This window comes from Monodelphis domestica, chromosome 1 (genome assembly GCF_027887165.1).
Source record: "Monodelphis domestica isolate mMonDom1 chromosome 1, mMonDom1.pri, whole genome shotgun sequence".
Taxonomy (NCBI): domain Eukaryota; kingdom Metazoa; phylum Chordata; class Mammalia; order Didelphimorphia; family Didelphidae; genus Monodelphis; species Monodelphis domestica.
Genome location: NC_077227.1, coordinates 737,868,241 through 738,132,403, shown reverse-complemented (window position 1 = coordinate 738,132,403; position 264,163 = coordinate 737,868,241). Strand labels below are relative to the sequence as shown.

At 52.0% G+C, this 264,163-nt stretch overlaps 2 protein-coding genes across 9 annotated transcripts; both read left to right on the top strand.

Moving 5' to 3' along the window:
- The first annotated feature begins 53,505 nt into the window (after positions 1–53,505).
- On the top strand, positions 53,506–71,134 carry RAB11FIP5 (RAB11 family interacting protein 5). Of its 4 annotated transcripts, XM_056814075.1 has the most exons (5): positions 53,506–54,113; positions 59,129–59,556; positions 60,273–60,864; positions 69,523–69,709; positions 69,799–71,134. In XM_056814075.1, the coding sequence occupies exons 1-5, from the start codon at positions 53,701–53,703 to the stop codon at positions 70,012–70,014; spliced, it is 1,836 nt and encodes a 611-aa protein (XP_056670053.1). In that variant the 5' UTR covers positions 53,506–53,700; the 3' UTR covers positions 70,015–71,134. The 4 variants fall into 4 exon arrangements, with proteins under 4 accessions (XP_056670053.1, XP_056670051.1, XP_056670050.1 ...); XM_056814073.1 differs by lacking the exons at positions 69,523–69,709; positions 69,799–71,134 and adding an exon at positions 66,539–67,455; XM_056814072.1 differs by lacking the exons at positions 69,523–69,709; positions 69,799–71,134 and adding an exon at positions 66,284–67,455.
- Positions 71,135–72,100: 966 nt separating this feature from the next.
- SFXN5 (sideroflexin 5) lies at positions 72,101–261,590 on the top strand. 5 transcript variants are annotated; one of them, XM_056814079.1, is made up of 17 exons: positions 72,108–72,258; positions 86,179–86,247; positions 117,945–118,022; positions 148,768–148,794; positions 149,288–149,342; positions 150,414–150,439; positions 162,629–162,682; positions 165,788–165,844; positions 166,362–166,427; positions 180,902–180,992; positions 193,235–193,350; positions 204,855–204,940; positions 216,394–216,511; positions 250,223–250,296; positions 255,460–255,531; positions 255,891–255,952; positions 260,591–260,689. In XM_056814079.1, the coding sequence occupies exons 1-16, from the start codon at positions 72,169–72,171 to the stop codon at positions 255,940–255,942; spliced, it is 1,131 nt and encodes a 376-aa protein (XP_056670057.1). In that variant the 5' UTR covers positions 72,108–72,168; the 3' UTR covers positions 255,943–255,952; positions 260,591–260,689. The 5 variants fall into 5 exon arrangements, with proteins under 5 accessions (XP_056670054.1, XP_056670057.1, XP_056670055.1 ...); XM_056814076.1 differs by lacking the exon at positions 255,891–255,952 and having other exon boundaries at positions 72,101–72,258; positions 260,591–261,590; XM_056814077.1 differs by lacking the exon at positions 260,591–260,689 and having other exon boundaries at positions 255,891–256,085.
- The last annotated feature ends 2,573 nt before the right edge of the window (positions 261,591–264,163 follow it).

Below are 264,163 nucleotides of genomic sequence, written 5' to 3'. Positions count from 1 at the left end.
CTATTGTAAATAAATCACCATAAAATTCCATTCTGACTTGAGTGATTCATTGGGATTTAAAAATTAAATCCCTGTCTTGACCAACTAATTTTATATTTAGTCTCAACCCAAAATTTAACCTTTACAGTCTGGCTAATCCAGGAAGGCACTTGTCAGTGCCCTCAAAATTCCCTGAATTTTCTTTCCTCTTTCTCTATTTCTTCCTCAAGTCAGTCTTTTAAACAACTAACTCAGCTTCAAAACACAGCTGCTAGAGCAGGTGAGTATAAAACATTTTTTTCCTCTCTTTTCTCCTTAAATTGAATTGAAAGCAGCCGTTTTTCTTTTTAACCTTAAGCGGCAGGGCCCAGGGGTCTTAGATGGGGAAGCTGTTTCTAAATAGGGAACAAACAACCCAATTAACTGACCCTTACTGATTAACAGTGAGGGAACCCTGGAAAAAGGAGCCCTTGCTTTGATCTCTCACAACAAAAACAGCTAGACCACCAGAGTAGTGAGTCAGCTTAAAGCCCATTTTCCTGATTTTCAGCCTCTAGTTTTTAAAATTTAAGTGGGCTTTGCTTAAAGAGGATAACACATGGTCCTAACAGTTTAGCCTGAGGGATAAGGGAAGACAGCTTGTGACCTCTCCCAAACCTAGTTTTAAAAGGAGCCCGGTCTCAGGCAAAAGGCTTTGATTTTGTCTGCCTTTTCACCAGAAGAATTGAGTGGATTAGGGCTCTACATAGAAACACCCAAAGGCCTAGCCAAAAGAAAAGAACATTTACAACAAAATAAGATCCTAGGCAGTAGAGCCATCTACTGACAAAAGGCAAAATTACAGGCAACTTAGTGATTGACTTTAGGAATATGTGGTTACAGCCCTTTCATGACTTACTTAACAACTGGCTTGTCAGCTCCATGACCAAATTTGGAAATGTATTATTCCTTGTCTCTCTGAAATGGCTCATCCCAGAGAACTTATGGCAAAGTCTGATCGCCACACTACTCCTTGGGATTTTAATTGTTGGAGCTGTAATATTGTATCTAGTTTTCTCTAAAAGAGCCCTGGAAAATACCATGCATAAGGTAGAGAATCAAATAGGAGAATTATGTCAGTCTCCCCTTGGAAAACATATTTCCCAGCCAAACCAACCAATTGTTCCTTCTACTATTCAACAATATGTGGAACACAATACCCGGCTTGAGTTTATGGAGGAAAGTTTGGGGGAGATCATAGCTTCTATAAAAAGGATTAAAAGAGAGTTAAGAACATGCCAGAATAGGAGTGATTTATCTCTCCATACTCCATCATTATCAGAATCCCTGTCCCACCCTGCTCTACACAATTTGGCCCCTAGTTCTCAAACCGCCCCCTCCCATAACGAACCCACTCCTCCCCCTGCCCATTCTTCCTGCCCTTCCCCCTCAGCTCTAGCCCCCCCACTCCTAACCAACCCACTCCTCCCCCTGCCCATGCCCCCTGCCCTGCCCCCTCAGTCCTAGGCCCTCCCCCTACCCATGCCTCCTGCCCTGCCCCCTCAGCCCTAGACCCTCCCCCATCCATGCCTCCTGCCCCACCCCCCTCAGCCCTAGCTCCCACCCCCCCATGATGCTTTTGTCCCCAATCCCTTGCCCTGGCTACCTCACCCACCCATGCTACCTGCCTTAACCACCCCCCTACTCTTAACTATCCCACCCCTTCCACTTCTCTTACTTACCCCATTGAAAAAGGAGCAAGAAGCCTAGAAACAGGAACACCAGATAATTCAGATAGTTTATTTCCGTCATGGGAAGTACCCACTTTTAATAAAAATAGGAACTTGATATCTATAAGACACCATATACCTTTTAACCCTGAAGATTTAAATAAATTCAAGGGAGACCTTGCCTCATTTGAGGAAGAACCAATATTAATTATTTTAAAATTGGAGAACATATTCAAAACTTTTGACCCCACTTGGATGGATGTTGAAAGTTTATTAGAAAAATTTCTAACAAACAGAGAGAAAAATAATGTCATCTCTCTGGCTAATCAGAAATGAAGTAGAGGAGCAAATTATTGGCCAACTGAAGATCCACACTGGAACCCCAATGCTGAACCAGATTACACAAAACTAAGCCAGGCCAGAGAAGCATTATTGACAGCCATGAGAGCTTGCTCTGATAGACCTGAAAAATGGTCAAAATTTGAAAGAACCCAACAAGAAATTGATGAGACTCCCTACCAGTTTATGGACACACTTATTGATGTAGGAAATACATATATGGACCTTGATTTGTTCAGAGAAAGGGACATTAGACAAATACATAGGCAATTCGTTGAGAACTGTTGTTCAGTGGTAAAATACTACTTTAAAACTAGCTGTCCTAATTGGGATTCTATGGACCTTGAAGAATTGAGGAGAGTAGCAGCCTATGTTTATAAGGGTCATGCAAAAAAACATGAGGAACACAATATGTCAGTAGAAGACTTAAAGAAAGAAATTGAAATGTTAAAAGGACAACTGAAAAATAAGGGAGAGACTATAACCCCTTTGCAGGAATCCACAGATAAATCATTAACATGCCTTTACTGTAGAAAGAGAGGCCATGCAATGATGGTCTGTAGGAGCTGGCTATGGGAAAAAAGAAATATTAACAGCTTTAGAAAAAAAATCTGGCCTCAGACACTTCCCAGCTGTGTGACCCTGGGCAAGTCACTTGACCCCCATTGCCTAGCCCTTACCACTCTTCTGCCTTGGAGCCAATACACAGTATTGACTCCAAGATGGAAGGTAAGGGTTTAAAAAAAAAAGGAAGAAAGAATAACTATAGGAATCGTAATGCCAATCAAAATGACAGTGCTCCAAATGAGGAAAATGATAATACTCAACACAATGCCCAACAACAATATATAAAAAATGGAGCTCGTCCATGCTATTCTCTGGGTGAGAATCCCTGTCAGCATGGGGGATCCCAGAAAACTGCCCAAGCACCTTTATGAAAGTGTGAAGGGGGGGTGAGGGCCTTGGAATCAAAGAGTAAAACCTTTGATTTTCCAGACCCTGATATTTTAACGTCAGTAATCCCTATACATTCCCCTCCCACACACATAGTAACCCTCATGTCACCTTAAAGGTGGGAAATTCATGCTATGATTGTATTTTGGACACTGGGGCATCTAGGTCAGTTTTGGTAAGCAAACCAGATGCAAAATGTGACTCTATTGGCTCTCTAAATGTAGTAGGTGTATCAGGAACACCTTTAAAGGTCCCAAAACTTTCTCCTCGCATGGTATGCATGAGACCCCTGACTGTTGAGCATTCTTTTCTTTTAATGCCTGTATCCCCCACAAACTTGCTGGGGAGGGATTTACTATGCAAATTACAGGCCACAATAATTTGCACCCCAGATGGCTCTATGTCCTTGGAAGTGCCCGAGGAATCTTTAAATTTGCTCCCTGTACTTCTCAGAGAGCCAGGAGGCAAAAGAGCCTCCCACCTTTGAAAATACCTATAGATATACTGGAGTCTCTTTGGGCCACATCTTCTTCCAATGTAGGCCTACTAAAATCAGCTGTTCCTGTGCAGATTAAAACTAAATCTAGCCCACCTCCTTCCATTACTCAGTATCCTCCCTCAAAGGAGGCAATAGAGGGCATTACCCCAGTAATAAACTCATTAATCAACAAAGGCATCATAATTTCCTGTAAATCTCAATACAATACACCCATCCTTCCCCTTAAAAAGCCAAAAAGGGGGCCCGATGGCAAGCACCTCTATAGATTTGCACAGGATTTGGGGGCTGTGAACAACCACATTATAGAGACACTCTGTAGTTTCCAACATATATCTGATTACTTCTTCTATTCCTAGCATAGCTACATACATTACAGCAGTGGACTTGAGCTCAGCCTTCTTTTCCATACCCATACATGACAAATACAGGCATATCTTTGCTTTCACCTGGAAGGGCTCTCATTTTACATGGAGTCATCTGCCACAAGGGTTATGTGGAAAGCCTGAGTTTATTTGCACAAATTTTGAGCCAAGACACAGATAATATAAAATTTAAAAACAGCAAATTAATCAAATATATAGATGATCTACTCTTGGCTTCAACAGATGCAGAAGCATGTCAGGAAGATAGTAAACACCTTCTTTTGGAATTGCACGAAAGAGGGGATAAGATCTTGAAGGATAAGGTTCAGTGGTATCTCCTCAAAGTAGAATATTTGGGGTTCATTCTGACTGCTGGTGTCCGTTCTATTTCTCCCAAGCAAATTGTAAGTATTCAAAAATTGAGTGCTCCTACCACTAAAAACAGTTAAGAGCAATTTTAGGAGCAACAGGGTTTTGTAGACAATGGAACCCTTGCTATGGGGAAATTACCAAGTTCCTTATAGCACTAACAGGAGATTCAGTCCCTGAACCACTTAGAGCCAGAACACCTGTCAATCAGATCTAAAACAGGCTATCCTGTCTGCCCCTGCTCTAGGCATCCCAGATTACAACAAGCCATTTACTTTGTATGTACATGAGCGAAGAGGGTAGCTTCAGGTGTTTTAACTCAAACTTTGGGACCTTCTCAGTGCCCAGTTGCTTATTATTCAGTCCAGCTAGACCCAGTAGCTTCATGAGCACCACCATGTCTTAGAGGCGTAGCTGCTACAGCTTTACTAGTGACAAAAACTGTTGATCCAATATTGGGATGCACATTAACAATTATGTGCCCACATGAGGTAAAAGCATTGTTACTAAGGCATAGAACACAGGCATTTTCTGATCAGCGAATTACAAGGTATGAAATAACCTTGTTAAACAATGAAAATATCATTTAAAAACACCGTACAACCTTTAACCCTGCTACCTTGCTTCCAGATTTACCAACTTCAGGAAAAGCATTACAGAGTTATGAAACACTAGTGTCCATGGCAGAAAAGCCTCGAGATAATCTCTTGGACAACTTCACTGCCCTCTAATATTAGCACTCAAGATGCAGAACTTGTAGCTCTGAAAAATGCCTATATGATTGCCAAGGATAAAAGGCAACAATTTATTTCTAGATATGCTTTTGGCATTTGTCACTCATTTGGGATGCTATGGCTCCAGAGAGGATTTTTAACCTCGGCTGGAAAATCTATAACTAATGCAGAAATTATTAATGAAGTTCTTTCTGCTCTCCAGCTGCCTGAGGCCCTAGCTGTAGTTCATTGCTCTGCCCATACAGGTGGCACTGACCCTGTCTCTAGAGGAAATGACTGGGCAGATATTGCTGCAAAGCTAGCAGCCATAGAAGGGCCTGAATTAATTTTAATATTAACAACCACTGATGACTTAAATTTATCACTTTCCTATAATGAAAAGGAAGTGGAAAATGGAAACAAAAATTCAAAGCAAAACAGATTAATGGAGTATGGGTGTCATCTGAAGGAAAGCCCCTGCTCCCTAGAAGTTTCTATCACTAAATTTGCCAATCTGTTCATACAAATGGTCACTTTGGTACTCAGAGCATCGTGGACTCTGTTAAGAGAGTATGGATAGCCCCTGGTATAACTACCATAGCCTCTAAAGTGTGTTCAGCCTGCTCTACCTGCCAGGCATATAACCAACATGCCTTTCGTGGCAAAGCTTTCGGTGGGCATCCTCTGGCTTACACACCTTTTGAGCACCTAGATTTCATAACAATGCCAAAGGCTGGACAATATAAATTTTGTCTAGTGATAGTAGACCAACTGACCAGAGGGCCAGAAGCATTTCCTACGGCCCAAACCACAGGGGCTTTTGTTGCTAAGGTGTTTTTAAAATAAATTATTCCTTGCTTTGGTCTGCCAGCACATATTGATTCAGATAGAGGAAGTCATTTTACTGATTCTGTTCTAAATTAGATATATTCTTGCTTGGGGATAACTCCCAAATTCCATGTTCTGTATCATCCCCAGAGCTCAGGCCAAGTTGAAAGAATGAACAGAGAACAGAGAACTATGATTGGTAAATTATGCACTGAGACACATCTAAAATGGCCTGAAATTCTCCCCCTGGCCCTATTTTATCTCAGAAGCAAGCCCAGGGGAGACCTATACATCTCACCATTTGAGATGCTTTTTGGATATCCACCTATACAGGCTAAGCCTTTCTCCCCTGCATATACATCACTATTAGGTGAGAGATACTTCTATTGCTTCCTATATACAGGAGCTACAGCACAAACTGCGTGAACTCCATGAATCCGGAGCTGCATTACAAGCCAGACCACTAGACTTTTCACTTCATGACCTGAACCCAGGAGACAAGGTGTATATTAAGAATTTCCAGCATACTGGAGCAACTCAGCCTTCCTGGGAAGGGCCATTCCAAATATTATTAACTACTCCCACATCTATAAAGATTGGAGAGAAGGACTCTTGGATTCATTGCTCACAAGTGAAGAGAGCATCTTCTGTTGAAACTGATTGACTGTATCCTATCATATGCATTGGAGGTAATAATCTGCTGACAATTGGATGCTATTTTATGAGGACACATTGAGTTACTGTTTTTTCCCTTATTTTTATTATTGCTTTTCTTTTCTTTTGTTTAGAATATTTGATTTTTCCCTTTTATCATTTCTTACTTAAGGTACATATAATCAATATTAATTTTATTCTCCAATAATACAAGTTTAAATATATATATATATATATATATATATATATATATATACTTGCTATAATATTAATACATATCCAAACAGCTTTAGACTATGGGAACCTGCCATTTATTGATAATTGTTATGGGACTGTGATTAATGTTTGTGTCTGATTCTAGGAAACATGATCAAAAAGTAGCACAGGCTTAACCTGAGTAGTGCCAAAAAGAGTACACAGGTCAAAAAGAGAAAGAAACCAATCCAGGTAGAATTGATGCACTTCTAAGTCAATACAAAAGACTTGAACCTAATGTGAGAGTCGAGGTTGTGACACTTGACATATGTTAAGATGTAGGACTTTCTTGTATCCATATTCTTGGTCAAAATACTTACAGACAAGTACCAAAGTTTGGCTATCATCCTGGCTCCTCCTATCCCTGATTATGAAGGTAAAATCAGACCAGGGAATGACACTTCCTATCAAAATAAAAATCTGGTCCTTTTTTCTCTCCTATAGTATGGCAACTTCCTGTAGCCTTGGCTGCAAATGGGTAAGTGAAATATTACTGCATTATGTCCTACAGACTTGTGGGATTAGAAATTACTTTAATTGGACCCTAATACAAGGGCCTATTATGAATTTATTCTTGGTTACTCAAAGTTTTGTATACATAAATTTTTGATATTTTGTTTCTGATTTTGAATTCTTCCTTCTTAGGAAAAAAAGTTTAATTTTTCTCCCATTATTTTTTTTCATTTTTTCATTTTTGTATTTTTTTGTTTATTCTTTTGATAATTGACTCACACACCCCATAACTCAACCTTGAATCCTGAGCTGAACTGGGTGTTTCTCAACACCCTCTTCAGGGGGGATTGTATTTTCATAAAATCCAAGGTTAAAATTTTTTTTTTGTTCAAGAAAAATCTTCAGAGAAGAAGTTTCCTAACTCCTAAAATCCAGAGAATGAACTGGTTGCAGAAAGATACCTAAAACCTTATACTACATCAGGAAGATCCAGAATGAACCTTGGGGTGCAGTTGATTGAATATTTATTTTGAATGTACACTCTTATGTCAAAAGGGGGCTTCCCCCTGATTGGGTTTTGTCAATGCACCCAGAAAAACATTGGTTTTGCTGTCTCTCTCTCTCTCCTATTTCCCTCTTATCTCTATTTTAGTTTTTCTCTTAGAAGGAAAATTTTTATATGCACCTGCAGTTAGAAAATTTAGTGGTGCAGGATGATTATGTTTAATGATCAATTGGGGAGACTAGTCCCCCAATCATCATCAGGGGGGATTGTGAATTTTAGATTTTCTCCATTTTGCTTAGTCTAGCACCCAGGAATGTATACACCCACACCACACTGGCATGTGCTAGTAAGTGACAAATCAGAAACAACTGACTGTCTCCTGGGCTGTCCTAAGCCAAGCTTGAGCCACCATTGGCACATGTGAGACACAGGAAGTGATGTAGAGAACTGCCTTTGGAGTTCATGTCACTTCCTGTGGGGACTGCCTGGGCGCCAGTTGACCCCGGAACTTGAGACTGGAGGAACTCCCTCAGACAGCTTCCTTGAGATGGTCATGTAGTGAGTGATAAAACTGACTCCCCTTTCCCTTGGCCTTCTGGGGAGGCTGCCTTGGCCAAGGTCTTGAACTCCTGCCTGGCTCAGCCTGAGCTGGAGCAGTTTAAAATTCCTTCGTCTCTCCCTATTTCTTAATTTCTTCCTCCTATTGTAAATAAATCACCATAAAATTCCATTCTGACTTGAGTGCTTCATTGGGATTTAAAAATTAAATCCCTGGCTTGACCAACTAATTTTATGTTCAGTTTCAACCCAAAATTTAACCTTTACAGCAGAGATACGGGGGTAGTTTGCCATTTCCTTCTCCAACTTATTTTATAGAGGAGGAAACTGAGGCCAACAGCAAGGTTCAGTGACTTGCCCAGAGTCAAAAATCTGGGAAGCGTCTGAGGCCAGATTTGAATTCAGAAAAACACATCTTCTTGACTCCAGGCCTGCCACCTCACTGCCCTGGGACAATATAACTTATTCTCTGTGTAACATCAGATAAGAAAATCTAAGAACCACGAGGAGGAAGTATAGTGGAGACCATTGAGGTGAAGAGCAATGAGGGATTAAAATAGAAGTGACAATGTCAACAGAATACAGGACAGACCATCTGGCCAGAAAGAGGAACTAGAGGATGGGTTCAGAAAAGGCATGACACGGACCACTATGAGGGACTTCAAATTCCCAGAATTAGCTGTTGCATTCTCTGCAGAAAAAGCTAATACTTTCTAACTTTGTCTTTAAAAAACAACAACCCCAACGGGGCAGCTGGGTGACTTAGTGGATTGAGAGCCCGGCTTAGAGACAGGAGGTCCTGGGTCCAAATATGGCCTCAGATACTTCCCAGCTGTGTGACCCTGGATAAGTCACTTCACCCACATCTAGCTTTACCGCTCTTCTGCCTTGGAACCCATACACAGTATTGTTGCCAAGACAGAAAGCAAAACCACCTCACCTATTTTAGAATAAATGCTAAGCATTGGTTCCAAAGCAAAAGAGTGGTAAGGACAAGGCAATGGGAGTAAGTGACTTGCCCAGGGTCACACCACTGGGAAGTGTCTGAGGCCAGATTTGGACCCAAGACCTCCTGTCTCTGGGCCTGGCTCCCAATCCACTGAGCTGCCTAGTTGTCTCTCTAACTTTGTCTTAATGATAATTTTGTTCTTCAAAAAGTGGAGGAACCAAAGAGAAGTAATTTTATTCTGGATCTGATTTTTAACTAATAGGTTAGAGCTGATTGCAGGGAAAATGATGGGCTATGTGTGATTATAGTGGAAAATGTGTTGGACTTGGGGTCAGGAGATAAATGGATCAGACTGATGACCTCTGGAGCTCATTCTAGTTCTAAATCTGAGGTCATAAGCTCTCATTGTCTTAAAGTGGGAATTCTTAACATTTTTGGTGGTATGGATCCCTTCCAAGGTGAAACCCATGGACTCCTTTTCAAAACAGTGTGGTTGTTTTTTAATGGAAGGGAATGCTAAACTTCAGTTAGAGGCTAATAAAAATAAGTGTATATATGTATTTAAGTGTGTATATATATATATATATATATATATATATATATATATCTTTTCCTCTAAATTCAGAGACTTATTAGTGGTACATGGACCTCAGTTTAAGAATCCTTGCCTTAAAAATGTTATACATGATTGCACATATAAAATCTATTCCAGATTGCTTACCATCTCAGGGAGAGAGGAAGGGAGGGAAGAAAGGAGGGAGAAAATTTGAACCTCAAAATAAAAAAAAAGAAATGTTAAAAATTGTTTTAAAATATAATTGGGGGGAAATTAAAAAAAAAAAAAAGAATCCTTGCCTTAGAGTTTGTCATAGGTAAAGAGAAGATAATTCCTGGTGTAGTGGATTAAATGTCGGGCTTAGAATCAGGAAGACCTGAGTTCAAATCTTATACCAGATATTTACTAACTCTGTGACCCTGGGAAGACAACTTAGCTGGGTTTCTCCATTGATAAAGTTGGTATAATAATCACAGCTACCTTCAAGAAGGATTGTGAGGATCAGATGAGATAACACGTGTAAAGCACTATATAAGTGTTAGCTATTATTGTTTTATTGACTCATGTATGTTGGGGAATGAAAGATGGGACTGGCCTGCTGCTTACTGGTCAGAGTATCAAGGATAAGGAGAAGAAATTACTGAGAGAGACAGAGAGATGGAGAGAGAGAGGGAGAGGGAGAGAGAGAGAGAGGGAGAGAGAAAAGAGGAGGAAAGAGAAGAGAGGAGAGAGAGAGAGGGAGAGACAGGGAGAGGGAGAAAGAGAGAGAGACAGAGAGGGAGAGAGAGAGAGAGAGAGAGAGAGAGAGAGAGAGAGAGAGAGAGAGAGAGAGAGAGAGAGAGAGAGAGAGAGGGAGAGGGAGGGAGAGAGAAAAGAGGAGGAAAGAGAAGAGAGGAGAGAGAGAGACAGGGAGAGGGAGAAAGAGAGAGAGAGAGAGACAGAGAGAGAGAGGGAGAGAGAGAGGGAGAGGGAGAGAGAAAAGAGGAGGAAAGAGAGGAGAGAGAGAGAGAGGGAGAGACAGGGAGAGGGAGAAAGAGAGAGAGAGAGACAGAGAGAGAGAGAGGGAGAGAGAGAGAGGGAGAGGGAGAGGGAGAGAGAAAAGAGGAGGAAAGAGAAGAGAGGAGAGAGAGACTGAATTCCTATTTTACTTCTGTTTTTGTTGCCAAGTAAAATGATCTTTGGACTTAAAGGGACAGAACAAATATGGCTGCTGGAAAATTGCTACCTAAGACAAGTAAGAGATAATGAGGGAGGAGCATCTCAAAAGTCTTCCTTGATAACAAGCTACAATCTTGAGTACAGAAAGAATTCCCTGATGTCAGCACAATCTTGGAATGAGCAGGAAGAATGGAGAAGTGCCTCCAGGACTGGAGGAGGGCAAATGTCCCAGTGGTTGAAGACCAGAAAAGAGTTTTGTCTGCAGACTAGTGGCCAGTGACCTCACCTTCTTTTCCTGGCAAGATTCTAGGGAAATGGTGAATGGACATTTAGGAAAGGAAGTGGGGCCCCCAAAGGGCAAGGTTGGCTTCTCCAAGACTTCGTTGTGCAAGAACCACCTCATCTCCTGCCTTGACAGGGTTGCCTCACTGACAGACCAGGGAGTTTATTTGGGTTTATAGCAAGCATTTGACAAGCCTCTCATGTTTTTCTTGTGGAAAAGATGGAGAAATGTGAGCTTGATGATGGGTTCTGAACTGACTGAGTGTGCTTGGAAGGTCTTTCTCCAGTGGAGTGCCCTAGGGATTAGTGCGTGGATCTGGGCTATATGACTTTGTGATATAGATGATATAGATTAAAACAAAACAAAACAGTTCTTCAGTCATTTCAGTTATTTCAGATGCTTCCTGACCCCATTTGGGGTTTTCTTGGCCAGCGTCCCGGAATTTTTGTCATTTTGTTCCTCAACTCATTTTGTGGCTGAGGAAACCGAGGCAAACAAGATTAAGAAACTGCCTAACTGCCTAGGGTCACACAAATAGTAATTGTCCAGGCCAGATTTGAATTCCAGAAGATGAGTCTTCAGGAGCGCATGCCCAGCACTCCATAGATGATGAGATTATAAAATGTGTGGATGACACAAAACGTGGATGGAAAACAGGCAGCTACCACACAGAATGTTAGGCAAAACCCAAAAAGCTCTTAATAGGCGAGAGCATTACAGGAAGAGAATATAAGAAAATGAAATGTAACAGGGGAGAAAATCTGCCTCAGGTTCAAAAACTTAATTTCACGAGTACAAGCTAGGAAGGGGCATAGGTAGGAATCACTGGGGCCAAAAAAGATCCTGGGATTTTAGCGGACTTCAAGCTCAAGATGGTTTATCAATGCAATAGCAGCCAAGAAAGCTGATTGGGATTCATTGAGAGAATTCCAGTAAGAGGGGAATCACAAAGTTTTATTCTACTTTATTCAGACTATAACTAGCATGCCATTGTGTGTTTTGTATTGTACATATTGTATATAATAAAATGTATATTTTAGGAAGAGCTAGAGATTATTTATTTTCAAGATGGAGATAATTTTGGAGAGGAGAGTAAGTGGAATGGGAATGACCTTGAGTCCATCCATTCATCCATCCATCCATTCATCCATTCATCCACCCATCCATCCATCCATCCATTTATTCATCCACCCTTCCATCCATCCATCCATCCATCCATCCATCCATCCATCCATGCATCCATGCATCCAATCATTCACCCATCCATTCACCCATCGTCCATCCATCCATCCATTCATCCATCCTTCCATCCATCCATCCATTCATTCATTCATCCATCCATCCATTTATTCATCCACCCTTCCATCCATCCATCCATCCATCCATCCATCCATCCATCCATCCATCCATCCATCCATTCATCCATCCATTCACCCATCCATTCGTCCATCCATCCATCCATTCATCCATCCATTCACCCATCCATTCACCCATCCATTCATCCATCCATCCATCCATCCATCCATCCATCCATCCATCTAGTATTTATTGTGTACCTATGTGGTCAATATGTGCCAAGCACCCCCTTAGGTGCAAGGGATACAAGTACAAAAATGGAAATATTCTTCTACTTACTAGACAGTCACCAATTAGAATAGAAACTCTATGTAAGTGTGTATGAAGATTGGTAGAAGGAACTGAAGGTGTTTAGCCTGGGGAAGAGAAACCTTAGGGGGACCCTCCCCAGGGCTGTGCTCAAGTGTTCATTAGAAAGGCTGTCACGTGGGAAAGGGCTCAGGCTTGTTTACTTGGCCTCAAGAGGGTAGAACTGGGAGTCATGGGTGGAAACTGCCCCGAGGCAGATTTAGGCTTGGCATCAGGAAGGACTTTGTAACCCTTAGAGCTCTCCTAAGGCAGAGCAGCCTGAGAAGACTGTGGGTCCCCCACCCCACCTGGAAGTCTTCAGGCAGAAGCTGGACTGCCACTTGGTGGGGAAGCTTTGGGGGATTCATGGTCCAGGATAGCTTGGCCTTGGTGGCTGCTGGGAGCCCTTCCATCCCTTCCGTTCGGGCAGCACCTGGCCAGGAGGGACAGGTCCGCCGGACAGGGCCCCTGGCCTGAGGCTGGGTGGTCATTCCTTCCACAGCAGCAGGAAGGGAGAAGGGAGGGAGTGCAGGCTGAGTCAGCAGGCTGGGGCCCCTGTCAGAAGGGGTGAGTCAAATTGACGTCTCCTGGCAGGAAGAGAGATTAAGCAAGCTGATGTCAGTGGCCCAGGACCCAGCTGTAGATGACTTTGCCCACGTACAAAGTGTTGTCTTCACAGCAATATCCCGTGTCAGCTTTAGGATTTTTGAAAGCTAGCACTTGTGGTTCAACCCCTTCATTCCATTTTAAATTGATTTGTCCTCATCTGTGTTTTTTAAAGTTTTATTGTGTTTTCATTTATTTATTTAAAACTCTGGCTTTTTGCCTTAGAATCAATATCTTGTATTGATTCCAAGGCAGAAGAGTGGGGCAATGGGGGTCAAGTGACTTGTCCAGGGTCACACAGCTGGGAAGTGTCTGAGGCCACCCAGGACCTCCTTTCTCCAGCCTGGCTCTCAATCCATTGTGCTTTATTTTTGCATCCGGGACCTTTTCTGGATACATCCTCACCCTCAGTGGGGTTTTAGAGCCAGCTTGGCTTAGAAAATGTTAATAAAGCAGATTAAATTTGAAAGCATGCCATGCAAATATTTTTGGAAGGGGCAGGTGGTTGTTAAACATCTGCCAGCAGGTCCTTGTGCCCAGGGGCCATGGGGCCATGGATAGATTTCTAGGGCATCTGGGACCTTAAATGAGAAAAAAAAATTACATTTTGATTTCAGTGGAATTGGTTTTCCGTGGTTATCCTCTGCTTTTCATTTTTGAGTTTAAAAACTTTCTTCTGAGAAAGGGGTCCATCGTCTTGACCAGGCTGCTGAAGGAGTCCACAGCACAAAAAAGGTTAAGAATCCCTCATTGAATCCAACTTCTTCACTATACTGAGGGAGAAACTGAGGCCTGGGGGAGAGGATGGAGACATTATCTGGAGGACACAGAACCAGGCTTTAAACCCAGCTTCTTGGTCTCAAGTCTGGGGCTGATTCTACCAGACCACATTGACCCTGAAGGGATCTCTGGGGGAAACTGATTGGTTCCAGCCTAATAAGGTGGACTTTGAGAGGAGTCAAAGCCAAGCTTTACTAGCCCCTGGGTTCCAGGGCTTGACTTTGCAAGGTTCAAGATGTAGATTTTTAGAAAAAGATCTGAGGGTACAAGTGAACTGCAAGCAGTCCCATAAACTAGACTGATCTTGGACTGTTGGTCCAACAATAAGGAGGCATCCCTTTCTCTGGCATCCATGCTGTTCAGCCCACTTCTGTGGGCTGTTCTGTTCCAGGCATCACAGTTGAGAAAAGTCAATCACTGAAGCCCAGTGGTTTGGGCTTGGCATTGGAAAGAATCGAGATGCTTATAGATCCTGGTAACAGGGGTTTACTCAATCAGGGCAGGAAAGTATTTAGTGGGGATTTAGCACTGAAACTCCACCAAGAACCCAAGCTCTGGTCTGCTGAGATGCTGACGTCTCCAGGACGGTTTCCATATCTCTTGAGAGTGTCATGAAGCTATAATAAGCAGCAAATCAGATAATTTTTAAAAAGCACTTTGCAGATCTTAAAGCTCGGTATAAACATTAGCTACTATTGCTGGGATGTCATCGGGAAGGGGCTACGCCAGAGGGTCCCTCGAGGTCCCCTCCAGCTCTGGCACTCTGCTGTACTCCATCTCCCCTTTTTTTATATTATTGTTCAGTCATGTCTGACTCTTCTGACCCCATTTAGGGTTTTCTTGGCAGAGACAATGGCGTGGTTTGCTATTTCCTTTTTCAGCTCATTTTACGGATGAAGAAACTAAGACAAAAAGGGTGAAGTGACTTGCCCAGGGTCATACAGCTAGGTAGCATCTGAGGTTAGATTTTGTGACCCCATTTGGGGTTTTCTTGGCAAAAATACTAGAGTGGTTGACCATTTCCTTCTCTAATTCATTTTACAGATGAGCAAACTAAGGCAAACAGGGTGAAGGGACTTGTTCAGGGTCACATTATTAGAAAGTGTCCAAGGCCAGATTCGAACTCAGGAAGAGGAGACTGATCAGGAGTTCCTGATCTCAAGCCCAGGGCTCTCTCTTTACTGTGCCATCTCGATGCCCACCATCCCTTCTCTTCCCCACCTGCCAGACCAAAGGATTACAAAGTCTCCCCTATCTTCAGCATGCTGTCTGGCCCAGCTACTTCTCTTGCTGGGAGGAGAAAGACCCATTTAGGATATACAAAGACCTCAGACTGAATGTAGGTCAGGGGAAGTAACCTAGAAAATTTCAAAGAAAAAAACCATTTTCCTCCTCACAAAGACATTTTGAGTTTTTCCAAAAACAATCAGCCAAGATGCTTCTCTTCTCTCCCTCCACAATTTCTGTTTTTCCCCCCAGGGCTTCACATCTCTAAATATACCAAATATAATTTTATGACCAATCTGAGCTCTCCATAATACATTCCTAACTTACCAAACGACTGCAGCTCTGTAAAGGGCTTTAAACATCAGGCAGCGCATCTATTTCAGTTGCACAAAGTTTCCAGGCCCCCCTCGCCTCCCTCCTCCATCCCTGTCAGGGCCTCTACACATCCTGTTTCATTTTCTGGACCAGTTGGGAGTCCTTGGCCCTCTGGAGGCTTAGAAGACAGACCGAGATGTCTGTTATGACGCCCATCCCCAGCTCTTCTGGACTCAGGGGAGCTGAATGTCCTCCTTCCTTGTAGGTGCTTTGAGATCATGAGAGGGGGCAGTGAGTGGAGGGGCAGGAAGGGGAAGCTGAGGTGGATAGTGCAGCAGGAGATAGTGGATTTATTGGGAATGAAGGACCAGGGGAAGGAAAGCACTTCATGTGACAGGGGGGGAATAAGTGTGTACAAATAAACCTTGGGAGCTGGAAGCTAGGTGGCACTGTGGATAGAGTGCCAAGCTTGGAGTCAGAAAGACTATCATCCTGAGTTCAAATCTGTGCTCAGACACTTGCTAGCTGTGTGATCCTGGGCAAATCAGTTTACTCTGTTTGCCTCAGTTTCTGCATTTGTAAAATGAAATGAAGAAGGAAACAGCAAATCACTGCAGTATCCTCACCAAGAAAACCCCAAATGGGGTCACAAATAAATCACTTTTTTAAGTCTCAGTTTCCTCATTTGTAAAATGAAATGAAGAAGGAATTGCCAAACCACTCCAGTATCCTCACCAAGAAAACCTCAAATGGGGTCACAAATAAATCATTTCTCTTTAAGCCTCAGTTTCCTCATTTGTAAAATGAAATGAAGAAGGAAATGCCAAACCAATCCAGTATCCTCACCAAGAAAACCCCAAATGGGGTCACAAATAAATCATTTCTCTTTAAGCCTCAGTTTCCTCATTTGTAAAATGAAATGAAGAAGGAAATGCCAAACCACTCCAGTATCTTCAGCAAGAAAATCTCAAATGGGATCACAAAGAAATTTCTCTTTAAGCCTCAGTTTCCTCATTTGTAAAATGGAGTTGGGACTAGATGAGCTCTAAAAGTCCCATTCCAGCTTCAACACCATGTTTAAAACCCCCTTCTAGCTCTTAGCCTACACGTCTTAACGTCTCTCCCTTCCCACAGTTCTTTAGTGCTCAGCTCAGCCCTGGAGAACGCTGGAAGTCACCTTGCAGTGTGGGAATCTGCTTTGCTCCAGATACCTCTTATTGGAATCAGGAAGACCTAAATTCAAATCTGGTCTCAGACACTTTCTAGCTGGGTGATCCTGGACAAATCTCTTAACTTCTCCCTGCCTCAGTTTCCTCAATTGTAAAATAGGGATAATGATAATAGCACCCACCTCCCAGGGCTCTTGTAAGGTTCAAATGAGATAATATTTGTAGAGCACTTAGGAGAGTGCCTGGCACACAGCAGGTGCTTAATAAATGCTTGCTCCTTTCCCTTCTCTCTCTTCCCCTCCTCCTAACTAACACTTGTTTGGGGGGTTAGAATTATGAGCAAAAGGGCTTTGCCACAGGAGGGGGAGAGGTGTTGGTCAGCCCCCAGGAAGTCAGCTGCTCTCTCTGACAGTAAGAGCTTGTGGACTTAATGATCGCTGGCCCTTTAAGGTTTGCCCACCAAGCACGTATCCAGAGATCTATACCGCTAACATCTCGGCATCATTGGGTAAATTATAAATTAATAGAATAAACAAAAAATGTCGGATTTTTTTTCAGCCTTTGCATTGTCTTAGTGACAGCTCTAAGACAGAAGGGCAAGGATAGGCGACCGAGGTTAAGTGACTTGCCCAGGGTCACCCAGCTAGGAAGCGTCTGAGGTCACATTGGAACCCAGGACCTCCCTCCTCTAGGTCTGGCTCAGTCCGCTGAACCGAGGCTCCGAGGTTTTCTGCTCCCCGGACCCCAGAACTGGCAAGGAGACTCGGGCGGACGCAAAAGCCTGAGCATTCCAGATCTTTAGAGGTCATAGAGGAAACGTCCAGTGAGAGGGAAGGAGGAGGAGGAGGAGGAGGAGGGGAGAAAGAAGGGAGGAGGCGAGGAGGAGGAGGAGGAGGGAGCCCCTCCAGCCCCTCTCCGTAAAACAAAAAAGCATTATTTCTCCTATTTCCTTTTCCCGAGATTAATGATAAACGGTCCATCCCCCCCCCCCCCCCCCAAGAAACTGATAAAGGCTCTAATTTAACTGGGAGGCTTAGAAATGCCATTTCTACGCAAAACAGGGCGCCAATAATCAGAATGCAGCCCGGCGCGCGGCTTGATGGAAAACCGCCGCGGCTCGAGCCCCCACTCGGAGCGAGCGAGCGAGCGGCCGGCCGGCCCGCATGCCCGACAGCTAAGAGCCCGGCTCGGCGCGGCGCAATCATATTTTAGTCAAAACAGGCCCAGAGCGCTCGCAGCCAACTGTAAATTAGCATCCGAGGGCAAATATGCAGCCAATTTGAGATAATGAGGCCTGATTATGCCATCCAATGAATGTTAACGAGGCGGCCCAGGCGGCGGCGCCTTATCTCGGCCGCCTTCCATTTATTTTTTTAATCGCCTCGCTTTTGAACTCTCTATTTGTTTTTGCTGCGGCTCCCCCCCCCCCCCCCCCCGCCACCCTCCCCCTCTGCGACTCCCTAGGCTGCAGGACCTGACTGACTCCCAAGCCCCGGCCTGCCTTCCACCTGGGTCCTGGACCCAGGGCGGAGGAGAGACGGGGGACCCACCCAGAGGCTAGGGAAGGGTGGCGGCAGATCGGGGAGTCGGGGGGCTGGCTCAGTCCGCCTGCCTTCTGCCGGTCCACAGGCTCGCCGGACCCTGGAGCGGGCTTCAGCAGGGGCACGCAGGGCCAGGGGGCAGCTTTGCCCCCCCTCAGGGATCCCCATTGGTCCTGGCCCCTCTCTCCTCTACTTCTGGCCGAGGGAGACCCCCTCCCTGCTCTGGTCAGGGAAGGGAGCCCCTGCCCTCCTGCTTTTCTCCTGCCCCGGGAAAGGGTCACCTGGCCTGGGACTAGGAATCGGGAGGGCTGGCGGGGCTCCTGATTGGATGGAAAATCCATGGGCCATGCCCGGAGGGCGCGTGATAGGGGTCCCGCCTTCCCCTCCTTCCAACTCTAACGGGGAGACCCTCTTGCGGTCTTCAGGGACCTCCGAGTTGGTGTTACGGGGCCAGGCACGGCCGCTGCTCTCCCTGCTTCTAGACGGAGGGAGACCTGGCTCCCGTGCCCAGGTGAGAGCCGAGAGCCGCAGCCTCCTCAGAACCCCTGGGCTATTGAAGGACACCCCTCGCCCCGCTCCCCTCCGAGGCAGCCTCACGGAGGAGACGGACATCCAGGTCTCCAAACAACTTGGAAACAATTGCAAAGCAGAGAGCAGAAACACGGGAAATGCCCTTGGTCAGAAACCAGCACCTGGGGGGGGGGGGGGCGGGGGGGGTTTTGGGAACCCGGGGAGCTGTATTCGAATCCCAGCTCTTTCTCGGGGACCTTGGACAGATCATCAACTCTCCAAGCCTCCTGGAGGCTGGTCTGTAGCAGCCCAGGGAACTAGAAACAAAGCCAGTGATTCTACTTTCCGTATAATCCGTAGCCTTGGTAATGGGCACGCGTTCTGGGAAGGGACCGTGGCCTCGGGGAACAAAGCCGGGATTAGATGATCTCCGGGGTCTCGCGTCCATCCCCCGATCTCTAATCCCTCGGCCGTGGCCACAGGGCAGGGGAGCCCCGCCACTCCCGGTGATGAAGGACTCCTAAGAAATCCGTCCTTCCGGCGTTTGGCAGAAGCCCCTCGTGGGCTGTGGCCCGTTCCAGGGCACTTGGAGCCCAGGCGGGACCTCCTGGAGACTTGAACTTCTGCGCAGGAGCTTTCTGGAAGCCCCCTTTGGGACCCTCCTCGGGTGGTCTGTCAGCCGAGTACCCAGACTGCTCGGAGAGGGTCTTCCTCATGGGGGGATGAGAGTGCTTCCTGGGCATCTCTCTGTCCTTTCTAGAGCCGGTGCTGCCGGGGGAGCCCTGAGAGACAGAAGGGCAGGGATGGAAGCATGGCAGGGAGGAACCCTGGGTCACCCCCGGATCCCGCCGCCTCATAGCTGCCTTTCAGGCCAGAAAAGAGGAGGAGGAGAAGCCGGCTCAACCCTCTCCCAGACAAGAGACCTGGGAGTCAGAGAAGGCAAGGGAGCTTTCCAAGGATGCAGGAGCAATAAGCATGGCAGCTGGGATTGGAACCCAAGACTTTGACTCCAGATCCAAGGCTTTTTCCGAAGCTTCTGGTCTAGGAAGGACCTTTCCCAGTGGGGAGGGAGTGTGAGGGAATCAGGGAAGGCATTTTTGTCCTGAGCCCAAAAGAAAGGCAGGATGGAGAAGATACCAAAGGGAGCAACAGAGTGGACAGGATTCCAGGCAGGAGGAATCCCTGAGGCATGGCCAGAGGATCCCAGGAGTCCAGGTTGGCTTCTACTTGAGGATACTCTCTGAGCTGTCCTCTTCCTAGACTCTGAGTAACAGACAAAGGACTGATCATTTCCTCAGGGAATGCCTCTAGGAGCGAGGTTATGACCAGTCTCTAATTTAATAGCCAGGAGCAGCTAGGTGGCTCACTGGATAGAGAGCCAGGACTGGAGTCAGAAGGACCTGGGTTCAAATTTGACTTCAGATTCTTCCTAGCTGTGTGACCCTGGGCAAGTCATTTACCCAGTCACATAGCCCTTACCTCTCTTCTGCCTTGCATCAAATACTTGAGAAGGTAAGAACTTAAAAAATATATTTCCTTGACGAGGCATCTAGGTAGCACAGTGGATAGACCACCAGACCTGGAGTCGGAAGGACTCGGGTTCAAATGTGAACTCAGATAACTACCTAGCTGTATGACCCTGGACAAGTCATTTCACCCCAATTGCCTAGCCTGTCACTCTTCTGTCTTAGAATTGATACTAAGAAAGAATATAAGGGTTTAAAAATAATTTCATAACTAGCTCATGGTCTTAAACATTTAGAATTTGAATAAATCTGAAAGGTAGGCTATTTAGATTTAGCCCCTCATTCTGTAGGTGAAGAAACTGAGGTCTAGACTAGTCTGATGACTTGCTCTAGACTATAGTAGGAACAGAACTAAGATTTGAACACAGGTCCCCTGATCTCAGGTGCAACATTTTTTCCACTATTCCTGAAAAGTCTTAGGGATTTGCCTGAGGCACATCAAGGTTAAATGACTTTTCCAGGGTCTCGAAGCTGGTGTCAGAGGCAAGCTTAGAATCCTGGTCTTCTTAACTCTTCTATCTCCGATGCCTGGATCCCTCAGACAATGAATAAATGAACAAACAAAACAAAAACCCACCACATTTTAGAGGAAGGACTCCAGCAATTCAGGGTGCCCCCCTTCCTGTGTGAACTTGCAGGAGCAAGAACATGGTCACAGTTGTCCCAGACAAGAGAATGTGGAAGCACTGTGATGGCTGGAGATGACACCTGCATGAATGAGATTGCATATCTAATATTTCAATGATAAACACACTTTTAAGTGACTATTTCTATAGTGCTTTAAAGTTTGCAAAGCACTTGACACCTCATTTGATCCTCACAATCCAGGGAGGAAGATGCTATTATTAGTCTCAGTTTGCAGATGAGAAAACTGGTTAATAGCTAGTAAATATAAGAGGTAGGATTTGAACACAGATCCTCCTAACTTCAAAGTCAGGCTCTATTCACTGCATAGCACTGCTTCCAATAATAACAATAACAGTACTAAACATAATCGTTGACATTTCTTTTTAATGTTTGTAAAGCACTTTACACACATGACATTTGATTCTCATAACTCTGGGAAGTCTGCTTTTATTGTTCTCATTTTACAGATAAGGAAACAAAGCTGAAGGAGATTAGATGACTAGTCCAGGGTCATACACCCTGTCTCAAAAGCAAAATCTGAACCCAAGTCTCTCAACATCATTTGAATACCCCCAAATGTATTCCCTGGCCCCCCTCTCTCAGGTGGGACCAGATAGTATTTCAATGCCTCCCTCATCCTGTATTCCTACTCTCCTTTGGTCCTTTTGGGAAGCTCAGGGGTAGGAGTCAGAGACTGATTGGCAGCTCTCTTTCTCCATTTTCCCATTTATTCCTTACTCTTTTTATTTTTTCTTTCCTTTCCCTGTCTTCCTCCCACCATCAATTTTCTCTTTTCTTCCCTTCCCTTCTCTCTCTCTTGCTTTATTTCATTTATCTCATTCTCCTCTCTCCATCTCCTTTCTTCTCTTTCCCTTCCCCCACCTTTTCTCTCCTTTCTCCCTCTCCCCCTCTCTTTCCCTTCCTCCCTTACTCCCTTCTTCCTTCCCCTCTCTCTTCCCATCCTTCTCTCCTTCTCTCTCCCTCCCTTCATTTCATCTCATCCTCTTCTCTCTCTTCCTCCCTCCCCCCTCCCTCTTTCTTTCCCCTCTCTCCCTCCCTTCATTTCATCTCATCCTCCTCCCTCTCTCTCTTCCTCTCTCTCCCCATCCCTCTTTCCCTCCATTTCATCTGATCTTCCTCCCTCTCTCCCTCTCTCCTCATCCTTCTCTCCCTCTCTCTCTCCCTTCATTTCATCTCTTCTTCTCTCCCCATCCCTCTCTCCCTTCCTCTCTCTTCCTCTCTTCATTCCTCCCCTTCTCTCTCCCTCTTTCTCCCTTCATTTCATCTCATCCTCCTCTCCCCATACTTCTCTCTCTTCCTCTCTTTCTCTTCCTCCCCCCTCTCCTTCTTTCTCCCTCCTCTCTCCCTCTCTTCATTTCATTTCATCCTCCTCTCCCCATTCCTCTCTCCCTCCCTCCCTCTCTCTTCTTCCCTCCCTGCCTCTCTCTCCCTCTTTCTCCCTCCTCTCTCCCTCTCTTCATTTCATCTCATCCTCCTTTTTCCATCCCTCTCTCCCTCCCTCTTTCTCTCTGGCTTTCCTTAGATCATCTCCTTCACTCTCATAGACATGTTTACTCACACGCTGTCTGGGAAGTGAGAATCTTCCCTAATGGATGCTTTACCCAATTAAATAATTATCAGGCACACTGGCAGGAGCATCCTCAGCTCTGGCTGGGTTGTCTCCCCATCCCTGGGCTCTCTGACCAAGTGTCTCTCCTCACAGAGAGCCCCACAGTCCTTCCTTGGGCTTGGAACTGGGTCTCATTCATAAAAGGAGAGTAAGAGGCAGAGCTGGAAGAACTCTTCTAGACCACTGAGCAGTTCTTAACTGGGGTCTGGGAAACTGTCCTTAAGAGCAAGAATCATTCTGATGACTGTATTTCCATATAACTGGTTTCTTTTACAGCCCCATGTATGTTGTTTTAGGCATCAAACATTCTTCTGAGAAGGAGTCCAGGGGCTTCACCAGGCTGCCTAAAATGGGCAGGACAAATGCAAAATGTGAAGAGCTTATGGTCTACCAGCCCCTAAGCAGTTCAGATAAAGAGCCAGGCTTGGAGATGAGAGGTCCTGGGTTCAAATGTGGCCTCAGGCACTTCCTGGGTGTGTGACCCTGGGCAAGTCACTTAACCTCAGTTGCCTAACCCTGACAGTAGTTCTTCTGCTTTGGGACCAATATTAAGTATTGATTCTAAGACAGAAGGTAAGAGTTAAAAAAAAAAAAAGAACTTCTGATCTAGGCCAACCCTTGGGAAAATGGCTAGACTTTGGATAGGAGAGAGGATAAGGGAGAGCATCCCATTCTAGGGGGTGGGGAAGCAGGGATGCCCAGATGGGGGTAAAGTTCAGAATTCTGCATCATAACCAGGTAGAAAGTGCCCTGAAGATGGGTTCAAATCCCACCTCTGTCATTTATTGGTTGAACGATCTTGGACAAGTAACTTCCTTGGTAAAACAAAGGGAGGGTCTAAGCTTTCTTCCAGTTCTTTATCTAGAATTGAGTCCTTGTGGAGGCCCAGGAGACTGATTAGAGAGAGGTAAGAGCCTCCTGGGGAATTGCTGGAGTTTTCAGAGCCCTTTTGAGTTTGCAAAGCCCTTTACATATATTCTCTCCTTTGACCTATGGACAACCCTGAGCGGGTGGCACTACTATTAGCCACCCAAATTACAACCAAGGAGATTGGGGCTAGGAGAGATTCAGTGACTTGTCCAGGGTTACATAGGTGGGAAACTTATGAGACAGGATTCGAACTTAGGTCTTCCTCATTCCAAGTTAGCAGTGAGGCTTGAAAGCTGAACATGGCTTCCCTGCCCATGTGACCATAGACAAGTCTCTTGATTTCTCTGATAGCCCCAATTTCTCATCCATCAATCTGGGGTAACAACTGCCGAGGAATGGACTTCAGACGAAGGATGAGAAGGAGCTGGGCAGAGCTGCTGGGGACCACGAGGTGGCAGTGCTGCCCTCATTCTTGGTTAGTCCTGGGGAAATTTTGTAGCTATTCTCAGGGAGTGGACACACCCAGAAAGCTCCCTCTTTTCTTCCTCTTCCCCCAACTACGAGGCAGAGAGCTAGCAGATATTTTCAGGGAGGGGTCTCTGGACTCAAAGACCTCACAGAGATGCCTTTCCTCCTCCTTCTTCTCCATCCAGGGCAAGAGAGGGAGGGAGAGAGAAGCCCAGAGGAGGGCAGGAGAAGGGAGAGAGGAAGAGAAGACAGGAGGAGCGGAGAGGGGAAAGAAGACAAGAAGAAGAAAGGAGAAGAGAGAGAAGAGAAGCCCAGAGGAGGGCAGGAGAGGGGAGAGGGAGAGTGGACAAAAGAAGACAAGAAGAGGAAAGGAGAGGAGAGAAGAAGAGAAGCCCAGAGGAGGGCAGGAAAGGGGAGAGAGGAAGAGAAGACAGGAGGAGAGGAGAGGGGAAAGAAGACAAGAAGAAGAAAGGAGAGGAGAGAGAAGAGAAGCCCAGAGGAGGGCAGGAAAGGGAAGAGAGGAAGAGAAGACAGGAGAAGAGAGGGGAAAGAAGACAAGAAGAAGAAAGGAGAGGAGAGAGAAGAGAAGCCCAGAGGAGGGCAGGAGAGGGGAGAGAGGAAGAGAAGTCCAGAGGAGGGCAGGAGAGGGAAAGAAGACAGCATATGTCAATTGAGCCAAACTGCCACCAACACCATCATCATCTTAGCCACTGTCTATCCTCGGACACCGATGGAGACAGCCCAGGACACTGAGTCCAAGAGCCCTGGGAGGGGCAACACCCCACCAGACAACATCTGGTTTCTAGGCTGGAACCTGGAGCATCATCCCAACCACTGCAGCAGCCTCAGCTGTGAAGGCTCAAGACAGGAGAGTTCTCTCCATCAGAGCCTTTGGCAATGTGACGCGGTTTAACATCAGAAACTCATTGGATTTTAGCAGCAGAAAAGACTTAAAAGGACAGGCATGACCAGCGCCCCGCTGCTGCACCCTAAGGACCTTTGCACCTTTCCATCTGACTTGTAGCTGAGACCTTCCCTACATGTGGCCTCCCCCGTTGGAAATGGGAGCGCCTGAAGAATGAGGGAGTTGGGCTTGCTTTTCTCTTTTATCTCTAGTGCTTAGCACAGGGCTGTGAACCGAAGGAAGCCCTTAATATCTGCCCATTCATTCATTCATTCATTCACTCCTTCATTCGTCCATTCACTCGTTCTTCTGGGTGCCCATTAAGGGGGAGCGGGGTCCAGAAAAGGGGTCGATGGCCTCCCAGGCCCCCTTAGAGAAGCCTCTTCTCCTTGCACAGTGAACCAACCATAGGGTCTGTAATGAGGGGTCCTAGGAGCTTGAGCCCCTTAAGCTCTCCAGGTCTCAGTTTTCTCATCCATAAACTGGGAGGAAAGGTTGGACAGCCTGAGCTCCTTTCTTGATCAGGGTCCACGAGCCCAGCACCCTTCATGCACCCACCCAGTTAGAGAGGATCTGGGGCTTTTGATCCCAGCAGGACCCTGATTCCCTCCCCCCCTGGGGGCCCTGGAGGGGAGAGGTAGGAGGTGCTCTGAATAGCTCCCCCCTCTTTCCTCTCTCAGGCTGGTGCCCCCACCTGTCCTCCCCCCGGGCACTGGGGCAACAGGCCGGAACAAATGGTGGGCTGGGGCTGGGGGAGTGTAAGTGGCCGATAGGACTGATAAAGCATGCTTCCTCCCCATTCCGGCCCCCTTTATCTCCTCCATCTCTCGGCCAGGGTGGGAGTGGGGGGAGTGAGGGCGGGATCAGAGCCTGGGAACGTTTCGGTCCTCTAATTAATAACCAGAACTGGAAGGAGGAATGTGTCCATCTTGGGCAAAATCCAAACGACTGTGCTGCCTGGCGGAGGCCTGGAGCCTTCTGGGCCTCCAGGTTGGTGGAGAAGAGAACTGTGGGCCATTGGAGAAAGCCAGAATAATGCCTGTTCTCTGGTCCTCATTCTGGGCCCTGCCAGTCGGAGGCGTTCCTCACCTCTCCCTATGCACTGTCTCCGCTTCTTTCTTTCTTCTTCTATTTGTAATCCTCACATTTGGGCTTAGAATCAATACTGTTTATTGGTTCTAAGGCACAAGAGCTTAGAGCTAGGCAATGGGGATGAAGTGACTTGACCAGGGTCACATAGGAACTATGAGGTTGGATTTGAACCCAGAAGCTTCCATATCCAGGTCTGGCTCGATGTCTACTGAGCCACCCCACCTAGCTGCCCCCAGTATGTCTCAACAGTGCCCCCACCCCATCCTTCTGCTCTCTACCTCTTCACTGTTGTCCTGGACTACTTGCTACCTTGTAGAGAAGATGGAGTCCACCTAGCCTCAACTCCCTCTACTGGCCTCCTCTCCAAGTCAACATTTTTCTGCATCTCCAGAGACAGAGTTCCATTTGTATCTGGGTAAGGAGCCCCTCTACCATACTGCAGATCAGGAATCCTCCAGCCTTGAATACCTCAAGGAACAGGAAACTCACTACCTCCTGAGGAGCCCATTCCACTTTGGCATCACTCTTCATTATTAGGAAGAATGGTTCTATTTGGTATCAGTCTTACATTTTCCAGCCTCCATCCGTGGCTTTTGATGTTTTGCTCTTTAAAGGGGGCCAAGTAGACCGAGTCTTCTGCCTCTTCCACCTACTGTCTCAGGGAATGAGCTGTCCTTGTCCCTTGGCACAGCAAGCAATTCCCTCCATGGCTTTGATTCCATCCCCTCCTGCCTCCTGCCAATTGTTCCTTCTCAGTCACTTGCTTCTCTTTGGCATCTTCTACTTCTCCCTCTCCTGGGGCTCTGTTTGACCTTGGACAAGGCATTGAACCTCCACAGACTCATCTATAAGAGGACTCAGGCTAAACGGCCTTTGCAGTTCTTTCCGGCCCTGGGTCTGCTGGAAAAGGAAGAGAAATGGGCCAGTTGGGGAAGGCTTTCCCTTTCCTGGGGCTCGTTTCCTTGCCTAGAGAGATCCACAAAGCTCCTTCTTGACCCAGGCCCTCATTGCTCCATTTCTCTTTGTGTTCCATGCTTCTGATTCACAGGAAAACACTGAGAGTCTGGAAGGAAGGAAGGAAGGAAGGAAGGAAGGAAGGAAGGAAGGAAGGAAGGAAGGAAGGAAGGAAGGAAGGGAGAGAGGGAGGGAGGGAGGGAAGAATGAAGGGAGGAAGGAAGGGAGGAAAGAAGGAAGGAAGGAAGGAAGGAAGGAAGGAGGGAAGAATGAAGGGAGGAAGGAAGGGAGGAAAGAAGGAAGGAAGGAAAGAAGGAAGGAAGGAAGGAAGGAAGGAAGGAAGGAAGGAAGGAAGGAAGGAAGGAAGGAAGGAAGGAAGGGAGGGAGGGAGGGAGGAAGGAAGGAAGGAAGGAAGGGAGGGAGGAAGGAAGGAAGGAAGGAAGGAAGGAAGGAAGGGAGGGAGGGAGGGAGGGAGGGAGGGAGAAAGGAAGGAAAGGGGGAGGGAGGGAGGAGGGATGAAGAAAGGAAGGAAGGAGGGAGGAAGGAAGGAAAGAAGGGAGGGAGGGAGGGAGGAAGGAAGAGTCAAAGGTCATTTAATCTGAGCCCCTTAAAGATGGTGCTCATAATAATAGAATTGATACAGCACTTTTCAGTCTTCAAAGTGCTTTACAAATATTTGATCTTCAAAACATAGTGAGTTGCTCTTATTATCCCCATTTTACAGGGAAGGAAACAGAGGCTGAGGGAAATGGAGTGTCCTGCCCAGGGTCACACAGCTGTCTAAGCAGGAATTGAACTCAAGCGAGTCCACCCCTCTGTCCATTGCACAATCCAGTTAGGTAGTGTGGGGAGACCTTTGTGAAACAGCCTGTCCTGGAAAGATCTTTGATTTGGAAGTCGAAGAGCTGGGATGCCCCATCCCTGGCTTTGCTTACTTTGCAGCCTCAGAGGCTTTGGGCGGGTCACTTCCTCCGTGGGAGCCACCCTTTCCTCATTGGCAAAATGAAGATGATGTCTGCCTGCCCCCTTCCAGGGCTGTGAACTTCAGAGATCTAAAGATTCACTTCCTCCCGATGTGGGGCTGCTCGAGGCACGTGGACGTGGGTCTGTGTCCCACAGAGTAGACAGCTCCTGCCATGCCAGGACAGGGAAGGGCACAGAGCCATGCAGTGCCTCTGGGGATCAGCCATGCTCGAGGGCAGTTTCAGGGAGGAGATAAAGGATGGCTCCTGGCTTCCAGGTGGGACGGGACCCTTAGAGGTCACCAAGACCAACCTTCTCCTTAAAGGAGAGGATGGAACTTGATGGGAAATAACCTGGGAAAAAGAGGGCAGCCACGTGGCCAGTTTCCCCTCCTTCCAACCCCTCTGGGCTGCATGTGAGATCTAAGAAGAAGGAGGAGAAGAGGGTTGAGGGGGGAAGGGCCCACTATGGTGTGAGGCAGAAGGCCAAGGGGGAGGAGAGAGAGGCAAGGATCAATACTGAAGATATGAGAAGGAGGAGAGGATGGATAGGGATGGGAGAAGGAAGGCCGGAGAGAGTCCTGAGCAAGGCTGGGAGCTGGTAAGGATGGAGGGAGTAGGAAATTCTGGGAAGTGGGAGGGACAGATGCTGACCTCAGAAGGGGGCTGTGACTGGTACAGAGAGGGAGGAGGGAAGCATCATGAGACAATGGAAAATGTACTGGAGTCAGGGCTCCTGTCACTGAGACCTCTGTGATCCTGGAAAAGTCCCTTTCTATCCTAAAGTCTCAGTTGTTCCCTTATCTGTAAAATAAGGGGATTAGGCTAGATGAATCTAGCTCTAAATTCTATTCCTTCCTTCCTTCCTCCCTTCCTCCCTTCCTTCCTCCCTCCTTTCCTCCCTCCCTCCCTCCCTCCTTTCCTCCCTCCCTCCCTCCCTCCTTTTCTTCCTTCCTCCCTTCCTCCCTTCCTCCCTCCCTCCCTCCCTCCCTTCCTCCCTCCCTTCCTTCCTTCCTTCCTTCCTTCCTTCCTTCCTTCCTTCCTTCCTTCCTTCCTTCCTTCCTTCCTTCCTTCCTTCCTTCCTTCCTTCCTTCCTTCCTTCCTTCCTTCCTTCCTTCCTTCCTTCCTTCCTTCCTTCCTTCCTTCCTTCCTTCCTTCCTTCCTTCCTCTCTTCTTTTCTTCTTTCTTCCCTAAATAGAAGAGGCTCATAAGAAACGCTGTTCCCCTAACTGCCAGCAGAGGGTACCCTCCAACCAGCTCTAGGAAGAGTTAGCCATTAAAAGTTGAAGAAGGTTGGACAGAGGGAGAAGGACCTCGGAGTGCCGCCTTGAGTAGTAAGTCGGGCTGGGATAGAGGAAAGGTTGTGGGGAGTGGAGAGGGGCAGATCCCTGGGGCTGAACGTTGGCTAGGCCTTAGGGCAACTCGTCCATTCTTCCCCCCCCCCCGCCGCCCCCAGGCTCATTCCAAGGGGGATTCCCGGCCCCCCTCCAGACCTTTCTTCTGAAATCAACAAATATGTAAGGAGCCCCTCAAATGGATGCCGGTTCAACATGCATTTACCGAGCCTTTACCAGGCATTTCAGATTTCAGAAATCTGAAGCTTCTCTCCCAAGGAGCAGCTCACAATTCCTCCCTGCGGACGGAAGGACTCTGAGCCACCGTTTGTCCCCTACAGAGTCCACCTAGTCTCGGGAGACTTTGCTTGATCTCTCCGGAGGGCAAAGATTGTCCGAGAGCGAGTCGGCGCCCGGATCCCGTGACTCGCCGGGGTTTCCCCACTCCTGTAATGCTGTGCTAACATCTTTATCATCGCTCTCCTCCTTCCTCGTCTGTGGCGCTCCGCCCCGTCTCGTCCCTTGCCTCTCCTTCTGGCTGCTCCTCAGTTTGATCCTTCAGGATCCCACGGCTTGTAGGCGCTGCACGCAGCGCTGACAGCCCTGACGGCTGACGTCTGGGTGGTGGACAGGTTTGCGCGGGGCTTTTCCAAGCGTTCTCAGGAGACGGATGCTGCGTGCAAGCGGGACCGTGTGGATTGTGTCTTCAGCTCTCCTGCACTTGGCACGGAGATACTTGTTGGCTGCCTCTCTTTAGCCTCCCACAACCCTAAGAAATCCGTTCTAGGAGTGTGATTATCTCTGTGGTGCAGAGCGGCTCACTGAGGCTAACCAGTCTTTGCCCTCAAGGAGTTTACATCCCCGTAAAGGAGAGATAGCACACATAAGGGGGGGCAATTAGATGACTGGATGGATAGAGCACAGGGGGACCTGAATTCAAATCCTGCCTAGTTGTGGGACTCTAGGCAGGTCATTTAACCCCGTCTGTCTCAGTTTTCTCCTCTGTAAAATGAACTGGAGAAGGAAATGGCCAACGGCTCTAGTCATTCTGCCAAGAAAACCCCAGATGGGACCAAGGAGAGTCCGACTGGACTGAGGGAGTGGTGACCAGGGAATGAAAGGCTGTTCTCTGGTCCTGGAAGCCACAGAGCTGGCACGTAGAAAAGAACCCAGTGGATTAACGTGTCCTTGGCGGAGGTGAGTGGAATTAGCTTGATTGTTGTTCCCAGAGCCAGAGGTAGGAGTCTGAGAGCCCGAGAACCTGCCAAGGGTCAGGAGGAGAAGATGGCCAGAGAGCCTCAGCAGGAGCCGTGTGGGTCTAGGTCAGGCTAGAGAGGGGAAAGCCTCGCCAGGAAGAAGCTGAGGCTCCAGGGCAGCACCTGGGCGCCCAAGATGGGACGGCCCATGCTTACTGAGCAGTGTGGGGAGGTGAATGCTATACAGTCTCTACACAGCCTCCTCGAGGATCTGGGCTAGGTACTAGGAGAAAACAGCAGGAGGAATAGCTGACCACCCTCTTGGATGGGATTACCATCTAGGGAAGAGAGAAGGCAGCCCCATCAGTAACGCTAATGCCAGGGAGAAGATGGCCATGGCATAGAGGAGATAGGAACAAAATCCCAGAAGGAGGGCTCTTAAAAGTCACTTTCTGACAGAGGTTCAAGGAAGGCTTCACTGGGGCAAAATGTTGGAGCTTCCACTTGGAGGCTGGCTAGAATTTTCACAGCTAGTGATAGTGTGGATAAAGACACGGAGGCAGCCAGAAAGAAGAGGATGTAATGAGGAGATGGAAAGAAATCCCCCTTGTCTGGACGGCATATACATGAGGGGAGTAATGGTGGGTAGGGGCAGTTAAGTGGTGCAATGGATAGAGCACCCGGCTTAAAGTCAAGAAGACTTAGTTCAAATTTGGTTGAAGACACATAATAGTTGTGTGACCCTGGGCAAGTCACTTCCCCCTGTTTGCCTCTGTTTCCTTATCTGTATAATGAGATAGAAAAGGAAATGGCAAGCCAGTCCAGTATCTGCCAAGAAAACCCCAAATATAGATATGAATGAAGATGACCAAACAACAAAAAAGTAGATAATAAGGCTGAAAAGTGAAGGGTGAGCCAGATTGTAGAAGGTCTTGAATTTGGACTTCTATAATAGATCACATGTATATAGTGCTCTAAGGCTGGCAAAGGTTTTTAACCCATGTTATCTCAGCTGATCTTCATATTGACCATATTATTCCCATTTTACAGTTGGAGAAACTGAGGTTAAGTGACCTGCCCAGAGTCACAGAACTAGTAAGTTTGTGAGGCAGAATTTGAGTTCTGTTCTATGGGACTCCTGTTCCAAGGCTCCATCCACTTTATTTTTTTTAATTTTGAAGCCCTTACCTTCTGTCTTAGTATCAGTTCTAAGGCAGAAGAGCAGTAAGGGCTAGGCAAATGGGGTTAAGTGACTTGCCCAGGGTCACATAACTAGGAAGTGTTTGAGATCTGATTTGAACAGAGAATCTCCTATCTCTGGGTCTGAGAATGGCAACTTCTTGAGGACAGAACCACTTTGTTTCTGTATTCCTGGTGTCTAGTACAGTGCCTGGCATGCAGTAGGGGCTTAATAAATGCTTGTTTTGAATTGCTTTGAAATGCTGGCTTTGTTTTACTTCATAGTGAATCAGTTCATGAGAATCTTCTCAAGTTTCTTGGAATTCTTCATCTTCACCACGGTTCCCCACAGCCACAATATTTTATGACCTTCCTGTGCCCTGGCCACACGCCCATCCTTAAACAGTCTTTTGTTTCTATGTTTTTGCCACCACAAAAGGGGCCTCAGCCAATTTCTCTTCTTTCTGGGCATCCAGGTTTGGAAACTCTACTGTGGCTTTAATGAACTGCCATCTGATTCCTGTACCAGGTGGGTGAGTTTGCTCCATCCTTTCACCTGGACAGCATCTGTGAACAGCTTGCTGGAACAGAAGGATCTCCAGGAGACCCGAGTTCTGGTCTCTCTCCATCCCCTCCCTAGAAATTTTATTAAACCTCACAGCTCCACAGCTGGGGGTGGTGAGGTGGTACAATGGACAGGCACTGAGCCTGGAGTCAGGAGGGCTGAGTTTAAATCCAGCCTTAGACACTTCCTAGCTGTGTGACCCTGATTCAGTCATTTCAGTCATGTCCAATACTTCATGACCCCATTTGGGGTTTTCTTGGAAAAGATTCTGGAGTGATTTTCCATTTCTTTCTCCAACTCATTTTACAGATGAGGAAACTGAGACAAACTGGGTAAATGACTTGTCCAAGGTCACACTGCTAAGATACTTGGAGGGGTTTGCTATTTCCCTTTCTAACTCATAAGGAAATTAAGACAAACTGGGTAAAGTGACTTGCCATGGGTCATACAGCTAAGATACTTGGAGGGGTTTGCCATTTCTTTTTCCAACTCATTTTACAGATGAGAAAACTGAGATAAACTGGGTTAAATGACTTGTCCAAGGTTATACTGCTAAGATACATGGAGAGGTTTGCTATTTCCCTTTCTAACTCATAAGGAAATTAAGACAAACTGGGTAAAGTGACTTGCCATGGGTCATACAGCTAAGATACTTGGAGGGGTTTGCCATTTCCTTTTCTAACTCATTTTACAGATGAGAAAACTGAGATAAACTGGGTTAAATGATTTGTCCAAGGTCACACTGCTAAGATACTTGGAGAGACTTGCCATTTCCTTCCCAATTCATTTTATAGATGAGAAATTGAGGCAAATTGGGTTAAGTGACTTGCCCAGGGTCACACAACTACTAAGTGTCTGAGGCTAGATTTGAGCTCAGAAAGATGAGTCTTCTTGATTCCAAGCCCAGCATTCTATCCACAGTGCCATCTGGCTACCTGTATTGCCTCAAGCAAGTGATTTCATCCTATTTGTCGCAATTCCTCATCTGTAAAATGAAGATGATAATAATAGCACTTCCATCTCGGAGCTTATTATAAGGATCAAATGAGATAATAATTGTAAAGCATTTAATACAGTGCCTGACACATAGTAAGTACTATATACTTTTTAGCTATTATTATTTCTGTGCAAAAGGTTCCCAGGCAATTCTCTCCAGCCTTGACCCGGCTCTCTCTTTCTAAGCTCCAGATTCACATCTCCAATTGCCTCTAGAACATTTCCACCTACAGGACCCACCCAATCTGAAACTCACCAAATACCAAATTCAACTCCTAAATCTTCTCCTCTGTTGATTTCACGACGTTTGTCCATTCACTGCATTACTCGTGTTCCAGACCTTGGGATTCTCTTGGACTCTTTCTTTTCCTTCACTTCTTCCTAACCTATCTCAGAGAAGACCTGGCATAAATTCAAGAATAAATCCACCCATAGTTATTAGGCAACTGCTCAATGCCAAGCCTTGGACTATAAAACAAAAAACACATCAGCCTCTGTCTTCACAATCTCCTTTTTTTCAAACCCTTACCTTCTGCCTTGGAATCGATTGCTTTTAAGGCAGACGAGAGGTCAGGGCTAGGCAATGGGGGTGAAGTGACCAGGGTCACACAGCTGGGAAGCTCTGAGGCCAGATTTGAACCTAGGACCTCCTCTCTCCAGACCTGGCTCTCCATCCACTGAGCCACTGAGTTGCCTCCTTAAAATCTCATTTGAATGACAACCTTATGAAGTAGGTTTGGTAAGTACCATCATGCCCATTTTGTAGACGATTGAAACAGGCTCGGGACTTTGGGCCTCAATTTCTTCCTCTGTAGAAAGACAGAATTGGATCGGACGGTTCTTATCATTGCTAAATCTATGACTTGCCCAAGGTCACACGTCTAGTAGGTATCAAAGGTGGAATTTGAATTCAAGCCTTTTCGGTCTTCTCCTCCAGGGCCCATCACTAGGCAGAATTCCTTTTGCAATAAGACCTCCTCCTGTTCTTCAACATCACCTCCCTCTGCCTAGCCAGTGAAGTCTCCCTCAGGCTTTAAGCCTTTGCTTGGGCTTCCAGTCTCCTGGTTTTTCTGTGGGGTTTTGAACAAGTCTCATATGTCCTGGTTTACTGGCCTGTGGAATGGGCTCGTGAACCTACAGGGCTCTCCTGCTACCATCTGCCTTTAGCCTTGGCTGCTTTGGGTCCTCTTTCTGGGGGTCTGCAGGAACCAGGTCCTCAAGGGCTGCGCTCTTGACCCCAGGCTGTGTCCCCAGAGGGTGGCTGGAGAGCCCCCTCAGCCTCCTAGGGATGACTCAGACCTCTGTCCCCCCTGGGAAGGTCTCCACTGATTATGGTTCGGAGTGAATGAGCTGTTCCAAGCAGTGATGGCTAAGCAAGGCCTGTGGTGACAGAAACGCAAGGCAGACCTTGACCTGGCCCAGGGGCCATGGGGCGGGGGATCCAGACTAGAGAAATCCCACGGCCAAAGGGCAAACAAACTCCCATCGCCTGGCTTCTCCCTCATGCAGTTCCCCTTTGGGCTCTTCTCTTCTGGGCTCCAAGGGTCAGTGTCCTGCAGACAAAGACAGAGACAGACAGACCAGGCAGAGAGAGGGAAAGGAGAGAGAGACACACAGAGAAAATGAGGGAGAGAGACAGAGAGAGAGAATGGGGGAGACAGGCAGAAAAGAGAGAGGTATGAGAGAGACAGAGAGGAGAGACACACAGAGAAAATGAGGGAGAGAGACAGAGAGAGAGAGAATGGGGGAGACAGGCAGAAAAGAGAGAGGTATGAGAGAGACAGAGAGGAGAGACACACAGAGAAAATGAGGGAGAGAGACAGAGAGAGAGAATGGGGGAGACAGGCAGAAAAGAGAGAGGTATGAGAGAGACAGAGAGGAGAGACACACAGAGAAAATGAGGGAGAGAGACAGAGAGAGAGAGAATGGGGGAGACAGGCAGAAAAGAGAGAGGTATGAGAGAGACAGAGAGGAGAGACACACAGAGAAAATGAGGGAGAGAGACAGAGAGAGAGAATGGGGGAGACAGGCAGAAAAGAGAGAGGTATGAGAGAGACAGAGAGGAGAGAGACAAAATGATGGAGAGAGACAGAGAGAGAGAATGGGGGAGACAGGCAGAAAAGAGAGAGGTATGAGAGAGACAGAGAGGAGAGACACAGAGAGAAAATGAGGGAGAGAGACAGAGAGAGAGAGAATGGGGGAGACAGGCAGAAAAGAGAGAGGTATGAGAGAGACAGAGAGGAGAGAGACAAAATGATGGAGAGAGACAGAGAGAGAGAGTGGGGGAGACAGGCAGAAAAGAGAGAGGTATGAGAGAGACAGAGAGGAGAGAGACAAAATGATGGAGAGAGACAGAGAGAGAGAGAATGGGGGAGACAGGCAGAAAAGAGAGAGGTATGAGAGAGACAGAGAGGAGAGAGACAAAATGATGGAGAGAGACAGAGAGAGAGAGAATGGGGGAGACAGGCAGAAAAGAGAGAGGTATGAAAGAGACAGAGAGAGAGAGACAAAATGATGGAGAGAGACAGAGAGAGAGAGAATGGGGGAGACAGGCAGAAAAGAGAGAGGTATGAAAGAGACAGAGAGGAGAGAGACAAAATGATGGAGAGAGACAGAGAGAGAGAGAATGGGGGAGACAGGCAGAAAAGAGAGAGGTATGAAAGAGACAGAGAGAGAGAGACAAAATGATGGAGAGAGACAGAGAGAGAGAGAATGGGGGAGACAGGCAGAAAAGAGAGAGGTATGAAAGAGACAGAGAGGAGAGACACACAGAGAGAAATGAGGGAGAGAGAGAGACAAAGAGAGAGAGAATAGGGGAGACAGAGACAGAAAGGAGAGAAGTATGAGAGAGACAGAGAGAAAATGAGGGAGAGAGACAGAGAGAACACTGGATCTAGAGTCAAAAGATCCAAAGACCTGGATTCAAACCCTCCTATCTGTCTGACTTTGGGGGAGAGTCCCTTAAACCTCTTTGGTCTCAGTTTCCTCATCTACAAAATGGGGAGGTTGAACTAGGCCAACTCTTTGACGCCTCACTAGGACCCCTGCCAGAGAGGCAGTGTAGCCTAGTGAATAGAGAGACGGCTTTGGTTTCAGGACTCGTGATCGGCCTTGGGAAGTCCCTGAAGCTCTTGGAGCCTTGAACAACTCTTAGACCATAGAGTGCAGAGGGGGTGTCAGTCTTCATTGTGGAGAAAGTTCCCTCACCAGGCGCTCCCTCTATGGATGAAACCCTAAATGATGGGTGCTGAAAAAGGAGGTCAGTGAGTAATAATAGCCCACATCTGGTGTTTGGGTTTGCTCGGCCCTTGTCAGCTTTGTGTCCTTTGATCCTGTTGACGAGGGGCTTCCAGACGAGAACCCCGGAGATCTGCCAGGGGTCCCTCTGCCAGCAAGTCTCTGCTATTTGATTTGAACTCAAGCACGTTTGACTTCCAGCCTGGATGGTCCTGCAATATAGTCACTGCTTCTCCTATACATTGGACTGCGGAGAAATAGGGAAGGGAAACTTGGCTATTCGGCCTTCCGGTGGAGGAAGTGGAAGCTTGGAGAGCGCCTCTTGCTCCAGGCTGGGATGGCTTCAGAGAGGAGGAGCCCAGTGCCCTGGCCTCTCCTAAATCAGTGGTTCTCCAGTCAGGAGAGAGGAGAGGAGGAAATGTCCCGTCAGGCAGCTGGCTGCCTCTTCCCTTGGGTTCTCGGGGCCTTTTCTAGTATTCAAGTCAGTTCTGAGCATTTTCTATTTTTAAGCCCCCATCGGTGTGTTCTGCCCAATTTATATCAGTCAGCAAGACTCAATTCGCTTTTAGAAAGAGGTATTTACTCATGTAGAATAATACAACCAGTTGCTACACAGCATAAGTACATTCAGAATTCAGGGAAAAGTAGGCTCAAGTTTAGGGCACTCTACAAAAAGGGGGAACACAGTCCTTTTGCTGTAAGTCCTTTTCTCAGCCCTTTGTGGGGTTTTTGTGAAATTCCTCATGGATGTGGGGAAGCTGCCCCTCCCCCAACCCCACCCCACCCCACCCCCAGGCTTCATGTACTGTCCAGAAGTTGCCATTCTTCAGGGTGCTGAATTAACTTCTGATGAAGATGCTACAGTCAGTCTCTGCTGTTCTAGTAATATTGGGCTGAATCCTATGACCTATAAGAGGATCATGACTTTAGACTTTAGAGAGAATCTTGTCCCTCCCTCTCATTTGTACATGGGAAGACTGAGTCCCAGAGAAGCTACGATCCACAGATCACATGATTAAAACACATTGGTTCTGACTCCAAATACAGGAGTGACTTTATTGCACTGAGCTGACTTTATGTTCAGTGTGGCAGTGCTGGTGAATGAGGGTTGAGCAGGGGGCAGAGAGGGGTCTCTGGGCTCTTCCCTGTCATTTGAAGCAGAAAGGATGACATGTCCCCCTGTGGACCAGCTGGGCAAAGTTCCTGGGCTCTGATGAGTCAGGATGCTGCAGGTGCCATCCTTCCTCTAATGGTCTAGCTCAGTGATGGTGAACCTTTTGGAGATCAAGTGCCCAAACTGTAACCCTCCCACCACCTGTGAGCCCCACACCTTACCCCAGGCAGGGGAGGGAGGAAACGCTGGTGGAGGGGCAGGTGATGAGAGAAACATCCTCAGACTTGGTGAGAACGGGAGGAGAGCAGCCCCCTCTGGCACGCATGCCATAGGTTCACTAACACGGAGAGGATGTAGTCTTCCTTTCTGGCCAGGGGATGAAAGCAACAGCTGGACCAAGAGTTTTAGAGTCAGGACAGGAGCAGACAGGATTTCCTTCCCTTTCCCTCCCTTCCCCCCATCCACTAATCTCCTGCTCAGGTGTTTCCTCTCTGGGCAATGATTAATGAGAGAATTTGTCCTTCAAGAAAAGCCATTTGTCCTTTGTGCCCGACTCCCATGGAAAGAGACTCAAATAAGCGAAGGGATCCAGGGGCAACACAGTCCTGTGCTCAGGAGCTCCTGGCCAGTCGAGGAAGACAGACTACTCTGATAATGTTTACACAGAAACACATATAAAATACGAATTGCCTACACACTCCGTACATGCTGGATTAATGAATCCTGAAGAGGCTTGAAACAAGGAAAAGAATCACTGTAGGGAGAGGCAGCTGGGTAGTTCAGTGGGTGGAGAGCCAGGCCCAGAGATGGAAGGTCCTGGGTTCAAGTCTGACCTCAGACACTTCCTGGCTAGATGATCCTGGGCAAGTCCTTCAACCCCTATTGCCTAGTCTTTACTACTCTGCCTTGGAAAGATGGAAGGTAAGATTCTTTCCTGTAGGGAAGAGCTAATCTGGGAAGACTTCCTGGAAATGGAGCAGGAGATTGTTGGGAAGCAAACGATGGGGAGAGATTCAAGGAGAGAAGGGAAGGAGCATGCCATTGAGAACAGGAGTTGGGAACGAGCCCGGATCGCAGGCCAGGGAGGTGAGTCAGGCTGTTTGGGGAGGAGAGGGAGGGATGCTGCTCCCTCTCCGAGGTCACTGGGGGCTAGGACTGAGCTCATAGCAAGCTGGGGCCAGAGAGCATGAGTTGCCCAGGCGGGCCTGGCTGGCTCTGTGCTGGGGATGCTGAGTCACAGGGCAGTGCCAGCTTGGGGGCAGCGAGCTCACCCTGTATTTATCCACAGGGGAGGAGGGTGTTGAAGCCAGGGACGGCCCAGGCCAGACCTCCTCTGGGATCCGGGATGCCTGGCTTCCCTTGGAGTGTGCAGGACGTGGTCTCCCTCCCCCCTCCTCCCAATCCTCTGGGGCCTGATTTCCTTTGGCCGCTGCCTGGCTCCACAATGGAGCCTTTGGGCCTCTTCAAAGGGGCCACACCGCTGCACGTTCCGTCCCCTTTGTGCCTCAGCAGACAACTTGCTGGCCGGCCCCTCCAGGCCAGCCCTGCGGACACACGATGCCGTCTCTGAGGACAACCGGCCCATGTATTGGCAGGCCTGGCCTTGGAGCCTCTGCACTGTGATTGGGCAGGCAGAGGCTCGGACGCCGGGGTCCCTGCCCTGAGAGGCCCCCCATCCTGCCTTGGCAGAGGCTCGGACGCCGGGGTCCCTTGGCAGAGGCTCGGACGCTGGGGTCCCCGCCCCGAGAGGCCCCCCATCCTGCCTTGGCAGAGGCTCGGACGCCGGGGTCCCTTGGCAGAGGCTCGGACGCTGGGGTCCCCGCCCCGAGAGGCCCCCCGGCCTGCCTTGGCAGAGGCTCGGACGCCGGGGTCCCCGCCCTGAGAGGCCCCCCGGCCTGCCTTGGCAGAGGCTCGGACGCCGGGGTCCCCGCCCTGAGAGGCTCCGGAGCTGGGCTTCAGGAGAGCTCCCCGAAGAGTGGCCGTCAACATGCCACCCCGCCACGGGCCTCCGAGGAGATTTACGGAGGAGGAAAGAGAAGCGGCTTCTCCAAGGGGTGCAGCCAGGGCAGGCCGGGGTACGGCTAGAACCAGGCTGCCGGGCTCTGACCTTTCCTAAACCTGCCTCCAGGCTCGCTGGCCTCTTTCCAGGAACTGCTCCCCACACCCGTCCGCGCTGGGCAAGGATTTACTGAGGGCCAGCCGGGGCCCCAACTCACTGCTAGGCACCGGCCGAAGGCACAATCAGAGGGAGCCCTTCGACCTCTCTCCGTGGCCTCCTCCGCCCTCGGGGATGCCCCGTGGGGAGGGCCGGGGCAGACCCACGGGCTGTCGCTTCACCCTGTTTGCCTCGGTTTCCCCGCCTATTAGAGGGGCTGGAGGAGACGGCAGGCCATTCCTGAAAGAATCCCCAGTGGGGTCCCCCAAGCGGGACGACTGAAACGCCCGAACCAGCACCAGGGGAGCTGGAGGACGAGTCCTTTCTGTTTGCGCCATCTTGAACGTGAGACGTCTCTGCAGCGTCCGATAGGTCTTCGGAGAGGAAGGACCAGCGTGAGGAGAGATCGGCCGGAAGCATCCATGTGGACAGCCGGGGAAGGCCGGGGAGCCCAGTGACAGACTAGAGGCGGGGAGGAAGCGGGTCCAGCGCAGAGGGACTAGAGCCCGAGCCTCCACCGGAGGCCGAGGCCGGAGCCCTCCCTGCGCCCTGGGAAAGTCCAGCTTCTCCACCCAGCCCGGAGTCTAACAAAGGAGCCCTCTCCTGGATCGGGGTGCCCCATCGGGACGGCCAGCCGGGGCTCGCCAGCCTTACTCCATCCGCCGAGCATCCCCAGGAGGCAGCCACGATGCCGGGAGGTCTGGACTTCGTGGGGCGCCAGGCGGAGACGTTTAGCCTGGAGAGGGGCTGGGTTCCTCCTTCTTTGGGGTGGGCTTGAAGCAGAAGCTTGAGCCCAGTGAGGTGTTTTAATGGTCAGAGAGACCCGAGTTCAAATTTGGCCTCAAGCATTTACTAGCTATTTGGTGCAATAACATTCCATTAAATTCTTATAACATACTTTGCCTCCATTTCCACATCTGTTCAATGGATAGCATCATATATTACTATTATATATATTATGTGATAGCATTAAATAGCATCCACTGCCCAGGGTTATTGGGAGGATCAAATAAAATAATATTTGCAAAGTGCTTGGCCTGACATAAAGGAGGCACTAAATAAGTGTGAATTATTATTACTAAGAGCATCTAGATACCACTTGTCAAGTATGGGTGTGTATTGGGGGGCGGGGTTCATCAACACTCTATTTTTGGGGAATTTTTAATTAATTATTTTAGAATATTTTTCCTTGGTTATATGAATCATGTTCTTTCCTTCCCCTTCACCACCCCCTCCCTTAGCTGACATGAAATTCCTCTGCATTTTACATGCAATACTTTATTTTTATTTTTTTTAAACCTTCACCTTCCACCTTGGAATCAATGCTGTGTATTGGTTCCAAGGAAGAAGAGTGGTAAGGGCTAGGCAATGGGGGTGAAGTGATTTGCCCAGGGTCACACAGCTGAGAAGTATCTGTGGCCAGATTTGAACCCAGGACCTCCAGTCTCTAGGCCTGACTCTCAATCCACTGAGCTACCCAACTGCCCCCTCTGATGATTTCACTTGGAATCAGTTCATGTCTTGCCGAGTTTCTCTGAACTTATAATTTTTACAGTACAATAATATTCCATTCCATTCATGCCATTGGCCAGGTGGATGATAACATCAAGCCGTGCAGGGCCAACCAGAAATCCGTGGCTCTTTCCACCGGAGACCCCTATCCAAGCTGACATTAGACCTTTGAGTCTAGCCATTCAACCACTTCCAAATCCATGTAATTCTTATAATCTATTCCACATTCCTTCATCTTTTCTACAGGAACAACATGAGATCTTTTTTTTTTAAATCAAATTCCTGGTTTAAAATTCAGATAAATATTCTCTATAGCATTTCCAGACCTATCAGTTAAATAACCCTGCCCAAAAAGCCAATAAGGTTAGTAAGGCATGCTGGCACTCTGGAGTCGCTGTTTCCCTTTCTAAAGGTTCCCACTCATTCCTTCTAGAACTCTGCCAGGAATAGAGCCAAGTCCACTGACCCATGATCTGCAGACACCACTCCCTTCACCTTTTTGAAAGCTGGGGTGACATTTTGCCCTTCTCTAGTGCTGTAGAATGTCTGCTGTTCTCCAGGATTCTTCAGATATCACCAAAGATGACTGATCCTATCCACAAGTTCTTCCAGGATAGAATTCATTTGGGCCAGCTGATTTGAACCTCTCAAGGACTTCTGGATACTTTCCTACTTTTTTCTGTGGGGGGCTTCTGTGGGGTCTTCTCAGACCCTAGGGGATCCCCCCTGTTGGTCCCCCCTTCTCCCTGACCCTGGCAGGACTTCCCAGGCAGATGGTATCCCTTCCCTTTTCTGCCTGTTCCTTTCCTCCCCCACCCAGCTGTGGTATTTGCCTCCAAACCCAGGATCACTAATTATAGCTTAGCCCTGCACTCACTCAGTTTCCCTCTCTCTGTTTGGTTCCTTTCTGTCTTTTACAAGGACTCCTCCAGGTCCAGCCTACTCTAATTGCAGGCACCCCTGAGGCTTTCTCCCTGTGCTATTTCTTCTGTTCCCAAGGTTTCCTTTCTCACCTCCAGGAAGAGGGTTCCCATGTTTAACCGCCTTACCCGCATCTCTTGGTCAAGCTCCAATGTAGCATTTCCAGCCCCCAGTGAGACCTCCCCACCTCCATGTTAAAAGGTCGCCCCACATTCAAAATGCCCCTCATCCCCCCCTCCAAGCTCCTCACTCATTCTCCCCTTCCCTTCTCTCTGCCTCTCCATCTCCCCCTCTTCTCTCTCTCTGGCTTTGTAAACATGCCCCTCTTCTGTCCCGTCTCTGTCTGTCTGTCTTCCTCAGAAGGATCTATGACTTCCTCATTGTAGGGGATTCCTGGTAAGGAGATTCCCTTTAGCACAGAGCTACAGCGTGCAGCATCAGAGTTGAGAATGGAGAGGTTAGTGGATAGCATCATCAGCCCTGGAAGGCAGGTTCTGTGATTCTTTCCAAAGGCTGCAGAGAGTTCAAGAAGGATGAAGAAGGAGAAAGGCACTCTCTTGCCTTGGCTCTGGATGACGAGGGCTGGGGGGTCCTCGACAATGGCGGCCCCAATCCCCGGCTCCCCCAGCGGCTTCTTAGCGCATCTCTCTTCTGGCCCTCTGGTCGTCCCCGTTTTCTCTTTTGATCATTGTGGCCGATCTCTTCTGGAACCCTAGACGTGGTTTAACTTGCATTTCTTCTTCTTAGTGGAGTAGCAGGGTGGCACCCCATGATGTACGTGTGGAGATGGACCTACGGGGGGGGGGGCATCTTTCCTAGGGAGTGAACCCCTCTGAAGGCCTTGTTGCTTTGGGATGGTGCAGAAGACCCGGTGAGCCTTCAGTTCTTCAAGGACAGCCAGAGCAGGAGACAGATGGGTTTGGCCTCTAAGACCAGTAAGAAAAAGGAGCCCCTTAAAACCTTCCCAAGAGGCCACTGATTTTTGTCTCTCTCTCTCTTCAACACTCCAGGTGGCATCACATAATTCTGGCATTTCCTGTGAGGCTGTGAAAGACCCTCCCTAACCTGGGAACATGGTGATCGCTCTCCCGGCCTTTTCTTTTGTGCTTTTCTTTTTTCTCTTTTAAACCCAACCTTCTGCCTTACTAACAACTAAAGACAGAAGAGTAAGGGCTAGACAAACAGGGTCAAGTGACTTGACCAGGGTCACACAACTAGGATTTGTTTTGAACAGGTCCCCCTGACTCCAAGCTGGGCACTCTATCCACTGTCCACCTAGCTGCCCCATCCCATTATCATTTCTTTATTATTACTTTAAACCCTCACCTTCCATCTTGGAATCAATACTGTGTATTGGCTCCAAGGCAGAAGAGTGGTAAGGGCTAGGCAGTGGGGGTCAAGTGACTTGCCCAGGGTCACCCAGCTGGGAAGTGTCTGAGGTGTAAGTATTAAAATGGTTGTCTGCCATAAACTGTAATAATTAAAATAGTAAAATGGCTTAAACTGTGGCAGATAAAAGAGTTAATGCCATAAACTGTAAGAGTTAAAATGGTTGATGTTGTAAACTGTGGTGAGTTAAAATGGTGGAAGATATAAATTGTGATAGATATAAGAGAGAGTGAGTAAATTTGACCATAGAAAATATGTTTCACTACAGTGTCTTGGTTTTTAAATCAAATATAAGGTGGTTGCCAGGGAAATATTCCTAATTATTCAATATACCCAAGTCAACTGGGTTTTGTAGAGATTTTAATTAATAATACAATGAGTAATTAAAGGAAAGAGAGAAAAAGGAAATAAGTATGAAGGGCCTTAAGCCAACATGACCTAGACCTGAGTCTTAAGAGAGAGAGATCAGTTAGTCAGTCTTTTATCACTCACCACAAGATTTGTCTTAAGCAAGGATGTCTGGGGAACAGCGTCTCCCCAGAGGGAGTTCCAGCCAGAGTCAGCCTCCCAAGGGACTTCTTCTCAAGAGATCTTCAAAGGGCCTCCTCTAAAAGGATCTATCTCCAAGGATCTCCCAGCCTCCTCTTGCTCAAGAGATACCTTTTCTTATATAGTGGGTTTTTTCCTATGTCACCTCCCCTAAGTTCTTCCATCTACCAATCACCGTAGATGTTTCCTAAAGGACAGCCCATCTGAATTCCTGCTAAATTGACTAATCTCAGTAAGTCTGAACCAGAGAAAATGCTGCTGTGTCGACTAATCCCCTCAGTAAATCTGAACCAGAGAAAACACAGCTGAGTTGACTAATCTCATTAAGAGAAAACTTGCCCAACCCTTTTAGGTACCTAGCATCTCATTGTATCAATTCTAAAAAACAGGCATGGCTCAAAGAACTCCTTGCCTTATTATAAGCATGGGTCCAAGTACTTTCATTGTTTAGCAAGGAGTTTTCTCCCCTAAAGCAGTCTTAAGTACGGGTGGAGTAGAGGTCCTCCCATTTTTGATCCTGGCGAGTTCTCACATCAAAATGGGGAATGTTTCCCAGTAGGGAATTTGTTCCAATGGAGGATTCCTCAATGTGGAAATTTTTAACATTCACAAGTCTGAGAAATTTCAAGATTTACAGAGGCCAGATTTGAACTTAGGACCTCCTGTCTCTAGGCCTTGCTCTCCATCCCATTGAGCTACCCAGCTACCCTCCCCTGACTATTTCTAATGTTGGAGGATCTGTTGTGAATTGGAGAAGTCCTTTGATCCCAGGTTTTCGGTTGCTTTAGATTATACTCTCTGATTCTTACTTAAGGGAGGTGTTCCTGGATTAGGCTTTCTTGGCCTCTATTGTTTTAGACTTATCCAAAGGGAATTGTTTTAGCTCCCATTCCATCTCCCATTCTATCCTCTTTGGGCCTTCAGTCTGCCTCCTCAGCATGACTTTCCTGATTTGCTCCCATGGCCCACAATTGAGAAGATGTTCCTGGGACGGCTGAAGCTGGGTCCTCCTTTACAGAGTTCCTATGATCCTCCATTGCTGCTGCTCCTTGGCCAAGACCAGTGATGTGTGGCCATTGGTGGTGCTGAAGAATGAAAGTCAAGAACGTGTGTGGCTGTTGGACCTTGACTGAAGGAGCTCAGATGGACTGGGCTACGGGGCCAGGGTTCCAGCTGCCCCGGCGGACCATGTGGGGATGGTGGTGCTCTCAAGCCTTTGCCCATAGCAAAGGCAGGCCACAGCTCTCAGGCTTGGTTTGATCTAGGGGAATCCATAAGATTCCTTTGGCTGAGCAAGACCAAGAAACTCCTAAATTCATCTGCATTTTACTAGTTTTCTTAGGGAAACGGATGACTTCCAGGGCCTGATACAAGAAGGAATCAGAGACATGAACTGCCTGGCAGTGTTGGTTTTCCATTTCTCTCCAGTATGCCCCTTTCTCTCCTCTGACAAAGCTTCCTCCCTGGTGCAGGTCCCATCACCTCAGGGCTTGGACAGTTGCTGAAGTTGCTGGGGGTCTTCCTGCCTCAAGTCCTCACCCCCCCCCCTCAGCTGTTAAAAAGATCTTTCTCCTATTTGATAGACTCTAGTGGCTCTCAATGACCTCAAGGATCAAATATAAAACCCTATTTATCTTTTAAAACCTTTCTTAATCTGGCTCCTTCCTTCCTTCCTTCCTTCCTTCCTTCCTTCCTTCCTTCCTTCCTTCCTTCCTTCCTTCCTTCCTTCCTTCCTTCCTTCCTTCCTTCCCTCCTTCTCTGTTTTGTTTCTTCCTTCCCTCCTTCCCTCTTTTGTTCGTTCGTTCGTTCATTCGTTCATTCCTTCCTTCCTTCCTCCTAGCCTTCTTACAACTCAACCCTCCTTCCACCCTCTCCTACCCCCTCACTAACTGTGATCCAGTGATCCTGACATTCTTGCTGTCCCTCAACAAAGCCTTCCTCTCTCAACTCTGGACATTAAAAAAAAAAAATCTTTACCTTCTCTCATAGTAATAACTCTAAGACAGAAGGACAAGGGCTAAGCAAACAGAGTTAAATGACTTGCCCAAGGTCACACAGCTAGGAAGCATCTGAGGCCAGATTTGAACCCAGGTCCTCCTGACTCCAGGCTTGGCGCTCTACCTACTGTGCCACCTAGCGGGCCCAACTCTGGGCATTTTTATTGACTGTCCCCAAGGCCTGGAATGTTCTACTAGCTCATCTTTAGTTTCCTGATCAGACCCTCCACCGGGGGCCTTTCTCCATTCCTCTTGGTACTAGTGCTGTTCTTTTGAGACGTCCCCAGTTTTTCCCAACTATATTTTGTTAGGACACAGTTGTTTGCATGTTGTTGCTCCCATTAGCCGGAGCTCCTTGAAAGAAGGGCTCTTTTATTTTTCTTTATATCCCCAGCACTTAGCACATAGTAGGTGCTGTACAATTGAAAATCTGTTACCCTAAAAAAGAACTATGTTTCCCAGGAGCCCACTGACTTCCTGTCATTATGTACTTCCTGTAGACAGGGGATATTAGGCGGGGACGTGGAAAGTCCCACCTCTTTACTTCAGTCCAGATCTTGGTGGTGGTAAGGTGGGTGTTTGAACTGGCTGATCAGCCATGGGCACGTGGTCTCTATTTTGTGTCTTCTTTATGCCTTGATTTCTAATGATCCTTAAATAAACCTCATAAAATATAATATTTTTATTGAGATTTAATTTTAAATTTTACAGTGCTCAACAAACACCTAGTGAGTGGCTGACTGTACACCACTGACATCTTCTTGAAGCTTTTACCCCAAGAGGCACAATAACTCTTTCAGTCTCTTTGAAGTTTAAGGGGCAGCCAATGCTCAGCAGAGGGGAAGCACTGACCCAGAGACTTGGCCGAGTCCCCAGAACCTTCTACAGCTGAGTGCTTCTAGTCACAAATTGGTCAAGATCTCTGCTTCTTGGAATGTCTACGTGATAGAGGAGATTGCGGGGAAGCAGCCGTTCCCTTCAGATGTCCAAAGTCACAGGGAGGCTTTCAGAGACCCAGGCAATGGCTTTCCTTCCAGCCACCCCAAAGTCCTTGGACAGAACCAGGCCGGGCCTTCATCTGGCACCCCAGGATCATGGGGGTCTGCCAGGGATCGCGAGCCAGACAGACCCTGCAGTCCAACCCTCATCATTCGTCCAGGCCCGAGAGGTGACACATTTTGCCCAAGGTTGGCGGAGCCAGAATTCAAATTTAGATCTTCTGACTCCAGAGCCAATGTTTTTTGGTTTGTTTTTACTGCTCTAAATTTCCCATATTGTTCCATTTCTACAGTGTTTTTGTAATTGGGTGGGGCAGGAATTGGACCCAAGACCTTTGAGGTCCTCCCCTCCTGCTCTCGGAGTCCATGCCCCTGGGAGGCTCCTCGCCCTCCCCTTCTAGGCAGGAACTCCACAGAGCTCAGGGGCTCCCCAGAAGGGCCCCACCTAGTCCTCTCTCTGCAGCAGCCAGCGAGGAGGAAATGCAATCTTGCCAAATCAGGAGGGTGAAGGGCCACGGGCGAAGGAGGTTTTGTCAGGACGGGGCTGCCCCTTCTTCCTGCCCGGGTCACTGCCAACATCCAGCCCGAATGCTTTCCACACACTCGAAGGCCACCCAGGGAACCAACACCCCCAAACTCCCTCCACAGGCAGACCTCATTTTGGGTAGCCACCCAGCCGTGCCATCAGGCTCAGTCCTTGCAGCTGATCTTCCATGGGGCGGCAGCCCTGGCAGGGAGGTGGGTGGGAGACCTTTGCCCTTAGCCCACTTCTGACACGCTCAGTCTTCCCCTCTGTAAAATGGGGATGACAGCACTGCTCAGGGTGGTTGTGAGGTGAAGATGAGAGCATGTTTGTAAAGCACTCTAAGCAGTTATTACTACTGTAGAAAACCTGACACTTCTAAAAGCCACTATTGTTGTTGTAGATGAAGCAGAATCCTTGTTCTGTGGCTAGCCCCATTTTACAGATTGGTCTCTAAAGTCTAGAGAAGACAAAGGGCTTGAACTGGGTCATTCCACTCCATTCTGTGGGCTTCATTCAAAGCCCCTGTGGGTGCTGGGTTCAAATCAATTCCATTTGCATTTGTTGACTTCTAATGGCTATACCACATCCAAGATTTTCCAGCACCCTCAAGCAGATGCCCAGTACACAGTAGGAGCTTAATAAATGGTTACTGATTGACTGGGGAGAGAAGTCTGATTTCTGGCCCTTGGGGGCTCTCTAAAGACTATGATATCAGTCCAAATTGGATCACTGATGCCATCATGGAGATCACTTATACCTTTCAGAATCTTTCTCTTCCTAGGCAGCTGGGGGATGACAAGGTGTATGTTGTTCTGTGCCTGGGGTCAGGAAGCCTTGAGTTCAAATCCAACCTCAGAATTATCTGTGTAATTACATAATACATACACACACACATACACAGTGAGTCTCTGAGAATAGTGCTATAACTGTATGAACCATACAAGGCTAGAAAAGATTGTAGACATTCAACTTCAAAGAGATTTATATTATTCCCCCCCATGTCAAGAACTTGTTCTAAAATTAAAAAAATAAAATTGAGCTGTGTGACCCTGGGCAAGTCACTTACCCTCTGTGTGATTCCATTTCCCCGACTGTAAAATGGGAATAACAACAGCATCTCCCCAGGGTTGTTGTGAGGACCTAATGAGTTAACATGTATAAAGTGCTTTGCAAACTTTAAGGTGCCATATACATGTTAGCTATTATTATGTATGTATTATGTATTATCTATGTAAATGTGTCCCCATCAAGGTAGGGAGTAGGAGGCAACTTAAATCCAATTCTACAGCAAGTCAAGACATCACTCTATGATGTCATTGGTCATCTTGGAAAATGTAGGACCACCACCAGCTTGTGTCCATGTAAAAAACAAAGCAAAAGACAAGCAACTCAACAACTTTGAGTTCTTAGACCAGTGTCTTGCACATAGCAGATGCTGAATAAGCATTTGTTGATATGAATTGTGCCCAGTCCACTGCTAGGCTCAATGGGGGGAGACAAAAGAAGAGGACCTCCTAGTACCTGACCTCAAGGTTAAGTTGGATGGGTAAAGACAATGACAAGTCTACCTTTTCCAACTTCCCTCCTCCCTCCCTTCCTTTCTTCCCTCCTTCCCTCCTCTTCTTCCTTCCTCCCTTCCTTTTCTTCCTTCTTTCTCTCTTTCCTCTTTTTCTTCTTCCTTCCTTCCTTCCTTCCTTCCTTCCTTCCTTCCTTCCTTCCTTCCTTCCTTCCTTCCTTCCTTCCTTCCTTCCTTCCTTCCTTCCTTCCTTCCTTCCTTCCTTCCTTCCTTCCTTCCTCCCTCTTTTCCTTCCTTCCTTCCTTCCTTCCTTCCTTCCTTCCTTCCTTCCTTCCTTCCTTCCTTCCTTCCTTCCTTCCTTCTTCTCTTTCCCCTTTCAGCCATGCCCCCTCCCCCAAGTGAGAAAAACAATGACCAAAGCCAAAGCAAAGTCCTTGTATCAAGTATGCCCAGCCAAGCAAAACAAGTCCTCCCATCATCCACTTCCAAAAACATGTGTCTCGCTCTGCCTCATGAGTCCATCCCCTCTCTTGGAGGAGGCGGGCAACATACTTCCTTGTCAGGCTGCTGTTTAGTACAGTGTCTGGTACATAGTAATTCATTAATTAATGTTTATTGAATCGAATTGAATCATGGTTGGTTATTGCATTGATTAGGGTTCTTGACTCTTTCCAAGTTGCTGTTTTTCACAATGCTGTTACTGAATAAATTGTTCTTCTGGTTCTGCTCCTCAGTATGCATCCATCCCCAGATTTTATTGCCTCTCTTATCATCTTGTATAGTACAATACTATATTCACATACAATAATTGGTTAGTCCTTTGCACAGACAGCCGATGGCTCCTTTCTTAGCTCCCAGTTCTTTACTATAAAAGTTTTCAGGGGGTAGCTGGGTAGCTCAGTGGATTGAGAGCCAGGCCCAGAGATGGGAGATCCTGGCTTCAAATCTGGCCTCAGATACTTCCCAGCTGGGTGACCCTGGGCAAGTCACTTGACCCCCATTGCCTAGCCCTTACCGCTCTTGGAGCCAAGGTGGAAGGTGAGGGTTTAAAAAAAAAATTAAACAAGTAAATAAAAGTTTTTGTCCATGTGGGTCCTTTTCTTCTTTCTGTGACCTCTTCGAGATATAGGGCAGCAGTGGCGTTGCTGGATTGAAGGCTATATAGTTTAGAAACTTTGGGGGATCTCATTCCAAATTGCTTTCCAGAATGGCTGGACAGATTGACAGTTCCATCAACAGTGCATTAATGTGCCCGTTTGCCTCAGCTCTTTCAGGAATTGCCATTTCCCTGTTTTGTCCTCTTTATCAGTCTCATGGGTGTAAGTAGAACCTTGGAAGCCATTTTTTCCCCTCTCTAATTATGAGTGATTTCACATACTTTTTCGTAAGGTTGTTAATATCTTTGACATCTTCCTGTTCATATCATTTACCTAACGGGGAATGGCTCTTCATTTTCATTTGAATCAGCCTCATTTCTTAGAAATGAGACTCTTATCAGAGAAACTTGGCACACCATTTCTTATGGAATCCTGTTTTTTAGGACTAATTATTTGTTACAAGGGGAGCACGGTAGAGAGTTGGTGGGACGTTGAAGGGATGCTTAAAAAAAAAGGAAGAAAGAAAAGGCCTTCAATGATCCTTCAAAAAAACCCAACAAACAAACTTGTGGAATAGAACCGAAGGAATTTCAGAAGGGGATGCAGACGAGCAGGGCAATGTTGGACCTACCTTGTTCAATATAAGATTGATCAGAAGACCCAACACAGCCTGCCTGGTAGGGAAATTAGGTCACTTAAAATTCTCTTTTTCTGTTCTTAACAGGATATGGAAATGTTCCTGGTAGTCAACAGTCACCGAGTTCTTAACAGTAAAAAGAAAAGTGTAAAAAATGTTCAATTATAGGCTGCCCGTGTAGTTAGTCTCTCATTGTTGGCATGTAAGTGGTTCACCTTCTTTTCCCGTCACAGTTCCTGGATGCCCCAGCCTGAGGAAAGGCTGCTGTCCATCCACAGACAAATGCTTCAGTTTATGCCCTTTGGGTCTCCTGAACCTCCTTTGGAGATTGAGGTGGTCTGTGGTTGACAATCCTTCGGCCTTCCGGGGTGAAAACTGGGGTTAAGCCTGTTGGGAGGGTCTCCCTGGGCTGGTCGAGTGGATGCTGAGGCAGACTCACAGGGCCCCCCTTCGTCCGTCCTGACAGGGCTTCAGTCCTGGAGCTTTGGGAAGGGACGCTGCCCAGGGGAGCCAATCTCCCTCGGAGCGGAGCCAGGAAAGCTGCAATTCTCCTTTCCACAACTTGCTCCTATTGTTCTTGGTTCTGCCCAATCCCTGCGCCCCGTTCCATGCCTTGGAAGGGTTAAGGCCAGCTGCCATGCACTGCCGAGACTTCGCTTCAGTTCCAGGCTTCTCTTCAGTGGACCGTCGCAGGTGGTGTGGCCCTTCGCCGTCCTGGTGGTCATCCTCTTTGGCCTTTCCAGCTGATCCATGTCCTCCGCTCCGAATGGAAGCCTGAGGCCAGGGCCGACCAGGGCAGGGGCCCCTGGACTCTGTCCTCCCTGGTTCTGCCCCTGCTCAAGGCCACACCAGCTGCCAGGCACCGAACCCGGGCCTTCTGCCTCCAAACGCAGCCTTGCTTTCCATGGTGCTTCACTGCTGTGCCCCAGAGGATGTTTGCAAAGTGCCTCCCCAGGGATCTCCATGGGCCCTCACAACAATGCCCGCGGCGGTCGCTGCTCCTAAACCGAGGCTCAGAGAGTTTAAGTGACGTGTTCGGGGCAGAATCTGAACCCAGGTTTTCCTGACTCCCAGTTCAATATTGTCTCTTAGCTCTCGATGCCTTAGTGTCTCCTTCTAGGCCTAGATGGCCCCCAAGGCCCATCCTAGCTCTGAACAGGCCTTTGGCACAAGAACGGCCTTGGAGGCCCGGGAGGAATGTGTGAGGGCCCATGAGGGGGCAGGATGACACCAGGGAGCCTCCTTGCAAGGCGCAGGGAAACGGAGGAAGGCTGCCAACATGGCGGGGATAGCCCCACCCCACGGTCAGCTGGGGGCTCGCCGCTCCTCGGCATCCGGAGAAGGTGGTTCCAGGGAGCAGCCCCGGATTACGGTGTTAAGCCAAGCTGGAGAAGGGCCCTCCTGGGGAGGCCCAGGGCAGGCAGGTGGCTCATTCCCCTGCGCTCCCTCCCAGGATGCCAGGCTCCTGCACGTCTTCCGTAACTCATGAGCGGCTCAGCGGCTGCCTCCATCCCTGAGCTGCTGGACCAGGCCGCCCCGGGATGTGGGCATCACAGAAAAGCAGGACACGGAGGCCGAGGCACACAGTCCGGGGCGGGACATCCTCCTGAAGCCTGGCCCCAGGCCGGCTCTATGGGAAGGTTTCTGGGCCAGACCCAGCAGAATGACCCAGAAAGTCACCTCTCTCCAAAATGGGCAGATCAGAACCGTCCAACCCCCACTAGGAGGGGAAGGTCCTTCCTTGGGATTCTGCACAGGAGGCCAAGGCAGGGGGGGCGCCCTGGCTTTGGGGGTCCTCTGTGGCTCCCCCTTAGCGGGTGGGGGGAATCTGGGCCATCACCTCACCTCTAAAGGGGGGCTTGGCTAGCCCTGTCAGCCCCTCTGGCGGGCCTCAGTGTTCCCCCCCCCCCCCCAAAGGGACCCCCCTGCCCATAGATGGTGGTACAGGCCAAATGGGCAGCCAAAGACCCTGAGTGTGGCCGGTAGTTCAGGCCACGTTCGGTGTGCCAACTGCAGCGAGCCAGGCCGGCCCTGGGCTCACTTGGGCCGCCAGGAGCTCCAGGGGAGCTCGGCGCCGCCCCCGCAGCCCACCTCCTCGTTGGACGTTGGAGGAAACTGAGGCCAAGGAGTTTAGCAGCCCCAGAAGGGGAGGGGGCCAAGGAACGACTGTGGACAGCCGGAAGGGCTCCCCGTGAAGCCTGGGGGCGGGGCAGGCTCTAGGAAGCCCCCAAGGGCAGGGCCAAAGCCCCGGAGGGAAGGGGGGGGAGGGGGCGGAGAGGAGGAGAGATGGGGAGGCGATGGGGAAGGGAGAGAAGGGGAGGAGGGGAGGGGAGCCTCAGGGCAGGAATGGGGAAGGGAAGAAGAGGCGGGGAGGAGGGAGGGGAGGGGAAGGGCAGGTGAGGGAAGCCCAGCGGGTGGGGGCGGGGCAAGCCGGGCCGAAGACGCGGAGGAGGTGCTCGTCCCTGACCCCGCCCTCCCTGCTCCGCACTGCAGCGCTCCGCAGTCAGTCCCGGCCCCGTCAGACCCCGCCCCCGGACTCGCCGTCCCCGCCCCCGCCCGGGCCGACGGGCTCTGCAGCCGCCCAGCGAACGGCGGGCGCGTGGCCGGGGGCGGGGCCGTAGCCGCAGGGGGCGGGGCCGGCGGTGACGTCAGCTCGGGCTCGCGGCCGGCCGGCGCGCCCCTCAGGAGCGGAGAGCCGAAGGGGGGAGCGGAGGGTGACTAGGTCGGGCCCGGACGCTTTTGCTGCCGCCGCCGCCGCCGCCGCCGCCGGGGCCCCGCCACAGGGGCCGCGCCTGCCGAGGCCCGGGCCGGCTCGCTTGCTCGGGTGGGCGGCCATGGAGCCCCCCGGGGGTGGCCCGGCGCGCTGGCTGCCCACGCACGTCCAGGTGACCGTCCTCCAGGCCCGCGGGCTGCGGGGCAAAGGCACGGGGGGCAGCAGCACGAGCGACGCGTACACCGTGATCCAGGTGGGGCGCGAGAAGTACAGCACCTCGGTGGTGGAGAAGAGCACGGGCTGCCCCGAGTGGCGCGAGGAGTGCGTCTTCGAGCTGGCCCCCGGGGCGCTGGACGGGCTGCTGAGGGCGCAGGACGCCGAGGCCCCCGACGTGCCGGGCCCGGGGCCCGAGCCCGCCTGCCTGCTCGTGCTCACCGCCATGCACCGCTCGCTCATCGGCATCGACAAGTTCTTGGGCCAGGCCACCGTGCCCCTGGACCAGGTCTTCCGCCAGGGCCGCGCCCAGCACACGCAGTGAGTGCCGGGCGGGGGGCCGCGCCGCGGGGGGCCGGGCCGCCACCCCCTTGGAGGAGGGGCCGAGAGCGCGCTTTGCGATCGCGACTCTTACATGATTAGTGTTACTGTGTCTGTGACTGAGGTCCCCGGGGGCCCGACGGAGAGCTGGGGGCGGGGCGGAGGCGGATGGAGGCTGACTCCCTTCTTGTTCGAGTTCGGCCAGCTCCATAACTTGCTGGTGTTTCCGCAGCCAGAGATAGCATATAGACTTTGTAGGGGCAGAACGAGACAGGATTGGAACCCAGGACTTCTGGACTCCCTCTTCACTAGGCCTCTTGATCTCTTCTCCCTGGGCCCGGGTGGGGAGTGGCCCAAGTACTAACAACCCAGATTAGGTCACTGAGACCCTGAGGCTGGGACTCCGCCCTTTAGAATGCCACCTCCTCCAGGAAGTCTGCCTTGATCCCCCCCCCCCCCAACCGCTCTGCACCTCTCTTAGCTGCCTTCTTTCCTCGGAATGTAGCCTCGGGCAGGCCTCGGTGTGCCCTGGCCGGGAACCTTGCTCCACCCCGGCTGCGAAGCCAATGTTTTTGTTGGCTCGGATGGACTGGCCCGGGGCAGGATTCGAACCCAGGGTCCATGGGGATGGGTGAGAGAATTGCAGAGGTGATTTCTCTGGGCTGGAATGAAAGGGTCCAGAGCGGCCATGGGGATGCTGTCCGATTAAAGGCTCTGGTGGGCCCGGGCGGAGGACGGTGGGAGCCCCGCAGCCACCGAGCGTGTAGGGGGAGCGGCTCTCTGGGAAGGTGGGAAGGGGCCTGGCCTACAGGCGGGGCGGGGGAGGGGCCGCCACACTGCCCCGCCCCCTCCTGGACTAGAGCTCATGTGACCTTGTGTTGCCCAGCTGGGTTGCGCCGCGGCCCCCCCCTTCTGCTCCGGGATGGGTTGGGGCTGGAACGCCCCCAGAATCTGGGGGGGGGACAGGATTCCCCCCCACCTTCCTACCCCCCAAGTCCTCATCCGCTGTTCGGTTCTGGCCTGGGGTAAGGGAGCTGGGAATCGGGGGTCTCCTGGGCCCTCGGGCTCCTTCTCCCTCCCCCAGCCCAGGTCCTCCTTGTGGGGGGCCGCAGGATCCCCCTCGGGGGTAATGAGGCCGGCAGGCATGTCCTTCGGAAGGGCTGTACCAGCGCGCGTGCCAGGGAAGGTGCCCTCATTGTTCCCATTCTTCTGATGGGGCGGCTGGAGCTGGGCCAGGAAGAGGCCCGGGCCTTCTCCCTCCCATCCCCTCCCGGGCCTGCAGGAAGCCCCGCCTTCGGGGCGCCTTCGGGGCGCCTCCTGGGCTCTGGGGGGGTCTCCAGGGGGGCTGGGAAGGCGGGGCCTCTCGACTCCCCGCCCTCGATTGGGTGTGTGAAGTGACTGGCCCAGGGTCACCCGGCCTGAAGGACGCCCCGCCCCCAGCCCCGCCCCCCGCTGCCCCATTTACGTGTGCTTTAACGGTGGCCCCACAGCGCCTCCCCTGGCGAGACAGAAGTTAGAGTAAAGCCCTGGAAAGCCGGTGCGGCCCCATGGGGGCAAGCAGGGGGGACCCTTGGGGCGCAGGGCCACAGCGCCCCTCTTCCTCCTGGGGTGCTGCGCTCCAGCCTGGCCTGGAAGGCAGCCCCCCCCCCCCCCATCCCCTCCACCCGGGCTCTCCTGGCTGGCAGCAGCGGAGGACTGAGGAACCCGGGGGAGGGGGAGGGGCCGAGGGGGGGGGAGAGGAGGGGAGTGAGCCTCCAGGCGGGTCGGAGGAAGGGAGGAGATGGGGGGGGCCCCCGGACCCCTAAGCCAGGCTGAGGCCCCCCTCCTGGGAGCCACTTCACTAGAAACCCCGCATCCTGCCCCGGGTGCCCGGCGGCTCCCGTGGGGGGATGGGGGACCCTGCGGGGACCCTGCCTCGGGATGGGGTGGTGCAGCCCCGCCCCCCACTTCCCAGCTGTGGCCCGTGACCTCGAGGCTCCCCTCCGGCTGCCCTCCAGATGTTTCCCCACTCTGTGCCCCTTCTATCCCCCCTGCTCTGTGTCCCCTCCATGCCCCCCACTCTGTGCCTCTTCTATCCCCCCCGCTCCGTGCCCCTTCTATCCCCCCGTTCTGTGTGTCCCCTCCATGCCCCCCGCTCTGTGCCCCTTCTATCCCCCCCGCTCTGGGTGCCCCCTCCATGCCCCCCGCTCTGTGCCCCCTCCATGCCTCCTATTCTGTGTGCCCCTCTCCATGTCCCCCACTCTGTGCCCCTTCTATCCCCCCCGCTCTGGGTGCCCCTCTCCATGTCCCCCACTCTGTGCCCCTTCTATCCCCCCCCCCCCCGCTCTGGGTGCCTCCTCCATGCCCCCCACTCTGTGCCCCTTCTATCCCCCCCGCTCTGGGTGCCCCCTCCATGCCCCCCACTCTGTGCCCCTTCTATCCCCCCCGCTCTGGGTGCCCCCTCCATGCCCCCCGCTCTGTGCCCCTTCTATCCCCCCCGCTCTGGGTGCCCCCTCCATGCCCCCCGCTCTGTGCCCCTTCTATCCCCCCCGCTCTGGGTGCCCCCTCCATGCCCCCCACTCTGTGCCCCTTCTATCCCCCCCGCTCTGGGTGCCCCCTCCATGCCCCCCGCTCTGTGCCCCTTCTATCCCCCCCCCGCTCTGTGCCCCCTCCATGCCTCCTTCATGCCTCCCATTCTGTGTGCCCCTCTCTGTGCCCCCTGCTCTGTGTGCCCCCTCCATGCCCCCCACTCTGTGCCCCTTCTATCTCCCCACTCTGTGCCCCTTCTATCCCCCCCGCTCTGTGCCCCCTCCATGCCTCCTTCATGCCTCCCATTCTGTGTGCCCCTCTCTGTGCCCCCTGCTCTGTGTGCCCCCTCCATGCCCCCCACTCTGTGCCCCTTCTATCTCCCCACTCTGTGCCCCTTCTATCCCCCCCCGCTCTGTGCCCCCTCCATGCCTCCCATTCTGTGTGCCCCTCTCTGTGCCCCCTGCTCTGTGTGCCCCCTCCATGCCCCCCACTCTGTGCCCCTTCTATCTCCCCACTCTGTGCCCCTTCTATCCCCCCCGCTCTGTGCCCCCTCCATGCCTCCCATTCTGTGTGCCCCTCTCTGTGCCCCCTGCTCTGTGTGCCCCCGCTGGCATGGTCTGCCTGTTCCAGGGGACACTGGCCAGGGCGAGGCCTGGTGGGGGTAATGGGGGGCCCTTTCTGACTCCCAGAAGAGGGGCACCACAGGGCTGTCAGATGGAGGGGCACTGCACAGGGTCTTCCACAGGCTTCCCCAGCAATGCCATGCCTCAGTTTCCCCTTGTGTAAAATGGGGAGTCAGGGAGCAGGTGCACCCTGGGTGGGTCCCTTAGCCTCAGTTTCTTCCTCTGTAGGGGGAATGGGGTGGTCGTGAGGGGAAGGGGGCTCCTCTCTGTGCCAGCCTGGCACGGGTTGGGCTCCTCCAAGGCACTCGGGTGCCAGGCCTGCCCTCGGGCCGAGGGAATCATTTCCGAGGCATCTGGGCTGAGCCCTTCCCCCGGGCCGGAGCTGCTCTCCCTGGGCGGGGGTGGGGCCGCGGCCGTTGGTGGCAGTTGGGCGGCTGTTGCTGGGACGAGGCAGGCCTGTCCCAGCCGGGGCTCAGTGGCTTTGGGGTCCCCCCGGATCCCCCAGGCTCTCGAGGGTCCCCTGCCCGCCCCCACCTGGCACCAGCCTTCTGAGCGGCCGTTGGGTGGCCGTCGGGGCATGGCCAGCCCCTTCCCCACGCCAGGCCGGGACGTGTCGGGGCCACTGAGGCACAGAGGGGGGAGCGGCGTCTCGCCGAAGCGGCCATGGAGGAGCGAGTTCGAAACCCAGAGCGGTAGGCCGGGGTGGTGTGGGGCGGCCCGAGGGGCGTCGAGCACGTGGCCGCTGGTCACTCTCGGCCTCTCTGAAAACGCCCTGGGCACACCTGGGGGAGGGTGGAGGCAGGCGCCGGGGAGGGCCTGAGGAGACAAGATGGCGGCCGGGGGTGGGCGAGGAGGCCGACAGAGGCTGGCCGGACCCGGACCCCTGCCCAGGCTGGGGGCTCTCTCCTCCCCCGCCTCTCCCCACGGCCCGGGGCCAGGCCCGAGCTTCTGTTTTCTGGCCTGCAAAGTGGGGGGCTGGAGGTTCCTGGGGGGCCCTTCTAGCTGTCGCAGCTCCGTCTCCTCATCTGTACGATGGCCTTCCCGGCTCCCAGGCCACAGCTGACCGTCTGTGGCCGGAGGAGACCCTGGCGTGGGCTCTGGCCACCCCTTGGGGGCTCGAGGGGAGCCGGGGGGTTGGGGGGGGCCAGGAGCTCCCTGTTCTCTCGCCTTAGAAACAAGGGCTTCTGGGATAGAGGATTGGATGTGGGGAGCCACAGGGCTTGTGGGCCCCCAGCGGAGCAGGAAGGAGGGGGGACAGCAAGGGGGGCGGATCCCCCCCGACTGGCCGGCTCTGTGCCTTTCGTCACCTCTCTGGGTGTCTCTTCTTTCCCCCCCTCCTCTCTGGCCCATGTGACCCCGTCTCTTCTCTCTCCTGCCCTGAGGCTCCCCCGTCCCGGGCAGAGATGGTTAGAGCTGGAGACAGGCGGGCACAGCAGGGGCAGGATGGGGGGCACGGCGGGGGGCACGACCAGCCTGGATGGGGGCACAGTGGGGGCAGGACCTAGGGGGCACAGCGGGGGTACGGCAGGGGCAGGATGGGGGGCACAGCGGGGGTACAGCAGGGGCAGGATGGGGGGCCCAGCAGGGGCAGGATGGGGGGCACAGTGGGGGCACAGCAGGGGCAGGATGGGGGGCACAGCGGGGGTACAGCAGGGGCAGGATGGGAGGCACGGCGGGGGTACGGCAGGGGCAGGATGGGGGGCCCAGCGGGGGCAGGTTGAGGGGGCACAGTGGGGGCACGGCAGGGGCAGGATGGGGGGCACAGCGGGGGTACGGCAGGGGCAGGATGGGGGGCACAGCGGGGGCAGGTTGAGGGGGCATGGTGGGGGGCACGGCCGGGCAGGACTCGGGGGCCCCTCACTGAGCCCCCCGGCCCCCCTGCAGGTGGTACAAGCTGCACTCGAAGGCGGGCAAGAAGGAGAAGGAGCGCGGCGAGATCCAGGTGGGCGTCCAGTTCACGCGCAACCCGCTGAGCGCGAGCATGTTCGACCTCTCGGCCAAGGACAAGGCGCGCTCGCCCTTCGGCAAGCTCAAGGACAAGGTGAAGGGCAAGAAGCGCTTCGAGCTCGAGTCGGCGTCGGCCATCGTGCCCGGCTGCGCCGCCCTGGACGAGGCCGAGCTGCCCGGCAAGAAGGCCAAAGCCAAGACGTTCTTCCTGCGCAACAAGCTGCGCAAGTCGTCACTGACGCAGTCTAACACGTCGCTGGGCTCCGACAGCACCTTGTCCTCCGCCAGCGGCAGCCTCGCCTGGCCCGGCCCCGACTACCTGACGCGCTCCCCGAGCCGCCACAGCCGCCTCTCCACTGATGGCGGTGAGTGTGGGGGCCCCAGGAGAGGAGGGGGGCAGGGGGGCCCCGGGGGGAGAGAGGAGGGGGCCCCAGGAGAGGAGAGGGGCAGGGGGGCCACAGGGGGGAGAGAGGCAGGGGGCCCCAGGAGAGGAGAGGGGCAGGGGGGCCCCAGGAGAGGAGGGGGGCAGGGGGGCCGCAGGGGGGAGAGAGGCAGGGGGCCCCAGGAGAGGAGAGGGGGCAGGGGGGCCCCAGGAGAGGAGAGGGGGCAGGGGGGCCCCAGGAGAGGAGGGGGGCAGGGGGGCCACAGGGGGGAGAGAGGCAGGGGGCCCCAGGAGAGGAGAGGGGGCAGGGGGGCCCCAGGAGAGGAGAGGGGGCAGGGGGGCCCCAGGAGAGGAGGGGGGCAGGGGGGCCACAGGGGGGAGAGAGGCAGGGGGCCCCAGGAGAGGAGAGGGGGCAGGGGGGCCCCAGGAGAGGAGAGGGGCAGGGGGGCCCCGGGGGGAGAGAGGTGGGGGGGATGCTCTGTCACATAGCCTCCAGACTCAGGGACACGGCCTGCATAGCCCTGGCCCTTGCCCAGGCTCCAATAGGGGAGTTTGGGGGGGCCCCAGTCTGAAATGGGGGGATGCTATCCTTGCCCCTGTGGGCACCCAGGTCGGATCAAGGCATGGGGGGGCTATCCAGGGGGCCAGGAGGCTCCTCCCCCCGATGTGCCCCCCAGCACAGGGTCTCTCCTCTTCCAGGCAGGGACTCCGCGCCATCCCCCAAACTGCTGACCCACAAACGGGCCTACAGTGACGAGGTCAGCCAGGTGCAGGCCGGTCAGCCGCGGGCTGGTCACGATGCCGTGTCCGGGTCCTCCCTCTGCATCAACGGGAGCCACGTGTACGGCGATGAGCCGCCCGCCCCGGCCGCCCACCGGGCCTCCATCTCGGGCCCCCTCCACGGGCTCTCGCTCCGCCGGGCCGAGGAGGGGACGGGGCCCCCGGACACGGGCCCTTGGGCCAGGGGAGGCCACGGCGGCAGCGCCGAGAAGCTGGCCGCGCCGAGTGTCCGCCGAGAGGAGGCCGGAGTGGAGGCTGATGCCGGGCGGGCCGAAGGGAAGCCGGTCCAGGTGGCCGCCCCCATGGTGGTGGCCTCAGCCGAGAAGGAAGAACCAAGAAAGGAGGAGCGCAAGGCGCGCGGCGTGGGCCTCTTCCACCACCACCACCACGTGGGCCGCCGTGGCTCCTTCGGGGAGAAGATGGGCCCCAGCCTGGGCGCCTCCCCCGACGACAGAGGCCGCAGTGGCTGGTTCGGCTCCCGGGAAGCTAAGGAGCACCCACAGAAGCCCAGGTGAGGGAGGCCAGACCAGAGGCTCAGGGAGCTCCCATGGTCCCCCTGGGGCAGCTCCATGCCGCAGAGGCTCGGGCAGGGGAGGCTCAGCGGGGGAGGCTCAGGCAGGGAAGACTCGGGCAGGGGAGGCTCAGCGGGGGAGGCTCAGGCAGGAGGCAGCCGTGTCTCCTGGAGCCAGACAGCTGCCCCTGATGTTCAGATTTGGGCCTTGTGGTCTGGGCGGTGGCTGGCCCTGTTGCTCCTGCCTGGTGATGGCGGGCACGTGGCTGCCCTTCCCTGGCAGGCCTCGGAGTGCTTCTGTGAATTGGGGGCGACTCTAGCTGGTGCCCGGCAGGGAGGCTTCTGGGATGTGCCTGGGGCTCCGCTAGCTGGGGGCCGCCGTGACCCCTGTGCCGTCCACTCCCGGCCTGGGCCGCCCTGTGTCCTCACTCCTGGCCTGGGATCCAGCCTGGGTCTCGGGTGCGAGGTGGTCCCAGCCTCTGCTTCTCTGCTCTGGGCACGCCCTTCCCACCCCGGCTGCTTGGCCTGGCTCCCGGCACCATGTGTGCGTGTGCGTGTGTGTGTGTGTGTGTGAGAGCATGTTGGGGAGGCAGCTCAGAGGCCAGCCCGGAGGAGAAGGCGGGGAGGAGGGTCATCAGGGGTTGGACAAAGGGTTTGTGCTGGTCTTGAGGCCGCTGCGGGGGGATGCAGGGGAGGCTCGGGGTACCCTCCCGGGGGGCGCCCGTTCCTCGGGCAGCCTCTGGGCACGCAGAGACCCCTCTGTGCTGGGCGCCAAGTACGCCAGGGTTTCTGAGGCCAGGAGGGGACGTTTCGGGCCGAGGGCCATCTGGGGTGCAGAGGCGGGTATTGGGGGAATTGTGGGGTGCCATGGACTGGGGCCAGGCGCCAAAGGGAGTTCTGACTGCCGGACTTAGGGGGAGCCAAGGGGCAGGATTCAGCCGGCACAGCCTTTGGGGAGGCCTGCGGGGGGACTTGCCCGGCCTCCTCCCCAATCCAGCCTCCAGACCAGCCGGCCGCCCATCTCCCGGCAATAGGAGGCAGGGGGATGGCCAGGATGACCTCACTGGGGCGCCCCACCTCAGCCTGCAGCTACCTCCTTGGGGAGCCCTCCAGGGGCTCTTTGTGTGCCTGCGCTCTGCCTGCCCTCCTCACCCCCATCCTGACCGGGTGCCCCGCAGAGCTTGGGGGGCTGGCAAAGTGGAACAAAAGTTGTGGAGGAGCCCTCCCGTTCCCCTCCCCCTCCCCTTCCCTCCCTTCCCTCTCCCCTCCTCTTCTTCCCTCCTTTCCCCTCCCCCTCCCTTTCCTTTTCTCCTCCCCTCCCCCAGAAGCCTCAGGGAGAGGGAGGGAGGCCGCCAGGGCCCAGCAGTGGGCTGTTCTTCAGGGTGGGCAGACAGGGACTGGAAGGCGGGCAGAGGTGAGCACTGAGCCTCCGCAGGGCCGCTTCTGAACAGAACTTCCCAGAGCTGCAAGGCTAGGAAGCCCTAAATCTGGATTTGAACTCGGGTCTCCCGTCGGTCTCCTAGTCCTGTGCTCTTTCCGGTCTCCCCTGCTTGGCCCCCGGCCGGGGAGCCAGAAGAAAGTGGGAGGAGAGAAGCATCCTGGAGCCCCCCCAGGCTCTGTGTGGGACCCGGGAAGGGAGGCGGCGGAGGAAGAAGCGGCCTCACACAGGATGATGTGGGCCAGGGAAGAGGCCCCGACCCCGCCGGGCCTCCCTCGTCTTCCCTCCCACCCCACCCCCCCCCGGAGATCTGTGAGCACGTGACCCGAGAGGAGGCCGCGGGGCCCAGACAGGTTGCTCAGCCTCTGCCAGAGCGAAAGTTGTGGCGGCCTCCAAGGGCAGCAGAGAAGGGAGGCTCTCACCCCAGGGCCACCTGCTTGGGGCTCCATCCTGGGCCTTGAGCTGGGCGGAGGGGCGCCCACCTCACAGGAGGGACAGCCCGAGATCTTAAGTCTGGAAGTCCCAGTTTGAGTCCTGCCTTTGCATCTCCCCAATGCCTTCACAGGCTTCCCTTCGGCTCTCTGAACCCCCAGTGCCCACCCCGGTAAAAGGCTGAGCCTGGCGCCGGTCAGTGTGCTGGCCGTCCAGCTGACTGGATTCAGGCAGCCACGCGCCACCTCTGGGGGCTCCTCGGGGATGGCGGGGGCTGAGGAAATCACCGAAGGCGGCTTCTTAGCTAGGCAGAGGGGTGGCCCTTCGGGAGTGGAACCTGGGGCTGCCTCGCCGCTCTGCCCCCTGGTCACAGCCACCCTCTGGCCCCGCCACAGGCCCCTCCCCAACCAAAGCCACCCCCCCACCGCGGCCAGGGGGTGCTCGGCCCGGATGAAGCCAGACGTCCTGACTCCGTGACACCTACCCGGCTTTCAGCCCTTGGCAGAGACGGCCTCGAGTGCCCCTCTGATGCCCGTCCCGAGTGGAGGGACTGTCCCTGGCCCTCCCGGCCCGGTTTACTGGTCCATTCTGTGCCTGGGCTCTGACCCTGCCCTGCCCAGCTTTGAGAACCCCTGGGCCAGCCGGGGTACTGCTTTGGGGGCCAAGACGGTCTCTGCGGGGGACAGAGGGTCTGTCTGTGTGTGTGCGCGGGTGTCTGTGAAGGTGTCTGCATGTCTGTGTGTCTGTGTGCGGGTGTCTGTGTGTGTGCGCAGGTGTCTGTGCAGGTGTCTACGAGTATGTGTGTGTCTCTGTGTGCAGGTGTCTGTGTGTGTGCGGGTGTCTGTGTGTGCCTGTGTCTCTGTGCAGGTGTCTGTGTGTGTGTGTGTGTGTGTGCGGATGTCGTGTGTGTGTGTGTGTGCGGGTGTCTGTGTCTACAGGTGTCTTATGTGTCTCTGTGTATGTCTGTGCAGGTGTCTGTGTGTGTCTGTGTGTCTGTGTGTGTCCGTGCAGGTGTCTGGGTCTGTGTGTCTGCGTGGGTGTCTTGTGTGTGTGTGTGTCTGTGCAGGTGTCTGTGTGTGTGTGTGTGTGTCTGTGGGTGTCTGTGAGGGTGTCTTATGTGTCTGTGTGTGTCTGTGCGGGTGTCTGTGTATGTCTCTGTGTGTGTCTGTGCGGGTGTGTGTCTGTGGGTGTCTGCGGGTGTCTGTGCAGGTGTCTGTGTCTGTGTGTGTCTGTGTCTATGCAGGTGTCTGTGTGTGTCTGCGGGTGTCTGTGTGTGTCTGTCTGCAGGTGTCTGTGTGTGTCTGTGTCTGTGCAGGTGTCTGTGTGTCTGTGTCTGTCTGCAGGTGTCTGTGTGGGTGTCTTATATGCATCTGTGTGTGCGGGTGTCTGTGTCTGCGCAGGTGTCTGTGTGTGTCTGTGCAGGTGTCTTATGTGTCTCTGTGTGTGTCTGTGCAGGAGTGTGTGTCTGCAGGTGTGTGTGTCTGTGTGTGTCTGTGCAGGTGTCTGTGGGTGTCTGTGCGGGTGTCTTGTGTGTCTGTGTGTCTGTGTAGGTGTCTGTGTGTGTCTGCGGGTGTCTTATGTGTCTCTGTGTGTGTCTGTGCAGGTGTCTGTGTCTGTGTGGGTGTCTTATGTGTGTGTTTGTGTCTGTGGGTGTCTGCGGGTTTCTGATGTGTCTCTGTGTGTGTCTGTGCAGGTGTCTGTGTCTGTGCGGGTGTCTGTGTGTGTCTGCGGGTGTCTGAGTCTGTGTGTGTCTGTGTATGTCTCTGTGGGTGTCTGTGTGGGTGTCTGTGTGTGTCTGTGCAGGTGTCTGTGTCTGTGCAGGTGTCTGTGTGTGTCTGCGGGTGTCTGAGTCTGTGTGTGTCTGTGCGGGTGTCTGTGTATGTCTCTGTGTGTGTCTGTGCAGGTGTCGGTGTGTGTCTGTGCAGGTGTCTGTGTGTCTGTGTGGGTGTCTTATGTGTCTGTGCAGGTGTCTGTGTGTGTGTCTGTGTGTGTCTGTGAGGGTGTCTTATGTGTCTCTGTGTCTGCAGGTGTCTGTCTGTGCAGGTGTCTGCGGGTGTCTGATGTGTCTCTGTGTGTGTCTGTGCAGGTGTCTGTGTGTGTGTGCGGGTGTCTGTGTGTGCAGGTGTTGGTGTCTGTGGGTGTCTGTGTCTGTGCAGTTGTCTGTGTGTGTCTGCGGGTGTCTGCAGGTTTCTGTGTCTGCGGGTGTCTGTGTGCGGGTGTCTGTGTCTCTGTGCAGGTGTCTGTGTGTCTGTGGGTGTCTGTGGGGGTGTCTGTGGGTGTGTGTGCAAGTGTCTGTCTGCAGGTGTCTGTGCGGGTGTCTTATGTGTGTCTGTGTGTGGGTGTCTGCGCAGGTGTCTATGCAGGTGTCTTATGTGTCTCTGTGTGTCTGCAGGTGTCTGTGTCTGTGCAGGTGTCTGGGTGTCTTATGTGTCTCTGTGTGTCTGTGTAGGTGTGTGGGTGTCTGCAGGTGTCTTATGTGTCTCTGTGTGTCTGTGGGTGTCTGTGCAGGTGTCTGTGGGTATCTGTGCAGGTGTCTGTGTGGGTGTCATATGTGTCTGTGGGTGTCTGTGCAGGTGTCTGTGTGTGTGTGTCTGTGGATGTCTGTGAGGGTGTCTTATGTGTCTCTGTGTGTGTCTGCAGGTGTCTGTGTCTGTGCAGGTGTCTGTGGGTGTCTGATGTGTCTCTGTGGGTGTCTGTGCAGGTGTCTGTGTGTGTCTGTGCAGGTGTCTTATGTGTCTGTGCAGGTGTCTGTGTGTCTGTGTCTGTGTGTCTGTGCAGGTGTCTGTGTATGTCTCTGTGTGTGTCTGTGCGGGTGTCTGTCTGTGTGGGTGTCTGTCTGTGTGTGTCTGTGCAGTTGTCTGTGGGTGTCTGCGGGTGTTTGTGTATGCGGGTGTCGGTGTCTGCGTCTGTGTGGGTGTCTGCGGGTGTCTGTGTGTGTCTGTGTCTGTGCAGGTGTCTGTGTGTCTGCTGGTGTCTGTGTGTGCGGGTGTCGGTGTCTGTGGGTGTCTGTGCAGTTGTCTGTGGGTGTCTGCGGATGTCTGTGTATGCGGGTGTCGGTGTCTGTGTCTGTGGGTGTCTGTGTGGGTGTCTGCGGGTGTCTGTGTGTGTCGGTGTCTGTGCAGGTGTCTGTGTGTCTGCTGGTGTCTGTGTGTGCGGGTGTCGGTGTCTGTGCAGGTGTCTGTGCGGGTGTCTTATGTGTCTCTGTGTGTGTCTGTGCAGGTGTACGTGCGTGTGTGTCTGTCTGGGTGTCTGGGGATGTGGGTGTTTGTCTGGGTGTCTGTCTGTCTGTGTGCTATCTGTGTGTCTATGTGGATGCCTGTCTGTGTGTCTGTCTAGGGGTGGTGTGGGTGCTCTGTGCCGTGGGGGCTACCCCTCCCCCTTGGGGGCGCCGCCTCACTCCCAGGCTGGCACTCTGGGTTTCAGTGGGCTGCGTGTCCTAGAGGCGTGGGGGCACACGTGTGTGCTTGGGGGTCTGTGTGCTTGTGCACGTGTGTGTCCGCAGCGGGACCGGACTCTAACCAGGGGGCCCCCGGTTTTGTCTCCTTCCAGCCTGGACGTGTCTCCTCAGGTAGAACCGGGCCCAGCCGTGCCTGCGCCGCCGCCTCCTCCGGGCAGCCCCCCCTGCTCTCCCCCTGCTCCTCGCATGCTAAGCGCTAACCCGGCCCCCGCTGCTGCGCCCCCCGCTCCCCGCGGCCTGGGCGCCACCAACCCGTTCCTCCCCTCCCTGCAGAGCAACCCCTTCTTTGAGGAGCTGCTGGCCGACACGGCCCTCAAGCACACTTCACCTGCTCGCTCTCTCCCCAGCGGCTCGCTGGCGGCGGCCCTGCCGCCCTGGGACGACGCCTTCGACGCCTTGGCCGTGACTGCCGGCCGGCCGCCCCCCCATGCCGGGGGCTCGGCCTGGGCTGCGGAGCCGGCACCCTCGGGGGGCCCCCGGACGCCGGAGGGTCCGGAAGATCCCAGAGGAAGGGGTGGCGGCCCAGCGCCGGACCTCGAGGCGGCCGGAGCCCGGAGTCCCGACGGCGGCCGGAGTGGGGCTTTGGCCGGCCCGGCGTCCCCCGTGGCCCGAGGACCCGGCCCTTCCTCGTCAGCCAGCTGGCACTGCCCGAGCTGGGACCCCGAAGCGGGGGAGACCCTGTTGTGGGGTCCCGCCCCTCCCAGTCCCCCGAGAAGAGCAAGCCGCGGGCAGGGGGGGGTCGCCTGGTCCGGGCCCGTCCGAGGAGCCGGAAGGAGGGCCTGGGGGCGCGCGCGGCTGCTCTTCCACGCAGGCGGACGTCATCACCGACATCTGGTTGTCCGAGATGGTCAGTGGCGCCCCCGGGCCCGAGAGCCCCCCGCCCATCCCGAGGAGAAACTGGGAGCGAGAAGGGAGCCTTTGGGGGGCTCCAGAAGCCGCTCCCCCCCTCGAGCCGCCGGACTCCCTGGGGTCGGACCTTCCAGGAGGAGTGGCGCCGCTCCCCGAGGAGCTGCGGCCTGGGAGCCCCCCGCCCAAGCCTCCCCGCCTCTTCACACCCTCCAATTCTCAGAGTGAAGACCAAGAAGCGAGCCCGGGGGAGCCCCAAGCGCGCCCCGAAGATGCCTTCCTGAGCCTCCTGGACCTCGGCCGCTGGGAGGAGATGCTGACGCCGGGGACGGAGTCGGGCCTTGAAAAGCCGGACGTGCGTCCCTCCGAGGGCCGGCCGGACCAGTGTGCCGCCGAGGGGACCTCCGGCCCCCTGCTGGCCCCCCCAGATGAGCCGGGCACCCCCTCGGCCCCCCGTTTGGAGCAAGATCCTCTCCGGGCTCGGGACGAGGACGACGCGGGCAGCTTCTCCTCACCGCGCCAGAGTCCGGCCTCCACCTGCCTCCCTGCCCTGCTGGCCGCCGGGGAGGACGCGGCTCGGGAGCCAGCCAGCCCAGGCCGCGGGGCCCCCCCCCCACCCCTCCCTCGCTCCTCCCCTCCCCTCCTGCCCGGCCACTAACGGGAACGGGAAGGCCGGCCAAGAGGCCCCCTCTGTGCATGGAAGCCGGCCCCTCCCCCGCTCTACCCCAGACTCCCCCGAAACCCGGGAGCTCCCCTCGCCCATTGAGGGGGGGGCCGAGACCCCTCCCACCCCGCTTGCGCTTCTGCCCCTGGAGACACGACCAGCTGAGGAGCGTCCGAGCCAGCGTGGCGCCAGGTGAGGGCCCCGCACCCCTGGGGGGCACGGGGGGCAGCGCCGGCAGAGGCCAGGCTCTGGGGACGGCTGAGACCCCCCGACACTGGCTTTCTGGGGGGCTCCTCGGGCCCCGCCGGGGGGGAAATGGCTGGGGGTTTGGGGGTCTGTTTTAGACCCTTTGGAGGGTCCCCCTAACAGAGCCATGACGGGGCTGCATCCCTTCCTTCCCTTCTCTGGGCCCAGCCTCCCCCATACTTAAAAGGGGGGTGCTGTGAGAAGGAGCACCCCAGGGGCAGGACAGAGCAGCCAGGAAGGGTCTGTGGGCCTGACCACAGAAAGGAGGGGTGGGATGGAGGTGGGCTGCCCCGGCTGGTGACTCGTGCAGACCTGGAAGCAGGTGCTGGGCTTCCACCTGTCCTCCCCTCCCCCTCCCCCTGCCTGGAGGGGTTAGGTGACTTGTCCAGGGTCACGCAGCCGGGAGGGAACCCCCTGCCCTTAGACACTGACCTGGGGGGGAGGGGGGGCAGCCTGGCCCTCTGGTGATTGTCCGATCCCTCAGCTGGGCTGTTTGGGGGAGCGCACGGCCTCTGCCATTTTAGTTGGGCCATGGGGGAGGGGAGATGGCAGCAGGATCTGCCCTTCCAGTGCGGCGGGGCTCTTCCCCCTCTCCCGCCGGCCTCCCTGGGTGGGTGGGGGAACAGACAGGAAGCGGGGCTGATTTTTAGTTTTTATTCCCCCCCCCCCCCCGCGTCCGCCCCGAGTCAGGCCGTAGAGCGGCGAGGGCGGGGCACGGGGGTCCCCCAGCCCGGCGCCGATGGACAAGAGACTCGTCCAAGGCCTTCGGGCTCCCCAACGCCTTCTGCCTGCACGGCTGCCGTTCCGGCTTCGGCCACTGGGTGGCGCCTCTGGGCTGCGCGCTCTGCTCTCGCCTCGGCCGCCCTCTCTTGGGCTCTGTTTGCTCCTCTGTCCAATGGGGCTGAGGGGAACCAGCCGCCATCCCCTCCCCCACCCTGCGGGCCTCAGACCCCCTGCTGAGAAGGCAGGGATGAGGATGGCCGGGAGGGACAGCCTGGAGCTCTTCCTGCCGCCCCTCCTCCTCCTCGGAGGCTCCCTGGGCTGGGGGGGTCACTCCGGGGCATGGCCGGCCGATTGGGGGGGCCCAGGCTCAGCGCGGCCTGGCATTTGGGCCTCGGGGGTCCGCTCTTGGGTGCTCCTGCGCCTGGGGAGGGGCCGGGCTGGCCTTCCAGGGCCCAGGGGGGCTTCCTGGAGGAGGCGGGATTTCCGCTGGGCCTGCAGGGAGACCAGGAGGAAGTGACCCTGAGTCTGTCTGGCCATCATCCTGGAGGCCTTGAATGCCAAAAGGAAGATGGTGCTGTTGCTCCTGGAGGTCACTGGGGTGGGGGAGGGGGTCAGCCCCACACTTCAGGGGGTACTTTGCAGCCTAATGGCCGGAGGACCCCCCTAGAGCCCTGGCCTGGGCAGGTTGAGGGGGGCATATGTGTGTCCTGGGCCGGAGCCAGACTTGGGGTCCCCTCCTCCCCTTTTTCTTCTAACCCCCCCTTCTGCCTTCTTAGAATGGAGGCCGAGGAGGGTCCGAGGCCGGCTCCGGCCCGGCTCTCTGTCCGGCCTCTGACCCCCCCCTCTCCACAGCCCCCACCCCGTGAAGCCCCTCAGCACGGCCCCCCCCGAAGCAGCCGCAGACAAGAAGCCGCCACGCTCCGGCCTCAGCTCGGCCCTGACCAGCGGTCTGGAGAAACTCAAGACGGTCACGTCCGGCGGCGTCCAGCCCGCGGCCCCCCAGGCCGACCACCCGGCCGAGTCCAAGGGGAAGCTGAAGGTGAGCCGCCGGCCGGGGGGGGGGGAGGGGGTGGGGGGGCCCATCGGGCAGCCGCTCAGTGAGCGCCGCGCCTCGCTCTGCCCCGCCAGGACCCCTCGCAGCCCCCCGACCAGGCGGCCAAGTACTACCACCTGACCCACGACGAGCTGATCGCCCTCCTGACGCAGCGCGAGCGCGAGCTGAGCCGCCGCGACGAGCACGTGCACGAGCTGGAGAGCTACATCGACCAGCTGCTGGTGCGCATCATGGACACGTCGCCCACCCTGCTGCAGATCCCCGCCGGGCCCCGGGGGCGCCCCAAGTGAGCCGCCCCGCACGCGCGCACGCGCACACACGGCACACGCACAGACACATGCACACACGGCACACACGGCACACACGCAGACACATGCACACACGCACACACGCAGACACATGCACACACGCACACACGGCACACACGCACACGCAGACACGCACATACACATAGCACATGTATAGACACGCACACAGACACACACACACACAGCACATGTACAGACACGCACACGCAGACACATGCAGACACACATACACACAGCACATCACAGACACACAGACACATGCACACACACGCACATACACATAGCACATGTATAGACACACACACAGACACACGCAGACACATACACACACGCACATACACATAGCGCATGTACAGACACGCAGACACGCACACACAGACACGCATATACACACAGCACATGTACACACACGCAGACACATGCACACGCGCACACGCACATCCATGCACACGTGCCCCCCTCGGCTCTCCGGCCCCACCCCAGATGGGCGCCCCAGCGCGTGTCGGGGTGCAGGGTGGGGTTCGGGGTCCCTGCGTCCGCCCGGCCCGGCTTCCTGCCCCGGACCTGTTTGGGTTTCGCCGTTTCGAAGCTTCTCTGTCTCTGCTTTGCCGTTCACATGCCCAAACCGCGGCCGGCGCCTCCTTAGGAGAAATCATCAGGCCGGACCACGTGCCTTGGGGGGCCGCCTGTCCCGCCTCCCCCTCCACGATGGGCTTTCCCCCCCCGCCCTCCCCCGGAGGGAAGAGGGGGCGCCCCTGGCCGGGGCGGGGGGCTTTGGCTTGGGGGCCCAGGAGCCCGGAAGGAGGGTCGGGGCGCCCCCTCCCCGGCCGGCCTCCCTCGGCTCTCCTGGCCACACGGGGCCGCTGCCCTTCGGGGCGCCCCGGCCGCTGCCTTAGCTCCCGGCTGCTGCACTTTCAAAGGAAGCCTTGGTCCGGCCCGGGGGGGGGGGGGGGATGGAGACCTGGGACGCCCCCCGGCCCCTGCAGGCGCAGCGCGAGGGACCCCCAGCTTTGCTCCCCGTTTGTCCTCCTCGTCCTTCTGTTCCGAAGCTTGTTCTTTGCGTTGGAAGCACTTTACAGAGAATAAAGATTGGATTCCTCTAGGCGGGGCTCCGCGCCATTCCTGGGCTGGGGGGGCCCAGGCCTCCCTGTGGGGGGCCCCTCGGGTCCTTGACAGTCGGGGGGGTTGGGGTCCCCATTTTACGGAGGAGGAGACTGAGGCTCCCGGCTGTGGCCTTGGCCCCGGCTCCCTTTCAGGCCACACCTCTTCCCCAGTGACCCTGGGCAAGTCCTGTGTGTCCGAGGAGCAGGAAACTGGCAGATGCCCCTGAAAGCCTGCTGGGAGACCCCCCAGACGATGGCTGTAGGCGGCGCTGCTGAGCCCCAGAAATGGGAGGACCGAGCTGCCCCTGGGGCTCTCCAGGCCCCACAAAGGGCACCGCAGAGCCAGGACCGAGTGTTGGCCTTGGGCACCATCCTAGGCACAAAGGGAGGGAGGCAGCCACAAGAATGCCTGCCCTGGCCCAAAGGCACAGCCTGCCCTCTTCCCCTCGGCTCGGGCCCCCATTTGTGTCTGGGTGAGGCAGGATTTGAACGTGAGACCCTCAGCAGCTCTCCTGGGAATGTGTGGGGCGGCCTGGGTGGCCCAGAGGCTCACGGGCTCCCAGCCCTGGCTGAGGAATGCCTTTTGCCCCCCTCCCCCCCATTGGTCCCCTGAAGGCTTAGTGGCAATGGCAGGCTGCATTCATTGACCTTAGAGGGGGACATCAAAGGCGTTCATGGGGCAGCCTCTGCTTTTGCACACATAAAATGCCAGCCTGTGAGGCCCTGTCAGAGTCATTCGGCGCATTCCTCTATGCTATAGATAACGTTTGGCTCCCCACACCAAGATGGCCGCTGGCGCAATGCCTCAGCCCCTAAGCCCTGTGGGAGACGCTCTGGCCTCTCTTGGCTTCCCCACTCTATGGTCTCTGCCCAGGCGTACGGGAAGGGGCGCAGGGAAAAGAGACTACATCGCCCACAATTCCCTGCGCTGCCCTGACGCTGCGGCTGGCTGCAGCCAATGGGGAGGGGCGGCTGCGGCGGGGGCCGAGGAGGGACATTTTAAAAGGGCCGGGGATTGCGGGCATCAGTGGCCATGGCGGAGACTGCGGCGGCGGCAGCAACGGCGGAAGCCGCCTCGGCGGACACCCCTCCTTTCCAGCTGGGCAAGCCCCGCTTCCAGCAGGTGAGTCCCATGGCGGGACGGGTTAGTGGGCGAAAGAGGCCGGCGACACAGAGCGGGCGGGAATGGGACAGCGGCGAGCCACTGCTTCGGCCCCCCTCCCCCCAGCGCTGGGGTCTGCAGCCCGCGGTCACCGGCACTAGCAGCTGCAGCCTCGGGGACCGTGGCCACTGCCGCCTTTCTCCCATTGGACGGCACGGTGGGCGGCCACTCGTGCTCCGGTTTTCCATTGGCCGCTGGCTTTGTCGCTCTCTGGCGTTTGTCTCCGCCCACAGCCAAACTCCCGAGCCGCCCTGTAATTGGTTGGAGCGGGACCGGAGTGGAATATGATTGGAGAAAGGGGTTGGTGGTCCACGGGGCTTCGCCCTGGGCTGCGGGGCGCTGGACCCTAGGGTGACAAGTTCAAATCCCACGGGCGGATACGACTTTACTACAATGTAGCCATCTTTGAACTTTTTTTTTTCCCAGCAAAGGCTCGGCCGGGTCCGTTAGGGGTTGGCTGACACGCGGTCTGGGGTGTGTGTGGGGGTGCTGCAGCCTCAGGGTCCCTATGGCTAGCTTTAGCTGGCGCGAGACTCTCCATATCTCTGATTGCATTGACCTGGCCAGTGCCCTTCAGGTCCCCTGGGCATGGACTAGGTCCGAGCACTGTCACTCTCTCTGCCTTCGCTTCCCTTCCCTCGTTGGTCTAGTCCCCCCTCCCCCCTCAGGGCTCTCTCCGTGGAGAGTGGGGGCCTTTAGCTTGGCAAAGAGCTGCGATGTGAGATCGCAAATTTACCCCAAGAAGCCAAAAAAGCGGGGGGGGGGGGGAGGTTTGGGGGGGAGGGGATTGCTGGTGGAGAATGCTGAGTCATCATCTTGCACCAGCGCACGGGGCTTACAGCCGAGAGGAACCTCTCCTAAGTGGCCTCAGTGCTGGGGACAAAGGGCAGCCCCGGCAGAGCCGTCAGACCCCTGGCTGGCTGCCCCCTGCACCTCCCCGCCCCCCACTCCTGCCTGGCACCTGAGCCCCTCTCCATCCCGGCTCTTTGACGTCTAGTCCTCAGGGGGATGAGAGGGCCGGGGCTCTCCGAAGGGCACTCCGGGCCTCAGGAAGGAGCCCCACATTTGCCTTCCCCTCGCTGCCAGCTCCCCGCGGGTGAGCAGCCCAGACTGCCTCCAGGAGGGATCCCCTAAGAAAAAGCATTGGGCGGCAGTGCTTCCTCGGGGCCACAGGAAGAAGCAGGAGAAGCCAGGGAGCCCCGGACAATGGCCGGCACCCTCCCCCAATAAACAACTGGTTCACCTCATTTAGGGTGGTAAGAGGCTCCTCAGGTAGAGAGAGAGCCAGTCCTGGGTTCAAATGTGGCCTGAGACACTTCCAAGCTGTGTGACCTTGGGTGAGTCACTTAATCCCCATCGCCTAGCCCTTACCTCTCTTCTACCTCAAAATCAAAAGGGAAGGGTTTAAAAAGAAAGGAAGAAAATATCATCTAAAAGAGGTAACAAAATAAATAAAAATACAGCAGAAAAAAATACCGTGAATATGCAGTCCAGAGAAATCCTTACATAGGCCTGGTGGCCCCTGCTTCCCTCTGAGTTCAATTCCCTGCTGTAATGAATGCCAGTTCCTAAAAGTGAATCCTTCTGGATGACTGACTGATCACCCCACAACCACAGGAAGAGCTCGGAGCACTAGAAAAGACCCTTTCCAGTCCCTCAGTGGTGACAAGAGCCCCGAGTGGACTGAGGCATCTTCTTCTTGGGACCGGGCGGGGTTAGGAGAATGCTTGCTATGTGGGCAGTCTAGAGTGGCCCAGGTACCGTGGAGTTAAGTGACTTTCCCAGGGTCACCCAGCCAGTTTGTGTCAGAGGTGACACTTGGACCCACGGCTTCTTGTCTGAGGTTGGCTCTCCATCCATTATCTATATACACAGTTATGTTGGAGTGGAGGGAGAGCAGTGACCCCAGAGTGATCAGGAAAGGCTTCCTAGAGGAGGTGGCCCCAGAGATGAGACTGAACATAACCTTTGATGTCTAAGCAGCAGAGAGGAGGAGGGGGTGCATTCCAGACTTGGGGAGATCCTGCTCAGAGTCACAGAAGTAGGTTTGGGATAGGGCACAAGAAACAGCAAGTGGGACAGTTTGACTGGAATGTGGAGTGGGTGACCAGTGTGAGAAAGCTGTGAGGGACACTGTGGGGACGGCCCTGGGTTTGGACTTAGGAAGACTCCTATTCCTGAGTTCAAATCCAGCCTCAGACATCTGCTATCTGGGTGATCCTGGGCAAGTCTCTTAATCCTGTTTGCTTCAGTTTCCTCATCTGTCCAATGAGCTGTAGAAAGAAACAGTGGGCCAGTTTAGTATCTTTGCCAAGAAAACCCCAAATGGGGTCATGAAGAGTCAGACATGACCTAAAATGCCTGAACGAAAAAGTGAAGGGGCTTTAGGGGCCAAGCAGAAGAGTCCCTTTTATTTTAGAGATGAGAGTGAGTCTCTGGAGCATTTTGTGACATGGTTAGGACTGAGTTTTAGGACTTCAATTGGGCATTGATGGGAAAGATTGGAGGGAGGAGCCAGGAAAACCCACCAGGAGGTTATGACATGATCTACACAAGAAGGTCTGAACTAGGATGGCAACTGTACGAGGGGAACAAAGGCGACAGATAGGAGAAATATTGTGTTCAGTTGTACTGAGTGGTGGGGCTAGAAATAGCGAGATTTGACCACTGAGTGGTATGAAGAATCTAGGACAGTAATGGAGAACCATTTAGAAGGGTGGGTGATGGTGCCTGGGGAGAGGGCCTGGCCCCCACGCCTCTGGCTTTCTAGTAACGAACTCTATGCTGGGGTGATGGTGCATATGTCTACAGAAAGGGCTCTCAGTGCCTGTTCTGGCACTGTGCCATAGGTTCACCACCATGGGTCTAGGAGAATTGAAGAAGCAGCCTGGCTCTATGGAAGGGGCTTTGGAAGGATGCTATGATTCTCAGTATAGCGAACCGACCTGCGGTCCCTATATATTTTTATCTGTGGGTAATAACCTGAGAAGGAGAGAGGAGACTAAGGAAATAGGTGAATAATAAAGACTCAGAAACAACAAGTTGAAACACATGGGGAGTGGCGTGAACTCCTTAATGTTTCCCCTGGATAACTAATTAAAGGGAAACATGAAGCATAAGAAAACACGTGGGGAGTAACAACTCCTAATGCCTCCTATGGACTAGAGAGTCCAAGGATCAATAGGAAGCATGGGGGCGACAGTATCGCGAGGAAAGATAAAGATCAGCAGGAAAAGATAGGACAGAGAAGTCAGAAGATCCAGGAAAGTAAGAGAGAGATTGGTGCTTCTACCCCAGTATTTATTGGGGGGTTTTAGGAATGTGGATTGGGAGGTGATCAATGAATACATAACATGGCATAGGTCTTAACATTGGTTGAATTGACAATGAGGATATCAAAGAGGTGGAGATTAACCTGACATGCACCTTTCAAAGGAATGTGGCTTGACAAGGTGTGAGCTAGGACCCTTGTAGCAGCTCAGGAATTCTCTTGCCCTTTGGACTGTAGCTTCTATACAATGATCATTAACTGACCTGACCATGTATCTGGTAAATGAATATATGGTACAATATCAATACATAAACCATATTTCCCAGATGCTAACATACCTGGTGTGCTACACTCAGGGTCTACTTGGGTTTGTGGGGGATGAGAATGGGTGCTAGGAGGCAGTCGGTAATGGTGGATACAACTCAGAAGAGAGAGAGGGGGGCTGGATACATTGATTTGAGAATCGTCTGCATAGAGCTAGCAGTAGAAAGTGTGGGAATTGATAGGTTTGCAAAGAGAATAAAGAAGAGGGAGAGACTCAGGGTATATCCATTCAAAGAAGGAAGAACTTGGATGATGGTTCAGCCAAAGAGACAAAAAAAAAGAACAGAAGAGAGGAGTGTTCAGGAAAGAGCAAGGAGGAGTGAGATTGTCTTGGTGGTCAGTATCAACAGCTCATTGTATTTGTGGATGTCAGTCATGCTCAGGAAGCTTTTCTTTAGCTAATCACAGCTCCTGGGGTGTTGGGGTATGCAGGGAGGACAAGCACCTCTCATGGGAGGACTTCTTGAGCCCTTTTTAAGGCTGCTTGGCCACCTTTGGTGTCCTCTTGCTCTCATGTATGCCTTCAAGAAGCTGGTAGCACACTTTGGTAAAACTGTCTTAGCAGATGGGCTAAGCCAGATTGAGAGTAACCAGACTCTTTGGGATCTCAGAGAATGCCCACCTCAAGCACATGAAGGCTTCCCCTGGAAAAGAATGGCTGATGAGAGCATTTGTTCCAGTGCCAAAGGTGGCTGAAGCAGGTGCTGTGGAGCACTTAGAGCTTGGTCAGGCATCACAGATGCCAAGGTCGGTCACTGCATCCTGGGCGGACCTTTGTTTGCTCCTCTGGATGAGAGAGTGAGGCTGAGGACTTTGTACAAATCTGCCTCACTTCAATCTGATTCACAAGTCAAGACATCATCCCATGATGCAATTGGTCTCTGTCACTGATCTTTTTCAAAAAACAACTACCACTCCCAGCTCTTACTTCTGCCCCCCAGGCACAAAAAGAACAAGTCTTTCAGCCTTCAACTCTTCAAATACTTGACTGCCATCATTACCTTCTCCTCTAAGTCTTCTCTGGGGGAGGCAATCCTAACAGGCCTCATATGGCACAGGCTTCTCCCGTCCACTCATCCTCTTGCTTGGCCTCTTCTGGATGGCTTTGTTTTTCTAGATTTAATTAATGTCAAATTAATTACACTTCCAAAGACCAACGAAGAAGAAAAGAATCCAAAGACTAGTTTCCAAGGAGTCATAAGAGAAAATTTCCCAGAAATAATGAAAATGAAGTTCAAATCAGTAGAATTCCTGGGGTACCAGTGGGTAAATGGCCCATCACCTCCATTGATGACCTCACAGATCCACATTTTTACAAAAGAGAGCTAAATTGGAACATTGTTCTCACAGATACCATTGACAATGAGAGATCGTCAATGTTAAGCAACTATTATCCTGTCTTACTAACTAGTAAGCTACATAAAGTTTGATGAACTATTAACTATTTAGACTACTAACTATTTTTTAACTATTTAAAAAACCAAGTTCATAGATTCTTTGAAAACTATCCTTGAACTGACAGAGGGGTGCATGTGTGTGCTGTGGTCGCCACGTTAAGAACCTCTTGGATAAATCAAACAGAAAGTCAAACAAGAAGGACCAAATCTGATTTGGGGAGATTGCTGAAGAAACTAAACTCAGTAATCACATAGAGAGACTTGAATGGAAAAATCCAAGAAATAGTTCTTTTTTTCCTCAAATATACATTGAATAATCACAAAAGCTATGTTCTAAGGCACAAATGAAATCATAAATACATTTAGAAATGTAGAAATTATTTAAAACGATACTTCAGGATCACAATGTAGTTCTAGATGCCAAAATCTAAACCAATAACATAATCCTCTGTGAAGAATGAAACATAACTTGCTGAATAATTCTTGGGTGAAGGAGCAAATTATAGATCCCAAAACAAAATTCCATTAAAGATAATGACAATTAAGTATAGCATATCAGAATTGATGGGTTGTAGCCAAAGCCGTATGTGCAGGCAGATTCATGTCCCTGAATTCTTATGTTGATATAAAATAGGAAATTAATTGGTTATTTGTAGTCAAAGAAATGAGAGTAATGAACAAAGTAATAGTAACACAAAATGAGAGGCCACAAGAAATCTTCAGAATAAGAGAATGCCAATTACATTGAAGTAAAAGAACAATTCTACTAACAGCCACTACAACGACGGTGTATGAAAAAAGTCTCTTGAAATTTTATGCCTTTGGGAAATTTAATCCAAAAGAAGAAAGAGGAAAGCCCAATGACCAAAATCAAAAGTAAGACGGAGGAAACCACAAATGAGAACAGAAATCAGAGATGAGAATGTGCAGTTTTTTTGTACCCAAACTGAGGCTTATAAAAGACAATGTGGATGAATATTTATAAAAATTCTTGATTGGAGCTGTGGTATGGATGGCCACTCCCAAAGAGCACAACCTATCCCTGCCAGTGCACCCTGTAGACCTCTTGTTGGTCAGCCAGTAGATAGTTATTAAATGCCTGGCATTAAATGCTGAAGATACACAAAGAGACAAAAGCAAGGAACTTAGTCTAACAGGAAAGACAGGAAGCAAGCAAATATGTTTACACAAGCTATAACCAGTAAAACTTAGAAATAATTTACAAGAGGAAGGCAGCAGAGTTAAAAGGGGGTGGGGAAGCCTTCCTAGACAAGGTGAGATTTTAGTTGGGTCTTAAAGGAAGCCAGTAGGTAGAGTGGAAGAGGAAGACCTCATCCATATCTTTCCATGAGTTTACTCTAGAAAACCTGCCTATTGTCTTGCTTTCATTTGCTGTCTTGGAGTATTCCCAAAGAAGGGGATGGTTCAGGCACTTGCCATGTGTCCCACTCACCTTTTTGGCTCATATGTTTCCACAATGACACCTTTTCTTTTGCAGCTTCTCCTTCCTAATTCCATTTGTAATGGGCTGCAGCCAGCTCATGCCCATTAATGACTGCCCTTTGTCCTTTCGGTGGTCCTCAAGAATTCAAGAATACCGAAGCTGATAGAACTAGAAGTAGGTAGCCTCAATTAATCCATTTTCAAGGGAGAAATTAGCCAGGCCCTCTGCGCACCGCCGCCTGGACTCTGGGACTAGGCAGATGCTGTCAAACCTTCAAAGACAAACAATCCCCATCACATAGGAACCGGTTCAAAAATGGACAGAGATGGCATTCTTAGAGGTGCCTGGGGTTCTGATGGCTAGATTAAGCAAGAAAGCAAGCTATGTGGTCCAGTGCTTTGTACCCCATGGCACATGACCCTCAAAACTCATTGCCCCCAATGTGAGGCCATCTGCTCTGATTCCCCCCAAGTATTTGGGTTTCCTACCCCTATCCTGCCCGGTCAGCTGAAATGATTTTGTATTTACTTTGGCTGATGTTGCCTTTCCTGCTCTGAGTGCCTGCTGTGGTTTAGACATGTAGAAGAGAAGCTCCCAGAGTGGGGACTGTTCTGTTTTTGTCTTTGTTTCTCCAGGACCTAGCAAAGTTCCTTGTACACAGTAGGTATCTAATAAATGCCTTTTGGATTGAATCAGCCTGGGATTCATACTCCATCCACCTAGGATTGATTGATTGATTCTCTGAGCAATCTGTGTTGTACTGTCAGGCGTCATCTAGACAGATGGCCATCCAATGTGGCGTAGATGTGGGCACTTTCTCTTGGCCTTTCCATCTTGAGAGACTTTGGTCCTTGGCCTTTTAGGAAGCTTCCAGGATGTGCCCTAACATGCTCGGGACCTTCCTTTAGGTTCTTGCCATTCGTTGTATGAATGGAGACTTTGATGCTTCATCAATGGGGCACTGCAGCCCCATGGCCAGCCCCAGAGGATATTGGGGTTAGAATATTGATGTTTTTATGATAGGAAAAGAGAAAATTGGGGTCATTAAAACCTCTGGACATCCGCCCCCGAGCACTCTAGTGCTAATTAATCCATGTGAGGTCGGGTTCAGGGCTCTCAACAGGGTCTCCCAAGATGGCGGAACCAAAGTTCCTCACTATGCTTAGAGAATCCTTTGTCCATTTGGATTCTATATAAGAGGTTGATAGGTCCATTTCTTTTCTTTTCTTTCTTTAAACCCATCTTAGAACCAATACTAAGTATTGGTTCCAAGGCAGAAGAGCAGGAAGGGGTGGGCAGTTGGGGTTAAGTGCCTTACCCAGGATCACACAGCTAGGAAGTTTCTGAAATTAGATTTGAACCCAGGACCTCCTATCTCTAGCCCTTGGCTCTCAATCCACTAAGCCACTTCCCTATCCCTAGGCCCACTTATTTTTGTTTGGTCCTGTGATTTTCTGGATCAATGTGACCAAATTTAATCAAAATTAAATGTTGAAATGTTGTCAAGTAAAATAACTATCGCTATAAACACACATACATTTCTTATTCCAAACCTTTGGTTGTACACACATACGTGTGTGTGTGTGTGTGTGTGTGTGTGTGTGTAAATCCAGTATGATCAAGTAGGATTTTATGCCAGGAAGCCAAGGATGGCTCCGGATTAAGAGAATGCTCAGCCGAGGCACTCTTTAATCTAGTCTGTGATTTCACCTGGTTAGGGAACTTCCATTGGGGAATCCTGTCACAGCAGCACATCAGCAACTCCAAAGTTCTTGATAGTCATCCTCAGTAAATAAAGGTCCAAAGACATCAGAACAATCCTGATTGCATCCACAGTTGCAGAAGAAGGCCCTCCGAGTCATAAACTAGAACATTCTTGTAGGTTTTTAAAGACGTGTTGGGTTCAAAGGATTGTTCTTCAGTCTTTGGGAATCACATTCTTAAACCGAGGAGCAGGCACAGGTGTGTGTGTGAGTGTGTGTGAGTGAGTGTGTGTACACGTGGACGTGCCTACACATCTACGTAATGGAAGGGCAGTCGTTTTCCCACGAAGAATGGAGGCAAAGCAGGATTAGTCACTCTCGCTTTTCCTTTTAGTAATCATTTTAGAAATGCTCTCCGGTTGTCCAGCTGGACAAATGAAAGGAGCAGGCAGCAAAGGGTGTCGCTTTCTCTCCTTTCAGAGGATGCCCTGGCCTGTGTGCAAAGCCCGGAGCCTCCCCCCACACCGAGATAATGAATGGTTCTAGCCAGTGCGCAGACAATGCCTTTTGAGTTGCTATTCACTGGGAGCCGCCTGGGATTTGGCATCTGGGGAGAGGGTGGCTTCTCAGGAAGTGAGCTCACTTTGGGCAGCCCCAGAGCCAAGGTTTTCCCCCCAAGATCTACACAGAGACCAGGAAGTGGCATGGAGAAAAGGGGGCATCTTGATCTTTGCTCACCTCTAACAGAGGTAGCGTTTCCCACAGTGTTTAAGAAGCATCCTGGGGAGATGCCTGTGGGCCAGTCTTGGCTCTGCGGCCTCCCTTCTCCCTCTGTAAAAGTCGGCTTGGCCCACGTGGCCTCTGACTCCCTTTCCAGCTCCTGTTGTTGGAGGGCCGCAGCCCTGGACTGGGTGCTCAGGGAAACTGGGAAGAAACTTCCCAGAGCCCTTTCTGATGGCAGAAAGCATGGATTTCCCTTGGGAATTCTTCCCCTGTTTGTGACTGTGCCTCTCCACCACTCTCGGTATGGAAAGGACATTCGGCAGGACAGGTTCGCCACTCATTGTAAAGCAGTCAGAGAGTGGCTAAAAGGGGACGAGTCCTGCTGGCTGCGGGGGGCCAGAGGCAGGCCTTCAGCCCCTCCCCATGAATTACTTTGCTCCTGAGGACTGCATTGCCTGTCTACAGGAATGAGGCTGCTCCGAGGCTGGTCCTCAGGCCGCCTTACCTCCCTGGAGCTTCGGGGGCTCGTGCCAGCCTGCTGACAGTGGAGGGTGAGCACCGTCAGGCAGGGGCTCTTTGGGCTCTTTTCCCACCACTAGCCACGTGAGGGACTTGAGGGGATTCAGACGGTCTTGTGGAAATGGAGTAACTCACACGGACTCCATCTTGTGACTCGGGTCTAGAGCTTGCTTCAGCCCTTCCTGTTCTAGCCCGGATTCCATCCTGGGAGAAGTTGATTCAGCTGTGAGGACTGGGGGAAGCCCTTCGTGCCTTGTTGGAGCCGAGCCCCGTGCGGCTGGGAAACTAGACCCGCCGCTCAGACCCTTCCCCCAGGCCCCGGGCTGTGGAGGCGCACATCCTGAGCAGCCTGCCTGGTGCCTCTGAAGACTCCACATTTCCGGCTCCTTCTGTTGTTTCAGAAGCACATGTTCAGGGAACGGTCCCTGATCGCCACGAAGTGGCTGCTCTTCCATCCAGGTAGAAATCAGACAGCCTGCTGTTGCGTGGCTCCCTTTTGATAACTGCTTTTATTGGATTGAAAGTCTGGCTCCACAGGAGCAGCAGCAGCGTGTCCTCACCTTCTTCTCACCCGGCCCTGGCTGGCCAGAGATAAGCTTCGTTGGTGGGAAAAGAATAGACATGAAGGGGCAGCCTCGACGTGCCCCAGGCCTGCCAGCTCTGCTCCCTGAGAGCCTACCTCCAGGCCTTCCCCCAGAATCCACCCTCCTGCCTCCTCGCCGCCTCCAGCTCATCTCGCTCCCTCAGCCCCCCTCGTCAAACAGCTGCCACTCTAGACTGGCCTCTGCGCTGCTGCTGCTGCTGACAAGATGACCCTAAAACACAGGTCTGATGGCCGCTCCCCACACAGGAACCTTCCATGGCCCTTTCCCTTTCCTGGCCCCCCCCCACCTACCTTGGTGCAGATGTGCCAGGGTTTGTCATTTTAAAGGCCCTCCTGTGTGCTTGCACATGCCAGGGACCCGGCTAGAAAGTGGCCCGTCTGCGGCTTCAGGGGGCTCACATGCTGCTGAGCGCAGGTTTCTGTCCAGCCCCTGGGCCCCTGCCTGGCTAGATCTGGGCTTTCCTGGGGTCTTTCTGGTCCAGGGAATCAGCCTCCGAGGTCGCCAGCAATCCTGGTGCCCGATGAGTCAAGCTGAGATATCTCAGCCCTTCATTCCCCTGAGATCTCTGCAGTCAGGGCCTCTCGAGGTTATCTGTGAGTTCCATCTCCCTGGCCTTCTCTCTTTCCCTGCCATCTCACCACCGGGACTGGGGCCTCCCCGCTCGCTTAAAGGTTCTCAGAACCTGCACCCAGCCTTGAGGCCATTCTCCATCCCTGCCCGGCCTCTGCTTCTCCTCTCCACTGGCACCAAGCGAGCAAGAATCACGTCAACCCTTCGCCCCCCTCCGCGCCCCTCCCCCCCACGCTCCCCACTTCTTCGGTCAGCCTCTGTGCACTTCTGTGTGCTCTGTCTTCGGCCCGTTGTTCTCTGAGAGGTGACCGACGCGTCATTCCTCCATCGCTCGTCTGAGGGCCGTTCCCTGCTCCGGCAGGCTCTCCTCTCCTCCCTGGGATCGCTAAGCCAGTGGAACCTGCCTGGCCATCAGAGGCTGCCCCCGGGCTCGGACAAGAGCTGCGGCCCCCTCAGCTCGTGGGCCGGCAGGGCTCCAGGCAGGGCTCCAGGCTGGTTCTCCAGCCCGACACAGCCACCGTGGCCCTGGGGTCGCCCCCGCTGCTCTGGAGGCTCTTGTCTTTGGGGCTGCTGCGCCTGCCAGGCCTCTCCAGCCTCCCTCTCCGTGTCGTGAGGGACGGAGGGTGCTTCTGCTTGTTCCCGGGTGGCCGAGGGCTGGGCCCCATCCTGGCCTTGGGGAGCCGCTCGGCCAGGGTAGTCCGGAGTGAGAGCGGGTGGGCATGACTGTGGAGGGCCGCGGCCTGAGGACCAGGAGGAGGGCTCTGCCCCCCCCCCCCCCCCCCGCCCCAGGAGGGCCCCGGCCGCTCCCCTCTGCCACCTGCTCCGGAGCCCCTCCCCCCCAGCCCTTTAACAAGGGCTTGTTAGCTGCTCCTCCGACTTCCTTTCTTCCCCCTCCTTAAGGCTGCCGTTAGTGTTGCTCCTGTGAGTCGGGCTGGAGAAGGGCCGCGAAGCCTTTCCCAGGCTGGGCCCTTTGGCCCTCCTGCTTCTCCGGACCCCTCGCCTGGGCCAGATGGAGAGGAGGCTGCAGAGTCGGGGCTGGGCGAGGCCCCCCGCACCGACCTGTGTGGGGTCAGGGCCGGGGCTCTCCCTGCCTCACCCAAAGGGCGCGCTTTGGCCAGCCCGCATTGAGCCCCTGTTTAAGGCCCCGGGATGGGCCAGGCAGCAGCCACTGCCCAGAAGGCGGCATCCCGGCCGGCCCATCCTGGCGATCATGGAACCTCGGGGGGCCCTAAGCAAGCCCAAGAAGACACGCTCCGGAGAAGCCGCAACCCCCCCCCCCAGTCATCCACAGGACCCCCCAGCAGGACAGCCCCTCCAGGCCTGGACGGCTGTAGCCCCGGGCAGGCGCTGCGAGGCTCCACGTCCCGGGAGGACCTCTCGGAGGAGACTCCTCGGAAGGGGGCGATGCCTGCCGGGAGAGAAGGGAGGGTCGAGGGGCTCCGAGGCGGCCCTCGCCGGCCGAGGACCCCGGAAGCCCCCCGTGGGAGCCCCTCCTCCCCCCTGCTCCGTGGGACGCAGGGAGGGCGCGGCCACCAGCCTTCCTCGAAGGCCTTTGGGATCGTCGCTGCGCGTCGCCCAGGCAGGAGGCCGGGCGCCAGAGAAGGCACGGGCCGCCCCGTGGAGGACCTCCAGCCGGGAGGATTCCGGCCCGTCTGGCCGAGCCCATCCCCGCCTGGTTCCTCTCCTCTAGCCAAGCACCAGAAGCAGCCCTGGGCCCGGGGTGGGGAGTCGGCCTGAGCTGGGGGCCACGTGGGAGGGAGCCCCCCCCCGCCAAATCCAGTGAGGCAGGGGGAGGGCCCTGGGCCCAGGGTGGGGAGTTGGCCTGAGCTGGGGGCCACGTGGGAGGGAGCCCCCCCCCCCCCAAGCCAGCGAGGCAGGGGGAGGGCCCTGGGCCCAGGGTGGGGAGTCGGCCTGAGCTGGGGGCCACGTGGGAGGGAGCCCCCCCCCGCCAAATCCAGTGAGGCAGGGGGAGGGCCCTGGGCCCAGGGTGGGGAGTTGGCCTGAGCTGGGGGCCACGTAGGTGGGAGCCCCCCCCCGAAATCCAGCGAGGCAGGGGGAGGGCCCTGGGCTCAGGATGGGGAGTCGGCCTGAGCTGGGGGCCATGTGGGAGGGAGCCCCCCCCCCCGAAATCCAGCGAGGCAGGGGGAGGGCCCTGGGCTCAGGATGGGGAGTCGGCCTGAGCTGGGGGCCACGTGGGAGGGAGCCCCCCCCCAATCCAGTGAGGCAGGAGGAGGGCCCTGGGCTCGGGGGGCGGCAGGCCCTCGGAGGCTGCGGCTCTCCCCCCGCCTTCCCCTTTGGCCGGCCTCCCCCCTTTCTTCACACCCTCTTCCCCAACACAGGAACAGACAGACAGACAGACAGACACCGCGTCAGGCAGGCTCTGCCCAGGCCTCCTCCGTTGAGGGGTCGACACGCAGCTCCCCCTTGTGCTGTGCGGCCTCGCCGGCGCCCCGGCCTCTCCTAGTCCTCCCAGCCCCTCTTGGGGGCGTGGTGCCCCGGCTCTCCGGGAGCCCCTCGTCCTGGAGTCAAAGACGGGGGAAGGACGGAGGAGGAGAGGCCTTGCTGGGGTAAAGGAACCAGGACGGCCCCCAGCTCAGCCAGCTTGGGGGGAGCAGATGCCACCTGGTTGGTTGCCCTCCCTCAGGGGTCTCCCATTTGCGGTCGGGCCCCCGAATCCAGCCCGGGCCTTGGGCACTCGCCTGGCCCCTCCCTGCTGTTCCTGGCCTCGTGGCGCTTCCTTCTCTGCAGCTTCGATCATTTGCTACCCCCACGCCCAGGGCTGGGCCAGGGGCTGAAGGGACTCGCCCAGGGTCACCCGGCCGGGAAGCCAGGACCTCCCGTCTCCAGCCTGGCTCTCCGTCCGCTGAGCCACCCAGCTGCCCCCTCCTGGAGCCTCTCTTGCCTCGTCCAGAGCGCCGTCCCGTCTCCTCCTGCAGAGGCCCTCCAGCTGCCCGAAGGTTTCTTCTCGCCTCGCGTCCCCCCTTTAGCCAGCGAGCTCCCCGCGGGCAGGCCCAGGCCTCTCTGCCTTTCTCCGTACGGCCAGGGCAGAGCCTGGCACCGTCCGGGCTTCTGGGGTGGGCTGGGGAGCCCCGGTCGGCGGGTCGTCTCGGAGGCGGTTTCCCAGGCTCCCGGGAGCCGCCGCCACGTCCGGATGCTCCGCGTCTGCCTCAGAGCGGGCTCGGCAGGCTGCGGCTGAAGCCCCCGTCAGGGAGGGGGCAGGGAGGCGTCCTGGGGGCCGGCGTCCCGGCCTGAGGGGAAGCGGGAAGGCGCTGTGGCCCGGAGACGTCTTGTTAACCTCTTCCCTGTTCTCCTTCCCTCCCCGTAGACTTCTTTCTATGGCCGCTTCCGGCACTTCCTGGACATCATCGATCCCCGGACCCTCTTCGTCACTGAGGTAGGTGGCTGCTCGTTGTTCCGAGGAGCCCCGAGAACGCTCGGGCCGTGGGGCGGCCTCTCGGCCAGCCTGTTGCCGGCCCTTCCTTCTCCCTTGGGGGCCCGGGCGTCGGCGTTTCACCTCTGACTTTCTCGGCGCGAGATGGGATTGGGCCGGCGGGGGGCCGGCGGTGCGCTGAGGGGACGCGGCTCCGCCGGTGGCGCCTCGAGTGCCCATTGCCGGCGACTTCGTGTTAGGACGTAGAGAACCGCGTCCGGGTCATTGGATGAGTCTTTGATGGGACATTCGTGGGAGGACCTGGACAAGGGTCAGACGGCGCAATGACACATTGGTAGGACCCGTGCAGGGGCTTCATCAGGGCCGCTGCGGGCAGCAAGTGGACTCATGAGGGGTCTCCAGAGGAACTTGAAATAGAGACTCGACCGATGTCTCTTGCGCAGCCTCTTGCCACAGGGGAAACCCATCCTATTAGTCCAGTTATTCAAACGGGAGGAGGACGGAGTCTAATAACTATAGCCAAGTACACTTGGGGTGCAGTGGAAAGAGTACAGGACCGAGAGTCCGAGGGACAGGGTTCGAATGAGGCAAGTCCCTGGACCTGTCTGGACTTCCATCTCTTTTCATCTGTAAAGTGACTGGTCTGGGCTTGAGGATCTCTTGGGTCTCTTCTGACTGGATCTGAGCAGCCTCTGTGCCTGTGAAGTTTTCCCTGCATCATTTTAAAACCCAGTATTAAGGGAATGGCATACAAGCCCGTAGAAAAGACAATGCTAGGAGGCAGAGCCAAGATGATGGAGTAAAGGCAAGGACTCAACCTGAGCTCTCCCCAATTCTCTAAATAACTATAAAATAATGCCTCAAATTGAATTCTGGAACAGAAGAACCAGTGAAAAGTTGGGTGAAACAAATTTCTAGTTGAGCACAGTTTAGTTTAAAAAAAAGGCCTATCTTGGTGGATTGGAGTGGGCCTAGGAGCCCAGCACAAATCCCATGGCAAAAGCTACTCTGGGGCCTGGGAGGCAGCCAGCAGTTTCAGGAGGAAAATAAGAGATTCAGAAAACCAGCCAGAAGATGACGGAGGACCCTTTGCAGGCCCCAGGCTCAGGACCGTTGCATTGCCCACACACAGTTCCAAGGGACAGCCCCAGATCTCAGAGAGCGTTGGGAAACTCACACTTGCAGCCACAGGGGTGCAGGGACCCTGATCACGGTTCCAGGGTGAAAAGGCATGCTTGTGGTTGCTCAGAGACCAAAGCACAGTCCAGGAAAGCAGTGCCCACACACTTCTCCTTAGACCATACAATCCATGAGGAGCTGGAAACTTTCAGACCTCTAGAGCTAGCTCTGAAAGCAGCAGCAAGAAAGACCTAAAGTTTGGGACAATTCCCCCTCTACCCTGGGAACAGAGCCCAACTTTAACAGTTATAAGTCAAAGAAAAAGATGGAAAAATGAGCAGCAACAACAACAGAAAGAACCTGATCATAGAAAGTTACTATGGTGACAGAGAAGATCAAGGCACAAACTCAGAAGAAGACAATGAAGCCAATAGCCACAAATCAAAGCTTCAGAGAAAAATATGAATTGGTCTCAGGCCCAAAAATAATTCCTGAAAGATCTCAACAAGGATTTTAACAAATCAAATGAGAATAGAGAAAAAATTGGAAGAAATGAAAGTGATACAAGAAAATTATGAAAATAGAGTTCACAGTTGATAAAGGAGGCACAAAAATTGTTGAAGAAAAATAACATCTTGAAAAACAGAATTGGCCTAATAAAGATAAAAAAAAAATTCATTGAAAACCCAATGGATTTGCTTGTCAGCTCTGGGAGGGTGGGAGGGAAGAGGGGGTGAAAAATCATGAATCATGTAACCATGGAAAAATATTCTAAATTGATATATAAATTAAAAAAGAAAAATAATAATACCCTGGCCAGTCAGAGGTCAACACACGCACATACAAAAATTTAATTCATAGAAGAAAAGAATTCTTTAAAAAGCAGAATTAGCCATATGGAAAAGGAGGTATAAAAGCTCATTAAAGATAACAATTTCTTGAAAATAAGAAATGGGCAAGTAGAAGGTAATGATTCCATGTGTAAAAAATTAAATTAGTATCTCTACTAAAAGTATTATATTTTTAGAGGTTTATTAAAGATTATTAGAAATCAAGGATACAATAATAAGCCACGTGCTCAGGGCTGATAAGCCCATTCAATTTCACTTACTCTACATCTTGAGGGACACATGTGCTTAGAAGTGGAAGCAGAGAGACCCAAGTAGGTGGTACAGTCAGTTTAAATACAAATGCTGATCTCCACTCAGGTGAGGACTCAGTTGAGATTACAGGGAATTCTGGGAAGTACCAAGGACTTCTGGGGATTGAAGTCTGGGGTTCAAATCTCCATTTTTTTACATTCATTCCCCTTTGATCATTATTGGGAAAAGTTTTCCCAAAAAGGATCATGAAAACACAATCAATTTAAAGATTACGATAATTTGAGCATAAGAGGAAAAGAACAAAACCAACAATTGCTAGACACATTGACAAAAAACAAGTTAGGGGGCAGTCCCCTTTGGCATGAAAGTATACATACAAATAAATGCTCAATCAACCACACCCAAAGTTCATTCTTGATCTTCTTGTGCAGCTTGTGGTCTGGAGGCATCTTCATGGTGTCTTCTCCAAACAGTTCAGTTTCTGGATTTGGAGAGATAGCATGTTTCTTAACCTAAAATTCTTCTCAAAAGGAACTTAAACTTTGCAATTTAAAAATAATAATATTTTTACATTCCCCCCTTGAAAAGGGTGATTGAAAAACACAGGGATCATTTAGGGATGCATGGCTGAGTTATGAGGTATATGAATCAATTGGCAAGAGAAATTAAAAAGACATCAGAAAAAATCCCAATAAAAAAAGATAATTTCTGGATGAAAATATAGACTATCAAAGTCTTATGTGTAAAAATTCTAAGTAAAGGAAAAATAAATCTATAACAGGTCCTTGAATCAGGGCCCAATTAAAATGATATAAGCAAGTAAGCATTTACCCAATCAGTGTAACTCATTTATTTCTTGGGGAGTAAACGGTATATTGTGTCTTAAAGTCACCACATCCTCATTTCATCCTATTTCAGGTACTTCTCTTAGAGGAAATAGGTCTCAGGTTGAATTTTTTACCTGTGGGTCAGTTCAACTAGGATGAGTTTCTCTTGGAGGACGAGATCTCCTTTGGGCTGGAATTTGGTTTTGTGTAGGAGAAGGAACAGGGGAAACTGGGATTGCAGGGGAAGGGTTTTGGGGATTAAATTCAGCCAAGAGTTGCTGACCATGAGAGAGCCACTCTGTTAGCTGAGCTATAGGGAAGGTGTTTTCCATCTCTATTTCTGGGAAGGAAATTTCCTCATTCAAAGGTTCAGAAACAGGTCTGTTTCTGGTAGGGTGGATGTTTTCCAATTGATCCTGTAAGAAACATTTAAATTTTTCTAATTGGGTGTGCATGTTCTCTTGCATGTTTTTTATGTCCTCAGTTTTTTTAGTGTTTTTCTGAATTTCAGCCTCAATTAATTTTTTTATGTTAGGATCTCTAAACACAGTACTGAAGAGTACAAAAATGACATTACCTAATAATATAAAAAATTGGAAGTATGCTGTATTCCTCAATGTCCTTAATTCTTTGACCGCCATATAAATGTCAAAGAATGTAGTATTTATATATATGTGTATGTATATATATATATATTTATATATATATATATATATATATATATATATAGTAATTATTCTTTTTAGCGGGCTTCACAAAACACATGGGGAGCAGGGCAAAGCCAAAACTTTCCACAGTTTTCCCCCACTCTTAATCTAGGCAGTTGTTCCCTAAGGGGAAAGAGATTTATAAACAGCTCTCCCAGCTAGGACCTTAGGGCCCTGTTGCTAAGATTTAAAACAGCTGTGTTCTAATTTAAGGAGAGAGGGAGAAAAGAAAAAAAAATTAAATCCAAATTTACTTACCTCTATAGCTAATCAAAATAAGCTATTAAAAAAATTAGTCACAGTAGAAAAAAGGTTTAGGAAAGTTAAGAAGATTGAGGGTATTTTGTCACAACTGACGTGGTCAGCCAAACTGTAAAGAGTGAAATTATGGTTGAGACTGAAAAAAATCTAAATTTAAGTGGTCGCCAAGGGAAATTCCAAATAATAAAATAGCCAAGTCAGCTGCCAAATTTTATGGTGATTTAATTGATAGTGGAGAAGATTAAGAATAAGGAAGAAGAAGAAGGAGTAGGTTTTTTCTTTCCCTCTCCCCCTGCCTGATTAATATTGAGAGGGGAGATCAGGAGATAAGGGAGTAAGGGTTTGAACTATGAAGGAGGAAGTAATCAGCCTGACCTCCAAAGGGGCTCAGCTAAGATGCCCGAACCTGAAATCAGCTCCAAGGCAAAACTCATCACCCAACACTCCAAGATGTCGGAATGCTTAGCACGCTGCCAGCCAGAGTTGCTTCTCCAGGGAAAGAGGATGGGCCAGGAAGTGCCATGACTTATATGGACGTTTTTACATCATTTTTCTGCATCTCATATGTACCAATGAGAACTTAGCTTGACTTAGGACAGCCCAGAGGTCTGTCTTTTTTTTTTTTTTGCACATGTCTGTTGAAGGCCATCTCCTCAGATAATTAAATCTCGAGTTTGATGCAGACCATCAAAATCTTGTTAAACTGAGTAGGGTGAAGAATGTAGAGTTTCCAAGACCTGATTCTGTTACTCCAAGTATCCCCATTGTTACTGATCAGGAAATAGCTAAATCACATCTTCTAAAGAATGGTCTGATTAGGGTGGAATAGTTTTAAAATGCACACATGAGACATCTAGAAACAATAAAACAAAAGTCAAAAGACTAGAAGAAAATGTGAAATACCTTGTTGGAAAAACAATTGACCTGAAAAATAGATTAAGGAGAGATATTTAAGAATTATTGGACTACCTGAAAGGCATGATCAAAAAACCCTAGATTTCACATTTCAAGAAATTACCAAAAAAAAACAAAAAACCCTGCCCTGATATCCTAGAACCAGAGAGAGAAAGAAAAAAATAAATTCATGGTCTCACTCCCTGAGAAATCATAAAATCAAAACTCCCAGGAATATTATAGCCAAATTACAGAGCCCTCAGGTCAAGGAGAAAATGTTGCAATCAACCAGAAAGAAAGAGTTCAAATATCATGAAGCCACAGTCAGGATCTCACAGATTTAGCAGGTTCTACAGGAAAGGATCAGAGGGCTTGGAATGTGATATTCCAGAGGTCAGAGGAGCTAGGATTACAACCAAGAACAATTTACTAAGCAAACTGGAATTTAATCTTCAGGGTTAAAAAAAAAAAGAGTGGGGGGTGGGTGGATATTCAGTGAAATAAAGGATTTAGAAACATTCTTGATGAAAAAAGAGCTGAATATAAAATTTTATTTTGAAATATACTGCTCAAGAAAAGCATAAAAAGGTAAAAATGAAAAAGAAACATAAGAGATTCAAAAAGGCTATTTACATTTCTACATAGGAATATGATGATTCTCCTAAGAATTGTATCATTATTAGAACAGTTAGAAACAGCATATATATACATAGAGGGCATGGGTACAAGTTGATTGAAAAAATATTAAACAGTGAAAAGGAGGGAAGCACTGGGAGAAAGGGGAAGGGAGAGGTTGAATCAGGCAAATTCTTTCACATAAAAGAGGTGTGAAAGGAAGAACCTTTACAGTGGAGGGAAAGGGGTGGGGTGATGAGTAATGCTTGAATCTCAGAATTGGCTCAAAGAAGGAATAACACACTCATTTGGGTATAGAAATCTATCTTGTCCTACAGGCAAGTAGAAAGGGAGGTGGGGATAAAAGGGAAGTGATGAGGAAGGGCAGATTGGGGGAGACAGTGGTCAAAAGCAAAGCAGACTTTTGAAGAGGGACAGAGTCAAAGGAGAAAGCTATTGAAGGGCAAATAGGGAAAATTGGATGGAGGAAAATGCTCAGTAATCATTACTATGAATATGATTGGGATAAACTCAACAGGAAAGCAGATAGAGTGGATTAAAAAAACAGAATCTGACCACATGTTGTTTATCAGAAGCCCACTTGAAGTAGAGCCACACAGACTAAAGGTAAGGGGCTGAAGAAGAATCTATTATTTTTCAGTTGATTTAAAAATAAAAGCAGGGGTAGCAGTCATGATCTCAAACAAAGCAAAAGCAAAAATAGATCTAATTAAAAGAGATAAACAGAGAAACTGCATTTTGCTGAAAGGTATTGTAGACAATGAAGCAATATCAATATTAAGCATATATGCATCAAGTGATATAGCCTTCAAATTCTTAAAGGGAAAGTTAAATGGGTTACAGGAAGAAATAGACAATAAAACTATATAAATGGGAGACTTCAACTTTCCCCTTTCAGAGCTAGATAAATTTTACCAAAAAGAAAACAAGAACAAAGTTAAGGAGATGAATAGAATTTTAGAAAACCTAGAATTGATAGACCTTTGGAGAAAATTGAATGGGAATGGAAAGGAATATCTTTTTCTTAGTGGTACATGGCACCTTCACAAAAACTGTCTATGTATTAGAACATAAAAACTTCACCACCAAATACAGAAAAGCAGAGATAACAAATGTATTCTTTTCAGATCATAATTCAATAAAAATTATCTTCAGTAAAGGACCATGGAAACAAAGATTAAAAACCAATTGGAAACTAATCTAATCCTAAAGAATGACTGGGTAAAAAGAATAAGTTATGGAAACAAATCAACAGTTTTCTTAAAGAGAATGACAAGATCACATGCCATAATTTATGTAGCCAATGCAGTACTTAGGGGAAAATTTTTATCTCTAAATGTTTACAGCAATAAAACAGAGAAAGAACAGGTCAATGATTTGGGCATGCAACTAAAAAAATGACAAATTTAAAACCCTGAAGATCAAAGCAGAGATTTATCACTAAAACTAGGAGATGGTTTATAAAAAGAAATGCCAATAAATTAGATAAACCATTGGCTAATTCGATTTTTTTTAAAAGAAAGAAGAAAACCAAATTACCAGTATCAAAAAATGAAAAGAGTGAATTCACCACAAGTGAAGAGGAAATTTAAGCAATTTTTAGGAGCACTTTTGCCCAACTATATGTCAATAAATCTGACAATCTAAATGAAATGGATAAATATTTCCAAAAATAAAAATTGTCCAGATTAACAGAAAATAGAATACTAAAATAATCTTATCTTAGAAAAAGAAAATGAACACATCACAAATGAGTTCTCCATGAAAAAGTCCCCAAGACCAGATGGATACACAAGTGAATTCTACCAGACATTTTAAGAACAATTAATTCCAGTACTATATAAACTATCTAGGAAAATAGATAAAGAAGGGGTCCTATAAAATTCCCCTTTATGACACATACATGGTGCTGATACCTAAAGCAAGAAGAACAAGACAGAGAAAGAAAATTATGGACTAATTTCCCTAATGAATAATGATGAAAAAATTTTAAATAGAATACTGGCAAGGAAATGATAGCAATATATCACAGAGATCATAAACTGAGTGAGATTTATACCAGGAATGCAAGGTTGGTTCAATTATTAGGAAAACTATTGGCATAATTGGCCATATCAATAATAAATCCAACAAAACTCACATGACTGTCTCAATAGATTCAGAGAAAGCTTTTGACAAAATAGAATACCCACATTGTAGAATAGAAATAAATGGAGTTCTCCTTAAAATGATAAGTAGCATCCATCTAAAGCCATCAAGCCTAATCATAGTGAGTGTAAGAATTTAAATTTAGGTTTTATGCTAAATATGAGAATTCTAAAATAATATTGTGGTCGCCAATTTAAAAATATTACAGCTTAAGTCAAAATGACTTCTAGCAGCTTTTTCTACAAAGAGGTGGAAAGAGTGAAAGCAGAAAAATGTAGATAAGGAGACAGAAAGCACTGCCTAGCTCCCAGTACCCTGAGTTTAATCCTAATGTCTCCAGACCCCAGATGCGAGTCCAAAAGCAAATCTCACCAAGAATCCAACGTTCTAATTAGGAAGCTGAAATCCAAAGTCAGGAGCCACTGAAGAATCCAATAAGAACCTTCATTGCCCTGAGGCTGAGACCGCCAGGAATCTCCCTAGAACTCGCGCTGAAGGGAGGAAGCGCCACTGAGCAGAGAGGGTCTCCTCATCCCTTCACTCACCACCGCAGGATCCAGGGAAAGAGTCTCCTCCTCCAGTGGGGCTCACCAGCGCAGAGAGAGTGGCTGAATCCTCACCGTTTTCTCCACATCACTTCCTGTTGCCCCCCCTTTGGGGGGATCAGTGGCCTCTGCTCCCACTCTAGCAGGTGCCTTGTGCACTCTCCTACTTAGTGATTGGTGAGGTACAAAGTGGGGCTACTGAAGGTTTTGATTGATTCACTTAAAAGTTGCTGATTGATAGGAGTTTGAGTCACTCTTCACATGAGGATCAGTTAGAAGCCATCCCAGTAAGATGAGAGGTGAGTCAAGGATGCCCAAGATCACCAGATTCTTCGATATTATCCTAGAATGTTAGCCACAAGAGAAGAAAAACATGGAAAGAATCAGAATAGCAATGAGGAAACAAAACCAACACTCTTTGCAGATAGGACGCTATTTCTTGGTTAAGCTTAGTGAATCAACTAAAAAACTAGTTGAAATAATTAATGGGGGTGCAGCTGGGTGGAGCAGTGAGTGGATTGAGAGCCAGGCCTAGAGATGGGAGGTCCTAGGTTCAAATCTGGCCTCAGACACTTCCCAGCTGTGTGACCCTGTGCAAGTCACTTATAACCCCCATGGCCTAGCCCTTACCACTCTTCTGCCTTGGAACCAATACATAGTATTGATTCTAGGATGGAAGGTGAGGGTTTAAAAAGAAAGACATAATTAACAACTTCAGCAAAGTTGCAGGATAAAAAATAAACCCACATGAATCATCAGCATTTCTATATGTTACCAACAAAGTCCAGGAATAAGAGAAAGAAAGAGAAATTCCATTGAAAATAACTGTTAACAATAGAAAATACTTGGGAGTCTAATTGCCAAGTCAAACATAGGAACACAATTACAACATACTTTTCATACAAATAAAGACAGATCTAAACAACTGGGAAAATATTAATTGTGCACGAGTAGGCCAAGCCAACGTAATAAAAAAGACATTTCTCCCTAAGTTAATTTACTTCTTCAGAGCTTTATCAAACTACCAAAATGATTTTATTGAGCTATAAAAAATAATAACAAGGTTAATCTAGAAAAACAAAAAGGCAAAAATATCAAGGGAATCTGTGAAGGAAGATAGCCTAATAGTAATAGCTTTCAAACTGTTTTACAAAGTAGTGATCATAAAAACAATTTGGTACCACTTAAGAAATAGAGTAGCCCAGTAGAATAGATGAGGTACACAGTACATGGAAGTAAATGACCATAGTAATTTAGTATTTGATAAATACAAAGATCCAAGCTTTGGGGGCAAGAACATACTACTTGACAATAACTATTGGAAAAATTGCAAAGCACGTTGGTAGAAACTAGGTATAAACCAATATCTCATACTAAGATATGGTCTCAATAGATTCATGATTTAGACATAAAAGATGATATAAGCAGAGTAGAGGAGCATGGAATATCATACCTGTCAGATTTACGAATAAGGGAAGAATTTATGACAAAGCAAGAGATAGATTTAAGTAAAATGGATAATTTTGATTACATTACATTAAATTTAAAAGGTTTTGCACAAACAAAACTAATGCAGCCAAGATTAGAAGGAAAGCAAAAAACTGGGGGAAATTTTTTATAGTATGTTTCTCTGAAAAAGGTCTCATTTCTCAGTCAACAGGTATCTGAGTCATATTTAAAAGAATATAATTCATGTCCCAATTGATAGGTGGTTCTAGCATATATGAATAGGCAGTTTTCAGACAAAGACATCAAAGCTATCGACATCAGAAAAAATGTTTGAAATCATTCTTAGAGAAGATATGCAAATAAAACAATTCTGAGGTACCACTTCATGCTTATCAGATTGGCAAATATGACAGAAAAGGAAAATGACAAATGTTGGAAGGGATGTAAAAGAAAGAAAAGATTTGGACACAAATGCACTGTTGGTAGCATTGTGAATTAGTCCAGTGATTTCTGGAGAATAATTTGGAACAGTGCCCAAAGGGCTCTAACACTGGGCATATCCTTTCATCAGCAATACTAGGTCTGTATCCCAAAGAAGAAAGAGGAAGACCTATATGTAGAAAAATATTTATTGCAGCTCTTTTTGAGGTGGCAAAGAGTGAGAGAGTGAGGCGATGCCCGCCCATTGGGGAATGACTAAACCAGTTGTGGCATATGATTGTGATGGAATACTATTGTGCTATGAGAAAGGATGTGCAGGATGATTTCAGAAAAACCTGAAAAGTTTTCATAGGAATTGATGCAAAATGAAGAGCAGAACCTGGCGGAAACTGTGCAAGCCATATTGTACAATGGTCAATGGCCTGACTCAGCTGTTCTTAGTAGTACGGTGCTCCAGGACAATTTCAGAAGACTCAGAATGAAAAATGCCATCCAACTTCAGAGAAAGAACTAATGATGTCTAAATGCAGATCAAAGCATACTTTTAAGAAACTTTCTTTATTTTTCTTGCTTTTTTTGAGGAGGGAGTCTGTGTTTTCTTTTGCGACATGGCTAATATAGAAGTATGTTTTGCATGGCAGCACATGTATAATCTATATCAAATGGCTGGCCTTCTAGAGCAGGAGGGAGATCATTTGGAGCTCAAATTAAAAAAAAATGTTTAAAAGCTCTTTTTACTTGTATTTGGAAAAAATAAAACTTTAAAAAATGAAAATTGATGAAAAATGACTTTAATTTGCCAGGTGGGAAAAAAAGAAAACGCTTGTAAGGCTTCTTTAGGAACCCTCTGTCCTATAATAACTGATAGTGTCTGGAAGAGTCTAGTCAGGATGGTGGGCCCATTGGAGCCTGGAAAGTCTGAGGATTCTCAAAGGCCCTGAGAGAAAAGAAGCCTTGGAGAGGAGTGGAACACGCTATCTCGCTTGAAGACTTACCTCCCTCTACCTCACAGGGTTGAATTTATTTGTTTGTTTGTTTATTCATTTATTTTTTACTTTTGTCCATTTCGGATCTCTTTTTTTTTTTAATTTTTAAATTTAATTAGATTATTTAGAATACTTTTCCATGGTTACAAGACTCATGTTCTTTCCCACCCCTCCTTCCATCCCCCTCCCATATATGACACACTTCCATTGGGTTTAACATGTGTCATCAATCAAGATTCATTTTCTTATTATTAGTATTTGCACTAGGGTGGTCTTTTAGAGCTCACTTTCCCAGTCATAGCCCCACCGACCCATGTGGTCTAGCAGTTGTTTTTCTTCTGTGTTTCTGCTCCCACAGTTCTTTCTTTGGATATGGATAGCATCTTTCTCATAAGTCCCTAATATTGTCCTGAGTCATTGAATTGCTCCTAGTAGCAAAGTCAGTTACATTTGATCGTGCTACAGTGTATCAGTCTCTGTGTACAATGTTCTCCTGGTTCTGCTCCTTTCACTCTGCATCAATTCCTGGAGGTCTTTCCAGTTCACGTGGAATCCCTCCAGTTCATTATTTCTTTTAGCACAATAGTATTCCATCACCAACATATACCACAATGTGTTCAGCCATTCCCCAATCGAAGGGCATCCCCTCATTTTCCAATTTTTTGCCACCACAAAGAGCGCAGCTATGAATATTTTTGTACAAGTCTTTTTCCCCCATTATCTCTTTGGGGTACAAACCCAGCAGTGCTATGGCTGGATCAAAGGGCAGACAGTCTCTTAAAGCCCTTTGGGCATCATTCCAAATTGCCCTCCAGAATGGCTGGATCCATTCACAACTCCACCAACAATGCACTCATGACAGGCCTGCATTTCTGAGATCAACGGATACAAGTTGCAAAGAGGAAGATTTTAGGTTTTGTTTAATGAATAACTTCCTAAAGGTGAGCACAGCTCAGACATGGAGAGGTTGGCCTCCAGGGACTGAGGCTCTTCCTGAAGTCTTGAGTGCTCCAGCCATCTCCTCTTGTTGAGCTCCTTCCTGCTGGCCTAGAGGCCCTTCCATCTCTGGCCATTATGTGTGAATCGAGCTAGAGGCCAGGCTAGACCTTCCCTGGCACCTTGATGGCCTCCAGGCCCCTTTTCCTGGGCAGATGGCGAGGCTTCTCTCTGGAGTGCTCCAGAGAGTCCCCAGGAGGCCCCGAGTGTTTGGGGTTCAGCGCGATCGGAAGACAGCTTGTGGGGTACCCGCAGTGCTCGCTTGCCCCTCCCCGGCCCCACTCCCGAAGCCCCTGCCCTTCCTGTCCAGGCCTCTCGGTTTCCCCTCAGTAGTCATGGCTACTCCATGATGTCTGTAGAGATCCCGACTCCAGGCTCCAAGTTCAGGGATGGAGAAAAGGCCTGTTGGAGGGGCCCTGGGCCTTTGGCCTCCCTCTGGAGGCTCCTTTTTCATCATCTTCTCATCTTGTCCTGGGTCTTGGTCCCAGATCCATGGTCCAAGCAGTCAGGGCAGGCTTCTAGGAGGAGCAGGACCATTTGGTTTGATTAGCCCGGCAGAAGCAGGAGGCTGCTCCGGGAAGAGAGGAGGATGTGTACCAAGCAAGCCCTTCCCTTCAGGGGATCCTCGATGGTGGGAAACTAGGCACGGGAAGGTGGTTTGCTCGGGATGGTGACATGATGGAAGGGTTTGGCTCCCTTTGGCTGGTACTTTGGCCTGGCCGAGACACTCCCCAGATGGGTGGTGTGGAAGGACCCTTTGCCAAGAGGGAGGACTATGTGATGGTGTCTGCCCTCTGGGGATGGTGGAGGAGGGATGATGTAAGGAAAGCCAGTCAATTATTTTTAATCCGACCTTCCAGCTTCCAATCAGGGCTGTATGGACTGGGGCAGAAGAGCCCTCGGGGTCAGGGGTGACCAGGAAGTGGGGCTGAAGGGCCCTGCTGCTGGCTCTCCTAGGACTAAAGGCGAACCCCTGCAGCTCCCCGGGCGTTCTGGGCGCCTACCGAGAGCAGAACGGGGCTTCTGGGAGGCGTCTCGGTCTCCCACCCCCTCCTGGCTCCTGTGGCCAGGCTGGCCTGGGTTCTGTTTGAGGGTGCAGCTCCCTGCTGCTGTGTCCGTGGGTGCCCATGGCTGACCTTCCTGACAGGTGCGAGGTCCCAGCCTGGGCCATTAGATGGGTGGAGTGACAAGCCCCGGATAGGCTGTGAACGCACCTCTGCAGGGGTCCCTCGTTAGAGCCTGCTGCTGCCACACAGAGGACGGGGCCCAGCGCCAGGCGCTTGGAGATCAGAGGACAGGGAGCCCAACCTGAGCCAGAGGAGCTCCGAATCTGGGGGAGAGGGAGCCCCAACCTGAGTCAGGGGGAGGGGGAGCCCCAAACCTGAACCAAATATTTGTTCAGCAGGGAGGCCAGGTTGGTTGGGAGTCCCACCTGCTTCTGTTTGCTGTGCCCTCTTTCAGTCCTTCCTAACCATCAAGTGATGAAACCAAGAGGAAAAAGGGTGGCACAGAACTAACCAGCATATCCCCAAATGAGGTAAAAAATGAAATTCTTGGCCTCAAGGGCTCCCCCCCCTCTACCAGGGAGCCCCAGGATTGGGGCAGGAAGACTACTCCTCACTTTAAATCCAGCCTCAGAGCCTTACTAGCTATGTGACCCTGGACAAGTCACTGAACCTCTGGACCTCAAGTTCCTCATCTATAAAATGAGTTGGAGAAAGAGAGGGAGGGAGAGACAGTGGGCGGGGGGGGAGGGAGAAGTGAAAAAACAATCATGGAAACAAATGGGACCAAACACATCTTCTCATCTCTCTTAATTCAGCTCTTTGTAATTTTGCCTCTTTCAGGCTGGATCAGGTGTCACAGTGGCGGCTCCCCCACCCCCCATTTCATTGGGATGGTCACTGTGTCCCTCTGTGTGGACTTCTGTGGCCCTTCAGAGGCAGCTTCTCTGCATCTCCCCTCTTTTCTCTCCCCATGGAAACATCCCTTCTGTTCTGGGCCCAGTGGCCGCAGCTGTTCCATTTCTTGGTCTTTGCCGCTCTGACAAGTTCCAGCTTCACTTCCTCTTGCTTCCTGGAAGCCACATGGCTGCAGCCTTGTTTTTCTGCTTTGGCAGATGTTGAGTTGCTTGAAACAAAGAACAAAGAGAGAGGTAAAAAGCCACTGAGCCGCCCTCCTCTGCTGACCTTTCTCCGCTCTTTTCTGTCTCGCACACTCTGCTCCATCCCAACTGGCTTCTTCCCCGTCTCCAGGCGCTGCATTCCTCCCTTTGTGCCCAGGCTGTCCCTCACCCCTGAAACAGGCTCTCTGCCTTGTGGAGCCTCTAAACTCCCCTTAAAGGCTGTTAACTGGGAGCAAGCACAGAACTACTGAATAGTCAGACAAGCTGCTCTAATCAAGGAGAGAGTTCGGCACTCTCTGCAAGGCCTCCCCATCACACACCTTGGCTACTCTGCTCACTGACCCTGGGAGAGCTGGCCTCCAGAGGTGGACGACTGAGGAACAAAAGAATCTGGGGGGCCTCTATGCCATTTGGGAGATGGGGGAGGGGAATAACAGATAGCACCCCATCTACAAGGAAATGGGAGGGCTCAAAATACACTGACAGGATACCACCGAGCCTGGGAGAGAGGAATCCTAGGGAGAGGCTGGGATGTCGGGGAAGGGGCTGCTTACAGTGGACACTAAAGGGTGATCCCTGCCCTGGTGGGGGCTTTCCTGGGAAAGGGTCTCTGAAACAATGGGGGAGACCACCTAGGACTAGAAGAGGACTTCGCATCTGCTCAGGCCCACCTTGAGTGGATTGTCTTTACCTCAGGGTCCGTGATTCAGTTGGAAACTGCCAGCCTAGGATTCACGCGGGAACAGGGAAGCAGGACAAGCTTTGGGGTCTCCAACTTACCAGCCAGTCCTAAAACTTGGGGTTCATCAGCTCTTACTAGGCTACAAGTTTGGGTTTCTAGATTCCACATTGACATTCCCGCAAGAGGTTTCCCGTTTGCCCTAATTAGAGCAAACCTTCCAGTTTGTTTTGATACGACTCCAGACCTTTCCGGATTACCCTCACTGCAGGAGAGGGCTCTGGTAGCAGCTCTGTGCTTTAGACTCGCTTCTCTGGGCACCTGAATTTGACTCAGAAAAGATCCTTGACATTAGGTAATATTTTGTCCATCTCTGCAACGAGCAAATGTTGTTGTTTAGTTGTTATTCAGGCAGTCTGACTCTTGGTCCGTCATTTGCTATTCCCAGCTCATTTTACAGATGAGGAAATGAAGGCAATTGGGGTGAAGTGACTTGCCTACGGTCACCTAGCTAATAAGTGTCTAAGGATGGATTTAAATTCAGGGCTTCCCGACTCCTGGACTGGCACTCTATCACCTGTGCCACTAAATAGCAAGTGCTTAATGCAAAAACTAAATCAAGGAGAATAAGATCAGATAATCCTCATGGCCCCTTCTAGCTCCAACATTCTAAGATTGAGCTCTTCCACCTGATTTGGGGACTTCCTCTTCACTCTTGTTTCTTTTTGGCTTCTGCCTGTCCTAGGGAGTTGGCAGGTTTGGGTTTTTTTTGTTAGTGCTTTTGGTCTGTAAGTTAAATTCCTTCTCCCTTTCTCTCTCCCTTTCTCCTTCTCTCTCCCTCTTCCTCTCTGTCTCTCTGTCTCTCTCCCTCTCTTTCTGTCTCTCTGTCTCTCTGTCTCTCTCCCTCTCTTTCTGTCTCTCTGTCTCTCTGTCTCTCTCTGTCTCTGTCTGTCTCTCTCTCCCTCCCTCTCTCTCCCTCTCTCTCTCTCTCTCTCTCTCTCTCTCTCTCTCTCTCTCTCTCTCTCTCTCTCTCTCTCTGTCTCGCTCTGTCTCTGTCTCTCTGTCTCTGTCTCTCTCTGTCTCTCCCTCTCTCTCCCTCTTCCTCTCTGTCTCTCTCCTTCTCTCCCTCTCTCTGTCTCTCTCCCTCCCTCTCTCTCCCTATCTTTCTTTTCCTCTCTCCCTCTCCCCCCTCTCTTCTTTCCTCTCTTCCTTTCCCTCTCTCTCTCCTTCCTCTCTCCCTCTCTCTCCTGTAACAGTTAAAATTCAACTGTTATGATTAAAATTTAGGGGAAACTAAGGCAGGTAGAAATTAGTTTCTCTCTGCTAGAAGTATTATATTTTTATGAGGTTTATTAAAGATTAAGAGCTTAAGAAAATACAAGTAAGAAAAGCACGTGACGAGGAGGGCCGAGAGGCCCAATTCCATTTCACTTACATCATGAGAGACTGTCTGCTTGGAAGCAGAAACAGGAAAGCCCTCAGTAGGCGGAGAACTCCTTTAAAGAATAATTTGTGATCTTGCCCAGGTGAGAATTCAGTGCCATTACAAAGCATTCTGGGAAGTGAGCAAGGACTTCTGGGGACTGGAGCCCTGGGTTCAAGTCTCCATTTCTTACACTCCGTCTCTCCCTCTCTCTCTCCCCCTCCCTCTCCCTTGTGATTGAGGAAAACCTGCCTCCGCCTGGGCTTGCTCCTCTGCCTGGCACCTTCCACCTCTTCGGAGAGGGAGGAAGGGGTCTCGCTAGCTCCCGTGCAGACTCGCCGCTGGCTTTTCCTTTACTCAGAATGCGTCTTCGGCCTCAGAGTGGTCTCCTTGGCGCTGCCCTGGTGCCAGCCCCCCACGTGCTCCTTCTGCCCCGCCCCAGGCCAGTCTCCCCCGGCCGACGGGCCCTCGTGGGTTGTTCTTGGCCCCGACGAGGCTCCGCTCTGCAGTGTGACAGGACTGCCGCCCCCAGCCGGTCTCTCTGCTCGCTTTTCTCCTACCATTCCATGTTGAGATCGGGGATGGCTGGACCCAGGCGTTCTGGTGCCCTGCGTGCCCCGGAGGCTCTCCTGGCCCGAGGAGACTGGGGGCCTCCCATCCCCCTCCCACCCCCACCTCTCTCCAGGCTCTTTTGCAGTGTTGGGGGGGAGGAGGAGGGCGCCAAGTGAGCTGGCGTCGGGCCAGGGTTGTTACAGGAACTCTGGAGAAGCCTCCCGAGAAGGGGGATCCTGTGAACAGGCCCCGTTCATGCCCCCATTCAGCCGCCGAGGCCTTGGGGGGACCCGGATTCCCAGTCTTTCTCCTGCTCGGCTGCGTCGCGGCCCCCCGGCTCCTGGGGGGATCCTTCCTCTCCCCAGTGCTCCTCCACCCCGATTCCAGGCGGGTCGCCCTCTCTGAGCCTCAGTTTCCCCCGTAGAGGGAGGACCAAAGTGGCCTCGAGGCGAGGTAGAGAGGCTGCACGTGTCCATGCTGTCTTCTCCATCAAGCCGGCGAGCCCTGGCGGTGCAGCGGGTTGGGGGGCGCAGAGGCGGCCCGAGCCCAGGCCCAGCTCCAGGCAGGAGATCAGCTGGGAAGGACTTTAAATGCCCGGCGCAGGGCTTCTCCTGGACCCTGCAGGGGACGGGAAGCCTGACACGGCCAGTTCTGCCCCTGCCCTGAGCTTTGAGACCTGGGCAAGTCCCTCAGTCTTCCCCCAGCTTGTGGCAGAGCAGGCGCCAGCTTCAGGGAGCTTTGACCATCCGTCCCGGCCGCCTCCTGACCCCCGGGGCTGCTCTGCCCTCTGGGCCCAGCTCCTTGTTGAATGATAAGATCTGGTGCTGTCACTCCGCCGCTCCAGAATCTGCAGTGGCTCCCCATGGCCTCTTGGGTCACGTTTGGGTCCGCTTCACCAGGCCGGGGGCCCTCGAGGAGCCCTTCCCAGGGTAGCCCCCCAGTGCCAGTCACGGGGCTCCAGGCACAGCAGCTGCCTTAGCAGGGTGCAGACGGTGGATCTCAGACTGGTCCGGGAGCCCCTTTACCAGGCTTCCTTTCTCGCCTCTGCCCTGGCCTTGTAGCATCGGGAGCTGGGACGGAGGAGCCAACGGGGACCCAGACATACCGATAAAGTGCCAGGCCTGGAGTCAGGAGGGCCCGGGTTCAAATCTAGCCTCAGATCTGTTACTAGCTAGGTAACCCCTGGCCAAGTCCATTCACCCGTCTGCCTGTAAATGGGGGTCACAACAGCTCCTGCCTCCCAGGATGGTTGTGAAGATCCGGTCAGAGGGAGCTGCCGGACAAGCCCATCCTTGATAGAGGCTCTGCTGCTCCCGCCTGCCTCCTCCTCTCCTCCCGATCCCAAGGGCTTCGCCTGCCCCGAGCCCTCCCCCCCCATCTCACTGTCCGAGACCGTCTGTCTGTCTGTCCCTCCCACACCAGAGGCCTTGCGGCAGGTGTGCCAGTGGGCCGCAAGGGCACATCGAGCCCATGATGGGCGCTCATGTTGTTCCTGCGGGTGCCCAGACAGCAGCGGGCGGCCCTGGCCCTCCAGGCTGTTCTGATGTGGGAGAGGGCCACGGGGAGCCCTGAAGTGCCATCTGGGGGGGCCTCCAGGCAATCCCAGGCCTCTCGAAGCATGGAAAGAAGCCGCCTGCCTTGCTCCGGCAGCTTCCTGGAGACCCTCCACCCTTGTGGCCTGGAGCTCTTCCATGTGTGTCTCCCTCCGGTTCCTTCCTCTCTGCCTCTGATCCCTCTCCTCCTCTCCTCCTCTCCTCCTCGTCTCCTCTCCTCCTCGCCTCCTCCTTCTCTCTTCCTCTCCTCCTCACCTTCTCGCCTCCTCTCCTCCTCTCCTCCTCTCTTCCTCTCCTCCTCTCTTCCTTGCCTCCTCGCCTCCTCTCCTCCTCTCTTCCTCTCTTCCTCTCCTCCTCGCCTCCTCTCCTCCTCTCTTCCTCTCCTCCTCTCTTCCTCGCCTCCTCGCCTCCTCTCCTCCTCGCCTCCTCTCCTCCTCTCTTCCTCGCCTCCTCTCCTCCTCGCTTCCTCTCCTCCTCGCCTCCTCGCCTCCTCTCCTCCTCTCTTCCTCGCCTCCTCTCCTCCTCGCTTCCTCTCCTCCTTGCCTCCTCTCCTCCTCTCTTCCTCTCCTCCTCTCTTCCTCGCCTCCTCGCCTCCTCTCCTCCTCGCCTCCTCTCCTCCTCTCCTCCTCTATTCCTCTCCTCCTCTCTTCCTCTCCTCACCTCCTCTCCACCTCTCCTCCTCTCCTCCTCGCCTCCTCTCCTCCTCTCCTCCTCTCCTCCTCGCCTCCTCTCCTCCTCTATTCCTCTCCTCCTCTCTTCCTCTCCTCGCCTCCTCTCCTCCTCTCTTCCTCGCCTCCTCGCCTCCTCTCCTCCTCTCTTCCTCGCCTCTTCTCTTCCTCTCCTCCTCTCTTCCTCTCCTCATCTCCTCTCCTCCTCTCTTCCTCGCCTCCTCGCCTCCTCTCCTCCTCGCCTCCTCTCCTCCTCTCTTCCTCGCCTCCTCTCTTCCTGTCCTCTCCTCCTTGCTTCCTCACCTCCTCGCCTCCTTGGCCCTCCTCTGCAGGAAGAATAAGCCGAGGCTCTCCTGGTGCTGCTGCTTTTTTATCACACGCTTTTCTGGTGTCCCAGGCTTGGGGGCTCCTTGGCCTCCCCCTTTTCACAAATGGTCAAAGGAAGGGGGAGATACGGCTCAGCCCCTGCCTTTGCTCCTTCTGGGCCATAAGCAAGTCGCTGGTCAGTCAAGGCAAGCTAATTCTTGCAGTCAGTCAAACGGTCTGCAGTCCCCCCTGAGGAGGTCAGCCCGGAGCCGTCCCCTGGGCCCCAGTACCCGCTGCCTCTGTTGAGGAGCTCCCCCTCTCCCCGACCCTGTTTCCCTCTCCTCCTCTGGTGGGCCCTAAAGGGCCGAGGGCAGAGTGCACAGGCCCAGGGAAGCTTTGGCTTCTGAATTCTGAGCCCCGACCCGGAAAACAGTCCGTGTCTGGTACGAATGAGCCCTTCCTGCAAGGCAGGGAGGGAAGAAGAGCCTGCTCTCCCCTCTGTGCTTCCCACTCTTGTCTAAAGCTCCCAGCAGGTTAGGACCACCTTCTCTGATTGCCTGGAATTTGTCAGAACCTTTTAACTTCCATTTAAAAAGTGACTTGTAGAAGCCACTTTTAACCCTTGTTATCTGACTTTCAGCCATTCCGATCGTCTCCCTTCCCCCAGGCCCAAAATAACTAACGGGAGCTAGGCTGGACGCTAGGCTGGACGGGGCTTCCCCCTGGCGCTACAGAAGACCATCACAGATTAAATGCTAAAAACTCTGAAGGAAAGAGTGAAAGAGCCTGCTTTGATGGGCCCTCAGGCTCCAAGAGTCCCTTCTTGGCTTGGGGTGATCCTAGAGCCTTGCTTTGGGTAATAAGCAGCTCCGTCCTTCTGTCTCTGTCTGTTCTGCTCCTTCACTTTGCATCCGTTCAGAGGGGTCTTTCCAGGATTTTCTGAACTGACCTCATTCATCCTGTCTGATGGCCCCATGGCAGAGCCGCCGCACCCCACAGCTTGTTCAGCTGTTTGCCTTTGCCCCCACAAAAGAGCTGCTCCAAGTATTTTTGTACAGGCGGGGCCTTTCCCCATCCGTGATCTCTTTGGTATTGCTGGGCCAGAGGGTGTTGGGGGGGGGCTTTATGGCCCTTCAGGCTGGGCCAGAGGTTGTTGGGGGGGCTTTATGGCCCTTTGGGCTGGGCCAGAGGGTGTTGGGGGGGCTTTATGGCCCTTCAGACTGGGCCAGAGGGTGTTGGGGGGAGCTTTATGGCCCTTTGGGCTGGGCCAGAGGGTGTTGGGGGAGGGCTTTATGGCCCTTTGGGCTGGACCAGAGGGTGTTGGGGGGGCTTTATGGCCCTTTGGGCTGGACCAGAGGGTGTTGGGGGGGCTTTATGGCCCTTTGGGCTGGGCCAGAGGGTGTTGGGGGGGACTTTATGGCCCTTCGGGCTGGGCCAGAGGGTGTTGGGGGGGCTTTATGGCCCTTTGGGCTGGGCCAGAGGGTGTTGGGGCTTTATGGCCCTTCTGGCATGGCTCTGCTCTCTGCCTTGCTCTCCAGAATGGTTATCCACAGCTCCACCAGCGGGCCTTCGTGCCCCTTTTGGTCACGTTAGCCCCTCTGGCAGATGGGAGCATTTCCCTCGTCAATAGTGATTTAGAGCCTTGGAGAGTTTTGATTTCTTCATCTGAGAATTGTCCATCTACATTTTTTGGCCATTTTATCCGTTGGGGAATACTTTGTCTCCTTACAAATTCTGGTCAGCTCTCAATAGGTTTGAGAAATGAAGCCTTTGTCAGAGGCGCTTGCTGTACATTTTTTTCTCCCCAGTTTGTTGTTTCCCTTCTAATCTTGGTAGCGTTTTCTTGTTTGCACAAAACCCTTTAAATTTAATGTAATCAAAATGATCTGTTTCGCTTTCCATAATGTTCTCTGGGTCATAACTTCTTCCCTTATCCGTAAGTCTGACAGGTAAACTATTCCGTGTTCCCCAGATTTATTTATGGCGTCTCCCTTGATTTCTGTCTGACTTCGTCTTGGCATATGGTGTGAGATGCTGGTCTGTGCCTAGTTTCTGCCAGACTGTTTACCAGTTTTCCCAGCAGCCTTGTCCACTGGGCGGTCGTTCCCCAGGAACAGGAAGCTTTCTCTTTGCCCGACTCCACACGTAGACGTCCCACTAGCCGACTTGTCGCCCTGGGAAGGAGCGACCATCTTGGCATCCATCATCCTTGGGATGAGCTGCCTGGAGCATCGCATGCTGCAGGGGGAGGGGAGGGAAGAGCCCTTCTCAGCCGGCCTTGGCTAAGCCCCTGCAGGGCATCTTGCTAGTGTGGCCGAGACAGAGCGCCAGGCCGAAGGGTTGATGGATTAGCTCGCCTCGTCTGGCTGGGATTTCCGTTAGGTTTTGTCTCGGCCTTGAGGAGCCTGGGAGGAGGTCTGGCCCAGCCTTTCTCCTGGGCACTGGACGTTCTCCCCCCACCCATTCCCAACTGAAGGGACAGCCGAAGAGGACGTGGGAGCCTCTGTCAGACTTGCCTCCCAGCTCCTGGTGCCCGCAGGGGCTGCCGAGGCCCGAGCTCCCCAAACTCGAGGAGGGACGCCTTCCCCCTTTGCTCCCCTGTTCCCTTCCTGCCAGCCATTTCTCTGTTGCCCTCACTGACTCTGTGCACAGGAAAGCCGTGGTCCTTCCCCAAGTGACCCGGGTGCGAGTGGGACAGCTCGAGGGGGAGAGGAGACTTCCTGAGCCCAAAGCTGCAGGCCCTCGTCGCGGAGGAGTCAGAGCTGAGGCAGGGAACTGCTCGGCCCCCCGTCCTCTCTCCACCATCAGCTGCCTCTCCTCAAGCCTGCGCTCCGGGGCGTCTTCATTCCTCCTCTCCCCCTTCACCTTGACCCCTTCATTCCTCTGACGTCCAGCTCTGGGACTAGCCAGGGCAGAATGAAGCAGTCCCTGCCCTCACGGGTTCCCTTCTCTTCTCCCTTCCATAGCCCGGACTCTGAGGGCTGAGCCTGACATGGGGGGGGGGGGCGGTTGCCCTGGTGACCGGGGGATGCCTTCTCTAGAATCGTATCCGGGGTTTCCAGGCAGGGGCAGCAGCTATGATGGCTCCCATAAAAGAAAACTTTTTCCTTATTCCCCGGCCTGGCTGGCGAGCTGGGAGATGTTTTCTAAAGCTCTTTGTAATGGGAGCCCGCTGGCTGCCGGGAGATGGGGCAGAGCTGGGTGGAATTTTAATTGCCATCCAGGCTCCCCGCTCCGCGGTCGGTCTCCCCGCATCTCCCCTCTCCCTTGGGAGGATTCCCGTCCGCCCACCGGCCTCTTCCTCCTTCCTCTGTCCATGGCCTAGAAGCCCCTCCCTAAGCGGCTAGGACTGAGCTGGCTGCTGCTTTGGGGTCTGATTTGGTGGGGCTTAAGATTCTCCTCATCCCCGTCCAGATCTAATCGGAGACAAAAGCCTTTTATTTCATGCTTCAGGAGGTTAAGCATTCGAGTCTCCCCGGGTTGCATTAGGGGCCATAATGGCTCCTGTCTTGGGGATCAGATTTGGATAAGGTGGCTGGGGGTGGTGCAGGGCACCCATCAGAGACCTCCCAGGAAGGAAATGTTGTCGTCAGCCTGCACCGGCCCTTCTCTGCAGCTTCAAGTGGTCATTGGCTTGTCCAGGGTCTGGTAACGGAGGTGTATTTGGTGGTAAAGAACCAGAGAGGGAGAATGCAGGGCTCCCCCTCTAAACAAGGCAAAGACTGACCAGGAAGGAGAAGGGGGCTGAGTCTGCTCGTCTCCCCCGTCAGCCCCCCTCATTCTGGCCCCTCTCCTAGCCTGCCTGTTACTGCCCCTGTCCCTTGGGTGCTGTTCAGCAGCTCCTCTTCCTGCCCCTTACTCAGGCTAGAAGACCACCAATTTATTCTGATGTGCTAGAAAACAGGATGGAGTGGGGAGAGGCTGGCAAGTCGAGGCAAAAGGGAAGAGGAAGAAGGGGCCCCTGACTGTTGTGGGGAACTTGGGCTCAATAGCCTCAAGTCCCGGAAGGGGTTCAGTCTTGAACCCTGGCTTCAGCCCTGCCCAGCTGGTAGGGAGACTGGAGATTCTTCTTATGGCCTTTTCTTCTGTCTTTATCCACTTGGAGGGGGGGGGTTTGAGAGGATGGAAATCAGGCTTTCAGGAAAAGAAGGTTTTCTTGGGATCCGCCCAGCCAAGCCTGGACTTTGCCTCAGCTGTCTTGGAGCCCAAGTCCGAGTTCCAACTGCCTGCTCTCTGGGTTCCCAATCTCTCCAGCCCACCCCCCGACGCTGCTGGAACCTTTGCTCTTTTCCTTTCCACACAGTCACTGGGGTCTTGTCAATCTCGTCTCCTCCACAGTCTCCCACAGCTAGCATGTCCCCTGGGTCCACTCCTGTGTCCACTAAGGAATACCATCCCACGTCTGACTAGAAGATGATGCTATTCCTACAGCAAGAACGATACTGCCTGTGTGGTCTTCAGTGTCCTCCTTGGAGTGAAGGGATCAGGGGACAGCTGGGTGGCTCTGTGGATAGAGAGCCAGGCCTAGAGACAGGAGGTCCTGGATTCAAATGTGACCTCAGACCCTTCCTAGCTGTGTGATCCTGGGCCAGTCACTTAACCCCATTTGCCTGGCTCTTGCCCTTCTGTCTTAAGACAGAAAGTTTGGATTTTTTTAAAAAGTCAAAGATAAAAAGGAGGAAGAGAAAAGAGGGGAAATATATAGTTTTGCCTAGCTAGCGTATGAATGAAAGGTTTGGTCTTTCAGTATTGAGAGAGAAAAAGAGTGGAGACCTCCCTTCTCAAAGCGGGGTTCAGGGGAGACAGCAGATGTTGAGGGTTGGCTCAGAGAGAGGAGAGGGGGTTTGAAGATTTTCCCCCTCTGCCTTCCCTCCTTCGCTATGGCTGCTCTCCCAGATTTGCTCTTGTCCTCTTGTCCCCTCTCCACTACTTGATACCAAAGGGTTCCTTCTTAGGAAGATGTTTCTGTTCACTCACAGCTTGGGGGAAAAATAACTACCTTAATGTCAATTAAATCAGGGTAATACAAAGAAATAACAGTCAGGGAAAAAATGGGAGAGGAAAAGGGAAAAATGGGGTTCCTGTCTCTATCTAAAACCCTTTCCCCTCCCTCCTTGAGTTTGGAGGGAACGTGGGCCTTGGCGGCCTGAGCCCCCTGAGAGAGTCAGGTTGGCTGACCTGGGTTTGACCCCTTGGCCACAATTCAGACTCGGGGCAACAGGAACTGAGGTAAAGTCGGACAGAGATTCAAATGCCTTTTCTCAGGTTTCTCTTCAGTAGCCTTTTCCAACTGGGAAATGTTGAGGGGAAAGATTTCCAGTCACAAGCAGGAAAAAGTGGGTAACCCTCAGGAGAAAGTCTTATTCCACCTTCTCTCTTCAGCCTGCCCTTCCGAAGAGCACCTTCTCCTCCTCCAGATTCCCTCCTCCTGGGGCCCCTCCCCTCAGGAGGTGATCAGTTTCACACACTCTTCAGCCTGGCCCTTTTCTTACCTGCCGGTCCATTTCCTGCTGTTCTCGTGGTGCCACCCTGGCCCCTTCTCTGCCTCTTTTAACCTATCTGTTACTTATTGTTCCCATCTGTCCCCCCATAATACCTCCTCTCCTAGTCTGTCTGTGGCTCCCTAAGGTCCTGTCTTACGCGAAGGCGGAGCCGTGGGCAGAGGGTCAGGATGACGGGCCGCAAAGCGTTTCCCGTGTAGCCTGTAGAACATAATACAGCGTCGTTCCTGTTGCAATCCGCGTGGAGTGTGCGTCTCGAGGAACGCGAGCTGCCCTGTGCCTTGTGCCACGCTCATTCCGGGGTAACCCTCGCATTGTCGAGGTTCATCCCCTCCCTCTAGTCACCGCACCCCAACTCTCCTGTCTCTGGATCCGCTCTCGTGGGCTGCCTGCACGCAGACGCTAGTCAGCCTCTCCACAGGCCCCCCAGAGATGCGGGGCAGCGTCGGCAGCCATCGTGTTCAGCCTGGGCAGAAGTTCTGACCCTGAGGAGAAACCCCGGGGGAGGCACAGATCCCTCTCTGCGGAAGGGCCCCGCCCCCATCCCAGCCACGTGGGGTGCCATAGAAAGTGCGGTTCCAGCGGGCTCCCACTCGCTCTTCTTGAGAGAGTTCTGGCTGCGCTGAGCCGTGCTGGGCAGACGTGTGTGTGTTTCCATGCGTCCAGCCCGGCTTTTCTTGTTCTGCGGCCACTTCCTTTGTGCCCGGCTCTTCACGACCCCTTCCAGGGTTTTCCATTGCCTTCTCCGGCTCATTTTACAGATGGGAAAATGGAGGCCAACGTTGTTAAGCGACTTGCCAATGTCAGGCTACCTAAAGAGCACGTTCCCACCTCCCAGAGGCATCGCCAGGAAGGCCCTGGAGGCCTCAGGGCAGTGGCGCACAGTAGGTGCACAGAAGCGTCTTGGGGCGCTACATTCCGGACTTTGTGCTTTCTAGACAGAGAAAAATCATTTCAAGTAACTGCTTATTTGCTGACGATCTACAGCGGAAGTTTGGGAATTCGGGGCTTGTGAACTGCTAGAAATGGCTCCGGTGTCTTCTCTTCGACAAAGCCCCGCCGCCGCTATGGAAGGCTCTGTGCGATCCCTTCATTTGGCAGGGGGCTAATTTAGAAAATCACCGTCCCTCGTCCCGTGCGCTCGGCAGCTTTGCGGCCTTCGAGAGAGGCTGCTCTTCCCCATTGCCTTGGTGCCGCCTGGCCTCATCCCTAAGGCTGCCGGCCTGCCTCTCCTCAGCTAGAAGAGTGGAGCCTGGGGAGGCCCCCAGGAGGTGCTTCTCGCCTCCGACTGCCCCGTCCCCCGGGCCAGGGAGGGGCTCTCGTGTGCCTCAGTGGCGCCCTTTGTTCTTGCTGTTCTTGAGGCTCTTTGCTCAGTCTGTGCTGACACGCACGATAAGCTTCTAGGGTGACATGTGGCCACAGCCTTGGTCACAGATCTGCGACCCGCTCGCTTTACAGAGGAGGAAGCGGAGGCCCAGGGGAGGGAGCCCCAGCGAGGCCCGTTGGCTCCTCCGCACCCCGCACGCGTCAGCCGCCGCACGTGGCGCGTCTTCCTTCTTTTTTATTTTTATTTTTTAGTTTTATAGTATTTTATTTGGTCATTTCCATGCATTATTCATTAAAGACAAAGATCATTTTCTTTTCCTCCCTCCCCACCCCCCATAGCCGATGCGTGATTCCACTGGGTATCACATGTTTTCTTGATTCGAACCCATTGCCATGTTGTCAATATTTGCATTAGAGTGTTCATTTAGAGTCTCTCCTCTGTCATGTCCCCTCAACCTCTGTATTCAGGCAGTTGCTTTTCCTCGGTGTTTCCACTCCCATAGTTTATCCTTTGCTTATGGATAGTGTTTTTTCTCCTGGATCCCTGCAGATTGTTCAGGGACATTACACCGCCCCTAATGGAGAAGTCCATTACGTTCGATTGTACCACAATGTATCAGTCTCTGTGTACAATGTTCTCCTGGTTCTGCTCCTCTCGCTCTGCATCACTTCCTGGAGGTCGTTCCAGTCTCCATGGAATTCCTCCACTTTATTACTCCTTTGAGCACAATAGTATTCCATCACCAACATATACCACAGTTTGTTCAGCCATTCCCCAATTGATGGGCATCCCCTCGTTTTCCAGTTTTTGGCCACCACAAAGAGCGCAGCTATGAATATTCTTGTACAAGTCTTTGTGTCCATTATCTCTTTGGGGTACAGACCCAGCAGTGCTATGGCTGGGTCAAAGGGTAGACATTCTTTTATCGCCCTTTGGGCATAGTTCCAAATTGCCCTCCAGAATGGTTGGATCAGTTCACAACTCCACCAGCAATGAATTAATGTCCCTACTTTGCCACATCCCCTCCAGCATTCATTACTTTCCTTTGCTGTTATGTTAGCCAATCTGCTAGGTGTGAGGTGATACCTCAGAGTTGTTTTGATTTGCATCTCTTTGATTATAAGAGATTTAGAGCACTTCTTCATGTGCTTGTTAATAGTTTTGATTTCTTTATCTGAGAACTGCCTATCCATGTCCCTTGCCTATTTATCAATTGGAGAATGGCTTGATTTTTTGTACAGTTGATTTAGCTCATTATAAATATGAGTAATTAAACCTTTGTCAGAGGTTTCTATGAAGATTTTTTCCCAATTTGTTGTTTTCCTTCTGATTTTAGTTACATTGGTTTTGTTTGTACAAAAGCTTTTTAATTTGATGTAGTCAAAATTATTTATTTTACATTTTGTGATTCTTTCTATATCTTGCTTGGTTTTAAAGCCTTTCCCCTCCCAAAGGTCTGACATGTATACTATTCTGTTTACCCAATTTACTTATGGTTTCCTTCTTTATGTTTAAGTCATTCACCCATTTTGAGTTTATCTTGGTGTAGGGTGTGAGGTGTTGATCTATTCCTAGTCTCTCCCACATTGTCTTCCAATTTTCCCAGCAGTTTTTATCGAATAGTGGATTTTTGTCCCAAAAGCTGGGATCTTTGGGTTTCTCGTATACTGTCTTGCTGAGGTTGCTTGCCCCCAGTCTATTCCACTGATCCTCCTTTCTGTCTCTTAGCCAGTACCAAATTGTTTTGATGACCACTGCTTTATAATATAGTCTGAGATCTGGGACTGCAAGGCCCCCCTCATTTGTGTTTTTTTTTCATTATTTCCCTGGATATCCTTGATCTTTTGTTATTCCAAATGAACTTTGTTATGTTTTTTTTCTAAATCAGTAAAGAAATTTTTTGGGAGTTCCATGGGTATGGCACTAAATAGATAAGTAAATTTGGGTAGGATGGTCATTTTTATTATATTGGCTCGTCCTATCCATGAGCAGTTAATGTTTTTCCAATTGCTCAAGTCTAGTTTTAGTTGTGTGGTGAGTGTTTTGTAGTTATGTTCATATAGTTCCTGTGTTTGTCTCTGGAGATAGATTCCTAGGTATTTTATTTTGCCTAAGGTGATTTTGAATGGGATTTCTCTTTCTAGTTTTTGCTGCTGAGCTGTGTTGGAGATATATAGAAAAGCTGATGACTTATGTGGGTTTATTTTGTATCCTGCAACTTTGCTAAAGTTGTTGATTATTTCAATTAGCTTTTTGGTTGAATCTCTAGGATTCTTTAAGTAGACCATCATGTCATCTGCAAAGAGTGATAACTTGGTCTCCTCCTTGCCTATTTTGATGCCTTCCATTTCTTTTTCTTCTCTAATTGTTACTGCTAGTGTTTCTAGTACAATGTCAAATAATAGAGGTGATAATGGGCATCCTTGTTTCACTCCTGTTCTTATTGGGAATGCATCTAGTTTATCCCCATTGCAGATGATATTAGCTGATGGTTTTATATATATACTGTTTATTATTTTTAGGAACGACCCTTCTATTTCTATGCTTTCTAGTGTTTTTAATAGGAATGGGTGTTGTATTTTATCAAAGGCTTTTTCTGCATCTATTGAGATAATCATGTGGTTCTTGTTGGTTTGCTTGTTGATGTGGTCAATTATGTGGATGGTTTTCCTAATATTGAACCAGCCCTGCATCCCTGGTATAAATGCTACTTGATCATGGTGGATGACCCTTCTGATCACTTGCTGGAGTCTTTTTGCTAGTATCCTATTTAAGATTTTTGCATCTATATTCATTAGGGAGATTGGCCTATAGTTTTCTTTCTCTGTTTTTGACCTGCCTGGTTTTGGAATCAGTACCATGTTTGTGTCATAAAAGGAGTTTGGTAGAACTCCCTCTTTGCTTATTATGTCAAATAGTTTGTATAGTATTGGGATTAACTGTTCTCTGAATGTTTGATAGAATTCACTGGTGAACCCATCAGGCCCTGGGGAATTTTTCTTAGGAAGTTCTTTGATGGCCTGTTGGATTTCATTTTCTGATATGGGATTATTTAAGAATTCTATTTTTTCTTCTGTTAGTCTAGGCAGTTTGTATTTTTGTATATATTCATCCATATCACTTAAATTGGTGTATTTATTGCCATATAATTGGGCAAAGTAATTTTTAATGATTGCCTTAATTTCCTCTTCATCAGAGGTGATGTCCCCCTTTTCATCTTTGATGCTGTTAATTTGCTTTTCTTCCTTCCTTTTTTTTAATTAGATTGACCAGTACTTTGTCTATTTTGTTTGTTTTTTCAAAGTACCAGTTTCTTGTCTTATTTATTAAATCAATAGTTCTATCACTTTCGATTTTATTAATTTCTCCCTTAATTTTTAGGATTTCTAGTTTGGTTTTCTGCTGGGGGGTTTAATTTGGTCGCTTTCGAGTTTTTTTATTTGCATTTCCAATTGATTGATCTCTGCTCTCCCTAGTTTGTTGATATATGCACTCAGCGATATGAATTTACCTCTGATTACCACTTTGGCTGCATCCCAAAAGGTTTGGAAGGATGTCTCACCATTGTCATTTTCCTCAATGAAATTATTAATTGTTTCTATGATTTCTTCTCTAACTAAACGATTTGGGAGTATCATATTGTTTAGTTTCCAATTAGTTTTTGATTTGGTTTTCCATGTACCATTACTGATCGTTATTTTTATTGCCTTGCGGTCTGAAAAGGCTGCATTTATTATTTCTGCTTTTCTGCATTTGTGTGCCATGTTTCTGTGACCTAATGTATGGTCAATCTTTGTGAATGTGCCATGTGGTGCTGAGAAGAAGGTGTATTCCTTTTTATCCCTATTTATTTTTCTCCATATGTCTATTAATTCTAATTTTTCTAAGATTTCATTCACTTCTTTTACCTCTTTCTTATTTATTTTTTTATTTGTTTTATCTAAATTTGATAATGTTTGGTTTAAGTCTCCCACTAATATGGTTTTACTGTCTATTTCTTCCTTCAATTCTCCTAGTTTCTCCATTAGAAATTTGGGTGCTATATTATTTGGTGCATACATGTTGATTAGTGATATTTCCTCATTATCTAAAGTCCCTTTTAACAAAATATAATTACCTTCCCTATCCCTTTTGATCAGGTCTATTTTTGCTTTGGCTTTATCAGATATCATGATTGCCACTCCTGCCTTCTTTCTGTCAGTTGAGGCCCAGAAGGTCTTACTCCATCCTTTAATTCTGACCTTGTGGATGTCTACCCGCCTCATGTGTGTTTCTTGGAGACAACATATGGTAGGGTTTTGGATTCTAATCCATTCTGCTATTCGTCTATGTTTTATGGGTGAGTTCATCCCATTCACGTTCAAAGTTATGACTGTCACTTGTGGACTCCCTGGCATTTTGATATCCTTCCCTGGTTCTAACCTTTTCTTCTTCAGCTCTACCTTTTAGTCCAGTGATTTACTTTAAATCAGTCCCCATTGTACTTCCCTTTCTACCCCCCTCCCTTCTTATTCCCTCCCTTCTTTTCCCCTGTAGTCTTTTTAAAATTTCCTCCCTACCCTCTCCCTCCCTTGTACTGCTTCCCTCCCCACCAGTCTGTTTTTTACCCTTCTACTCCCCTATAGAGCACAAATCTATTCTCTTCCCCAATGGATTGGATTGTTCTTCCCTCTTTGGGTCAGTTTCAAAGTACGTAAGAGTTGAGTATTTCCTATCTCCAACCTCTTTACCCTTCCAGTGTATCGATGTTCTCCCCCCTCCCGCCATGAGCTTCTTTGTGACACATAAATTTACCCCCATTTGTTTCTTTTCCCATTTCTTTTGGTCATAACCTCTTTTCTTTTTTAGCTTTAGTCATGTGTATGTATTTATGCATGCATATATCTATATACCTATTTATGTCTTGTCCTTTCATCCTATACAGTTTGTCACTGTTCCCTCTGAGTGTAGTTCTTCTTGCTGCTCAGGTGATAGCAACAGTTTTTAAGAGTTGCCAATGACCTCTTTTCTTATAGGGATACATATCATTTTAACTTATTGAGTCTCTTAAAAATTTGTTGTTGTTGTTGTTGTTTTTCCCCTCTTTTTAAATTACCTTTTGATGGTTCTCTTGAGTTCTGTGGTTGGACTTCAAATTTTCTGTTCAGGTCTGGTCTTTTATTTATGAATGCTTGGAACTCTTCTGTTGTGTTAAATGACCATACTTTTCCCTGTAAGAACATAGTCAGATTTGATGGGTATTTTATTCTTGGCTGTAGGCCTAGTTCCCTTGCTTTCCGGAATATCGTATTCCATGCCTTTCGGTCCTTCAGTGTGGATGCAGCGTCTTCCTTCTTAAACGCTCCTGGCTGCCCCGGGAGCTCCAGGAAGGCCGGCCTTGCCTCAGGGCCCCCCTTTCACCTCAGCGGAGCCTCGTGAGCCTGACCGGCCTCTTCTCTTTCCCTCCTCCTGCAGAGTCGCCTCAAAGAAGCTGTGCAGCTGCTGGAGGACTACAAGCATGGCACGCTGCCCCCCGGGGTCACCAACGAGCAGGTAAGCCTGAGATGGGGGGGCGTGGCTTCCCAGCCTTCGGGGTGAGGCCTCTCGCTGCCCCTGCGGGGACGCCCCGTGTCTGCATCTGCTCCCGGTCCTCTGGCACACGGGGAGGCCTTGAAGGTGACCAGGAGAAAGAAAAGTGAGGCCCGAGGCCGCCGCTGGCCCTCTTCGTTCCCTGCTCAGGGAGCGCTTGTTGGGGATGACTGAGAGGGAGGGGCCGCAGAGGGAAGAGTGGGAAGGGGGAGGGGGAGAGGCCTGCCTGGAAAGGAGGCTCTGGTGCTGGCTTCTTCGGCGATGGCTCCCCTCCCCGCCCCCCCTGCTTCTACTGGGGGAGCCTCCATCCTCTTCCTGAACTCATGAACAAACCCCGGACTCTGGGAGGCCTCCTCGTCCTCGGGCTTCTCGGGGCTGGAGCTTCCTTAGCCAGGGCAGCCGGCCTTGGGTAGTGGGATTGTCACTACCACTGGCCTTTCCCCAGGGAGTCTCTGCTCCCCTGATTCTCCTTCCACAGAGAAGGAGGCTGAGCTGGTAAGTGACTCCCTCAGGGTCACCTGGCTAGTGAGCGTCAGAGCCCACATCCAGACCCAGGGCCTCCCGGGTGGAGAAGGCTAGTGCCGGAGCCTTGGGGTCAGCCACATACCAGCTAGTTAGTCAGGAAATACTTATTAAGGGAGGGAGGGCAGGGGAGACAGGAGGTCCTGGGTTCCAATCTGGCCTCAGCCCCTTCCCAGCTGGGTGACCCTGGGCAGGTCACTTGACCCCCATTGCCTGACCCTGACCAAGGCGGAAAGTGAGCACCCGGCACCGTGCTCGGCCCGGGAAGCCCTCAGGTGGCTCCCAGGCTAGCTGGCAGGTGCTGCCTTTGGGACCAAAGTGACTGTAGAAGGGCTGAGGCTAGAGGACCTCCCGGGTTCGGTTCTGCTCCTCCATTCTGGGATCCTGCTGCAGTGCTGCGGAGGCACATGGAAGCCTCCCCCCCCCCCCACCCCCATCCGTGGCCTTGTTTGGACTCTTCTGTGGAATGGGATGAAATCGGCTCTCGGTGGGCTCCACACGGGCTCGCGGTCCCTGAAGGGAGGTCACTTAGAGGCTGTTCTGTGAGGTCCAAAAGGGAAACAGCATGTTAGATGCCTGTCGTGCCGCCTCCCTGGCTTGGCCCTCCGTGGCTCCCGCTCCCCCCCAACCCCCCCACAGCATGACCCCGGGAACAAGGCTGTCACCATGTGGGCCTGCGAATACGTTTCAGGGTGCAGCATGGCCCACTCCCCTTTTGTCCATGTCACAGGGATGGATGGTTCTTCCCTCCATTCCCTGTCTTGACCCAAGCCTCGGCAGTGCCTCAGCCTGGAGAACCTCCAGCCACAGGAGGTCCGTCCCAGATTGCCTCCCTGGTAGGCCACAGACCCATGAAGGGTTCCTTCACCTCCAGCCTCCTAGGGGCCCTATTGGGGTGTATGGCGGGAAGGGGGAGCCCAGGAGGAGGAGGAGAAAAGGAACCTTTGGGGAGGGCTCTTGGGCAGGACTGCCGGGAAGGGGCGCCAAGGGGAGCTGCTGATCGCTCTAACCCCCTTCCTTTTGCAGATGAGGACGCCGAAACACCAGGGCACACGGCTAGGGAGATGCAGAGCAGACAGGTAGTACGAAGGGGCAGGCCAGGGCCAAGGTCTGGCCTTAGCCTGAGCCAGACCCTCCTCCGATGACATAGATGATGCCCCCTGACTGTGCCTCCCACCCCCTCTGGGAAGGGGCCCGATTCTCAGGCCGGCCTAGGGCTGGGGCCCTTCCCTCAGGCTGAGAAAAGGGACACAGCCTCCCCCCTCGCTCAACCTGGCCTCCCCCAGCCCCTGGGTTTTCTCCCACTCTTTAAGAGCTGCTGCTGAGGGGGACAAGGATCGGGATCTCCGCTAGACCCCTTCACGTGACACTTCAGGAAGTTGGTCCCAAGAGCCTGGGACCCCTGTCTGCTGGGGCCTCGATGCGCCCAGAAGCTGTACCTTTGGGGCCCCTGTTGGCGGCTTTAGGCTTGTGCTGGAGCCCCTGAGACTCCCTCCTCCAACACAGACCCTAATAGCAGCCTCCAAGAAAACTAAAGATAATTTTAGAGTTGTTACTTAAAATCTAGATTTAATTGGTCACCACGGGAAGTCCCAAATAAAATACCCAAGTCAGTCTGGAATTTTATGGTAATTTAATTAATATAGAGGGAAAGAATTTAAGGAGAAGGAAGGAAGGGGATATAGGATTTCTCCCGCCTGACCTGTGCCAGGGGGAGTTTAAAATTCCCATCTCTAGGTCTCTGAAGAAGATTAGAGGCTTCTAAGAGGATAAAGTTGGAAAGTAAAGGAGGAAAACTCAGCCAGAAACTCACCACCGAACCAGACAACCAGCTTGTAGCCACACTAAGATGCCAAAAGGCCCAGCACACTGCTACCAACCAACTCTCCGCCACCAAAAAGGTGCCAGAGATGGGAAGTAAGCCAAATATATAGATCTTTCACCCTTGTGTCTCCTTTAAAATTTCACATCTACCAATCACATCAAAGGCTTTTCTCCAGGACTGCCCATACTTTTAGTTCTCATCTTCTTTTAATTAGATTCTATCTTTAGAGTTACTTAACACTTCTTTGTATTAAAGATCTAAAAATAGACTTAGCTTAAATTTCTAGCTTCACTATAAGCTAAGAGCTAAGTACCTTCATTGTTCAATCAGGAGATTACAACTTTATCTTCCCCTAAAGTACAATTTAAGTAGGGTGGAGTAATTTAAAGTTCACAATCCCCCTGATGATCATTGGGAGACTAGTTTCCCCATTGATCATTTAACATAATCATCTTGTAGTCCTAAAGCACTTCTAACTACAGATATATACAATATTTAATTTCTAAGAGGAAATTACAATAGTTAGGGAGAAGTAGAAAAGAGAGAAAACAAAACTAATGTTTTGCTAGGCACATTGACTTCTGGCATAGGAATATATGCATTCAAATAAATGTTCAATCAAACTTCAGTTCAATCAACCATATCCAAAGTTTGTTCTGGATCTTCTTGATGTAGTGTAGGTTTTCTGGCATCTTTCTGCAACAGTTCATTCTCTGGATTTAGGAATTAGTAAGCTTCTTCCTTGAAGATCTTTTCTCGAACAAAATTAAAAATCTTGGATTTTTATTAAAATACAATCCCCCCTGAAGTGGGTATTAAGAAACATCCAGTTCAGCTCAGGACACAGTGTTGAGTTATGGGTGTGTATGAGTTAATTATCAAAAAAAGAGAAAAACAAAACAAAAAACAAAAAACCAAAAATATAAGGAAAAAATGGAAAAAAGTTAAACTTTTGGGAGAAAGAAAAAATTCAAAATCAGAATCAAAATCTATGTATATAAAATGTTGAGTAAGCAAGAATAAATTCATAATAGGCCCTTGTACAGGTCCAATTTAAAGTAATTTCTATTTCACAAGTCTGTAGGACAGAATGCAGTAATATATCACTTACCCATTTGTAGCCAAGACTATAGGAAGTTGCCATACTATAAGAAAGAAAAAAACCCTAGAATTTTATTTTTGATAGGGAAGTGTCATTTCCTGGTCTGATTTTTTGTCATTCTCAGGGATATGGGGAGCCAGGATGATAGTCAGACTTTGGTATTTGTCCGAGTACTTCACAAAGAGTGTAGATACAAGGAAGTCCTATGACAACATATGTCAAGCATTGTGACCTCAAGTCTCACACTAGTTTTTCAAGTCTTTTGTATTGCCTTAGAAATGCATCAATCTGTGCTTCTTGTTTTTATCTCATTTCCTAGAATCAGACACAAACATTAATCACAGTCCTATAACATTTTATCAATATATGGCAGGTTCCCATAGTTTAAAGCTTTTGGCTATGCATTGATATTATAGCAAGTGTGTGTATACACACACATACACACACACACACACACACATATATATATAAAAACTTATATTAATGCAGAAAAAATAGTATTAATTGTATGTACCTTTAGTATAAGAAATCAGAAAAAAAGGGGGGGAAAATAAAATATTCTAATCAAAAGAAAAGAAAAGCAATAATAAAATAAGGAGGAAAACAGGAAAAAAAACCACCAGGAATTCAACGTGTTCTTGAAAAACAGCATCCATTTGTCAATAGATTATTATCTCCAATGCATGTGATAGGATACAGTCAATCAGTCTCAACAGAAGATGCTCTCTCCACATGTGAGCAATGAATCCAAGAGTCCTTCTCTCCAATCTTTATAGATGTGGGAGTAGTTAACAATATTTGGAATGGCCCTTCCCAGGAAGGCTGAGGTGATCCAGTATGCTGGAAATTCTTAATATACATCTTGTCTCCTGGGTTCAGGTCATGAAGTGAAAAGTCTAGTGGTCTAGCTTGTACTGCAGCTCCGGATTCATGGAGTTCACGCAGTTTATGCTGTAATTCCTGTATATAGGAAGCAATAGTAGTATCTCCCCCTAATAGTGATATATATGCAGGGGAGAAAGGCTTAGCCTGTATAGGTGGTTGTCCAAAAAGCATCTCAAATGGTGAAATGTATAGGTCTCCTCTAGTCCTGCTTCTAAGATAAAATAGGGCCAGAGGGAGAATTTCCAGCCATTTTAAATGTGTCTCAGTGCATAATTTGCCAATCATAGTTTTAAGTTCTTTGTTCATTCTTTCAACTTGGCCTGAGCTCTGGGGATGATACAGAACATGGAATTTGGGAGTTATCCCCAAGCAAGAATATATCTGATTTAGGACAGAATCAGTAAAATGACTCCCTCTATCTGAATCAATACGTGCTGGCAGGCCAAAGAGAGGAATAATTTCCTTTAAAAGCACTTTAGCAACAAAAGCCGCTGTGGCTCGGGTCACAGGAAATGCTTCCGGCCATCTGGTCAGTTGATCTACTATGATTAGACAAAATTTATAATGTCCATCCTTTGGCATTGTTATGAAATCTATCTGTAGATGCTCAAAAGACGTGTAAGCCAAAGAATGTCCACCAAAGGCTTTGCCATGTGTGATATTGAAATCACCTTAAAAGACTGATATATATTAATTTAAGGTTGCCAAGGAATTCAGCTATGTAATTCCTAAATGAAACACTCAAGTCAGCTGCCAATTTTTTATGGTGTTTTAATTACAAACAGGAGGAAGAAAGTATTAGAGGGAGAGAGAGAGAGGGAGAGAGGAGAGAAGGAAAGAGGGCTTAAAATAACCACTCTGCTCAGGCTGAGCCAAAGCAGGCCCAAGGCCCTGGATAGCCAAGGCAAGGAATGAGATCAGTCCCTATCACTCACGTGACCAAACTGGAGAAAACAGTCCGTGGACTCCTCCAACTCCAAGCACCAGCCTCCAACTCCCTCTCTCCCTCCTCCAGGAAGTCACGAGAACTCCTGAGGCTGTCCTCTACCTCACTTCCTGTGTCTCACATGTGCCAATGGTGGCTCTAGCTTGACCTAGGACCTCCCAGAGGTCTGTCCTTTTTGCACATGCCTGGTGAAGGCCATAGTCTCAAATAATTAAATCTTGAGTTTTGCTGCAGCCCTTCCTAATCTTGTTACCCTGAGTAGTGTGGAGATTGTAGTTTCCAAGACCTGATTCTGTTATTCCAAGTATCTCTATTGTTATTGATCAGGAAATAGCTAAATCCCATCTTCTAAAGAATGGTCTGAATAGGGTTGAGTAGTTTTGAAATTCACACATGAAAGGCATGTTGGCTATATGCTTGGCAGGTAGAGCAGGCTGTACCCTTTAGAGGCTATAGTAATACCAGGGGCTATCCATACTCTCTTAACAGAGTCCACGATGCCCTGGGTGCCAAAATGACCATTTTTATGAATAGATTGGTGAATTTGGTTATAGAAACTTCTAGGGAGCAGGGGTTTTCCTTCAGATGACACCCATACTCCATTAATCTGTTTTGCTTTGAATTTTTGCTTCCATTTTTCCACTTCCTTTTCATTATAGGAAAGTGATAAATTTAAGTCATCAGTGCTTGTTAATGTTAAAATTAATTCAGGCCCTTCTATGGCTGCTAGCTTTGCAGAGGCATCTGCTCGATCATTTCCCCTAGAGACAAGGTCAGTGCTACCTGTATGAGCAGAACAATGAACTACAGCTAGGGTTTCAGGCAGCTGGAGAGCAGAAAGAACTTCATTAATAATTTCTGCATTAGTTATAGGTTTTCCAGCTGAGGTTAAAAATCCTCTCTGGAGCCATAGCATCCCGACTGAGTGACAAATGCCAAAAGCATTTGCTTTTGCTAGCATATCTAGAATCCTTATGAATTGTTGCCTTTTTAAGTCCTTGGCAATTATACAAGAGTGTTTCAGAGCTATGAGTTCTGCCCCTTGAGTACTAATATTAGAGGGCAGTGAAGCTGACCACTCAGTGGCAAATTCTGTAACTACAGCAGCTCCAGTGTAGCGTATGCCATCCCTCATAAAAGAGGAACCATCAGTAAATAAGACCAGATCTGGATTGTCTAAAGGAGTGTCCAAGAGATTATCTCAAGGCTTTTCTGCCATGGACACTAGTGTTTCACAATTGTGTAATGGTTCTCCTGAAGTTGGTAAATTTGGAAGCAAGGTGGCAGGATTAAGGATTGTACAGTATTTCAAGGTAATGTTTTCACTATTTAACAAGGTTATTTCTTTTTTTTTTTAATTAATTTATTTAGTCAATTTAGAACATTATTCCTTGGTTACAATAATCACATTATTTCTTTCCCTCCCCCCCACCTACCCTTCCCGCAGCCAATGAACAATTTCATTGGGTATTACATGTGTCCTTGATCAGAATCTATTTTCATGTTGTTGGTGTTTGCATTAGGATGTTCATTTAGAGTCTACCTCTCCAGTCATATCCCCTCGACCCATGTATTCAAGCAGTTGTTTTTCTTCTGTGTTTCTACTCCCGCAGTTTTTCCTCTGAATGTGAATAGTGGTTTTTCTCATAGATTTCTCCAAGTTGTTCAGGATCACTGCATTGCTGCTAATGGAGAAGTCTATTACATTCAATTGTACCACAGTGTATTAGTCTCTGTGTACAATGTTCTCCTGGTTCTGCACCTCTCACTCTGTATCAATTCCTGGAGGTTGTTCCAGTTCCCATGGAATTCGTCCACTTTATTATTCCTTTGAACACAATAGTATTCCATCACCAACATATACCACAATTTGTTCAGCCATTCCCCAATTTAAGGGCATCCCCTTGTTTTCCAGTTTTTTGCCACCACAAAGAGTGCAGCTATGAATATTTTTAACAAGGTTATTTCATACCTTGTAATTCGCTGATCTGAGAATGCCTGTGTTCTATGCCTTAGCAACAGTGCTTCTCCTCATGTGGGCACATAATTGTTAATGGGCATCCTAATACTAGATCAACAGTTTTTGTCACTAGTAAAGCTGTAGAAGCTACTCCTCTAAGACATGATGGTGCTTCTGATGCTACTGGGTCCAGTTGGGCAGAATAATAAGCAATTGGGCACTGAGAAGGCCCCAAAGTCTGAGTTAAAACACCTGAAGCTACCTCTCTTTGCTCATGTACATACAAAGTAAATGGCTTGTTGTAATCTGGGATGCCTAGAGCAGTGGCAGACAGGATAGCCTGTTTTAGATCTGATAGAGCTGACAAGTGGTCTGGCTCTAATTTGAGGGGTTCAGGGACTGAATCCCTTGTTAGTGCTATAAGGGGTTTAGTAATTTTCCCATAGCAAGGAATCCATTGTCTACAGAACCCTGTTGTTCCTAAAATTGCTCTCAAGTGTTTCTTAGTGCTAGGGGTGCTTAAATTTTGAATATTCTCAATTCATTTGGGAGAAATGGAGTGGGCACCTGCAGTCAGGATGAATCCCAAATATTCTACTTTAGGGAGACATAACTGAACTTTATCCTTCGAGATCTTATGTCCTCTTTTGTGCAATTCCAAAGGAAGGTGTTTACTATCTTCCTGACATGCTTCTGCATCTATTGAAGCCAAGAGCAGATCATCTATGTATTTGATTAATTTACTATTTTAAAATGTTATATTATCTGTGTCTTGGCTCAAAATTTGTGCAGATAAACTTGGGCTTTCCACATAACCCTGGGGCAGATGACTCCATGTAACATCGGAGCCCTTACAGGTGAAGGCAAAGATATGCCTGGAGTTCTCATGTATGGATATGGAAAAAAAGGCTGAGCACAAGTCCACTACTGTAAAGTATGTAGCTGTGCTAGGAATAGAAGAAATAATCGTATGTATGTTGGAAACTACAGAATGTCTCTTTATGATGTGGTTTTTCACAGACCTCAGATCCTGTACAAATCTATAGATGTGCTTGCCATCGGGCCCTTTTTTTGGTTTTTTAACGGGCAGGATGGGCATGTTGTATTCAGATTTACAAGAGATTATTATTCCCTGGTCAATTAATTAGTTTATTACTGGGGTAATACCCTCAATTTCCTCTTTTGAGTGGGGATACTGAGGAATGGAAGGATGTGGGCTAGATTTAGTTTTTATCTGCACAGAAACAGCTGACTTAAGTAAGCCTACATTGGAAGAAGATGTGGTCCAAAGAGACTCCAGTATATCTGAAGGTATTACAAAGGTGGGATGCTCTTTTCCCTCCTGACTCTCTGAGAGAATTACAGGGAGTAAATTTCAAGATTCCTCAGATATTTCCAATGATAAGGAACCATCTGGGGAGCAAGTTATTGTGGCTTTGAGTTTGCATAGAAGGTTCCTCCCCAGAAAATTTAAAGGTGACTCAGGCACCAAAAGGAAGGAATGTTGTACCTCTAGGCATCCTACAGACACCATTCTAGGGGAAAGTTTTTTTTAACTCTTTGGAATATTCATGATACTCCCATTACACTCTCTGAGCCAACAGAATAACAATGTAAATCAGGTGTACTCTTTAATACAGACCTGGAAGCTCCAGTGTCTAAAAGACAATCATAATAGGTGTTACCTACCTTTAAGGTAACATGGGGTTCATTAGTATAGGGGGGACAGTGGATAGGGACAACGGGAAGGACATCAGGGTCTGGAAAATCAAAGGTTGTATCCTCTGATTCCTGTGCCCCAGTCCCCCCCACACACACACCTTCATTGTATTTGGAAAGTTCCTTGGGTACCTCCCTGAGGGGCATTAGCACCTCAAGTATTTTTTGGACGAGCACCACTTAAGTTATATTGTTGTGTAGTCATTTGGTTTGAGTTATCATTTTCCCAATACCTAGTTATCATTCATAAAGTTGTGGTTTCCGTTATCATTATTATAGTTATTTCTATAATTATCACTTCTGTAGTGTGACAAGGAAATCACTTTAAAAGACTGATATATATTAATTTAAGGTCGCCAAAGAATTCAGGTATGTAATTCCTAAATGAAAATTCAAGTCAGCAGTCAACCTTTTATGGAGTTTAATTACAAACAGGAGAAAGAAAGGTATTAGAGATAGAGAGAGGGAGAGAGAGAGAGAAAGAAAGGGGAGAGAAGGGAATAGGGCTTAAATACCCCTTCTGTTTAGGCTGGGCCAAAAGGCCCAAGCCCTTAGATAGCTGAGGCAAAGAAAAGAGATCAGTCCCTATCACTCACGTGACCAAAATGGAGAAACAGTCTCAGGGGCCTCCACCTCCACCTTCCTTCAGAGCAAACTTCTCAAAGCACCACCTCTCAGAGCAAAAACCTCTCCAACCAACCACCCCTCAGTCCTCAGACCCCTCTATCTTTAAGGAAACCATCCAAGTTCCCTCCCCTCAGTTCTCACATCTACCAATAACTGTCCATGTCTTCCCTGTGCCAATGGTGGCTCTACATTAACCCAGGACCGCCCAGAGGTCTGTGGCTTTGCACATGTCTGTTGAAGGTAATATTCTCAAATAATTAAATCTTGATCCTTTGCTGCAGCCCTTCCTAAATCCTGTTAGGACTGAGTGGGGTGGAAATTGTATTTTCCAAGACCTGGTTCTGTCATTCCAAGTATCTCTATTGTATCAATTCTAAAATCAATCATGACTCAAAGAACTTCCTGTTTTATGCTTAAGCATAGGTCAAAGCCCTTTCCATTGTTCAGCAAAAGGTTTCTGTCCTAAAGTAATCTTAAGAAGGGAGGAGGAGGAACCTCCCATGCCAATGGGGTTCACATTCCAATAGAGTTCCCACTATCAATAGGAAATTTTTCAAGTATGAAATTTCCCAGTGGTGAAATTTCCAACATTTATAAGTCTAAGAAATTTTAAGGTTTACAGTAGTTGTTATTAAACTGCATATTCCTTCTGAGTGCCTTGAGTAAAGTTCTACACTCCACCATTCTGTGGCCCTTCTTCTCATAGAATTGGCAGGTTATGGATTGATAATTAGATTCCTGGAGAGGGGCAAGTGCCATTGGTTGAGTATCATGCCCACTTTCCATTTTAGCCATATTATCTTTTAAACATCTCAATTCTTTCTTTATTTCCTCAATGAGATCATTATTTTCTTCCTCCTTTTCTTTGTTCCCCTTTGAAACATAGAGATGTTTTCTGTAATTCTTCCAGGTCCATCTCTGGCCATCTTGGGCAATGTATTCTAAAATAATCCCTAATCACTTTGCAAGAGTTATTGACAAAGTGCCTTCTGAGTTGTCTTATGCAATTTTCTTTAGCTAGGTCAAAATTCAGGTATCTACCACAAAACTCAAATTATTCTGTCCATGAATCTGGAGAGTGTCTCTTCCTCATTTTGCTTAATTCTTTCAAGTTTTGTCCACTTATCTGTACTGTCTGCACACTCTCTCATTGCTATTAAGATGGCCTCTCTACAACGGTTTAGTTGTAAATAATCCTCAGAGTTGTTATAGTCCCATTCAGGATCCTGAGATGACCAGTGTGCTGCATTGTGCCCCCGGGTTTTGTTGACATAAGCAATTATTTTATTTTTCTCACATTCGGTTAAAAAAGCCTGTAGCAAGTTTTCAACATCCTTGTAAGGCAGATTATATTGAAAAAATGTGGCTGTCATCTTTTTTGTTACTAGAAAGAGATCTTTTTCATATGTGGGAATACTTTGTGTAAATTCTTTTATTTCTTGGGGAGTAAATGGTATATTGTACCTTAAAGTCATCACATCCCTGTTCCGTCCTATTTCAGGTACTTCTCTTAGAGGAAACAAGCCTCTGGTTGAATTTGGTACCTTTGGGTCAGTTTGACTAAGACGAGTTTCTTTAGAAGGATGAGATTTCCTTTAGACTGGAATTGGTTTTTGTGTAGGAGAAGGAACATGAGAAACTGGGATTTCAGGAGAAGGGTCTTGGGGATTAAGTTCAGCCTAGATATGCAGACCATGAGAGAACCAGTCTGTTAACTGAGCTATAAAGAAGGTGTTTTCCATCTGTATTTCGGGGAAGGAAATTTCCTCATTTAGAGGTTCAGAAACAGATCTGTCAGGTTCAGAACTGTGTTTGGTGGGGTGGATGTTTGCCAAATGATCCTGTAAGAAACATTTTAAATTATCCAATTGGGCTTGCATGTTCTGTTGCATTTTAGCCTCAAATTTTTTTATATTTTCCTGTGTTTTATCTTGCATGTTTTTTATGATTTCCTGTGTTTTATCTTCAGATTTTTGCATAATTTTCTGTATTTTAGCTTCCGATTCTTGCATAATTTCTTGTATTTTAGCTTCGGAATTTTGTGTGTTTTTCTGACTTTCAGCTTCAAATAATTTTTTCATGTTAGCATCTCTAAACATAGTACTGAGGAGTACAAAAATGACATTACCTAATAATATAAAAAATTGGAGGTATGCTGAATTCCTCAATGTCCCTAATTCTTCAACCACCTTATAAATGTCAAAGAATGTAGTATTCATTTATATATATATGTTTTGTAATTATTTTCCTAGCGGGCTTCACAAAACACATGGGGAGCAGGACAAGGCCAAAACTTTTTCCAGGTCTCCCTCACTCCTAATTAAGCGTAATCTAGGCAGTATTGTTAGTGAAGGTTGTCTAATTGGGTTGTTTGTTCCCTGAGGGAAAGAGGATTTGTAGCTGAACAGCTTCCCCAGTCCTGCTGCTTTTTGGTTTAAAGAACAAAACAAAACAGCTGTGTTCAATTCAAATTAAGGAGAAATGAGAGAAATAAAAATGTTTTATACTCACCTGCTCTCACAGCTGTTTCAAACTATTTAAAAGGCTGATTTGAGTAATAAAGAAAGAAAGAGATTTCACAGAAATGTGAGGGTCCTGGTCACAACCTTCGTGGATTATCCAGATAATTTTAGAGTTGTGACTTAAAATCTAGATTTAATTGGTCACCAGGGGAAATCCCAAATAAAATACCCAAGTCAGTCTGGAATTTTATGGTAATTTAACTAATATAGAGGGAAGGAATTTAAGGAGAAGGAAGGAAGGAGATATAGGATTTCTCCCGCCTGACCTGTGCCAGGGGAGTTTAAAATTCCCATCTTTAGGTCTCTGTAGAAGATTAGAGGCTTCTAAGAGGATAAAGTTGGAAAGTAAAGGAGGAAAACTCAGCCAGAAACTCACCACCGAACCGGACAATAGCTTGTAGCCACACTAAGATGCCGAAAGGCCCAGCATGCAGCTACCAGCCAACTCTCTGCCACCAAAAAGGTGCCAGAGATGGGAAGTGACCCAAATATATAGATCTTTCACCCTTGTGTCTCCTCCTCTAAATTTTCACATCTACCAGTCACATCAAAGGCTTTTCTCCAGGACTGCCCATACTTTTAGTTCTCATCTTCTTTTGATTAGATTCTATCTTTAGAGTTACTTAATACTTCTTTGTACTAAGATCTAAAAATAGACAGCTTAAAGTTCTAGCTTCACTATAAGCTAAGAGCTAAGTACCTTCATTGTTCAATCAGGAGATTACAACTTTATCTTCCCCTAAAGTACAGTTTAAGTAGGGTGGAGTAATTTACAGTTCACAAAACTGAGGAGCCTCCCTGATATTGGGATCTATTTAGGAGGTCACCTCTTCAGGGCGGGCCATGAGGTGTTCCCCAAAGTGCTCCCCCGTTCCTCTGGACTTTGGACTGTTTGGTGTTTTCTCTTCCCCAGACCTGCTCTGGATTAATTGGGGGGGGGGGGGAAGGTGGCGCCTTCCTCAGGCGTCTGTCTTGGGGCAGCTCAGTGCGCTCACACTTAGGGTTTTCGGCCTCGATGGCTTGGGCCACACTCACTGCCCACTGAGGGCTCCAATCCTTTCCAGGCCCTCCTCGGTAGCCGACCTCCCCCCAGCTTTGAAGTTAGTGTTTTGAACCCAAGTGGAGTCCTCAACATTATCCAGACGGCTTTTCTTCTTGGAGGTGGCTCATCTCGCCGGGCTGCCAACATCTTTTTTGGATCCAGACTTTACCTCTGGAGCTTTTGCTCCCTCCCAGCTTCAGGACATCTGCAGACCGGAGAAGCCTGCCACGTCTGCCTCCCTCCGGGCCATCGACCAGGGTCAGGGACAGTCTCCGGGACTCCGGAAGCCCCTCTGCAGGGCTCCCCTTGGGCCGGCTGGGCCTGAATCCTGCTGGAAGCATAACGTGGAGCTTCGTCCGGCCTTCCTCGTCCAGCCTTCTCCGGGAGGGAGCTCAGCCGTCTCTGAGGAGGCTCGTCCATCGGGCCCTCTTATGTGCCATGTCCTGGGGGCAGCCTTGAAGCGCGGGCCAGAGCAGTGGTGCCTCCTGGGGACTTTGGCTCCATCCTGGGAGGAGGTGTCCTCCTGGGGAGGAGGAAGGAGGCTTGGGCAGTGAGCGGATGCTGAAGGGCCCAGGGAGCAGCTGGGGGTACCGCTGGTTTGCTTATGGCCCCAGAAGGGAAAGTGGGGATGGAAGAAAGAGGCCGCAGGAGGAAGGCTGACCTGGCCAGCCATGCCAGATGCCCTCAGGACCTGGGAGAGCCCGGACGGGCCTCTGGGCCTAGAGGGTGAAGTCTTTGAGGCCCAGGTCCGAGAAGCAGGCAATTGATGAGAACACGGCCATGAGGTGCGCCCTGGTGCCCTGCCGTCCGCACCCTCGGCTCCCCCTTGCCCCCTTTCCTGCCAGTTGCCCCCCTGCGCCTGGATTATCCTCAGCTAATTGATGAACTCTACTGGGCCCTTCCACAGCACCGGACTGGCCTGCTGCCCCCCACCTTCATCTGCTGCTCAGCTGCCCTCTGCCCTCTTGGTCCGCACTGCCCAGGACCAGCCACCACGCCTGCCGTCAGCCCCTTCTTTGGACTCCCCAGAAGGCTCCGAGTCCACAAAGCCCCTCGTCCACCCCAGCTTTGGCTCAACTTCCCTCTGGTTAGTGGCTCTTGGGGGGCAGCCTCCCAGCGAGGCCAGCCGGGATCCCCCCAAGAGGGCAGGACAGAACCGGGCGGGACCCCCCAAGAGGGCAGGACAGAACCGGGCAGGACCCCCCAAGAGGGCAGGACAGAACCGGGTGGGACCCCCACGCCTTCCTAATGAGACTGCTCAAGGCTGGGCAGTGGGTTGGTGAGTTAAGGCTGACAGAGGACCGAAATATGCCCATCAGAGGGCCGAGGAGCCCCCTTCTCTGCCCCTCGGGGTGACGACTCCCCTGGAGGCCGTCTTCTGGAGTCCTTGGCCCAGGGCTCAGCCCATCTCCATTTCACAGATGAGGAAACTGAGCACCGGGAGTTCCAGCCCTCCCCCCTGCCTCAGCCTCGTGACCCATCTACTAAGGCCTGCTGGGACCAGCCTAAAGCTGTCTTGCTGTCCCCCCTCCCCAGGGCTCTCCATCACTTGACCCAGTCACTGCTTCAGAAACATTGACTGACTGACCGATGGTTGCCTTTCCCTGAGGAGCCCTCCAGGAGGCCCTCTGAGCCTCCCAGCAAGCCCACTTTCTGCAGGAGGAAGCTGAGCCCCAGAGGGTCCATCTTCGAACCCAGTTTGTCCAGGCTGTGCTGGCCGGGCTGCCTCTCATGGACGCCACGTTACCAGGCAAGTCAGCACTCAGGATCCATCTTCTGGGTGCAGCCCCGTCGCTGCCAGGGGGCTGGGAGGCCAGCCTCTGCTTGGATACTTCCTGTGACGGGGAGCTCACCACGGCCCAAGAGGAGTCCTCAGGGATCTGAAGGAGAGCAAAAGGGTCCGCGTGTTCAGAGGAAGCCGGGCACCGAAGAGCAACCGGCTTTCCCTGAGCTCATGCAGGCCGTCAGCAGCTGAGGGAGTTGGGGTTCGAGCCCCCCCTCCACACACCGTCTTTATTCCCTGCCTGGGCGCCCTTTGGAGGAAGCCAGTCCTCCTGGGGGTGCCGTGCTAGGATTTGGCCTCGAGCAGCCCGGAGCATCCCCGGCCAGGGTTCAGGCGCCAACCCTCGGCCTCTTCCCTGCCTCCTTCCTCCCGGCTGGCCCCCTCCCCTGGCCCTTCCAGTGTGACCGAGGGGCCATCTGGTGGCTGCTGGGGAGCCTGGGCGTGCGTGTGGCACGAGGCGGCCGCTCGTCCCTCTGCCCAGAGAACAGATGGCCTCCCCCCCCACCCAGAAGCCTCCCTTTCCCAGCTCCACTTAGCAGCACTAATTGGGCTCTGCGGCTGCTGTCGGTCAAACCAGATCCTCCCTCCCTCCTCGGGCCCTGACCAGCCGCATCGTCCTTCTGGTCCTCGACAGTCAGGAGAGGGAAGGAGCAGGCGACGAGATGGCCCAGCAGCTTCCAGACTCCTCGGAGGCCCGGCCTGGGGGCTCCCCTTTCCCCAGCCTGGTGGCCTTGTGCAGAAGCCGGGGGAGGGGGGCCAAGAACCTCCCCCAAGCCAGGTCCTCCTCCGGGGGAATCCCGGAATCCCTCTTGTGGCCGGAGCCTTCTGGGTACGGCCCTCCCCCATCCCTAAGCCCAGATCCGGGGGGGGCGCCGTTCCCTGTCCCGTGTCTCCCCCCAGCTCCGGGAAGAGGAAACGAGGCCAGGAACCTGTTTGGGCCTCACTGAAAATAGCAGAATGCTTTCGCTCTCCCCACACTGGAAGCCTTAAAAATACCTTCTAACCCAGAGGCTTCTGGGCTAGCCAGGAGGTCTGACAGAAGCTGGAGGGAGGGAGGGATGACTCATCCCCACCGAAGCTCGGGGCTCTTTTCCAAGGCAAGTGCGTCCCTCCCACCCCACACCCTTGCTCCGGCCTCCCCCAGAGCCTCTTGGCTCTCCCAGCCCCGTCGGCCTCCTCACCATGCCTCTTCCATGACGCTGTGGGGAGCCTTTCCTGCTCCAGCCCTTGGAACTTGGTCGTTACGGGACTCGTCCGTCCCTCCGTCCCCTGGAATGAATCGGGAGGCTCTTCGCTTCCCAGAGTGCCCAGGTGAGGGGCCCCCCAAGGCCCACCACGGAGCTCTCCTCCAGAATCTGTCCAGCCTGGCCGGACTGGCCAGGGGCCGGGGGACCCTGTTCTGCCGGGGAGAGCTCGGAGCTCCGTTTCCTGAAGGCTGGCCTGCGTGCCTCGGCCGGCCAGGCTCCGGTCTCTGGGGTGCAACGGAACGAGGCTGCTCCGTCCTCTGTGGGCTCTGGGCAGGCTCGTCCTCTTACGCGTTACTTCCTTGACCCAACAAAGCAGCTCTTGCTGTCCGTCCTTTGACCATAACTGCTCTAAGGCAGAGGGCTGCGGGCCGGGCCGTCGGAGGTCACCCAGCTAGGGCGTCTCTCCAGGCCAGATCCGAACTCGGGTCCTCCCAGCACCAGGCCCGGCACACTCTCCACTGCACCGCTGAGCCGCCTTGGAGACGTTCCTTCTGATGCTGCCCAGCCAGGCCTGCCTCTTCATGCCGGGGACTCGGGCCTGCGACGCTGTCCCGGGCACCGGCTCGCGCCTTCACCCTGCCGCCTCTTCCTCAGTTCCGAGCTGCCACAGGGAATCACGGCTGCCTGGCTGACGGCTTCCCAAGAGAACCTCCTAGTCCAGTTGTCCCCTCAGCCTCCCATCCTGCCAGAAACGGGCTGCCCGGCCGGCCTCCATGTAGTCAGGAGCGAGAGGGCACGAGCTAGTAACTTGCCGCTGATCAATAAGCCTTCATCGAATGCCTGCTAGGTGCCGAGCGCTCTGCCATCGAGATGTGAAAGGGAAACCGAGGCGTGGGAGCCCACGTCTGCGTGACTGACGGGCATGAGGAGCCTCTGGTGGCAGAGCAGTGGCGGCCCGTCTCAGTGGCTTCCCCAAATCTCAGCAAAATCTAGCATTGGCGAGGAACGGGGCACCTGTCTGGTAGCTCGCCCCAGAAGCTCTGAAGGTAAGGTGGACGGCCTGGGGAGAGGCGGCCGCCTCTGGAGGAAGCTCTGTCTCCTCGCTGGCCCGCGTCCTGTTCCCACAGAAGGTTGTCCTTCCCTTTCAGACCGAACGGAATACATTGATCTTCACCGAAAGCTCTCTTGTCCTCCCCAGACGGGTTTAGATCCCGGATTCCCCTCCTCCAGGTAACACATCCTTTAAGGGGGGCCTTCTGGAGACTCCATCCTGGAGGGAGCCTGTTCATTAGCGCTTAAAGGGGCTTCTGCCTCTCCACAGGGCCAGCAGTGCCGGAGAATCTTGCCGTGGCCCCGTTTATTCTACAGAGGAGTCAGGAGAGGTGGCAGGGCTCAGGCAGTGGTGATCTCTGGCCGTGCAGCGGAGCAGAGGCGATGTGACTAAAGCTGTCATCCACTTAGGGTCAGGCTTTTCCTGGGGCGTCCTCAGTAATAAGGGGGGAGGGGCGTATCCACCAGTCAGTAAATCCATTCTGGGCATTGTGCTAGGTGTTGCAAATACAAAGAAGGGTCAAGGCCAGTCCTCGCCTGCCCAGTCCAGTGGGGAGGCAGCCAATGAAGCACTGTGGAGAGGCAAGTTATAGACAGGATAAGGAGGACCACGATGAGCCCGGAAGGCACTGAAATGGAGGAGGCCTGGGGCTGGCTTCCTGTAGAAAGTAGGATTTCAGTTAGGACTTGAAGGAAACCAGAACAGCCAAAAGCAGGGAGAAAAAAATGCCTGGAGCTGAGAACGAGTCTTGTTCAGGGAGCAGCCATGGTCACTGGGAGGGAGTTGTGAGAAGCCTGCAAAGGTGGGAGAGGGCTAGTACAGGGGGCACCTTGTAGTTCATCCTAGTCATGATTGGGAATGTCTGGAGTTTGTTGGGCGCATGTATAGGCAAAGAGTCGATGGGAAAATTCCCATCATTGAGAAACAGAGTGTCTTGTCCAAGGAGAAGGAAGGAGATGAAGCTGTGGGTTTGGCCTTTGTGTCTAAGGTGTAAGCCGGCATGACTGGGGATGGGAACAGGGATAAAGGGCTCTGAATGCTAAACAGGACTGGCCATTTGGCCCTGTGGGTGATAGCGTTCACTGGGGCCAGGGTGGCCTGCTTAGATTTGTTTTAGGGAGATCCATTTGTGAGCCAAGGGCTGGTCTATCACCTCTCAGGAACCAGTAGTGTTAATGGCTAAGTAAGTGTGAAAGGCTGGACGCTCCCAAGTTCTTGAGTGATTTAAGTTAAAATAAAAAGTTTACATTCTTGTTCACAATCCCCCCTATGATTCTATTGGGAGACAAGCATGTTGAATCTCACAGATGTACAGGCTTAGTCTCCCCAGCGAATCATTCCACATAACCAGCTTATGCCTCTAAAGGTCTTCTAGCTAGAGGTGCATCCCATATTGCACTTTCTCTAGAGGGAATTATAATCGCTGGAGATATGAGGGAAATGAAAGAGAAAGAAGGCAAAAACAAGATTGATAGGCACATTGACAAAAAGGCAATTAGGGAGCACCCCCTTTGGCATAAGAGTTCACATTCAGAATAAATGTGTTCAACTCCCTTCGGTTCAGTTCATTATCTCCCAAAGTTCACTCAGGATCTTTTGGTGCAATATATGGTTTCTGCAGGCTTCTTTATGGCACCTTCTCCAAAAGTTCTGCTTTCTTGATTCAGGATGTTGGTGAGTTTCTTTTCCTGAAATTTCTCCAAAAGATTTCAAACTTTGGATTTGAGGAAAATTATGCAAAGTGTGAGGATTGAGGAAGTGAGTAGGCAAAAGGGGAGCCAGTTTGTTCATGGAAGAGCTTCCTGATTACCGTGATGGAAAGATTGGAAGGGGCAGTTTGTTCACGTCTGGAATGGGTTTGAAGAGACTTTCATCATCCACTGGGGTTGAGCTCAGGGTGAAGCATGTGGGCCATAGCAGCTCTGGTGAACTCCTACTGGGGACTGAAGAAACGGCTTTCTGCTCTTTCCTCAAGGCCTCTCTTTCCTTCCCTAGAGGGGAGGGAGGAGTCTGTTGCTGAAGAAGATGAGGGCAAGCGGGAGACCCAGCCAGATGGAATAATGTCTCTTTTCTCCCCTTGCCTCAAAGCCAGCAGAATAGCGTGGGATAGAGTGGCCTGTCTCTTCCATGAAAGGCTCAGAGAAAGGAAACTCAGATGGGCCTGAAGAGGGATCTTTGCTTTAGAAAATGATCTCTTCCAGCATTCTAAGAGGCTGCACGGTCTCACAGATAGAAGGCAGCCTTGGGAATAAGGAAGACCCAAGTTCAAGTCTCACCTCTGGCACATCCCAGATATGTGACTGTGGGCAATTCTTGGTCTTTTCTGAGACTCAGGGAGCTCTCAGACACATTGTCCTAATGGAGGGAGTTTCCTACCCAAGTTCAAACCAAAAAAGATCGTGTCTGTGACTTCAGTCCCTTCGTGGGTATTTCAAACTGACTCTGTTTTAGGTTCTTTGGCAGCAAAGGGACTGAGAAGGATCTAGAACCAATTTATTCCACAAGCATTTATTAAGCACATACTCTGTGACAGGCAAGAGGCACCATAGTCTAATGGTATCAGGAAGACCAGGCTTATGTGTTGCCTCTGAATATACTGACTGTGTGACCCTAGGCCAGACACTTGACCTCTTACTCCAAAGGACAAAATGCTTTACATTCTCAGAATCATTCTGTTCCAAGAGTTAAGTGACTTGCCCAGGACCACACAGCTAGGAAGTATCTGAAGTTGGATTTGAACCCAGAACCTCCCATCTCCAGGCCTGGCTCTCTGGACTGAGCCGCCTAGCTGCCCCTCAAGGCAACTTTTTCAAGCCATAAATTGCTAAGGTGGTGGCAGCGTTGGTCGGTGCAGCGTCCTCACCCAAGTATTCTTCAGTGAGGCCAGCATGAAGAGGAGAAGGGGCGCCCAGTAGCTTATGATGCTTTGCAGCTTTCGAGGAAGGGTCTTTGGTAGCCTCCTTCGAGCCTCCCTGGGAGATCATAGTTCCGAGGTGGTTCAGCTTCTTATGCCACTTGTACAGATGAAGAACAGGCCTGAGAAATGACTTGCCCAAGGTGAAGCTGCTCCTTCATTGCCTCAGTCCTGGGCTCTCTTCAGAGGACAGACGTTCTGGAGTCAGTGTTTGGGCCTCAGAGCCCTTCCAAGCTCCCACAAACCATGGAGGAGGGGCAGCTCCATGGAGGGAGCTCCTGGGTTCCAGGGCAACCTCGACCCTGCTCAAGTGCCTTCCCCCGCCACCCTGCTCGGCCCCTCCTGTGGCACGGAGGACTAGACAGAGGGGAAGGCTCAGAAGCGCTTGTTGTGCATTAGGGACTGGAGCAGCTCCCTAGCTGGGCTTCTGGGAACGCTGGGGGAGGGACGCTGGGGGGCGGGTCTGCACGGGCTGAAAGCCCAGCGAGGAGTGGGGGCATCCCGGGGAGACACTCAGAGGCCGGTCTGGGGGAAGTGGGAGAGATTTGTTCTACTTGTTCCCTGGAGGGGGGGGCCTGAAAGCTGCGGAGGCCATCTGGATCTGCCTCCCTTTCCCCCTCACCTTCCTCTCACGGTCTGTGCTGGGTCGGCTCCAGGGCAACAGAGCGTCAGGGCCAGGCTAGGGGGGACGAGGGACTCGCGGCCACATTGGAACCCGGGACCACCTTCTCTGGCTGGGCCCCCATTTGAGCCTTGAGGCTGGGAGAACCTTGTCCTCGAGTGGGCTCCCCCTCTCTGGGGCCTTCCGGTGAGGCAGGAGGAGCCCCCCCAGAGGCCTGAGCTGGCCCGGCCTTACCCGGGGACTCCCAGACCGTCTGTGCTTGCCCGCCTCCCGGGCAGGACCACGCGCTCTCCCCGCAAGGTGACGCCAAAAGGCAGCCCCAGTCGCGGCAGGAATCGACTCGGGGCTATTTTTAACTCTGGGGCCTCCCAGGGTGCTCCTTGCGCTGTCGGGGAGCCCCTGAGTCTTGGGGAGCCCTCGCTCGAGCCTCTCCCCCCTCCGCCTCACCAGCTGCCAGGCAGCACAGGAGAGGAAGTGCCAGGCCCCGCCTCTGGAGGGTCACGGCCACACGTGACCTGGGACACGTCACCTGACTCGCACCACGTGCACCATCCCCGCCGGGGGCCTGGGGGCCTCCCTCGGTTACCAGGGGCTGTTTGCAGGGGCTCCTGGGGGAAGCTTTGGCCTTCGACCGAAACTTGTGCTCCCAAGTGAGGGCTCCGTTTCTTGGTCTGTGCTGGGGGGCAAAGGGCAGCCGGACAGATCCAGGCCCTGCAGGCCTTTAGGCGTCCCGGGTGTGTCACCGTCACCGGAGGCCGGTGAAGCTGGGGGGCTCCAGGGCCCTCCCCCGCGAGCCTGGTTCCCTCCTTCCGCCCTGGCTCGGCCGCCCCCATCCTACCCTGCACTGGCCCGGCAGCGGCTACGTGGTTCTCCTCCCCAGAGCCGAGTCTTGGCTGGGGCCGGGGGGGGGGGGGGGGGGGGGGGGGGGGGCTCCCCCTGGCCCAGTGCAATGAGGCAGATTGATGCCCTGACAGCGCAGGCCCAGTAGGGAGGAGGCCGCCCCCCCCCCCCAGGAGGGAGGAGGAGGGAGGGGGCAGCCCTGGCTTGACAGCTAGGGGGGACCCTGCCCTGCCTCTGAGGCTGTCTAGGCCAACCCTGAGGCAGGGCCTGAGGCCAAGGGACACGCCCACCTCCAGAGCTGATGACCAGGTGTAGAGACATGGGGGGGGGGGCAGGCTTTGTGGGTAAGAGGCACGAGGAAGCAGGGCCTGTTCCAAGTCGCTGGTCTGGGAGGTCTGGGGGGCAGCACGCCAGTGTGTGAGGCCAGAAGGCAGTGGCCCGGCTGGGCACTGGGAGAGTCATGTGCACGGAGATGGTCAATGAATCCCCCAGAGCAATGGCACCCTGGAGAGGAGCTCTCTAGACAGGGGCTAGTTTGGGAGAAGAGCAGCAAAGGAGAGGGAAGAGGAGCCCCAAAGGGAGGCTGGGGAGGGGGGCCTGACCAGGAGAAGCAGGAGGGTCAGAGTGGTGCCCTGCAGAGGGCACTGGGGGGCTGAGGAGGTAGGGAAGTGTAGACGGCCTTTCAGAGGAAGTCGCAGGACTCTAGTTTAGGAGGGATGGGGGGGGGGCAGGTTTGAGGCCGGAGGTCAGGCACTGCTATAGGTGGTGGGGGAGGGGAAGGGCTGGTCGGGAAGAGCCTGGTCGTAAATGAGAGAAAGGAGCCGCTGGTGGCCTGGTGAAGGAGAGGCCTGTCTGGAAGGGGGAGGATCTGGGCTCAGATGTGGGCAGTGTGACCTTGGGCAGGTCCCTTGCCCTGCTTGCCCAACCCTGGCCCCTCTGTTCTGGAGTTGTTGCTGGGGCAGAAAGTGAGAGGTAAAAGGAGTGATGCAGGGAGGGTGGCCGCTGGGCTGCCTCTTGTAGACCAGGTAGAGTGGGATTGTCTGTGCCAGGGCTGGCCTTGGAGGGAAGAGGCCACCACAAAAGCACCAAGGAGGAGGCAGCGGCAGAAGGCATCTGTGGCGCCAGGCCCAGCCTTCACCACCTTGTTGGGTCTTTTCTGGGCAAAACCCCCGAAGTGCCATTTCCTTCTGCACTCTGTTCTCTGGTGGAGGAGGAAACGGAGGCAAACGGGGTCAAGTGACTTGTACAGGACCCCACAGCTGCCCTTTCTGAGGCCCCTCTGGGTGATGGGCAGGAGACAGCAGGAGAAGGATGGCTACAGCCAGTGGTCAGCTTTTTTGGTAAGACCCGAGGCAGAGAGAGCCAGGGAGGCTTGGAAGAGCCACTCTGGAGAGCTTGGCAGGGACTTAGTGAGGGAGATGGCGGAGGATTGCCAGGTAGCAGAGAGGGCCCAGCTAAGGGCGTGTGATGAGTCTCTGGGGGACTTGCTTAGAGCCACCATGCGGTTCTCCTTCAGCCAGCAGCACGCGTGTACGTGTTGAGAGCGGGAGCTCCAGGAGAGGCTAAATGAATCCGCTGAGGGCTCCATGGCCAAACCCAGACAAGAACCCCAATCTCCAGTCTTCTGGGCCAATTCCGTTTAGTGCAATGAGCACGTGTTAAGGCTTTGCGGTGTGCCAGCCATCACACCGGCTTCTGAGGACACTCTCCTGGGGGGACACCATTTAACAACAAAACATTGCAAAGCAAATACAGTGTTCTTAAGGAGGAAAGGAGTGCAGGGGGTGGAAATGGCTTCTGAGTGTACACTCTAGACAGGGACAGCCTGTGCAAAGGTGTGGCGGCTGGAGTTCCATCCATTTACTTCTGCTCCACCATGTGGTCTCCTCGTGGGGTTGAAGAGTGTTCTCAGGACCAATCTAGGCTGCTTCCCGGATTGAGAAGAAGGAAGCTGCAGCCCCTGAGCCTTGACTAAGGTCACACCGAGGGAGCCAGGATTTCAGAGGAGGTGCGGCTGTGGCCCAATCTGGAGGGAGAGAAGGGCAGGCCGTGGAAACGGCTCATCGCTTGCCTTCTGCCCGCGTGTGCGATGGAGGAAGATAAGACAGAAGCCACGGCCGGCAGGGCCACTTTGTGGCTTCTCCATTCTGGGCCGCTGCTTAACTTGCGTTTCCTCCTCTGTAGTAGAGCCAGAAAAGCTTGTTTTCCAGCGAAGTGGCCTGCCTGGGGCTGCGCAGCCTTGAGCAAAGAACGAGGGTCTTCTTGAAGTTGCCCCTTCCTGACCCTGCCAGGGCTGGGCCTGTGACAGTCGGACCAGGGTGCTGTCTACGTCCACCCCAACTGGAGGCCACTGAAGTGGGGCTGGAGAGTGCCGGGGTTTGGGAATTGAGGCAGGCCCTTGGAGGTGGGCTCTGTCCTCCCTCCTCAGCGTTTTCAGAGGTCGCCTTTCTCCCACCTCCCTGCTCCTGGCCTCTCCCCTCCCAGGGTCCAGGGGTACTGCCGGAAGAGCCTGGGCCGCCTCCCCCCCCCCCCCCCATCCCGATTCCCTGGGCTGGCCCTCCCTTTCCTCTCTGCAAGGAGGGTTGGGACCGAGTCTGCCACAATCTATCCAACATGAATTCAGAGCCTGCCGTGTGCCAGGCAAGGGACCACCAGACCCCTCCAATGAGGTTCCCACCCCACCCCCCGTGTCCTCAGCAGTGCCCCTGGGTGGCTCCGTGGACAGAGGACCAGGTCCACAGGCAGGAGGTCCTGGGTTCAGATCTGCCATGGGGGCTCTTCGGGGGGAGGGGTGGGGAGCTAAATGGCCCATTTGCAGGAAATCGTCTCCCTCCTCTCTTCCTTGTCCTTCAGCCCTTTCTTTTTCCTCCCTCATTTTTTCCCTTATTCCTGTTTTGTTCTCTGTTTCTCTCCATTCCCTCCCCACCTCATTCGCGTGGCCTTGTTGAGTTTGGGGTCTTGATGAATGATTATTGCCAGCATTTAGGTAGAACTTTACAAATATCAACTCATTTGGGGCTCACCATCACCCAGAGAGGCCGGGCTCAGCCTAGTGCTAGTATTAGCCCATTTTATAGATAATGAGGAAACGGAGGCTGGCAGAGGTTGAGTGACTTACCTAAGGACTTGGAAGTAGGATTTGAACCTGGCTCTACCCACTGCACCACCAACTCCTTAGTTTTCCTGGTTGGGTTTTCTCATTTCCCACCTCATGAAGTTTGGAAGTGGCAGGGCGTCTGGAAGCCAAAGAGAACAGCTAAATCCAATGCATGAGCACTTAGTGTTTACATAGGTTTTTCACCTCTTAAAATATAGTCACCTCTGGAAGCTGCCTTTTGGGACCTGCTCTGCTCAAGCATGTAAGATGTGACCTTCTCCAGGAAGTATCCTTGGATTTTACACCGCAGTTCTGGTCCTAGCACCAACTTGTTCTCATCTAACCTTTTGTGAGGCTTCAGTTTCCTCATTTGTAAAATGGAGATTATGAGACAGCTCGGTGGCATTGTAGACAGAGCCCTGAGCCTGGAGTCTAGGAGACTCATTTTCCTGACTTCAAATCCAGTCTCACACATTTACTAGCTCTGTCACCTTAGATGAGTCACTTAACAGTTTTTGCCTCAGTTTCCTCATCTGGAAAATGGGCTGGAGAAGGAAATGACAAAGCACTCTAGAATCTTTGGCAAGAAAACCCCAAATGGGGTCACAACGAGTCAAACCCAGCTGAAACGAATATCCAACCACAAATGGAGATTATACCTATAAAGACCCCCCTCCCCCATGGCATCCCTGCCTAAATCTCTCTTACCTCTGTCATTGAAAAAAGAAAAGGAATCCACAGAACTTGGAGACTCATTCTCAGCCCAGGCTATGGACTAGTCCCATGTTGGTGAACCTATGGCATGTGTGCCGGAGGGGACTGCTCCCTTCCCCCTTTCCAGGCATGCCTGAGGACATTGCTCACATGGCCCACCCCACTACCCAGCAGCCCAATGGGAGTGCTTCCTCCCTCCCTTGCCTGGGGTAAGGTGGGGTTCACAGGGGGCGTGAGGGTTGTCGTTTGGGCACTCAGCCTCTAAAAGGTTCATCATCACTGGGCTCGTCTATGGATCTATGGCCAGAGCTTGACCTAGAGCAGGAGTCCTTTACCTTTTGTTTGTGTAATTGACCCCTGGGCAGTTGTATAACCGATGGACCCCTGGACACCCACTGTATTGAGGTTCATCGACCCCAGCTGAAGAGCCCCTCCGCCTGTGGGCCAGAAACAAGGCAAACAGAGAGGGAAGAAGGGAAGAGGGGAGGGAGAAAATGGACCGCCACAGACATTTCTCTGTTCAGCAACAGGGCCTGGTGATCCCACAAGGGAAGCTCGCTGGTCAGAGCCCCTCGGCCAACCGGTGGAGGTCAAGATTCCCATCAGAGCTGGCCGAGTGAACCAAGGATCATCGAGGATTGCTCGGGGTGATTGAGGCACTTTATCCTTGGAATAAAAACGTGGGGCCCTTATTCTCTGCCTTTCTGCCAGCTGTGTGACTGTTCTCATGCCTCACGTCCCTGGCAGAAACCCACCTGCTCCCCTCCCACAAGCTCACCCGTGGATCCGTCTCATGAAAGCTGAGAGAGCCGAGAAGCTGGCCGTGGACTGGCATTTGCCGGTGTGTCCTTGGCCGCCATTTCCCCCTCCATCGGTGATACTGCCCGAACGTCTGCCACTGCCTGGAGAAGGGCCGATGCAGAGCCCAAAGGGAAAGGAAGCCGAGTGCCAGGCCTTCCCATTTGACTGCACCAAGGGCAGGAACACCGTCGTGCTTCCTACGCGAGCTCCGCGCTCACTAGATGTCTCGGTCTGGACGTAGAGCCAGGGTGTCTCTGAGGGTCAGAGAAGTTAAGTGACCCACTCAGGGTCTCACAGTTGGGTCCGGCGCGCTTTCCATTGGCTCTGGCCGTCCACAAGAAAAGCCAAGGAGGTGAAGACTGACGCATCTTGCCGAACGGCGTAGAGCTGGTGAACTCCGCACTGCCTCCCAGGGATGGACGGTGAGCCGGTCCCAGGGTGGAGGCGAGGGAGCGGCGCTGGATTGCATTTGGGATCGCTCGTTCTGAGCCTCCCAGCTTCCTGAAACAAGGCTCCCATCGCAGTTTTGTGAGTACTTTTGGGTTTCCTTCTGGCCATTCCTGGACGTAGCATCCATTCCGTGCCTTTGCCAGGGATTTCCATCGGATGAAAGAAAAACAGCTGCGCTTTGCCCATCGGAGCCGGGCTTCACCGCTGCAGCTGGACCGTCGGGCTCACAGGAAACCGGGGCCGAGTCTTGGCTCCTGCGGGGATGTGGCTGAGCCGGGCAGAGGGAGGCCGAGACAGAGAAGGAAGCCTCGGAGGGCGGCTTCCTGCCAGCCGAGAGCTGGATAAGGAAACTCCGTCGCCCGGCCGCTCAGGCTCAGCCCCTTTGTGGGCCCCTGCCCGGCCTCACGGTCCGTGGGCATCCGAGGCGGGCCTGGAACCTGCGTCTTCCTACGGGCGGTCAAAAGTGGATCGGAGAGAGGTGGAGTAACCAGGCAGCGTCCCTTGCAGCTGGGAGAGCCCTGCACAGTCTCCTATGGGAAGTGGCCCAGGGCCGAGCCCCCCAAAGGCAAGGGCTTCAGAAGGGGGCAGTGGGAGGGTGAGCGGGGCAGACAGGCTGGACAAAGGCATGGAAGGGGGAGATGGCAACAGGCAAGTTTGGCTGGAAATTCGAGTGTGTGAAGAGGAGTCCTGTGAACTAAGCCTGGAGAAGGAGATTAGGGGCAGGGCAGAGAGAGGTTTCAGTGCCAGAGTTTATATTTTATCCCTAAAGGCACTAGGGAGCTATTGAATCTTCTTGAACAGGGAAGAGATAGCTCAAGCCAAGAAGCATTTATAAACACGCTGTCCCAGCACTCCCCTGAGGTATGGGGGAGACAAAGAAAGGGAGAAAAATCCATGCTTTTAAAAATAGCACTTTAGCGAGTGGCGGGGCTGCTGGATGTGCAAGGGAGAGAGCACTAAGCCTGGAGTTCAAATCTAGCCTCCAGTATTTATGAGTGTGAGACCCGGGCAAGTCACTTCACCCTGTTTGCCTCAGTTTCCTCCTCTGTAACATGAGCTGGAGAAAGAAATGGCTGACCACTCCAGCAGCTTTGCAAGGAAATCCCAAATGGCAGCATGAAGTTGGACCACCGTATTTGGGCTTGGAGGTAACTGGGAGCCCCTGGAGTTTATGGAGCTGGAGAGTGAAGAGGTCAAGCTAGCATCCTGGATTCTGGGGAAAGGGAGAGGCTGCACCACTTCGGTGGAACGTGGGCAGATAGCCCAGGGGAAGGCGTTGCTGGTGCCGGATGACCCCATCCCTGCAGAGAGGCCGCGATGGGGATCATCCATTCTCCAGACCGGTTCCCAGTGATGCGATGATCCAGACGGTGGCTCTGGCCAATGAGGAGGTTGCTTGGCTCCCCCTGCTGGTTGACTGCGTGCTAAACGGCGGGTGCCCGACTGGCACAGAACAAAGCCTCCGGGAGAAGGGGTGAAGGTTCTGTTTCCCCAAAGGAAAGGCCACAGAAGAATCACTTTGTCTGCACCCACTTTGTGCTCTCTTCTGTTTTCTAATGGGGTACAGTGGATCTGAGTTCAAATCCTGACGGCTACTTACTCAGTATACGACCCCTGGCCTCCGTTTCTTCAACTGTCTGGTCAGAGACTCTCACATGTTCAAGCAGGAAGAATCTTTAGGGACCATCTTCTCCCACCCCTTCATTTTGCAGATGAGGGAATGGAGGCCCGGAGAGGGCACGCCACTTGACCAAATTCATAGAGTTAGTGAGTGGTGAGGCAGCGACAAACGCGTGCCTCCTGTGTTTGAGTCCTGCCTTTAGTGATTCGTAGCTGTGTGACCCTGAGCAAGTCACTTTACTCCTTTATAAAATGGAACAATCCTGGCACCCGTCTGAAGCTGCTTCGCAGGGCTTGTTGTGAGGCTCAAAAGAGAACGTAGAGAAAACCCTTTGCAAGCCTCAACAGCCTATGAAGGCATTTCTCTCTCATGCACTCAGCCCTCCTTGGCCCTTCCTTCTCGCTCTTCTTCTGTCAGTACGTGGTCCCGGGTCTCAGCCTGAACGCGCTCCAGGAAGGCTCTCGGCCTTCTCTAGCCCATTGCAGAGTCTCCTCGAAGGGTGGGTTTGGAGCCACGAGGACCCGCGTTCAGATCTGCCACTTGCTAATTGTGAACCAGGACACGCCATAGCTGCTCTCTGGACATCCGTAAAATGGGGATAAAACCTGCGGGAAGGGAGGGGGAGGATGACATTCTCGTAGGCCCTGCACAAGTGCTGGCTCGGGATGGCGATTCTATGCCGGGAGCCGTGCCAAGTGCTTACACAGATCATCTCGTCGGAGGCGTACCTTTGAGGCAGGCCCTGTGGTTACCCCCATTTTACAGTTGAGGAAACTGAGGCAAACCGGGTAAGTGACTGGTCCAGGGTCGCCCAGCGGGCCGCTGTCCGAGGCCAGATAGAATCGGGTCTTCTGGTTCTGCTCAGACTTGGAGCTCCTCCTTTCGTGTATGTGCGCTCAGCCCTGCCGCTGACTCGTGACGCATCCGGGAGGGCCGCCTTCCCTCGAGACGGCCACCGAAGAGAGGCACGCCTCGCGGTGCTGGTGTCGGAGGTCCAGGATGTTCCTGCTCAGGCCTCCACGGTTCGCAGACGTCCACGGCGGGCTTCGTGCCTGGAGGGCAGGAGTTGCAGGGACGGATTTCAGCAGGACAGAGAAGCGTCAGCATTAATGAGCGTTAGTGTTAGTAAAGTCGGCAAACATTCACTATAAGTATGGGCGTCACTGAGACCTCGAGTACAAGGGCAGCCGGGAGTACCGTGGAGACGGCGCTGAGCCCGGAGCCAGGAGGACTCCTCTTTGTGTGCCCAAACCGCAGACCCTTCCTAGCCAGGTGACCCTGGGCAAGTCACGTCACCCCGCTGGCCTCCGTTTCCTCATCTGGCCATTGAGAAGGAAACGGCCGGCCACGCCAGTGTCTTTGCCCAGAAGACCCCGAATGGGGTCACGAGGAGTCGGTCATGACTGCAAACCAACGAAAGAAGTTGAACGAGAATTTGGTGTTGGACCTTTCCTACGACGGCAGGTTGAGCTCTCGAAGGGGCGTCCGAGACCACGTAGTTCAAGCTGCCATTTTGCAGATGACGGACCTGCACCCTGGACAGCTAAAGCCATTTCATGCAGGTCGTGTAGATGATCAAGAAGAGGGCCGGGTTCCAGCTCAGCGACTGGCAGGCGGGCTTAGTATAAAGGAAAACCGCACAGAACCGCTCTGAAGTGGAAGCGAAAGCCTTCGGGGCCGGTCTTTCCCCGTCAGAGGTTTCCCAGTCGGACGACCGTGTCGTGAAGAGAACGCGCTTGGCTCGGCCACAAAATGACTTCTGGCTGTTGAGTTTGTAATATTTGAGTCACCTCCAGACTTCATCGGTAAAGACACAAAAGGGCAGCTGAGTGAATGGAGAGCCAGGCCTAGAGATGGGAGGTCCTAAGAAACTTCCTAGCTGTGTGACCCTGGGCAAGTCACCTAACCTCAGTGGCCTAGCCCTCACCACTCTCCTGCCTTGACATTTCTGCGTAGCATTACTTCTAAGATATAAGGTCGGGGTTTAAACAAAAGGATGTAAAAGAGCCAATTTGTGTCATCTACTTCAGCCTGTCACGAAATAGGTATTCAGCACTTTCTATTTGCCAGGGAGAGCGCTAGGCAGGGTGGGTCACAAAGAAAGGAAAACTAGGAGTCCCCCAGGCTGATGAGGGAGCTACTTGGGGAAAGCCCTGGGTCTGGGGTCCTCGTGCATCCTTCATTTCAGAGAAGAACGACGGCAGCACAAGGAGCGCTAGCTTGCCTTGCGAGTGAATCTAATTTAGTGAGGAGAGTTGTGTAAGATCATCCATCTCTTGCAGAAAGTGAGACGGCAAGCTGGGCCTTGCAGGAACCCAGGGAGTTCAGTCCCCAGGGAAGCCTCAGGTCGCCACCTCCCTCTTAGCTCCACAATTTAGGCTCTTGGTTCTGCTTCCTGTTATCGATGCACCGATATCTTGTTACTGTATATTCCCACTTCCTTGTTGGGCTAAACTCTGCTCTCTTCTTTTTCTTTCAGCTTTGGAGTGCTCAGAAGATCAAGCAGGTAATTGGATTGGGAATTCCGTCCCCTCCTGATGGCTCTTGGGCCCTCCCTGCCTCCTCTAGGCCCGTCCCCTCCTTTTCCTCCCTTATTCTCCTGAACTCCATTCTGGACCGAGATCCGCCTCCCTCCCAGGAGTGCCCAGGATGCTTATTGCGCATGTCGTCTTCTCTCCCTTTGCTCACATTGGAAAGAAGTGACTGTCTGTGGGCTGGAGCCGCCCAAGGCTGCCTTTGCTGGCTTCTGCCAGGGCGCAGCCAGCCATCGGGAGGGAGCCTCGGGGAGCCCTGGGCAGAGCTTGGCACGGGCATGGCCTGGTGTGGGAGGGTCCTTGTGGCTTGGGTTTATTTACCGTCCCGTGGACTGGCACGATGGACCGTAGTTGTATTCCTCTGGGGCTGGCCTGCGCCGTTTCCTCGGTCTTCTCTCATCCCCCACCCCGGCCCTTCCTGGATTCCCCCATTCTTACCTCTGCTCTTTGCTGACTCTCTTGTAGGCCATCCTGCACCCGGACACCAATGAGAAGATCTTCATGCCTTTTAGGATGTCAGGTAAGCCCTGAGCGAGCCGAAGCTGCTAGCTCTAGAGAGCCGACGGTCACTCCAGGTCCCTTGGACCGACCCCTCCTGTACCAGGTGACAAAGGAAGGATTCGAATCCAGATCCTCCGACAGAGCCACGGTTTTCTGTTCCCTCTGGACTTCCTGGCAGCCCCCACACCGAGCCCTCCCCCGGCAGGGCTGTGACCCTCCTGTGCCCCAAAGAAGGTCTGCACACGCTGCTTCGCTCTCCCACCAGTTGTGAGCGCCAGATGGATCCCAGCTAGACCAAGCTCGCCTCTCCCAGGGCTTGTCTTTGCCCTTCTTTTCTATTTCCCTTGAAATGACGTCTATTGAACATGTTAAAATACGTTTATCGAAGCCTTTGCCGCATGCCCTGCAGCCAGGGCTGTGCTGGTGCCGGCCCAGCCCAGCTCTCCGGGGGTTTACACCCCGGAAACGGACCCCCTCGGGGTTCGCTGATGAGCGCCTAGACTTGACGTGAGGAGGAAATGTTCACAATGGCGCCACGGGGGCGTGTGTGTGCGTGTGCATGCGTGTGCGTGTGCGCGCCCGTGTCTCTACACGCATGTCCTCACACATGCATGCGGGTCACGAGACATTTGCCAGGATATCCCCTGCCAGAGGCCTCCCTGGCCCTCCCCCCAAAGAGCATCCCCCTGGCCCGGCTCCTGTGTCTTCTCTGTCCAGGGGCCCCCCGAAGGAGCAGCCAGGTGCCCCGGGACCCCTTCCTTGCCCTCCGAATCTATGACGAGATGGTGGAGAGCCACGGGGGGGGTCCTGGGGGGGCCCAGCAAAGGGGAGGGGAGGCCAGATGGGGCACGTCTCATGCTCCCTCCTGTGCCTCTGGGAAAGGCTGAAGAGCTCCCAGATCCGTGATGGAAGACGGGAAGGGAGTGCACCTGTGGGGGCTGCCTGGGCCCCCCCCCGGCCCCCTTGTCGCCGTCCGGGGTAGGCCTCAGCCTGGGGAGGTCCGCAGAGAAGGAAGACGCCGCTCTGGGGCTCAGCACTGCGCGGCAGGAGACGTGGGCCAGCACTGACGGCTTCTCCTTCCCTTCTGCAGGTTACATCCCCTTTGGAACTCCCATCGTAAGTACCTGAGGAAGGCCGCCTTCCCGCTGCCCCTGCCCGAGAGCGCCTCCAGGAACTCCCCTGCTCATTGCCCAGGGAAAAACCCTAAAGCCCGAGCCTAGTACTTAAGGCCCTCCGCAGCTCTCCCAGGCTCCCAGAGCCCAACTGGACTGCCAGCTCTTCCCCATTCTGAACCTCCCGTCTTACCTCTGGGCGTTTACCCATAGCCGTCCCTCCTGCCAGGCATGCATTCCCAACTCCCCTCGACCTCTCGGGACTCTTGCCTTTGCTTGTGTCCTACTCCTCAGGAAGCCTTTCCTGGTCGGTGTTCTTCCCTCCCCCAGTGGCTCCGTGTTGTCCTCCACTTCCCCCACTCCTGCAGGACGGCAGGGAATAATTCTTTTACCGTTGCCTCTCCAGCCACGTGGTGCAGCAGCTCTGAGCCCAGAGTAAAGAAGACTTCAGTTTACAGATACTAGCTGTGCGACCCTGGCTTAAGTCTTAGACTTGCTGGCTGCCTCAGTTTCCTCAACTGTAAGATGGAGGTCCTAAGAGCACCTACCTCCCAGGGTGGTTGTGAAGATCAAATGAGATGATATCTGTAAAGTGCTGAGCACAACTGCTGGCACACAGTAGGTACCTAATAAGCACTTGTTCCCATCTCTTTCCTGGGACTGAGCACAGTTCCTGGCACACAGTAGGTACCTACTAAGCGCTTGTTCCCATCTCTTCTTCCTGGGACCAAGCACAGTTCCTGGCACACAGTAGGTACCTAATAAACACTTGTTCCCATCTCTTCTCTTTCCTGGGACCGAGCACAGTTCCTGGCACACAGTAGGTACCTAATAAGCACTTGTTCCCATCTCTTCTCTTTCCCGGGACCGAGCACAGTTCCTGGCACACAGTAGGTACCTAATAAACACTTGTTCCCATCTCTTCTTCCTGGGACCAAGCACAGTTCCTGGCACACAGTAGGTACCTAATAAACACTTGTTCCCATCGCTTCTCTTTCCCAGGACTGAGCACAGTTCCTGGCACACAGTAGGTACCTAATAAACACTTGTTCCCATCGCTTCTCTTTCCCAGGACTGAGCACAGTTCCTGGCACACAGTAGGTACCTAATAAACACTTGTTCCCATCTATTTCCCAGGACTGAGCACAGTTCCTGGCACACAGTAGGTACCTACTAAGCGCTTGTTCCCATCGCTTCTCTTTCCTGGGACCGAGCACAGTTCCTGGCACACAGTAGGTACCTACTAAGCGCTTGTTCCCATCTCTTTCCTGGGACTGAGCATAGTTCCTGGCACACAGTAGGTACCTAATAAGTGCTTGTTCCCATCTCTTCTTCCTGGGACTGAGCACAGTTCCTGGCACACAGTAGGTACCTAATAAGCGCTTGTTCCCATCTCTTCTCTTTCCCAGGACTGAGCACAGTTCCTGGCACACAGTAGGTCCTTACATAAATGTTTTATGGCTTGAGTCCCATATTGATCCATCCTCTGGAAGCACTGACAGTATCTACTACGGACCACGTGCTGTTGGGGACATAAAGAGACAAAAGACCATCCCAGCCCTGCTGCTCTCAGGGAGCGGGTTCAGGTCCACAGAGATCTTGTAGTGTCCACAGCCTCAAACGCAGCAAGGGCTCCTCTGTGCACGTGTTGAGTTGGATGGTGGGAGCAGGTGCCCGGCTGTCGGCTACGGAATCCAGACTGCAGAACCCCAAGTGAGGGAAAGGTGACTTCCTGTATGTAGCCCATGAAGACTTCCTGGAGGAGGCGGGACTCCCGTGAGGCCTGGAAGGCCAGTAAGAATCGCCTCGGCTAGGCGGAGGAGGAGGGCTCAGGCAGTTGCAGGTGAGAGAAGCCGTCCAAGCGGGCAGATGGCTAGGGAGGAGGCAGAAGGATGAGCGTGTGTATCGGGGGCAGGAGGGGAGTTTGGAGAGGTGAACCGCGCGCCCTCCCTATGCCAGCGCAGGGGAAGAGATGCGGCAGAGGCTCCGGCCTGGGCTCTTGGAGCGGATGGGGAGCCCCAGCTCCTGTCCTCAGGGGGCCCCTGCTCTGCTGGAGGAGGAAGGATATATTTACACTTGAAGAAGGCACCAGAAATGCTTGCAAAGAAATAGATGTGGGGATGGAGAGGAATGTGACAGAGGGAGCTCTCCCGGGCTGCTGCGGGGCTGGGCAGGAGGGAGGCCGGAGGGGCAGGTTCCTGCTGCGTGAGTGCCTCGGGAAGAGGCAGCCTGGCCGCTCGGACTGAGAGCTCCCGGCCCTGGCCTCCTTCCTGCCCCGCGGGGCCATCGTGGGCCTGCCTTGCCCCACAGTCCCTCTCCTCTGCCTCCCTCCCACCCCCTTCCACACACTCCTGAAAGCCAGGGAGAAACAGGCTGGTTTTCTCTGGAGGATGCTGCCAGTTTACTCAGCAGATTTCACAGATCAGCTGGCACCCATGTAGTACCTTATTTTAAGCTTAACATTTGAAGATGGAACTTTTTTCCCCCTTTGGGTGTGTAGTGAAACGATCCCGATTTATACATGAGCGCGGCAGCTAGCCCGATGCTGCGAGCCGAGTGGCTGAGCGACTCTTTATTTGGGCGGCCGGCCTGGTTCAAAAGTCCCCTCCCTGCCACCTCCCGGGCCAGCCCCTCCTGCTCTCAGTGTCCCATAGGGGGGAGGCGCTGCTCAGCTCTGAAGCCGGACCAGCCCCCGAGGCGTTCTCCCTCGCATGCACAGAAGGGAACTGAGGTGATGGGAGGGAGCGAGCAAACAGCATAGGGCGGCCCTCGTGGAAGGGTGGCACTCGGGCTGAGCCTTCAAGGAAAGATCATCCGAGGCAGAAACGAGAAGAAAGTACCGTCCGGGTCTGGGAAGCAGCCTGGGCCGAAGCAGAGCAGCAAATAAGGTCGTTCTGTGGGACCCTCGTGAGCGTGGTGTGGACTGTGGAATAAACCTCAACCGGCAGGATGGAGGCTGATGGGGAAGATGCCAAACAGCAGAGTTCATATTTTATTTTAAAGGCAATAGGGAGCCATCAGACCTTCTTGAGCAGGAGAGCGACATACCATTTTGGCAGCTGTGTGGAGAAGAGATTGGAGAGGGGAAAGCTGGAGTGGGGGAACTCAATGAGAAGGCAATTTCAGTCATCTAGATGAGTGGTGACAAGGATCTGATCTGAGTTGGTGATCATGTAAATTGACAAGATCTGGCCACTGAGAGACTTTGCAGCTCCAACGGAGCCCCGGTCATCCATCCTGTACCTCACCAAGAATCTCTTTTTATATCACTCCTGATCAATAGCCTCTTCTTGACCCCTCTGGGGAGGGAGGGAGGGAGGACTCTGCCATTCCACCCCAGGGCAGCAATCATAGAAGCTTTCCCTGGCATCCATTGCCCCTTGTTCTCTCCCTTGAGGTCAAGGAGAGCCAAGCTACCCCTTCTTCCACGTGACCATCACTGAAATGCTGGAAGGTCAATACTGTTTTATCCCTGGCTCTTCCATTCCGTGGCCAAACATCTCCAGGTCCTTCGCCCTGCTGGGGCAGGATGTACAGTTTCCCCATCTTTTTTGCCCCTCTGGCCTGGATCGTTCTCAGCTTGTCAATGAGCCTCCTTAAATGTGCCACTGAGAACTGAGCCTAATGACCAGATAGGGTTTGGCCAGAGCAGAGGGCAGTGGGACACTTTGCCTCTCAATCTAGCCTGATTTGCATGCATGATGGATGTCATTTGAGTCTCACAAGATCTCTGGGAAGCAGGCACTCTATTTCACAGATGAGAAAATGGAGGCTTTGAGCAGTTACCTGACTGACCTATGGTCACCTGGCTGGTAAATGTCAGAGGTAGGATTTGAACCTAGGTCTCCCTTTATATATTTAGCAATCTTTCTTCTATCATACTGCCTCAGTTGTACTATTGACCCCACATTTTCCTGGGTTACCTATTCTTGTGTCTGAAAGCCATTCTCATGGAATTCTTCCTCTGGAGCTGATTTGAATTCTACTTGGGCAGCTAATCCCAGTTATTCTTATCTAATAATCCCATTGGAAAGGGAGCCAGCCATTTTGTACACCATCTCTTTCTTCTCTCCTCTTCCCCTTCCTTTTCTTTGCATTTCTGCCCCTCTCCCTCTCTTTCCCCATCTCTTCTCATCCTACTTCTCCCCCTTCCCTTCTTCCTCTTTCCCTTGTTTCTTCTCTCTTCCTCTTCCCTTTTCTTCTTTTCCCTTCCCCTTTTCTCTTTTCTCTTTCTTCCTCCCCCTCTCCCTTTTCTCTTCTTCCCCTTTCCTCCCCCCTTTTACCTCTCCCTCTCTTTTTCCTTTCCCTTTTTCTTTTCTTCCCCTTCTCTTCCCCCTTCCTCTTTTCTCTTTTCCTTTCTCCTCCTTTTGCCCCTTTCTTATCTTTTGCTCTCATCCTCTTCTCCCAGTTGGATAATTCAAGATCCCTTCCAGGGGCTCATGTGGCCATATTTGTAGAGTTGCAAAGGCCCTCAGATCATCTAGCTGAACCTCTTCATTGTATAGATGAACAAATAGATTCAAAGAGGTTCAGTGACTTGCCCCCATCACTCAGGTTGTAAATGATTGAGCAGGATTCAAACCCAGAGCCTCAGGCTTCGCAGAACCCCACCACCCCTGCTCTCACCTTTTGTCATGAGATATGCTCCTTCCGGCTTTCAGCACCTTCCTTCATTTGCTATTCTCCTAAAAACTAATTCTCTTGGCCAATCTAGAAATGAGTTTTCTCCTTTTCTGAGTTTGCCCAGTTGCTTCACTCTGATGGGTCCAGTCTCCTTAAGAAGGCTAGTCCTTTCCATGGTACAGACCATATAGGTACATGCCCATCTTGCCTAATGCTTCCCCACAATTCCTTGGTGACTGAAGGATGTGTCTTGTGGTCTTCTTTGAGCTTAAAATGTTTAGTTCTTTGGTCACGGGGTTCTCTACCTTACAACCAAACAACACCCTGATAGACTGGTGGTGTTAAAAGGATGAGCTTTGTTTTAGGGATATGTTGGGGGGGGTATCATAGCACCTTCAGCCTATGGGATGTGTGCACTGGCCTACCTCTGACACCTTTCTAAGTTACTCTACTTCTATGGGTCTTAATTCTTTTATCTGTAAAATGCAGCTGTTGTTTGAGTCAGCCTCCCAGCTCTAGGTCTATAACAATGTGATCTTACATTCTCTTCCTGGTGGTTCACTGGTCTTGGTGCTCAGAAGGCAGCCTCACTAGAGCCTTGCAAGCTCTCCCATCTCTCTTTTCTGAACATGAGGGTTCATAAAGATTAAAAAAGAAATGGAGCCTCATTAAAAAAAAAACCCATAAACTTCTCTGCCATCAATAACTAATACACTTTGTGAATAAGGATCAGGCTTACAAAGAAGGCCAGTTAAGATGCCCTGAATGTCCCCCTCATTTAAAACTGACCTCCATTCTTGCCCAGTCATAATAATTACTCATTCAATAAGTACTTGTATCACAGTAAGTCAATGAGGTACTCAGTATGGCAAATTGTGACCCTATCTAACAGATGAGGAAACTAAGGTCAAGAAAGTTTCTGTGACTGGGAGCCACCTAGCCTTACTGTTGGAAACCAGTTCAAAGTTTCAAAGCAGTATATCATTTGTACAGGGACAGTGAAACTGTTGGATAGATTAGGTCTGGGCAAGATTATCTTAAGGGCAGAGAAAATCCTGACCATTATTTTTTTTTCGTTACTATCTTTTGTTTTTACATCAACGTTATTTCTGACCATTTTGTAAACTGGGAAACTGCAAATGATGAATAAGTAGATAGCTACTCTATAAACACTAAGCATCTACTATATGCCAGCATTGGCTAGATACTAGGGATATAAAGAAAGGGAAAAGGTAGCCCCTGCTCTCAAGGAGCTCACAATTTAATGGAGGAGACAACATGCAAATACCATGTACAAACAAGCTGTTTACAGGATAAATAGGAAATTATCCAACAGAGAAGGCACCAGAATTAAAGGACTTGAGGAAAGGCTTCCTCCTGGAGAAGGTGGGATCTTAGTTGAGACTTGAAGGAAGCCAAGAGGCAGAGACAAGGCTATGGAGCATTCCTAGCACATGGGTGGGGTGGGGGCAGCCTGAGAAAATGCCTGTAGTCCCTAGATGGAGTGTCTTATTTGAGGAGCAGCCAAGAGGGCAATCACTGGAATGTAGGGGGGGGTGTTTATGTGTGTATGTGTGATAAGAAGACCTGAAAGGGGGGTGTGTACAGATTGAGAAGGACTTTGGATGCCAAAAGGGATTTTATATTTTAATCTGAAGGTGATAGGGAGCAATAATATGTCAGAGACCTTGTTATTGAATGGAGAGAGATGTGGGTGACATGATCATGTCTGTACTTTCAGAAGATCAATTTGATAGTTGAATGGGGATTGGATTGAGGAGGAAGAGATTTGAGGCAGGCAAGACCTTCCCTTCTCTCCTCTACAGCAACTATTGCAATAGGCCAGGTCTGAGGTGATGAGGGTCTACACCAGCAGGATAGCAATGCCAGAGGAGAGAAGGGAGTGATATTGGAGAGATGATGCAAAATAGAAATCTGCAGAGATTCTGAGATGGTGAAATGGACAAGAGATTCAGAAGTGAAAAGGACAAGGGATGCTGAAGAGGTGAAGTGGACAAGGGATGCTGATGAGATGAAATGGACAAGGGGTGTTTCAGAGGTGAAATGTACAAAGGATACTACAGAGGTGAAAAGGACAAGGGATGCTGGAGAGGTGAAATGGACAAAAAATGCTGAGGAGATGAAATAGACAAGGGATGCTGAGAAGGTGAAATTGTCAAGAGATGCTGAGGAGGTGAAGTGGACAAGGGATACTGCAGAGGTGAAATGGACAAAGGATACCGCAGAGGTGAAAAGGTGAAGGGATGCTGAGGAGGTGAAATGGACAAAGGATACTGCAGAGGGGAAGAGGACAAGGGATGCTGAGGAGATGAAGTAGACAAGGGATGCTGCAGAGGTGCAATAGACAAGGGATGGTGCAGAGATGAAACTGTCATGGTTTGAAACAGTTGATAGGGGAGGGGAGGGGTGAGAGATAGTGAGGAATCCAGGATGACTGACTCCCAGATTGGGAATTATTGTTACATATTAATAAAATAATTATAAATAAAATAACTTCAAGGTTTGTGAAATGTTTTAATATATCTCACATGATATTCAAAGCAACCTTGTGAATGCTCTTATTATGGACATTTTACAGATGAAGTTACTGAGTCTGAGAGTTTGTGGACTTGCCCAGGTCACAAAGGTAGTGTTTGAGGCAGAATTTGAACTTGTACTCTCAGTCTAGCCCCTTATCCATTACAAAACCTTTATTAAGGAGTCCTTAATAGGTGTTTTTTGATATGAGAGGGCTAACATTTGTGTCTCATGCCCAACTGCTTTATCATCTTATCTAACACATCATTTCCATCATCCCTTATAGCCTAGGGTTCTCTCCAGCTCCCCACCTCCTCCTAGCCCCTGAACACTGTACATCAGAGCAGGGACAGGAGAATTCAAACCCTGTTGGGTCTCAGCTTCAGTAAAGCTGCCCCCCTCCCGTCTATCTTCCCTTCCCCCTTCCCATCCACCATGCTCTGGAAAGGGCAGCGAGCGGGAACGTGGGTGGATTGCACCCAGAGATATACATCTGAGAACTGAAGGGAACACTTTATTTTAGATTTGGGCTTTTTTTTTCTTTTTAAAGGGAAGTTATAAAATATCTCCTCTTGCTTCTTCTCTGAGTGTGCAGATGGTTCTGTGTTTCTGCCTAATAGGGGATAAAACTGCCAGAGCCTGTGATGCCCTTGCTATCCTCAGTTAGACTCTGAGCTCCTCAAGTACAGGGACCCTGTTAATCAATCAACAAGCATTTATTTGGTGTCAGGCTCTGGGCTAGGCACCAGAGGGACAAAGACAAAAGTGAGACAGTTCCTGCCCTCAAGGGGCTTATATTCAATTGGGATGGGTGCTGTGGGGAGTATAGCAGAGAGTGGTAGCCAGGGAAGGGAGCTTTGGGGTAATAGAGCTTCTTAGTGGAGTCATTGGGCAGCCAATCATCATTCCTTTTCCAGAGCAATGGTAGAGCTGATATGATTACACAAAATATACACACACACACACACACACACACACACACACACACACACACAACTAAGAATTGGAAATGGAAGGGTATGGGTGTAAGCATGTACTCACAGTGGTAGGACGGATGGTAGGGTACCTGCCCAGAGCCTTGCCTATTGTCCCAGTGGCAATCTGGAAGGGATGAAGCAGAGTGCAATAAGCAAAGTATGGTTCAGTTATGTAGCCCGGAACCAGCTAAATAGAACAAAGAGGCTGGTGAGGACTGATCTACTCACCCTCCAGTCATGAGCAGTTGAGGCCCACTCCTTCCAACCCCCAGAATCTTCAGTGACTTCCTGTGGCCCATCTAAGCTCTTCAGTTGAGCTCCCAGGTATTCCTCACCTCTGGGCTTAGACAACTTTATAGGTTAATACAATTAGGGGCCAACTAGCTATTTTTACAAATAAGGAAACTGAGGCTAGAGGAGCTAGTGAGTGAGTGGTACAGCTGGGATCTGAACTCAGACTTCAAGTTCTCAGACTCCAAGCTCAGCACTCCTTCACATGCACCATGTGGCATGTCTTTGGTTACTCCCTGGCACAAACCTGTGCTTCAATCATCTCACTGACCCCCAAGCTTGAGGGGACATCATGCTTCTTCCTGTCTTTCTCTTCTCATTCTGCGTCCTAAATCTGGACTTCTCAACATCTCCCCCTCCTCTTCATCAAATTTCTTTTTAATTAATTAATTATTGTAGTTGTGTGTAGAAACAATTTTTGACAATTGTTTTCTGATATTTTAAGATTCAGAATTTCCCCTTCCCTCCCTTCCCCAGCTCCCTAAGGGGGTAAATAGTCTGATATAGGTTATACTAGTGCTTTCTCGAAACTTCTGAGTCCCACATCTTCTGACTTGTTTCAGTCATATCCAACTCTTCATGACCTCCTTTGGGGTTTTCTTGGCAAAGATCCTAGCATGGTTTGTCATTTTCTTCTCCAGCTCAATTTACAGATGAGGGAACTGAGGCAACCAGAGTTAAGTGACTTGTTGTGGATCACACAGCCAATAAGCTTCTGGGGCTGGATTTGAACTCAGGAAGATGAATTTTCCTGACCCCAAGCCTGCCGTTCTTTCCACTGCGCCACCTAGCTGCTCATATCTTCTGACTACTCTAGGCCTTATATCCTAAACTTAGATCAGAAAATGACCTTCGAGGCCAAGCAGCCCAATCCCCTTCATTTTACAGAGGAGTGTCACCTTCATGAAAGTAATCAATTAGGAGAGGTTGAGGCACAGGCACTTCACACTGGGTAGTTGAAGCAGCTGGAATTCAAGCGCAAACATCTGGCCAAGACAGACATTCAGAGATCAGTATATGGAAAGCCTGGTTTGGGTTGTTTGTAAGCCCGTCTTCCTTTCCTTACCCACGTCTCCCCACATGCAGAGGAGATGAGAGGTACAGATAATACCTAAGAGCAGATAATAAAAAACTGCCCGGAGAGTTTATTTAGCTTTGGAATATTGCCAAGTGCACAGATTCTCTCTCCCTCTCTTCCTCCTCTTCTCTGTCTCTCTCTTGGTCTCTCTGACTCTGTCTTTCTCCCTCTCTCCCTCCTCACCCCATCTCTGTCTCCCTCCCTCGTTCCCTCTCCATCTCCCCTCAGGGGATAGACCAGAAGATAGGGAAGAAGGGGATTCTGGGTCTCCCAGGAATGTGACAAAGTAACTCAGATTTAATCGTATATCTATTCACTTGACATTTACCACATTATATTCAAGAGGGTCGACTTCAAGACCTGAAAGGGGCTTCATGGTCAGGCCGTCTAACTCCACAGTTTTACAGAGAAATGACTTGTTGGTCCAGAGAGATTCGCGCGAAGACTGACTTTCTCAGGCCCGGGTGTAGAAGCACTTTCATGTTGTCTCCTGCATTGGAATGGAAGCCGTTTGAGGGCAGGGATTCTAGTCTCGCCTTTTTCTGCCTCCCCAGCTCTTGGCAAAGTGTCCGGCACAAGGCCAGTCCCTAACAGACACACTTGTTGACCCGCTGACCAGGAAATGAGCTACAAAGGACTAAAACTCATCTCATTATTCTCAGGCTCCAGATAGCACCGAAGCCTGGATTTGTGACTTTGGTGGTTCAGGGAGCTCATCCCCAGGAGGAAACGAATGCCCTGCACCGGTGCGATGCGGGCTCACAACCTCTTAGCAACTCATCCTTTGAAAGAGATGGTTCATTGGGGCACTCGCGTGCATCAGAGGCAGCCCTGTTTCCAGCTTCCGTTTTGATTGGGGAGATAAATCCTTCCAGGGAGCTTCTAATGGAAGTTGTAGCTCACAGTATTGAAACCAGCATGGGCCAAGAAGTCCATGTGTGCCTGGGAGCCATTTAAAGGGTATATTTGTTAATGTTTAAAACATGGTTTACTAACGTGGCTGATGATGGGTACGGTTTGGTGTACTGAGCGGCATGGAATGTTTACACTTGTTCCTTGAGGAAAATTCTTGCCAAGAGAGCAAATCCTATCTATCAGGATAATCACTAAGTCAGTATGTGGAGGAGACTGTGCTTGTTTCCCCCATATGCGACTGTATTTTGTATATGGTCGGTCCATGGCACCCAAACACAGGCGAAAGGTGACATTGTCTCATGTATGGAAGCATCTGTTACGATTGCAGACATTGGCTAGCGTCAAGATCAGCGGGTTAGCGTTGGCCTCCCCAAAGGCTACGTCAGTGGCCTCTCTCATTAGAACAAACAGAAGTGTTTGGGATGATTACCAGCAGAAGCACCATTTGGGATTGGTAATTATCAGATCTTCAGATATATCCGGAAGGTCAATTACAAACCAATTAGTCACTTTCTTCTTCGCTGGATGCAGATATTAGCCAGAATCTAGTGATTAATATCGAGATGATCAGGTCAACCTTGATGTTAAGGGAAGAAGAATGTAGATAATGTCTACTGTGTGCCAGGCACTGTGCTAAGCACTCTCTCTGTCTCTCCCTCTCTCTCTTCCTCTCTGTCTCTCTTTGTCTGTCTGTCTGATTGTCTCTGTCTCTCGCTCTTGCTCTCTCCCTCCCTCTCTCCTTCCTTTGCTCTTTCTCCCTCCTTCTCTCTCCCTCCTTTCATTCATTCTCTGTTTCTCTTTGTCTTTCTGTCTGTCTGTCTCTTTGTCTCTGTTTCTGTCTCTGTCTCTCCCTCTGTGTCTCTCTGTCTCTGTCTCTGTCTCTCCCTCTGTCTGTCTGTCTCTGGCTCTTGCTCTCTCCCTCCCTCTCTTCTTCCTTTGCTCTTTCTCCCTCCCTCTCTCTCCCTCCTTTCATTCATTCATTCATTCTCTCTCTCTCCTTCTCTCTCTGCCTCCCTCTTTCTCTCCCTTTCTATCTCTCACTAATACTCATTTGATCCTGACAACATAGGTGTTATTATTATTATCCCCATCTTACAGTTGAGGGACACAGTGAAAGTGACTTATCCAGAGTCACCGCGTGAGGCTGGATCTGAACTCAGATCTTGGGTCTGCAGACCAGTGTTCTCTGCAGCGCACCAGCCCTCTCGTTAAGCCCAGACTCGGCCTTTAGGTCCTCTACGTTCATCCCTCTTTCATGCTCTCCTCTCGGCCTCCAGTGCCTGGTCAGGGAGCACTTTGGAACCGTCATTACAAAGAAGTTCCTCTAAATGAGGGCAGTCACGTGCCTCGCCTCCACTTGGCCTCTGGCCTAGCTTTTTGCTGTTGTCACGTCGGCTTCTTTGTGCCCCATTCGGGGCTTTCCTGGCAGAGGTACTAGCGGTTGGCCGTTTCCTTCTGTGGCTCATTTTCCAGATGAGGAAACGGAGGCAGCCAGGATGAAGTGACTTGGCCAGGGTCACGCAGCTGGGACGTGCCAGATGAGCCCCGGCGCTGCGGCGCCCCCTCGCCGGCCCGTCTCGGCTCACCTTCTCTGTTTTCCCTTCACGGGGTCCTCCGAGATGAGGAACTTTATTCCCTGCACTTGTGTGGTTAGAGGGGTCGTCCCACACTGCCTCCCCGGGGAAGGGGCCCTCCGGGGCCTCCTGTCGGGCCGAAGCCAGGCCCAGGCAGAGGCAGCGCCGAGTCCTCATCCTGTGCTCTCTCTCTCCAGGTCGTGGGCCTCCTCCTGCCCAACCAGACTCTGGCCTCCACCATCTTCTGGCAGGTAAAACTCTCTCCCAGCAGCAGCAGCTCCCAGGCGGGGCCAAACCCTCATGGACAGCAGCACCAGCACCCGCTTATCAGGCCCCTACTGGGTGCCTTCCCTCCTCCCGGCGGCCTCCCTTTCTGGCCTCACGAGAGAAAAGGCCGTCGGCAAACCTCGGTTAAGTGCCCGCTCTGTGCCAGGCAACAACCGAGCCCCCGCGGCCCGGCCTTCCATCCCGGGAACCCTCCCGCCTCCCCTCGGCACCCCCCGGGGCCTTTCCCGTCCCTCCTGGGAGACAGAGCTGCCCACGTGGGTGCCCCCATGGAAGGCAAACTCCCGGGAGGACTCGTCCCCAGGGCGGGAGTCGGGCCTAAATCAAGGAGGAGGACCAGGCCGGGGAGCAGGCAAAGAGACTTTCAAAGGATCGCCTCAAGTATGCAGAGGGGAAGGGACGTGCCCAGGGTCACAGTCGCTGGTGGTCAGATCTTTCCCACCCCACAATGCATCTGCGTCCGTCCACTTCTGCCCGCACCTCCCTCCCCCTCATCCCCACAGGCAGCACGGGTTTAGGGGCGGCAGACTCCTTCCCAAGCCTAGCTAATGAGGGCGGCGAGGCGTCTCCCCCACCGCCTCAGCACCACCTGGGCCGCCTGTTACAAATGCTTTACAAACCAGGTCGAGGCTGTTGTGGAGCGTCGGCTCTCCTCAGCTGACAGAGATGGAGCTGGGGGAGACAGACAGACAGACCGACTGCCCTAAGGAGACGGAGGGTCAGTGGTTTCCAGTTAGACCCCCAGAAGCTCCCGCCTTCGGCCAACTACGCTGCTTTGAACACATTTGAGGCCTGTGGAGATTCCCCGTGATTTCGTGACCCCTCTCTGCTCCAGGCCCATTGAGCACCGCCTTGGTGCCGGGGTGCAAAGAGCCAGCAAGGCCTCTCGGACACCAGACTGTCCCAGAGAACTGGAAACAGAGCCATTGCAGACCTTGAACAAGTCATGACTTTTTCATCAGTTTCCCTAATTGAAAAATGGGGATGATAATCCCACCTATCTCCCAGGGTTCCTTCCTCCCTCCTTTCCTCCCTCCCTCCCTCCTTCCTTCCCTTCCCTTCTGCTCTCCCTCCCTTTCTTCCTCCCTCCCTCCCTTTCTCCCTTTCCTCCTTCCCTTCCCTTCTGCTCTCCCTCCCTCCCTTCCTTTCCTCTCTCCCTCCCTTCCTCCCTCCCTTCCTCTCTCCCTCTTTTTCCTCCCTCCCTCCTTTCCTGCCTCCCTCCCTTCCTTCCTACCTTCTTCCTTTCCTGCCTCCCTTCCTTCCCTCCTTCCTTCCTTTCTTCCTCCCTCCCTCCTTTCCTGCCCTCCTTCCTTCCTTCCTTCCTCCCTCCCTTCCTCTCTCCCTCTCTCCCTCCCTTCTTCTCTCCCTCTTTTTCCTCCCTCCCTCCTTTCCTGCCTCCCTGCCTTCCTTCCTTTCCTCTCTCCCTCCCTTCCTCTCTCCCTCTCTTTTTCCTCCCTCCCTCCTTTCCTGCCCTCCTTCCTTCCTTCCTCCCTCCCTCCCTTCCTCTCTCCCTCCCTTCTTCTCTCCCTCTTTTTCCTCCCTCCCTCCTTTCCTGCCTCCCTGCCTTCCTTTCCTCTCTCCCTCCCTTCCTCTCTCCCTCCCTTCTTCTCTCCCTCTTTTTCCTCCCTCCCTCCTTTCCTGCCTCCCTGCCTTCCTTTCCTCTCTCCCTCCCTTCCTCTCTCCCTCTCTTTTTCCTCCCTCCCTCCTTTCCTGCCTCCCTCCCTTCCTTCCTTTCCTCTCTCCCTCCTTTCTTCCTCTCTCCCTCTCTTTTTCCTCCCTCCCTCCTTTCCTGCCTCCCTCTCTCTTTCCTTCCTTCCTTTCAATATCACAGATCTGGATGGGAAAAAATCCCAATCATCTTCCTAGGAAGGGCGTCACAACTTAGTGCCTCCATGGAGCTGGCACCAAAGCCGGGAAGATCCGGGTTCTGGTCCCACCTCTCGACTCCTCTGGGAAGGGAGCTCCATTTAGGACCTGTTGAGGTGGAGCTGCCTCGGGGCCAACCATAGCTGGAGCTGGTTGAGTCGGGCCCAGTTTGGAGTCAGATTCAAGCTGGATCTTAGATTCCGCGGCCATCGCGATTCCGGAGGGAGCCCTGAGCCTCCGCTGACGACTCAACAGAGGAAGCCGGGAAGGTCTCCAGGTTGGGCCGGTCCAGGCTTCCGGGTAGAGGCCCATTCAGCCAAGGGGAAGCCTCCGGGAAGAGCGGGAGGAGCCGCCTTGGGGACTGAGGGATGAGGAAGATGAAGGGCCAGTGGAGCGGCCAGAGGAGGGCGGCAGAGGGGGGTCAGAGCTGGCCCAGGCCCCGATATCTTCTCAGAGACCCTCGACACTCGCAGCGTGGTTCCCTCTGAATTCAGGGCCTTTGGGGGGGGCTCTCACGGACATTAGTTCGGCTGCGTGGACGGAGGTAGCTTCCTCGGCAGAAACTCGCCATCCGGCCCCGAAGGAAAACCGCCCTCGTGGCTGGGTATGGAGTGCTTGTCACGTGACCCCCCTTTTCTGATGAGGAGACTGAGAGCCGCAGGGAAACGCCCCGCAATCCACAGGCGAGGAGGGCGAGAGCCAGTTCTTGAATCCGGGGCTTTGCTGTGTCTGTGATTCCGGGTTCTTTCCTTGCTTAGCCAGTGCAGTGGAGAGAGCACTGAGCCCAGAGTCAGGAAGACCCGAGTTCAGATCCGGCCGGACACTTCCTGTAAGCCGGTGAACACGTTTCCTCCTCTGTAAAGAGTCAAAGTCACGTCCAGCTGCGGGGCTTTGGGGAGGAACAAGCGAGGCCGTGATGGCAAAGAGCCTCCTTAGCCCAGGGCGTGGCCCACCGTAGGTGCCTCATAAGTGCTTGTTGGCTCCCTTCCTCCTTCGGTCCCTTCGGGCCTCCCCCTTGTCCGGGGTGCCTCTAGTTGTGATTTCCTGCGATCCCGTCACGTGAGCAGGGAACGGTCTGTCTGTCCGTCTCAAAGGGCGCCGCTCGATTGGCCACGTGGGGGCTTTCTTCAGCCAGGGATGGGGGCGGGCAGAGAGCTTCCCCGGGATGCCCCTTAACGTCTCGTCTCTGTTTGCTCCCTTTCCAGTGGCTGAACCAGAGTCACAACGCCTGTGTCAACTATGCAAACCGCAACGCAACCAAGGTGAGCTCGCTCCCTCGCTCCCTCGCTCGTTTGCTGGCTCGCTCGCTGGGCCCCGCACTGGCCGGGGCGCCGGAACTGGGTCGGCTTTGGCTCTGGGCAGGACCAGGCTTGGGGAAAGGCTGAGGAATATCCGCTTCTTACTGGGCTCTGAAAGTCACCCCTTTCCACCTCCTGGTGGATGCCTGAGGGTTCACCGTGAGAGATTCATTCCTTTGGACTTAGTGTGGCTCCCCCTAGCTGGGAGGGGGAAGGATCCTTAGTGGGAGTGGATCTGTCAGAGATTCTCTCCATTGGCAGAGAAGTGTGAGAGCTGTGGGACGCCTCCTCTTGGAGGAACAGTGGAAAGAAGGTTGGCCGCGGGGTCCGAGGAAGGCTCTGCCCCCTACTGCCTGGAAAGAGCGCTGGATTGGAACTCAGAGCCACCAAACGTGTGACCTTGGCCAAGTCACATCCCCGAGACTGTCTTCTGGCGATGGAGAGGCTCGGACTCGCTCAACATTCTTTCTCTGTTTTTCAGCCTTTGCCTGCATCCAAGTTCATCCAGGGCTACTTGGGAGCCGTCATCAGCGCTGTCTCAATCGCAGTGGGTAACACTTGTTTACGTTTTCTTAGTCCTTTGCTCTGCCTCCCCCCCCCTCCTCTCCCACGCCTCTCCCCCCACCTTGCTGGCTGCACGAGGGCTTTCCCCTGCTTCACAAGCTCCTAAAAGAGGAGGCCACCCCGGGGGACCCCCAAAAGGGGGGTGAGTACATGGAGAGCCAAGCCCAGAGCCAGGAGGTCTTGGGTTCAAACGCTTCCCAGCTGGGTGACCCTGGACGAGTCACTGAACCCCCATTGCCCAGCCTTCACCACTCTCCGGCCTGGAAACGGATCTTTAGTATTGATTTTGAGGGTCTAAAAAGAAAGGAAGGTAAGGGGGAAATATTCATGATGACAGCCGGACCCCTCCTGACCCCATTCGGGGTTTTCTTGGCAAAGACACTGGAGTGGTTGGCCATTTCCTTCTCCAGCTCGTCTTATAGATGAGGAAGCGGAGGCCAGCAGGGAGGAGTGACTTACCCAGGGTCACGCAGCTACTAAGATTTGAACTCAGGACGAGCCTTTGTGACTCGAGCTCTGGAGCTTTGTGCACTGCATCGCCGAACCGCTAACAGTCGCAGCAGCAACTCCTATTTATCTGGTCCTTTGCAGACACTTACAATTCCCTCTTTTTTGAGACTATCACCAGCTCTTCCCCCTCCCAGCCCTCCCCCGGGGGAAAAAAAGAAACAGAAAGTCCTCGTCACAGTCACCATACTTGAGGTACAAATCCCCGTCGGCACGTCCGGTAACATCTTGTGGCGCTTTCTTCACAGCGGCTCAGAAAACGGAGGCTTAGAGCTCCGCTGAGGGCTTGTGCTCCAAATCCTGGGCAGTCACAGATTCCTTATTCTGGCCATCATACTGTTACCAGATTAAAAACCTTTTGTTTTGGTTTGGTTTGGCTTCCACTTTTTGTGTTCTTGTGAGAGCCGCGCGATTCTCGGCGTCGTCTTGGAGATCGTGTAAACATGGTTGCTTTTGCTTCTCTCCTCCCGGCTGGCCCTATATGCCCACTTAGCTTTTTGGGGTTTGTTTCTTTTGTTTTGTTTCTCTAGTGGTCCGTGGCCCGAGGGATTCAGGGTTTTCTGTTCTGCCATGCAGACCATCAATTCACACCGCTTGGGAACAGCCCCTTGGAGGCTTGGGAGCACACTGGGTCCTTTGCCTCCTCATCTTTAGAATAATAATAGCCAATATTCATAGTCAACCCTGTGCTAAGCCCTTTACAGTTATTATCTCATTTGCTCCTCACAACAGTTCTGGGACGTAGGTGCTGTATTATTTCCATTTTACAGAGGAGGAAACTGAGGCAAACATAAGGAAAGTAACTTACCCAGGGTCACACAGCTAGTACGTGTCAGAGGGTGGATTTGATCTTGCGTCTTCCTGACTCCAGACTTGGTGCTCTGTGCACTGTGGAGCTACCTCGCAGCCTTATCGGGTGTTGCTTCATTTTCTTTTACCTGGCAGTCGTTACTCACCGGAGCCTGGACTCATTTACCTGATCTGGAGCCCATACTCCTTTCAGTTCTTAGTCCTTCTTTTCGTGGTGTCTGTCTGTGGTCAGGGTCTTTATCTGAATTTTCTTCCTCCTGAGATATTTGGTGATTTGAGTCTTTTTCCCCTTTTACTGTATTCTTTTGCTCACTTTCTGATTTCTTGCATCTTCCACCCCTTAGTTTTTGTTTTTTCTTAAATAAACCCTTCCCTTCTGTCTTAGGACCAGTGAGGGCCAGACACTGGGGCTAGGTGACTTGCCCAGGGTTACCCAGCTAGGAAGTGTCTACAGGTTTGAACCCAGAGTGTCCTATCTCTAGATCTGGCTCTCAGCCAGCAAGTGGCCCCTGATTTCTTCCTCTTTGATGACAGCAACACTCATCTGTGAGATGAAATTGGACTCGACAGGGTCTGAGACCTCTTCCGGCTCGGAGAGGAGTCTGATGTTACCATAAGCCCCCTGGGACAGACAGCCGAGGGCATCCGTCCCTGCCCCTGCCAATCCCCTGTACTCTAGTTGCTCCTGGCTCCTTTTCCTGAGCCCTCTCTCGGCAGAATTGAGATAGAAAAGGGTCGGGTCACAAGTAGGTCCAGGACACCTTCAGAAGACACACTGTGCCAAGAGCCTAGGAGTGCTGGTGGCAGAATTTGCCCCAGTGAGAGTCCTGGGAGGACCAGCATGATGGTCACACCAAGCCTGGCACCCAGTGTTCCAAAGACAGCTGATAGCGCCCATCTTTTCCTGCCTTGGAAATTCCCCTTCCAGGGTTATTGCACTATAATCATCTCCACGAGACTGTCTCATACTCCCCATCTCCTCCATCTCTTCCCTTTCTTCCTTGCCTTCTACATCTTCTCTTTTCTCTCTCTAGCTCATTTTCTCCTTTTTCCTTCCTTTGATTTCTCTTTGTCCTCTTCCTACCTCCTTCTTCTCTTCCTCTTCCTCCATCTTTCTTTCGCACTCTTCCATCTCCTCCTGTTCCTCTTTCTTTCCTTCCCCCTTTCTCTTCCTCTTTCTTTCCACCTTCTCCTCATGGGATGCCCTTGGTGGGGCCTCCTTGATGGCTGGCCCCTTGGTTCTCAGATACCGCCATGGCCTTCCTCTCTGCCTCTGCCTCCTCGGGCTCACTGCAAGGGGCGGCCCTGACAGATGGGAGCAGAGTTTCTGACATGGCTTATCTGCCGCTTGCTTCTCTCTTTTTGTGTAAATCACAAAACCCCTGGATAAAGGAGTTTTATTGGAGTTTCGTTTGCCTTGTTCTCTGGCACCCCAGGCCTGTCGTCCTCATTAACTGATCTCTGCTGTCAATTAGTTGTAAATCCCCTCCCAGGGTGAGCCTATTAGGAGGAGATGACCTGAAAACAAGTGTCACCGGCCCAGTGGTTGGCCCAGGTCTGGTATTAATTAAAAAGAGCTCCTCCCCGCCCGGCAGCCAGGGATGAAGAGACCTACCCAGGCAGAGGAGCAGGGAAAGCATCAGGATCCGGAGGAGGGCCCAGTCTTCTGTGGGCCTTCCCCAGCACCCCAGCTGCCCCGATCATGCTTGCTAGATGGATTGCCAGGCTCCGAGACTCCTGGCCAACAGTGTTACCAAGAATAAATTATTGAGAAGGAACGAAGGATGGAGGGAGGGAGGGAAAGAGAGGAGGAAAGGAAGGAGATGCCACAAAGTAGTTTTTCAAAATCCCCCCACTTGCTAGAATTTAATAGATCTCACTCTGCCATCCGGGGCAGCAGCTACTGTGCACCCAGCCTCTTGCTAAGGGCTGCTCTGGGGGAAGCAAAGAGAAGCCCAGCTCTTTGTGACCCATTTGAAGTTTTCTTGGCAAAGATACTGGAGTGGTTTGCTGTTTCCTTCTTCAATGTATTTTATAGATGAGAAAATTGAAGCCAACAGGGGGAAGTGACTTACCCAGGGTCACACAGCTAGGAAATGTCTGAAGCCAGATTTGCATTCGAGAAGATGAATCTTCCTAATTCCAAGCCCAGTGCTCTATCCACTGAACCATCTAGCTACCTGAGAATTCATAGTTATTAAATATCGATTACATGTTGGACTGCACACTATTCAAAGTACTTTATTTCCGCCTTCGGGTGCCTACAGATGGTTGGAATTCTTCTGTTCTGCCATCTGTGTATATGTTGTCTTCCCCATTAGAGTGGAAGCTTTCGCAGGGCAGGAAGTATATTTAGGAACTCTCTCTCCTCTCTGTCTGTCTCTCTCCTTCCCTCTTCTTCCCAGCACAATACCCTGCACTTGGTAAGTGCTTAATAAATGCTTTGGTTATTCATTGACAAGCTGTAGCTGCGTGAGAATTCAGCAACAGTCTGGGTCTGTGGTCCTGCCAGGCTGTCAGTCCACTGAGCAGTTTGGGCTTCTGGTGAAGCAGGGCAGAGGTCTCCTTCCCCTGACTCTGCAAGGAGCTGGAGCCTTTGACGTGGGCCGTGCCTGCTCAGGAGTCTGTGGATCGAGGCCGGAGCAGAGACCAGGGAGGGGAGAGAGGGGTCGCCTTGCTTTCTTCCCAGGAGTCGTGTGAGGACGGACAGCAGGGTCACGGCAGGCACACTTTCATCGGGGGCGAGGTTTTCCCGGTCAGGAAGCCCTACGGTCCCGTCCAACTTGGGTGCAGGACCCGAAACAGGTCACTTCATGCTCATTTGTAACATGATTAGCTTGGACTCAACGGCCTCCGAGGTCCCTTCCACCAGGCCCCACGGCCCTGGGGTGAAGCGCAGAGACCTGAAGCTCCGTCCCATGCCACCCCGAGCAGTTTGGCATTCTCACTGCCGCTCTCGCGTAACATCCAACTTGCACAGTGCAACGCACAAACTGGGAGATGGGACCAGGGGCAGCTTCCCCTAACCTGTGGGGAGAGGCTAACACCCTGCTGGTGCACTACCCCAGCTCCGCCACTGGGACCTTGAGCAAGTCTGGAGCCTCAGTTTCCTTATCTGTAAAATGAGGGGGAGGGGGCCCTGGCTTCTGAGGTCCCTCCAGCTCTACATTCAGGATTCTATAATATGGCATGCAGGGTTCTTCCCACTGCTGCCCCAGTTCTCCCATTCAAGATGACCTCCTTCAGGCTCTGCGTTGGCCCATCCTGTGATCTCCCTTCAAGTGCAGGGAGGGCCTCTTGGGAAGGCTGAGACCTTTAATGGCTTAGTGTTTGGGACCATCGAGGGACGTTGGACAGGATGAGCCTGGGATGGTGGATTTGGGTTGGAAAAGATCTTCGAGGTTGTTGAGTTCAGTTCACTCATTTTTACAAATGATTTTATTTTTCCATTAACATTTTCTTCCTTCCTTTCTTTCTCTCTCCTCCTCCTCACTTTCTTTCCCTCCTCTTCCTTTCTTTCTCTCCCTTCCTCTTTCTTTCTCTCCCTTCCTCTCTTTCCCTCCTCTTCCTTTCTTTCTCTCCCTTCCTCTTTCTTTCTCTCCCTTCCTCTTTCTTTCTCTCCCTTCCTCTTTCTTTCTCTCCCTTCCTTTCTTTCTCTCCCTTTCTCTTTCTCTCCCTTCCTCTCTCTCTCTCTCCCTTCCTCTTTCTTTCTCTCCCTTCCTTTCCTTCCTTCATTTTTTCCTTCCTTTCTTTTCTTCCCCCTCCCACATCCTCCCAATTCAAAAGACAGAAAGAGATAAGTATACGCAGTCAAGCAAACAGATTTTCTATTGGCCATGACCATGTCTTATTCTGACTCCTGCGTCTCTGCCGGGATGAGGGGAGGCTTCGGCATTGGTCCTCTGGGATCAGGACTGCTCATGGCATTGGTTCTGCCTCCAGTCCTTCGAGTTTCTCATCTTTTCATTTTTCAGATGAGGCTCAGAGGGTAAGTGACTTGCCTAAGGTCACATAGAAGGTTTTCATATCTGTTCAGGACAATCCTTGGAGGCTGGAGAGTCGGGGAGTGCCAGGGACGGGCTTGGACCTCTCGGCTTTGCCACCAGTTGGCCATTCTTGGGGTGCCCGCTGCAGGCCATCCGCTCCTCCCTCGGGGGAAGGTTTGGTATGGGCAGTGTTTCGTGTTGGTGCTCCAGGAGGTCTGGCTCAGGACACCTCTGGACAGCCATCCAGCTGCAGTCATCATATGTGTGGGTTTTATAATCGGCTTTTATGTTGGGTTTAGGCACTGGCTTGGAAATATTTCAGTGAGGGGGTGGCATGGATACAATGCCCGGCCTAGAGTTGGAAGGACCTGGGTTCAAATCTAGGTCAGACGCTTCCCAGCTCCCTTGTTAGCTTGGGCAAGTCACTTACCCCCATGCCCAGCCTTCTGTCTTAGAGGTGTTCCTAAGACATCAGGAAGGGCTTATTTTTAAAAATACGCTTTAATGCAGACAAGACCTTCCTGATTCATCCACAGCGCCCCCCCCCCCCCCCCCCCCGTCTGCCTCAGTCTCTCCTCCTCAGCCCCGGCTCCTGCCTGTCCCTCCCAGCCTCTTCCCTCCCCTGATCACCTCCAGGCCGGGATGGGGAGGGAGGCTGAGCATTCCTGGGCCCCTCCCCAGCTCACTGTTTGGTCTCCTTCCCTCCTCCAAGGCCAAGCCGAGCCGTGTTTGTCCCCTTTGACTCTGCGTTCCTTTGGGCGGCTGTGGAAGCGCCCCACGGGGGCCGCCATGATCGTTCTCTTCCTCGTAACCCTCCCGGATCCAGTTATTAGGGCTGACTGTCGGATCGCGAGCTCTGCGCTCCAAGTCGGGCGCCATCGATGCCAGCTGGTTCAAGCTGGCAGGCAGAGGAACCAGCCGGCTCGGCTTTTCCATTTTAATGGGCTCCGCCGTCGCCCCAGCAGTGGGGGCCGCCTCAACAGGGGCCCCAACACGCGGGGACGTCCCCGGCCTCAGCCCTCGTCCGGCTGCTGCCATGGGGGGGCTCTTCTTTCCCACCAACAAGAGCCCCCCCCAGCCTAAAAGCCGGTGTTCGGCCTGGGCTTGCCCGATGACGCTGGCCGTTCCCAGATGGAGTAGGAGAGGGAGGCCAACAGCAGGGAAGTGACTGGCCCAGGAGCACAGTGCCAGGGAAGGATCTGAACGTGGCCCTTCCTGACTGCGGAGGAGCTTGTATTGGATGGTCCGACCCCGGAGAGCCGTCTGACCGGTTGTTTGGAAACGCTCTCCAGGCCAACCGCCTCGTCCATTCCAGAAATCCTCTTCGTGCCAACGTCCCCAGTGCGAATCCTTCGGATCATCTCTGACGTGCCCGTTCTAGACAGTCTCTTCTTCCAGGCCTCCCTTGGAGCATCTCTGGCCGGCACTCATTTCAGTTGCTCTGGAGAAGACGAATTTCAGAGGGAGAGACACAAGGGAGCCGGGGAGGCCAGGGTCCTGGGTTCAGATCCACCTCAGAAACTTCCTAGCTGTGTGACCCTGGGCCAGGCTGCTTGCTCTTCTGCCTTGGCCTGGCCACTCGGTGTCGACTGTAAGACCACACGTCAAGCGAGGACTGACCAGGCGGGTGACCCCTGGAGGGATGTTATTTTACTTGTGAATTACCTGGGCAGCCAGGTGGCCCAGGGATGGAGCGCCGGCCCTGGCGTCAGGAAGACCCGAGTTCAAAGGGAGTCTCAGACACTTCCTGTCGGGGAGACCCTGAGCAAGTCACTTAGCCCTGTTTGCCTCAGTTCCCCATCCCATGAGCTGGAAAAGGGAATGGCAAACAGCACCAGGATCTCGGCCAAGAGAACCCCCAAAGGGGTCACAAAGAATCAGACACGACCCAACAGCAACAAGGAAGCTGAGGGCAGCGTGTCCACAGGCGCCGCCGGTCAGGACCTGAGCCAGAGCTCGAACCCAGTCCTCCTGCCAAGCTTCTCCCCCTCCCTCCTCTCCCAGGGGCACCTCGTGGCCCTTCATGGAACCTGTGGCCTGGGCAGGCCCCGTGGCAGCTTGGCAGGGCTTTCGTTCTGTTTGGAAGAACTTTGCCTCCTGGAGCCCGTTGGGGCCTCCCACTCGTTCTGGGGTGGCTGTGCTGCAGCACCAGCATCCCCCTGGGGAGGGCCAGGAGCCGGATTTGAACCCAGGGCCAGGGCTGTCTTGCCTCTGCATTCTTTGGCCTGCTTTCCCTCCCTCTAGCGGTATCTGTACCCTCCCCCTGTGGGAAGGGAATGTTATGCGTGCTAATCCATGGCTGGCTGCCCTCAGATAGAAGCCCTAGCTGGCTGCTGAGAGGAAGAGGGCAGCACCACGGACAGCACCAGCTCTGGCCTCACACTTCCTGGCAGTGTGACCCTGGGGGAGTCCCCTAACCCCAAACGCCCAGCCCTCACCACTCTTCTGCCTTAGAGCTGATATGGGGTGAGGGCTTCAGTAGCACGAAGTGAGCAGTGAGTGACCCCCCCCAAAATTTCTCTGCCCGCTGCGGCAAATTGGAAAGACTGCAAGTCCTACACCCAGCGCCCAAATGCAAGCAGATCTCAAGCAAGTTAACTCCTCTGTGGGCCTCAGTTTCTCTATCCGTAAAAACCAAACAGAAGGGGATGGACTGAATGCTCCCTAAGGTCATTCCTTGGAGCTCCCTATCCAGGAAGATTCTGTTGGGGATCCAGAAATCCCATTCTTCCTCCCCAGGCCCTCAGAGGACAGGCTCCAAGACCACTTTTCCAGGAAGACAGCCCATTAGTGTAACTAGTCATAGTGCCTTGTCTTTCCCCTTCCTTCCCCTCTTCCTGCCCTGTCCCAACTTCTCCCTCCGTCTCTCTCTCTCTCTCTCTCTCCTGTCTGTCTCTTCCTCTCTTTCTGTCTCTCTCCCTCTCCTGTCTGTCTCCCCCCCCCTCCTCTGTCTCTTCCTCTCCTCTTTCTGTCTCTCTCCCTCTCCTGTGTCTCCCTCTCTCCTCTCTATTTCCCTCTCCTCTTTCTCTCTCCCTCTCTCCTCTCCCTCTCCTCTTTCTGTCTGTCTCCCTCTCCTGTCTGTCTCCCCCCCTCTCCTCTGTCTCTTCCTCTCCTCTTTCTGTCTCTCTCCCTCTCCTGTGTCTCCCTCTCTCCTCTCTATCTCCCTCTCTCCTCTCCCTCTCCTCTTTCTGTCTCTCCCTCTCCTCTTTCTGTCTGTCTCCCTCTCCTGTCTGTCTCCTCCCCTCTCCTCTGTCTCTTCCTCTCCTCTGTCTGTCTCTCTCCCTCTCCTGTATCTCCCCCCCCTCTCCTCTGTCTCCCTCTCTCCTCTCCCTCTCCTCTTTCTGTCTCTCCCTCTCCCTCTCCTCTTTCTGTCTCTCCCTCTCCTTCTCCTCTTTCTGTCTCTCCCTCTCCTCTTTGTCTCCCTCTCTCCTCTCTCTGTCTCTCCCTCTCCTCTTTCTGTCTCTCCCTCTCCTCTTTGTCTCCCTCTCTCCTCTCTCTGTCTCTCCCTCTCCTCTGTCTGTCTCTCTCCCTCTCCTCTGTCTCTCCCTCTCCTCTTTCTGTCTCTCTCCCTCTCCTCTGTCTCTCCCTCTCCCTCTCCTCTTTCTGTCTCTCTCCCTCTCCTGTCTGTCTCCCTCTCTCCTCTCTCTGTCTCTTCCTCTCCTCTCTCTGTCTCTCTCCATCTCCTCTTTCTGTCTCTCTCCCTCTCCTGTCTGTCTCCCCCTCCTCCTCTGTCTGTCTCCCTCTCCTCAGCCTCTCCCTCTTCTCTCTGTCTTGCTCCCTCTCCTCTGTCTCTCCTTTCTTTCTGTCTCTTTCCCTCGCCTCCTCCCCTGCCCTTCCCTTTGCTGCCTGGGTGAAGGGGCCCCTGTGGATTCTTCTCATCCCAGCTCTCTTGCCCTGATAATTGCTTGTGAGCCATGTGGAGCCTCTTCCCTGACAGCCTGTGAATGGGGTGTGAGATGGAGTGGGGGCCACCCATGGGTGCCCTCCCTCAGAAGGGACAGTGCAGGAAGGGGCTGAGCGTGTCTGGAAGATGCACCAGGGGGGAGGGCTCATGGACTCCCCGGGGCCAGTTTCACCCCCATCCTCGGAGCCAGGATTGGCTGAAGTAGAATGCCAGAAGAGACCCTCCTTCTACAGATGAGGAAATTGAGGCTCAGAAGGAAGGGACGAGGGACAGCCAGGTGGTTCAGCGGATAGAAAGCCAAGGCTAGAGCTGGGAAGTCTAGCGGGGTGACCCTGGGTGAGTCACTTCACCCCAATTGCCCTGCCTTTGCCGCCCTTTTGCCTTGGAACCGATAGACAGTGAGGGTTAAAACAAAACAAGGCAGTTGGGGGACCTGCCCAGGGTCCCCCAGGAGGATGCACGGTGGGCCACTGGCTGGAAGAGATGGGAAAGGAGAGGAATAGGGAGGGAGACTGAGAGCAGGCCCTTGTGGATGGGCCATTTGGGGATGGCGTCTGTCTCCTCTCTCCCCTGTTCCACTGCTCTGTCCCCCGAGGCATCCCTCCCTTAGCGGTGGCAGGAGGAGGGTCTAGCAGGTGAGGAGGAAATGGAGGGCGTCGGTGGAAAGCAGACCTCCGTGTCCACGTAGAGGGTCCAGCCTCCAATTCAGTTGTTTGGGGTTTTTCGGCTCCAAGGCAGAAGAGTGGTCAGGGCTGGGCCATGGGGGTCAAGGGACTTGCCCAGGGTCACCCCGCTGGGAGGGGTCTGAGGCCAGATTGGAACCCAGGACCTCCCATCTACCAGTTCAGGGCCCCTCACTGCCCACTGCCCCGGGCACGTCTCCTTTTCCTAATCTGCCCCTCTGGCCATCTCTTCACCCATATCCCAGCAGCAGTGCAGCACGGTTTGTGGACGGGGCGGCAGCCTTAGCGCCAAGGGCGGATCCGAGCATCACAGGCCCGACAGGCCGTGCCCTCATTTCACATTTGGGAAGAGGACCCAGTCCCGAGGCGTCCGGGGGGTCTGCTCCTCTGCTCTCCCCGGACCAGAGGCAGCGGGGAGCCGGGAAACCAAAGCCCCGCTCCGGCCACGGGGTCTGGGCAAGGCACCCGGCCCTCCACGGCCCGGCCTCTCCACGGCTCGGACGGCTCGGCCTCTCCACGGCCCGGCCTCTCCACGGCCCGGCCTCTCCACGGCTCGGCCTCCCCACGCCCCGGCCTCTCCACGGCTCGGCCTCTCCACGGCTCGGCCTCTCCACGGCTCGGCCTCCCCACGCCTCGGCCTCTCTCTAAAATGGGGAGGATCCTGCCTCCAGGGGGCGTCCTTGGGAGAAAAGCGTTTTCTAGATTCTAGTTTGGAAAACAGGGTTTGTTGATGAAGCAGCTGCGGGGGGGCCGCACGGAGCAAAAAAGGGGGGCCAAAGCACCCCAAGTCTTATGGGGAGAATTTACTCCCAGGAAGGAACCCCGACGGGAATGGCCCCACAGGCCGGGCATGGCATCCGCCCCGCGCTTTGTTACTCGGATAGGGGAATGGCAGAGCCAGGGTCCGAGCGGGGGGCTCTCCTAGACCCGCTGGCAGACCCTCGTCTTCGGAAGGGCCTCAGAGGTCCTCTGGTGTCCCCTCAATCCATCCAGGGCCCAGCGTTCTGGGTGCCCGGAATGGGCTGAGCTGGGGGGACACAGAGAGGCCCAAACAGTCCCCGCTTTCCAGGAGCTCATCTCGGGGGGCCCCGGGGGGGGGCCGTGCAATGGGAAAGACCCCGTCAGAGCCTGGAGGGAAGCCAGGGGAGAGGGCAGCTCCCGCCCGGGGGCCTAGGCTGGGGCTTCCCAGAATGACTGCCGTGGGAGACCGGGAGCAAAGAAGGGGCAGAGTTCGAGCCGAGGCCTCCCAAGACCCGACGCGTCTCTCCCGCCTTCCCTCCTGCTTCCAGCCCTCCTTTCCCTCTGGGTCCTCTTTCCCTGGCCCCCTCCCCCTCTCTGTGCCTCTCTTTCCTCATGTTCCTGCTCCCCCACTCCAGCCTCTCCTGCCTCCGTCACCTGCCCAGGAGGCTGCTGGTCCTTCTGGCCTCCCCCTCCGCCCTTTGGGTAGCTCAGAGGCCGAATGCCTGGGGAGGGGATGGAGGCGGGACGACTCCTGGCTGCTGCTGTCACTTCTTGGTAACAACTGGGGGGCTGCGAGAAGAGCCCCCGAGTTCCCGGGCCGGCCCGACAGCGCGGGCTCCGCCCCCTGGCCCGGCCCTCTCTCGGGGGCCCCACCGTGTCCGCCTCCCGGCTGTGGGGTGAGGGGGGGCCTCGCCCCCGCCCGCAGGAGAGCCGGAGCCTCCGGCTGTGGGGTGAGGGGGGGCCTCGCCCCCGCCCGCAGGAGAGCGGCGGCCCAACCTTCCAGTCCTCCCTTTCACAGACGGGGCAGCTTCGAGGCCGTAAGCCGGAGTGTTTGCGGGGGTCGCCCCGCAGTTCGTGGTGGAGGCGGGATTGGAACTCTGGTCCCCGGACCCCAGGGCCTCTGTCCTGCCTCTGAGAGCGGCTAAGGGGGCGCCCACAGGGAGGAGACGGGGCAAACGAGGCCCTGCTGGGCCGCTTCGTCCCATCTTCCTCCCACTCGCTAAGACGGGAGGCGGAAGGCCGCCCCCTGCCCCATCCCGGGCCGGAGAGCGGGGGCGCCTGGGTGCCCCGGGCAGCGGGCGGGACCTGGGATCTGGGCACGTGGGGGGCACGGCCGGCGCCAGAGGGGGTCCTTTCCTTCTGCAGGGTGCAGGGACTTGCCCAGGGTCACCCGGCTGCCCTCGGGCGCAGGGATGCCAGCGTCATCCGCGTGCTCGCGGGGGTCTCCCAGGGAAGGGAAGGGCCTTCTGGTCCTGGAGGAAGCTGGGCGGGAGGAGGCAGACCGCGTGTGGGGGGCAGCAGGGGGCCCAGTGGATGGAGAGCCAGGCCTAGAGAGGGGAGGTGCTGGGTTCCAACGTGGCCTCAGACACTTCCTGGCCGTGTGACCCTGGACAGGTCACTTCCCTCTCCCCCAGGCCAAGCCCTGACCTCTCTTCTGTTTTGGAGCTGATACACAGCACGGATTCCAGGAGGCCAAACGAAGGCTGGAAGGGGCTCTTGGGAAGGTCCAGCCCAGCGCCCGAGGCGCTGGAGGTCAGCTGACTTGACCAAGGCCACCCACCTGAGCGCAGGGCGTCCGGCTCCACCCACCCCAAACTCCGGAGGTGGGTCGGTAACTTCCGTGAGTTCCAGTGTGGCCTCGGACGCTTGCCGGCGACTCTGGGCACGTCCCTTCACCCAGCTGGCCGCCCAAGCGTCCTCATCTGTAAAATGGGCCCGAGGAGGCGACGGCGACCCCTCCGGGATCTCTGCCAAGAACTTCGGCCCAGCCGGGCTCCCAAAGAGCTGGACGAGGCCGACCCGAGCGCGACGACCCCGGCCAGGCAACGGAGGGGAGCGAGCAGGGTTTGGCGGCGGCTTCAATATGGCAGACGGGGCAAGAGAGACGGGCCAAGGCCCGAGGGCGATGCCAGTGTCCTTGGCTGGAGCAGGGAAGGCGGAGAGACGCCTGGGCTCGGGGAAGGAGGGCGGATTCTGCTCGGACGTTGGTTTCGATGCTCCAGAGGGACGTGAGAGTGGCCGGATGTCCGCCGGGGCCAGCCCGGGAGGCGGCACGATTCCGGTCCTCTCTTCCCTGGCAAAGGGACCCCAACACGGCGTCTCTCCAGAGCCTTCCCCGAGGCCAAGGCTTCCAGGTGCGTCTCCTGCATGTCCGTGGCGTCCGGTGTGGAGGACAGGAAGAGCTGGGAAGGGAGGGGGAGAGCCGGGGAAAGGTCCAAATCTGGCCCTGGAGGTCACTTCAGGCCAGGGAGTGCCGGGCTGTAGTCCGGGGCAGGGCGGGGCCTTTTGGGGCCTCCATCCTCCCCCTCCCCGGACAAGCTCTGGGTGGCTGAAAGGAAGAAGATGCCGTCTCGGGCCTCAGGGGGTCCCCAGGCTAGCCCAGGGGTCGAGACTCACCCAGGGGAAGCATCAGGGCCAGACAGACCCGCTCCCAGGTCCTCCCAGGCCCAGCCCCTCCAGCCTTAGGCAGCTGCGCCCATCAGGCAGGAGCCGGACAGAAGCCACCCTGGCTCGGGGCTCCCCCGCAGCCCTGCGGGCCAAGCGAAGCTGTAAGATGGGCATGAGGATGCCTGGATGGTTTCCTGGTCCTTGGGAGAGGCAGCCCATGTGTGCAAAGTGCTGCTTCGGGCGTCCCTGTGACTCGAGATCTCCCCAGGGTGGGCCTCCCCTCCCCTCCCTTCCCCAGGCAGATCGCAGCCCCTGGGCCCAGAGTGCCCCATCCCAAGCCCCACCAGGCGGGAGGCTCTCTAGGCAGACTGACTTCCTCCGCCTCCCCCCTTCACACCTTTGCTTATGCTTGTCTCCCTCCCGGAAACATTCTCCCTTCATGCTCCACCTACCTGGGACTTCGTGCTGTGAGCAGAGAGGCAGGACACGTGCTGCTGCCTCTGTCACTGGCTCACTGCAGACCAATCCCTTACCTGCCCTCCCTGGCCTCCAGCATCCCATCTAAGAAATGGGCTCGTCCTAGCGTCCTCCTGACCCGGATTTGGGGAAGATAAAGGAGGGGATGCGTGTCAGACTTCAAGAATGGGGTGCCCTGGAGGATTGGGGGCTCCTCAAGCCCTCATTGTGTCCTGGCTCTCCAGCCTGGGTTTGGCCCGGAGAGCTTTGTCCATCTGGGGGGGGGGGGCTCCCCTTGGCCCGGTGCCTGGCACTAGGAGGCGCTTCCTCAGTGTTTAGGAATTAAATCGAAATCACTTCCCCTCTCTGGGCCTTCTTCAGGACGGAAAGGACCCCACCTGTCCTCCCGGCCAGAGCGCTCTCGCCCTTCTCAGCTCCCCCATTCGGTCAGCCAGCCAGCATTTATTAGGCGCCTGCTGTATGCCCCAGGGACCTGGAGCAGACCCTGCCCTCCAGAGAGTCTCCAATGAGGAGCGCCAGGCCCGGATTCAGGCTCCTCCCTGGCTGGCACTTGGCCCTCCTGGCCTCTGTTTCCTCCTCTGCAAACCGGGCCAGAGAAGGAAGGGGATCCCTCGCCTCTTGGGCGCTTAGGAAGGCGCCTTCCCTCGGCCTCCTCCCACAGAGCGCCCTCGGCTGAATGGGGTGGGGGCGGGAGATGAGGCCTGCTGCGACCCCCTCGCTCACTCGCTCTCCTCTCTCCCAGGTGGGCCTTAACGCTCTGGTTCAGAGAGCCAACAAGTTCACACCGGCCACCCGCCTTCTCATCCAGAGGTTCGTGCCGTTCCCAGCAGTAGGTAAGAGGACTCGGCTTGTGTGCGCATGCGCGTGCCCTGCCAGGAAGGGGAAGAGGGAGGGCCTTCCACGCCTCCGCGCCCACGAGAAATAGCCAGGTAGCTTGGGGAAAGGCCTGGGTTCAGATCCTGCCTGCAGCCCTCTCCAAGACTTCGTTTCCCTTCCTGTAAAATGAGGAACAAGGTGGCTCCGGGGACAGCCCTGAATCTAGCGGCCATTAGATTCCTCTTCCGGAGTTCAAGCCTGGCTTCACACCCTTGTTAGTGGTGCAGCCCTAAACGTGTCCTTTCACCTGTTGGCCTCCTTTTGCTCATCTGTAAAATGGGCTGGAGAAGGAACCAGCAAAGCCCTCCGGGATCTCTGCCGAGAAGAGCCTAGATGGGCTATCCCACATTATAGAAACAGCGGAACCCCCAGAGAGAATGCTAGAGCCCCTCCTCAGGGTGCTGTCTCATTCTCAGAGCCCCTCCCCCCCAGCCCCTTCTTCAAAGGGCGAACTGCCCTGGGGCCCTTTCTACTCCTCTCCCAGCCCCATCCAATAGCCCAGGGGCAGCCATTCCTAGCACCCTGCGGCCTCAGGATTCGAACCCAGGCCTCTGGACCATCCCGTTGGCTGTTCTTTCTCTTTGTATGCCCAGCCTCAATGGAGAAAGGGAGGCAGGAGCTCCCCAAAGATCCCTCAGCTCTTCCTGGGCCGACGGTGTAGTCCATGGAAAAGACCGGACGCCAGGCATTTGGGACTTCCGGTTTCCAGGGCTTCCGGCTTCCGGTCTCCCAGCGCCCTTGGTCTTTGGGAATCTGGAGTTTGAGGCACCGGCCTTAGATCCGGAAAGGGGGGCTCCCTCAGCCCTCGTTCTTTGGCAGAGGAGGCCCAAAGGGAAGCCACTGGCTGAGGCTGGGAGGGGGAGAGTCAGCATTTGAACCCAGAGCCAGCTTCTTCCCCCCAGAAGGAAATGGAAGGCTTGAGAGAGAAGCTGGCAGAGATGGGGGTTTGCCAGGTGACCTGGAACAGACCGCTGCAGCCGCCCCTCCCCCTTGGTTCCCCTCCATGCCCAGAGGCCACCAATCCAGGCGAATCCTCCATGGCCAGATAATCGCCGTGGCAACGGGGAGTCTGGGCTATTTCGGGAAGCGGCCATTGCTGGAAGTGGGAAGTGCTCCGCTCCTTAAGCCGCTCTCGGGCCCTTGGGGGTTTATGGGCTGCAGCAGGCACCAAGCGGGGGTGGAGCCTGACACTCCCCCTCTCCCCCCACCTTAGTGAGCCAAGGCCTTGCCTGGGAGCCAGAGATGGAATTGGAAGCTTGGAAGGGGAGGGCCGGACCTGTCACCAGTCCCCGCCGATCTCCGGGCTTTCTGGGGCATCTGCTCTCCTCTGAGCCCCCGCCGGCCTCCAGAGTGGCCGCCCCGCTGGTCCCGCTCCAGGCGAGGCCGAGCCATGCACCCCCTTTTAGGCCATTTGGGAATCGAGACCGGATTGGAACGCAGGACTTCCTGGTGTGGGTGCCGCCCAGGCCCTCCCTCATTAATTTAGTCCCTTCTGTGGCCCCCTCCTCCCTAAGGATACCAGGCGAGGCCAGAGGGGTGCCAGGGCCAGGCAGCGAGAAGGGCCCCGTTAAAGGGGACAGAGGCCTTGGCCAACGGGGGAAGGGACTTGCCCAGGGCCGAGCCCTAAGCTTGGAGTTCAGGAAACACAAACTGTAGGAGCCCTTGCATGGTGGGCGGGCGGGGCTGCCCCCGGCATTGAAGGGGGTCTCCTTGGGGAGAACCGGGAGCCTGAGCCCTGCCCCCCTCGTCTCGGTCTCTGCCCCGGGCAGGAGCCATCGGGGCGACCTTCCGGCTTTGTAAAGAGTCCATCGGTCCAAGGTGGATCTTTTTCCGGCTGCCTGATCCGATCCTGTCCTCCCCTCCCCACGCTAGGCTGTGCGCCGCCGGGGATCCCTCCGGAGCCACGTCCTCACCTTCCCCGGCTTGGTTCTGAGGCCGGCTGGCACCCAGGACCTGCCCTTCCTCGGCCCTCCGGGCACCTCTCCGTCCCCAAGTCACTCCCGACGCCCCACTTCGGCTTCCTCGATGGGGCCTCCCGTTGGGTTCTGCCGGCTTTTTCTCCGAGGAGCCTCCAGGTTAGGAAGGAAGGACCCGGACCCTGTGGGGCTCAGGCAGCCGCCGACCCGCCTGCCTGCCTGGGGCTCGGGGACCCTCTGAGGAGTGGCCCGCTGAGGAAGGCCACCATCCGCCGGGAGAGGCGGGTCCGGGCCAGGAGACCCTCTGGCCGGCGATAGGCGATAGGGAGCCCTGCCGCTGCCGAGACTAGACGCGCTGAGGCATTCTTCCTCTGCCCGCCCCTCTGGGGCACCAGGGAGTGGGCTGGACCGCGCTAATGGGCCGTGACTGACCCTGGTTCCAGCACTCTGTGTGCCCGCACCCCAAGCCGTCCAGAACACGCCTGGGGAGGGGGAAGAGGGTGTGGCCGTCCCCGCCGCCCCCCCCCCCCTCCCCAGCCTCAGCCTAGAATCTGAGGGACTGGAGCGGGCGGGGCCCTTTGGGGTCAATGGCGAAAACAGAGACCAGACAATGGAAATGACTTCCCCAGGGTCACCTGGCCTGGCTGAGATTTGACCCCTGGGCCTGGGCTCTTTCAGTCTGTCTGATATCCCTCCCCTTGGGAGAATCCCCTCGAGGAGTCCCCTGGTTGGGGGGAGGGGGCCTTCCTGCTGGGCGGCTCCATTCACCGCACCCTGGGAAGTCTCCTTTGGATTAGTAGCATTTTCTCCCTGCTGGGGGGGGGGGGGAGGTCACCCGGCGCCTCCAAACCAGCATTTCCCCACGTGTGCTGCGCCTTGTCCTCGGCCCTCCCCCAGACTAGGTCTGTCCAGGCCTCCCACCCATTGGCCAGCCGGTAGCCGGAAGAACCCGATCTGTGCCAGACTGTCCCAAGGGCTGGGACTCCCCCCAAGGCAAAGCCCAGGAGCCCTGGATGAGCTCCCCAAGGGCCAGGTGGAAGCAGGCAGCAGAGGGAAGGCCCTGGGAAGACTTCCTGGAGAAGGCAGCCTGTTCGCTGGGCCTTCCCAAGAGCAGAGCACCCTAGTGACCTCTGTATCCAGGGTGAGCGCCGAGGACATTCCCTTCCGTCTTGGAATCACTCCGTCTGTTCTGAGGCACAAGAGCAGGAAGGGCTGGGCAATGGGGTCAAGTGACTGACCCAGGGTCACCCCGCTAGGAAGCATCTGAGGCTGGATTTGAACCCAGGACCTCCTGTCTTTCGCTTAGCACTCTAATGGGAGCTACCCAGCTGTCCCACTGATCAGCTTTTTGAATGCATCTCCAGCATCTTCCTTATACGCAGAGCCTTATTGACAAGGTTCCCTCATCCGTGTCCTCCGCTCCGACTATGACCCTGTCCAGTGCTGTAGCTTTGCTAAGCTGAGGGCAGCCCCTCCCTTTTCAGCTTGCTGTGTGCCCCTGCGTCTCCAAGCAGGAAGCTTTAGTGGCACCCCCAAAGCCCCCAGCTGGTGCCAAACAGCCCTGGAGTCAGACCTGTGTGACCCTAGACAAGTCACTTCCCCTCTGTAAAATGGGGATCCTAAGAGCATCCTGAAGACCAAGAGAATGTGCTTTCCCCCTCTGAGGTGCTGTGTGTAAGGCATGTGTGTGTGTGTGTGTGTGTGTGTGTGTGTGTGTGTGTGTCAGAGAGAGAGACAGAGGAGACAGAGAGGGAGACAGGGAGGGAGGGAGAAAGAAAGACAGAGAGGGAGAGAGACAGAGACAGAGAGAGGGAGAGAAAGAAGGAGGGAGAAAGAGGAGAGAGGGGGAGAAAGAAGGAGGGAGAAAGAGGAGAGAGGGGGAGAAAGAAGGAGGGAGAAAGAGGAGAGAGAGAGAGAGGAGAGACAGAGGGAGAGAGAGAGAGGGAGAGAGAGAGGGAGAAAGAGAGAGAGAAGAGAGGGAGAGGGAGGGAGAGAGAGAAAGGGAGAGTGGGGGGGAGAAAGAGGGAGAGAGACAGAGAGAGGGAGAAAGAGAGGAGAGGGAGAAAGAGGAGAGACAGAGAGGGAGACAGGGAGGGAGAAAGAAAGACAGAGAGGGAGAGAGACAGAGACAGAGAGAGGGGGAGAAAGAAGGAGGGAGAAAGAGGAGAGAGGGGGAGAAAGAAGGAGGGAGAAAGAGGAGAGAGGGGGAGAAAGAAGGAGGGAGAAAGAGGAGAGAGAGAGAGAGGAGAGACAGAGGGAGAGAGAGAGAGGGAGAGAGAGAGGGAGAAAGAGAGAGAGAAGAGAGGGAGAGGGAGGGAGAGAGAGAAAGGGAGAGTGGGGGGAGAAAGAGGGAGAGAGACAGAGAGAGGGAGAAAGAGAGGAGAGGGAGAAAGAGGAGAGACAGAGAGGGAGACAGGGAGGGAGAAAGAAAGACAGAGAGGGAGAGAGACAGAGACAGAGAGAGGGGGAGAAAGAAGGAGGGAGAAAGAGGAGAGAGGGGGAGAAAGAAGGAGGGAGAAAGAGGAGAGAGGGGGAGAAAGAAGGAGGGAGAAAGAGGAGAGAGGGGGAGAAAGAGGAGAGAGAGAGAGAGAGGAGAGACAGAGAGGGAGAGAGAGAGGGAGAGAGAGAGGGAGAAAGAGAGAGAGAGAGAAGAGAGGGAGGGAGAGAGAGAAAGGGAGAGTGGGGGGGAGAAAGAGGGAGAGAGACAGAGAGAGGGAGAAAGAGAGGAGAGGGAGAAAGAGGAGAGAGAGAGAGGAGAGAGACAGAGAGGGAGAGAGAGAGCGGGAGATAGAGCGGGATAAAGAGAGAGAGAAGAGAGGGAGAGGGAGGGAGAGAGAGAAAGAGGGAGAGTGGGGGGGAGAAAGAGGGAGAGAAAGAGAAAGGGAGGGAGAGAGAGAGAGAGGGAGAAAGAGAGGAGAGGGAGAAAGAGGAGAGAGAGCAGAGGGAGAAAGAGAGAAAGAAGGAGAGGGAGAAAGAGGAGAGACAGAGACAGGGGAGGGAGAGAGAAAGGAAGGGGTAGAGAGAAAAGAGACAGAGAAAGAGATGGAGAGGGAAAGAAAGGTAAAGGGAAGAGAGTGACAGATGGAGACAGAGAGAAGAAGAAGGAAAGAGATATTGAGAGATAGAGGGAAGTAGAGGGAAGGGGGAGATCCATATACACACCCAGAGGGAAGGCACTAGCAATGGGGCCTGGGAAATCTCCTGCAGAAGGACGGGTCTGCACTGTGTCTTGAGGCCAAGGTAAAGAGGGCGAGCATTCCGAGCATGGGGGACAGCCAGAGAAAATTCCCAGAAGGACCATCATGGCAGGAAGTAAGCGCCCCCTCCTTGTTGTATGGAGCCTGACATTGTTGTTTGATTGTTGGGTTTTTGTGATTTCTTGCTTGTGGGAAGCTCACGGTGGACAAGTCCCTGGATCCATGCAGCTGCGCCCCAAGCTCTGCTGGGTGACAGTCCAAGAGACTGTCTGGGTTGATGGCAGGTGATGTCATTTGCCCAGGGACACACACCCAGGCTGGGTCGGAGGCAGGCCAGGTCTTTCTTACCACAAGGCTAGCTTATTTCAATCTATTTACCATATAATTAATATATTTAAAATGCTTCTGAACCCTTCTCGTTCTCTAGGTGTACTACTATTATTACATCCATTTGTATAGTTTATAATTGTTTTTGTAACAAATGTTCTTTGAGAGGTCAAGGATCATCTCCATTTCAGAGATGTGGAAACTGAGGCTCCCAGGTTCCCAATGGCTTAACCCAGGTCTCCCAGAAAGCTGGCCCAGCCCCCGGCCCCCGCCTGCTCTGCCAAGATTGGCGAGCCCCTGTGCCGAACATCCGGCTTGCTTTTTTCCATTGAGCTTGGATGTGATGTGAGAACATCTGTAGCAGGCGGGAACAGATTTCCCCCAGGACTTGACTCGGAGTTTGCTGCGGCAGGAACGAAGGCTTCCTCTCCTCAAGTCTGTGACATCTCTCCGTAGTGCCGCACCAATGTCAGTTACGCCTGTTTTTGAATGGTGTCAATCCGAGTTGAAAATGTGCCAGCTTTCTTAACATCCTCACTAACAGACTGCTTAATTAACCTGCTGATACTGTCAATAATGGAAGGCGCTGGTGTTGGAGAAGGAGGAAAGGGAGGGACACTTTTCTTTCTTCCTCCAAGGGCCTGGAGCCCCACAGTTCCCAAGGATTGCTTTGGTAGGACAATGGCCATTCCTGAAAGATGGGAGAACTGGGGGGACTGACTGAATGTTTAGAGCTTCTCCAACCTCCTCTGAGTAATAATCCCCTCCATGGATCCAGCATTTATTGAGCGCCTTTTGTATGCCAGGCTGGCTGGAGTTTGGCACTGAAAATTTGAAGACAAAAATGAAATGGCCCCTGCCTTCAAGGACTTTCCTCTACCAGAATAATCAGCATGTATACGAAATAGATATTTGTAAGGTCCAAATCAATGAACCAGCATTTATGAAGTACCCAGGTCTGCGAGAAATAGTTCTGATGTTGTCCATCCAGAGACCAAACCTTGGAATCAGTCTCTCTACAGTCTATCTTATGGAAAGGCCAGTGAATATTGCTGGATGCAGAGTATTCCTCACTTTATCCACCTCTCAAAGCCTCAGTTTCCTCATCTTGTAAAATGGAGATAGTATTATGGGCCCCACTGGTTGTTGTGAGGACCAGTAAAGGAATATTCAGCACTTTGAAAATCTTAAAAGGATTCTATTCATGGGACTGGTTGTCATCCAGGTTCTGCTTTCCAACCTCATGACAAGCAGCTGAATATGTCCACAGTGTGAAAAAGTGATTGATTGCAAACTAGTTACCACCTCAGGGTGGGGAAGGGAGGGAGAGAGGAAAATCTGAATCCTAAAATGTCAGAAAACAGTTGCCAAAGATTGTTTCTACGTCTAACTGAAAAGAAAGTAAATACAAGCTCCTTGATCTTCTTTGGGACACCTCTTTGTCAGGAAATTGTCCTGTTGTCCAGCCCAAATCTGCCTCTCCATAACTTCCCTTCATTCCTTCTGGTTCAGCCATTGGCTCTAGAAAGAGCCAATGAATGAAGCTCAACCCTTTCCCACCTTTTCCTGCCCTTCAGACAGTTATTGGCAACTGCCTGCCATGTGCCCTGTGATAATCTCTTCTGTTTTCCCAAGGCTGAATGGTGGTACCACAAGCAGAAAGAAACAAGTCAGAAGGTGCCAGTTGAAAGAGAAAGACCATATAAGCTCAAGATGCCAATGGGATATCTAAGTAGAGGTTAAGGAAGCCCTTGAGACCCAAGCGACCTGCTCATTGAGGTGATGTGTAGCTAAACCAAGACTTTCTGACTCCAAACCCTGTGCTCTATTCACCAAGGCAGGCTGCTTTCTGCTGCTCCTTTTCTTTTTTAAAAACCCTTACCTTCCATCTTGGAGTCAATACTGTGTATTGGCTCCAAGGCAGAAGAGTGGTAAGGGCTAGGCAATGGGGGTCAAGTGACTTGCCCAAGGTCACACAGCTGGGAAGTGTCTGAGGCCAGATTTGAACCTAGGACCTCCTGTCTTTAGGCCTGACTCTCAATCCACTGAGCTACCCAACTTCCCCCTGCTGCTCCTTTTCTTGATAGTCCTTAGTGGGGGTTGGCAATGGCAGAGACCTTCTTTTCTGCACCTTCCTTCCACTTTTAGCAAAGATCCCCCCCCTTTGTAAGAAGCCTCTCTCTCTCTCTCTCTCTCTCTCTCTCTTTCTCTCTCCCCCTCCCTCCCTCCCTGTCTCTCTCTCTCTGTGTCTCTCTCCCTCTTCCTCTCTCTCTCTCTCTCTCCCCCTTCCTCCCTCTCTCTCCCCCTTCCTCCCTCTCTCCCTCCCTCCCTCCCCCCCCTCTCGTCATCCTCTGAGATTGCCCTCCACTTATCCTATATGTCTCTAGAAGGCGCTTCATTTTTTTATAAATTGTCTTCCCAATTAATGTGGAAGCTGTTTTGGCCTTCCTTTCTATCCCCAGCACTTATCACAATGCCTGGCACATAGTAGGTGCTTAATAAAACATTTGGAAAAGTGATTGATTGCAAACTAGTTACCACCTCAGGGTGGGGAAGGGAGGGAGAGAGAAAAATCTGAATCCTAAAATGTCAGAAAACAGTTGCCAAAGATTGTTTCTACGTCTAACTGAAAAAAAAAAGTAAATACATGTTAAAAAGAAAAAACAGATTGACAGACAAACCAGTGGAGAGTCAAAAACCAGCTTCTAACTGACTTGGAAAGGCATTTCCTCCATTTTTAAAGGCAGCTCTTCCTCCCTAATCCCATTAGGTTTAGGCTGGATTAGAAGGGAGCTCAATAGCTGCTTATGGGGAGACAAGAAACATGAGCCTGGAGTCTACGCTGGGGGAAGGGGAGAAGCTGCCCTGGATCCACCTGCCCATCACTGGCCTTTGATGTGAGTGAGCCTGGATAATCCACAAAGAGGAGCTTCCCAGATGGCCAGCTTTATTTGGGTGGCTCAGATGGAGCTGGGGCCCCATTGGCTTCCTCCACCTGGGTAAATTGCAGCTCACCTCCACTTCCCCCTCCTGGGCCAGGCTCATTGGTGGCTCCCCGGGAGGCTCCAGTGGACCATCCCATTTCAGGACTTTGCTCTGCCCTTTTCTTTAAGATTGTGCTGAGAATAGGGTCGAGATTGGGATTTCATAGGAGTCAGGGAAATCCTTGGCCCGGTAGAGTTATCTTGAGCAATGAGAGATGAAGTAGCTTACCCAGGGTCCCACGGGATGGTCCGAAGTCAGTCCGTCCAGTCTTCCTGACCCTGAAGCCTGCTGTCTAACCATTACACCACTCTGCCTTTCTAGAGAACAAAGGTGTTGATGAGATGGGCTTTAGTCACAAAACACTCCAGGTTGAAGAAAGCCCTGGAGAGTTTCCTGAAAAGGATTCAGCTCAGTTGCTTCCTCAGGATCCATCCTTAGCCTGTCATCCTCCATCCGTAGTACCTGCCCAAGAAGTACACGCGTGTGTATATACATAGAGACACACACGTGTATCTGGGATCTCGCCTTCCTCCTTTCTAAACTCCTCGATCAGGCTTCATGAAGGAAAGGGAAAATTCCAGGGAAATAGCCAGCCCCGAGGGGAAAGAGACTGAATTTGGAGTCAGGAAGACCTGGGTTCTCTTCCTATCTCTGATGCTTACTGAGTCTCTGAGCCTCACAGCTAAGGCCATGCTGTCAGTTGGCTTGTAATCCGTTAGTGGAAGGCATTTCCACACCTTGAGTCCCACAGGGACAGTCACAGAGTCTGGACGTGAGGATGGATGAAGCCATCCAAAGGAAGGGCTGCCTCCATCCACTTAATAATAGCTGGCGTTTACATGGTACTTTCAAGCTTGCCACGTGTGAGGGATGTCGTGCGGCCCCACGGAGATGTAATGGACTTGGAATTGGGCTGTGTGACCTGGGGCAAGTCACTGCCCTCTCTGAGCCTCAGTTCCTTCTTGTGTAAAATGAAAGATGGAGTGGCATAGTGGATAGAGTGCCGGGCCTGGACACTTCCCGGCTGTGTGGCCCTGAGCAAGTCACTTAACCCTGTTTGCTTAGCTCTTGTTCTTCTATCTTAGTCATTACTAAGAGAGAAAGGGAGGCGTTGTGTTTGTTTGAGATGAGAAGTGGGCCCTGAGCTAGCTCTAGATCTGGGATCCTGCCATCCTCATTCCATTTTTTTAAACCCTAATCCTAAGTATTCGTTCCAAGGCAGAAGAGTGGTCTGGGCTAGGCAGTGGGGGTGAAGGGACTTGCCCAGGGTCACCCAGCTGGACAGTGTCTGAGGCCAGATTGGAACCCAGGACCTCCTGTCTCCAGGCCTGGCTCTCTATCTCCTGAGCCACCCAGCTGCCCTTCCTCATAGGATTTTGATGGTAGCCATGGCCTGCGACTCATCACGGGGGAATGGAAACGGAGACACAGAAAAGCCTCCCAAAGGCCTGGCCAATGGCAGTCTGCCTTTAGGTGAATGATGGGCGTGGCTCCTGTTAGAAGGAAGGGGAGGCTGTTTGTGGTAACCGAGATCACATCGATCGCTATGGATATTCCTTTCAGGGAGGCAGGTTAGAGCCCAGCCAGGACCACCCACCCTGAGTGCCTGGGCCGTGGCCTCCCCTGAAGGTCCTGGAGGCCTTCCCGGCCCTCCCCGTGTGCCCAAGAAGGCTGTGGAGCCCCCCGGCTGCCCACGCCCAGCACCATGGAACCGACTGCCTCTGTGATGTGTTCTAGCCGGCTCCGGAACACGCGTGTGCGTGTGCATTATTAACATCCCCCCCTCGCTTTTATCGTCTAGACTGTCAACACAACAATAAACCAAGCCCCGATCTGTGCCGTTTGCCGATTCTTGAGGTGTAAATGCTCACACTGAAAATTTAACAGTCGGCTCTCTCGTGAGCCAATCTGAGCTGGTTCCAGCACATCCTGCTTGCAACCCGTGCTTCCATAGGTAGTGGTGTCGGGAGCCCTGCACACCCTGGTCACACACGCACTTGTGGTGTGAGGAATGAGCCTTGCACACCCATGCTTGCACTCCCTGGTTACACACACACTTAGTGGTGTGAGGAGTGGGCCTTGCACACCCATGCTTGCACTCCCTGGTTACACACACACTTAGTGGTGTGAGGAGTGAGCCCTGCACACCCTGGTTACACACACACTTGTGGTGTGAGGAATGAGCCTTGCACACCCGTGCTTGCACTACCTGGTTACACACACACTTGATGGTGTTAGGGGTGAGCCCTGCACACCCTGGTCACACACGCACTTGTGGTGTGAGGAGTGAGCCCTGCACACCCTGGTTACACACACACACTTGATGGTATGAGGAGTGAGCCCTGCACACCCATGCTTGCACACCCTGGTTACACACACACACACTTGATGGTGTGAGGAGTGAGCCCTGCACACCCATGCTTGCACACCCTGGTTACACACGCACTTGTGGTGTTAGGGGTGAGCCCTGCACACCCTGGTCACACACACACACTTGATGGTGTTAGGGGTGAGCCCTGCACACCCTGGTCACACACACACACTTGATGGTGTTAGGAGTGAGCCCTGCACACCCGTGCTTGCACTACCTGGTTACACGCACCCTTAGTGGAGGGAGGGGCAGGCGGTGGGCCCGGTCTTCCTGACACCGCCATGCCCGGGGGGCCCTGAGAAATGGGAGGATGGGCCAGAGCCCGGGTGCCTCACCCGTGGGCCAGGGGCTCCTCTCTCCCCCCTGCGGGGTCCTGGCTGCTCCTTTGTCCCCTCCTCTCCCGGCACTGCCCCCGCCCTCTCTGGGAGTCCATCCCGGCAGCCCCTCCCCAGATGTGAGCCCCCTCGGCCCCCCCAGCATATGTGCCCCCCTCCTCCCGCTCGGGCTCCCCAAGCCCTCCCCCCAGCAGAGGGAGTGTAAGCAGCAGGTGTTGACGCTAATCAGCGTTCACAGCCCAGAACTGCATTAGCTCCGGGCTCACGCGCTCCCCAAAATTAAACACTCATTATACAAAATTAATTGACATTAATTAGCAAAAATTAAAACTTTAAATGCTGCGGCGGCGGCGGGCTGGGGGGGAGCAGGACCCCGGGGTGTCTCCGGCCCTCCGCCGCCCGGCCCAGGTGGGGCAGACACCGCCCCGCGGAGCAGATGGCGGCCCTTTCAGGACGTCTCACAGCTGACAATCCAGGCGGCCCCTCCCCCCCACCCCCACCTCCAGAAGCAGACACCTCGTTCAGGGCCTGCGTGCGCCCTGGGAGCCTCGGCCAGGTGCTCGTCCCCAGGTGGCCCATTCCAGGCCCAGCATCCTCCTGCAGCCTTGAACCCGGGGCCTCGCCGCCCCTCCCCCCACGAGCCTCTCTCGGGCCTCTCAAAGGAGGCCTTTGCCCCGAGCCTCGGTGTCCCTGCCTGCGCCGATCATGGAGCCCCTTCTCTAATGGGGAGACGAGACACCAAGTGCAAACCCCTCACTCCCTATCCCAGTGACCCAGAGCTGGAGCCGGTCCTCCTAATTTAAAGCATTCATCCGCGTCTGAAAGAAAGCCTGGGCTTCAAAGGGAGGGTACAGCCTGGGCAAAGGTGTGGAGTCAGGAAATGGCATTCCAAGTTTAGGAAACCTCAAGCCAACGGATGAAATTCAGAGGGCAGGGCGGCACGTGGTGTGTGGGGGGGTTCTCTGCCCTTCCCCCAAAGACCACGTGGCTTTGAGATGGGGGGGCGTCTCCTCCTCCGCAGCCTCGCTCCCCCCTTACCTGCCTCTCTCTGTGCTCTCCCCCGCCCAGCCAGTGCCAACATCTGCAATGTGGTCCTGATGAGGCACAATGAACTGGAGGAAGGCATCGACGTCCTTGACGGCGATGGGAACGTCGTGGGCTCCTCCAGGATTGCAGCCAGACACGTGGGTCGGGGCCGGGGAGGGGCGGGGCTCCCCAGCCCTTAGTCAGCCGGCACTTATTAGGCGCTTCTTGTATGCGGGGCTCTGAGTGAAGTCCTAGAAATGAAAAGAAAGCCCAGCATGAGTCGGTCGAGCTGTCCAGAAGCTCTTCTCCATTGGCCTGTCCCAGGGCAGAATTAGAGGGAGGGATTCGATCTGGGCCTGAATTCGGATTCTTCCACCTTCTGTCCGGGCGGCCCCGGGCAAGTCATTCACCCAGCTTGGGCAGCCCCTGGTCTCTAAGGGCTGGGGGAGGGGGTGGGGGGGGGGAGAGGCTCTGAGTCTCCTAGAAAGCTGGAGACTCTGGGGGCAGAGGAGGAGGGAGGCCCTGCCAGGGCTGTGGCCTCTCTTTCCCAAGGAACTGGGGTCCCATTACCCATGATTCGTTCTGTTTGCCTATGGGGTGGGGGGGGGCAGCAATCCGCAATGTAAATGAGATGCTAATGAGATGGTAAACACCCCGGGGCAACCTTGGGTCAAATGTGCTCTTCTTGTGCTCTAAAGAAGTCAGAGGTGTGGAATCTGGGCATCGTTTGAACCCAGGCCTGTGGGACTGCGGAACTGAACTCCTTGAACCAAGGACTTCCGTTATAGGACGGAAAGAGTTTCCTCATCATTGTAAATCTAAGCAAGCCGTGTGTCCAGTCGGAAAGGCGGCTCCGTGCTATTCAACGAGTCATTCCTTCCCGGTTCTGCTGATTGTTCCCAGCTACTTCAGCCCAGTCACTCCAGCCTCAGACACTTCCTAGCTGTGTGTCCCTGAGCAAGTCACCTAACTTGAGTTGCCCAGCCTTTATGCTTTTCTGTCTTGGAACCAATGCTTATTCTGAGCAAGAAGGGAGAGAGACAGAGACAGAGAGATGGAGAGACACAGACACAGAGAAAGAGAGGGAGGGAGAGAGAGAGAGACAGAGAGAGAAAGAGAGGGAGAGAGACATAGACAGACACAAAGTCAGAGAAAGAGACACAGAGGCAGAGAGAGAAAGAGAAACACGGAAGAAGGAAAGAAGGAAGAAAAAGAAAGAGGGAGAGAGAGAAGGAAGAGAAAGGGAGAAAGAGAAGGAAGGAAGAAAAAGAGGGAGAGAGAGAAGGAAGAGAAAGAAAGGGAGAAAGAAAAGGAAGGAAGAAAAAGAGGGAGAGAGAGAAGGAAGAGAAAGAAAGAAAGGGAGAGAGAAGGAAGGAAGGAAGGAAGGAAGGAAGGAAGGAAGGAAGGAAGGAAGGAAGGAAGGAAGGAAGGAAGGAAGGAAGGAAGGAAGGAAGAAAAAGAGAGAGAGAGAGGGAGAGAGAGAGAGGTAGGCATTGCTGGGGAACCCTGGCAGCTCAGGGCACTGGGCACTTGGCAAGAGGAACTGGGAAAACAAGAGCTGAAAACTGTGCTGAGAAATCTTGCCTTGATTTACTTTGCTTTGTCTTGCCTGGCACCGAGGAGTGAGGGAGACTCGCACCTCTTTCCTTTTTAAACATGAAATTCTATTTCATTCTTCAGTGACCAAATATTGATCTCTCCCTGATGTCTTTCATTCTTAATTCAATGAGACAAACTGCTGTTATGGATCTTCTAGGCCCTAGGAGAATAAATATAAAACCAAAGCAAAAACCCCTGCCCCCCCCCCCCCATCTTCCATTCTCCTGGAATGCACTCCATCCCTCTCTCAGTCCTGCCAGAGCTGGCAGTGTCCTCGTCTTTTGTTCCTCAGGTCCTTCTGCTCACACCCACTCCCCAGATCATCATACATTGACCCCTGGCAGAAATGGGAAACAGAGGAAAGCAATATGCCTCAACCCTGCTGTCGCTTTCTCTCTCCCGGTGTCCTTGCCCACTGGAGGCAATATGGTAGGATGGGGGGTGGGGGGGATTGAGATTGGAATCAGAGTCCCTGAGTTCAAACATCCTAGTATAGTCACTTTATCATTCCAGGCCTTTGTTTCCCCAGCTGAAAAATGAAGGAGTTGAGCTAAAAATGCCCTCAAAACTCCCTTTAATGTCTAAATTTATGATCCTATGACTCAGGCCTGTGGAGAAACCAGGGAATGTTAACCTCCCTCGTGTCGCAGACCCATCTGGCAATGTAGAGTGAAGCCAGCCGACCCCTTCTGAAAACAAAGAGAAAGAGGTCTTTCCCCCTTTTCTTTGCTCTTTTTGGGATGCCACGCATGGTATTGTGGGGTCAGAGGGTTTGCACAATTTTACGGCCCTTTGGGCAAAGTTGGAATTGTTCTCCAGAAGGGTGGTAGAGTAACCAGCAGTTCATTGGGGTACCTATTTTTCCCTCATCCCTTCCAGTATCTGTCATTTTCCTTTTCTGTCATCTTAGCCCGTCTGGTAGGTGTGAGGTCCGTGTTTTAGAGTTGGTTTTCTTTGCATTTCTCTGGTCAGTAGTGATTTAGAACATTTTTTTCATGTGATATAAATAAATAGCTTTGCTTTCTTCTTTTGAAAATTGCCTTGCATGGGGTTTATCTATTTAACAACTGGGGAATGGCTCTCATTTTTATAAACTACGATCCGTTCTCCATATATTTGAGAAATGAGGCCTTTATCAGAGTAACTTGGTATAAAAATTCCCCCAGTTTCCTGTTTTCCTTCTAATTTTGAATACATTAGTTGTTTGTGCAAAAGCTTAAAAAAAACCCAACCTTACCTTGCATCTTAGACTCAGTACTGTGCATTGGTTCTAAGGCAGACAATGGGGGTAAAAATGACTTTCCTAGGGTCACCCAGCTAGGAAGTGTCTGAAGCCAGATTCAAACTCAGGATTTCCCATCTCTAGGCCTAACTCTCAATCCACTGAGCCAACCAGCTGCTTCCATGCAAAAGTTTTTTCATTTCATCTGACCAAAATTACCTATTTTGCTTTCCATGAGGCTCTCTGTTGTTTAGTCATAAACTTACCCTATCTATGGGTCCAACAGGTAACTTTTTCCATGTTTCCCTAATTTACGTATATTACCCTTTATGTCCAAACCATTTACCCATTTTGGCCTTATCGTGATATGTGGTGTGAGATGTTGGTCTACACCTAGTTTCTGCCAAATTGCTTTCCAGGTTCTCCAGCAGTTTTTGTCAGATGGTGATCTTTGGGGTTTTCCAACACTAGGTTGCTACGGTCACTTGGTTCTGCAGATGGTGTACCTCATCTGTTCTGCTGATCCACCCTTCTCTCAGGGCCACATTGTTGGGGTGATCACTGCTCTGTAGCGTAGTTTGAGATCTGTTACCACGACGGGTCCTTTGTGCACATCCGTTTCCCTGATTCTCGTGATAGTCGTGGCCTTTTGTTCTTCCAGATGAACTTATTATGTTTTCTAAAAGATAAAAAAGGCATCAGCAACAGGTGGAATTTCAGTCAGCTTCTCAACCGACCCTCTTCAATCGACCAAAGCGCCCTTGACCAGATCCCCCAAAACCACTCCATTGAACAACTTGATGTCCCTCCTTCAATAGAGGAAGTCCAAAAAGCCATCAAATGAATGAGTGCAGGCAAGGCACCCGGTAAAGACGGGATCCCAACCGAGGTGTACAAGGCCTTAAATGGAAAGGCGCTCCAGGCATTCCACATAGTGCTGACCAGCATATGGGAAGAGGAAGACATGCCCCCAGAACTAAGAGATGCCTCCATCGTAGCCCTATGCAAGAACAAAGGCACACGAGCAGCCTGTGACAACTATAGAGGCATCTCACTACTCTCCACTGCCGGAAAGATCCTCTCCCATGTTATACTCAACAGACTCCTGTTATCTGTCTCAGAGCAGAACCTGCCTGAATCACAATGTGGCTTCCGACCAGATCGCAGCACCATCGACATGGTCTTCACAGTGAGGCAAATGCAGGAAAAATGCCTTGAGCAGAACCTGAGTCTCTACATTGTCTTCATAGACCTGACAAAGGCGTTTGACACAGTGAACAGGGACGCATTGTGGGTGATCCTCAGCAAGCTCGGCTGCCCAGCAAAATTCGTCAAACTGATCCAGCTCTTTCATGTCGACATGACAGGGGAAGTCCTATCTGGTGGAGAGACTTCCGATCGCTTCAACATCTCCAATGGCGTGAAACAAGGCTGTGTCCTCGCTCCGGTACTATTCAACCTATACTTCACCCAAGTATTACGACATGCTGTGATGGATCTAGACCTGGGCGTCTACATCAAATACCAACTGGATGGCTCACTATTCGACCTTCGCCGCCTGACTGCAAAAACAAAGACAACAGAGAGACTCATCTGGAAGCTCTCTTTGCAGATGACTGTGCTCTCATGGCCCACCAAGAAAATCATCTCCAAACCATTGTGGACAGGTTCTCCACCGCAACAAAACTGTTTGGCCTGACTATCAGCCTCAGAAAAACAGAGGGGCTGTTCCAACCTGCACCAGGGAGGCCAACGAACCAGCCGTGCATTACAATCGACAGCACGCAGCTTTCTAACGTCAACACTTTCAAGTACCTGGGCAGCACCATCGCCAACGATGGGTCCCTAGACCACGAGATTAATGCCAGGATCCAAAAGGCCAGCCAGGCACTTGGGCGGCTGAGCTGCAAAGTCCTCCAACACAGCGGTGTAAGCACTGTGACGAAGCTCAAAGTGTACAACGCAGGGTCCTCTGCTCGCTCCTGTACGGTGTGAGACATGGACACTGTACCGGAAGCACATGAAGCAGCTGGAGCAATTCCACCAATGCTCCCTCCGGTCAATCATGAGGATCTGATGGCAGGACCGAATCACCAACCAGGAAGTCCTCGACAGAGCCAACTCCACCAGCATCGAAGTCCTCCAAACCCAGCTACGATGGTCTGGACACGTCATCCGCATGGACCCACAGCGAATACCAAGACAGTATTCTACGGTGAACTGTCAGCTGGACTCAGGAAACAAGGCCGACCAAAAACGATTCAAGGATCAGCTAAAGTCAAACTTGAAGTGGGCTGGCATGACACCAAAGCAACTAGAACTCGCTGCCTCTGTCAGAAGCAGCTGGCGAACCCACATTAACCATGCTGCCGCCACCTTTGAAGATGAGCGACGGCGACGTCTTGCTGCTGTGCATGAATGCCGACACCAGGCCACAACCACACCTCCCGTAACAACTGGCGTCCCAGGCCCCCTGTGCCACAAACTGTGCGCCTCAGCCTTTGGACTCCAAAGCCACATGAGGGTACACAGTAGATGAAACTGCACAAAGACAATCGTCATCCTCGATTACCAAGAGACTACTATATACATACTCTGTAAAATCGTCCTTTGGTACTTGGATAGGGTCGGCCCTGAATAAACACGTAAAGTAAGTTAGAAAGAACCACACACACGGTTTTTACACACTTGCAGTGCGCCAGGCTCAGTGCTGGGGACACCAAGAAATGATCATCACAAGCAGTCTTCTTCTAGGAGCTTCTACTCACTGGGGAGACAACGTGGACGTAGAGAAGGACAGATTCCGAGAAGGGAAGTTCCTCGAGACGGGTCGAGGCTTGGGAAGCTGGGACACCTCCTAGATGGAAAGCCGGAAGGAATCCCAGAGCCTTAATGGAGAGGGCTGGAGGGGAAGGACTCCGAGGCAGAAGGGAGCCGGCCATGCCAGGCTTGGGGGATGGCTTGTTGGAATGCAAAGAGGAGGAAGCTGGGATGTCCAGTTCACTGGCTAGCAGGCCGCCCAATGTGTCTGGGACCATGGAGCACAGGGAGTAATGTGCATGAGGGCTGGAAAGGCATCTTAGAGCTGATTGTGAGGGCCCTTAAATCTCAGATGGAGGAAGTTGTATTTTATCCTGCAGGCAATGGGGAGCCAGGAAGAGAAAGTAACAGGACAAAATGCATCTTAGAAAGTGATTTGGGGGGTGGCAGTTAGGTGGCTCTGTGAATAGAGCATCAGACCTGGAGTTGGGAGGGTGGCTGGTTCAAGTGTATCCTCTAGCCTAATACTTCCTAGCCGTGTGACCCTGGACAAGTCACTTAACCCCATTTACCCAGCTCTTCTGTCTTAGAATTATTACTATGACACAAAATAGAGGTTTGAAAAAAGTAGGGGGGGATGAATTTGGGTATCCATGCAGAGGCTGGATTGGGATAGACTAGAAATGCTATGACTCAGTCATTTTTCAGTTATGGCTGGATTTCTGTGACCCCATTTGGGGTTTTCTTGGCAAAGATACTGGAGTGGTTTGCCTTTTCCTTCTCCAGCTCATTTTACAGATGAGGAAACTGAGGCCAACAGGGTAAAGTGACTTGCCCAGTGTCACACAGCTAGGAAGTGTCGAAGACCAGATTCCAACTCATGACAGTGAGTCTTCCTGACTCCAGACCAAGCATTCTATGCACTGCACCACCTAGCTGGAAGTGGGGAGACCAATGAGGAGACAATGGCCATAGTTCCAGTCTGGACCAGGTTGTCTTCACGTGAATTGAAAGAAGCAAGTAGGACCCACAAGGCTTGACAGCTGATTAGACATAAGTGGGGAAGGTGTGGAAAGTGTTGAGCTTGGATGACTGGGAGGATGCTGGTGCCTCGATGGAAATAGAGACATTTGGCAGAGAAGCAGGTTAGGGGTTGGGGGAGAAGGATGGACGCCATTTTGGACATGTGTTTGAGATGCTGATGGGACGGCCAAGCAGAGATGCCCAGCAGATGATGGATGACATGGAACTAGACTCATTTAGGAAGGAATTTCAGGCCGGAAGACCAGTGCAGAGAGATGATAGCTGCATTCATGGCTACGACTGAGAAACAACAAGAGACCGGAGAGAACCCAGGACAATCCGTCCATCAACAAGCCTTTATTAAGCACTTTTCATTATGTGCTGGGTACCATGCCAAAGTGCTGAGGATACAGTGATAACAATGGCGTAATCCTTGCCATTCTGCCCTCAGGAAGCACTTTTTTTTTTAATCCCTCACTTTCTGTCTTAGAATCAATGTTGTAGATTGGCTCCAAGGCAGAAGAGCGGTTAAAGCTAGGTAATGGGACTTAAGTGACTTATCCAGGGTCCCACAGCTAGGAAGTGTCTGAGGCCAGATTTGAACCCAGGACCTCCCATCTCTAGGCCTGGCTCTCCATTCACTGAGCCACCCAGCTGCCCCATATTCTTTTTTTTTTTTAAACCCTTACCTTCCATCTTGGAGTCAATACTGTGTATTGGCTCCAAGGCAGAAGAGTGGTTAAGGGCTAGGCAATGGGGGTCAAGTGACTTGCCCAGGGTCACACAGTTGGGAAGTGTCTGAGGCCAGATTTGAACCTAGGACCTCCCATCTCTAGGCCTGGCTCTCAATCCACTGAGCTACCCAGCTGCTCCCCATATTCTTTTTTTAATGTAAAAATTTTTCTTCAATTACAGGTGGACACAATTTTTGACAAATGTTTTCTGACATTTTGTGATTCAGGTCCTCTCCCTCCCTTCCACCCTGCCTCCCCAAAGTGGTAAATAGTCTGTTTTGTTTTCATGCAATACATATTTCCATATTCCCCATGTTGTGACTGAAGATACAGATCACACATATAACAAAAACTCCTGAAGGAAATAAAGTGAAAAATGGCATGCTTTGGTTTGCAATCAGATTCTAACCTTTCTTTGGCTGTGGGTGGGTATATTTTGTTTTTGTTTGTTTTAATCACGAGTTTCTTGGGGTTATCTTGGAACCTTGTTTTGCTGATAGTAGTTTAGTCCTTCACAGTTGATCACTGAACAGTATTTCTATAGCCATATACACTGTTCTACTGGTTCTGTTCACTTTGCTTGCATCAGTTCATGTAAGTCTTTACAGATTTTTCTGAAGTTATCCTGTTTGCCATTTCTTATTGAACAATAGTAATCCATTACAACCAATTTATGGACACCATCTCAGTTTCCAATTCTTTGTCACTACAAAAAGAGCTGCTACAATTTTTATATAAATAGCTCTTTTCTCTCTATCTCTGATCTCTTTGGGACATACTTTTTGAGTCCAGTAGTGATATTGCTGACTCAAAAAGTATGCATAGCTTTATGGCCCTTCAGGCATGGTTCCATTTGCCTCTCTAGAATGGCTATATCAGTTCACCATTCCACCAATAATGTATTAGTGTCCTAATTTTCCCACATCCTCTCCAACATTTATCATTTTCCTTTTGGTCATATTAACTAATCTTCTAGGTATGAGGTGGTATCTGAGAGTTGTTTCAATTTGAATTTCTCTTATTAATAGTGATTTGGGGCATTTTTTCATATGACTATAGATAGTTTTAATTTCTTCATCTGAGAACTGCTTGTTCATATCCTTTGACCATTTATCAATTGAGGAATGAGAAACTTACACTCTTTTAAATGACATCCAGGTATTAGCAAAAACCACATAAATACAAAATAGATAAAGGTAGGAAAGAACCAACTAAACAGGAAGAGATGGCACTAACAGGTAGGGTAGGGGAGATCAGGGAAGGCTTCATGTAGAAGATAATAGTGGAGTGGAATCTTGAAGAAAGTGAGAGAGATTCTGTGAGGAAAGGGTGAGGAGGGAGCACACTCTAGGCACTGGACACAGCCTCTTTAAAGACATGGAGACAGAAGATGGAGGATCATAGGTGTGGAATAGAGAAAAGGCCAGTGTGGCTGCACCAGGAAAAGGAAGTTGCCAAAGCCAATGGAACCCAGTAGTGAAAGACTTTAAAGGCCAAACAGAGGAGGTTACATTTTACCTTAGAAGTGAAAAGATGGAATCCTGGGAGACAGCCACACTAGGAGGGCAGGGCATGCCTAATAGCCCAGCCAAAGGACCCAAATGGGTAATTCAGATAGGAAGAGAATCAGAACAGGGGCATCATTCAAACCAAAGGAAGAAAGAATATCCAGATGGGAGGGGGAGGAGAAGAATTGAGAAAAAAACTGCTGGAGTTTGGCCATTAAGAGATCACTGCCCTCCAGCTCCTATGCCTATGCAAAAGAATGTATAATGATACTGAAGATATGAGAACTAGGGGACTTTCCAGGCCATCTTATCCTACTAGAGGCAATGTGGTATTGTGGATAAATCACTAGACTTGGAGTCAGAAAGACCTGAGTTCAGCTCTATCTTAGATATTAAGTGACCTTAAGCAAGTCACTTACCCTAGGTGCCTTCATTTCCTTATCTGTAAAGGAGAGGGTTGGGCTCAGTAACTTCTAGGGTCTCTCCCAACTCTGAGCTTTTGAATCCCCTCATTGTACAGATGAAGAAACTGAGGCCCAGAGCAATGGAAGGACTTAGCCAAAGTCCTGTGAGTAGCTGAGATTTGAACCCAGATATCCTGATGGCAGAATTAATTAATAAATGGTCTTGCCACTACACCATGGGGTATTCCCAATAGCAGCTCCTTTCTTGTCTCCTTTTTTTGGCAGCTACCTGGGGACAGTGAGCACAGGATTGATCCCAAAAGACACTTTGAGAATGCAGTAAAAGATGGTTTGGCCCCAAGTGTCTTTCTGTGGCTGAGCCTGTCTTCCCAGAGAGGGGCCTGTGAGCTACTACAGAAGCCAGGCTGGGGTTAAACCAATTAGCCTGCTTGAGTCTGCTGAGCAGGGTAGTGTAGCTAGAGCTGCTGAAGAATGCAAATGTCTCTGGAGGAGGTTCAGTGGCCCCAAAAGGCAGCCCCAGAGAGATGAGGTCAACATGAGAACTCAGCAGGTCCTCCAAAGGTCACATGGGGGGAATTGGGATGCATTGTGGGAGGTTGGCTGTCTTAAGGTCTAGTACCTGCACCTTCATTAAAAAGCTCAGTGCTCCCACTTCAGAAAGGGCCTTGACCTAACCCGTGGGGATCCCCAGAAGGCCAGCAGGAGACTTTGTTTCTCTCTCCTCTCCCCAAGTCACTCCATCCCCCTCACCTTGCCAAACAAGCCCCAGCTGTTTTTTTTTCCCCTATTCCCTCCAACACCTGCTTTTTGCTTCTTTCTTTTTTTTCTTTTAAGCATCTAAACTCTGCCATATGCTCATTTCCCCCCTCCCTCCACCCCCTGGCGGTGTGACAGCAGCGTCCTTGTCTCCTCGGTCTCTGTCCTCGCTCTTTCTCTGGATCTCAAGCAGCTTGTCATGGGGAGAAGGAGGGGGCCATTCCCCACCCCCTAACCCAGCATGCACACATGCATACACATCCCCTCAAACTCCCAGCGCTGGCTCAGAAGGGTTAATTAAGGTGTCTACACTGGCTTCCACACTTGCTAAACGTCCCTGGCGGGAGTCTGCAGTCGAGGAATTTGGGTGTCTGCTACTAATGTATTTCCATTCCAAAGCATTGTTCCAGCTGATTTGAATCTGCTCTTTAAAAAATGTGTGCAGGAAGAGTGTGTGTGCTGGGGGGCCAGTAGGGGGTGGATTGGGGGGGGGGGTTGTGTGCAAAAGAACCACTTTCTAATGGATTCCATGCATAATGTTAACTTCGCCTTGAGTGCCTTCCTTCCCTCTAAGATTAACTCCAATTTAGCCTGCCTCGATTTTGTTTGTACATAGCCTAGCGTTTGCCTATTGCCTCCCCCATTAGGCTGGATTCCTTAAGGGCAAGGCCTGTTGAGTTTGGGGGCTGTTTTTTGCTTCTTTGTAACTCCAGCACTTAGCACAGTACCTGGTATATAGTAAACACTTAATAAATGGTTGCTGACTTGACTCAAAGCCAGATCTACAGACACACATAAATAGGAGCCTCTAGCTCTAATTTAAAAAAAAAATAAAATCCTTTCCTTCCCTCTTAGAATCAATACTAAATATTGGTTCCAAGGCAGAAGAGTAGTAAGACTTAAGCCAATGGTGGTGAACCTTTTAAGGGAGGGGGGGGTTAAGAGGGGGAGGGGACAGAATTGCCCTGCATCCCTCCAGCTTTCTGGTAACAAACTCTGGAGAACTCTGTGCTGGGGCTATGGCACGCATGCCTACAGAGAGGGCTCTGAGGGCCTCCTCTGGCATGTGTGCCTTGGGTTTGTCACCATGGGCCCAAGGAATTGGGGTTAAGTGAGTTGCCCAGGGTCATACAGCTAAGGAAGTACCATATTTGAACCCAAGACCTTCAGTCTCTAGGCCTGGCTCTCTATCCACTGTGTCAACCAGCTACCCCATCTCTTCAATTTTAAACAGAACCATAACCAGGGTAGGATAACTGGAACTTTGTTCCAGAGTACCAAAAATTTAGACACATTGAAAGTACTTTCTCCACATAGCTATTCCAGGTGATCCTCACCCTTCCACCACAACCTTTTCCCCATGACAATAGTTCCTCATGATGACATTGGCTTTAAATTTAGGCAGTTTTAAGGTTATTATTACATTTTGCAGATGAGAAAACTGAGCCCAGAAATGTATATACCTTGTTCGTATGGTGATCCTCTAGACTGCCAGCTACCCTAAGCAGATCCAAATTAGCGATGATGGATGATTTGTAGGGGTGATGAAGGAAGGGAGGTTTGGTGTGGAAGGGCTACCCTGGGCCCCTGACTCAGACAGGCAACCTCACCTAACCCTTTCATTTGGCTCCACAGGCGCTGATGGAGACGGCCCTGACACGAGTGGTTCTCCCCATGCCCATCCTGGTTCTACCTCCAATCATCATGTCCATGCTAGAAAAGTGAGTCTGGAGAAGCCCAGGTGGGAGGGGGACAGGGCAGTCGTGTGTCGGATAAAGGGAGGAAGAAAGGAAGGAAAGGACAGAGCTGGCCTCAGGGTCAGTTTGAGTCTCACTTCTATTGTCTGTGTGACTCTGTGCAAGTCATTTGATTCCCCCAATCGCTCAGGCAACTCATTTAAGTCTAGAAATTGCAGAAAAAGGTTCTGGCCTCCAATAGTGGAGGGAAGTTTCCTCACTGAGAGTTCCTCAAACTAGTGAAGTCAGCATTTAAGACCAGAAGAAGAAAGAAAAAGGAAGGGATCGAGGTTGGAGCTCCTTCCTTGACGATGGAGCCTGGTTTTGCCTTTCTTTGGATCCCCAAGATTTAGTGCAGGATTCCTGGCATGGAGAACACCCTTCCTCAAACATTGACCAAAATGTCTACAACTATGTCCACAAGCCAGGAACTGGGGAAAGCAAAACCAGCTCCTGCCCTCAAGGAGCTTATGTTCTATTTTGTCGGGGAGGAAGGATGCATCATGTCCTTTGGTGAGGAAAGACAAGGAATAGAATTGGGGATGAAGTCAATGTATAAGAGACAAGCGATCAAGCCAACGCAATGGGAGGAGAAGGGGCATGTGTAGGGGAGCAGGAGGGGGAGGCCTTATAGACCAGCCTAAAAATAACTGAAGTGAATTGTGGGTGACAGGGAATCGCTGGAAGTTCTCAGAAGAAGGGGGGACCTGGGTGCATGGAGAAAGCATTCTTTGGGGGAGGCTGATTCCAAGACGGAATGGGAGGACTGTAGCCATCGTCCGTACCATACGTAAGAGGATCCTTATCTTCTGGCCTCAGGTGGCAGGTGGTCAGTCCACAAGCAATGGATAATTATAAGAAAAGAAAGAGCCCCTGCCCTCAAGGAGCTTGTGATCTAATGGGGGCAGGAAGCTGCAAAGCGAGGAGGAGGAGGAGGAGGAGGAGGAGGAGGAGGAGGAGGAGGTACCCGACCTAGGGGCATGATGGGCAAGTCAGTCTAAGAAAGCCCAGAGCACCAGAGCAAGAGGAGAAATGAGGGTCCCACAGCGAGTAAGAGTCAAAGTCAGGATTTGAACTCAGACCTCCCTAACTCGGTCCAGCACTACGCCCTGGGCCACCTAGCTGCCTCTGAGGGGTATAAAGAACATTTTACTGAGAATCCAACCCCAGGTCGGCTTCCAGTGACTCGTATAGGAATACCCAGAGGTATTCCGCCCTGAGCCTTGGTTTCCTCCTCTATGAAACAAAGGGCTGGACTTGGTGATCTCAAGTCTTTTCTGGTTTATCCCAAATCAGCTGCGCTTTCAGCGCAGTCACTTGATAGTCATAGATGGATCATCTCCCTTAGAGAGCGAGATGCAGGGCGCAGATTTGAACCCAAGTCCCCAGACTCCAAGTGAGGATTCTCCCCAGGTCCTTAAGAGTGGGCCTCCGCCTTGGTCTTTCTCCAGCTTTGGGGCCTCCTCTGTGCTCGGGAAGGGTGGGCAGACCCCGGAGGGTGGCCCGCCTCGGCTTCCTGGTCCCTGGGGCTTGGGCAGCTCCATTCAGACCACAGGAAGAGGGCCCTCCTCTTCCCGTATGCCTGCCGGCTTCGCCCCGGGCCAGGGATGGGGCCGGGTGGTCCCCTGGGCCCGGCCTTCATCCTCCGTGTCCAGGACGGGTTCTGAAGGCAGTTTCCCGGGCCCAGGAGCCAGGGCTGGCTTCCCTCCCCAGCGCTGCCCGTCTCCCATCTCCATCTGCATAGTTTAACTCGCCCAGCTGCCTTTCTCTTCTCTCATGCCATGTTTTCCAGCTCTCCTGGCATCTCTCCCCTCCTCCTGCTGTGGGTTTTAACTCTCTGGGCCTGCCTTCTCGGCTGTTCCGAGAGAAGCGGCGTCTCCCCACTGCACGCCGTGCCGCCCCCGCCCCCACCGGTCCCTCTGCCCAGAGCGGGCCGGGCTGGAGCACCTGTTAGCCGAGCGGGCAGCGGAGGGCCCCGTTGCCTCCCTCATACAGCCAAGCACCATGCTGGAAGCAACCTCGGAGCTCCCCGGACCACCCCGGGTCACCGTGCTACATGGTCTGCAGCCCTCTTTTACAGAAAAGGAAACCGAGGCCCGGGAGAGTCGGCCCAAACCCATGATTGTGGGCATCCCGGGTGGGATCTCTCCCTTCACAGTTGAGATCCCCCATCCCCATCCCTTCCGTTGAACCACACTGGGAAAGGAGGAAGGGGCAAGTCTAGCCATTCGGTTCAGTTCAGCTCAGTTCCACAAGGATGCCTCCTCTGCCCTAGGCACCCCTGGGGGCTGGGACACCAAGGCAACACCAGCACCTTGGGAGTCATCTCATCCGCCTTCACCAAGTGACTCACCCAAGGTAATACTGTCAGAGGCAGGATTAGAGCCAGGGCTTTCTGACTTCAAATTCAGCCTTGCTTGCTCTCAGGGAATGGAGGACACAACGTGTATATACATTTAGAAGTAAAATTTAAAAGTAAATATAAAATCATTGGGAGTGCAGGAAGCGCTGACAGGAGAAATCCAGAAAGGCTTCTTGTAGGAGGTGGTAATTGGGCTGAGCCTTGCAGGGAGCTGGAGTTCCAAGAGGCAGGAATGAGGAGGAAGAGAATTCCAGGCACAAGGAGATGGTGGGGCCATATTGTGAAAGACGTGAAGATGCCAAACGGAGAAGAGGGGATAGGGAGGCATTGGAGCTTCTGGAGCGGAGGAGTGACCTCACAGGTGAGGAAGCCCAGCCACCTCCTTCTAGCGTCCAGGATGGCCCTGGTGCTCAGGCCTTGGGAAGCGGCATCGGGCCTTTCTCCGCCCGCCCCATAACCTCTCCCCACCCCTTGTTAGTACTCCTGGTGGCCAGAGACACCGAAGAGGAGATTTTGAGGCGGATGAAGGCTGGCTGCAGAGAGAGCTGATGGGAGAGTCCCTCGTTTCCATCCAGCCAACGGTCAAGGAGAGGCCGAGGCAGTCAGCCATGCCTAAAGATTCTTCGTCTCCGGCTGTCGTGCAGCCCCTTCTCCTCCTCTCAGTTCATTCTGTGATCCAGCCAGACCCCCACAGCCGTGACTTGCCAACTGGCCGATTGGCACCTCGTCCATCTTGCCCGGAGGAGTTCAACGCGGAGGCTCCCTCTCGCCCCCAGTTCCTGCCGTTCTGCCAGGGACGGCAGCACACATCGATGTTCCCTCAAAGCCCAGCTTTCTGTTCTTCCAGCTCCCCACGTCAGAGATCTGGTCAGCACCCGCCACCGTCTATTGTCTATCGACTCGGAAGAGCCTTTATCTGATGATGCCCTTCTGTTAGTCCATCTCTGCGATGCCTGACAGCCCCCACCTTGTTCTTCATCCCTACCATCACCTACATCGCCCCCCTTCATTCTTCCCCAGCCACATTCCCTAAATTCCTGATTCCCTCTTCTCCTTCCCTGCTCCACGCCGCGGGCGATCCAGTTCAATTAGACGCCGTCCTCTGCTCCTTGTTTTATCCCCAATCAGGCCAGGCCACCACTGCCCTCCTTCCCTCTTCTCTTATTCATGTGTGTCTGAGCAGAGCTGGAGAAATCCCCTGCGTGCTCTGTCATCCCAGCTGGGCCCTTCCTGCCCCCAGGCAGTCCTTCAAGGCTCCCAACATTCCATCTCTCCTCGGGCATCCCACGGCGCTCACTCCCACTACTCTCAGATGAAGCCTTTGTCTCCTCTCTCACCGAAAAAAAATGGAAACCATTTCCTGGGAGCTTCTCCTGGCCTCTTGCTCAGCCTATCTCAGGTGTCTTTCCTCACTATTCCCTCTTTCACTCTAGTCTTGAAGAAATGGCTGTTCTCCTTACCATGGCCAACCCCTCAATGCATCAGTGATTCCCATCCCATCCTCTTCGGCATATTGGCCCATTGTCACGCCTCCTCTCGGTCTTTTCTTCACCCTCTCCTTGTTTATCCCCCCATACTTCATGATCCTCCGAGATCGTACTTGTGCAGTTAAGTGGCACGGTGGATAGAGTGCTAGGCATGGAGTCAGAAAGCCTTGAGGTCAAGTCTCGCCTCAGACACTTACTAGCTGTGTTTCCTCGGAAAAATAATTTAATCCTATTTTCTTCCATTTCCTCATCGGTATAAAGATCTAGAGAAGGAAATGACAAATCAGTCCAGTAAACTTGCCAAGAAAAGCCCAAGTGGCGTCACAAAGACGCCAAAGACATATGACTAAAGTGCCTGAACACCAGATTCTAGCATCCTGCTATTGCCTTATAGCTCTCCTTCCTTTTTTCAGCTAATTTCCTTGGAAATACCATTTACATTTAGTGTCATCGTTTTCTTCTCTCTCTCTTCTAAACATTCTATTCACTCTGTCTTCCAACCTCATCCTTCTCTTAAAACTGTCCTCTCCTAAGGGCCCTTCCTGCCCCAGGCAATCCTTCGATGGTGATCGTTCCTGTCTTCATCCTTGTTGACTTTTCTGTAGTCTTTGCTAATGCTGACCATCCTCTTCTCCGGAATGCTCTTTCCCCCTAGCTGTCACTATTCTCTTCTTCTGCCTGTCTGACCTTTCTTTCTCATTAACTCCCATGAACATTTTAGTGCTCTCTCTTGGGCCCTCTCCTAATTTCTCTCTCACTTGGTGGTCTCATCACCTCCCTTCATTTCAATCCTCATTTCTATGAAAACAATTCCCAGGGGAGCAGCTGGGTAGCTCAGTGGATGGAGAGCCAGCCCTAGAGACGGGAGGACCTGGGTTCAAACCTGGCCTCAGCCACTTCCCAGCTGTGTGACCCTGGGCAAGTCACTTAACCCCCATTACCTAGCCCTTACCACTCTTCTGCCTTGGAGCCAATACACAGTATTGACTCCAAGATGGAAGGTGAGGGTTTAAAAAAAAAAGAAAAGAAAATGATTCCCAGGTCGATACATCTGTCCCTGGTCTTTTTCCTGAGAGAGAGACCTGCATCGTCAACCGCCTTTTGGACTTCTCAAACTGGCTATCCCAGAGGCCCCTCCAGTCAGTATGTCTAAAAGAGAACTCATCATCTTTCCCCCACAAACTCTTCTTTCCCTTCTGGCTCCCTCGGCTCAAATAACACCTGCGGGGGGGGGTCCCCTGCACTGCTGGCCCCCTGCACTGCTGGCCCCCTACACTGCTGGCCCCCTGCACTGCTGGCCCCCTACACTGCTGGCCCCCTGCACTGCTGGCCCCCTACACTGCTGGCCCCCTGCACTGCTGGCCCCCTACACGGCTGGTGCCCTCCCCCCCCAGAGGACCTTCCATCCACCCTGCCCAGATCACATATGTGATCAGACACACGGATGTGTCTGAGGCGTTGTCTCTGCCATCAGAATGGGAGCTCTCGATGTGGGGGTTCTTCTTCTTTCATCCTGTCCCTCAGCGCAGTGCCTGGCCCGTAGCAGGCACTCCAAGAACCCAAACAGGGGACGTTGAGTTCCTGAGAAGAAAGTGGCTTAGATCCGTGATTGTCGATGAGCCTGTAGGTTCTTGCACTTCTTGCCACCCAGCGCTTGGTCATTCTTCTGCGTCCCCCTCCCTAAAATGATCGCTATCATAGGCCTAGGCAGGCATAAGGAGACATAGATTAAATGTTGGTCCAATGCCCTGATTTTATGGGGGGAAACTGAGGCCCAGAGAGCAAAGCACTCATCCTTTCTGCCCCTCAGTTCCCTCATCTTTAAATAAGGAGGCTGGCCTTTACCCTTAAGATCCCTTCCAGCTCGAAATATGTAGAGGAAACAAGGTGTCATAGTGAAAAATCAGAAAGATCTGAGTTTGCATCCTGACTCGCTAGGCAAGTCGCAGAAACTCTATGTGCCTCAGTTTCCTCATCTGTAAAATGAGAAAGCGGGACTCTATGGCCTTCCCAGTTCTGAATCTGTGAGCCCCCACGTGACTTCCCCAAAGTCACTAAGCGCCCGGCTTTGAGCATGCCAATCCTCGTGGCCGCACCCACCCTCCGTCCACCATCCTCTGATCTGCACGGCTGAGGGGTGGCAGGGGGTGGGAGCCTCTTCCAGCAATCCTCCCCCTCCCGGCGGTCAAACAGAGGCTCATCTGGGAGCATCCTTGAGGCAGAGGCTGATGGGAGAATCCCGGGGCAGGGAGGAGGCCCCGGCTGCCTTGCGTGAGATCCTGCTCGTCAGCTCCGTGGAGGAGACCAGAATCCCGGGATCCGTCAGATGGGATGTCGTCGGCGGCTCCTGTCATGTTTAGTGTAGCGTGTAACACCTTCTTCTCGGCAAACACGGCTCCGGAGCAGTGATCCCGATAGCTCGTCCTCATCCGCGAGGCTGCTTCCATATGGAAGGGATTGTGGTGCCGACTGCACAGTGCGAAAGGCGCCGGCCAAATTACACCGAATGGAAACCACTAATGAACAGAGTGACGAGAGCGGGACAAGGTGGATTCGCGGCGGGCTCTGCCTGGGGAGCGTCGGTGCGCGCCTGCCCAGCGCCTCTTGGCAACGAGGCCGGGAGAGGCCTGGGTCCGAGGAGGCGTCCCGCTTCCCTCGTGCGTCGCGAGCCTCACGATGCAGTTCAACTCCGCAAAAAGCATCTTTCTAGTTGTCTGCTCTGTTCCACACGGGAGATATGGAGCCAGAAAGAGAAGAGCCCTCGCGCGGGGGAGCTTCCGCTCTCCTGGAAGGAGGCAGTGTGTGCTCAGGGGAGTCGGGACGGGACGGGGGGCGCCAAGGTGGTCAGGAAAGCATGAGGTCAGATCCCTCCTTAGTAGCTGTGTGACCCTGGGTAAGTCACTGAACCACTTCCAGCCTTCATTTTCTCATCAGGGAAATGGGGGCACGTAGAGCCCCACCCTCATGGGGTTCTTGATCATGGGGATCCAATGAAGTGATCCCTGTAATGGATCCCTGTAATGGCCAACCTTAGCTTACCATGTCCTTCTTCGGTTCATTTTACAAATGGGGTGAAGGGACTTGCCCAGGGTCACACCTCCATCAGGTGGCACCTGAGGCTGGATTTAACTTAGGAAAATGAGTCTTCCTGATTCCAGGCCCAGCACTCTGTCCACTGGGCCATCCCGATGTTCTCCTTTCCTCTTATTACAAGGACTGGACCTATGATTTCACTGATCTGGGGAACCTTCTCCCCGTGTAGACTGACCCCCTCTCAGCCAAGGCCAGTTCTTTATGTGCCCGCCTCTCCTGTCTCTGCCTCTCTGCCCATCCCAACAACGGCTGGATCCCTAGACAGGACCCTCTGTGAAGACTAGGAAGGAAGCCCCGACAACTGGAGGACTCCACTGCGGGATGGAAGGGTTCCTAACCCTCACTGAGAAGATGAGGACATCGAGGCTGAGGGAGGAAGCGGTCTGCCCTTCCTCGATGCTCGCACCAAGCTAGGAGGCTCCAGAAGATGCTTAGTAGACAGCCGGGCCCATTGGATGGCTCCGTGACATTGCCCCATGCGATCGATGAGACGGCAGAAATGCTAGAGGGTTTGCCTGTGCTCACATAGCAAGCTGAGAGCCAGCATCCAGATCGCGTCTTCCCTCTTCCTGATTGCAAGTCCAGCACTTTCTGGCACCAGGCTGCCCCTTCCCAGGGAGCTCATTGCCAGGCAGAATGGGGGCTGCACACACTACTGATGGACAGGGTGAGAGGAGGAACTCTCCATCCTGAAGGGTGTGTGGGTGGAGGAAAGAGCGAAGAGATCAAGGAAGGCAGCCTGGCAGAGGAGGAGGCCGAGGCTGATTTAAATGGGGCCGCCCCAGCTCCGAGCACTGCGCTGGATTGGCCGCCAAGCATTCGTGAAGCAGCTCTGTGCCAGGCCTGGTTCTGGGCACTGGAGACACAGAGATAAAAGCAAAACAATCCCTGCACTCAGCTGTTGTTATGATGAAGGAAGGAGGACATATGATAGCCCCGGAACATCAATTGGTTCTGTCATTTCAGTAGAAGGCGATGGGGGAAGGGACATTCCCTATGTGATAAAAACAGAAGTGACGGGGCAGGAGATGCATGTAGAAGGGGAAAGCAAGTGGATCTGCCTGGTTTGGCCATAGGAGATATTTTGGAACGTAGTACAAGAGAACGTTGGCACCTCACACCCAGTAAATTGGCAAAGAAGACAAAAGATGAGGACAGTCAATGTTGGAGGGCGCTAATGCATTGTTGGTGGATTTGTGAATTGATTCCACCATTTTGGAAAGCAACTTGGAATGATGCAGGTAAAGTGAGTAAAATGTCCCTCTTCTTGGACCCAGAGAATCTCCATCTCAAGGATGACTTTGATAAGAAGAAAGTCCTCATTTACCATCAAAATATTTATGGCAGCACTTATTGTGGAGCAAAAATAAAGAAGGTTGGGGAACAGCTCGACAGGCAGGGCCCATGGGTGGAATGGAATAGCGCTGAGTTGTAAGAGATGATTCCTGCGATGGATACAGAGAAACAGGAAAGTTCTCCCTGAACCGGGGCAAAGTTGGCACTGCCAGGAACACAACAGACTGTCTAACGGCAACAATGCCAAGGGACAGAAGTCGATGGAAAGTGCCTCGTAGCATTAGCAAGAAGCACCATGAATCCAAAGGGAAGATGCCTCCCCGACTCCTCTGCAGAGCTGAGAAGCCCTTGGGTACCTCTCCATCGCATCTCTCATCACAAGGATTCAACGGCTTTTGCTAATGGTCCCTTTTCCTTATTTTAAAATAATCTTTGTTATACGGAGGACTCCTGGGAGGAACTTGGGCAGCGTTCAACAAAAGCCTTCAATGGTCTTTAAAAGAACACGAGGGGATGAGGTGGAGGTTCTAAAGAGCCCGGATGCCAATCGGAGAAGCCTGGACTTGGTTCCGTGACCAGCGATGACCCATCCAATGTCCTGCAGTGGGGAGCTGGGCCAGAATCATCCTGTTCTAGACAGAGATGGACCTGGGCTCTGGGGGGGCTGCGCTTAGGGCAGGAGGCAGGCACTCCCTGGTGCCTGTTCTCTGGGGCGGCTCATGGTGTCCCTGTCCACGGCAGGCCCATCCCCATCTCCCATCACGCAGAGCACAGAGCCCTGAAAGGAAAGGACAAAGAGCAGCAGGTCATGCCACGTGGCTGTAGGGTTCAGGGGCAGAACTCGGAGCCGAGCGCGATGACTGGTTTGGCCCAGGGTCTGGGGCGACCGTCTGGGAGAAGGGAGGGAGCAGCCCCAGAGCCCCCCAGAGCCTGGAGCCCCAGCCCAAGACGGGACCCCCTTGGTGGAGAGGCGCTTTCACCGACTTTTACAGATTTCTAGAAGCCCAGGCCCAATTAAGACCTGGCACCGTGTGCGTTAATTAAGGGTGTTGGGTGGTTTTTTCACTTAAATCCGCTCCAGCCAAAGCCTAACTCACCCTAATGAGGTTGTTTTAGCCATTGTAATGGGAGCCGCCCCCGTTGGGAGGATGGCCTGGAAGTTGCACCTCTGAGCTTGAAGGGAGGTGCGTTGGGTAGACTTGGAGCTTTCCCAGGTGACTATTGGGCCCCCAGCAGGGCTGTAATTACAAAGGAGGCCTCATCCAAACAGCCATGCCAGGACTGCATTAGGAGGAGGACATCAGGGAAGGCTGGGCTGAGAGTCTCTTCAGGGAGCCGGGAGGCAGATGGGTGAGCCAGTGGATAGGGAGAATCTGCCCTGGCCTTCCTGGGGAAAAGGGAAGGCAGAAGCACAGGAAGCAGCAGAGCAAGGGGCAGACACTGGCCCTGTTTCTGTGCAAGGATGCAATCCTGCCCCATTTCCCGTACAGAGAGCAGAGAACGACACTCTGGGCAGCCCAGACTTCCTGCCAGCAAACCAGGGGATAGTGCAGCTCTTCTGTTGGTGAGAACTGGCCAGGGGCCTCAGGCTGGCCCAGCCTTCCTTTTCCTCTGCCTTTCTTCCCCCCTTCAGATCTTCATCTGGTCATTTAACACGCACCTGAAGGCATCTTCCCCACTCTGAAGAGATGGGGGGCCACGAATATGGAACACAGTAGAGTATCCGATTTTCTGTCACAGGAACTTTGCTGAGTGTTTTCTTCTTTTTAAAAAGTCCTGATTGTAAGGGATGGGAAGGGTAGGGGGAAGAGATGAAGTGGAACGTGTAGATGGCATAAAAACAAAAGATGCCAGTAGTAATTTTTAAGTGCCAGAAAATATTTTATTAAGCATTCAGGGAGCTAAAAAGCAAAGACAAAAAAGGAAGGAAGGAAGGGAAGGAAAGAATAAAAGAGGTAAGGAAGGAAGGTAGGAAGAAAGGGAAGAAGAGAAGAAAAGAGGTAAGGAAAAAAGGAAAGAAGGAAGTAGGAAGAAAGGAAGAGGGAAGGAAGGAAGTAGGAAAAAGGAAGGAAGGTAGGAAGTAAGGAAGGAAAGAAAGAGGGAAGGAAGGAAAGAAGGAAGAAAGGGAAGAAGAGAAGAAAAGAGGTAAGGAAAAAAGGAAAGAAGGAAGTAGGAAGAAAGGAAGAGGGAAGGAAGGAAATAGGAAAAAGGAAAGAAGGTAGGAAGTAAGGAAGGAAAGAAAGAGGGAAGGAAGGAAAGAAGGAAGGAAGGATGGGGACGAGAGGGGAGAAGTAGGAGAGGAGGGAGAAATAGTCCTTGCCCTCAAGTAACTTAAATTGTATTTGGGAGAATCATCAACAACCATGTAAATCAATGCATAATAGATACAGAGCGTGCTACTAGTGTGTAATTTGTTCAGTCAAATCCAACTCTCCATGCTCCCATTTGCAGTTTTCTTGGCAGAGATGCTGACGTGGTTTGCTATTTCCTCCTCTAGTTCATTTTTCAAGTGAGGAAACTGAGGCAAACAGACTGAAATGACTTGCCTGGTGTCACACAGCTAGAAAGTCTCTGAGGCTGGATTTGAACTCAGGAAGAAGACATGCTTTTGGGATTCCAGGCCTTGTGCTCTGTGCACCGTGGTGCCCCCTAGCTGCCCTACTAAGCAGAAATACACTTGGGAGTAGGAATAGCTCCCATTCCTCCCCCATGCAAAAATTTTTTTGCCATCTTGGTCTTATAGTCCCTCATATATTTTCTTTTCCCTTTGCTCAGGCTTATTCCCCTTTTGGGAATGCATCTTCCCCCAAGCACTTCCTCTCTGTCTTCTCAGACCCTGCTCTTTCCTCCAGGCCCACCTCTCCAGGGAGCCTTCCTTGATTGCTCCAGGGCCTGGTACTCTGCTCTCTCACACACACAGCCTGACAGGACCCTTGTCTACAGAGCCACAAGTCTAGAGCTAGAAGGAGCATCGAGGCCATCCAGGGTCTCCCCTCATCTTAGTGATGAGGCCCCTGAGGCCAGGGGAGCTCTTCCAGTGAGTGGGGGCCCGCAGGCAGGCAGGCAGGCAGGTGGCACTTCCCTGTGCTTGCATTGCTGGTGCCCTGGACCCCCTCCTCTAGCCCTGAGGGTGCTGGGGAGGCGGGAGGGGTTCCTGGGCCCTATCCCGGGTCTCATGTGCTGCCTGTGTCCCCCTCCAGGACATTCCTCCTGCAGTCTCGGCCCCGGCTCCTCCTGCCCGTGCAAAGCTTCGTGTGCCTTGCCGCCTTCGGCCTGGCTCTGCCTCTCGCCATCAGTCTCTTTCCGCAGATGTCAGAAGTAAGTCCTGGGGAAGGGGGAAGGAATACTCTGGAGGGGGGGTTGAGGCTCTAGAGAAGAGGTTGTGACCTGGAGGCGAGTCAGGGCCTGGAGCGCGCTCCACGGGGCTCTCTGATGGGTGTGTGTTGGGGGTGGGGGCCACCGCTCTGGCCGGGGCTCTTCCCTGGCTCTGGGGACATACACGTGCCAACAGCAGTGCCCCAGGAGAGCACACATGTGACATGCATTTAAAACGTTCTTATGGGGGCAGCCAGGTGGCCAGGTGGGCAGAGGGTCCTGGGGAGAGAGGAGGTCCTGGCCTTGGCCGCTTCCTCGCTGTGTGACCCTGGACAAGTCACTTAGCCCGTCGAGGCTCTTCTGTCTTGGATCCAGGTACAGAATGGCCTCTACAATGGGAGGCTGGGTTTTATTTGGCTGCTCATCCGTCTTATTGGTTCTAAGATAGAAGGTGAGTGTTTCCCCTAAATCACGACAAGCCATTCTTACAAGAAGGGGCCAGTGGGGGAGAGCGCATTTGTTTAGCCTGGAGAAGACTCGGGGACCCTTATGAGCACCTTCGCCTGGACAGGGGAGGGAGGCTGTGCTCTCGCGGGGCTGCTGGGAGAGGAGCCGGGGATGGGAGAAATGTGCTCTGTGCCGGGCTCCGGCACACGTGCCATAGGTTCTCCAATACGCAGGAAGGATTCTAAGGCGGAAGGGAAGGGGTTAAAAAACAGCCATCTACAGGCAAGGCTAAAGCGCACACCAGAGAGCCCCCCACCCCCCTTCCCGCCCTCACCCCCCTGAGCCCAGCTCTGGGCCCTCTCGAGGGCAGGGATGGTTCCGTTCTGTGTGTGCTGGTGCAGCGTCAGACACGATACACGCTTGTGCGCAATGAAATGGAATTGAAATCCTAGAACTGTTGAGTCGTTGGTCGGGAAGCCGCCTTCGAGCCTGTCTTATTCAGGGGAGTCCAAGTGTCAGCGTAACCAGCCGCAGGCTCTGAAACCCTGGGAGGCCCCCCGAATGGCATCCCAGCATTCATGCCATTTCCCTCCAAGCCTCCCGAGCACGATGGCGGCTGGTGGGCAGGTACACGAGCCATCGTCGAGGCTCCTGCTGGCCTGCGGATGGGAGAGCCAAGATTCGGCACGGTGGGCGCTCCCTGCACCGGGGAAGTCTGCCGGGCCTCCGTCAATGGTCTCCAGATTGGCTGGAAATTCATCCCAGGGCCCCCAGCCGCTAAGGAGCCCCTCCACGCTGGTCTCAGCCGGCCCTGGGGGGAGCAGAGAGGGGAGCAGGGCTCGGTCTCTTCAGGGCAGCCTGGGTCTCCTCGCTAGCCAGGAGACAGAAGCTGCCGATGCCTTTCCAGGACCGCGATCCATCTCTAAGGTCCCTTCCAGCTCGAAATCTCTGAATTGTCAAGTCTTACAGACTCGACTCGAAGCTCCTTCCACGGTGGTGGAACCTGCCAGAGCTTATGCTCAGCTGGCACAGACTTCAAGTCCCAGGGCTACCTCCAAGCTCCGACGGGGCTTCACCGAGGGATGGATGTGCTCGCTAATTAAGTGAAAACCTCGGCAAGGCCTCAGCCTGGAGGGGCACCAGTCGGCCCTCAGGATCTCATGGACCCCCTCACCTTCCAGGCAGGGAAACGGATGCCCGGAGAGCAGCCACTGTCTTGCAGAATCCACAACCTCCCTCTTCCAAAGGAGCTGGAGCGGCAGAAATTATTATCCCCATTTTCTAGCCATTTATCTTAACTTTCACAACAAGCCAGTAGCAAAGTCAAGCGCTCTCAGACCTCTTGACTCCCGATCTAGGGGCTGGAACCAGGGAACTTCAGTTGAAAGGTATCTCCACGGCCCCCTCGTCCGTTCTGCACTGAAGGATCCCTGCCCACATCCCTGCCCTCTCCTGAAGGCCTGGACCTAAGTGACGGAGCCCACTCCGCCTTTGCGCCACTCCGTTAGGAAGTCTTCCTAGATGTCCAGCCTGACACCCCCCCCCCCCCACCTCTCCCCACCTCCTCACACCCCACTGCTCCTAGTTACGCTCTCTGGGGCCAAACAAAACAGCTCTAATCCTTCTTCCACACAGCAGCTCTCAGGTACTTAGAGCTAGCTAACACGTCCCCTGAGCCTTCTCCAGTCTAAACAAATCCAACTGAGACTCATATGCCGTTGGACTTCTAGGCCCGTCCTATCCCGCCAGCCCTCCTCTGCCCACCGGCTTTCTAGAGCCAGAACTGAACACAGCACCCTAAAGGAGGTCTGACCAGTGCAGAGGATGGCAGGACAATCACTGCCCTGTCCGTGAAGCTCAATCCTCCTATCGCAACACAATATTGCATTGTCTCTGTTGAGCTATATCATACTATTGACTTAGATTGAGTTTGTGATCCACTAATGCCCCCATTTCTTCCCTCCTTCCCTCCCTCTCTTCCTTCCTTCCCTCCCTCCCTTTCATCCCTTCCTTCCTTTCTCCCTTCCTCCTTCCCTCCTTCCCTTTGTTCATTTGTTCCTTCCTTCCTTTGTTCCTTCCCTCCCTCCCTTTCATCCCTTCCTTCCTTTCTCTCTTCCTCCTTCCCTCCTTCCCTTTGTTCATTTGTTCCTTCCTTCCTTTGTTCCTTCCCTCCCTCCTTCATCCCTTCCTTCCTTCTCTCCCTCCTCCCTTCCCTTCCGTTCCCTTCCGTTCCCTTCCCTTCCCTTCCCTTCCGTTCCCTTCCCTTCCGTTCCCTTCCCTTCCCTTCCGTTCCCTCCCTTCCCTTCCGTTCCCTCCCTTCCCTTCCGTTCCCTTCCCTTCCCTTCCCTTCCCTTCCCTTCCCTTCCCTTCCCTTCCCTTCCCTTCCCTCTCCTGCCCTCCCTTCCCTTCCCTTCCCTTCTCTTCCCTTCCCTTTCCTTCCCTTTCCTTTTCTTCCCTTCCCTTCCCTTCCCTTCCCTTCCCTTCCCTTCCCTTCCCTTCCCTTCCCTTCCCTTCCCTTCCCTTCCCTTCCCTTCCCTCTCCTGCCCTCCCTTCCCTTCCCTTCCCTTCTCTTCCCTTCCCTTTCCTTCCCTTTCCTTTTCTTCCCTTCCCTTCCCTTCCCTTCCCTTCCCTTCCCTTCCCTTCCCTTCCCTTCCCTTCCCTTCCCTTGTTTCCTTTCCCCAGATCATTTTCAGACTAATTGCTTTCTTGGCCCTGCCTCCCCCATCTTTTGTTTGTGAGGTTGGTATTTTGGAACCCAAGTGAAGGGCTCCCATTTCTACCTCCTGAATTCTTCCTTTTAGATTTCTCTCCGTGCTCTGGCCCATGACGATCCTTTTTTGAGACCCTGATGCTGCCCTCGCTGTGCCAGCTGTCCCCTCTAGCTTTGTGCCATCTAGATGGTTCAGCATCCTCTTGCTTTGGGCCAAGACTTCTCCCTCATCATCTCTTTGCCACGGCTTACATAAGGACTCTCCGTGGCCACACTTGGGAAAGGACATAACCAGGAGCTAGGTGGGGACGGGGAGGGGATAGGTGGAGGATCCCTTCATGCTTTGTAGCAGAAACCTGAAGGGGAAGCCATCACGTGGATGTCCTCCTCGGCAAGCCCATGGTCTGGAGAAGAGAGGCTGGCGAGAAAGGCCCTGCTCCTGGGGATGGAAAGCCAAGCTCTTGGGATTCAGAAGTGAAAGGGGCCTGGGAAGATTTCTAGTCTGGCCCCTCCATCCTACAGGTGAGGAAGCCGGGAAGGGACTTGCCCAAGGTCATGCGATTGCCAAGTCCCAGAAGCAGGCCACGTCTAATTTCAGACCGTATAGATATGCCACAGCCCAAACCTAGCCACCATCATCTCTTTCCTCCCCGCCCACTGCTGTCCAATGCAGCCTGAGGAGAAGGGTCGCTCTGGGACATCCCTCCGAGCCTTTGCCTGTTCCCCTCCCCACAAGCTGGAAATGCTTCCAGGAGTCTGAGCGAGGCTCCTGGGCCTCCCCTTCAGAGCCCTCCCTCTTGTCCCCGCCTCACTGAGGGAGGAGGGCGAGAGCCTCCCTCCCGGGGGAGATCCCCTTCCTGGATGGGGGCTCGTCCGCGCGGAAGCCCCAGGTTCCGTGTGCCGCTTCCCCGACTTGCCTGAGTGTCGCCGTGCTCCTAGGACTGTCTGCGCTGGGTGGCACCATAGCTACCAGCCAGTCATCTGGAGGGACCGTCTTTTCCCTCATGCTCGTCACACTAATTAATTCTCTCTAACAAGGTGGTTCCCTTGCCATCTGGGCTGAGCCGTGGGGACTGTGTGTCACGTCCCAGAAGTGGGTGGGATTTGTCACAATGAGTCTGGGCTTGCTGGGCCTGACCCAGCCTCACCCAAAGTTATGGAGGTCATCGCGGGGAACACAAGCCACATCGTTAATTAATTCATCCATCGGTTAATTAGACAGGCCCCGGTAGGGCCCGGGAGCCGCCCATTGGCGCTGGCGTCCTCCACAAGCGATTGTTCTGGGGGTCCCAGACCTCGGCCCATACACACATCCCCGTTGGGGAGAGGGATAGCAGGGTCCCAGTCTTTCCCCTGGCAGCGCTAGTGGGCTTGTTCTTTTCAGCAAGATGCTTCTCCAGGGCCTACAGGAACCGCACCAGCTGTCATGGCAAGATCCTACTTTCCTCTGTCTGTGCCTGAATAATCACCCTCAGGCACCCATTGGTGCCCTCACTAGTCCTCCTGGGCGCGAGGACGGCCTTGCTGCTCTCACCGAAGTCTTTTCTGCCATTTTCACGGGGCTTGAGCTCAGCCCAGCGACTCCTCCGAGGCTCAACCCCAGCCTCCTGGGAGTTTCTTCTCTTGTAGCCCCATTGTTCTTCTAGTGGGACTCCCACCATCTCCGCCCCAGTTCGGGCCGGTGCCACAAAAGGAATCTTCCTAACGTCCCGCATTCGTGGCGTCACTCCCTTGCCTAACAATAACCACTGCAGCGATCATCACACGGATTTTGCCGAAGCCCTTTCCATATGCTGGCTCACTTGATTCACTGCTGTCTAAAGGAGAAGATCCCAAACCTCACCCCCCCCCATCTTCTCTTGCTACTCCCCTGGAGCGGACTCCACGACCCTGTTTTCTTTCATTTCTAGAGACCCCAAAGCATGATCCATGCCGTTTCTGCTTAGTGTGTGAGGACTTCCTCCTGGTTGTGTGCAATATTTATTGCTTAATGTCAAAACTAGTTGGACTATGACATTTCTTGATATGTTAAATGCATCATTTCCCTTTGTCGGCTTTCTCTGGATTTGCTCATGCTGTACTCTTTCTTTGTACTCAATACTTCCGGGAAGCTTTCTGTATACGTTCCTGATGTGCAGTATTTCAGCTGTCTTGAATCTGTGATTCATACCCATTTGACTTATCTTGTAGTTATCTCAGGGCTTTTCCGAATGTGTTGTCTTTTGTTCTGACAATCTTTCTTCTGTCTCTGAATTTTGGAGTCTCTGATTTGCTCTTTTTTTGGAAAAATCTATTGTTTTGGAATGAAAAAATCTATCATTTGTTCTAAGTTACCCATTTATTTATTACATATTAAATTTTTTTCTTATTTGAGAGCTCTAAATTCTCTCTTTTCACTATGATTTTTTTTCTTGAATTAAAAAAAAAAAACCTTGCCTTTTGTCTTAGAATCAATACTAAGTATGGGTTCCAAGGAAGAAGAGCAATAAGAGCTAGACAATGGGGGTTAAGTGACTTGCCCAGGGTCACACAGCTAAGAGGTATCTGAGGCTAGATTTGAACCCAGGATCTCCCTCTCAATCCACTGAGCTACCTCCCTGCCCCTCTTGAATTTTTAAATTCATTCTTTGGAACCATTTTGGAGGGTCTTGCAGTCATCTCGTGCCCATTTTTACAGGTTTTGTCAGAATTGCTGCAGTGTTTACCTTTTCAAATAGCTGCTTTTTTAACTCTCTTGTATTTTTCCTGTTTGTTATATCTCCTTGGTTGCCTGCTCACATTTCTTTCTTTTCTGGATATGAGCCCTTTCTTTTTCCTGTAAGGTTTTTCTTGGAATGACTTCTGTCTCTAGTGACTAGTCTCTAACAAGACTTTATTAGGGGGTTAGTCACCAGTATCTAACGAGACTGGAGACTGACTTCATTATAATTAGGCTTTCTCTGTAGCTTGCTGTGTCTCTTGCTCTTATTTGGCCCGTTTCTCATTATTTTGACATTACTTACTCTCCTGCTCTCAGGGATCCAACCATACTGTTCTTGCTGTTTGTCACTCCTGCCACTCCATCCCTCATCTCAATACTTTTACCTGTCTCCCACCTCTCCTTCCTTCTCACTTCTGCCTATAGGATCCTTCTCTTTCTTCTTCCCTCCAAGCACCCCCTTCTACAGAGTCTTTACTGCTAGCACTCCTCCTCCCCCAACGTCTTAGTATTTAACTACTTTGAATTTATTTTCTTTACATTTTGTATAATTTGTATTTTCCTCCTTGTCTCCCCTGATAGATCATAAGCTCCTTGCGACAAGAAATTGTTTCATTCATTGTATTGGTATCCCCAGTACCCCAGGAGTGTATGGGTGTTCAGGGAGGGCTTGCCAAGTCCCTTTCTGGGCTACTCCTCCATATTTGATGTCTGCCTTTCACCCAGATCTCACGTGAGGCTCTAAGAAGCTGTAGTATGCCCAATGACCACCCCCTGGTAAACTGCCTCAGCAGATGGTGGCGGGTAACAACATGCTGTGGAGCGCTTGGAGCTTGGTCAAATGTCAAAGATGCTGAGGTCATCCACTGCCTCCTCGGCCATCCCAAGTCATCCTGACCTTTGTTCTGCCCCTGGACTTGGATAACTCTGGAAGAGGGCCTGAGGCAGACACCTTTGGGCAACTCTGCCTCCCGCAAATCCAGTTCATGAATGAGTCAAAAGACATCACCAGATCACATCATTGATCCTCTTAGAAATGGAGGACTAGCAACGATCCCCAGCCCCAAGCACTTTGCCTGGCACACACCTGGCACTTAATAAATGTTTGTAATGATACTCTACCCCCCCTGGACCAGACTCCTCACTCTCTTCTGCAGTGCCCTGTGCATCCATGCCTCTGGCCTCAACCTCTTCTTCCCCAAATTATGTATGTTTTGCCTCGTCTCTTCCATCTCTCCCGAGCTTGGCCAACCTGTAAGACCCAGCTCAAGTTGTACCTTCTCCCCAACGCTTCTCAGATCACCCCAGTTCACACTGATCCCTCCCCGAGGCTCTTTGGGGCTCTAGCACTCACGTGGCCCTTTTCATACCTTCTTGTTGCATTTTATTATTTCTATTTCTTCCTTTTTCTTACCTTCTTTTGTTTCACTTTTTCATATGTGAATTGTGCCTCCCCACCCAGACTGTGACCCGACACCATGTACAGAGCCTTCTCCACCTGCTTCACAGGTAGGCTAGCCTAGCTCTGGACACATGGTAGGTGCTCGGTAATGACTTCCTGAGCAGTCATCGCACCCCAGTAAGGAAGCCGACCTTCAAACTGGGGATCACCCTAGGGAACTCAGACCAATCCGAACAGCTTGGGAACTTGGACACGGGCTACCTGCTTCAGCAGAGCCTCCAGAGGGTTTAGGGCTCTAGGGAGGTCTGTCTCCCAAAGCAGGACTTTTCTATTCCTGTCTGGGGTTGGCCCGATGCCTGTAATGATCAAGGAACCCACACTCTCTCTCTCTCTGCTCTTCACTCCTTTAAAGGTCACATCCATAAATCTGCATAAAATCTGGGTCAGTCTGGACTCTTCTTATGGACACACATTTAACAGCAATTCAGTTGTCTTGAAAGCCAGCCTTTCTTCCTTTTTGTTCCCTTCTTCCTTTTTCTACTCAGGTTCCCTCCCTCTCCCTATTGTTCTATGCTCCAAAATCAATATGGAGGGGGCAGCTGGGTGGCTCAGTAGAGACAGGAGGTTCTAGGTTCAAATCTGGCCTCAGACACTTCGTAGCTGTGTGACTCTGGGCAAGTCACTTAACCCCCATTGCCTAGCCCTTACCCCTTTTCTGCCTTAGAACCAACACATAGTATTGATTCTGAGATGGAAGGTAAGGGTTTTACATTTTCCAAAAGTTAATATGGAGAGGGGACAGCTAGATAGTTCAATGGCCAGACCTAGAGACAGGGGGTTCTGGGTTCAAATCTGGCCTGAGCTGCTTCCTAGTTGTATAACCCTAGGCAAATCACAACCCCCATTGCCTATCCCTTACTGTTCTTCTGCCTTGGAACCAACACATAATATTGATTCTAAAATGGAAGGTAAGGACTTAAATTACTCTGGCAAGGCCAAAGCCATCCCATACCTCCTTAGGAGCCCTGTCCTACTATCTCTTGAAAAAACTATTCCCTGGAGACGATCCATCTCCCCCTCCCTTGTTGGCCCACTCATTGCAGTCATCAGATCATAAATCTAGACCTGGAAGAACCACGCAAGGCCGTTTAGACTATTTTATAGATGAGGAGGCTGAGTTAAATCGCTTACTCGGAGCCGCGCGGGCAGCAAGTGTCTGAGGCAGGATTTGAACCTATGTCTTTCTGGCTCCAAATCCAGCTTTTCCCCCACTATATGATACCAATTCCTCCCCCAGCTTCTCCGGCTTTGCTCATCATGATGGCGTACAAACCACAGCACTGCCTTATTTCCTTTAGTAGTGACAGCTGCCCCAGGAGGTAGCAAATTCCCCTCCCTAAAAGGGCTGAATGGTCATTGGGGGGGGGGGGGGGCGTGTTGGGTTTCTTGTTCATGTGTGGGGTAGGCTAGAGGATGGCTGAGTTTCCTTCTGGCGGGGGGGGGGGGTTCTATAGCTGTCCAGGCCTCCCTTCAAACCCTCTAAAGCAGAAGTGGTACCACCAGCATTGCGCACCCTGGCTGTCGCAGAGAGGTTGTTCAAAGTCAGCCAGCACTCGGCGGCCCCGTGCTCGCAGGGATTTGTGGATCGCCACCTGGCTGTCCATGGTGGCCCCAAAGGATCCCCCCAGGGTGCTGCCATGATTCCTCTGGACCGTTCTGTCCCTTTACCTGGCCCTGCCACGTGGCCAGCTCCTATTCCCTTCCTGGCACAGAATTCCTGCCTGACACTTTTTCCTGCTCCTCCTCAGTTGTTTGTTGGTTCCCACCTTGTACCTTTCCATCGCCCTCTGTGCCGCTCGTCGGACTGCTTCTGTAGAGCGTCGTCGGTGAGGCAGTCGAACTGGAAAGAGGGAAGAAGCCGGGGCACTTTCCTTCGTTTGAGCCGTCTGTGCCGTCTGCCCCAATGCACGTAATGGTGGGCGAGCCCTAGTAGGTGCCCCCGACGTGCGTGTTGCAATCTGGGCAGTGGGCATTCTTCTCTGTCCCGTGTGCTTCATGAGGCCAGACTCCTTGGAGAAGGCTCTAGGCTGGAGAGAGTTGGTCTAATGTCATCCACAGAGAGGACTTCACCATCCACGGGGAATTCTGCAAGATGGCCCCGACCCCCAAGCGGTGCCAGCCACTGCGGGCCAGGAGCCGTGCCAGGCTCTGAGACACGGGCACGAGCCAAAAGAGAGCAGGCCCTGCCCCCAAGGAGCTTCCATTCCAGTGGGGGGGAACTGCAGCAAATGGAGCAGGGAAGTGGGGCGGGACGGACAGAATGGTGGCAGACCTGGGGGATGGGAGAGAGGAGCCAGCAGGGAGGAGGGAGGCTCCAGGGCTGAAAGCAGAGGCAGGAGGGGAATCCTGACCTTCAGGCTGCCCCACCACACTGTGCCGTGTGTGCTCACGTGTCTCTACTGTGCCATGGCTCTATCCCTCCAGCCCTGACCAGCATGGATTAGGCGCCGTCTCAGCTCAGTTTTGTGCCGCGGTTTCGGGGAGAGACAAGAAATGCAGCTCAGGGGCAGCTGGTGGGTCTGGGTTCAGATGCGACCTCCGACACTTCCTAGCTGTGTGACCCTGTGCAAGTCATCTTACCCGGGTAGAATTGTCCCTAAGACAGAAGGTCGGAGCTTTTCGAAACAAAGAACAAAAGAAAGACAAAACAAACTCATCTTCCCCTTCCAAAAGGCACTGCCCTATTTCTGCTACATCCTGATCCCGGGAGCAAGGGACGCTGAGGGGGAGAGCTCAGAAGGAGAGCTCCCAGAGGAGCCGAGGTGCTTGGGTGGCCCCCAGAAAAGGGTGGGCCGGGGAGGCTCCCCAGGAAACAAGGCCGTATGTGCAGCTGAGCCTTGAGGAAAGAGGAGGGTCTGAAAGGGCCTTGGGAGGGACGGGAGGCTCCAGGAATAGTCCCCGGGCCATCACCGTCCCCGACACTTCTGTAGTGATTCCCGGTTAGCAAAGCACTTTACCTGTATTTGTTTTTGCTGGATCCTTGCAAGGATCTGGTGAAGGCATTGCTCTTAGTGGAGAGAACAGTAGAATTGGATCAAAAAGTCCTGGGTTCAACTCCTACCTCAGACTCAAGCTGTGTGACCCTAGACAAGTCCCCTGATTTCTCCTGCCTCCCATCTTCATCTGTAACATGAGGGCACTGGATTCAAAGACCTTTCAGTACTGATTCTATGATCCTCTGGCACATTTCACAGATGAAGAGACTGAGGCTCAGAGGTGAAGTAAGTTGCCCAGCTATTAGGTGTCGGAGGCAAGATTCAAACTCAGGTCTTATCATCTCCAGACTCACCACTTCCAGCAGTGACGTTAAGCTAAGCCCCCTGGCTTTAAAAATGAGCAGAGATTGAGCTGGCCTTTAAGGGACCCTGCTAGGACATGTACATGTATTTTAGGAACCCTATGAGATAGTTACTAGTGATATTGTTACCCCCCTTTCTTAGATGAGGAAGCTAAGGCACAGAGAAATTAGTTATCCGGGGTCACTAGTTATTAGTTAATAAAATTTAATAAATTAATAATGACATTTTAGTTTAAAATAATTAACAATCACCATCTTTAATAAAATAATAAAATCAATTGTTTAACAGAAGTTGAGAAGCAGCATTTGAACCCAGGTCTCTTCCTACTCCAAATTCAATTCTCCAACATGGAAGGAGTTTCAGGGTTGGAGGAGCCTGGTCTAGGATGGAAGGGCTTTATATAGGATCATAGGATTGTAGGTCTAGAATGAAACCAGAAGCCATCTGGTCATTTTACAGTTGGGGAAACTGAGACCTAGAGAGATAAAATGACTTAGGATCATGGATCACAGATCTAGAACTAGTAAGGACCTCAGAAGCCATTTGGTCATTTTACAGATGAGAAAACTGAGGTCCAGGGAAGTTAAATGACTTGCCCAAGGTCACACAGGTAATAAGCATCAGAGGAAGGATCTGAACCCAGATCCTTTAACCCCAGAGCCAGAGAGGATGCTTTCCATACTCTTACAGTAGTTAAGTGGCACAGTGGATAGAGCTCTGAGCCTGGAGTCAGGAAGACCGAAGTTCAAATCCAATCTTGGTCATTTATTAGTCATGTGACCTTGGGCAAGTCACTTAACCCTGTTGTCCTCAGTTTCCTCATTTGTAAAATGAGCTGGAGAAGGAGATGGCCAAGCACTCTGGTCCCTCTGCAAAGACAATCCCAAATAGCGTCTCGAAGAGTCAGATGTGCCTGAAAACCTACCGAACCACTAGACCTGGATCTGCAGAGACAGAAACAGAAGTCTTTGCCCTCAGGGAGCCGTGGCTAGGAGAGGAGGCAGCGGGCAGCATGAGGCCCGAATCCCTCCCAGAGGCTTTGGCTCAGGGATCTGGCAGGGTCGGCCTTTCCCAGAAGACACCCTCCCCAGGCAGAGGCCAGTGAGCCATGTGCTCATCTCACAGCACCGATGGGTTGCCAGGCTGACTTCTGTGCCCCAGGAGCTCTGAGGGGCCGGGACGGGACCCAGCAGCCCTCTGCTCACTGCACTCAGCTAGGCTGAGGAAAAAGGAGGCGAGACAGGAACAGCAGCTCCCAAGTGTTCATGAGACCGAGTCTCCCTCTGCTTAAGGATGTCTCAGTCCAGGGAGGCCTTCTGGAGACACAACGGGGGCTTACTGGCCTTTCAAGGCAGTCTCAGCTCCTTTCCTGGCTCCCTCGGGTGGGACTGCCAAGTTCCCCAAAGCTCCAGAGCTGTAGAATGGGGCTCTGCCCACCCCCAGCCAATGTCCTGGGATCTGCAGGCCTGGAAATAGTGGCTCTTCCAGCGTCCTCTTAGGGCTTGGGGCGGGTGGGGGGGGGGGGGGGAGGGGGGCGGGAGCAGCAAGGACAGAAGAGGAGGCCAGCCTTGAGAACCGGCTCCTTAAATGGAGGCCGCAGAAAGGAGTCCCCACGCAGGGATGGAGGTGGTCCCTTTGTGCCCTCTGGAAAGGCAGAAAGGACCCAGTGATGCTCCCATGGAAAGTGCCCACAGATGGACGTCCACAAGTGAAGACTCCATCCCAGATGCCCAAGAGCACACGCGCACACACACACACACACACACAGAGCTATTTTTCTTCAGGTCAAATGACAGGATAGGAATGTGAGGCAGGAAGGGAGGCTACTGAGGCCACAGACAGAAAGGGGATCCCTCCCCGGCAAGGAGTGGCTGTACTGGGCAGGGGGCACAGAACTGTCATAACATGGGACAAGGAGCAGGACCGGTTTGGGGGCTTTGATGAGTAACACCAGAGATGGCAGAGCTGCCCCCACACCCGAGCCAAGCTCCCAGCCCCTCTCAGAGAACAGGAAAGGGAGCGACCCTTCCCCACCATCAAACACTTGGAAGCTTCCTCTCTCTGGCCTTGCCCTAGTCCAGGGCCCCACTTCTGGCCACTCCTCATAGAACCCCAGATTGAGGCATGCTTGGGTCTGCCGGACCTTCTATATGTCTGGTTCAGTCCCTCTGTCTTTTCATCTCTTCCCTGTCCTTTCTTATCTCCCTTTCAGTTTTCTCTTCCTTCACCATTTTGTCTGTTACTAACTAGCTTTCTCCACCTCTCTCCCTCTCTCTCTTTTTCTCTCCCTCCTTTCCTCATTCTCTCCCTCCCTCTCTCTGTCTCCCTCTTTCTCCTTCCCTCCCTTCTTCTCTCCCTCCCTCTCTCCCCCCTCCTCCTCCTCCTCCTCTCTCTCTCCCTCCCTCACTCTATCCCCCTCCTCTCTCTCTCCCTCCCTCTCTCCCCCTCCTCCTCCTCCTCTCTCTCTCCCTCTATCTCTGTCTCCCTCTTTCTCCTTCCCTCCTTCCTTCTCTCCCTCCCTCTCTCCCTCTCCCCCCTCCTCTCTCTCTCTTTCCTCCTCCTTTCCTCTTTCTCTCTCTCCCTCACTCTATCCTCCTCCTCCCTCTCCCCTCCTTCCTTCTCTCCCTCCCTCTCTCCCTCTCCCCCTCCTCCTCCTCTCTCTCTCCCTCTATCTCTGTCTCCCTCCCTCTCTCCCCCCTCTCTCTTTCCTCCTCCCTTCCTCTCCCTCTCCCCCTCCTCTCTCTCTCTTTCCTCCTCCTTTCCTCTTTCTCTCTCTCCCTCACTCTATCCTCCTCCTCCCTCTCCCCTCCTTCCTTCTCTCCCTCCCTCTCTCCCCCTCCTCCTCTCTCTCTCCCTCCCTCCCTCCGTCCCCCCATCCCCGGCTCTGCTCCCCCCCTCTTCCCCCGGGAGCTCTGGGGCCGCCGAGCCCCGAGTGCAGATACAAGGCTGAACCATTGTTTGACAATCTGTTTTCGTCTTCCCCGTGTTGGCAGGCTACGGGAGAAGCGGAGAAGGTTAATGAGGCGCTGTGAGCGGGATTAGTGCCGGCGGAGCGGCGGCGGGCGGGTGAGCGAGGAGCCGCGGTGACGGGGAACCAGTAATTACTAATTAGGCGCAGTTTAACAGGAGGGAAAAGTGAAATCTCCTCTTCACCAACTGTCAATAATTAGCTGATTTGGTGAGGCTGAAATGTGGCCACAGTGAAAAAGGCAGCTTTTGTCCCCCAGCCCGGAGCCTGGGAGGGAGGACCGCCGCCGCGGCGGGGAGCCCCGATGCCCCCAGGGACCCTGGACGCTTCACTTCCTAGCCATGGGCCTCAGTTTCCCGATCTGCAAATGAGGGATTTGGCCCGGGTGCTTCGGGACGCTTCCGGCCTTGGCCCTGTCAGGTTTACTCTACGGAGGGGCAGACGGTCCAGAGCGTGATCTGCGGCTGCAGAGAGGAGGCTGGGCGGGTCTCTCCAGCCCGCCTAGTGAAAGATTGGGGGAAGCGAGGTGACGTGGGGCGGGGGAGGGACCTGACCACAGACCCGCGGCAAGTGGCTCCACATTCTCTGCCTCAGTTTCCCAGTTTGTTAAACGTCAGTAGAAATGCCGCCGCCGTGAGATTCCTCAAAGTTGTCGGTGAAAAGCCTTATAAAGGCCAGTTATTACTCAGACCTGGCCGAGGGTAGGCGGGGCACGGAGGTCTCTGGAGGCTCGTGCGGAGCCGGGGCAATGGCACAGCCAAAGGGCCTTGTGGCCGCCCAAGAAAACCCCGGGAACATTAAGGTCAGAGAGGGGGTAGAGCCCTGCCCTACTATGCTCCCTGAGCCTCAGTGTCCTGGTCCATATAATGGGCACAATCATAGTGTTACTTAAAATGTAGGGGGGGGGGGAGTAAAGACGGCGACGCTTGCGCCTTCCATAGAATAGCTCTAAGGACCAGCCTGGTGTGTGAGACACGAGCATCGGCGATGTTTCCACACTGGTCTTCCACTCCGAGGGCCAGCTGGGGGCCGGTGCTAGGCTCGAGGCAAATCCGGCCTTGGAGACTTCCTAGCTGTCTGACCCTGGTCAAGTCACTTCACCTCGATGGCCTCCGTTTTCTCATCTGTAAAATGGGCTGGAGGAGGACCTGGCGCGGCACTGCAGAGCCGAGAGTCAGGCATGATTGAAAAAGAACCGAAGGGCAAAAGAGACAGACAGCGACGCTGGCTGGGCGGGCCGACTCGTGAGGGAGTGTTCGCAGCAGCATCTCTAAAGCCATACCTGCACAGCTGCTGCCTCGTGGGGGGGAGGCCCAGCGGCAGGTTCCCAGGCTCAGAGGAGGGGGCGGCTTCCTGCCTGCCAGGGCTCTTCCGCTTGCGCATGCCCTTTGGCCTTCCCCTGACACCTCGCCTGCCCCTCCCCCCCATCTGCGGAACACCTCGCTTGCAAAAAAAAAGCGTCCGAGGGGGAGGGAAGCGAGCTCCCCCTTCCCCGCCGCCATCTTCTGCCCAGCCCCCTCATTTTACAGATGAGGAAACTGAGTCCCAGAGAGTTAGCCCGACCAGCTAGGAAAGAGTAGAGGTTGCGATTTGAAGAGATGCCGAGCTGGGCGAAGCCTTTAAGGGCGCTGGACTGCGGTGGGCGAGGGTCGCCGGGGAAGTGAGACCCTCGGGCTGGCCGCGGCCCCTGCTTACCCCCGCCCTCGGTGGGAGGCTCGCTTTTCTGCCTCGCGGAACGGCAAAGCGGGCTATTTTTGCCATCAGAAATCTGCCGCGTTCCCGCCCGCTGCTTTCTTGGAGTTTGCCCACAGAACCCCCCGGAGGGCACCGATTGGAACAGCAAACCCATTTGGAGCCATCAGAAGCACCAACGCCACCTGGCACACTGGCTGGGCTGCGTTCCACCCCCTGCAGCCTGGCCCCCCGGAGCCGGCCAGCCCCCTCCCCTCCCCCTCCCCAGTGCTGGGCCTGGCCTCGGGCCGGCTTTCAAGAGGATGCCGGGTTTTCTTCATTTTCAAAGGCCTCCCTGCTTGGCCAGAGACCCCGTCCCCATTTGGCCGGTGGGGAAACTGAGGCAGAGGGGCGCCGTACCAAGGGAGAGCCAAGTCCAAAGGCAGAGGATCTCAGGCGCAGAAATAGAGGGGAGCCTGGCGGCCTTTGAGGCCAGGCCCTTGTTTTACAAAGGGGGAAACTGAGGCACGGAACTGGAAGGAAGGCACCTCAGAGGCCCTGTGACCCAACCTCAGTTGTAGAGGAAGGAGAGGCTGAGCGGTGGGACTGGAAGTCTCCCCATCCCTCTAGCTAGTCTGGGCAGCCAAGCATTTACCCGGCACCTTCTCCCCCGCCAGGCCCCTGCAGAGGGTCTGTGCCCCCAGGGGGCTTCTGTGGCCACCCTGCCCGGCTTCTCCTCTGTGGGACCCCTCCCCGGCCACCCCTCGGTGAGCATCCGAGGTGTAAGAAGTGGAGAGAAAGACGGCCAGTTTTAACTCCTCACTGTCCGTCTTAGAGTCAATACTGTGTGTCGGTAACAAGGCAGAAGAGAGGTCAGGGCTAGGCCATGGGGGTGACGTGACTGGCCCAGGGTCGCCCAGCTGGGAAGTGCCTGGGGCTCCGTCTCCAGGCCTGACTATCCTCTGAGCCGCTTAGTTGTCTCCAAGAAAGTTGTTCATGACTATCGGAGAAGGAGTGGAATCAGGGAAGGCTTCATGGAAGAAGTGTCCATTGGGCTTAAAGATAGGAATTCAATAGACAAAGAGTGAGAGGAAAAGAAGCTGCTGAAATATAAGAAATTATGTGTGGGGGCAGCTGGGTAACTCAGTGGACTAAGAGCCAAGTCTAGAGATAGGAGGTCCTGGGTTCCAATCTGGCCCCAGACACTTCCCAGCTGGGTGACCCTGGGCCAGTCATGTCACCCCCATGGCCTAGCCCTGACCTCTCTTCTGCCTTGGAACCAATCCACAGTATTGATTCCAAGATGGAAGGAAGGGGAGAGAGAGAGAAAGGAAGAGAGTGGAGGAGACAGAAAAGATGGTCCAGCAGGTCTGTGGCCTCGAAGGTCAGGAAAGGGGACTTGACCTTTCCCTGGAGACAGCAGGGGAGCACCGAGGAGAGAAATTGTTCTGGAGGTGGCATGAGACATGGAGGAGGCAGGAGCCGGGAGCCAGGACTATTGGAGTCCTCCGAGGGGGCGGAGGAGAGGATGGGGACCCCCTCCCCCGCCCCGAGAGGGGAGCGAAGGGAGAGCTTGTGAAGCCGGGCCGGCCCATCTCTTCTTCCCCCAGAAGCTCCCCTCCCTCTCCTGGGATCCTTCGTCCCAGAGAGCTTGTGAAGCCGGGCCGGCCCATCTCTTCTTCCCCCAGAAGCTCCCCTCCCTCTCCTGGGATCCTTCGTCCCAGACTGGCCACGGGAGGTCCCGAGAGCACCTCAGGCTCCCCCTGACGTACTTTCGGCCTCTTCTCCTGGGGCGTCGGAGGATTTCGGCTCCCCTCCCGGACGAGCAGGTGCCCGTGTTGGCCTCCAGGAGCCTCCCAGCCTGCGCGGCCCCCGGGCTCCCTCCGGGTCGAGGGTCTGCGTGGGACCAGCCTCTCCCCAGCCTTGTTTCCCAGAGGGCTGGGCTGGATCCCGGATGTCCGAGCCGGAGCCTTGTGGGGCAGCGCGGCGGATTCAGCCCCAGACTGAGACGGGCGGTCCTGGGTTCAAGTCTGGCCTCAGACTGCTCCTGGCCGGGTGAGCCTGGCCTCCATCTCCCCCATGCCCGGCCCTCAGGCCGAAGGTAAAGGCCGGGGAAGACTGGAATGGAGCCAGGAAGTGCTCAACAGACTCAGTGCTCAGTGATGGTTTTCCAAGTGGACGGCAGCCACGGGGGCGCCTGCGACCGGACCTCCGGCCGGCTCTCGGTGTGGGACCCTCCGCGAGGCCCGTCCCCGCACACGCACTGGCACCCGCGTGGGCACACGGAGCCCCCGGCCGCCCCCTCCCCCGTGCACCTGGCTGGGGAGATCCTGGGAAAGCCTTCCTGGCTCGCCAGCTTAGCGCGCTTTATTTTGTTTGGTTTCTCTTCAAGTGACCCTCGCACATTCCTGTCGCACCTGGCCAGGGGCCCAGCCAGAAGGCTCTGGTCAGCTGTCAGGAGGCCTCCGGGGCCGGCAGGGGAGTTGTGGGGGAGCCCCAGGAATCTGCCCGCCAGCTCAGGCAGTGGGAGGGGGCTGGGGAGGGCCCTGCGGCGGGGTCTGGCCCGGACCCGGCTTCTACCGTCCCCGCACCCTCCCGGGTGACCCGGGCCTCTGCTTGGGCCCCGTCTGCCTCGGTTTCCCCACCCTTAGCGCCCGCGTCGTCAGGGGTGGGAGGAGGCCGACCACGGCCAGCGACTGCTGTCAGGATCATGCCGGGAGGAAGGTCCAGTGAGGGCGAGAACGTGGGCCGGCCTGGGCCTCGGGGCTCCCCTCCACGCTCCCCACCTGCGGGGCAGCCCCAGGTCCAGCCTTTGGCCACTGAGCCTCCGTTTGAGCTGGCGGCGGCCCCCCTGCTCCAAGCCCTTTTCCCAGCATGCCCACAGCTTGGGGCTGTCCCTCGCCCCCCCCCCCCCAGCAGGACCACCCTGAAAGGGCCGGAGCCTAACCTGGGAGGCAGATTCTTGCCGTCTCCGGGTCACTCGGAACAGGTGAGGAGGAAGCTCTTTGTAGTGGGTGAAAGCCCAGGGGAAGGGGCTCGCGGGGGCTCCGCACAGGGGATCTGGTTTCCTGTTTACACCTCCCGCCTCAGCTCCAGGTTCAAAAATGTAAACTATCCGGCTCGGACCCTGCAGGTGCGGGCGCCGGGGGGGGGGGGCACATTCCTACCTGCAGCCCCCCCACCCCGAGCCAGAAGTCAAAGGGAAGAGCCACGTTAACCCTTCCCCGGCCTCACACCAGCGGAGATCCAGAGCTGGAAGGGGCCCGTCTAGTCCGACCCTCTCATTTTACAGATGGGGAAACCGAGGCTCGGCTGGGCCGGCGTTCACACTGGTAGGAAGGGTCAGAGAACTGAGGCCCGTTTGGGGATCTCATCCGCTCCCCCAATTCAATGACCGTGCCTAGGCCGATGAGTCGAAGGCCGAAGGTGATGTTTCTTCCATGTCGTGCCTCCTCTGTTGATTATCTATTTATCTGGCATTTAACTTGTGCTAGTTATACTGATTTGTATAACGTGCGGATGCCTTGCTGTCCGCACGCTGCCTCTGCCTTTCTTTGGTACTAGGGTGGAGCCCATCTGACATCTGAGGAAACTGAGGAAGCAGGGAGAGGGGACTCGTCCAGGGTCTCACAGCTAGGAAGGGTCTGAGGCTGAGGACAGGATGTAGCGCCAAAGAGGAAGGGATGAAAGGAAGGATAAATCATTAGTGAATGAATGAGCATGATGAATGCTGCCTACGCCGAGAGTTAGGGTTCAGGGGCCAAAGGCGAGGGTCCATTTCTAATGGAGGAGATGTCACACACAGGGGAGCAGGTCGCTCCTGAAGTTTGCCAGGAGGTGGAGGGGAGGCTGGGCCGACCCATCCAGGAACACTGGCAGAGGCTCTGACCCTGCTCCCTGCTCCTGTGTGGAGGTGGAGGGGAGGCTGGGCTGGGGCCAAGGCAGAGGAGGTTGGAGCAGAGAGTGAGAGGAAGGCGGGTGGCTGGGCTCTCTGGCGTGGGAGACGCCTTGGCCCACCCAAGAGCAGCTGGAGAAGCCCATCCCGGGCACCCCCACCAGCTCCACAAGGACTCGTCCCCTTCAGGAAAGTCTCCCTTCTGGTCAGGTGGCTCCTGGGAGTCTGGGAGGGGCCCCGGAGGGAGTGGCCTTCAGCGTGCCACCCTAGGCCAGAGGGGCTATTGTTGTCCCTCTGAGAGCTCTTCCAGCCCTCCAGACTTAAGGGCTCTCGTTAAGCGGTTCCATTACTACGCTTAGGGACAACTTGTTCCCACTCCCTTTATAAAGATGGGAAAATGAAATCTCATAGGATGGGCAATGGGTCTCTCTGAACACAGATGCAAAGACATGATCCAGGTACAAGAGCTAAGAACGCAAGCCCAGGGCTCAGGAGCCTGGCCCGTATCTGTGTCCTCATCCCCGGGGACAAGAGGGCTCTTTAAGTATCTTGGGCTGGAACAAAGGATCTGAGAGACAGAGAGAGAGAAGAGAAGAGAAGAGGAGATGAGAGAGGGAGGGAGGGAGAGAGGAAGAGGAGAGGAGAGAGAGACAGAGAAGAGGGGAGAGAGAGAGGAGAGGGAGAAAGAGAGAGGGGGGCGGAGAACTGTCTATTCCCCGCTTCCCCAATCCATTGGCATTCCAGAGCTCCTGATAGCAGGTGGAAGCCAAGTGATGCCCTTGGATGTAGGGAGGCCCCAGAAGGTAGGTGCTATGTATCTACCAGCAAGCAGGCCAATGGGCTTCTTGACGAATGGAGTCATGTGATGCTCTCTCTCCTCTCCCATCTGCTTCCCCATCCCACCCCCAGCCCCCAGTGGAGTTACTCATGGCAGGAGACAGACAGACTTGTTAATAACATGAAGTAAGGAGCACTGGCCTTTTATGAAAAGCCTACTATGTGTCAGACACTATGCCTGGCCCAGGGGAGAGAGAGGGAAACCCAATAGTCCCAGAACCCCAAAGGTCTAACCCACATCTGAAACCCCACCCCAACCTCACCCCACAATCCCCCTGGCACATGCCATTCAGCTTTTTCTTAAACTTGGTATTGAAAGGCAGCTGTCACAACCAGGACAATTTTCCTTTTATCAAGCTGAATCTGCCACTTTCCAATTTGCACTCATTGATTCCCAATTCTGTCCAACAGACCAAGCCTGATCCCCCTTCTACAAGCTATTGACATACTTGAAGAGGCTGTCATATCTCCACAAGGCTTCTCCTCCCCATTCCTTCAACCACTCATCATAGGAAATGGACCCAAGGTCCTTCTCCTTTTTGATCACCCTCCTTGGAGCTCCTCAGCTTATAAATAATCTTCTCAAACCATGGCACTGAGGACCTAACACAGTATTCCAACTTCCCCATTATTGCAAAGGGCATCACCCTCCTCCCACTCCCTCAGGCTGGTATTCTAGGGTGGATTCCTCACTCTCTCCCTCCCTCCCCTCCCCCCAGTCTAGCTGTTGCCAAGGCCTGTCAATTTCACTTCCATCTCTTGTTGAGTTCACTTCTATAGCATCTCTGATCAATCTCATCTCTATTGCATCTCTGGCACATTTCATTGCTGTATCATCTCTGGCAGATTTTATCTCTCTCACCTCTTGTCATTTTCATCCATGCAGCATCTCTTGTCAAGTTCACCTCTCTAGCATCTCTTGTCATTTTTACCTCTTCAGCATCTCATGTCATTTTCACTTCTTCAGTATCTCTTGTCATTTTCACTTCTACAGTATCTCTTGCCATTTTCACCTCTTCAGCATCTCTTGTCATTTTCACTTCTGCAGTATCTCTTGTTATTTTCACCTATGCAGCTTCTCTTGTCAAGTTCCCCTCTATAGCATCTCTCTAAAACATACCCTTCTCTCTTGGTATACCACTCCCACCCTAGTATAGATCTTTGTCACCTCATACCTGTACTATTATAATAGCTGGGGGGGGGGGCTGCCTGCCTCAAGTCTCTTCTCATTCCAGTCCATCCATCCTTAAAACACAAGTCTAACAATGTCACACTAGCCCCCCACCCCACTCAATAGCTCCCTATTGCCTCCAAGAGTAAATACAAACTTCTCTGTTAGGCATTCAAAGCCCTTTATAACCCAACTCCTCCTACCTTTCTAGTCTTCTTACACTCCAACATATTCTCTTTGATCCAGTGACACTATCCCACAAGACACTCTATCTCTCACCTCTGGGTATTTTCTCTGCCTGATCCCCATGCCTGGTCCCCTTCATCATCTCCACCTACTTTCCTGACTTGCTTCAAGTCTCAGCTAAAATCCTATCTTCTAAGCATTCCCCAACTCCACCTCTATCCATTGGGCCATTTAGCTACAAACAAATTTAGAACTAAAAGGGTCCTTGGAAGATCATGTAGTTCAACCATCTTAATTTACAGATGAGGAAACTGAGCCCCAGTTGGCTGTGATTTGCCCAGAGTCCTGAAGCTAATCAGCATCTCAATAAAAGTACCTCTAAGATTAACTATAAATTCTTCTCTTTGGCATTGGAAGCTCTTCCCACCTGAGCCCCAAAGGACCTCCCTTTCCAGTCTCCCTCCATATGACTCTTCTCCATCCATCCAGTCTAGCCTACTTGATATACCTCATCCAGCACCTGTCTCCATGCCGTATCTACCTCTCCATGCCTAGAATGCTCTGCCTCCTATCCTTGGACTGCCTGACTACCTTTAAAACTCAACTCGAATACCAACGGTTGTTGTTGTTAAGTCAATCCTTTATGCCTGACTTCTTTGTGACTCGGGTTTTCTTGCAAAGATGCTGGAGTGGTTTGTCATTTCCTTCTCCAGCTCATTTTACAGCTGAGGGCCAGCTAGTGTCTGAGGCTGGATTTGAACTCAGGAAGACTCATCTGCTGGACTCCCAGCCAGCTTGTTGATCGTTTGATTGTAGTGGAGAATTTGTTCAGGGTAATATAAAATACAGACCCAAAGGCTCTATCTGCTCTGCTACCTAGCTGCCTGCCCTGATCTGAGTGTTTACCATTTTCTCCATCACTTTCTTAAGCCTAGACAATCAACAAAACAAAAAATTAAGAGCTACTTTGTAACTTTTGCTGATTTCCAAGGTGTAAACAAACGCTTAAACTGAAAATGTTAACAATCAGGTCCGCAGCCGGTTAGAGGTGCCTCCAGCACAGCTCTGATTATATTGTCTTCCCCAACAGAAACTAAGCTCCAGAAGGAAAGTTTCCCTGTTGATTTTGTACTGAGGATGTTGCCCAGTTTTAGCTCATTGATTTAGTTGAGTGTAATGGAGAGTTTGTACAGGGCAAAAGGAAATATAGACACAAAGGTGGGCTGGCATCGAAATCTGAGGAGATTTTATTTTATCCAATAGAAAATGAGCCAGAAATTGTTTTTGAGTCCGGGAATGTCCTGATCAAAGCAATGGTTCCATTTCGATTTGAAGAGCTATTTGGTGGGGTGGGGGTAGAATGCCTCAGGCTTCCGAGGCTTTCCCAAAAACATTGAACATTTTTAGCCATGACCTGGATGATGCCAAAGATTGGGCCCCACTTGATTTTCAAATGACCCAAAGCTGAGAAGAGTGGCTAATACACTGGATGACAGTCAGATCTAAAAAGACCTTGAAAATTAATAATGAAAAGATAAAAAAAGACCTTGACAGGCCAAGAAATTGGGCTGAATTGAATAAGATAACGATGGGAGCAAATAGAAAAATCTTCCTCCTGGCATCAAAGATTCTCTTTCATATGCAGAAGAAGGAGAAGGTGTGATCTGGCTGTACTTTATGTCTGAAAAAGATCTGGGGGTTTTAGTGGACCACAGGCTTATTACAGGTCAGTGTGATGGGGCAACTAAAAGAGCTGTGGTCATCTGGGCTACAGCAAGCAAAGCAGGACTTGAAGAGGAAGGAGACAGGAGTCCTTGTGGCCTTTGGGCTGGTCAGAGCCCACTCGGAGAATTGTGGTCAGTTCTGAGCAGGAAGTGGATAAGCTGGAGAACATCCTGAGAAGAGGAGCCACTAACTGCCAAGCTGAGAGGACCTCAGGCATGGAGCTTGTTGATGGTTAGCTGCACAAAAGACGCTTAGGGGAGGCAAGGCTTCTACCTTTAAATGTTTGAAAGGCTGTCACGTAGAAGGATTAGGATTGTTCTATTTGGTTTGAGATGGCAAAATTAGAAGTAATGGATGGGCAGCTTGGTGGTTCAGTAAGGTGAAAACTGGGTCTAGAGACCAGAGGCCTGGGTTCAAATGTGACACTTTCAGACACTTCCTAGCTGTGTGACCCTGGCCAAGTCACTTAACCCCCATTGCCTAGCTGTTAATACTCTTCTGCCTTCTAAGCCCAAAGCAAATGTTTTTTGTTTTGGTTTTTGTTTGGTTTTTTTTTTAACCCTTACCTTTTAACCCTTACAATACTGTGTATTGGCTCCAAGGCAGAAGAGTGGTAAGGGTGAGGCAATGGGGGTCAATGGACTTGCCCAGGGTCACACAGCTGGGAAGTGTCTGAGAACAAATTTGAACCTAGGACCTCCCATCTCTAGGCCTGACTCTCAATCCACTGAGATACCCAGCTGCCCCCAGCAAATAGTTTTTTAAAAAAGAAATGATGGAAGTTTCTGGAAAAAAAAAAAAACAGATTTGGGGGCAGCTAAGTAGCACAGTGGATAGAATGGCAGGTCTTGAGTTGAGAGGTCCTGGGTTCAAATTTGACCTCAGACACCTCCTATCTGTGTGACCTTGGGCAAGTCACTTGACCCTCATTGCCTACCCCTTAGCGCTCTTCTGTCTTAGAACTGATACTACAACCAAAAGTAAAGGTTTAAAAACAAACAGATATGGACAAGTCACCAAGCATTTATTAAGGGAAAGGAATGTCTTAAGGCACTGTGCTAAGTACTTTAAAAGCGTTTTCTCCTTTGCTCCTTACAACTGTGAGAGGAAGATTCTGTTATGATCCTCATTTTATAGGTGAGGAAACTGAGGCAAACAGAGGGTAAGTCAGTCCAGAGCCCTACAATTGGGAAATACCTGAGGCTGGATTTGAACATAGGTCTTCCTGACTCTGGCCTGATGCTCAAGCCTCTGTACAGCTTAGTTGCCAGGAATGAAGTGCTTACGATGTGCCAGTCTCTCTGCTAACTGCTGGGATTATAACTAGAGGAAAAAGGAAAAGAGAGCCCCTGGCCTCAAGGAGCTTCCATTCTACAGGCAGCTAAGAGCTCCCTAAAGGTTCCCCTTCAGAGGCATGGTAGAGAAAGAGATCCAGAGAGAGCCAGGAGGGGAAAGAAGGAGGCAACAGAGCTGGCCGCGAGCCTTCCTTAAAATGGAGATTCCCTGGGGCAGCTGGGTAGCTCAGTGGATGGAGAGCCAGGCCTAGAGATGGGAGGTCCTGGGTTCAGATCTGACCTCAGACACTTCCTAGCTGGGTGACCCTGGGCGAGTCCCCTAACCCCCATGGCCAAGCCCTTACGAGTCTTCTGCTTTGGAACCATACACAGTATTGGCTCTAAGATGGAAGGTGAGGGTTAAAAAATACAGTAAAATAAAATGGAGATTCCAGGAGGTCCCAACCATTCCGAGCGAGGAGCCCCAGGGATGGAGAGAAGGCCTCTGGGTCACAGTGAAGAGTCACGACTGGAGAGAAGGAGGCTTTGGGCCCTCCACAGCAGGGAGAGCTCAGGCAGAGGTTTGGGTGACCATGGCCAGGTGGGCAGTGGGGGCCCTGACTCTGGTGCCTTGGCTTTAGGGAGAGCCTTTGGGCAGCTTTGAGGAAGAGGGATGGGAGAGCCAAGGAAGCCGACCAGGCAGGCCCCTGAGGGGCTGCACCTGATAGGCTGCCGTGGGCTGAGAAGGAGATGGATACAAAAGGCATCCCTGCTGCTTTCTCTTCTACCCTTAGAGTTTCATTCCTTTGGGGCTCGTAGACCTTTGACCTTCCCAGAGTTTTGTATTCGAGGAGATGTTCTTGGGAGAAAAACTATAGGAAGCCTTCAATGGCTCCTAACTGGGGAGTGATAGCATTGGGAGATGGATTCATTGATGTGCTGCTAATGGCAAGACCACACCTGGGCCCCTTGGTGGAGAAGGGCCCAAATCCAATTGAACGAGCATTTATTAGGCATCAGCTGTGTACAAAATAAAGCCTTCAGCCCTGGGAAGGAGACATTCTGAAATAACACAAAGTGCCTGCCCTCCTGGAACTTACTGTTAGGGCAAAATACATTTTCAGCTCCTTCAAGATTCTGCTGTTGGCTCCAACCAGAATTCAGGAGCTGTCCTTTGGGGGAACTTCCCCTCTTAAGCCTCCCTGATCTGGCAATGTGCCACGGCAGAAATTGGGATGGATTTGGACTCTGAGGACTCGAGTTCAAATCCAGACCTGCCTCTCAGCCTCATATTGAAGCCAAGGACTTGACCTAACTCCATGCCTCTGCATGCTTTCATGGAGTCACTTCCTCTCTCTCTGGGTCTCAGTTTTGTCCTCTGTAAAGTGGGGATTGTATCGAATTTACAGTTTTCTAAGTCTGTATGCCGCCCAGAGGGAACCATTTCTCTTTGAGTCTGCCAGCTCTGAGTGAAATGAGATGACCTCTAAGGCCCCTCCTGGCTCCAGAGTCCTGGGGAGTGCTTGGAAGACAGCCCTGGGGACGAGGACAGAGCTTCAGCCTCCTCATTTTTCAGGAATGGCAGCTCCAGCCTGCAGATATTTCCTGCCCCCACAGGCTCCTCACAACCTCTCCTCTTGCTGCCCCCACAATTCCCTCCCCACCCCCGCTCAGATCTGTTCCCACCACAGTGCCATGGAGTGTGGGATTTGGAGGCGGAGGACCTGGGTGGGAATCTTTGCCGTGCCTTTGTTCTCCGTTGACCTTAAGCAAATGAGTGAGCTCCCTGGGTGAAATGAGGGGGTTGGGATAGCATCCTCGAGGTCCCTTCCGGCTCTGCATGGGCCTTCCTGAGATTCTTGCCTCCTGGCCTCCATGAGCAGCCACGGAGTGCCACGCACTGGGGCATCCTCCGAAAAGGGAGGGCGTGTGAGGGGGAGCCCCTCCTAAGACCAGGAAGGCAGGCTCTCAGCCACCCGGCTAGCTCTCCCAGCTGCGGGGGTAGAGCTGAGCAGCCAGATGAGAGCCGCTGGTGCCAAGCAAGGCAAAAGGGCCACGGACCGGAGCCGGTCCCACGCCGCCGCTGCCGGGCCGAGCAGCCCCTCTGCTAATCATGTGGGCCTCGGTGTTTCAGTGAAAGCCTCCATGGGAAGTTGCTAATAATGGCAGTAAGAGAAAATATGCTACATCTGTTATGGATAGCAGAACAAAATTAGCTGCTCACACCTCTGACATCCAAGATGTCTTAACTTAAAATACTCCTTGGCTTCCTTTGCATAATTTACTGATTATATTTAAAAGAAATACAATTTTGCAATTACTGTTCTTTCCAGCGTGATATCTATGCATCATCTCCCTTTCGTGTTTATATATTTCCCCTTCATTAGTACAGTCTGAAGGGTGATTAGGATCCTTCAAACATTTTACAGAGGTTAAACGTTGATTAAGATTTAATTATTACTGTAAATAGCTCGGAATGACATATGGTGTAAAAGCCTGGCATATGTGCATTTGAATAAATGAAGCGCTATTTCCCAGGATGCCTCAGTCTCTGCTTAACAGCTTTCCCGAAGGGTTATGTTACACCTCATGGTAAGATTGCTGGGATGTTATATTTTGTTGGTTTTTGCAGCTGAAAGCGAAGAACAGTTTTCCAGTTTTTTAAAAACATTGAATATTTTAAATACCTAAATTGTTTTGCACAAATTTTTGCTAATTTGTCTAACTAGGTTAAACATTTTCAAAAGCATTTCGATTTTGGAGCGTGGGCTCCGAGCATTGTGTCGGTGGCGGGCATGGAGACTAGGGGAGTCTCCACGGGGGTGGGGGACATCGGGAGGTGGGGTGGGAGTGGGGGGATGGAGAGACCCCTGTGGCCTGAGGTGGAGAAAGGTACCCAGACCTTTCCCACCTGCTCTCCGGTGGGCTGCCAAGCCCTCAGCATCATGGGAACCAGGGTGCTCCTAGGGAGGGAGGCTGCTCCCCTCCCCCCCTGAAAAGCCTGCACCTAGGGCTCTGGCTTAGGAGGAGATTTCCTTTCTCTGAGCTCCCCGGCTTCTTCCGATCGTCCTTTGTTTCTTCCAGGAGAGTCCTGTCTCCCGAGCCAGGCTATGAGCTCCTGGTGCCAGGGAAAGGCAGCTGGACTTGGGAGTGCACATCCCAGCTCAGAGGCTGACTACCTGGGTGACTTTCAGGAAAAAAAATCTCCCCGGGCCTCGGTTTCCTGATCTGTAAATGAAGAGGCTGGACCAGATGCCCTTAGAGGTCCTCTCCAGCTTGAGGTCTCGTGTGGGCAATGAGAAGAAGGCTCTTGGGCTCATAGACGGATCGACAGATGCCCAGGACCGTCAAGGTCCTTCAGTACCACCCCCTCATTTTACAGCTGAGGAAACTGAGGGTCCCGGATTTGCAGGACGTCATGCAGGCACAAAGGCCCCAAGCTGGGGTCTGACTTCAGCTCTAGAGCTCGCGGCATGGCCCGGACCCGGCACAGGCACAGCTTCTGATCCAATGTGGTGGATGGCCAATGACGCGCCAGTGATCCTTTATGGAAGGGCATTATGGGATTGTCTCTCCTTGTAGTGGGGCTGTACAAGGAGGAGGAGGGCAGGACAGACTACTGGCCAGGGAGCTGGACTTTGTAAAGGGATGGCTTGCGAGATCACCGACAGCTAGCACGCGTTCAACAAGGACGAGGCTTGTTCTAGAGCAGAACCGGGAACCCTGGGTAAAAGCGTCAGAGAGTCAGATTTGGGCAAAAACTCCCTAATCATCGGCATCCTTCCAGCATGAAGTAGAAGAAGAAATGGGGGCCATTCCCCGCTGCCAGCCATCAAACATAGGGCCATAGACTTAAAGCTGGAGGCATTCATGGAAGCCATCAACCTTGCTGAAATGGCTAAGGAGGATGGTGCCTTCCAACGTTCTCATTCTATGGTTCTAAGTCTATTCTGTCCCCCTTATTTTGCAGATGAGGAAACTGAGGCAAAGAACTGTTTATCAACTAGACCAGGGTCACATAGCTAGTAAATGGCTGGGATAGGATTTGAACCCAGGTCTTCCTGAGATTGCCTCCTTGAGCTGAAGCTTAAAGAAAAGAATTGGGGGGGGGGGAGTGAGAGAGGGGTGCCCTCTCTCAGGACATAGACTGGGCCAGGAGATGATACAACTGTCATCTAGGGACGTCCTCTTGTGTGCCCGGGTCTGGGCTCCACTCTTCTTGGGGGAAGGATAACAGAATCTCCCAGAGAGATTTGCCTTTAGCAGTGAACAAGCATCCGGCTCCGTGATCCCGAGATGGGTCATCTGGGCTCGTCTTTCAGAGCCCTGAGGAAGGGGCTGGAGCTCACTTTCTCCCACTGCCCTCTCCCTTGTTGACACATTTTAGGAAGGACAAGTGGTGAAGTATTCAGGCCAGAAGGAAGAGTTTAGATTTAACCAGCATTTATTAGGCACCTACTACATGCCAGGAATTGGGCTGTGCCCTACAGTTAATAAGGATCAGACCTTCTGACTCCTGAACTAGTGCTCGTCCCACTGTGCCACAACGTCCAGTGAGCAAGTAGTCCCCCAGTGGCTCTTTTCCCTGATCCCTGCCACCCAGGACCCCGCAGGGCCCCTGGCACCACTGGTCCCAAGGCAGCTCTCGCCTAATGGGCCGATTCCATTATATGTAAGACAATGTGCTCAGAGGCTTCAAAAAAGCCACTGAGGACCCAGCTGGTTCCTTTCAGGAGTTCAGAGCATCCACTAGAGCCCATATGTCTCACCAAGACAGATCCAGGCTCCAAATTGAAAATGGCAGCTATGATGATGATGGCGCAACAATTCATATTTTTCGGTCTTCTACAAAGCACATTGTGTGCAGTTTTCACAGAAACCCAACGAGTAGGGAAAAAATCATCTCCACTTTGCAGAAGAGGAAATAAAGACCCAGGAAAGGCCTCAAGTATTTATTAAAGACTCGCTATGTGTCAGGCTAAATGCTAGCGATAGAAAGAAACAAAAATAAAAATTAAAACTGGTCCCAGATCCCAGAGGTGTCTATGACGCCATTTCCACAAATCTTACCCTCTTCCCTGACCTTTAGTTTCCCTAAAACCAATATGTCCTTCTTTTTAGTTCTAAAAAGTAATATCTTAATGAATCAGCTGGCATGTTGTTGCTAAATCTGAATTTGAGGTGGTATCCTCACTTTTTTGGGGGGGGGGGCACTGTCCAACCATGGACAACTAATATCGCTCCAATTATGTCATCCTTTATTTCTTTGCTGTTGTTGTTTTTTAGTAAATTTTATTTTTTCTTCCTTTATTTCTATAAAGAATACTTTGTAATCATATTCATTCAAGTCCTGAGTATGCCTCGGTAGATGGATTCCTATATACTATATACAATTTGGTAGTTATTTTGAATAAACTTTTTCTCTCTTTCCTCTTAATTAGGTTTTCTTAGTAATATAGAGAAAGGTTGATGATTTTTGAGCTAATTTTATATGCTGCTACTTTACTGAAGTTACTCATTTTTCCAATTCATTTTTAGAAGAATCCCTAGCGCTGAGTAACTCATCAAATCCTCTGCAAATATCTACAATCTCGTTCTCTCTTTGGATTTGCTTATTCCTCTCTGTCCTTAAACCAGTCCTCTAGCCAAGAACCAAATGTAGTTCTACCTACCAGAAGGTTCATCTCTTTCGCTACTTGTCCTAACCTGCCAGTGGGTCCAGTCTCATCAGTATTCATGCTGGGTCCACCTTTATCAAGCCAGCTCCACACCACGAGGCTGGATTTGATATTAAAGGGCCTGGATTCAAATCCTGGCTCTTTTACTTACTAACTTACTATGTGACTTTGGGCAAGTCCCTACCTCTCTGGGCACTTATCAAGTACATATTGTGCTCCAGACACCACTATATTCAGGGAGTATAAAGAAAAACAAACCAAAAATCTTATTGTTGTTTGGTTGTTTCAGTCATATACAACTCTCCATTGACCCCATTTGGAGTTTTCTTGACAGAGATACTGAAGTCTACCATTTCCTTCTCCAGCCCATTTTACAGATGAGGAAACGGAGACAAACAGGGTTAAGAGACTTGCCCAAGGCCATATAGTTAGGAAATGTCTGAGACCAGATTTGAACTTGTGAAGAGGAGTCTTCCTGATTCCAAGCTCAGCGCATCACCTAACTGCTCAGCTTCCTCAAGTCTTGGTCTTCAAGGAATTTATACTTTATTGAGGAAAGTGTCATATATAGCTGAGGAGTGCCTGATAAGTCCTTCAGGGTAAGCAGGCTCCCACCCCACCCATCATTTCGATGACATCTCCCAGGTATCCCACCCCCTTGCCAAGGGATGACTTTCCAGAATTCTATCGCTACAGATTTATAAAATCAAAATATTTTACACATAAAGTAAAAATAGAAGACATCATTTTCACCAAAGGAAGAGGAGGGATGGTCCTACATGGGAGCCCAGCAGGGAATCCTTCTGTGAAGTGAATATGCTTTGTGGTTTTTCTGGTATGAAAATCCAGATTTTCATGCAGTGGGTTGAGTCAGGAGTAAGCTAGGACTGGGACTGAGAGAGAGAAATGAGCGGGTGTCAGGGCCCGGTGCCTGCTGACCGAGAAGCTAAAGCCCTTACAAGGCTGGAGAAAAGGAATATCCAAAGACCTCGCTATGGGGAGATGAAATTCTTAATTAAACAAGGGATAATGGCCATTGCAAAAGATAAATCATTTCAGATGACATGAAATTGAAAAGCCTTGGCATAAACAGAATGAGCGCATCTACGATAAGAAGGGAATTGGTCAACTGAGGAAAAAAAATCTTTGTGTCAGAATTCCTAGGTAAAAGTGTCATGTCCAAGACATTTAAACAACCAAGAGAAATAGAGATCAAAAGCCATTCCCCAATAGATAAGTGGTTAAAAGAGATGAACAAACAGTTCTCAAAAGAAGATTTGTAAACTATTTATGATCACATGAAAAATACTCCAAATCATTGACAATCAAATCAAAACAACTCAAAGGTTTGATTTCACCCCCAGCAAATTGGCAGAAATGATAAAAGATGTGAACGGTATTTGTTAGAGGGGTTGTAGGTAGAAAGGCACACTTATGCATTGTTGGTGGAGCTATATATTAGTATAAAGCATTCTCAAAAGGAATTTGGAATTATACAAATAAAGTGGCTAAGATGTTCATATTCCAAGGAGATCACTGACAAAAGGAAAGGCTCCATATGCCCCCAAATACAGCAACAGTTTTATGGTAACAACTGAAAATAAAGTAGGTGTCCATCAATTTATAGAGAACTAAACAAATTGTGGCAAATATATATGAATGTGTGTATGTATGTATACATGTACGTGTGTATATATATATGTGTGTGTGTACATATATATATATATATATATATATAGTGGAACATTACTGTGCTGAAAGAAATGATGAACATAATGGGTACAGAAAAGCTTCAAAAGACTTACATGAACTGATGCATAGTGAAGAAGCTAGAAAAAGAAAATAATATACACCAGACATGTCAAGTCAGGTAAAAATGTAACTGGGAAACACTTAACAAAATAATTAAAAATTCAATTAAACATAGATAACTTTACATTTTAAAACTAATAGGTGACCCTTAGGGATGGATTAATGGCCCCCATTTCTGTTTGAGTTTGATACCTCTCATCTATACAATGACTACAACCATGTAAATGGAAAGAAATGTCTCATGACAATTGGAAATGAATGCTGCAAAATTACAAAGAATAAACTTGTCCTCAAAGAAGACATCTCTTCCAATGCTTTTGCATTAAATGGAGATGCACAGATGTGGAATATTATATATGCCATCAGTTATTTTTTCTATGCATTGATTGATTTTTCTTTTTCCTTTAAAATCTTTTTGTTATAGGAGATGGATCTAGAGAGAGTATGGAGGAGAGATGTAGGGGGAAATTAAGGAAATCAAATCACAGTCAATAGAGCACTGGCCCTGAAGTCATGAAGACTCAATCTCCTAAAATCAAGTCTAACCTCAGATATTTGCTAGGTGACCCTGGATAAGTCTATTCACCTTACTTGCCTCAATTTTTCTCATCCATAAAATGAGCTGGAAAAGGCAATGGCAAACCACTGCAGTATCTGCCAAGAAAACACTAAATGGAGTCATGAAGAGTTAGACACAACTGAAAATGACTAAACAACAATGAAAACAAAAATACCAATTAAAATTTATTTTGAAAGAAAAAACAGTCCAAAGATTTGGGATTCAAGAAGTCAACAAAATAGAAAGAAATATCCAATTCTTAAGTATCAAGGAAGACAAGGGCCTAGGATACAGGAAGTTCAGCAATAGACCCATAAGAGTGAGCCAGTTCCTTTTGTTTTGTTCTCCAACCGCCATTGCTGTTCCTGCTGATTCTACCAGTGTGTACAGGCGGTCACTATCCCTATCTGTAGATATGCTCTGATTCTGGGTGAAGCAGGGTTAGGGACACAGAAGGGTTCCCCTTTTGTTCTAACATGTTTCTGCCAACAACAAAAATGGCAATACTACCAAGTTAATGTACCCTTTGGTGTTATGCCAATCATATTATCAAAGGGATACTTTATGGAACTTGGAAAAATAATAGCAAAATTCATCTAAAAAAACCTCCAAAAGATCTAGAATATCAAGGGAAATGATGAAAAGAGAATACAGATGAAGGAGAAGAGCATTTCCAGACCTCAGACTATATTGTAAAGCCAGAATCATCAAAATCCTCTATTATTGGTTCAAAAGTAAAGAAGTAGAAAAATGGAAGGGCAGCAAGGGGGTGTAGTATATAGAACACTTAGGCCTGGAGTCAGGAAGACCTGAGTTCAAATCTGACCTCATGCACTTATTAGCTGTGTGGCCCTGGGCTTCAGTTTTCTCATATGTAAAATGAGCCAGAGAAGGAAATGACAAATCACTCCATTGTCTTTGCCAAGAAAACCCCAAATGGGGTTATTAAGAGACAGGCATTACTAAAACAACCGAACAATAACAGATTAATAGAACAGACTAGACAAGGGAGAATCAGCAACAATGGAACTCCATAATCCAATGTTGGATGAAGCAGAAAAACTTAAATCACCAAGGAAAGAACTCCCTATTTGATTTAAAACAAACAAATTCCAGGAGAAACTGGAAATCAGTCTGGCGGAAATTAGGCTTAGACCAGAACCTTACAGCACACTCCACAACACAATCTAAGTGGATAATTGATCTAAATATTGAAGTTCTTTTATCTTTGTCAGCTCTCAGCCTCACATGTGAGATATTGCCTCCCTGTCTATAGTACCCATGTCTCAATTGGCCTCCTGCCTGCTCTTTTTTTTCCCTAGATTGAGACATCCCAATTGGAGCCAGAGATTGCCCTGGCCACAGCCAGTCGGACGGTGGTGTACAACAAAGGCCTGTGAGTGGAAGCAGGTCCTCTGGCCAGAGAGGCAGCTGGGCCAGAGGACCTGGTAGGGTGAGGGCTGGGGAGAGGAAATGTCAGCCTGCCCTCCTGTCTCCAAGTAGCCAAGCAAGGAGTTCTAAGCTAATACCACATCACTAATATTGGAAGAGAAGTAACATTTTCAGAGAACCACCACTTAATGGGAGGTCAGGATGTTAAGGCAGTCACATTTTAACCTAGAGGAGAAGGCAGGGGAGGGAAGCCCAGTGCAGGGAAGAATCAGAAGTTATAGAAAGGAAATACTGTAATTAAGTGCATTTCTGGGCCCTGGTGGGGAGCTTACAGAATCCATCCCAGCACAATCATGTGAAGCTGGGAGGAATTATATGGAATGCCCTAAGGAAAGAAATAGGGTGTTGGGATTTTTATCTTTTGTTTGTTTGTTTCTTTTTATTTGCTTTAAGTCAGAATTGAGTCTTAACACTGGTTGATGCTGCAGAGAAACCATTTTTATAAATGAGTGGATAAGTACAGGAATTAGGTATATAGCTTGGGGCAGGGTGATATATCACATGTCCTTTGGGGAAAACTTGCAGCCCAGTTGTGCCCTGCCTAATGTGATGTTCCCAGTAAACATGTGTCCCTTCCCCAACCCTTCTTACCCTTCCTTAAAAACCTAGAATCCAGCTGGACTAGAACCTGAGGGCCTCGAGCCTTCGCATTAATGGGTCCAGGAAAGGATGTCCTTATCCTCAATAACAGTTTTCTGCCCTCTGGAGCCCCTCACGTGGGGAAGCCATAGGCCAGAAAATGGGGGCGCCAAAGCAAGCCTAAATCCTGAACTTGTAGGAAATGGCGTGCTTTGTTGTGATTTGGGAAAGGGAGGAGAGAAGAGATGCTACTGAGGACGAGATGATACTGGGATTCCTTACAATTACGAGTGCTTCCAAGGCCAAAGCCTGAACCTCCCTTAGAACAAGATGCCAGAGCACTCTTATGTGCTGTAGCAGGAGAGGGCTAAGAACTTGAAGTGGCCTGCGTTGGAGGGAACTGAAGGGTGGAGAGAGAAAATGGCGGCAAGTCTCCCAAGGTGGTGCTCTAAGCTGGACGCTGAGGTTCTGGACTGCTTCCCCGAGTCCTTTGGGACAGACTAGACTGGCCTCTAGTCCAAAACTCTAGCCAAGAAGATTAGAACTAGGCTCCTTCACTGGTTTGGGCAATGTAGCTCCCGTCAGGACTTGCTGGTACCATTCCTCCCATGGAAAACCATCACTAACTGAATCCCAAATGGTACCGTCTTGCCTGCCCAACAACCCAGTCTATCCCAGGTCATCCTGAAGTCTACTGTCCTCTGCTTCTCCCTACTCTACCCCCTCAAGGAATAAGCCAAGAGCCAATGGAAGCAAATTCATCTAATTCCCTGCAATTCCCCAGATGTGGATTCCTTCCAGCCCCGAAAGCCATTACAGTTCTAGAGGTGGAGAGAATTTCCCTTTCCCCACTTCCCAAGGAAGAGAGACCTAAAAATCAAGGATGTGCCAGCCCTCTTGGGGTCATCTAGGAAAAGCCATCTGGGGCACATCTGCCTGAGAAAAATGGAACTGTACCTTCCACTCTACAGGAGGACCAATGGAGCTGAGGACCATATAGCAGCAATAAGGTTCAACTTCAGGACGGATGCGCCACTGACCTGAATGTTTGGGCCAACTTGTGTTTATTTCCCTCTGGACTACTCTGCTCAAGCAGCAGCCAGGCCTCTTAGACCTGGACTTCCCTTGGATTTTAGAAAACAAATGGAGCTTCTTCCCTACCCCTTCCCCTGCTTCTCTTCCCCTGTTCCTTTACTCTCTTCCCCAAGTGGGTTTTTGTTTCAGGGATGCAGAGAGCTGTTCCTCCTGGCTCAGGTCTGATAGGCTAGATGCTTTGGCAGAAAGTCAAAACCCCAGGGCTACAGGCCTAGCTTTTATGCTAACTTACTGTGTGACCTTAGCAAACTGGCTGTCCTTCTCTGGGCCTCAGATTTCTCAGCACTAAAATGGGCAGTGATAGGAGGACAGGCTCTTACTTCCAGCCCTCAGAGCCTCGGATGCTTCAGCTCCTGTTAAAAACCGAACACCAAGATATAGACTGACATCACCCTGGACAGATCCCTTGAGGATCTGTTTTGAGAAGGACCGAATATTGTTATCAATGATGTTGAAAAGAAAAAACAAACCCTGTTTCAGGTAACAGTGATGCCTCCTCAGCTGTCTAAAACCAGGCTGGCCTTTGGGAAGGAATCCCTGGGCAGGTCAGCCCTTAGGAAGCTGCGATTTCAGGATCCCCAAAGCCCTTTCTCTTTGCCCTGAGTGCCGGCAGAGCTCAGAAAGAGAGTACTGTGGCGTGGAGTGGCCACCCATCACCTTATTCACTTGGCTAATGGCCGCGTCTCCTGCGAGATGCCCGGCTCTGCTCTAAAGAGTGATGGGACGAAAACAAATTCTATCCAGTTGAGAAAGGGGGGAGCCAAACTTTGCTCTGTAGAGATGGAGAAGAAAAGCTGGGCTTGTCCCCTTGGCCCCGAGAGGGGCAGCAGCAGCTCCACCAAGCCAGGGAAGCAGTGGAGTGACAATCAGATCACTTCTGCCAGTCTGATCTGGGGAAGAGGGCCCAGAGAAGGGTAACAACTTGCTGGAGTCACACAGGGAGCACACTGGGAACCAAGATGGCGGACAAGATGCTCCCTTCTCTTGAAATGTCAGCTTTTAGTACTGGGATCTGCTCTTGGTTTATCATTGGGGGGGGGGGGAGGGCCAACCTAGTCCCCATCCTCCATCTCCCTGGCCCAGGGGTGTAGATGGCCAGAGCATCAAGGGGCAGAGAGGCTCTAGGAGAACCATAGAGAAAGCAGAGGCAAAGTACTGGACAGGAGGAGGACACACGGCCGACTGTGCTGCAGCTAGGCTGGACCTGGTGCCCTGGCTACAGTCGCCCCTTCCCTGGGGCAGTGTGTATTGAGGAGCTTGAAGAGGGGCAAGAGGGAGGGCGTTTCTTCTTCAGTCTGGCCTAGGAGTAGCGTTCTTCCTTCCCTGCCTGCCCTGGGCAGAGAAGAGCCAATCCCACTATAATGTGAACTTCCTGGAATCCCAGGGTTTTGAAGGACCAAGTGTGGGCCCATGCATGGAGGCCCACCTGGAAGATTGCACTCAAAGCCTGCAGCCCCACCCCGTGCCCCTCAAACTGGAACTGTGCACTTTATCTTGGGACACAGCTGCTAGCGGACAGCCCCCAAGGAGATGGGAGGCAGCCGCCAAGCACCGCCATGCTCGTGTCCTCAGAATCTGGCCATCTCGCTTCATTGTCTTCCAGCTGACTTCTGGCAACCTTAACTAAGTCAGGTGTCATTTCTAGGCGGCGTGAGGGATGGGGGGTGGGGGGACGAAGAGCAGAGACCTCCCTTCTGCCCAAGCAGAAGATGGGCAGAGGAGCGATCTGCCTGTCTTCCAACCACGCTGATCCATCTCGCCCTTCAAACCTGGCTGGGGAAGCAGCCCTGCAGATACCCGCTGGTCCAGAACTTCCCGACTTCCACCCAGGCAAGAAGGAGAGGCCAGGGGAAAGATCCGAATGCACCCTGGTCCCTGCCAGATTGATGGAGGATGCCAAGCCTGGGGGCCAGGTGGGCAGAGGCGATTTCAGCTAGGACGGGACTCAGGGTTTTGCCCACCTGTGCAATGGCCCATCTGTAGAGGTTCCTCATTCTTCACCCAGCCGCTTCCAGATCTCCCATACAAGTGTAGGGTGGCTCCTTTCCCCAGATTTGTGTTGCTCAAAGGGACCAGGACCCAAGAGCAGATGTCAAGAGATCCAAGGCCTGGACCAGTGTGTCTACCCATCATATCCTCACTTCCCTGCTCCAGCAAACTCCAAGACCCAGACTGGGTACTTGATCTGGACAGCCTCAGCCACCATGGATAAACATGTCAACAAGAGCCCCTTAATGATCCTTTGGGGGGAGAGAGAAGGGGAGGGAGGGGGGGTCCTGTTCCAGATTGCCAATTGTCTTCCAGCCCAGGCTCAACACAATTAATTGTACTGCCATACATACCTCGGCCAGACCAGGGGATTTGCTGGTGGTGGGCATAGAGTCTTTTTAACCTTCTGAATCAATTTCTCATTCTCTGTGATTTATGTAACACCAATAAACATCATGGAATACAAAGTGGATGAAAATCCCAGAGCCTTGACTCCTTGGATGGGGAGGGAAGAAGGGAGGGAGCTGACTGAGCAGTCTGGGGAGGGGGCAGGAATCGGAGGGAGCAGGAGCACTAGGGGTCTGAACCCCAGCCATACAGCCCTACAGCCTCACTTCCTGTGGGTGACCAGAAAGAGAAGAGAAGGGGAGCAGCCAAGGGCAGAGGAGGGAGCAAAGATGGCCAGAATGGTCAAAGAGTATTTGTTATATACCAAAGGATTTGGCATTTACAGGGCCCTTGATTGAACTCATGTTATTCTAGCTATTCTATCCCCCTATTTATAGAAAAGGGAACTGAGTCTTGGGATCCAGGTCACCGTCAGCACCAGAGGCATCATTTAAACCCAGATCCTCTGACTCCCAAGCCAGTGTTGCCTGGGAGTCATCTGCTTCAACTCCCTCATTTTATCCATGTGAAGATTGAGACCCCAAGAGTGAATGACATGGCCAAGGACACCATGGCTCAATAAATGGCTGGATCAAAGCCCTCTAATTCCAAATTCAACCCCTCCTCTCTGCATCACGAAGCCCCCTTTGCCTCTCAATGGGGAGCTCCCCTCATGCACAAGAGGGTTCCATTGACACCAATACAGAGTGTCCCCAGCTCTTCCAGAATGTGTCTTTTCATTCTGGAACAGTCAGCATTTTGGTCTTGCAGTCCCTTGTGGCCTAGAGTGAAGTCCTTCCTCCTTTCAGCCTCAAGAGGCAACCTGGGGCAAGGGAAAGAACATGGTTTTCTCTAGAGCCAAAAACCCTGAGTTGGAATCTTAACCCTCTTATTTGGCATCTTCATGACTGTGGATAAGGGCTAGAACCTATCAATCAATCAACATGCATTTATCACAAACCTACTATGTGCCATACACTGAGAATACAAAGATAAAAGGGTTAGCTCATGCCCTCAGGGACCTAATGTTCTATTTATGTCCTTTGATCTTCTGCAGAAGAGGAGGGACACTGGCTGGCGAGACTGGACAACTGGCTGGGTTTATCCCTAGCAATACCATTGGCTCCTGGTGTGTATGACCTTGGGCAAGTCCATACCCCCATTAGGGTGTTCATACCCCACCTACAAAATGGGGACAAGAGTGTTCACTTAAATGACCTTTAAGTTCCCTTTCCATTCTGATTCCTGTTTCTAATCCTGGTGAAGTTATCCACTGGGGTATTCTCCCAACCAGACATGCCTCTCCCAGTCCCTATGCCCTTCATTGTCCTGATGATCAGCACAGATCCCCTGGGGGAAGAGGGAAGGTTGGAAGAAGCATCACCCCAGAGATCACTAACCTCGGCTGTATCCCTAGCCTGCCCTTCCCCCCTGGCCTCCCTCCCTGCCTACTCTTCAGGGCTATGACAAAAACTCACTTTTCTACAGTGATCTACAATCTCCAAAGCAGGTGGCAAGGGGATCTCCATCTTATGAATGAGGACACTGAGGTTTGGAGAGATGATGGGACTTGCCTGGGGACACCCAACTAAAAAGTGTTGGTAGGGTTCGGGGGTTTATAATAATAATAAATAAACATTTCCACAGGGCCTACCCTGTGCGTGTTAGCACAGTGCTAAACAATTACAGTTATTTTTCATTTGTTTCGTGGGAGATGTGGGAAGGGTCTGCCAGTGAATGAGAGGTCAGAGTTCATTAACTCCCCACAGATTTAGGCTGCTTCCTTTACATAGTCCCTTTCCTGCCCACAGTGTTGGGGGCACACATGAGTGATCTTTCAGGATGGAGGGCCTCTGTCCATCCCTCCTCTTCCATCAAGCAGTTCAATGACCAAACTTTATGGAGCCCCTCATTGTGCCCAGGTCTGTGCTAGGCACTGGGGGAGCCAAGATGGAGGAGGTGTGGCCCTTGTCCTCACCGAGAACAAAGTCTAGTTGGGAAAAGGCACTCACAAACAGATAAATGTGAAAGGTTGAGAGTAATACAGGAGAACTGCACCCCATACACAAAATCAAAAACTGTTTCCTTAAAGAAGTCAGGGGAGACTTCCTGGAAGAAGAAGCCTAGATGAATGTGTAGGATTTGGAGAGCCATCAAGAGAAAGGAATGACACTCTAGGCTGAGGGAACAAAGGGGCAAAGGCAAGGAAGAGAACTGCCTGACTAGTCACACATGTATAATAACAAAGTGTATATGAAGGGGAGAGGAGGATTGTTCAGTCATGTCTGACTCCTAATGATTCCATTTGAGGTTTTTTGGCAAAGATCCTACAGCTCATTTTACAGGTGAGGAAACTGAGGCAAATAGAGGAGGTGACTTGCTCAGGGTAACACAGCTAGGAAGTATCTGAGGCTGGATTTGAACTCAGGAAGAGGAGTCTTCCTGGCTCCAAGTCCAACATCTTTATCTACTGTGCTACCTGGACTATTACTAAATTACAGGTCTGAGCATGGCCTGCCCTGGTCAAGAAGCTACAGTGACAGCTGCCTGTTCCTCTGAGATCAAGGACAAACCTCCTTGCCCCACTTCTAAAGCCTTCACAATATATATGGTTCCAGGCTTTAGACACATTTCTAGCTGCTCCTTTTTCTATGTTCCAACTGGCTGTTCCCCCATATGCAACATTCCATCTCCCACCTTCAGGCGCTTGCCCAAGCTGTTTCCTCTCTCCAGAATTCCCTCCCTCTTTGCCTCCGCTTCAGAGAACCCCCAGCTTTGTTTTGAAGTCCAGCTCCATGATCATTCCCTCGATCAATTGGGACTTTTGGCTTGTTATGGGCCCCTGGAGTGGACTGGTGAAGCCTTCTCGGAATCATGATTTTAAATGTAAAAATAAAACACGGAGGATTACAAAGGCAGCCAAACTTGTCGAAATACAAAAACAAATTTCCAGACCCTACGTTTAAAAGCCTGTGGACTCCAGGCAGCCCGACCTGATTCTCCCACTGCTCCAGCAGCTGGCGTCCTCCTCTCCAAAATGATTTTGTGCCCGTTTTGTAGCGGTTTCATATTTAAGCTTTATGCTCATATTGTTTCCCCTCAAAAGAATGTCAGCTCTTTGAGGGCAAGAACTGTACCCCCAGCGCTTAGCACATCCCCTGGCACATAAGAGGTGTTTGTTGAATGAATAATCAGAGTTCACACTTAGAGAACACTTTAAAGTTTTCAAAGTCTCTTACAGACCCAAATCTATGCCATGCAGGAGGCCCCTGTGCCAGTACAACAGATCTTTAGCTTCTGCTGGAAAGCCCCCAAGGACGGGCACTCAGCCTCTTCCATTGTGGAACAGGGGAGCTCATGATGGAAGGGAACCTTGGGAGGGACCCTTGGATGTCACTTTGCAGGATGAACTGACTAGGGGTGACCAGAGTGAGGGGTCACCAATCAAGAGGCCCCCAATTCAGGTGGGAATGGGAATGCAGAGGAGGTAACCAAGGAAAGAGCCAGCGATGGCCAAGGTGGGAGCTGTGGAGCTTGGGGGAACTGGCGTCCTATTGGCAGAGGCAGCAAAATCTGAACTCTGAGCCCCCAGCCCACCTACTCCTCACCTGGGGCAGGTGAGAGCAGCACTTACCCCAAATGATGCCCAGCCTTTACCACACGCTGGAGGACACACACAACTGTGTAAAATCACAGAAATCTGGACAGCCACAGGATGTCCAAATTGGAAAGGATCAGAGCAGCCACTACCCTACCTTACACATGTGTTCTGGCACATATTAGGACCCGGGCACACTCAGACATGACCCCCCCCCACTCACTGTCCCATTGGAACACACGTACATTTCACACAGGCCCAGCTTTACCAGTTACACTCATGTGCATGCAAACACACACACAGCCCCAATCCCAGTCACACACAGACACACACGGCCACCCTAGACAACAGATGGGGGACTCAGCTAATTGGTTAAACCTGTTCCCCAAGTCTGGGCACCAATTGGCAAGGACATGTCTGACAGGAAAGCTGCTGGCACTGCTAACTAGGCTGCCCCATCACACAGAGCCACCCAGGGGGTCGAGTGTGGCAGGAGCCCCTGAGCAGGGATTTGGGTTAAAGATCTGCCCTGCTGCTGCTGGAATAGGCGTGTGTGTGTGTGTGTGTGTGTGCGAGAGAGAGAGAGAGAGAGAGAGAGAGAGAGAGAGAGAGAGAGAGAGAGAGAGAGAGAGAGAGAGAGAGAGAGAGAGAGAGAGAGAGGGAGAGAGGGAGAGAGAGAGAGAGAGAGAGAGGGAGAGAGGGAGAGAGTGGGAGGGAGGGAGGGAGGGAGAGAGAGAGAGAGAGAGAGAGAGAGGGAGGGAGGGAGGGAGGGGGAGAGAGAGAGAGAGAAAAGAGAGAGAGAGAGAGGGAGGGAGGGAGGGAGAGAGAGAGAGAGGAGGGGGAGGAAGAGAGAGAGGGAGGGAGAGAAAGAGAGAGAGGAGGGGGAGGGAGAGAGAGAGAAAGAGAGAGGGAGGAAGGGAGAGAGAGGGAGAAAGAAAGGGAGATGGAGAAAGATGGAGAGAAAGAGAAAGGGAGAGAGAGAGAAGGGGGGAGCCTATGGAACCCACGATCTGTGCGGAGAGCCCTACATATTCATGTGTGACGGTGCATGTCTGCATGAGTGTGGATGCAAATGTAGGTCTCAGCCTGGGCACTCAGTCTCTGTGATGCAGAACAATTTCATTCTGGATTACAAACGAGATCAACGTAAGCCAGAGCTATGCACCCAAGAGTGGAGAGTCAAAACTGGCAGAACCCAACAAGACACGCTCATGGAGGCTCCCTGTAAAGAGAGAGTTTGGGGATTCAGAGGGGAGTTCTGAAGGCAGAGAAAGTGTGGTCTGAGCCCTCAGGGGGGCCAGCCCTGAGAACCCTCACCTTGACTATCCGCAACTCTATTTTAGCCAAAAGCTGACTTCTTATGGAAAATCACCCCTTAGAGGAGCAAGCAGGGCAGGAAAGAATAGAGCAGAGCACCTGGAGAGTAGACCAAGGTTTGAATCCTGCCTCAGCTGCTAGCTGTGTATCCTGGGCAAGTCATTGAACCGATCTGTGCCTCAGTTTGCCATCTGCAAAATGGGAATAATAACACCCATCTCCTAGGGTTAACATATCAAATGAGATAATGTATGTAAAGTGGTTTCACAAACCTTAAAGCACCATCCAAATGCCAGACGTTGTTAGAGATCCCAAAGCACTAACACACTGACCCACTGTATCCTAACAATAGCCTCGGACAGTAAGAGTCCCAGCTTTTCTACAGATGGCCTATGGTACCTTGGACAAGTCACTTAGCCTTCTGGTTTGGACTTTACTCCTCTGTGAGATGAAAGGGTTGGACTTGCCTTTTAATCCCTTATAGCACCAATATTCTATGCTCTAAGCTGGGCAGCCATTACTAGCCCGACAGCTTTTTTTGGTTTTGATCTGGCCTTTTTTAACCCCTTGCCTTCCATCTTAGAATTAATACAATGTATTGGTTCTAAGGCAGAAGAGTGGTAGGAACGAGGCAATGAAGGTCAAGTGACTTGTCCAGGGTCACTCAACTGGGAAATGTCTGAGGTCAGATTTGAACCCAGGATCTCCTGAGCCACTTGGCTGTCCCCTTATTAGCCCAACCTTAAGGAAGAGAAAACCCAGAGAGGTGGTCACAGCAGCAGGGCAGGCATCCTGATTCAGCCACTCTCCCTCACATCCCAAAGCTGAGCAGAGTCTCCAAGCCGTGTGGGGCTAGGAAGGGGCTGGGAAAGGGGAACATCCATCCCCATCTCCTTCTCCCCTTCTCTAAATCAGCTCAGCCTCCTAGAGAGAGACTTCAGCTTGTTCCCTGGATGGGACCCAGAAACTCCCAAATTAGAAAACCTGGCAAGCAAGCAGCTCAGAAAATAGTTCATCCTAATTACATATTTTTCAAGCTCACAGAAGTCTTTATTAATTAAGTCACAACACCAATATTTACAGTCTGTGGGGAGAGGCACAACACAATGAAGGGGAACCCAGCAGAGGCCCTAGTCCCATTTCCCCACCCTTCAGGCAATCGGGGCTAGCTGGAGGGACCCTGCTCCTGCCTTGTATTTGGGGGGCTTGTTGTTTTCTTTGACTGGGGAGATGTCAGTGTCTCTGATGCTATTTTTTGTCTTTCCCCCAAAAGGTTCAATGGAATGAGAGCTTCATCTCATCCACCACTCTGCCTTCATCATCCTTCCCTTTGCCTGTATCCCATCCATCCCTCTGTCTTCATCCCTTCCAGCCCTCTGCCTGAATGCCATCCATCCATCCATCTGCAGATTACTCCCTCCTTCAGCAATCACCCCTTCAGGGCAACTACACCCCAATAAAGAAAAATCCTCCTTGAAGTTTAGCCTGTATCTGGCAGGTGTCAGAAATGGAAGCTGAGGCTGCAGGACCACCAGGCAGTGCTCTGGGCCTGAAGGAGAAGAGATATGGGCATAGGCTAGGAAGTGAGAATAGAGGAGGAAAGGGAGAGCCAACAGCCCCATCCTGTGCTCTCTGGGAGATGATCAGCCAGCCCCAATCCAGTGGGCTCCCCAGAGTCTGGCACTGGGAGAAACAAACCAAATAGGGGAAAAGAGAAATTCTGTTCAGGGGGTCCCCCATAGGACCTAAAATGGAAGGACCCCTTCCTGTGGGAAAACCATATAGCCAGCACCTTAGCTCCTGGCCTTGACTCTGTGGAATAGGTTTCCCAGCCTCAGGGGAGCCTTTGTCTGAGAAAATAATACAGAATACTGAGGATCCTGGGACTCCCTGGGGAAGGTGGTTGGGGCAGATTTCTGCAGAGCAGTAGTTAGGGTAGTGGGGGCTTCTCAAATCTGCAGCCATCCTCCCCATCCTCCCTCCTCACAATTATCTTTTATTTTCTGGGGATATGCCCTTAACTGTCTCCCTTTCCCTATGGATGGGGGAAACTGAGTCTCCAATTCTAGAAAGTCCACACCACTAACCTGTTCTTAATCTCCTGTGTGAGACCTAGAGCTTTCTGAGTGAGGGCAAGGGGCTACTTCTCACCCATCAGACCAGGGGCTCCTTAAAGGTTCAAATATCCACCCAAGTACTTCCTGCCCACTGTACCCATTCCTCTCTCCGGACTTGTTTTCTCTTCAGTGAAATAAAGGAGTTAAGGAAAACGATCCCTTCATTTCTAAATTCATGATCTATGATTTTCAGACACTGTGATATAATAGAAGAAAGGGAAAATGGAGGAAACGGAGGGCCAAAGTCTTCCCTGGTCCATTTCCCAGTGACAGCTGCCCCTTGTCCCCAATTCCCTCATCTCTCCCAATGCTCTTCAAGACTGGAGAAAGCGTATCCTCTATTCCCCACCTCCAATCAGTCAGGAAAGAGGGAGAACTGGAGGCAATTCCTCTAGCTATCTGGGGGATGGAAGGTGATGGAGAAGGAGGATTCTCTCCCAAGAGTCAATGTGGGACACCTGAACCTGCCCTGCCTCTCTGGTCCTCGAATTACAGGGGATGGGCATAGATCTCAGGTCGGAAGGAATATTCAGCCCTCTCAAGTACAGTCTCGACCCACTTATTTTACAAAGGAGGAAAACCGAGACTCAGTTGAAGTGATTTGCCCTGAGTCACCCAGCTGGGAAGGAGCTGAGGCCAGATGCAAACTCATCCCAAGCCTATCGCTGTAAGTGCTGCATCGCCTCTCCTGGGTCATCTCTGACCTTCTGGTGGTCCCTCCTACAGGACTAGCACCGAATTCCCCATTTAGCTTAGCGTGTTTACTGCTTCCCTATCTATGTGAGTCATTTCTGCGGCTGGGCTGCAGACTCTCTGAGGGCAGGGCCTAAACCTCCCATCCCCTGCCCATAGCTTATATACACACCTATAAGAGAACTTGGGGGAAATGGTGGGAGAGAATGAGAAAGAGCCCAACTCTGGAAAGTTCCAAAGAGTCTCAGCCTGACTACTGGCTAATTGGGCCTCGTTTTCCCCATCTGTAAAGTCTAGTTGGAATAAATAACCTCAAGGGTCCCCTACCTGGGGAAGGACTCCTCAGGGAGAGCAATCTAGCCCCCATGAGCCCAGACCAACCAGGACTGTAGACTTAGAGCTAGGTGGGACCTTAAAGAACAAGTCAAGCCAGCTGCCTGAGCTAATTTTACTGGACCTCAGTTTCTCTAATTGTAAAATGAAAGAGTTGGGTCAGATGTGCTCTAAGGCCCTTTCCAGCATTCATTCTTGGATCCTATAATCTTTTTATACATGAGGAAATATGACCAAGAAAAGCTGAGTGACTTTGTCCAGTGCCACTCAGATCAAGGATTTCAATGCAGATCCTGTCTCCAATTTTAGCTAGGAGGGTGAGCTCAAAACCTTTCAGTTTTTTTCTGACCACACACACACATATAAAAAGTCATGAAGGCAAATAGGCAAGCAGGAAGACATTGGCCTTGCCTTCTGGGCTTAGCTTTGTCCGTAAGTCGTTTCCTTTCCCACATTAACTATGGAGGAAGTAGACAAGAATTAGAATGAAATTTTTTAAATGATTCAGTAAACTCTGAGTCTCAGATATCTGGCTAATGACCAGGTAGAATGGCCTTCAGAAATGAGAATCAGGTCTTCTACAGAACGTTTATCATAAGCAAGAGCAAGGTAATGAGCCCAAGGAGACCCCCAAGCTCATCAACCCAAGAGTTTGGTCCAAAGAAACCTGAAGATGCTACCTAGGAATGTTTCTTGTTCCCAGGACTTTCCTCCTGGAAATGAGGCCTCGTAGCCAAGAATCCGAAGGGAAGAAGACACAAAGGTTTTGTTTCAGAGAGTTGTTCTTGGCTGTTGGCCAAGAGTAGCTACTTTCCCAAAATTGCTATTAAAACAAGATTCTGGCTTTTGAGCTGAGAGCTGTGAAGAGCCCCTTCTCCTCAAGAGGAAGCTAGAGCACTGTGGACAAACAAAGGCTTCCAGCACGCTGAAGCCAGAAGCAGAAAGCAGAGATCAGCCCCAAGCCCAGTGGTTCCCTGGCAGGCCATTACCACACAATACATCCAGTCCAATGGGCTCATGTTCAGCAGAGACTCTATCTAACAAAGACTGGCCCAGAGTGTGTCCAGCAAATACTTCTGGAGCAACACTGGGAAGCAGCAGCTAGCAGGAAGTGGAGATCCAGGAGAGAGCCAGTCAGAGTGCCATCACCCCATCACGAGAAGACTTTAGGGCACCCTGAACATCTGAGGCATGAGTTGCCCCCAATTACAAATGTTCCCTTTAGGTCTATCCCTTCACTCTGCACCCTGGTCACATACATGTTCACTTTTCTCACTGATGGTATTTGTATTTGTGAGTGTGCCTCAGATTTCTGGGGGAAATGTTCTCTCTACTTTTCACCAAATGCCTTTGTTTTGAACTAATCATGTCCCCTGGCTGATAATTAAAGGTAGAAACCTTGGCAGAGCTCACTAGCAATGGTTCTTTATGACCCTCAGAATACCATGAACCTGGAGTGACCATCCCTAGGGGAGTTTTACTGTAAGTTGAGGGTGCTTCCAAGTTGTTAAAAGAAAGGAACCCCTTCCTTCCTTCCTTCCTTCCTTCCTTCCTTCCTTCCTTCCTTCCTTCCTTCCTTACTTACTTACTTCCTTCCTTCCTTCCTTCCTTCCTCCCTCCCTCCCTCCCTCCCTTCCTCCCTCCCTCCCTCCCTTCCTTCCTTCCTTCCTTCCTTCCTTCCTTCCTTCCTTCCTTCCTTCCTT

Bases quoted from the DNA above. Each gene is read 5' to 3' on its own strand.
- RAB11FIP5 (XM_056814072.1), top strand. From the start codon at position 53,701: ATGGAGCCCCCCGGGGGTGGCCCGGCGCGCTGGCTGCCCACGCACGTC. The intron at 54,114-59,128 runs GTGAGTGCCGGG...GCCCCCCTGCAG, and splicing joins GGCCGCGCCCAGCACACGCA to GTGGTACAAGCTGCACTCGA. The intron at 59,557-60,272 runs GTGAGTGTGGGG...CTCCTCTTCCAG, and splicing joins CCGCCTCTCCACTGATGGCG to GCAGGGACTCCGCGCCATCC.
- SFXN5 (XM_056814076.1), top strand. From the start codon at position 72,169: ATGGCGGAGACTGCGGCGGCGGCAGCAACGGCGGAAGCCGCCTCGGCG. The intron at 72,259-86,178 runs GTGAGTCCCATG...CCCTCCCCGTAG, and splicing joins GCAAGCCCCGCTTCCAGCAG to ACTTCTTTCTATGGCCGCTT. The intron at 216,512-250,222 runs GTAAGTCCTGGG...TTTTTTCCCTAG, and splicing joins TCTTTCCGCAGATGTCAGAA to ATTGAGACATCCCAATTGGA.